The sequence below is a fragment of the Chiroxiphia lanceolata genome, chromosome 18 (assembly GCF_009829145.1).
Source record: "Chiroxiphia lanceolata isolate bChiLan1 chromosome 18, bChiLan1.pri, whole genome shotgun sequence".
Classification (NCBI taxonomy): Eukaryota; Metazoa; Chordata; class Aves; order Passeriformes; family Pipridae; genus Chiroxiphia; species Chiroxiphia lanceolata.
The window spans coordinates 9382617-9596745 of record NC_045654.1 but is presented as its reverse complement, the minus strand read 5'-3'; the positions used below and the strand labels follow the sequence as shown (position 1 = coordinate 9596745).

The following is a 214129-nucleotide window of genomic DNA, read 5'->3' as shown; positions in this document are numbered from 1 at the left end:
ACCCAAGAGTAAAGTCAGTTGAAGCTTAAATAGTGTCTGAGGCCAAGCAGTGAGGTTGTCACAGGGTCTTGTGTCTCATGCCACCACTGCTCCCTGTGCCCAGAGAACTGTAGAGCAAATGTCAAAAAATAATCTCACCCTACAAGCCTGACCGTCTCATCAAGCCTGACCCCCACAGTTTGCTTCAAAGCTCACAGTGCCTCTTTACAGGACTCCTTCCTTATCCCCCTTCCCTCTGGAATATTATATATTTTGAAGCTGTCATTATAAAACTTGAGCAAAACACGGGGGATCTTGTTCTGTAGAGTGTTGCTCTGAGAGCAGTTTTGTAGAGTTGGTGCAAAGCCGTGAAAAACACGGCAAGCTCGGAACGCTCCCATTTCACACTCACTTGGTGTGACTGTAAACAACCACACAGCGATGGAAAATCCCAGAGCAGCGTGCAGGACTTCACTGGCCTTCCAGGGATTCAACAGAAAGGCTGTTATTTATAAATCTGGAAGTGAAGCGTTAGGGATGCAAAGTTCTCACTCACATGGTGCTGGACAGGAGGGTTTACCAGTGCAATCTTTCAGGACTCTAAGGAGAATTACACAGTTGTAGTTGCAAGCCCCAGTGTGAAAATATTGTCACTGAGCGTGTAATTTTGTGCCTGAGGCTCTCAGGACCCCTTTCTAACAGACCAGAGCATGGATCAGTTGTAAGGAAGACTCTGTACCACTCTGGGTTTTGTAGGATCACTGCAGTCATGCAATTGGCCCAGAGATAAAATACAACTGTGTTTCATCTGGTACTAGTCATAATTTTCAGATGTTCCTTCCATGCAGCATGCAGTCACTAGGGCATGAGCCAGGGGCTCAAAGGCTGCCTCGCTTTTCCCATTCTCCCTCAATTTTCCTTTATTTGGAAGAAATCATCTGATTGCTCCGTGACTGTTTCTGTGTCCCTGTGATGGAGCTGTTACCTGCTTCCCTCTGCAGAGCCATCCACTATGGGCCTGAATCAGTGTCACTTAAAAGAAATGTGCCCCTGAGTTTCAGGGAGCAGGATCAGGCTCTCTCAGTTTGCCGTCACTGGCATTAAGAGCAATAAAAAGCCTTGGACAGACTTCAATTAACACATGTAATAAAATTTCCAGATCTCAGAGTGGCCTCTGGTAAAATGTATGTGTGGGTCTGATCTTGTGGGTCTCAGGCTAAGCTGTGCACTTAAGGAGAGCTTGTCCAGCTCCCAAGCAGTTTTATTTGTATAAATCCGGAGTAATTTAACAATTGTAGAGTGTATTTGAGATCAATTGACAGAAAGAGCAAACCCGAGTATCTTGCAGTGAAAAGGGCGAGTTCTGAAGTGGAAGATGCATGTGGAAAGTGTCATCACTTAACCTGAAAATTAATATGTTTTTAAATTTTTTTTTGTGGGGAAGTTTTACTGCCTGCAAGCAGAAAATGTGTCAATTACCAACGAGATCCGTATTTTTTTTTTTTTTTAGCCCCTCAGAAGCTGCAGTCTACATTAACCCTCCACCTTCAAGTGGAGAGAAACAGTGGCTTGAAAAAAAAATAGAAGCAAAAAAAAAAAAAAAAAAAAGAAGAGATTTTTTCCTCGGCGGCATCTAGGGGGAAGAAAAAAAAAAAATCTTTTATTCTAAAATTATCAACAGGTATTTTCCATCGAAATTCGCGGGGGGAGACGGGGAATAACGAACGCGAGTGAACGCCCGGTGTGAGGTGAGGGGGAGGCGGGAAGGCGGCGGCGCGCGGGCCGCCCTGAGGGACGGCCGGGGCGCTCCGGGCTGGCGAGGGGCCGCCGCCCGCCGCGGGCACAGCCCGGTGGAAAAAAAAGCGAAGTTGTGCCAAAACTTTCTGAAGTTAATTAAAACAGCCCCCCCGCGCCGCCGCCGCCGGGGCTCTGCCGCCGCCGCCGCCCGCCCGCCCGCCCCGCTCCCTCCTGGCGGCTCCCTGAGGGGAGCTCCATTGTCTGTGAGGGGATGGCCGCGCACCCCCGCCGCGCCCCCGCCCGCCGCGCCCCCGCCCTCCGCGCCGCGGTGCGCGGGGCGCCGGGCGGCCGCGGCGGGGTGGCTGCCGGCTCTCCCCCAAAGTTTTTGGATCCGCGTCTCCTCATGATGTATGGATGATATATTGCATTGTGGGTGTCAATATAACTGACGGCCATATTTGCCGGTGCTGCTACTGCTGTAAACAACCCAAAGTGTCTGGGAGACACGGAGACGCTTCGCTGAATTTCAGGACGCTTCTCCTCCTCCCGCTGGCCATGTCTCTGGGAATGTCTTACAAGCCCAACTTGAACGCCCACATCCCCGGGACTCCCCTCAACCCGGGTAAGTCCGCGGCGGCAACTGGGTGGCAAGTTTGGGGAGGCGAGCGGCGGGTGCCGCACCGGCACCTGGGGGAAGCCCCGGACTCGAGTTTGTGCCCAGTCCGGTATGGCGGGGCAGCGGCTCCTCCGCGCCGCCATTACCCGCGCCCGTCCGCCCCGCCGGCCGGCACCGCCAGCCCCGCACCGCGCCCGCCCCCGCGCCGGGCACCGCGCCCGCCCGGCCCCGCGCCGCCGCCGCCGCCGCCGCTCCGGGGCTCCGGCCGCCGGGTTTCCTCCATGCTCGGCTCCCCGGGGCGGCTGATTGATCTGGATCAGGAATATTCCGGCGGCGCCTCAGCGAGGACCGCTGCTGGCGGGACGCCGCAAGTGCGGCCGCTCGCCCCGCGCCTCAGCCTCGCCTCACGCCTCCTCAGCGCCGGGGCCGCCCCGGGGCCGCGCTCCGCGGGGCCGAGGGGTCGCCCCGGACGCCGGAGCTCCGCCGGAGGCACCGGCACCGCCTCGGGGAGACTCCCAGCCCTGCTCCCCCCTCAGAGTCTCCCCCTCATCCCGGGCGGGGGAGCCCTGTCCGCTCGCCGGAGATTTGGAGATGGGGAAGGAGGGGAGGTGTGGTGCACACGGGAATTGCACTGTTTCTTAAAAAGCTCCTTTTTCAAAATCACTCCCTCATCCTTGGATCTGTACGGGAGCAGTTTCAACTTTCCTCTCTAAAAAGTTTCCTTGGCAGCATTAACTTTCTGTCTTTATTTTTTTTTTTTTTTTGCTCCATCCCCCCGCTTTTCCCTTCCCTCCGCGGTTTCCGAAGGCACCGGCCGGGGGTTTTTGCCGGCGCTGAGGTGCTGCCGTACATCGGGTCCCCGTGTGCGAGTCGGTGCAGCCTGAACAAAGCCGCAGCAGCAATTGCTTCGCTGTGGGATATTTGGAGGGGATCTCGCTAATCTCTGCGCGTTGGCTCGAATTAAACAGCACGAAAATGGAGAAGTTGCTTCTGACTTAAAAAAACCGTATTCCCGTCTCCCATCCCCGATGCCTGCACGGCTGGCATCGGATCATTCCCAGCCACAAATGAGGCTGATTTTTTTTATTTTTTTTTTCCCCCCCGAGAAAAAGTTTTGGAGTTGGGTTTCAGAGGGAGACAAATCAGCCTGGGTGATTTTTACGGCACCGTTAGTGGTTGTAATCCTGGGAGGCTGATGAACGAAAGGGATCACCGAGATGCACCTCTGTTCTAGCTGCCAGGAGAGCAACAATCTTATTTTACTGCAAGGAATCGTCGCCAGCTGGTGGATGAGCCGAGGTGCCGGTGCCTCAGACACTTTGATCCTGCGTGGAGCTGAGCTCGGTGGGGCTGTGAGCTGGAAAGGCTCCGTGTGCCGGGGTCGTGTGTGGGGAGTGCCGTGGGCCCCAGCGCTGCTCTGTGTAGGGGTCAGGGAGCAGGGGATGTGCCGAGGATTTTTGACAAAAAGCAGAAGTGTCACCGGAGGGAAAAAAAAAATAAAAAAGAAACAAAACAAAGCCGAGCAAGGGAAACCGTTCTCCTGTCGGCTCCCACGAGAACCTGTGCCTTGCTCTCCGGAACAGCCGTAAAATTGCAGGGAAAACAAAGGTGGTATTTTGCGATGGTGGGTGAGGGGTGGGGATTAGGTCATGCTGTGGGGGGGATCCGAGTCTGGCTGCTCTGCGAGCGGGGACTGCGAAATCCCGGCTCAGACATGCCGCGCACAATGCGAGCCGAGTGGGGAAGTTTCTGTCTCCAGCCCTCTCGCTGCCGTGTCGGTGCTTTCCAACGCTCCGGCTGCGAGCAGGGCTTTAGATTCTTTCATGCAGTTTTATCTTCCCCTTCCCCCCCAACCCTCCTTTTTGCCTCGTAACGGCAAGTTAGCAGCAGTTTGCTGTCATGCTGGAACTATTCCTGTCTAAGTTGTCCTCTCTTCTGAGTTCGGATCATCCTCAACACCCCCAGAATCTTTTCAATGAAAGAACGTCCTCCTCTGAATCCAAAATGGGCTCTCTCTTCCCTCCCTGTCTTCTTCCATTATCCTCACGCACCAGCTCTTCCTCTAGCTGGTGGTATTGCCAGCACCGTGGCCTAAGGCCAAGGGACTTAGACAAAGCAGTCCTTGCAGTTGCACATATCGCATTCAGAGTGATATGACTGCAAATGGCCCCCTCCTTTCTGGAGCTTAATTCTGATTTGGAGGAGACTGCTTCTCTATTGTGCTTAAATTAAATGCCCCCCAGCCAGGGGGATAAATCCTAGGTCTGCTTCCAAACCTGGGGTGAAGGACCCCCCCCCGCCCCGTCCTGCAGAGGAGAGGAAAACAGGAAATCTGTCCCTTTTGGCCTGAAATCAGCCCTGCAGAAGCCTCTCTGTATGAATGCTGAATATTTTGGTCTCGGCCGACGGAGGGCTCTGGGCAGCTGTGGATCTCACAGGGATTTTCCTCTGGGAGGTAATGCTGCTTCCCTGCAGTGCAGGGCTTCTGGTGCAGGAGTATTTGGGAAGACAGTGTCGACTCAGCTCCCGGAGCTGTGTCCTTGCTGCAGAGCAAACTCCTTTCAAGTTTAGGCTGAGAGTGGCCACTCTGCAAAATTCTGTTTAAACTGCACATCAGTGAGATGAAGCAGTTGTGGTTGGTGGGTGACTGGGCTCTGTTCTTGCACGGGAGCATGTTTTGGGAATCCAGTCCTGGACTGAAGTCCAGAGGGAGAGGAGCTGTGTGTGGGAGGAAATATGGGGAGGAAGCCTTTGTGGGTTGTCGGCAGATCTGGGGATGACTGTGGGTGAGGAAAATGCAGCTGCTCCACAAGTGACTCAGGATGCTGGAAGTATCCGGGTGCTGACTCCTCTGCCTTGCACCAGGCTGAGGGAACGAGATAGTGTTGTCACAGCAGAATTTGGTGCCTGTTCCTCTTCCCCAATGCCCAGAGCAGTGCTGACACTTGGCCCAGGGTGGCTGCACTGGGCTTACAGTGTTTTGTCTGAATTACCACTCACCTTCCTGGAGGGGCTGTGCTCAGGAATTGGGCTCTGGCTGTAGCATCCCAGGCTGTCAGATCCAAGCTGCCTGTGCTGGAGGAGCCCCATTTAATCTCCTGCATAAGCACCTTCTCTGCCTGGGCTACAAAAGGTTGTTCTGGTGGGGACTTGCAGTGCTGTGGCTCTACCTTCCCAGCCTCACCTGTGCCTGCAGTGTCACAGGGAAACCTTTGTTATCTTTTCTAATAACCATGTTTTGATTTGTTTCTGTTTTCTTCCTTATCCTGCTGAATCCTAGGAAGTGCTGTTTCCTCCTCATCTGTCTTGTGTTTCATATTGTTTGACTGTTTCTCTGTACGGGACCAGCTGCTGAGCTGAGGTGAAGTAGTGCATCTCCATTGACTTAAGTGGAATAGAGACATTTACACCAGCTGTGAACTGATCTGTAGTTTGTTTTTCGCCCTGTTTCCATGTGTTTTCTGGCTCAGTGGATATTCAGCATTCCTATTTTGTTCAGAGTATGCACAGGTCAGAGAAAAGGAGTTTTAAGATCCAGAAGCTACAGTAGGAGAAACTGCTTGGGATTTTCCTTTAGTTTTATTGTCATTCTTGCAGGAACGTCAGATTTTGAGACAAAATCCTGTTTGTGTAATAAAGGCTAAAAACTGTTGTCTGCAGGATCTGGAAGCACAGATTCCAGCAGGCTGGGACAAGGGAAGGAGCCGTGTCTTGCTCACAGGAACAAGTGGTGACCTGTCCAACAGACGCTGCTGGATCTGGGGACCAGCGGGGCTGTGGGTGCACCTGCCACACCTCCCAGCAACCAGCAGCTTCTTGGGGAAAGTGCAAATTCTCACTGAGAGGTGAAACAAAATAATTTCCCTGGCTGGAGCTGTAGGTTACAGCTGGAGAGACCAGTCCCATTCACTCCTGAGAAATGGTTCCAGCACACGAGGCCGGTCCTTGTGTTATTGCACTGCAGTGCAGACTTGGATGAGCACGTGGCTTGCTTGTCGCCCTTTACAGAGACAGCTTCTGTTTGATATTGTTGTCCATATTGAGAGGTTGTTTTTGGAGTGGGAGTACTGGAAAGAATACTCTTTGTAGGCAGAACAGAGAGCAAAGTGTTCGTGCCTGAGCAGAGGAGATCATTTCTAGGAAATATACTCCCCTCTCTCATTCAAACTGAAATTTGCTGGATTCCTGATCTCTTGGAATTCCATGAGAAGTTGAAAATGGTCTGAAAAGAAGCTCGCTAAACATGTTTCAGAATTAGCAATTTTCAGGTGGACTTGTTTGGGCATTTAGAAAACTGGCATTTTTGGCTTTGTCTACCTGAGTGTTTCACTTCAGAGCAACAGTGTGGTTTCCACAGTCAGCAAATCCTCACATGGTCCCCACCCATCACATGCTGGTTGAGTTGCAGAATGGTTTTGGTCCATGCTAACTTGATTCCTTTCGGATAAAAATGATCCAGAAGCTCTACTCCAATTGTGCAGTGCTGATGCTGCATCCCTTTTAATGGGGACACAAGGATCCAAACCAAAGATTGGACAGCTTGGAACCATACCCCCATAGTCTGGGGGACCAGACTAAAATCTAACCTTAAGTCATACCCCCTCAGGCCAACTACATGTGGTGTACACGTACCAAATGCTTTCATCTTTTGAGCTATTCCTTGTTGTGCCAAATAACTTGCTCATGTAGAAATAGCTTAAGCTGGAAAAGAAGAATGGTGGGGAGTCCAAGGGACTGGCTTTTGTTTTTCTGATAAAAAAAGAAGACAGGAGGGTAGGAAGAGGAGACATAAAACATGACCATTATCCACATGGAAAGATTTAATAGCACGAGAGTACTTGAGGAAAGGCCCAGAGTGTGACAGATCAAAAGAGCAAGGCCTCTGGCTGTTCTGATAAAGAATGTCCCAGTTCTTGAGAACATATTTATGTGTCTGCGCACTGTGCTTTTTTAAAAGGAAATAGTTTTATTCAAAGAAAGGTCTGTTTCTTCCAGAAGGGCTGCTTAAAGGAGAAATAGTGGGTGAAAATACATTTTTCACAGCTAGTGCTATAAGGAATGTTTTGTGCAAATGAGAACAGGGTCCATTATTTTAAATTAAAAAATTTATGAGAAGGTTGGGGGAAATGGGGGCCGTGTGTTTGCACTCTGGGTTGGCAAGTCCTGTTAGAATTCAGTGTGTGGCTTGGCTGTGCAGCGCATCTACTTGTGTAGACATGTGGTGTCCATGGATGGCAAGGAGTTCTTGTTGAACTTACACCAAAGTGCGTGGAGGGCTCGGGAATAAAATATTCCTGCAGTCAGCCAAAGCACTCCAGCTGTGCTGAGATCTGCACTGCAGAAGTGGCTGTGCTGGTTGAGGCTTTACCTCTGCCCTGGTGCTTGAGGATGCCTCACAATGTGCATTGTCAGAGCAGATTACAGGAGAATTTCTCATGCATTTTCTTGCAAAGTTGTCCATCTTAGGACAGACCAGTTTATATCCTCTCAGTTAAACTATTCCAGCCTTGTTGTCTTGTATCCCATAGGGTCAGGAATCCAACTGCCATCACCTGAAGCAGATGAAGTCCCCCAGGTGTGGCAGAGGCAGTGACCTCCAGCACTGGGCTATATAGGGCTGTATACTGGACTATATAGGCTATATATGACCACGAGCCACCAAAATGGCAACAGCCTTGATGCTGCCAACAGCCTCAGCTGGAAGGGTCTGTGAAATACAGGGAGAAGTGTTGAGACTCCACAGCCTGTGCCATGTACCTTGGATAAACTCCAGGTGCAGGTATCTCTTCTTACACACTGTCATGTTTGTGTGGGGAAAGAGTCTGTAAAATGGCAGTTTGCCTTTGCAGTTTTACAGGACCTTACAAAGTACAGGGCAGTAGAGAAACACAATCCAGTGGGATTGGCCCTTGGCTTGTCTCAGTCAGTTCTCCGTGAGTAACTCAGTGAGCTGTGTGACTATTCCTGGTTTTCCTTTGCTGTCTGTGAAACAGGGTGGCAGTTGAGCTGTGTAGATGCATCTGATGGAAGTGGATCAGGTGAGTGTGTCCTGGTGTTCCTGCTCCTGCTGCTTCCTTGCAGGGTGCTCAGCAAGGTGCCTTCCCAGTTATTTTCCAGGAAGCATCAGTAAGGGAATTAAGATTTAAAACTTGGATCAGCAAATTGGTCATCATTGTTTAGGCTTGGAGATAGTAGCAAAGGAGCTGAAGGGGTCCCTACAAACCTATCAGGAATTAATGACAAGATTCCTGGTCAGTGGGAGTTTAGGCAAGCAAAGATTGATTTGAGATCCTTTGTCTCTTAGGGTGTTAATTTGGGCTCAGAGAGAGGGCTGGAAGGAAGAGATTTGGATACCAAAATCTCGTTTCTATTTGCTGTACCTCCCCTCAATTAATATAGATTAATATTGATTAACAAGAAAATCACTATATTTTTGTGAGAAAAATGCTTGTGGTAGTCTTCTGCTTGAATACAGAAATAAAAGACATTGCTGGTACAAGAATAAATGGGGATCTACAAGGTTTTGTGTACATTTAATTAGGAAAGTTGAGGGAGGAAAGTATGTGTATTAATTTAGGTTTTAAACAACAGCGAGCACTAAGACAATTTGGGATGTGATACAGAGTGTCAGTGAAATTCAGTACCAAGCACACTCCCTTTTCGATTCTGTCAGTTCTTAACTGTCTCCATTGTCATTTTAACGTGAGAGAGCAAACCTCGATTTAGATCCCCCCTCCTTTTTTTCTCTCCAGTGAATACCTAATCATCACACTGATTTTTGACTGGGTATTGACTGTGAGACTTCTTGACCTAATTTTTCTTTCTAGCTATAATAGCAATATCTGGTGATTTATTTTTTTAAGCTGAGATATACAGGCTGTTCAGACACGCAGCTGAATTTTGGGTTAATTGAGTAATAGTCAGCCAAGACCCAGGGCTTCTCCTCGAGGTTAACATACAAAGTGATAGGTCAGAAAGCTCAGGGTCTGTTGCCCTGCGAGACACTAATACCCCCCCAATTAATTTCATTTTCATGATTGCATCATCTTAAATTGAGGTGAAATCAAGGATTTTTCCTTTCCCCCTCTCCTTCGGCTGAGTTTGACTGGCACAACTTCTGACATGGATGTGTGGAGGCTGGTGCTGCGGCCAAGCCAAATCCTTTCCTTTGTTCTCAGGGCCTGCTGCTGCTGCTGATAAAGTGGTCGGCGCATGGCATTATGTCTTATTACATTTTTGATGCAGACTGCAAAGAAACGGGTAAACTCACCATGGTTACCACGCTCTGTCACTTGGCAGGGCACGGCGCACTCAGCGATGGCCTCTAGTGTCTGCAGCACAGCTCTGCACCGCCCGGGCACGGCACAGCCGCGGCTCCTGCGCTGCTCCTTCCCACCGGGAGCCACAGCCAGCTCCGGCCGCAGCTCCTTACTCAGCCTTGGAAGTTCCTGTTTGCTTTTATCCCTCCGTGTTGACTGACTCCCTGCTGGATTCGTGCTCCCGTGCTGAACACCAGCCCAGCGCTGTCCTGCTTCCACAACTGTGAAACTTCCTTGGTCAGCCCCAGATCTGTGAAACTTCTTGCTCAGCCCCTGGATCCACTCACTGCTTTGTCCTGGCACATCACGTTTCTAACAGAGTTTCTCTCTAACCCACACATACCCTGCTGTGTTATTTCCTACAGACCAAACTCGTGTCGTTGCTTAAACATAACTTGAAACAGTCAGTAAATTATCTGGACTGTATTATCATAAAATCATAGAACAGGCTGAGTTGGATCCATCAGGATCATTGAGTCCAAATCCTGGCCCTGCACAGACATCAGCACAGCTCAGCTGCCACTCTGGTTCACAGGCAGCAAAGGAAAACCAGGAATAGTTGCACAACTCACCCCAACAATCCCACCATGTGCTTGAGAACGTTGTCCAACTGCTCCTTGAGCTCAGACAGCCTTGGTGCTGTGCCCACTGCCCTGGGGAACCTGTTCAGTGCTCAACCGCCCTCTGGGTGAAAAACCTTTTCCTGATGTCATTAATCAGTGTGTTATCATTAACCAATATGGGATCAATAAGTTGCTCTTTGTTTTGCATGGGCTGCAGCTCAGCTTTGCTGGCTGGGTAGAGCAGGATTCCTGAGCCGGGTCGCTGCCTTGTTCTTGAACCAGTTTGGAGCATCCCGGTCTTGGATGTGGACTGCTTCCAACAGCAGTTTGGGAACAAGTCTTTGCAGGATCGGTCTTTTGCTTTATTGTACATGAGCAAAAATCGCTTAAGCCTTTCCCTGCTAATTGAGGTAATTAAACCTTCTTACCTTGCAGCACAAGGGGCTCATTAATGTTTTTGAAGCATTTTGAAGTCCTTGGAAAAAAAGATGCGGTTTGTTGTTGTGCCATGTTTGGGAACTGTTGAAATTCAGTCATCTGGACTTGAAATACTGAGTTGCACACAGAAATCTTACACTGGTGTGTGTATTTTGAGCTGATAATGTGAAGAACTAACTGAGAGAGTAGCTGACAACGGTGGTGTTCCTTCCCAGTGCCCTGCTCTGTGGGTGTGGTGTTTAGTTTTTTGGGGGTTTTACTGTGCTTAAGCAAAATTCGCTCCATGTGAAACCTCAGCAATGAAAATGCAGGTCTGTAATGCCATAACATTTAGCAGCTCAGTTAAAGACAGAGAAATGCTGCTTCTTTAAGGTGACCTAGTGACCAGCCCAATTTGCCTTTTTGGGGGGGATTTCACATCTGGTTAACAAGTAAAAATTAGAGAACATGCTCTCTTCTTGTAATGAAGGAAACACCCCAGTGATATCCTGTGGTAATTCTGAAATGGAAAGAGACTTCCCAACTGAGGACAAGAGTCTATTCCACTATGATCAGAGCTTTCTACAGAGTAACTGCTGGCCCTTTCTTTTTGTAGTGAGGGGAAAATAGGAATGAAATCGCTTGCAACTTTAAAACAAAGCTAGAGATTTACATAGTACTGAGCCCCAGTGACTTTTAGCATCAGTTTAATTTAGATTTAAATGAAGGCTGGTAAATGAGATCTGTTCCTCTTCTGAAAGGCAGTTGGGAATTTTCAGCAGAGGAGTTTGTGAGGGGGGAGATTTTTCCAGACAGCAGGCAGTCTGTGTCTGTGCCTACAGGCAAAGGCAGCAGCATCCATGGATGCAAGGGCACGGGAGCTGCAGGACTGAAGAAGTTCAGTGCTGTGGTGCTCTCTTGCTCCTGAGTGTAAGTCCAGGAGCAGCAGGCCCTCCAGCACAGCTGTGATATGGGCAGCATAATTAAGCCCCCTAAGAAAAACCTAGAAGTTGTTTCTCAACCCCAAATTCTTCCCACTGCAGGGCAAGGGGGAGGAAGTGTTTTGTTTCTGAAGCAGTTTGTCGATGAACACGAGTCAGTGTCTGGAACTCCGGGTTCAAAACTCATTAGATGTGAATATAATGTTTTATAACTTTAGAAAAAAGTAACCCAAAATGATGTTGTTTTTCCTTTGATTTGCTTATATAGCACAATTTGACTGGCTAAAAACGTTTGATATCACACAGAGAGGAATAACGGCAGCACTGCTCAGCTCCGGTGTCACACAATGAGCAGCAGATCTGATCCACCTCGACTGACTGTTCCCTAGGAATGGTTTTGGCATTGGCTGAAAATAGTACTGAGGGTAACTTGCTTTGACCATGTGATGACACTTTGAGTTGCAAAATTACTTTCAGATAACTTGCACTGAAAAAGTAAAAATAGCCCAGTACATCAGACTCATCTGTGTGGAATGTATATATGCAAAAATAGGGCTCCTTAATATTTACAGTTTGTCTGGGCAGAACAACCTGTCATGCTACACTCGGCTTCACTTTTAGGCAAACAGTTTGCACTGATACTGTTGCAGGCTGTGTCATTTCCCAGTGTGCAGCAAACATTAGAGAGGCATTAATTTAACCACTCTCTTCCTTGCAGTGACGCTCAGAAATGTCATTAGTGATCTTAGACAAAGGTGAGAGGTCACAGCTTTAGAAACAAGTGATTAAAACGTGTCCCAATGTAACAGACTAATTGATCTTTAGATAATAATAGATTTTTTTTCTCTCTTTTCTCTCTACAGCTGGGAGTGTTCACTCTCCCTCCACAAGTATGGCAACGTCTGCACAATACAGACAGCTCATAAATGACTATGGACCCCCATCTCTAGGCTATACACAAGGGATGCAGGTACAGCTCTGCTTATTTTCCTTTAATCAGATCACTGACCCCACATTTGCACAGTAGCACAGATTGTGGCCTGTAATCTGAGGTGTTCCTCCCTCCCACCAAGGTTTGAAATCAAACCCAAATGGCAGGACTGCTTCCTCACACATGTCTGGGGATCAAATTAGACTAAGCAGAGTGCTGAGGGAGGTTGTTACTAATTAACTGTTAGTCCCATCCTGTGTGAGTCACAGAGAAACATGTCTTGAATTATGTTAGTAAGGGCTCTAACATATTTTAAAGTTATTTGTTAAAAAAATGAATATTTCTGTACAGTTTTCTTCTCACTCTCCCTGCCCAGCTAACTTCTCCCCAAAATATACACCTCAACACTGGAAAAGGAGGAACAGGGTTAACAGTTGCTATTTGTTGTAATTGTTTTGTTTTTACAGCATTTGATTGAGATTAATCTACTTTCAACCACAGGGTACCAGCAGCAGTCAAGTACCACAGAGCAAATATGCAGAACTTCTAGCTATCATAGAAGAATTAGGAAAAGAGATTAGACCCACATATGCTGGGAGTAAAAGTGCGATGGAGAGGCTAAAAAGAGGTAACTTTTAAACTTATTTTAAAACAATAATCGTGTCCCCTACACTTTGTGCACTGACTGCTTGTGTCCAACTGCATGACGACTGTGTCCTTTGAAAGGAGACAGCCTGAGCTCCTCATGGAACTGGAAGTATTAACCAGCAGCTGAAACCTTGGGATGCTCTGTCTGTGCTGTATTTGATAGATAAACAGTGACAAAATGTGTTTCATGTGCACACAGAGAGTTTCAGTTAATAATTCAAACCCTATTGTAGAACCCTTAATGGATACATTCTTTCAGGCTCCCAGTGACTTACTTGCCCCTTCAATTCGGTTTTCTCCCCAGCCTCCAAAATACACAGCCAAGCATTGTTTACTTCTCATACACATCTCCCACCTACTTGGCTCGGGAATCTTCACCGAAGTGCATTTTGCCTAAAGAAATACAACACTGTGGAAATTCACACTGGGGCTGGTGGAGAGAAGGTGTCAGGGAAGGTTGTTCAGACTGAGATGTCAAACATAAATGTTCTGTTACCTGCCGTCAAGTGGTTGTGGTGTCATTAAGAGTCCACTAGAAAGGGCCAGAGAAGCTTTTAGGGCTGGCTGATGAGTCTCTGTGGCTTTGCTTTGTCAGCTAAAAGGGGTAATAAATGCCCTTTCCTTGCAGTGTAAAAGAAACCCCTGCATGCCCCACTGGTGACATCAGCCTGACATTGTCCTCTGCAGGGGACGTGCAGGGATATTTCTGAAGGAGCAGTGGGACATTCCAGTGCTCCAGCTCCTGAAATGACCCTGAAAGGCCATGGACAACAGTTGTGCTGCCAGTTCAGTCCTTTGCCAGTGTAACATGGTTACCTTTTCCTCCCTTCCCGTGGTCCTTGTGCTGAGATTGGCTCATGCATTTGACCCGGAATGGGAATGTTATTGTAACAGAGTAACTTCACCACCTTGCAAATCCTTTACATTTACCCAAGACTACAAAGCTTTATTTAAGGCTCAACCATTATGGGAGAGTAATATATCTGCCGTGACATGCAATAAAATGACTAGTAGCTGTTCTGGGAAAGGATGCAATAAAGTCTGCTGATGAGTGGTAAGTGGAATCTGGCCCAGCTAAAATCAATGTTGCTGGAGTCTCTCTTTATTGCATTGCCTGAGTCAGTATTAATAGATCATGAATGGCAATAGGCTAATGGGGACAGCTTGAGAGAGACCAGGGGAGATGCAGACCTTCTCTGAGCTGGATGGTTCAGTTTGGGGAGGAAAAGTTGTTTTGCTGCTTCTTGAAGCGAGTATTTAATTTGTTGGTTAATGTAGGTTTAAGATTCAGTGCTGCCACTATGACTTGCCTGTGTTGCAAAGAATCCCAAATAAATACTTTTTGCTGCCATCTTTTGGTCACAAACGTACCTCTCTTTCCATTTTGGGAGGCTGATGGCTGAAGGAGCATGTGCAAGTGTGAGAGCAAAAGTGACTGAGGGGAACCACGTGACTGCTGCCTCCATGGCCATGGAGGTTATTCCTGAATAAAGTCCCTGTCCCCAGCTCCACCCGCTCCTACTGACCTCTAAAATTGGCCAAAGTCCCAGTGTTCTACATTATTCAGAGTAGTTGTGCTGCATAAACTGGGCGTCCTGCCACCACATCCAGGTCTGACACACTGCTGTGAGTAGGAGTTTCTGGATCCCACAGCTGCAGCTTTACTCCTCTGTGGCAGTTTAACCCTCTGCAAAGCCCTGCACTCATCACGTCCCAGGTCAGTCCCCCTTGGATGGAAAGGCAGTTGCTGTGACCTGGGCTAGCAGCCTTCTAGAAACAGAAGCCATTATCTCTAGAGACTAACCCCCATCTATTGCCTCACTGCCCTTTCTCCACCTTGTTAAGGAGCATGATTGAGCAGAGAAATCACCTTCTATCCTGCCCTGTCAGCAAAATAGAACCTCCTTTGTTGTAGAAAAATCTGCCCATCTCCCATTTTCAAATCTATCTCAAGCTCTGTTCTTTCAGCAGCTCTGTGAACACAAATCTCCATTTAGTTCCAGAATCAAGGTCCAGATTGCTGGAACTTCAAGGCAACAGGACTTGTAGTGGAAAATTCCACATTCTGTCTCTCAGATGAGAGTAGATGTAAAGTGGTGATGATTTCCACTGGGAGCTGAGCCAGTGTTAGGAGGTAACTTTTTGCACACACCATAAAAAAAAAATCTCTTATTTTTACAAGAAACACAACTTGTCTTTAAGCAGCATTATGATGGCTTGGATTTTGACGCATCCTCAAGGAGAATTATCCCAAGGGACTAAGACTTTCAGAGCTTGCTACAATGACTCCCCAAATAACTTTGTAATTTGTGTCACTCCGCTGTAGCAAAATAACTCACTGGTAGGCAAGACTTTTTTTTTCCTTTATGTCTTTGATTTTAAGTAGGTCCACACTGCACATGAAGATCTGCCTGTCACTGCAGACCTACAAATCTTACTGTGCCCTGCTTTAGTCCCTTTTCAATTTATGATGCGAGTTTGGGAGAGCAAACTTGTTTAGGAGCAGCTGATGTTTGGGGCACGAGGGCTGCCTCCCTTTTCTGAGGCCTGCTCTGGTAGCCTTGGCAACTTGGGACAGAAATACATAAACCTTCCTGTGGGCTGTCATTGCAAGTGTGACCTGAATGGGATGATTTAAAACATGTCCAATTCTTTTGCAGGCATTATTCATGCCAGAGGATTAGTTCGGGAATGCCTGGCTGAGACGGAACGAAACGCGCGATCTTAGCCCACTAATTCAGCTGCAAGATTTTCCATCTCTTCGTGAAGAAAAAGTAACACTTATTCCTTTTGACTCTTGAAACATTCAGACAAATTCCTTTATTTTGAATGTTTTACCTTTCTTGTTTTGCCCTTGCAAAAATGTATAGTTAAGAATGAAAAAAAAAAGCCAACCAAGGATTTTTCAACTTACTGAGGGTTTGCATTTTGTAAAGATGTTAAAACTCCCTAAAATGTTTCTAAAACATGGAAACTGAAGTGCATGCAGAGGAATGCTCTCTCTCTCCCAGGCTATATTTCAGTTCTTATCCAGCCACAGCCTCATTCTGTTTTTTCCTTCAACTATATTCACTTATCCCCAAACTGTCAATCTTTCAAAGTTTGACAGAAGCTCTAAGGATTTTTTTAATAAATGCAGAATAGCATGCTGTACCTAGTAGTCTGCTAAGTCACAATTTGTCATACAGCATAGACCCTGCTTAGAAATAACCTCCCCCTTCTCTTATTTTTCCTTTTTTTGTTCATTTTGCATAACCATTTGCATGACTGTTAGTGCTTTGAAGTCCATTTAAAGTGCATGAGCTATATGGAAAATAGGGAAACCTATTAAATAATAACAAGGTCCTGGAAAGCTAATTCCTACATTAAGGCTGGAGATTTCAGTTTAAAGTTTGCCAAAAAAAAAAAAAAAGGAAAATTCTGGATAAATGACTAAAACTGTTATTTGCATCTTTGTATGTATTTATTACTTGACGTAATAAAGCTTATTTTCATTAACAGTTTGTATTAAAACTATGTACAGTCACTTTAATCAGATTTACACTCCACAAACAAGAACTGTCACACAGATAAAAATTGAACCTTCATGCAGGAGCTCAGGAAAGGACAGGGGAAGGGGCTGCAGTTTGCTGCTGAGTTTCCATCCATGGCACTGTTGGGATGCAGTCAGTCTCTGGGAAAAGGAGGTGGAGTTCTAGGTCTCTGTTTTCAAAATCCATACTCTGGCTTTGGGTCATTGGTGAAGGCCAAAACTTGGTGGCAGCTGGTGAGGGTGCTGTCCAAAAATGAAAAAGAAGCTCTGGTTAAGCAGGTGGGAGTTGTTAACAGGGTAAAACCAGGAAACTGCACCTCAGCTGTGACTTCAGAGTAGGTGAGAAAGGAAATGCAGCTGCATCTGTTTGTTTAAAATGGGAAACTCAAAATGAGTGAAGATACCAACATGCCCAAATTTAACTGCAGCATGGCATAAACATAATAAATGACTAATTCACTATTATAAAATAAAAAAAAAAAAATCTAAATCCTAAAGAAAATGGGATGGCTAATACATACAGACCTATGGATACCTGAACAAAATACAGTATTAAGAGGCAAACTTAAAAAAGAGTTAATTAATTCACAGCTTGGATGAACTGGACTCTGTTGCCTTGGGAGGCAGCTTCCAAAAACATGGTTCCTTATCTGTAATGACCCAGTTTTACCTCTGAACTGGAAGAAATGACTGCCCAGCCCTCACTTGAGGAGAGACCCTCCTTCCTGCACCCAGTGCTCAGCACCACTGCAGGTAAGGTCTGTAAAGCTGCTGTTTAAACTTTGCTCAGAGCTGAGCAGGACAGAGCATTTGTTCAGCTGACACATCTGGAGGAGGCAGCCAGTGACTGGTGTCTCTTCCATCAGCAGGTCAGTTCACACCAGCACAACCAGTATCTAAACCTGGTTTATAAAGGATTTATGTCACTGAAGGCATTGCCTGAGTAAGGATGGGAAGTGAGAACCTTTTAGTGCTGTTTTCCTCGTGTGCTGGAGCCCCTACAAAGCACCCCAAGGTGTCACCCGGGCAGAAAGAAATCTACTGAATTTTTTTTTGTCTCCCTTAACAACAGTGGAAAGTTTACAGTTCCTTTTTAACAAGGATTCTTTTATCTTCTGAACTTGGCAGAACAACTGATTGCTAAGTGTGATTAATGAGATGATGGCAGACAGAAGCAGGAATACCTGAGTGCTTTTATCCCTTTACAGCAACAGCAGGTCAGCACTGGGTGTTTCAGCTGTGCCTCTGAAGCCCCACATTGTGTTAGTCTGAAAGGTGTGTTCAGGTCTAATGACATACTTCCCTTACCCCACTAGGGCAAGTCAGTATTTCACATGTTCATTTCTTATCCAGTTGTTGCACCTCTTTAAAAAGCTTTTTCCTTTCCAGGTTTTCCTTTGCTCTTCTTTTTTTCTCCTGCTTCTTCTTCTCTGATGCTTTTTTCTCTTTATAAACATCACTCTCTTCACCTTTGTAGAAAAGATCAACTTTTTCCTGCAGGATTTCTCTGGCAATCTTTCTGTTCTTCTCCACTGATCTTGTTTGATGACACTGAAGAAATACAACAGGATGTTTTTACTGGAACCTTAACCTGTTTATTCTTCTGCTTTCCCTCTCAGTCTGTATATTCCTGTCATTACAGCAAAGAAACTCCCCTCCTCCCGAAGCCAAGAGCATCCTCCTACCAATAACAGCTGGAACTTTTATATCCAGATGATATATTTTAATAATTATTGCTACTGCACTTGTCAGACTGGCTTTTGCATTAATCTTTAATGCTTCCATATTACCTTGGAAAGCTGCTTGAGTTTAACTTAACTGTGTCTTCCCCTTGTGACAGGAAGCAAAGATTAATTTCAAGGTATTAATTCACAAGAAGTAGGTAAGGGAAATGCTTAAAAAGGATCTGCAGAGTGTGAGCAACTTGTTAAAGAAGAGATTCTCACTCCCATGGGGGGGGACAGGAATGTGACAGCTACAATGAAGATTCATTTACCTGAAAACTACAAACCAGTAAACTCATGGCAAAGCCAGGAAGATCAGCTCTGACCCCAGTTTATTTATCTGCTGACAGCCAAAGGTGCTTCTTGCTGAGATACTTCACCATAAACTTTTCCTCGTGCCACGCACACTGTGATTGTGCTTTACTCTGAAAGGAGGCCTGGAAGTCGTGATGCAATTTGTACCTTAACAAAATAGAACATAATTACCTTCACTACAATCCCAGATGGAATATGCTTCAGGACAACACAGTTGTTTGTCTTATTTGTGGCTTGACCCCCTGGGCCATCACCTCTCACAAACTGTTCTTCCAGTTCTGCCTCAGTGAGTCCAAGGAGATTCAGGGAGTTCCTCTTTCTTGCTGCCTGAAGCATGGGAATGCTGGGCAGGGAAAGCTGCTGCTTCCTCAAAATCCAGGGTGTCCATGCTGATAATTCTCTCAGTAAGAATGGAAAATAAGAGAAACCTGGAACATTCATACAGGAGTGAGGACAGGCTTCTCTGGGATGAAACCTGGAATGGAAGTGGAGAGTGGAGTTTACTATGAGAATCCTTGTTTTCAGATGATCCAGTTTGGCTGCACATCTTATGCAATATTTTCATAACCAGGTTTGTTTTCAGGGATATCTGAACTGTTTCATTGGCATTTGCCCTAGAATATTTACCATTCTGAATGGTATTTTGGTTCTTAATGTAATTAGGTTTCTTAAAATAGTTGGGATTATTATTTTTGAAAGGGATCTGGAAAACAGTAAGTCAATAAGCACTCCTACCAATGCTTGGGAAACACTAAAGATATCAAATATTAAAAAAAGAGAGGAAAGAGAGGTTATTTCTACCTTGGAGTCTGACCTGAACAGCCTCATGGATAATGAGGAATGTCAAGTCCTACTGCTTTCAAATGTCACTCTGCAATAATCAATTAAAATAGTACATCCTGTTATGCTTAAAGTAGAAGAAAATACTTCAGCGTGTGAATAAATATCCATAAGAAGTTGAACGTAACTTGAAATAATTAAATAATAATAAAAATAATTGAAAATATTCTTAATCAAACTTTTATTGGCACCCACTGAAGAAGTTAGTAATTTTTTAATGAAAAATACATGCAGGAAAACCAGGAATAAGGCTTTATTTAGCCGGTTTCATACGGCTCTGCCCGCTTTGAAACCAGGACTGACAACTCTTCATAGACAGGGTTAAAAACCCACGTTCCCTCGGCCTGTTCCCGCTGTTCGACCCCACAACGACAACTTAAGAGGAAACACGGAAATCCCGAACAAATCACTCACCTCCGCCAGCCCCGCCGCGCCCGTGCTGCGCATGTGCGCGCCGCGAAGGAGGGGCGGTACCATTGCACTGATTGGCACGTGGGACAGCCAATCGCTGCGCGCGGGGGGGGCGGGCTTTAGGTGCAGCGTCCCCTTCACCACCAATGGGGCTCTTCGGGAACCCGCGCGGCCGCGCGCGCCAATCCCCGCGCGGCGGCGCGCGGGCTCTGCCGCGCAGCGAATCAGCGCGGGAGGCGCGGGCCGGCGCGCGCTCGAGGCAGCCAATCAGCGCGGGGCGCACGGTCCGGAGCGCCCTCTACCCTTCCCACGGTTCGAAACTCGGGGCCGCCAATCGCCGGGCGGGCGGCGCAGGGCCCGCGCCTCTCCATCGCCTCACCACCGCGGCGGGACGCGGCTGGCCGGGCGTCGCGGGCTCCCAGCGATGCGGGTAAGGAACTGGGCGGGCCCGCGGGGCCACCGCCGCCGCGTTTGGCCCCGTCCCAGCGCCGCGTCCCGGAGCCGCGGAGCCGCCCCCGTGGCCCCGCCCCTTCGCCCGGAGAGTGGCGGGCGCTCCAGCCAATCAGAGGCGGCGCCGCTGTCAACACTGCGGAGCGCGGGGGCGGGGCTTGACCCGAAGGGGGCGGTGGGGGCGGAGTCGAGGGGGGGCACTGGGGAAGGGACGCGGCCGTGAGGGGAGCGGGAGGTGCCCGGGGACGGGTGTGGGGGCACCGCGGGAGGGACGCGGGAGGCCCACACGGGGCCGGGGAGGGGGCACGGGCTGAAGGGAGGCGGCCCTGGGGGCGCAGACGTGGCGAGAGGGGTCCCCGCGGGGGCTGAGCCCTTGAGGCCGGGGCCGTTCCTGAGGACACCGCGGCGCTGCAGCCTCGACTCGTTGTCCCGTCGCGGGGTCCCGCAGAAGGTTCCTGGGAACGCGGGGCCTGGCGGCGAGGGTGCTCCGAGGAGCCCTGAGGGACCTGCGAGGGATCGGAAGGGAGGATCTGGCTCGGGGGGCGATGCGGAACCTCCCGGGCTCCGGGGCTGTGCCGGCCCCGGCGCTTGCGGCGAAACCGGCGCTGATATTTCAGAGTTAAAACACCTCACGGGTTGTTTTTTCCGACCCTGCCCCTTTATGCAGCGACGTGGCCGTATAAGGACCGTGCTGTGCTGCGGAGTCGAGGGATGGCGGCTCAGCGCTCCCGCAGCCCCGTTATAGCTCACTAAATATTGTTTTTATTGCGAACAGACTTGTAATGAGGTTATGAAACGAGCCTGTGTCACAGCTAAGTCCCACCCATTGCTGTGCTGCTGAGATAGGCCGCCCATGGTTCCATCCTGGGGGGGGACTGATCCCACATCCAGCTGCTCCAGAGACACTCCCAGCATCAGCTTTAGCTGCCAAGTCTGATAACCTCCAAGTTTTCCAGACTTCTGACCGCTAGAAAAAGAAGAAAGGTGTTTTTTTTTGTTTTTTTTGTTTTTTTTCTCCTTCTTTATCCCAAGAAGCTCTACCAAAGGGATATGTATGTCTCTGGTAACTTCCTTTGAATTCTGGCGTTTTCAGCCCTACCCAGAGGAGATGGTGTGAGTACCCAAAAAACATTTCTGCTGAGCCAAACAGGCTCCAAGAAAACAGGGAGAAACGAGACAGTTGTCTCTCAGTTTCCTTCTGGTGGAAATATTTTATGTTTCCAAAGCTATCTATTCAAGATATATCTCTATGCACTTAAAAATGATGAAAACATGAGTTTGTACAACCCATCAGCATGTCTTTGTAAGGCCTGTAAAGAGGAATGGTCGTGCTTTGGAGGTGTTGTGCTTCTTTAAGGCAGCAGGAATTTGTTCTTGGCGTTATCACAGGATATTTCCTAATGTCTCTTTTTACTGTCCATCTGTGAAATGATCATAAGGTTTTTCTTCAGTGTTATAACAAGGGCTGAATTCACCAGGGTGTAGAACATGCTGAAATAAGCACTCTATAAGAACTGATTAATTAACATATTTCAAGTGTTTTCTTAGTGAAAGTAGAAGAATCTTTTAGTCTCTCTACAGCCACCCTGCTTTGAGTGCTGTAAGACTATGGCACAAGTATTGTGTGTTTATTTATTTATGATGCTTTCAGTTAACCAGCTGCTGTTTTGAACTGCTGTGGGATTCCTGTCTGACTGCTTTTTTTGTTGTTTTATTAATCTCTAAGAAATGTAGCTCAGAACATTTTCAAAGCTTTCTGAATTAGTGTTATATAATAACAATGAAGCAAGTGACCTGTGAAAAAAGTGAGCCAGATATTAGACACAGAAATGGCAAAACTGATCAAGTGCAGTTTATTTAACTCAGTGGGTCTTGTGTTTATTATTTTTGGTGAGTGTGTTTTTCCCAGTGAAGGTGCAGATCCTTGATCACATTTAAATATATTGATAGTAGATGTTTTCACAGAAGCCTTGAAAATGCCCTGTGGAGCCTCAGATTTAAAAAAACAAACAACCAAACCCCAACAACACTGTTTTACCTGGAACATTTTGCAATGACACCCTTTCCAGTCCAGTCCAGGGGTGTGATGCACAGTTAGGAATATCTTTGACTCGTAGGAGTCCCAGCAGGCACGAAGTTAACTGAGGAGCTCCTGTTGGCAGGTGTAGCCCAGGGGAAGGGAGAGGGGCTGGTTGTGGAATATTTGCACTTTCTGGGGTGGTTTAGCCGAAACAACTGTCTCTTTAATTCTGTTTCTTCAAGCAACAAAGTCAAATGGTTTTTTAAAGTAAGAAGGTGATTCTTATTTCTGTCTGTTCTCAGGGTAACGTACTTGGGACCAAGATATGGAAAACTGGGATGTGGTGAATTCTGTACAGGAAATCCCTTCATCTTCTGCAGACTCTGATGTCAGAAACACCCACAGCTCTGTCTGTAACTTGAACTGTAACAGGTAATGTGCTGAAGGAATTCCTAACAAATATTTTTATTATTTTGGGTTTGCTTAGTTCGAATGTTTTTAGAGTACTCTTGTTATTAAGGTGAAATAGTATGTAAGATTGCAATGTATTTCAGGGTTCTTTTTACTTTCACAGGTATAATCTTGATGAAAGATTTCTTTTTAGAGGAAAACCTTACTGGAAGAACTGTGAAGTCTTCCTTAAATTCTTAGTTAACTTCCAGTGCCTTGTGTCTCTTAGAATGGGGGAGGAAGGAGGGAACCTGTTTTGGCCAAATTCTAAGAGATCATTTTTTGGAAAGCTCATGTGTTGTGTGAAGTCATTTTTGGAGAGCAGCAGCTTAGGAAAACTGAGATGTTTTTCTGTTTAATGCCCGAGGTATTCCCAGGGAATAAGAAGTGCAAATATGGCCTGATGGCTTAAGTGAGAGGTGGTTCTTGACTGCCCTGTTAAGATGAGAGTTACAAGTCACTCCTGCCCATGTCACTTCTCCAAGAGGCCTCAGTCCTGCCCTTCATAAACCATTGCTCCACAGAAGCTCAGCTCTGTGAGCTTCTGACCTCAGGCTCTCTGAGGAATCACATGAGTTTGATGCAAAGCTCTATTTGTTGATGTTTGTACCGGTGAGCAGCAATATCTGTGCTGATGATCCTGTCTTTCTCCTTGGAAAGCTACTGCATTTCATAGTGTGTAGGGTAAGAGTGAAGCACACTGTGGATTCTTTGACATTGGCTTGAAAAATCTCCTCGTGAATTTATCATTTTTATTTCAAGATGATGAGAGTCTTGGTGTAAATTAAGTGTATAATTCTTTTCTGGCTGCCCAGCATATGTAGTGTATTGTTTTGGCCACTGTGTTGCACAACTGACACGATAAATAATTGAGCTATTTTTCCTCATGTTTCACTAGAAGTCCTTCATCCAATCCCAATGGAGTTTCTGGTTACTCAGGGAATACCAGGTCCTCATTAAAGCCTGGTTCTGTTGAACTGTTTGCCTCCTTTATGCAAGACATCCAGGCCATTGGAAATGCTGACACGGAAATTGTGAAGAACTGTGAGGTAACTGATGTTCGGGTTTATTTAAAAAAAGTTGTATTAATGTATTTGCTCTGCATTTTGGAAGGCAAATCTAATGATGTAGTTCAGCAGCAAGATCCATATGTGGATTTATATATACACATATATGTGTTTATTCTTCTTGATAGGACAGATCCTTTTACAAGTATGAACTAATCACCTGGATGGATTTTATTGCAATTTTATCTTAGCATTTTCCACTATTTTATCTCTCTGTCTTATGTTTTACAATACAGGTGGGAATATTTTCCCCCCAAAGTTTTTGAACTGAAAAATTTAAACCTTCAAAACTGTAGCACTTCAAACTGATCTGAAGTGATCCTAGAAAATAGAATTTTTCTTTCTAAAAATGGTTTTGTTTTGCTTGATTTATTTATATGTTCCATTTGTAAAGATGTGTAGGTGATTAGTTTGTTTCCAGATTTAAAGCAACACAAAAAAAATAATGATGGAGTTTCAATGAACTTATTCTCCCAAACACTTTTCTGAATGTTTTTGTCCTTTTTTATTTTATATGTTATCATTATATTTAGTCATCATAAGGAACATTAGTTTTCCACACCATGGGCTTGTTCCTGCAGAATTTTTGAGCTTTCTGGCTGTGATCCATCACAGTGTCTCTTGACAGATGCTTAATTTGGGTTCTCTTTAACACCTCCAGGAACAGAATACTGATGTCTGTGTCCTGTGCTTCAAGCACCAGGCTCCATAAACATTGGCATAAAATAGTTTTTAAACATCAGATTTTGCCATGTTTTAGGAATGCTATACATTTGATTTTTTTACTTAATTTTTTTTTTTATTGCATATTTGTGCATCCTGGCCTTCAGCTGGATTGCTGAAGAGTTTCTTATTGAAGTAAACGGTTCCCTGGACAGGGGGATGTTTAATTCTCAGTTTTAAAATTGCCTTTAATTAATTGAACTGGATCAGCCTTTCCAAAATTTGACTCTACTTTCCTGCCAGCTGTTTCTTCTTTTAGTTCCCACTGATTGACACGCTGGGGGCTGCAGGGGTGGTGGGGTGGGAAACCACGGTGCTGTTACTCAGCTTTGCATTATGTCAACACCTAAATATAGGATTGCAAAGCTATTTGTAGCTACAGGAAGAGGTGAGAGATGCAATGTGACTGTGCTTTAATTATTTTACTTTGTGATTTAATAGACAAGGTGGCTACAGCTGCTGAGACTGGTAGAAAAGCAATGTCAGCAACAAATAGTTGCCCAGCAAGTGCAGTTCCACCATCAAATCCAAGTAAGTAGTGATTTGCCATGTAGGTAGATGAGGCTGAATGTTTCTTTTCTCCCTCCAACCCCGCATCCCTCCAAAACAATGCAGAGAGGCAGGTAATGGAAGTGGATGCCTGGAATGCTGTTTACTGGATGCATATTTGAGACAACCTTGGCTAATTAACAGGTTAACTGGTAGGAACCATTTCAGAAGAGATTTGTTGATAATCTGTTTTCAATTGTTTTGTTTTCACAAGCATTTGGTTCAGAATGCCCACGTGATAACTTGATTTTGTAGGTACAAGATGGTTTTTATTAACTGTTAGACTGTTTAATTTCTGATTTTGAGCCATTGTAGCTTTCTTTTCATTAGAAAATGTTGTACTACTTGTCCAGACAGCATAGCATAGGAAAACCATCACTGTAATAGCTGAACACTTATTTCACCCTTCAGTTGAACAGTCTCCTTTCTAATAATGAAAAATGACCCCTGTGAAGGTTCACGTTTTTGCTGAACCACATTTATCCTTTAGAACAGGAGAAATGTCTTTGTATGTATAAGAGACAGTAATACTGTAAATATACAATGCTTAATATCCTCATCATTTTGGTTGCTGTTTTTCCCTTCCCTTTCCTGGTGCCCTCCACACTAGTAATAATCAGCAGTTCCTGAGCTGAGTTAACAAGAGGTACTGGTCCTTTTATCCTGTTTCTCCTGCCTCACCTCCTCCCCTGTGCCTCCCATCTTGGCATTTTCGTCCCACCAGTGTTTTGTTACCTTGTTATTCCCTTCCTCTTACTGTAGTGGTTTGATTCACTTGTTGATCATAGTCTTTACTAATCCATTGTGTTGGCTTGGCTGGTTTTTGTCTTTTTTAATAGGAAAGGCTACCTCTGGAAGAGCTGAGGGCGTGGTGCCAGCAGGGACTTACTAACTGCATGAATTGCCACACTAAATACAAAATTAACAGCTACCACTCAGTTGTATGAGTGCATTAGATAAAGTAAATGGAGCTGTTCCAAACTTTAACTAGTGTGCCAGAGACCTGCTGAAAACACAGGCAACTCAACACATTCTACTAAGAATAATAAAAAGACAAAAATAATAATCTATTTGGTGTAGAAAAGCAAGATGCTGCATCAGCATTGACATGTCTGAGATAAGGCTTGCTCGAGGCTGGGTTTCAAGACCAGCTGTGCTTATAAAAGTACATCTTCATCCATGTGAAAATAGGGATCAAAAGACCTTGAGTTCATTTTGGAATCAGTGGGGTCAGTCCTTGGCTTATGTGACATATACGATAGGAGATGAGCTGTCACCACCTGTGGATCATCCTAAGATCAGACTTAATGAAAAGGATTTAAAACCAAATTTTCCTACAATCTCAAAACTTTAGAAACCTTATCTTATTTTTCCCAGGTTTTTCCATCTCTTGCAGTTATTTGTGACTATGCAAAGAGAAGTTAAAATGCACTTTAGCTGGAATTGTAGCCTTTCACTTTTCCAACACAGGGTATTAATGACAAAGATTAAATGTCAGCAGGGAATCTGATCTCCCTCCTCACCCCCAGTTCTGTTTTTTCCCTTTTGTTCTCCCTTCTCTACCTTTCTTACAGATTTCAGTCACAGAATTAAAGTGCAAACAATTGCTGCACTCATGATTGAAATCACTAATAGAGCAAAAAACTTTGTTATGGAAGAAAACTTCATCCCAAGCTTTTTGTTTGTTTGTTGGTTTTGGCATAGAAAGGCTGAGCTGAAATTCAATTGTTAATTCTATTGCAAGTCAATAAAACATCTGAGGCTCGGTCCTGACTAGAGTTACAAGTAGGTTCCTCTGAAATTGTCTTATTTTTTTATTTCTTACTTTAAGAGAACAAATGATTTTTGTTCAGTTCGTGCTTTCCAGTTGCTGTTCACGTGTGAGTGATGTCCCGTAGTCCTGTGAAAAGACAGGAGTTCCATGTTCTCAAAAATTATTGCAAGGTCTTTTTTTTTTTGCCTTTCCTGAGGGAATTAGTTTGAAATATGTTATTGAAAGGAACTCTGTACGCTGGTCTTGTCACATGTAAGAAGAGTTGTGTGCTCCTGCAGTTCAGTAATCTCAAGATAACTCCGGGGAAGTGCTGCCCATGGGCACTAATGGGAAATCTTTCCATAGCCCTTGGCAAAGGCATCACTTGTTTCTCAGAGCTGTTTCAGTACTTCCAGTGCACAACTGTAAAACTTTAAAAAAAATTACTTATGTACTGAAATAACTCTCTGCAGACATTGTAAGCCAAGTAACCTGTTAAATGGAGTGATCCAGTCGTAGGTTTGTCCCATTCCATCAGACACCGGAGCAATCTAAATGTAGATCTTTGTATTATCCCATAATATCTAAATTGGGTATTTTAAAGTCAAGTTTTATGCAAATAATCTTACAGAGGTACATTATTCCTATTAGCATAATAAAGGAATGGTTAATCCTTCCAGTGAGGCATCCTTGCAATCTTTAAAAATGTATATCCGAGTTAAAAATTGGTTTAGACCTAAATTCGGCAAAACATTTCTGTCCCATGTTTGTGGATAGTTTGTATTTCTTCAGCTGGCTGGGAGGTGACTGTAATTCTGAAGGCAGTCAGTGAATACATTCATGCATGTTTTTTTACATGAATTAATGACTCCTGAGACCTGGAATTCACTGCATGGAATGAGGGATTGTTCCCATGGACATTTTACTGTTGCGCGCAGTACGTACCGATCTCCTTCATGCATGAGGTGTCTGCACATCTTGGAGTCCTATGAAATAAGTGCTCTGATTCTGTCACTAATCCCATGAAGCATCAAAATACAGATGTGATTTGTGCCAGCATCTCATGGGAATCCTGCCTTTCCCTTTGTGCAGCTGATTCAGGCTGAGATCAGGCAGCTGGTGAAGTTTGGGAGCAGCAGTTGGGGAGCCGGCAGGAGCCGGGGTTTGCCTGCCACGCTTCCAGACCCTTTTCCACCGCTAACAATTCCAATGGGGATGCGATCTGAGCTCTTCGAGGAGCACGAGAGCATTGTCCATCAGCTCAGATCCAATGAAGCAGAAAGCCAGCCCAGTGCGTCCGACCTGCAGCAGGAATGTTGCGGGAGCGACGCCTCCATGAACAGCGGGTATGGAACGCTCTCCACCTCCGAGCTGAACCCTGGCACGGCCAACAGCACCAGCAGGGCCACAGATTCCATGGAGAAAACTTCCCAGGGACACGGGGATGGAGCAGGGTTGCAGAGTGATGCAATTGTAGCCAGTGTTCAAAATAAAACAGAACTTTTACCAAGAAGAATAGAGGAAAATCCTTCACCAGGAAGGAGCAACATTTTAGTTTTTCCTGCTGAATTTGAGCATAAAGTTGATGAAGCTCCATGTGGGAAGAAACCCAGGTAAGTGATAAACTTTCCAAGTATGTTAATTTATTGTAGACAGTTCCCATTGAGTAAACAGCTGTTTGTCACTGAGAACATGCAAGAATTGAATGGAACCTCTTGATTGTAAAAAACTTTGCTGCTTGGTAGATAAATATATTTGTTTATCCTGATGTCTCTGCGTGATGCAGGTTTGCATCTGCAGTGTTTATTTGTTGTAGATGTGTTGGAGGAAGAAATACCTTCCTTATATGTGTGTGTTTCTTACCATCCAGTAAATCTTTAACGTCGTGGGCACAAAAGTTGAAACAAAACCAACCAAAAAGGATAACTGCAGATGAAGTGTGTGTGAACTCTATGCAAGAAAATGAGAAAGTGAAGAAATCACCACTTGAGAACGTAAACCTCTTTTTATTTTATGTTTTTCTAATGTTATTCTTGTCACTGGTATTTTTGCAGAGTTACAGTATGTTCTCATCCAGCATATCCTTTCATATTTAGCATTTAGCAATTCTCATTCATATATTTAAAGTTCATGTGGGCAAAGTTTACTTTTTGGATCATTCCATACTCAGGCACACAGTGATTTTGGCTTATTTTATTCACTGTTTAATCTTTGTCTGAACACCTCCCCAGGTGGCACATGTTCTTTCCTTATGGAGATAATGGCCACATTCTCAACTGAAGCTTCAGGTCATGGCAATTTATGGTGCCCTGTAATTTTTTGAAAGATCTTTTGAAGGATCTGTCAGCTGCTCATGCCTCTTTTGGCAAATAAAATTCTTTGTGTTGTTAAGGCTTTAACCACTTTGCCCAGGACAAACATTCTTCCAGACTGGGATTTTAAGTTGCAGAGATTTTTTTTGTTTAGTTTGGTTTGGGCTTTTTTAGTGTTCTCAGCAGTCTCAGTTTGAATCAGCTCAAAATACTTTTTTTGAGAAGAGTTTGGGTTCCCCCTCTCTCATACTTTTGAGTTAATAATTGTGTATGTCCACAAATCTGATTATTTTGAGGAGGGATGTTTAATCACATATAATATTTCTGATCCAAAAGTATGTTATGCAACATGATTGCATGAGTAATGATCATACACCCAACTAGGAAGCTTTAGAATGACTTCCAGCATATTCAATGTCACAAACCTCTCTCCTTGTGCCATTTCTAAGGAAATAATTCCTGAAATTCTGTGAATGGCTTCTACAAGAGAACAGAACTAGCAAATAGGAATCACTTGATTCAAGGCAGGGTCTGTTTGTTTTTTCCTGTGGTCACTTGGAGGATGATCCAGAAAGGGTGAGAGCAGCTCTTTGGGTTTGCTCTCTTCAGTCTTCTGTTGTCAGTGGAAACAAGATATTCCTCTAAGGGGATTTTTCAAACCAGGAGTCAAATTCATCTGCTGTGGTTGGTTTTCTTTTCTCTCTCTGCTACAGGAGAGGGTGCATAAGGAAATTAGTGCCAGAAACTCAGATTTTGAAAAGAGCTTTATCTTTCTGTTCCTTTGTAAGAATGCAGTTGCTATTCCTTCATTTTCCTTTCTTCCTCCTTAGGCAAAGGAAATACCTAAATAAAAACATTAAGAGGGACAAAATAGCCTTGAGGTGAGATGGTAATTCCTGCAAAAACTTGAACAGCTTTAGTACTGATTTTTTCTCTCTTACTTTTCTTAACTCAGTGGTTACTATCCTGTTACAGTCCTCACTTGTATGAGGTGTGTGGATTTGTACAATTGTTGAGCTGCACTAATGGAACAAAAAGCCCCAAGCAGAGCAGAAAAGAGCAATGTGAGATGACCATTTTTAAGCAGCTGCCCTTCCTCAGTTGCTCTGCTGTTATATCAGTGCCACTTCTTCCTTTAGTTAAGGAAAAAGAGAGTTGTGGCAAATCTTATATGATATGAATTTTTTTTTCCTGTGTTGGTCCCACCCTTTTCAAAGTTTTGCTTTAATTAGCTGGGGATGTTTGGAAAGTTGGGAGTGATGAGCAGAAGGATGTGGAATACCTTGTCTGTCTGAGATGACAGACAGTGGTACCTAAAATTTGGGGTAGGTAGAGTCATAACAACTGTGAATATATGAAATTCCAATCTTAGGATGAGGAAGGAAGTAACTCTTTAATGTTAAATCATCTCTATATACTTGTACCTCTTAAGGAACAAGAAAGTTGAGATGACTGTCCAAAATGTGTATTTCTGTAACAGCTAATCTCAAAAATGCTCCACAAGCACACAGGCACTATATAGAAAATAGAAATATCTATCTATCTATATATATATAAATATAAATGTGTTATATATCTGTATAAATATGTATAAATAGATAAATATTTTTAAGTTACAAGGCATATCTTAGTTTCCCTTTCAACTGTGATTGCTCTCAATATAAATTGTGTAGGTTTGGATCATGCTCTATTTAATCTCTTTGCTTAAAAAAAGTAGTAACATTTATGTGCAATTTAAAAAAAATTATACCCTTGATTTTTTTTTTCCTTGCCTTGTGATTTTCCTTATAAATTTATTTTCCCACTGTAATTTTAGACAAAGCTTACTGATGCTGCTTTGCCACCTTACACTTTTTACCTCAACCAACCGAAGGAAAGTCCCAATTCCTTGGTGTCTGAAGCTTCAGGTAGAGTTAATTTCTTGTACTTAAATTTCCTTTTCTTTGGAATTCTCATTTTTCAGTGCTTTTGCTGGAATGCATCTCCAATAACTCCAGGGAGGTGAGGAGGATTTAAGCACTGACAGGCTTTGATTTAGCATAATTCTGCTTTTCTTGCTCCTGTTTTCAGACTGATGCAGCTCCTTTGTATCACTGCTGGCAGATGTAGGACATGCAGCAGTTGGGTTTTTTTTTTTCCAAATTTCCCAAGATTCAAAGCTGAGCTTTGTGTTTAAAACTGTTTCATAACATAATTACTATTAAAATCATGGCAAGGTATCAAATGATGCTTCAAATGTGAGCATCATTGACCTGGTAATGTGGTGATTCTTAGATTGCTTTTTTGTGTTCATGGTTTGGCTTTGTTGTTCTGGAGGCTGGATATAAAGGGGTGGTTGGTGGAGGTTTTTCATGGTTTGGGGGTTGTGTTTTTTTTTTTTTTTTTTTTTATGAAAGCCAAACAACTAATTCCCATATTTTGATCGTAACAGGGTGGATTCCTGTCAGTAACAAACAGGGGCACAGAGATGCAGCCCTGCAAACTGTGTATAATTATTGCTGCTTCACAAGCCACTGAGAGAGGGACACACATAAAAAACTGAAGTGGGGTTGAGTCTGTATCTGTTCCTCTTGTGCCACCCCTTAGACCTGGCAGTCTGTCCTTTTGCATGTTACAGAGAGCTGTTCAACACCAAACTGAGGAGTCTGCACTATCCAGTGGCTGCCTGGGTGATACCAGTTTTAAGTGCTACACTGGAATCATTAGAAATATGAAAGTCTGTGATAATTGAGGATTTTTACCCTCAACACCCATCAGTGAATGTGGTGCTGTGTGATGTGATGCTGGTTGTGTTGCCTGTGCCTTGCATTGAGATTTTTGTCACTCCTGGTAACAAATGCTTTAATAAGATCCTTAAGCAATAGATGCAAATAACTAACACAGCATTCTTGTTCAAGACAAAATAACATTTCACTAATGGATTTTGAGATTCCTGTTCTATAGCCTTGAGCTTGAAATTTGTCTTTTTTTTTTTTCTTTTGATGTTTCTTCTTGTCAGGACTTTCATACTGGAAGTTAGATGAAAAGGAGATGTATCACACTCTACCAGAGAATTTCAGAAGTGAGTTTGCTGATGTTTTCTCCACAAAAATATCACCAGATCAGGTAAACTTTGTATGTGGTTAGAAGTTGTCATATAATTCCTTGTCATCTTTGTTTTTTTTTCCTATGATGGAAAGAACCAGACCTCCAGAATTTAACTTCTCTGTGAGAACTCTTTTGTTAACTCAGTCTTTCCTACTCTGCTCCTTTGTTATTCCTGTACCCCAACTAACCTCACTTGGAATTTATTGACCTTCTTTTGTTATTCAAAAGAAACTGTGTAGGATATGAAAAGTGACTCACTAGTGTGTTAAAGGTGCCTCCTTAAAGACCCTTTTTTAACCTGGGTGCATTGAATAAAGCTGCCTTCTGTCCTGAACTGCTTTGTTAGCTAAGCCCACCCCAAAACTTTTTTATTTATTTATTTTGGGGGTGGAGGATTGTGTTCAGAAAAAGTAATGTAGCAATTTTGCCTGTTGAAGTTGTCTTCTGCTGAGGAAAGGAAGTTGTCATCCCTGAAGGATATTTATCATAAAAGACAAAGGGAAAACAAGCAGATGCCAGACCAGAATGTTTTGCCTTCTTCCCAGTCAAGTCACCCACCAGAGGTAACATGAATTTCTTTACTTCCCGTCTCAGTTGAGGATATGTTGAATACGGGCTGGTTTCACATGAACTGGCCCCTGCTGCCACCTCCAGTGTTTTGCTGGAACAGCAGTTTGAGCAGCCGAGGGATGAACCAGCCCGGGAAAGGATCCAGCTGAAAAGAACCTCTGAGAACACCCTGAGTGAAGAGGCACCTTTGCAGCACAACCTTGAGGATGGTGCAGGGACGGCTCTGCCTGTGCTGAGGCTGCAGCTCATGGAATGCACTGGAACTGCAGTGGCACAAGAGGGATTTTCTTAGTGCTTCCCATGAAACAGGACAGGCACAGGTTGTGGAAATGATTCTTTATCATCTCTCTTTTTTTATACAGCTCTCAGTCCTGTACATAATCCAGCAATGATGTGACTGTATTGTGTAGATAATTCATGAATTGCTTTTGTAACCTACAAAGTTATTGTTTCAACATATAAACAGATATCATAGACCTTCTGTTTGTGTAAGTGAAATTTCAAAGGTTTTCTAGACAGCTGCTGATGTTGGATATGTTTTTTATTGATGGAAACTTAGAAATCTGGGAATGTGTATTGTCATTGAGTGTTACAGGCACCTTCTTATTGTCACTACCAAATGATTGCAGTAATATTCAGTGTAATGCCTGCAGTGTTATATGCTTTACTGGTGTCTTCAGATCAACTCCATTTCAAAGAAGAAAAGTTAAATCACAGTTTTTTAGCATTGTAACTTATTTCCTAGATCTTGACGTTGGACCCAACCCTGCACATGAAACCAGGTCAGCAGAACCAGGGACGCTGTTTTTTCAATATTCCTGAAGAGGTTACTCCCTTTTCTCCAGACTCCATGGCAGAGCCAGGATTTTCAAGTCATTGTGACACAGACTCTTTTTCACAGACAAGTCGTTCTTCTCAGTTAGATGATTCTCTCAGACACCCTGCCAGCAGCAGAGCTGTGCACTTGGACTTCTGGAGAAATCACCCGTTCCAAAGTGAAAACAGGAGCAGCTCCCCTTTTCCAAAGGCATACAGGGATGCTGACCATGATAGTTCAGTCAGCGCTGAGGAGGAAGAAACACTGACTTTAACTCCATCCTCTGCTACTCAGTGTGCCGACAACACTTTGCCAGATTACAGTCTTTCAGTAGCACCTGTTGAAGACCCTGTGGTAATGTCACAGTAAGTAATTTTTCCTTTTTTAAAAGTCAGAGCTGTTACTTTCATGGAAGAAATGAAACAACAATAGCAGTAAACCAAAGAAAATTTGTGAATTCAGTTTGCTTAGAACAGAGCTGGACATTCCTACTTTTTTTCTTTTTTTTTCTTCTTTTTTTCCCTCCTTAAAATACAGCTGGAGTATAAATAGAACAGTCATTTTCCACTTCTTACAATTGTCTTTCTTTAACCATCCTATTAATTTTCTTTAGACCACAATATTTAGTCTTCTTTAGACCATACAATTTATTCCAAGGCACAATATTTGTGTTTTGTCTTCCTTGGACGTCAAAGCCTTAACTGGAAGGCAAAACAATTTTCGAGGTTTTATTTGGTTATTTCTCTTTATACATAAAAATAAAAATACATCCTTCCTTTACAGGCTGTGGGAGGGGGTTTATTTAGGCAGAGAATTTCAAAGTTTGGGGGGGGTCTGTTTTCTTCTTTAGTGTCAAATGGTGGGAGAAGCACAGAACTACTGGACTTAGGAAAAATAAATATTCACTGTTGAAGCTCTCATGCTTTGCACGTGGACAGGCAGACAGGGCACATATTCCATGTGTGAGGCCCTGTAAGCTTTGTATTATGTTTGTATGTATTATTTGTATATAATAATCATAATTTCTAGTTGTATTAATGGAAAGAATTCTCTGCCTTAGATGACAAAACTTTCTTTGCTTTAATTCAAACGGAAAAAAGTTTTGCGAGAGAGATTTGTACGCAGAGTTCATTCTGAATGAAACATCCAAATGATTACATACAGATAGCTGGATATTTTTTTTTTTTTAATTCTTAATTTTAAAAACAGGATTAGGCAGAACCTGAGGGAGAAACACGCCCGACACATCGCTGATCTCCGAGCTTACTATGACTCGGAGATCCAGAGCTTAAAGCAGCAGCTGGAGGCAAGTCAGAGAACTGCTTCTGCTGAGGACCTGAAGAAAATCAATCAAAGTCTTGCTGACAGGTGCTGTTTGTCCTTCCTTGTTGTCTTCCTCTTTTCATGGTGTTCTTTACACTTTCAGAACTGGGCATCCTTGTGTTAGAATGGTTTGAAAAGTTTACGTCGCTCTTCAATTCTGAAGATTTCATGGACCTGTGATACTAATATTTCTCTATTAAATATAAATTTTGCATTATTTAATGCAGCTGTTCAAGCTGTGGCTGCCCCATCCCTGGAAGTGTCCAAGGCCAGGTTAGATGGGGCTTGGAGGAACCTGGGATAGTGGAAGGTGTCCCTGCCCATGGCATGGGGGTGGAACTGGATGATCTTTAAGGTCCCTTCCAACCCAAACCACTCCATGATTCTGTGAAAATCAGTTTATTTGGCCTGATTGTTGCTGGAGCCAGTACAAGCTTTCTTTGGGAATGACTGGCAGGCAGAGGTATCCTAAGCAATTTGAATGGGAATGATCTATGTTGTCCTTCTTTACCCTTCATGTCAAAACTCCAGATGATACAGGACCAATGTTGAATTCACTGCTGGGTTTGTGCTGCCCTCTGTGTGCCCCACTTGTGTATTCCATTAAACAGAGCTTGAATGGTTGCTATATATAGAACATTGATGAGATTTTTGTATCATTATTGCCAGTCAAAATACATATTGCAAATTCAGGCAGCTAAAATACTTCACAGAGTTTATGTCCTTCAGAATAATTGAGAAAGTGTGTGGGTAGCTGGGACTCTTTTGTACTTCCAGCACTAAAAGCTGACTTCTGGGCAGTCTTATTGAGTCAAAGTAGGAGGAGGTCACAGGCTGGGCACCAAAATTTGTGGAGAGGCTTGAGGAAGGAAAGAAGGCTATAAAATGTAGATTTGTTATTTGAAGATTTGTGTAATCTGTGTGTTCTCAATAGGTGTGAGCAGTTGGATGCAGCTCTGAACGAAGCCAGTGCTCGCATAAAAGCCCTGGAAAATAAGAATAATCTGCTGGAAAAGCAAGTGGTAAGTGTATGTTCTTAAATCAAGTTGCTTTTTAAGTGAAAGAGTGAGAGAAAAGCTTGTTCACTGTTAAGCTGATCTGTGTTTCTATGCTTTTGTCTTTTTATTTTCAAACTTTCTCTTAATATGTGACATCAGCCAGTGTGTTACACCACTGTTTTTCCCAGCTGAGTTTCTTAAGACTCCCTACCTGAATCCTCAGCACTTTTACTCATGAACTTTTCTCCAGGTTAGCAAGGATCAAAGAGTGAAATATTGTGATGTGTTTATCATGTTTCTCTCTAAATGTCCTAATTTATTGATTTTGCTTTAACTACTTTCTTATTCAAGCTGTGATAAAAGCAAATCTCACCTGTGCTGGGGCAACAATACTCTTTCTCTAAGTGTATTTACTCTGGTTTTGGCTAGACCAGACCTCTTTGGGTATGCACAAATAAATGCTGTGTTTATTAGTCAAATTACAGGACACTTTGTCTTGTAAGTTGGACACCTGCAGAGACCAGTTCCACCTTTCTTAGACATTTTTCTATGCTGGGAAGCAAATCAATCACCTGAGATTAGAGGCTTCATCTCTAGATATTATAAGTCCTGTAAAATAAATACATCTTTGGTGTTTCCCATCTTCACTTTCATTCTTGAAGCGTCACAGAAATGAGCAAAAAATCCTGTTTAATTCGTGTCCAGGTTTACCCTTGTTTTCTGTTTAGATGATTTCAGGTTGCACTTTGCACTGAAATAAATAATCTGCCAGGGAAGTGTTTATAAAGGACGTTTTCTCTCCTCCAGGCAGAGTGGAGGGAGCGTTTCCAGGCCCTCAGCAGCACTTCCAAGGTTCTGCAGGAGCGGATCGAGGAGATGCGGACGACCCACAAGGAGAAGGACAACACCATCAGCCGCCTGCAGTCCAGGCTCAGGGAGCTGGAGGAAGCTTTTGAGAAGGCCTACAAGTTATCTGATAATAAAAACACGAGGCTAAAGGAAGAAAACAAAATGTTTCAGAATGTAAGTGAGAGAATGGACAACAGGAAGTCCGTCCTGGGTGTGGAAACTGCTCCGAGTTTCCAACTGGAAAGTCTTAATGCACAACTAACACAGCAGAAATGACTCAGCTGACTCCTTGTAGGCTGGGTGACACTAATAGATATTTAAAAACAATTATTTAAGGCAGCTTATGTGTACTTGATAACCCTTTCCATAGTCAGTCTCAGGTATTTATTACTCTAAGTGCTCTTAGTTAATTTTATTTTTGAAGATAGTACGTGAAATTATTTTAGAAAGTTATTTTTTTCCTCTCTTAAGTTTGTTGGAGATGGACTAAATTTCTCATACCTCATCACAGCTTGATAAAACTGTTCATTGTGTATGATTTTAGGCTGAATCAAAGGAATTGTTCCTCCAATTCTTCAGGAATAGCTTTATGGAATGTTTAAATGGATTGGCCAAATGGGTATTAGCTGGAAAATCTACTTCATGCTTTAATTTCTTTTTTTTACAATTGAGATTTCAAAATACAAAGTCAATTTTAAAGTCAATGAGGAATTTTACTGGTTCATTCATTCAGTTTCTTTAGAGAGAGAATTTGAAAATTAGAAATACATTCTGTAAGTAGCTCTGTCTCCTCTTGTCCCATCTATAACTTCTTGTTCCAATTAGAAGATGATAAGAAGAACTTACAAAATGTCCTTTAATAGTACTTGTTATCCCCTGTAGTGCTTCTGCATGTGGTAGACTAGCAGTTGGGATGATTTTACAGCAGTCTGTTAATTGTGGATGGTCTCAGTGTGAGTTTTTGTGTTCTTTTGTTCTGTTTTAGCTTTTAGGAGAATACGAGTCCCTTGGAAAAGAACATGAAAGAGTAAAGGTAGGTGCACTCCAGTTAATTAAAAAACCAAACATGCAAACTACGTGATAATGTGCCATAGAATTTGCTGAATTAACTGATGCATTTTGAAAAAAGCTCAGGTGGAAAGATCCATGTTTATTTTTACTGAGAGCTTCTTACTCCATTTGCAGAGCTCTGGAGGGAAAAGGGGGAATTTGGAATATATTATTTTCCAATCATAGACAGCAAAAATACTGCAAAATCAAAGCCAAGGAAATTTAATGGACCCTTTGAAGGTGTATTTAATGGAGTGTTCTTGAGACTGATGTGGAGTTACTTGTTTTTCTTTTAGTGCACTTCTGGGCTTTTCACTTTTTTCTTTGTGTCCTTGTAGGATACATTAAATACAACTGAAAACAAATTGCTTGATGCAAACACACAGATTTCTGATTTAAAAAGGTAACTGTGAAACTTATTACTCTTTTGCCAGTATGAAATACAGACTATGGCCTAAACATCTACTTGTAGATTATAAAGGCTGTAGATCTTGCCAGTTTAATTACATTTTATGAAGCATTCCCGTTGTTTGATGTTAGTTGTACACACTAAAAATCTTGTTATTTTAGGATATGTGTTTTTTTCCTACTTCTTCTGCTTCCACAGCAACATCTCCTGGTCCTGTCTTTCTAGCCAGGTTACCTGATTTATTTAACTTGGAATTCCAATCCATATTTATATCTGTACTTAGATAGATACAGAGATACATAGAAATGTAGCAGTTTCTCTTGTTCTCCTGCTTCATCCAGGATATCTGAATAAAAATGAGTAAGCTAAGAAATATGGTGTATCTTTTGTGTCATTGAAATCATCTCCTAATGCATCTTTACTGCTTCCCCCTTAGGACAATTTTAAAACTTGAAGCTCAGCTCAAGCAGGTGGAACATGAAAATATGTTGAAACTTCGCCACATCACCGAGAACCGTTTGAGAACCTCTTGTGCCAAGTGAGTGAACGTTCCAACAACAGGAAAACAGGTCCTGTGTTTGGAATACTTTTTAACATGTGTTGGCTAAAAGTGGATCAAGATGAGGTCAGTCCATAGGCTAAACTGGATTAAACACATGTAACATAATCCAGAGACTTCACATGCCAAGAAATTATGAAACCCAAATCAGTACTTTGGATAATGGACCGGATTGTCTCTGGTCTTCCCAAATGAGTGTTAGATGGGTCCCAATTGCTCAGCTGAATAGGGATTTCCACACTCAACAAAGAATTTGGGAATAAAATCTAATACTCCAATAAGACATCGGAGGTTTTCCTTGTGTGTCCTTGATTTGAAAGGCTGATCACAACTTTTTATGGTTCTAAATATAGTTTGTACAGGTATCCTGAGAGTAGGGTGGGAGTTCAGTGACAATGCACACTCCAGTTTAAATTGGGAATTTATGTTAAGAGAATTAAAACTGATCTGTATTCTTCTTTTTTTTTTTTGTTTCTTTGTTGTTTTTTTTTTGTTTGAGGGGTTTTTTTTTATGTTTTAAAGACCTGAAAAACTTTGTCCCCCTTCTTTTTTCATTACTTAGTTATGGTTTCTTCAGTATCTCTCCCAGTTCAGCACTGATGCTGTGAAACTCAAAATGATAATTAATGTGATTTGTGGATATCCACTTGTATATATTTTGGTAGATCTGATTTTTGTTGATTACAAAGATGCAATTTATGTATTAATATATTAGAGGGACAGATTTCTGTTTAGAGCTCTTTTAATATTTCTGAACCAGATCCCTCAACAATGAACAGAAAAAAGGAAGACCTGGGCAGGGCAGACCATGTTCATCAGGGAGGGGGATGTAAGAGCCAATATGGATTTAGAAGTTAATCTGTCCCTAACTGATCTCAGAGGCTCAAGGAAAGCCTCATTCCAATTGAATGCCCAGCAGGATAGATTTACACAATAGTACTTATGGTTCATAGCTTGGATAAACAAGGCCCTTTTTTTCTAATTATCTACTTTGCTGTGTGTAAAAATCACATTGTTCTTTTGACATTTCAAGATAAGAATATACTAACAGATGCTTGTTAGTCAATATTTGTCACTCTCACATCATCAGTGGTGGTTTTTTCTTGGTTTTTGTTTTTTTTCTTCTTTCTTTTTCTAATATTTGGTGTCCAAAGGAAAGCTGGGATCAGATGCTCTGAACTACTGCAATAATCTCTACCAAATGTTTTCATGTAATTAGTTGGGAACTACTGTTACCCAAACCTTGGTCTGAGTAAGCAGCATTAAATTACAGGAAGATCATTGTGGAGCTTTACATTCTGAGCATATTGTGTAATTTAGACTGAAACCTCAACATAGGACTTTTTTTTAAAAAATATTTCACTTTTACTTTACAAACATGTTTTAAAAAGCAGTTATTTTTTCCCACGGTATTTACAAGTTTATTGTATATTTCTTTCTGTTTACTGGAATAAATAGCAGCTTTTTCTTTAAAACAAACAAACAAACAAACAAAAAACCACAAAAACAAAACAAAACAAAAAAAGAAAAAAAAAAGAAAACCTCCAAAGCCTTTTGTAATTTTGAAGCTTTTTATTCCCACAGCAAGTTGGGAACTCCTGATGTCAGCAGGAGAAAGTGGCTGATACCAGGAGCTGAATATTCCATCTTCACTGGCCAGCCTTTGGAAGGCCAGGAAAGCCCCAAAGATAACAGATTAGAAGAAAACTATATTCCTTCCAGGTGAGTTGGTTTCCTTCAGTATTCACTATGAGGGAAAGTGGAACACTTCTAAAATTAATAAAGTAGAACACTTGTAAAAACTTGTATTGACTAGATTTCTATTTCTAGATTTTGTACTTGTTAAATAGAGTTAAAAAAAATTCTCAATGTTGTAGGTGCTGAACAATTACTTAAAAACAAAACACTCCATTAAAAATTTGATCATTTTTTTCCCTCCACTGCTTCACATCCTTTAAGGTATCACTCTCCTCCTGAAAAAGATTCTTCACAGGAAGACTCTTCAACAAACACAATAGAAAAGAAAGAAAATGAGATGTCAGAAGCACCAATTATAAAAGCCTTTAAAGAACTTGAAGAAGGAAAAGTATTTAAAGACTGGGGGACACAGACAGACAAAGAAGACGCACCAGCCAGTAACTCTTATTTTTATATTCCTGGGCATGTTTTACTGGCTTTTTTTTGTCTACATGTCTTGGTTTTGGTATTCTCAGCATTCAAGTCCATCAGGCTTCAGTGGAGGGATAAAAACAGTGTTAGCATGCAAACTTCTGGAGTTTTTCTAAGAAAATTCAAAATTAGATAGTTAAGTGACTTGTTTAGAATAGAGGGAAGGCAAAGGTTGCTGTTGGGTCTCAAGCTGGAGACTCGTCAATGTCCTCTTTTCTAAGAATATCTCAGTATTTATAAACAGTTAATGGAGCCCTAAGAAAGCTCTGGCTGTACATCCACTTGAGTTTTGTTCTCATGGTGTTGTATTGGAATGTTATTAAGGAAGCTGGTGTGTGTGGGACTGCACTGAGCTGTTGTAACAGGGGATTCAGGAGCCTTGTCATGAGAAAACATCGAGTCTTTCTTAAATGCTTTCTTAAATGCTTGTACTCTTGGCTCAGGCAGGTACTCCAACTTTCTTTCTCAAAAGATGCTTTTGTCTGATTTCCACTGTTTTTCTATTAAAAAAAGGAAAGAAAGGACCCCACTCTGCAAAGATCCTTTTCCATGAGTTAAACTGTCTATTCTGTGAGTAGAAGAGAGACTGGAACAAAACAGCACAAATATGTTGATGTGAGGGAGACTTAAGTGCAGCCTTTGTCATTTGTTATTCAGGAGAATATTTGTGAGTTCTCATATTGAAAAAGATTGATTAATATAACACCTTTTTTTTCTTTTAACTAGAAACATCAAATCGACATCAGACTGTTGGGTTTGTTGAAGCTTCTTTAGTTGCCACCCCGGAGAAAGGGAAGGACCAACACAGACCCAAAAGGTTCAGCTCCCCTTCAGGCCAGAGGTCATCGTCCCTTCCTCCTTCCAACAGGAAACCCAACACTCCAAGTCAGTGCTTTTCTCAAGTTTGCTTTGTGTTACTCGAAAAGTAGGAGCAAACAATGACAGGCTGCTCTAGGAGAGAGCAAAATAGAGGCAGGATTCCTGCATTACTCTGACAGTCTGAAAAGGAGAATGTCTGTAATCACAGCAAATGTGAGAGCTCTGAGTTTATTTTCATTTCTCTGTGTTGTGATGCACTTTTCATCAAATTTAAATAAACACGTAGACAGCTTTGAAAAGCATTCTTTTAGGCTGTAAGCACATGAGTGGGAGGTACTGCACTGGGAGGTTTAAGGTAGATAAACATAATTTGTCTTTTGCAGCAAGAAGAGAGATAATGTTGGCACCAGTGTCTGTGACGTACAGCCCAAAACGATCTCCAAAAGAAAACCTCTCCCCTGGATTCAGCCATTTGCTTGGCAGGAATGAAAACACAGTGACAAGGTACGAGTGTGGTGATTACAGTTGTGTTCTGATCATTACTAGAGCAGGAGGATGTTTATTATAGAGGCTCAGTGCTGCTGGTTCTTGTCTAGAAAGTGAGTCATGTGAAGTTTTCTGAATATAAAGCTGAGTTTTACTTTCTAAAATCTGGCAAGGAAAATGTAGAAGGGATGTGGGGTTTGATAGTGACACAACATTGCTCAGTGACAAGTAGTTAAAGAAGAATTGTTCTGGGGAGTAAGTGCAGATCAGATGTGAATAAAAGTTGAAAGTAGGACCTTCCTACTTGTCCTGGTACCTACGAGCATTTTAAAATACACATAAACTTACCTTTCTGCTAACTTCCTAAATACTGTGGTTTCTATCAAAATCTTTGCTTGGCAAAGCTTACAGAGTTTGAGAACACACTTAGCTGTGAGATTAAAGTGTAGGACATGTGTGTGAGGAATAAGAAATGTCCAGCACTACTCTGAGAGTTCCTGAGGATTATGAAACAGGAGCTCAGGGTGTTCAGGAGCAACAGCTTGGTGAGGCTCTGAGAGAAAGTCACACAAATGAGAGGTTTTGGTGTGTGCAAATAGGAGGACATTGGGGTATGGTGCTATGAACAGGAATCAGAAGATTTGCAGTGCCTGTGTGATATAAATAGTTTTATAAAAAAAAATGTTTGTTTAACCAGAAGGTGAAAAAGTAGAAAATTCTGTATTGCCTGATCCCTGATTTCTAACAAGTCATTGCTGTGTGCTTCCTGCTCTGTAGGTTTGATATACTTCTAGATGACCTGGAAGCTGGTGCTACATCTACTTTACAGCACAATAACCCAAGGAAAAGGCTCCAGTTTCTCTCACTAGATGATGCAGAAGGTAATCTGTCAAAGTGGGGGGAAACTCTTCTATATTTTTGTACCACAGTTCCTTCCACAGTAGTAACAGCTGCTTAACTGGAAAGCTGACCCTTGACGAAGTCCAACTTTTAAAAGTCCTCTTTTAAAAATCTTGTCTTATCCTTGGAGCCAGAGATATACCATTCATACAGTATTTTATTTTTATGTATATGTGTGTGCACAAACACGGCAGAACAAGAAAAATAATTAAATTGAGGAAGAAGGGCAATACATTTCCCTGTGCTTAACTCAGTTATCCACTGCATATCTTAGGGGGGGTCTATATTAAGATGTACCTGAGTCATACTAATGAAATTCTATTGCTAAACATTGCATTACAGATAGCAAAAAGTAACTCTAATAAAACCAGTTCTTTCAGGTTTTTAAATGATTGATTGAACCAAATCTTTTCTCGCCTTCCTAAGCCTTGTCACAATGTTCTGCTTTTGTTTTTATTGATGCATTTATTTAGCCTGGTGTTTGCCTGACAGCTGCTCTGCTTGGTGATATTTAGAAATGTACCAGTAAAAGTAATTCCTAATTAGCACAATAGAGGAATCTGTTTGTTAGCCAAAAAAATATGTTGTGCTACAAAGATCACTTGAGAGATGACCCCTACAAATGTTTTGCATTCTTCTGGGAAGTTGTTTAAGGCAAGGGACTGAGGCTTTGCTTCACTGTCCTTGGTTCGCATACCACCACAATCATGCTGCTTGTGCTGTTATTGCTTTGTTTTTCTGTCCTATGCAATCATTTCCCAGACAATTACAAATATAAAAATATAAAAATCCCCCTGCTTTGTTGCTAGGAAGGCAGCATTCAGGTGTCAGACGCAGCTCTTGTGCTGAATCCATCAACAGCGGGCTGAAGAGGGCGGCAGCTTGGGACGAGAGGAGCGCAGCTCAAAAATATGAGCCGGTGGCGTCGCCTGGGGAGGAGGACTTCAAATACACAGCAAGGATCACGACTCTGGCTGAAACAGAGAGGCTTTTTGATGAGCTGACTCAAGAAAAGCAACAGGCAAAGATTATTCTTGTTTTCAAGTTGTGACAAAACATAATTGTTGTACGAGAGGGGAGGGATGGAGCCGGGTGTCCACGCAGTGCGTGGCTGAAATTTGTGCACAATTTTAGTGTCACGCTGGGAATGTGCCATTATCCTTCCCTGCTCTACTTCCAGACCTTCTCTGTCCCTAATTTCATTAAAGGACAGTCACTGGAATGCCAACACAGTGTGAGTGGGGATTGGCATGTTATTATGGTCACAGAAGTGAGTGTTAAAAGACAAAGCTGTAGCTGTATCAGTAATCCATACACCTCACCTCTCTTCTTGTAAGAGGAGTTGGGAAGGCTCATATTGGCTCTTGAAACTCTCATTTACAGCTGAAGTGTTTTCTGTTATTAGATTGAGGCTGCACTGAGTCGAATACCTTGTTCTGGTGGAAGAATGACCTTGCAAGCAAGACTGAATCAGGTGAAAAAGCTTCTACATCTGACTGTCCTGTTAAATTGCTCTTCCACAATTTGAGAATACGTAGAGGAAAGTTCTGCTGTGTAGTGTGATTTCTGTGGCAATTTTTAGGTTGGTTTTGGGTCTTATGTTATTGTTTTATATTGTTCATATCTTCTATTTTTTGTACATGGCATGAATTTTGCCAACTTGCTGCAAGAATAGTGTGTTCTTGTGATAACACTGAGAGGTAGATAAAGGCAGTAAATTAACAGCATGGAGTTACAATGGAATAGATCCTTGAAACTGTGGAGAGGATGTTGTGCTGTAGGAGAAATTGCAGAGTTTAGTTTTTGGTTGGTTCTTTTTGTCTCCTTGAAAGTATAAAGAGGAAAGCAAGAAGGTAAAAATAAGTAGTGTAGGTGGAATACAGGAAAGTGCCTTCTTTGGGAAGCCCTGCAGACTCTTTTAATAGAAACAAGTGTCTCAAAGTTGTGTTTTAAAGGTCTCTGAGAAGCCTTCAGCTTCAGCATTTCCTAAATTCTAATCCTTGTTAGCAATTAATCAGTTTGAAATTAAAAAATCAATACTGCCACTCATGGTAGTGATCAGCTCTTTGCTAAAGATGTCTCCCTAATTATCAGCCTGTCCCAGTTCTTGTCAAGTTTATCTCCTGGAGTTTCATAAGTCACGTGGCCAAAAAACCAACAACCTACAAATACACACATTAAAATTATATGGAAAGTTTGGAGGTCTGGCTCTAGTTTTTGGGTGGTAACAGAATACTGATAATGCCTCAAAAAGGATACCAGGAATACAGGAATAACAGGAGTTTCTTAATTTTAGAAGGATCATTGAATTTTTTATATTATTAATGTTTTTTTCTCTTTCTTGTCTTTAACTCTTCCTTTTAGGAAGCCCTGGAAGATCGTTTGGAAAGAATTAATAGGGATTTGGGGTTGATAAGAATGACTCTGAAAAGATTCCATGTTTTACGGACCTCTGCCAATCTCTGACAGTTCTCTCCTGACTGCAAATATACTCTTTTCCTTTTGGTTTTTTTTTTGCACTAATATATAATTATGCACTCAGTAAATGCAAATTGTTTTGTATTTTTATAAGCCCTCAAAAGTAGTTTTACAACCATGTTACCCTTTACAAACAGCAATATTTTGTACTTGGAACGGCAACCTCTATTTTAAACATATTTTTATTACACCTGAGAAATCAATGTTTATCCTGTATTGTAATATTTTTAGAAATATTAATTATTTTTAAATAGTGATATTGAATTTATAATAAGAATAAGAAACTAAAAGGCAGCTTGTTTTCAGGAAATGATAGTGTTACCCTTTTGCACTTGGTTTTCCTCCACCATTTTATAAATATTTAGGGTGTGATGTAAATATTAGCCAAGAGGAGATTTTGAACCTTAATACAAAAAGCAACATGAGTTACCTGTGTTAAAGAGAACTGCTGTTCTGTGGTAAATCCTTTCAGCTGAACCCTTTAACATGGATATTTTTCATTGTGACAGAACTGTGAGCAATACTTCCACTATGGCTGTGGTAGGAAAATACTGCTCTGAATTCCCTGATGTCTGCAGCAGTCACAGTGAGTAGTGTTTGATACTGTGAGTACCTGGATTCACCTGACAGCAGCCTCCCTGTCTCCCAGTGAACAGCTCAGCTCCAGCTGACTCTCCAGGACTGGAACTCCTTCCCTGAAGTTACTGGTTTCCTGTGCCAGGCTGGGTTTCGTGCCAGTGTTCCCATTGTGAACATTTCATGTATTTGTGAACAGAAATGCATTTTTCTTGGTGAAAAATCCAGATTTGCCAGTTGACATGTTGCTGCATTACTGTCCAACATTGATACTTTGGTTTGTATTTTAATATTAAATAAATGTTTAATTAGATTCTTTCCTCCTGCCCAAGTACAATAATAGGTTCTGGGATATTACATCAGCCATAATGTAGGTTTTAATCATATTGTGTGTTTCATATTCTGTCCTTGTTCAAGATGTTTAGCCACCAATGATGTGATTATAGGGCCAGAAGAGCTGTCATAAAGGAAGCTTGAGAAGGTCTGATTCTAAAATTAGAGTGCTGTGGTTTCAGATATTTCATGAAGAACTGTCCTACCCATGCAGAGTCTTGAAAATCTTGTGGTTTTTGCAACCCCTTGTGCCCTGTGGGTCCTTTTAGTACAAGACCAGAGGTGGGGAGGTGTCAGAGATGTTTTAGTTCCTCATTCCCCTTTACTCTAAAATGTAGAAATTGGGTCTGACTGCATGGACATGACTTCCTTAAATATATTTCCAGTCCCCACAAAGAGATGCACAATTTTTATGTCATTCCGTGTTCTTACTGGTAATTTTTACTTAGAAGGGGTGGAGGGAGGAAAAAAGAATCTTTGACTTCCCTGCTCAGCTCTATTTAGCCAAAGTTTTCCCAGCATTTTTTTATTAACAGGCAGAATTTGAAAGTATTCTTGAGAAGTACCACTCAGCCAGCAGGATTTTTCCATGGAATCCATCACAGGAAAATTTCATGAGTCCACTGATGGCCTTGTTTTCTTTCATCAGTGCTACAGCAAAACCAAAGAATTTTCCTGACAGACATTAGAGGCAAGTAGGTAAATCAGCTCAGCTCTTTCAGTGCCTTTCCCTCTCACCTCCCTTCATCTCCACTCCATTCTTTCCAGCACTATTCATATTCATGGACTCCTTTTTTATTACATCCAAAAAACTGAATCGTGAGTCAGAATTTATTTTTTAATCAAAAGTCCTCCTCCATCTGTTGGAACTCTTTAGGCTATTTCTGTTCTATTATAACACTGAAGGGGGGAAAAAAAAAAGTGTTGCTTTTGGTAAACTTCTAGGACAACCTTCTGAAATACCTGTGTGACACGGGGTGACCTGTTCAGTGTGGTACCTTCAGCCTGATTCATCAGAGGGGCAGAGGCTCTGCAGTTCCAGATTAAAGCAGTGGGAGGCCTGAATGCTCAGTGCTCCTGAAAATCACACCCGAAGTGCCAAAAACTGGGACACAGGGAGCGTGTTTACTGTGGGAACCAGGACTGTGCCGGCCGTGCCCTTCGCTGGACCCTGTCCTTTTTTAAAATCCCTTTTAAATTTCCCCTTAACACGAGAAAATTCTCTCTTTGGGGATAAATAAGGACTTCCAGAGAAGGAGAGGAAGCTTATGCCTCCTCTGTGAAGAACTTTAATCATCTTTCCTTTGTCTCACCTGACACATCCCAGCTATGTAGGCATTTACTGCCTTTCCAGATCTACTTGGTCCTGCCTGGAGCCCCAGGCTCTCCTTGCCTCACACTGGCCCTTGGAAGACACTCCCATGCATAGTTTTCTCTATGATAATAAACATTACAACACCTTCAGCTCTGAGATTTCACCTTTGGAAAATAAAACTTCTATTTGTTCACGTTTCTAGAAAGCAAATTAAAAAAAAAAAAAAAGGTGTGTTGTAGCAGTGGTAGGTTTGGGTATAATCTGCCTTGCACTCGGAACTTTGTCTCTAAAAAGAGCTTTGATGTGAACTAGAATTTACTGTAGCAATGCAGGGAACGTTTACAAAACAAACGGGGGAGGAAGAAGGGCTGGAACGATGCATCCTGGAAAAACACCCCAGGAGCGACTGCAGGAAACGAACGAAGGTTCCAAAGGCCACGGCAAATTGTTTTTCCTGCGGTTTCTGAATAAAGCATCGCTAAACTTTTAGAGATTTTTTTTTTTCCCCCCCAGTCTTCGCAGGGAGTGAAGCTGGGGAATCCCCAGCGCTGCTGCGGAGGGGGGGCAGGTGAGCGCAGGGACCGGGCTGGGGGTCGGGACCCGCCGACACCGAGCGGGGAAAGGGGGGCCGGGCCCGGGGCAGCCCCGCACCGGCCCCGCACAACCCGCCGCGCCCGCCAGGCGGCGCCGCCGCCCCGCCCGCGCGGGTGCGGGAGCGCCGGGGGCGCGGGGAAGGAAGTGGCGGCTCCCGGCGCTCCCGGGGCGCGGGACTCGGCTCGGCGGGCGGAGAAAGCCGCGGGGCCGCCGTGCCAGGGCAGCGCCGGCGCGGGGCTCCTCGCCTTCCCCGCTCCCCCCTCCCCCGCAGCTGCGGCGGCCCGCCCGCCTCGCCTCTTCCCCCCCACCCCGCCTCCGCCGTCCCCGCAGCGCCGGCGGGCGAGGAGCTGCTGCTGCCCGCGCCCGGCCCGCCCGCGCCGGGGATTATGCGAGCGGCGCGCGGGCAATGTCGGCAGGCGGAGGCAGCGACCCGTAGGCAACGGCAGCCGCCGAGCCGCGGCGGCACCGGCAGCAGCGGGAGCAGCAGCAGCGGGAGCCGCGGCCGCCGCGCCGGGAGCAGCCGGTGCGTGGCGGGGGGCGGCGGGGCGAGCCCCGGCACCTGGCGGTGCCTCGGCGGGGGCGGGAACCGCGGCGGGCCCGAGGGCAGCGCGGGGGCTGGGGGGGCGGCCGGGCCCGCGGAGCCGCGGAGCGGCTGCGGCTCCGCCGAGGGGCCGGTGCGGCGCGGGGGCCCCTTCCCGGGAACGCGGCGGCGGAACGGCCCCCGCGGGCCGCGGAGGGTCCCCGGCGGTGCCTCGGGGCTGCCGCGGCCTGAGCGGGGCCGGGCGGTCCGTCCCCTCCCGGGATGCGGCGGTAAAAGTTTCCCGGTGGAGCGGCCGGTGAGCGGGAGGGCCCCGCGGCCATGGCAGCGCCCGGTCCCGCACAGCGGCACCCGCAGCCCCGCGCTGTGCAGGTCCGGCGGGGACACCGCCGTGCTCGGGGCTCGCCGCGCCGGCGGGTTGTGGCAGCGAACACCGCGCTGTGCCCGCGGGGACGGACGGACGGACGGACGGACATCCTCTGCGCCGGGTCACGGCACGGGGAGCGTTCGGGGTCGGTCGTGGCTCGAGGCCAGACCAGCCCGTCCCCGGCAGAGCCGCCGGCCCGGCCTCCTCCTGCCTCGATGCCGCATCTCCCGGGCTTGGATGTCCCCGAGCTGGGCTCTGGCAGAGGCCCCGGGGGCAGGTTTGTCGTGCGGTCGCCCCGCGAGCCCCTCGGACGAGGCCGGGCCGTGGGGACGGGTGAAGGTGCTGCCCGGGGTGACCCCCCGTCCCTGTGGTGGGAGAAGAGGGTGAGACCCGCAGCAGCATCATAGAGAAACAGCCTTGGCTCAGTACAGCTGAGGGAGAACCTCGTGGGCTTTTGGGCTGGAGATCCCCCTGCGCTCAGGGAACTGCTGGGTTCTGGTTCCTCCCTGGAAACCGGCCGTGCTCCTGAGGCGGTGCTTCCCCCTGGGAGGGTGGGAGGAAGAGGTTTTTTCCCTCTGGAGAGCAGGATGCCCGTTCCTTAGGTGGATGATGGGCTGGGAGAGGGGATTCTCTTTGCTGGGCCCGGCAGTCTTTTCTTCCGGCCTCCCCATTCCTTGACAGAAGGGGTCCTGCCTAATGTTCCCAAACAACCCTGGGCTCCATCCTGGAGTGCACTGATGCCTCGTGGCTACAGCGTGGACAACTCCAGCGTTTTGTCCAGCTGTGGGAGGGTTAAATCCCTTACTTCACCTCCTCCCCAGGCTCTCTCTGCTGAAGGAGCTGAAGCCCAGAGTGCACGGAGGTGCTCAGCCTGGGGCTGGAGCATCCTTAGGGAGCCCCTCAGAGCAGTGCCCTGTTCAGTCAGCCACACAAGTCAGCGCTATCACCTTTTGTGTTAAAATGCCGTGACAGAGGCAAAGTTTACTTGAATTATTTAAGAAAAAAAAAGTTCCTTCCTATGTTAGTACCTGCTCTAAAGTGAGAACTTCCATCTCCTGTGTGCCCTGTGCGTCTGGAAGCTGCTTGGTGGGAAATACGATGTCAGGGAGTGTCTTCAGTCTGTGAAGACATAATCTGTGTGTGCTCAGCTCTGCCCCTGACAGCGGTTCAGCAGGACAGTGGCAGTAGATTAGTCTTTGTGGACATCAGGACTTAAATATGTGGTCTGAGTGCACGTGGGAATATCTGTGGCTTTAGGGCTCCTTATCCTCCGATGGCTCCCCGATCCTGCTCCCTGCCCACATCTTTCTGCTCGTGCTGTATTTTTATCACGCAGTTTATTTTTGTCGTGACTGTGACTGTGTTGTGCTCCCGAGTAACACAAGCCGCCTGACTGTGTTACAGAGTTCAGCACTGGCTCCTGGGCGGTTTGTTTTCCACTGGTCAATAGGAGACTGCTGTTTGTAGGGCAGCCTTTTTCCCTCTTTTCCCTTGGCAGACCCCGTGCCTCCGGTGGTGGATGGATGGCCGAGTGCCTGGCTGTTCTGACAGGTAACTGGGTAATTGAAACGCCTCCTCGGGATGTACAAAATAGAGAATGGCCAAGCATGAAAGCACCACTGCAGACTTGTCCTGGCTTGCTGTTTTTCTCAGGAATTCTGCTTCGTGGTCCTTGTAGTGTGTTCTGGTTGTGGCAGCATCTCTGGGAGGGAAAGAGAAACGAGCAGCAAGGTCTGGAACGCAGCTTGTACTGCTTCCTTTTGATGGAGTGGAGTTCTGGTGGGCTGCTGGGTCCATTAATCGTGTTTAAGTTTCTGTCACTAACTTTTAATTAAAAGCATAGTTGATACCACTTTAATGAACGTACAGATGTTAGCCATCTTCATGCATAAAAATGCTTTTTAATTCCCTTACTATTCCCTTTATGGCCCTTAGATGCTTTTGTTACCATCTAATCCGTGTACAGTAGCAGCTGTTTATCTTCTTAATAAAACTTTTTCTTGCATTTGTGTTCAGGAAACAATAATGCTTTGAGTAAACAATTCCCTGGTATCCTTTAGTGGTATTTTTTTTAAGAAACTTGGCAGAAAGGCTTTTAAGTGATGTCTAAATAGTGAACTCCAAGGCTGACAGTCACCCCGAGCCTCACGTAACTCCACTTGTTGGTGATTGTTCCTCAGCTTATGTGAGAAAAATAAGTATCCCTTAGTGTATGACTTTTGATTCTGATGAGCTTACTGAGGATCTTTCCCCCAAATGATAACTTCTTATTAAAATACCCTGTCTATTTTGGGTTTGCTGGTGTGTGTCAGTGCGTTTGTCGCTTGTTGTGCATCTGACAGCCCGGGCATTTATTGTGATTTACCAGCTGGCACGGGGGAGTTTTATCTAACTTCTCATTTTGCTTGACAGCAACCAGTTTGGAAAGACCTGGCCCTGATTTTTTTTTTTAATAGAAATTCTCAAAAACTTATAATTGACAGTGGAGCTAGAAGGCTTTGAATTTAAATAATTAGTTTGGTTTTATTCACAATTTGTCACTGTTTCTATGAGTTGGCCAAATAGAGAAGCAGCACATCCTTCAAGTGAGCTAATTTAAAGAAGGCTCCTCCAATTAGTCCTAAAGAGCTTTAATCTCCCCCCAACATTCAAATAAAAAATCTTGTCATTCAGTTGCTGTCTTGGCAGCCTGAGTGGAAGGCTTTGGAAATGGCAAGTGAAAGCTGATGCTCGCTCCCCAGTGCAGTTTGACTCATGCCTCTCATGCATATTCACCGTAATGTCCTGTTCCAGGACCAGCAGGATCCCTCTAGAAACACTTTTGGCTTTTTCTTTTTTTTTTTTTTAATGTGTTTTTCTTTCAGGATTTCTCTTGAGAGGGGAGAAACAGGCTTCAGTGTCTCTCTTCTCTTTATTTTTATTTTCTTAGGAGGAAAAAGCAACACATAAACCCCATGGTTTCTTAATGGCCAGTTTCTCTACATGGTGAAGATGCCTCCTCATTTAATTTTAAAGCTGGCTGTCATGGAGTGTGATGCAATTAATATTTCTGATTATCCCCCCAAATTAGTAAAATATGTCTAAATTAAATTTTGAGCCTGAAAACATATTAAAAATAAAAGTGTTCTGTAGTATTCAGTGTGACTGGAAATGGAGTAATTAATGGGAGGGGGGGAATAAATAAAACACTTTTATTTATAACTTTGTTTCCTGGGTGTTGGAGGAAATCCAAATGCCACAAGATTGTGCTGGGGCAGAGTCTGTCTGAGCTCACCCACAGACTGAAAGGGAATGTGGCTTCTCGAGTTGTGGTGTCCATGCCAAGAGTCCTACGAAATTTTAAATGAACAAAGTAATGAATGATATTTGGATGTTCTTAATGTAAGAAGAAGAAAGCAATTTAGCCTGGGGCTGACCCAGATCCTGACACTATGGGGAGTTTTAATCAGCACGATGCCAAGTGAGTACACAGAGCTCCTGAAGTCAGGCTTGTGAGTTTTCCATAGGGAAGAGGTTTTGCTGGTGTGACTGTCTTTGATGGTGATTTTTATTTTTTTTTAATTAAAAAAAAATAAATTCTTAGAAGCTCACAGCAAAATGTTTCAGTAAATCCCACTGGCAACTTAAAAACCAGTTGGGAGAAAAGTATCTTTAATTTTGAAGGGTTGGTGGGGGTCCAGGGGACCTCCTGAGAGAGGGCAGGATCTGGAGATGGAGCTGCTTCCCGCTCCTGCAGCCCTTCCTAAGTGTGTCTGAACAGGATTGGGCTCCAGAGGTGAGAAGAAACGAGGTTGCTCAGGCAAGTGGAGGTAAATAGTTATGGAGCAAATCTGGGTGCAGGGGAGAAATCCAGTCAGCACAGAGCTAAAACCTGCCCTGGAGAGCTGGGGCACATCAAAGTTGATCCCAGAGAGACCATCCAGGAGGAGAAAAGAGAGAAGACAGCATCTGCTGCATGTGGGCTTCCATGTGCAGGGGATGGTAACAAGGATAGCGGGGATCTTGGATTGGTGGTTGAGGCAGCCCAGGTCAAGGGTGTGGAAAAGGTGTGGAAAGCCACAGCCGAGAACCTGGCACGGCTCTGGACTGTGGGAGTGACGGTGCCGGGGTCATTGCTCCGGTATTCCCAGGGCTGGAGCCTGGCAGGATGCACATGCCAGCACCCAGGAGGGCAGGGACAGAAAGCAAACACCTTGGGTGAGTCAGGAGTACTGGGCAGGACTCAGCTTTCCAGGCAGGAGTGGCGCCCACAGCAGTGCCTGGAGCTTCCGAAAACCCCTCGTGGCAAAAGCTGATCCTCGGCTTCTCCTTTCCGAGGTGGTGCTTGAGAACTCCAAATAAAACAGATTTGAAGACCTACAATATCCAGAAGTCTGCATCCTTGTGGACATCGAGTTTTCCACAAGAAAATCCCCAAGCCTGAGCACTGAGTCTCTTGGACAGCGAGGACTCTGCGCAGGTTTGACAGTCCTGACTCGGTGGGTTTGGCCAGCTGAGGTTGGTGGGTGCTGTGGCGCTGGCAGCAGGAATCTTAGAGCTCTCCTTGGCGGGAAAACTGTTGGGATTGGGTAAGTTGGGGAGACTCCTTTGATGGGATGAGGAAAAGTGATTTGCCACTCGTCCTTTTCTGTACCTTTAAACAGTTCAGTCTCCTCTTGGAGATCAGATACTGGGATTTCTCCCTGGGATTTTCCATCAGTTTCCATAGTCTTGTCATGTCAGGGGGAGGGAACAGAGGTCTGGACAATCCAGTTAAGGAACAAGAGGTAGATTGCTGTGAGCTGGGAAGGCACATCTGGGCATGGAAGTGAACTGTGAGGACTTGGGGAGGAAAATAGTGAATGAACTGCTGAGAGTTTCGTAGGCAACGGGGATTCCTGTAACAGACAGGGAAGTTAACTCTGATTTGTTTGGATTGCCGGCACTTACATAACGACCTTCGGGACACTAATTCAGGCGTATTAGCTGACTTAACCCCCAGAGCAGTGACCTGAGAAGGCATTTGTCTTTAACAGCACCATAACCAGTTTGGAGGGTGGGGGGGTGTAATCACATCAGCACCTTGAGGGCTGTGTTGGATCTTTAGGGGCGAGGCCGCGTTATCTGCAGCTCCAGAGAAGTTTGGTATGTGCGTGACCTGACTCTGGACGTGAAGTGGGGCCTTAATTCCATTACGTGCTTTAAAAGGTTATGGAAGGATTGCAGGTTTTTGTAGGACAGCCCTGGTAAACAACAGTTCAGCTCTGGCTGTGGGTTACTCATACAGGGTCTGGTTTGGGATGTGGGGCATCACTTTGGGGCTCTTTTCAGATATTTGGGTTGGAGTCGGAGTTACCTCTCTGTGGGCATTTTCCAAGAGGTGAAAAAAGAATGGGCTGCCATCAGCCACTGCATGTTTGGAATGAACAGCAAAACAATTTCATGTATGTATTTTGTATATAAATGTGGTGTAATTATGTTTTATATACATCAGAAGACAATGCAATGGGAATAATTTCACTTGTGGTTATAATTTGTTTCAAGATCAATACCATAAATTAAATAGCCTCCTCCTGAAGGTAGAAATACAGCAGAATCCTGTTCTCTATGTGGGTGGCTTACCTATTTTAATGCTGCTTTCTTTTTCTTTTTTTTTTTTAAAGAAGGAAATAGAGATTTTATATTTATCATATCAGATGAAATTGAAATCTAAATATTTACATCTTTTCACTGGATCTGAGGTTGAGCACCAGCTGTAGGCGTTGCCAAGCTGTTTAGTTGTCTCCTTCCCTGAGTAGGTTGAGTTCTCCAGGGTGGTGGAGAGATGGAGCCTCATGTTTTTGTGTGTTATTTCCTAGCCAGTCTCTGCATCTGGAAATCCTTCCCTCTGTGGGCTTGATGACCCGGCCTCACGTTCAGAGGGTGTTCTAGCCTAAACATGCTGAAAGCTAAACATGTGTTATCTCCAGCAGGATGCAGAGTTAACTGCAAGCTGTGAAAGTGGAGGGGGAGTTCAGGATACGAGGATGTAAATAACTCGGAGATATTTGGTGGGGAAGAGCAGAAGGGGAAGGAGGCCTCTGCTTGCTGTTTCTCTGCCATCCCCATCTCCTCAGTAACACTTTGAGTGCTCTTCACAAGCAGAGGTGGAGGATCACTTCTGTTTTTAACAAGGGTAAAACAGAAACACACGTATGGAGTGTTGCAGGACACAATTCAGCAGAAGAGACAGTAAAATCCCAGCTTTCTGTCTCCAGTTTTGTTTTGTTTTCCTTGTTTCCAGGCAGGCTGTTATTTCTGAGCAGACTTAACATGGGGTTTTTTGGCTTCTGATGCACCAAAACCAAATGGTAGAGAAGAACATATAGCCTGTTTTGTTTTCCCTCTCTCCATTGTTTTCAAACATAATTTATCCAGACTTTTGGGACCCATTATTTGTCTAACCTGTATCTGGATTATAAAACATTGTGCCAGGTTTTAACTTCAAGAAACAGTAAACATCTTCCATCAAATATCCTCAAAACTGTGTTTAGCCCAGGCCCAGTGTGTCCTTTGTTTCTTTTGGGACTGTGGAGTAATTTTAATGCTGTCTTTTGCTTACATTTAGTGCCTGTAAATAAGTTTTTCCAAAGGGCACCTTTAACATGCTGCCTGTGTGAGAGGGAAGAGCATATTTGGGCAAACCTACTTGAAGGATTAACAGTTGTAGTCCAGCTTCTGTGTGTTGCTCTGCCTTCCCAGTTTTTGTTTATGCTTTTGTTTAGAAGAGATGGTTTTACTTGCCTTGCTGAGGGTGGGCACTTTGGTACCATTAGGTCAGATCTTCTGCATCATGTCTGCAAAACATCTGGGCAGAGAGGATGAAGAGGAAAGAGCTTTCTGTCCTCCTCCTGCCCATTTCTTCATACAGTTGTCCCAGCAGAAAAAGGAGCTTGACAGAAAGGGGAGATTTCATTGTCAAGTGGAGCATCCGTATTATCAAAGGCAGATATGTCAGAGCACTTTTCCCCCCCTGCTCTGTCTTTTGTTCTCTGTATGTCATTTTTCTGACAGAACTTGTGTTTTATTCCTTGTTGTCAAAGTAAAACTGAATAGAAAAGAGGTATTGTCTTATCTTGAACATGGTTACCCAAATCATCAGCTAAACCGTGTTGAGAGAGAATTTTAATTCCTGATTTAAAGGCTGAGTATAATTTGGCTTTTAGACCTCCCATTCTTCCTAAATCAAGTTTATGGTACCAGCAGCCAGGAGTGTCAGCTTCTGATTAGAAACATGTTTGGAGCCACTAAAAATCTCCTTGAAATCAGTTTGACAACTGTTTGAGAACCACCTTTTTTACATTCCCTTCAAGTTCCCTGCCGAGGTCTCTTGCAGCAAACTTGTAGATCTTGTAGATATCTGTCTTTGCTGCATATTTTATTGAACTTGCTCTTAAGCTTCCTAGAGGAATGCACAGAGATAAGCTTTTCAAAGCTTTTTAAAAAATTTAGTTTTACATGAAAACCTGGAATCAGCAAGATGAGAGTTAAACTGGCTGTGCTCAGAGCACCTTGCAAGGAAGTTCTTTTTCCTTTTGTGTGGTTTTTTTTTTTGGAGGTTAAATCTCGATTTCTCCCCAGAATTTCTGGTTGTGTAGCCCAGGTGGGTTTCTCTGGACATACAGGGTGTCAGAGGGTGCAACCAGGTGAGGCAAATCCATCCCACTAGCACTGTGGGTGACAGTTGGGGTGGGCTCAGGGGTCTTGGAATGCATAGGTTGAGGTTGGGAGAAGGGAAGGGAGACTGAGTGGTGCTTTTCAAGCTTCATTCCTGCAGCCTGTGTGGCCTGAACCACCTGGCTTGGAGAACTTGAGCAGTTCCTCAAGGCAGCATCCACACAGGCGCCCCAGGGCTCCACGTTGCAGGAATCAGAAGGAATTCCATCTGGAGGTGGGAGAAACAGCCCTTACAGCCTTTCTTTACTCGAGGCTGGCACGGAGAGCAGAGTGAGTGACACATTTCCATTTGACTCATCCCTTGTCAAAGTGGTGACACCCTTGAGTCACATCAAAAAGGAGCCCTTGAAGCTGAATTGGCACATCACAGAGCAGGTGTTTGCTGGGGGGTTTTTTTTTTGGGTTTTGTCCTTGTTAAGAAAATGATTTTCCCCTTCCCTGAGATGGAATGAAGTTGATTAATGCTTTCCCTAATGTTCTGGGTTAAAAATAACAGGAAAACCTGATTCAGGTAGAATGTTGGATGTTGGCTGTAGAGATGGTCAAATAACCTGCTTGGAATAGTTGTGAAGCCCTAAAAAAATAAAATAAAATAATAAAAAAAATGAGTGCCCAGTAGCCAGATGGTTGGAAAAGAACACCCCACGATCAATGAGGCAATATGTAAATATTTTCAATCATTACCACAGTACTGCTGTGTTGACATTGAAATTCAGAGTGTTATTCTCTGGGACTCCTCATTGATCAGCAGATGAGCTCTGATAAAACAGAGGATAAAAGCACAATACTGAGCATTATTATGGATCGTGGGTTTCGTTGACAAGGACAGGCTTCCATCAAGGGCTGGGAATGGATTTCAGACCCTATTTAAGCATGTTACTGAGCCACTGTTTCTTCCCTGGCTGTCAGCTACCAATTAAATGGTGTTTTATTTCTTGAGCTGCCTTATTTAAGGTGAAATACTGCAGAGTTGACTAATTTTTCTGTGCTAATTAGCACATTTGTATGGGAAGGGGAAAGGTGGAAGCTGACGTCGAGTTCTCTGTTTGAAATATTTCTGGCTAGAAATGACTGGAAAATAATATAAATCAAACAGTTGAATTAGAATAATTTTTTTTGGGGAAAAAAATCCTCCTGAAAACAGGCTGAGGAGACCCTGTGTGGCTGATTCACTTCGAAATCTTCACAGGGGTGATGGCATTGTCATCCATAAAACATGGAGTGCCTTTGGCATACACAGGTGCTGAACCCACCCAGAGGCTTTTTCTTTATTTTTATTTTTTTTTTAATTTTATCTCCTCCTCCACTTTTGTGCTCCTGGAAGAAAGAAATCCTGTAGGTTTTACTGCTCTCAGAGGGGAGTTTGAAGCTTGGCTCTAAATAAGATGCTTTTAAAAGCTGCTTTTTAAGCTCTGCCCACCTCAAAACAGTTCCATGCCAGGGTGAGGCAGGTGCTGCTGGTGGTGGCTCCTGGGATCCCACCATGGAAGCAGGAGGTCTCCTCTGTTTGGGAAGGTGATGTGTGTAGGGGACAGGTTGCCACCTTGGATATTTGATATTAAATGTGACTCTTCCTGTTTTACACAGACTGATGTGATGTTCCTAAAAATCTTGAGTGTAGAGGGGTTTTTTAATATTTTTTTCTTGCAATCTGATCAGAGCAATGTGTTGTAATACTTTCCGCTCCAATCTCCACTTTAATATAAGGGAATAATGACTTTTAAGCGAGGAATAATGACTTTTAAGGAAGGAGGGAGAGGGCTTTGCGAATGAAAAGGTCATTGCAACTACAGCAGGGTCCAGAGCCCAGGCAGCTTCTGGAAACATTTTGCTGTTTGTTTTCTGTCCCTTCCCCTTGGGTCTGGCTGCTTGCAGTGAGGCCAGGACCTTGTGCTCCTTTGGGAATGTAACTCCAGGGCATTTTGGAGGGGCCAGATGCTACAAACATCAGAGAGGGGAAAATGGTCCGGGTGCCTTTCCAAGCTGTTCGTATTTTCCAGTTAACTGCTGCATTTATCCTGCATGTTGATTAATTTCCTGGCACGTCCTGGAGCCTGTTCCTACAATTAGAGTTCTTCAAGATTTGGAATTTTTTTCTCTCTGGTTTGTTGATTTTCATTTGCTCTCTTATATCCCCTTATTTTTTTAGGGCAACTTATAGGAGAGCAGAAACCACCTTCTCTGAGGATCAAGGGCTCTGGAGACTCTCTGTGGTCTCAAACTGATGCTTCCAAGCCACGGCTGTGTGGGGTTTGACCACAGCTGACACTTGGTAGGGCTTAGTATTTATTAATGCAGATTGAGCTGAGCTGAACCAGCTGTGGTGTTGTTGAGGGAGAGTTTTGCTGCTTCATTTCTCCCTGTAAGACAGTGCTCTCAGTGGCTCTGGCTTTGCAGAAGCAGCATGTGAGTCTTGCTTTTTATTGCCAGTGCTTGGCAGACCTCTGGTTCGAGGTGTGAGGCTGCTGTGTTGTGGTCTGTGGTGGTCACCAGGTGTGTTTGTGGGAGCTCTGCCCATCCCACCAATATAAAGGGTTTTAGTGGTGGCAGCAATGGTGCCTCTCAGGGAAGGACTGGAAGGTGAAGTGCAGCACATCAGTTCAGCAGAGAAGCCCTCAGAAGCCAGCAGAAAGCATCTTATAACTAATTAATCATCCTCCTTGGAAAGGTAAATGTCAGCTCTGTTAGTGCAATGTGGTGTGTGCAGCATTTGTGATAAAAATGAGCCGTGTGGCACCTCTGCCTCCTTGTAAAACATATTTCTGTGTGAATGTGTCTATTAATAGCTGGGGTCTGCTTTCATGGACCTGTAAGATGGGCTGTTGTGCTGCTCCAGAACAAACTAGGCTTTCATTTGGGTCTGAGCCACTCTGCTGCTCAGAGACTTCCTTGGGGAGATGCTTCCCTGGAAGCCTTTCGAGGAAGGCAGGGAGTTTGAAAAGTTCCTCTTTGCAAATCGCCCATAAGAAAACTGTTGTTGTAGCCTTTTGGGAGCCCTTGCATTAACTCACATTTCTCTGTTTTTGTTGGGTGGCTTTTTCCTGGCACTTTGGACAAATGTTCCCCTTCTTTAACAGTGCTGGAGCCTCCCACATTTGAGCAGTTTAATTTTGAAGCAGAAGCAGTTTTAACTGTGTATTTGAGTTCCACACAGCACAAAATGCTTCTGAAATGCAGCCAGAGTTAATGGTTATAAAGCTAGAAGAGGCTTAAAACCTGACAATTTTCAAGTTTCAGTTTTGCCTTGGTATTCTGTTCTCACACCTAAAAATAAGAATAGCAGCAGCGGCGGCTTTAAAAAGTGATGACTTGGGAATACAGTCAAGGTGAATTGTTTATGATTATTCCAGAAAACAAGTTTTAGAAATATGTCATAATTTCCTAGGCTGCATTAATTATCTATTACTTTCAGTGTTTGCTGATGGTGTTTCTGCTTCCCAGAGGCAATGCTTTCAGTTTCTGTTGTGCTCAAATGGTTTTGCTTTTAATCACTTTCGATTTCAGTACCATTAGCAGGGGTGCAGAGAGCTGTCTTTCTGTTTGGAACGATTGTTACAGGCTTCAGGTCACTGAAAATGAAAACTTCTGTCATCCTTCCCCAGTCTACAACCCAGGGGAAAAAAACCAGTCCTAAAATAAGAAAGAATAAAGCATGTGGGAAGAACCAGGGAGACAGAGCAGGGCCTGGGTTGACTCAGATTTTTACAATTTATTTACTAAAATGTAGGTTGTGGTGGATGGTTCTTTTGGGAGAGTGTAGTCTGGCGTATCCATTGTCTATAGAAATGTGTCTATTCTGTGGAAAATGTAGAAAGAAAGGATATGGACAAATCCCACCGTGCCCGAGGAATGAATTATTGTATAACATGTAAAAAGTGGTCAGACTCAGACAGACTAGATGTATATTGAGTTAAAAACTATGTATCTGTGATAAGTCCTTATAAAAAAGAAAGGTAATATGAGGATTCTTGTTTACTTGCAAATCAGAATGGTAGAACGGCTGAAAGGACTAATGAGATACTTGCTTTTCTGAAAAAGTGTTTAAAAATTCAAAGGCAAAGCAAGATTAAAATGTTGTATTTCAATACATTTCCATCATACACATTTGAATAGTTGCTTTAGAGAGAAAATCCTTTGGGCTTTGAATCATTGCATTGTGTATAACAGTAGGGGAAGAAATATTTTAAATTTTCTTTCACAAAAACAATTTTTTTCTTAAAGGATTCCTTCAGAATTTGTTGGGCTAATTCTGCCCTAAAGCGCACAAAGAAATTCTTGACACGGGTTTGTGTCTATCAAATATTTCTGTTCAGTTGTAAAGATGTAGTTTTAAAAGTCGTGATGATTTTCAGTGTTAATTTTGTTGTGAGCCTGAAGAATCAATTTTATTTATGAGCTGGTCTTGACTGTGTTAACGTTGGCAACAAGATCAATAGTCAGTAAAAGAGAAGAAAACTGAGATTCTGTTTCAGATAAACTCGGATCAGATCCTAAACCACAGGACCACAGACTGGACCTGAAGTTTCCACCACAAATAGATCCACATTTATTAGTTGCATGACAGAAGGTTTTGAGATAGGTGAAGCAACTTGATGCCTGACACTTTCGACTGTTTTTTCATTATTATTATTATTTTAAACCCAGCCTGGGAAAGCAGAAGTGGCATTTGGGCTCCATGTGCCTGGCTCAGCTGTGAATCAGCAAATGACGTTAATAAGCATTTGTGGACTAAATATATTTTTAAGCTGTCTGGCTGCTGCTCTTGGTGAGATTGCTGAGATTAATGGGCCTTCAATGTTACTCACGTTTGCTCTTCCTCCAGGACGAATCTGACCCGTGCAAGCACTATTATATTTTTTAAATTGCTGTGCAAGAAGGTACAAGAGGAAAGAGCAGTTAGTGTTTTTTTAAACTCTTGCTGAGACATAAATCTATCTGTTAACTGAAGCAGCGTTTGCAGCTAAAGGCAGCAGCGGTTTCTCCACACATTTCAGGGTCTTTGGTGCAGGGAGCAGAGCATGTTGGTGTTTTAGTTATTTTTGTGTATAGCTCTTCATTTTTGGGTGCTGGTCTTAAGGCTTGGATCCAGGTTCTAATCAAGGAGATGAGCTTTTATTTGTGGGGTTGTGGACCCAGATTTGCATGTTCTGATGCAAAACACAGCTCCTGTGCTGGGAAGGACAACTGTGCCCTTCCTGACCTGAAGGGGAAAGGACTGTTTCTGCTGATGGGGAGTTGAGTGAGTTAGAGGCAGTTTTAATCTGAATGTGTGGTTTTTTGGGGGGATGTGAGAGCTGCTGAAGCCTGTGGGTGACTTGTAGGGGAATGGCTGCATGAACCCCAACCTTCCCTGCTCCATCATCCTGGCAGACCGTGTGCTGTGGAGAGCCCTGGCTCTGCTCTGGTTGCTGCTTGGAGAACAGCAGGGCAGAGAAACCAGGATAAGCCAGGAAGACCTAAAGAAACTTGAATATACTTGGGGGGATGATGGCTGCTAGTGGGTAGCACATGTGCATGCCCTAAAGTGCAACCCAGCTGCTTTGAAAGTATAATTAAAACCAGTGTTTGGAGGTAAAGATGAGACTCTGCCTGAAGGAATCTCTTAGAAAGACAAGGGGCTGCTTGGAATAAGGGAGCAAACAGCATAACCTGCTCAGCTGGGAGTGGTTACAGGTTCCTTCTGGCCCTCAGCTCTCCTGACAAAAATCAGCCTTGGGGGAGAGCAGGTGGCTGGAATACGAGTGTGGATGGGCTGCCCGGGGTTGTGTGGGAAGGGCTCTGGATCTGCCCTCCTGGGGGCTGTTGGTTCACCATCCCTCGGCCCCGGCTGCTCCAGCAGCCAGGGGAGCTGCCTTCTCCGTGCTCTTCCAGGTGTGGAAGGATTTGTGGGGGTTACAAAGGCAGCTCCAGCTCTGCTTCCGCCCTTGAACGTGGGATCCTGCCCGGTCTCTGGGGGCTGTTGGGAGCAGTGCTGTGATGTGCCAGGATGATGATTTGTCTCCGTGGAAGTTTTTCAGCACCCAAATTAGAAGGGAATGCTTTAAAGGGAAGTGTTTTACAGAGGGAGCACGTGAGGGTGGTCAGTGCAATGCGCGTGTGTGTTTTCTCCTCTCTCTCTCTTTTTTCCTTCTTAATTTCCATGAGTTAGAGATGATGATGACTCATGGCTTGGAAGGCACTTTAAATCCCTGAGGTGCTCATTGCCGCCTACTATCACGTATTGAATTTCTGACATACCGGAGGGATGTCTGCACAGAAACTCTGATGTGCAATTAGAAAATGTTGTAGCTTTATGTTGTTTGCATAGAAGCCGTTAGCATGGAGTAACTGGGAAAAGAATGCAGCTTTATTCCTGCTCTTGATTTCCCATGGGCATGGCAGTTAAGCAACTGTGTTTTGTCTTTCTCTAGGATGTTGACACATGTGGACCAACAGTGACATCCTTTCTCAGCAATGCTGTCTTTACTCCCTCCTGCATTCAGAAGCATCTAGAGAAATATTTTGCAGAAGGTAGGTGCTGACATTTCAGCTGGATGGCTGTTCTTTTGCTTCTGGATTAGGAAAAAAACCCCCATTTAGATGTTACTAGGGAGAATGGTAATTAATCTGAAGGTTACTAACTCGCTGCTGGTGAGAGGGGATTAACCTGAACTTGAGTTCCACTTGAATAGATGCTCGGGGAAAATGTGCTAAAATGGAGTCTGGAAGAATGGCTGCATGAGCTCTTTGGGAAGGGCTTGGCACTCACAGGACATGGTTGGCTTAAATTGCATAGACGTGTGCGCTGGTAATAAACCTCTTTTTAAAGAAAGCTCCCTGCCTTTTTCTTAGTCAGCATATTTGTTTTTCTTTAAAATCTTTGAAATAAATTCATTACAAGGGAGAATGGCTGCACAGGATGTGCAATTAACAGAATTTTTAATGGATATTTAAATCTTAGGCGTCTGAGTTCCCCCCCCTCCAAAAAAAATCTTAACCATGTTGATTTTATTTGTGTTGTAATAAACAGCTGTGCAGCCTCTGGTACTACCATCAAACTGTTGTTTCTACCTTTTTTTTCCCCTCTGAACTTTAAATTTGCCCAGAGGATTGAAATGCAGCACTTCCCAATGAAGAGTGTAGGAGGGGAAGCAGTAACCCTGTGGTGGTTTTTAGCAAGTAAATGTGAAGAGGTTGTGTTTTTTATGGATGTTGTTTGGGGGTTCAGTGTGTGTGCCTGGCTCCCACCAAACCTCTTTTGTGTGAGTTCTAGAAATGTAGATCATAGTGTGAAGTCTCCCTACAAAATTAGTGGCTGAAGAGGAGGTTTTTGACAGATGGAGTGTCAACCTTTAGACTGACTGCATAGTTTTGCATCTTCTTATTGTCCTCCAGTACATTCCTCAGCACTAAGCTTTTTTTTCTTTTCCCTTATCAGAAAGGGTGTTTTCAACTCCCCCAAATGTCTCTTTGGGGTGATACTGTGGTATAGCAACTTTGCATTTTTGCTCCCGGATGCTAAAACCCAAAAATTGATGGGTTTTGCTTCAGGAGCAACGAATTGCTGGGAAGAAGAGAAAGAATAAATGAGTTTGGATCCGGGGCTGTTCACTTACCAGAATGAAATGTGATTTCAGTTTGTGTGGATTTATCGCTCAGGGTCGCAGCAGTTACACTGAGCCCACAGTGACACCAGCCCTGTGTTAACATGAAATATCTGTTGAAAACTAAGGGTGATTTGAATACCTTAATTATCTCCTGGCGGGGAACTGGCTCCCAGTGAATTCATTGCTGTTCCCCATGTTGATTCTCTTCCTGAAGCCTCTCTTCAGGATTAGCAGAGCCAGGCTGTTCCCAGTTCTTTGTCTTGTCCCTTAGGAATACCTGATTTCCTTGGGAGAGAGCCCGGCAGCTCCTGCCTGCCCTCGCTGAAGGAGCTGTGGACGGGTCTCTCTGGGAGCAAAAGCTGCCGTCAGCAGCTTTAACAGAGGAGTTTATGCTCGTAGAGGCATTAATTGCCATGTGAATTTGTGCTCCTGTGCTGAGGAGGAACATCTGTATCCCGAGAGCTTTCCCTCCTTGTGTTAGGTCACGAAATCCCCCTTGGGCCGTTGTAGAGGGGAGTGTTTTTCTGGGAATTAGCAGTAACAGCAAAGAAGAAATACAATCCTTAGCAGTGCTCAGGGTTTGCTTTGCCCCGAGGTTGAGGCGCCTCTTGTTTCACTTGCCTGGAGGATTTAACAGGGCTGATGAGGTGCCCAAGTGGTCATTAATTTCCTGGGCAGGTGAGGGGAAACTGCCTTTGGAATGGTGTTCACAGCAAAATGAATCCAGGCTGTTTGCGTCAGCAGAGAGCCAGGAACGTCTGTGGATTGGCAGGTAGGGAATGTAGGGAGAAAAATGGGTTTTAAACCTTGTCAGGGAGTGCAGTGTTTGTGAAGACAAGAAGCTGAATAGCAGTGTTCAGGAAAATGCTGTAGGCACTGGGTAATATTCCCCTCTCTCCTGCCAGCAGCCCTCTGTTTTTCCAAACGTGGAGGCTTTGAATCCAAACTGCTGGACAGAGTTGAAATGTTGGGAGAAGGCTTCTCTGCAAGTTATACGTGGGAGTATTTTGGGTGGAATAACTTCAAAATCTAGGAAAGTGTCCTCAATCCCCGGGATGTGTGTGCGTATTCAAGCCCTAAGTGCTGGTGATTCTGGAAGTTGTGGGACCTGGGCAAGGAGCTGGTGGGGGAAGCAGTGGGATGGGGAGATGGAGGATGCTGGTGCAGAGTGAGGAGGTACCTGCAGCTCTGCATCCTCCCTTCTACCTGTCCAAGGGCACTGTGCTGCCTTTTTGTGTTTCCACTGCTCCTGCAGCTGCAGAATCCTGGGTGGGATGAGGAATTTCTCTCTTTAAGAAGAAGAGGCTGATGTTGGGCAGGAGGATAATACGTAGGAGAGGGGAAAGTAAATGAGGTGGAATCACAGGGTGCCTTAACCTGAGAAGATGTGAGGCAGGTGGGGACAGGGGACTTGTGCACTGGGGAGGTGACGTCCCCTCCAAGCAATTTGTACAAACACACAAGGAGTGTGTGGTGACCTGTCAAAAGGAAGCACAGGTTTGCATTGCAGTTGGGTCCTTCTAATGCCCTTCCAGGACCCCCTGCCTCGCCTGCAGCACCTGTCTCTGCCTATGCCGTGCTGGGCTGTGATTTTCCACCCCTGGCTGTGTAATGTGATCAGCTTTTCTCCTTCCAGAGCCTTATGTCCTTTTATGTGGACACAAATTGGGGCTGAATCTTACTTTTTCTACATCCTGTACTTACCAGGGGAGTTACTGTGGGATCCATGACGTGAGAACTGAATGCAGAGAAATCTGTCCTCGTGTTGGATCCTTCATCAACTATATCACAAAACTCACTGTAAGGAGTTAGATCAAGGTGATAACACTCCAGAGAGCTGGGTGATGGCTGCTCTTGCATGGCAAGGACATGTGCTGCTGTTTGGCAGCACAGTTGTGACATTCCCTCTCTGAGCGTGTAAAGGTGGTGGGTTAGTGTGGCACTTTTTACTGTGCCAGGCTGGGAGAAGAGGGAACTGCTGATAGGGAAAGGAGGAAGAATGGGATCTTTTAAAGGTGGGAGATAGTTCCAGGTAAACTGAGTTAAACCTGGCAGACTAGGACATAAGTATTTGAAAAGGTACAGAAGGATCCCTTTTCAAAAGAAGGGATCTTGGTAGTCCCTCTGTATAGTCTGGCACTATGAAATTTTTAGTGGAACATGGGTGAGTTTGTCTTTTGGTGGTTTTCCTCCTTTTACAGTAGGAACACCAGACACGAGGAACTGTTTGGACACACGTATTTAACTGGGAGGAAAGAGCTGTGACGCTGGTGTGGTTGTAACCACAGACTAACTGACAGTTTCCTGCTGCAAGAAACTTTCTATAGATCTAAACCTCCTTCGTTTGTGTTTGTTTTTCTGTGCTGTTTAAATATCTGAGGAAGATTCCACTGCTTCGAGGCTTCTATTTTTTGATCAAGTCTTTGTTGTAGTAATTTGGGGGGATGGTGGTGTGAAGAGAGATCATTACAGCACTAATACAAAATCAGGTGAAGTCCAAAAGGTTTTCCTATATTTTACTGTCTGGTTTAGCGTAAAAGTCAAGAAGTAACCCCATCAAATGTGTGTCAGACTGGTTTTGCAGTTACATTTGCATGTACAAAGCTCAGTTTATTTCTGGGGAGAAAGGATGCAATCATGTGAACCTACTTGTGTGGCTCAGACTCTTCATCCAATATTTTCATGGCATCATTACTGGCTTCCAACTCTCCTGCCTCCTTCCCAGTCTTCTCCCCTGCGATGTGTTAAATATCACAGCTGCAAAAATGAGGGCACGTTTTTTCCCTGCTGTTCCCATTCCAGCTGGAAAACTTGGACAGATCCTTCCCTTGTGGTTTGTGATACTGTAAATAAAGGCTTGGGAGGTCACACGTTTTCCATCTCAAGTTATTTTGATTCCAGTGCTGGAATGGGAGGGGAGGAGAGGAATAAAAATAAAAACAAAAACAAAACCTCCGACTGTTGTGGCTTGTTGTGGGAAAAAAGAGCTCATTAATGTAAAGGGAAAGCAGTTGAAAGAAAGGCCTTTGCAAGGAGGACTTAGTCTTTGACTGAAGCTGAGACTGGGATAATTAGGGTCAACGATTTCAAAGGAATCTTCCATTAAGCTTTGAAATAAAAGTGATCTACAAAGGAAGGCCCTGAACACGAGGCTCCTGTGATCTGGTGCTGTTGCTGGGCAGTTGCTTTGTGGCTTTAAAGGTGTACTGGCGTGACTGTGGAGGCATTTTGGTGAGTAATTTTCACCTGGGTTCCTGTGAATATGGTTACTCATGGCCTGAAATGTCAGTTAAGTGGGCTTTTAAACGTGGAGCTGAGAAGTTGTGGTTGGAGGTCTCTCTGGCTGTGATGCATTTTGTGGTTGGGTGACCCAGAGTCGCTGCTCACAGCCCGGGGCAGCACCCCTTGGTCTGGGCACAGGAGTTGGAAAACATGTTTGTGCCATTTACCTCGAGTAAACGTGCAGTTCAGCCTTCTGAAAATCACCACAGGATCGTGGCTGTTACTGCTGCTGTTCACAGCTGGTGTCCTACATCTGCAGGCTTGGTCTCCTCAGCTGTGTCCCTTTTCATGTTGGTGTTTGAGGCTTTGAATACTCACAGAAAACACTGTTTAGGCTTAACCTTACACACGATATTTTTCCTTTTGATATTTGTATAATCGTGTTTTGAATTTGCTAAGAAAGGAGCTCAGGACAAGGTCCACTGAGCTTTACTGCTGGGTGGTGATGTGCTGAGTGGGGTGAATATTGGCTTACAGGGGAGGAACTAACACGTACTGGCAACTGTGTCCCTCACTTCTGTTGCGTTCTGAAGAGACCTTTTCCTGGTAAAGATTTTTTTTTTGTTAGTTTTTTGTCAAAACAGGATACAAAAAATGAATATAATTTGTCACTGCAGAACTCGCATTGTACCTTGACAGAAGTATTTCTTTTTCCATAAACTGTTATAAATATAAATGTACAGCAGGAGCAAAAGAGAAACATTCCACATCTAGATATTAATCTCTGCACAGGGTAGTCTTTTGATTCAATAACTTTTCTTCCTTGATCTTCTTTTGCATTTTTTTTCTTTAATGGGCACAGGACATATGGACATAAAAAATAATGGCCCAATTTCACCCCTGCTGTAGCTCATTGACGTCATTAAAGCTACAGCAGGGATGACTTGGCCCAGATTCTTTAAAAATAAGACCTGATGAACAACCCCTCATGGAAAAGCTCCGTGGAGAAGGTTGTCCTGAGCACAGCATAGAGCAGATGTGATGTGACTCACTGTGACATTCAGTAACATTCCCATTGGTGCCAATCCAGGGAAATGGAGGTGGGACTCTTCCTGGAGGGGACAGAGGGCTGCAGATGTGCTGCAGATCTGCTGCTGTTGTGGCTTAATAGAGGGATGGAAAGGGGTGATTACTGAGGTGAGAGGAGGGCACTTAAAGCAGAGGCAGATCTGGGTGGAGACCTCACTGGCTTGGAAGTTGTCAGAGGTGTCTCTGCCTGAGGGCTGGGATTGCATGTGGGAGCCAAAAGATGGGAACCATGGTAGAAAGGATCCATGGAAAAACTTGGTTTGAGTAGGTTTTCAGGAAGATGGTTTGGGTCTGGTTTGTATTTTTGTACTTTTTCCTCGCTGCTGCCCAGAGGTTTTCTGTGACATCCAAGTGTTGCCACACAAGGATCTACCATCTGAACACGGCAGCTCTCCCTTCCGTGGCATAAAGGGGCACTCCAAGGTTCAGTATCCTGAGGTAGGTCTGAGGTGCAGCTGCTTTTACAGGGCATATTTCCCTCCTTATGACTGTGGAATAGAAATTCCAGGTAATGGAGGTGAAAGAGGGCAATGCAGATCATGGGTGAAAATAGTAGATTTGACCTTTACTTAAATGCTCGGTCTGAATTAAGCTGAAAAATGCACTTTCAGATCTGAACACACTGGAAACAGAGACAAATGTGAAAGGTTCTCAAGAGTTGTTGACTACTTTCCATTTACTAAAATAGTAGTAGCGATTCATGGATGGTGGCTCTGAAAATCTTTACACCAACATACAAAGCGAGTGTTTTGCTCACTGTTATTTATAACTGCAGGAAGAAACACCTTTTACAGAGCAGTCAAAGCCCCAAAGCTGCATCTGAGGTGTGTGAATGCTTGATCCCTGTTTGTACAGCCAATATTCATTGCCTGGGGTAGCTTTAATTTAACCGAGTTCTTGGTGGTGATAACTGTATCTAGCCAAGACAGGTTCTCTTGCAGTGAGTCCAAGAAATCAGATAGTTCTTTTTCTGATGCCAGACTCTTCTGGTCCACTGAATATAACTGCAAGAACACATAGTTCCCAAGGAGGAAAATGCTTACTGTGTTTTTGGTGACAGCTGAAGCTGACTTGGGGGAGGGCAAGATGGAGCCAATACCAACCCTGTCTGTTGCTGAGAGCGTGTTCGTTTTAAGGGAATTTAAGTTGGAAAGTTTTTTGCTGTGGAAAGCCAGAACAGTGTCAAAGTGACATTGCCTAGTATAAATAGTGAAGGGAGAAATTAAATCTTTAAAATATATTCAGTCGTTTGATTAGTCATCCAAAACTCTGCTGGTGAGACAGGGAAAGAAATCTGGGCTTAACCTGATAAATGTCCTTCTAACAGTGGAAAAAGTCATAAAACCCAAAAATTCATGATATCCAGAGAGACCATGCAGCAGCTGGCAGCAGACTTCCAAGGAAGAGTATTAATCCGAGAGGAAGTGGGAGGAAAAGGTAACCAAAAACTGCAGCCTTGATGGCTTTTGAAAGCAAAAGGTATTTGATGTAATGCAGATAAGGATGATTATCTTCTTTTATTGCACAGAACACGCCCTTGTCTGATAAAACTGTCCTGCTTTGAGGTTCTCTGTCCTCGTATTGTCTTCCTTCATCCTGTTCAAGCCCCCCTGTGTCAGAGTGGTGGACTTATTTAGGATCTAATTCTGCTTCCACTGAGGCCAAAAGCAAAACTTTATACGTGTGAAGAGCACCTGCCCTAGAACTGCAGGTGAACCACCACCAGACTGATAAGCAGCATATTTATGCCAGATCCAATAAATGCTTGATGACTGGAGAGAAGGGTTGAAGAGAAGATTCCATCTAAGAGAATGTAAGAAAATTTTAAATTGCATGTCTTTGACTGACCTGTAGCAGTTAATTTTCCAGAGCCAAGGCTACATTGTCATGGGTCTTAGCAGACTACAGGAATGATTAAGTTCTGGGGTATGTAGAGATCCTTCTTAATAATCAGAAGTGTGTCTTCTGGTTGAAAAAACAGTTTTTCAGCAGGGTGGAAAATTGTAAATAGGCAGCAGCACAGGGTTATGGATGCACTTACACAGCACACACATCCCTGGAAATCAAATCCAGCTTCCTTTCCACAGGCTGAGCAAGCAGCACTTGGGCAGTGCTGGGAAATGATGTGCTACAGCCAAGTTTTGGTTCGTGTCCTCTGGAACAGCAGCACGTGGGTGTCACGTTGCACAGTCCCCAGGGTGTGGGGGTTATCAGGCAGATAACCCAGGCTCAGCCCCAGCACTCAGAGGGTGTTTCTGGGACCATTGCTGATGCATCCCAGCTTTACAGCCTCGAGTGGAAACTCCAAAAAATCCCAGTTCTCACTGAAGCAGCATGTTCTGCAGTCCAGGTGTGTGTTAGTCCCTGTGCACTGAGTGGATTCACTAGTGGATATATTGACAGACTCTTGTGGATCCATTTTGTTTATGAAGAGTTATGAGTTGAAGTCAATATGCAGATCAGGAGTGCTCTGAGTATCTAAAGAAAATCCTTCCACTGTGTGTTTCTGCACCATGTCAGCAGGAAGGAAAAAAGAAAAAGAGAGCGATGCAAATACCATCTCTGTTTATTCAGATTAAAAAGCAATGTGGGGATGGAGCCCTAGAGAACAAGGGAACTGTTCAGTGCTGAAGGAGAACTTTCAATTTATTTGATGGGAAATTTTAATCTCTTCTGGATGATTTAACTGTTAAGCTCTAGAGCAACAGACTCACTGCAGCTCATCACCTGCTGAGTGCTGGGGTTCCACTGGGTGCTCTCGAGTCCTGTAGAGGTCTCTAAGGTTGAGCTGCTTCTTCAGAGCTCACAGAGTAGCAAGGAATGAGGAAATGGGAACTTTGAAACAGCACTACTCGTGTTTATAAAAGAACTAAGGAAATAACCTTGAAATTGATTTGAGCTTGATCAGTGGCTCTGGTTTGTCCACTAACTCTTCTGTACGTAACTAGAACGCAAGCAACCAATAAAAGTTCCTTTTAGTTTCTTACTATTTTGAGGTTTATTTTGATGGATTATGTTTCTAGGTAACTGCCGAAGGTTATTTCTGGGAAATGCTGCCAGAATGTTTATTAACATGTGACTAGACCCAGGTAGAGTCCCTTTAAAAAATGTGGCTGTGCTGTGCACTCTAAGTGAGGGACAGTGACTGTGCTCAAGGGTGAGTCCTCCCAGTTCCCTGCCCACGCTGAGCCTGGAAATAACTCTGTCAATAGTAGAAATGTCACAGCAGGAATGACTCTCTGGATGTGCCCAATTCCATATATCTAAATGAGCTGTGATCCTGGATTTAAAGTGCTGTTTCATAGCTAAGATAAGAGTCACATGAATTAGATTATTGTTGGGGAAAAAAAATAGAGGGGTGCTGATATAAATACTTCTGTGGGAAGTTTAGAGAGCATTAGCAAGTCTTTTTACATTTATGAACACCAGTGGTCAAAGCAGAATCCTGCAAGAGATGCTTTCCACATCATAGAAACTCCAGTCATTAAAAAAGTATGTATTGGATTAAGAAGCGTAGGGTTATTTTAATTTGCCTTTGAGTCTTCAGATGTCAGTGTAAGCTTTAATCAGCAGCTGTGCCAGTGAGGAACTACCACATGAAATGGAAACAGAGGATATGGACAGAGATGCTCCTGTCTGAGTGATTTAGGGGCTCCCCAGCACCCCAGTAGGTTACTGCCCCAGAGGTATTCACGTCTTGAGCACTCTTGTCCCTTTTGTAGCTGTGTCAGCAGCAGACAAGGGTGGTGTCCCTGTGATTTGTGGAGCTGGATGGTGCTGGTGGGTGCCCAAGAGCATCCTCCCAGAGTGGGAGACCCCTGCATAAGAATGTGCAGCACCTGAGCAGAGACAGTACAAGTCTTGTGATGGAAACAGCTGGCACCTGACTGCCTCTTGGGCTTTAAAATGCTACTTCCTTTCCCTTCTGGGAGTTTCCTCTGCATATGAAACAAACTCCTTGAGCTCTTTGTCTCTTTTCTCATCACCCTTTTGGTCTGTGTTCCCCATTGCTTTGAGGACCCTGCTGTGTTCCCTGGGGCTCAGAGGGAGGTACAGCAATGACAAATGTTAACAGCTCAAATTTGTGTTTCCATGTGTGCTTAATATGCAAAACATCACCTGTGTCGTGTCAGAGGCAGTGATGAGCAGTTCTCTCCCTCCCTGTGTTCTGAGATGCTCAGTTTTGGCCTGGTACCAGTGATTTCTGTCCTGAGGAGCCAGAAGCAGCGGGGCAGGGAGGGTGTCCCTTCTCAAGGTCGTGGTGAGTCCTGCACTGCTGAACTTCTGATGACCTGGAGGGAAGGGACTTGGCTGAGGGGATTTCTCAATGCTCATGGCTGGGCAGATGGCTGTTTTCTGCAGGTCTCATGGTCAGGGACAAAGGCGTATTCCCTGGACAGGATGGCAGGAAGTTCAGGAGGTGGGACGGCAGGAAGCAGTTTTGTGATCCTGAGCTACTGCTGGTGGAAGAGCTGCCCTTGCTTTTAAATCTGCTCTGCCTCTGCATTGGTGAAGTTTGTGTTGAATTTCATGGGGTGTTCAGGGCAGTACCTGCTGTCTCTCTAGAGAGCTGTACTTACTCCTATTGTTATCAGCGTGGCTGTTCACTGGTGATAAAGGACAAATGGAAGAGGACCAGGATACTCATACTTGGGAACTGGGTAAACTTATATTTGGGTTTGTCTCTTGTAGTGGAGAGTCAAGGCAGTTATGGTCTCCCTTGAAGGCCTAAAATGTGCTTTTATTGACTCCTTGGGCTTTGTCAAATCATGATGTGGGAAAGCTTCCTTTCCCCACATTTTAGCACTGACTTAATAGCTGCCTCTTATGAATTGAAATAGCTCCCTATGCCATTCCCTTTCTTTTAAATATAAGCTAGTCTGTATTACTAATAAATATGTTAACTTAATAATACAGTTGCTTTAAATCAAGTGGCTCCAGTGTTGCCAAGTCTGGTAGCTCAAGGAGATATTCTGCCCAGCAGAGACACGGTGATGTGCTGGTGTTGCATCTTTGCCATGACCACCTGACGTTGCAGAAATGCAGGATTTGGTAACTCACACTACTCACAACCTTTCATCATTCTGCCTGCCATGGTAATTTAAGAGAAAGTGTCAATTCTCCATCTCCTTTCACACATCATTGTACACACCCTGACTGTTCCACTCACCAGCTTTCCTTGCCTGTGGAATCTGCCTCTTTCCCTTAGCAAAGCCTGGCTTGGAAATGGAGCTTGGGGCACTGCTGCCCCCTGGGTTTGCTGAGGTGTCACCTGGGCTCTTCCCAACTCACCCCTGAGCTCTCAGATGCTGCTTCCTGACCTAAAAACAGATAAGAAGTTCTGGGCAGGGGCTGAGCTCCATCAAGCTGCACTTTCAGGGGTTAAGCTGATTGCAGATCTCTCATAAATAAATCTCTCTGTATAAATAAATAGTTACATTATTACAGTTCATGGAAGCTTTCAGAAAGAAAAATTTCCCAACTGAGCCGTTTGTGCAGCCTCTGCTGGCTCTCAGAGATTGGTGTCATTAATTGAATTTTGGCTTTTCCATTATGATGGAGCGTGTGCTTTTTGCTCGATGCGCTTGAAAGAGCGTGAAGAGAGAATATTCAGAGCTACTTGCGTGGCTTCTGTGGCTGTCAGAGACTGTGCAGCCGTTCCATGGAACTGCCTTATCCTTGGGTCTTTGGGAGTGTGAGGGTTTCCCCACTGGAGCCCATGCTGTGGTTGTTGGTTGGCTGTAGAGACCTGGCTGTTTGTGTGCTGCTGACTCATTCTTCCTGCAAAATTTCTCTTAAAAACCCCAAAACCTGTCTGTGTATTACAAGTAGCCAGATTCTTCTTTCTGCAGGGAGTGATCCTTGCTGGAAATCGATCTTGCCTAATCCAAAGCATAGCAAACGTAATAATTAAGTTCTGTTTAATTTCCATACTCATTTGGTGGGGAGACAATAGCTTGTTCTTAGAAACTGGGCTTTGTCTTTTGAAAATACTCTTACCAGTGTTACATAAACACCATATTGCAGCCCACCCTTATTAGCCACTGATTAGAGGGTCCTTTGTGAAGTGTTGTCTGTTTCTGACATAAATTAATTATCATGGGACCCGTAAAATTCCTATGGAAACAGAACAGGAAAAACCAGATAAATGTGTGTTCTGGGCTATGAAAGTGATCACAAAACTCATTTCTTAATGGGACCACTAGAAGAACAAATAAATCTACAGAGACATGGTTGTAAGCCTCAGCTAGAAATGTGTCTTTGTGGATATAATTAAACTTTAGTTAATAACATATTGTCCTCAGTCTTGGCAAAGAACTGCATTTGGGCTGTGGCTACACGTCCAAAGCATTTTTACCAGATTAACTTCGTGGTCTGGAGCTTTCGGAGCACTGGCAGCTCTTGGGTTGCTGCTTTGCATCTCAGCTCGTTCCTCGCACGGCTCCAAGAGCACATGAACCTTTTCCTACAGAAATGGGTGATTTTCCCTGTCCCTGACCTGCTCTAGAGGAGGCAGTGGGTGAGTTGGAGAGAGTGTTCACCAGCAGTGCGTGAGGAAGGGTGAAGGGTGTGAAGGTGATGCTTCATGATTCACTTTTTGCATTGCAAATCCCGTTCCGTAAGTAACCCTCTCCCGTTAAATGATTTATTATCTCTCAGAGCTTTTCTTCACCCTGGAAAAAAAACCAAAAGATGATCAGTGTGTTCGAAAGCTCTGTGCTGAGCGTTATATGATTAAGTTGTAATTTTGAAGTGACGCATTTGGGCATATAATTCTCAAGACCATCTTTGCTTTTCAGGGGTCATAAATACTGGTTCCAGCTGTAATGAAGTGCTGTTCTACTTACTATGTTCCTATCATTGTGTGTGTGTCTTTTGTTTAAATTATTAAATCACAGTGGCAATGACCATAATAATGCGGTTGTTTTATGTCTTGGAACAGGGGAAAATAATTTTATTTAGTTGGGATAATGTAATTGTAACATGCCTCTGGGTTTGAGTTGAAGGGGGAGGTGGTGCAGGTGGCTGGCAAGACAGTGCTGTTCTCTTGGTGATTTTCTGCAGCAAATTCCACAGCCGTGGAGTGGCAGCATATTTGTTTTTAATGGAACAATTTGTGAGCAAACACTGGGTTGTTTATGATGACAAGGAAAGCACTAGAAAAATAGAGGCTATAAAATCCCACTCGTTAAGGGCAGCAGCACGAGGAATTGGCTCAGTCAGGTGCATCTCGGGGGAGGAGGTGTGGAGCTGAGATCTGGCCCAAGCCATTATAGGCAAAACACTGGAGTTCTTTGCACCTCTGAAGGGCCATGTGTAGGGTAGGCAGCTGTCTGCCTGGGTGGTTTTGCGAGGCAAAGTGCCAGGGAAGGACTCGGAGATCCTCTGATGCAAACTGCTTTGCAGATAAAGTCTTTATTTCCCCTTTTGAAGGGAAAAGATGCGTGATGGTTTCTTGAATCAGGATGACTGCACCAATTCAGATCTAATTTGATAAATGAAGTATAAAGGCCCAGTGAATGACCTTCTGTAAAATACAAGAGTGCCTGAACCATTTGTGCTTTAAATCTTGCTTCACATCTCTGTATTTCCTGCTCATGCTGTTCATTAGTCTCCTGTGCCTTGTTGTTTTGGGGCTGATAATGGATAGCTGAGTGGTGCATGCTGAAAAGAAAGCTCCTGTATAAGTAACCTGCTTTTCTTGGCATAAATACCTTGTGGATATGAGACACAAACTCTTCTGTTTCCCCCTCTTTTGCATTTGTAGCTGGGCCCTGACGTGTCCTAGTGCTCCTTAGGTATCCCCCCAAGTCCAGTTTATTGAAGCATCCCTTCCTCCCAGTGAAACCTTACCCTGCTGTGGCTGCAGCGCAGACTGTGGTTTCTTTCCAAATGAATCATGAGGGTTTTACAAGCTGTAAAACTTCTCTGGAGAGCTTAAGGGTGTGACCAGCTTACAAGCGTGGGTGAACTTTTTTTTTCTCCTTTTCTGGTTTGGGGCTGAATATATCCTGACTATATCCTGAGTATCTGCTTGATGCTTTTGATTGCCAGCAGGATTTGCTTTTCCCCTTCAGATGGGGTGCAACACTCTCCCAGGCTCTTGTGGCTGCCCATGAAGCTTTCCTGGGAACTGGGTGTAGGAAGTGATAAAACTTTATTAGTGTTGGTTCCTCCGCTCAAGGTAAACTTTTTATGAGCAATGAGCTTATGTATTTGGAAGACAAAATTGCCCATTCCTCTGGCTGGGCTTTGCTTAAGGAAAATGTGTCTTTTTGCCACCCCAGCCCCAGGGCTGCTGCCCTATTCCCTGTGGAGGTTGATTTGACCAGTCCAGCTTAGTCCAAGCCACTTCTCTCCAGATGTTTGTTCTCCTGGTGTTCCCTATTTGGGAGTGTGGTACAAGAGCCCCGCAAAGGGGACAGTGGGTGGGCAGAGCTTGTTCCCTTGGGCTCATCCCTGTGCCTGGGGGCTCTGCTGGCAGTGGGGTCACAGCTGGGAGGCTTTGCTTGCTGGCAGTGCAGTGCTGAGCTCTGAGATGTGCTGTTCTACTCTGCCCCTACCTGGGCTTGGAATGCGTAGGCAGTCCTGGAGGGAGCTGGCACATCCTCTCTTATCTCTAGCATGTGTGCTGGGCTGGGAAAGTCTGGAAATCAAGGGTGTTTGCAGTAGTTTGGAGCTCTGGGTTGGAGCACTCCTTGCACAGTGTCCTCTGTGGCTCCTCCTGGGTCTTGGCAGCTGGTTCTGCAGCTGGAAAGGGAGTTGCTGCTCCAAAGAGAGACTTTCTCCAGAGCAGGGCCCTGGCTAACAAATCTAGAGCTGGCAATGATATGGATCTGGCAGAGGACAAACCAAGCAGGTAGGAACTGTCAGGAGCTCTGGGAAATTAGAGGGGAAGTTTTCTTTTTTTCATTTTTCAGGCATATGCCAAGAATGGGTGGTTCAGAAGGGGAATACCTGGCACAGCGTGATGGCAACATACTCAGCTGCCCTGTCAGGATGCTTTTGCCAGGAACCTTTGGACCTATTCTTGGTGTAAATAAAATCAAATAAATAAAATACCTGTTACTATAAATAAAACTGAATGAGAATGATTACCTCGAGTCTTTGGATGCACCTCACATGGTCAGCATTTGTTCCTTTCTCCCTCTGCAAGCAATTAGTGGAGAAAGAGGGAACCATCCATGGGCACAGGCATCAGCCAGGCAGCAATGAAGGCTCATAATAACTTTCTCCTATGATAAAAAAGATATTTTTATAGTCTGAATTTTTTATTTTACTTTCCCCCTGGTGGGAGAGAATTACTGGTGATGATAGTTGGTAGACCAGCTCCTGTAGGGAAGCACTGAATGGAGGAATGATTTATTGAAGGAAATGTGTGGCAAATTCCTTTATGATGCACTTTTTTTTTCCCCCTTATTTAAAGAGGTTGTTTATAACTAAGAGATCATTAGTGCCCAGGAGGTAATTTTGTTGTAGCAGTACCTTATTGAATGAAAGCTTGGGAATCTGATCTGTTTCTGGATGGAAGCCTTGGGAACAGCTCCTGCATAATACTGTACCTAAGCTTTTTTTGCCTTTCTCCTTTTTTCTACTTTAAATTGAGGTTGGTGCAGTTCCTTCCCATGTAGTTTAAGGAACAGCTTTGTGAAGAACATGTCAGCATTTGAATTATGCTTTTCATTTCCCGTAGCCAATTCCCATCCTCTCCTTTCTCCCCCAGGGTTTCTAGAAGGTTTCTTGACAAATCTTCCCCCTCACCCCCTGCAACCCAGAGACGAAAACCCAGGAGCTCTTTTATGTGCTGCCTGGCTGCTTTACCTCACTCTCTGATGCTGTTAGAGAAATTCTGGGACTTTTGTAAAGGATCCTAAAATTGGGGGGTGGCAGAACTGTGCTCTAGAGAATCTTGCTCAGGTTACTGCCCCCCAGCTCTGCCTGTACTAAGGAGCAGTCAGAACTCATCAGTGTGAAACCTTCCCCACCAAGGGAGTAAACAACATGGATTAACTGGTAAGGGATGCTGAGCACTCTGCATCCTTTATGTGAAGTGGGATTTGTTACTTCTGGCTTGAATACTGACCTCATACTAATCCTATATTTAAACAACCTGCCAGATTTTCCCCATGGCAGCAGTTAAGAGATAGGAGGGAGAAGTGTGTGGCAAAGATTGCAGCTCATTGCAGGAGCAGACTACCTGTTTGGTTTAAAATAATCTTCCATGTGATCAAAAGAAAGGGGAATGTGTTCCTAATTATCTCCCCTGTAAAATCTTTTGAGCTGTTGCTGAAGAATGTCTAATGCCAAAGCTTCTTTCAGTGATAAAAATGGTGAGAGAAGGTCATGTGTATTTTACATTTTCCCCCTTTTCCCGTCCCTCCAGTTAAAGCACATTTGGGCTGGAGTGCACTGAGCTACCCAGGTGCAGAGGATATTACAGATTTCCATATTGCAAGCCCTAATTTTAGCTGCACTCTGCAGGGTTCATGCCAATACTCACCCCCTTGCATTTGCACTTTGGGTAGCACTCATTACACAGTGTGAGCTTCGCACATGTGCCGCTCCTCCTGCGGCTCCGCTGGCAGGGGATTTGTATTCCCACAGGAAAATAGTGGGGTTTGCGTGGGGAAGGGGCTGGGAGGAGGAGGAGGGTGCTGTGCTGGGCTTGTTGCAGCCTGTTGGAGGCAGTTGGATGGGAGGAAGGGGGAGAGAGCTCTGTAATTCCCTTCTGCTCTTCAATGAAGTGCAGGAATGGCTCGGCGTTGCCTGTTGTGCACCTTCGCTGTGAAAGGACTCCCAGTCCAATTTGTCCAGGCAGAGACTTGACGTGAGTCCAAACGTACTTGACAATAGTCTCTCTGCTGTCAGAACCTCTCCTCCTTCCGTGATAAAAACAAACCTCCAAGAAGCATTCCTCTCCTTCCTTCCTGTGGCTCTTAAGAAGGACTCTACATCCCAGAGCTGCTCTGGGGAGGAAGTTTTTTACTGGATTCGAAGCACTTACCCGTTTTCCATTAAAAAATTTGACAAAGCAGCGTGTTCAAAGCAAGATAGCCACAGAGAATTTGGATTTATGCTTTCTTTAATTGGCCCACATAAGATTTTATTTACTGAGAGTGTCCAAAGGGAGCTGTCGAAACATTGCAGAAAGAGTGAATGTGTCCATTGTGGTAATGTGCTTTTGATAAATGCATTATGGCATAGTTATGAAGTCAGGAAGAAGCCTTAATTACTGTTATGAAGCCATTAGAGTCTAAAGCAGCAATTTGTGCTCTTGTTGCAATTGTGTTTTATATTTCTTCACTGAAGACTTCGGCACCGAAAAGTGCTTGTTTTAGGAGATAATTTATGCTTTTTATTTCCTTTGCCTTTTTAAAATGGTGCAGCAGTGACTGTGATAGCAGTGAGCTCCATGGATTCAAGTAAATAAAAACCCCCACAACCTTTACATGGAGCACCTTCTGGGAATTCATGCAGGGAAGTGATGTCATATGACCTGTTGATGGTTTTCTCCTGCTAGCCATACCCAGATGGCAGAAAAAAATACTCAACTTGATTCTCCCATTGTAAAAAAAAAAAAAAAAAAGAGGGAGAGAGGGCGTGATTGGTCTCCAGGAATCTTGTGTAAATCTTCCTCTGGGGCTAGGGAAGGAGAAAAGCTGGTCTTGGAAACTTTTTATTAATGAAAATTGCTTTAGGAGATCAGTCAGTGTTATAATAACCTACAGATGGGGTCAACAAATCGTCTGTCCCTGGAAGCCTTTGCTTTCCACATCAGCTGCTCCTCAGCACAGCAACAGCCTGAGCTGTCTCACTCAGGTCTCTCCTGACAGCCACAAAAAGCAAATTATTTGGAGCTGACTGTTCTTCTACCAAAAATGTGTGCAAAGAGTTTTGTTTTCAGGTGTTTGTTATCTTTTTATCTTTTTAAGTTATTCAGAGAAAGGCTGTTTAATGCTCACTTACCTGTTTTTAGTGCTTTGTAGATGTTCATTGAGTCGAGTAGCACATTATTTATAGCAGATGTTAATTTAAAAGCCTGAACTTTGTTACCCTTCAGCATATAAACATCTTAATTTCAAAACCAAAAGTGACAAACGGAGTTGTAAATCAAAGGTTAACAGGCATAGTTACACGAAGGCATTGTTTGCTCAGTTGTTAAACTGATTCTGTGCTGCTTTCTTAAATGGAATATTTCTTTAGTGACAGGAAGGTTAAGTACAAGTTGTACTGTTATGAGAAAGGAGGAATTAACATTATTTAGTGTTTTTCCAAAGCTGATTGCTTAAAATAATCACAGGTGCAACACGGTAGCACTGATCCTGTTTACAGCAGCTCTGGAAGCAGCTGTGGCTGCCTCTGGCCACCTCAGAGGGCTCCAAACTGCCCCTCATTGGCCTCAGTTTGGGCTCTGACTCTTGGCTGGCAACAGGTTGCCCAGAGAAGCTGTGGCTGCCCCGTCCCTGGAAGTGTCCAAGGCCAGGCTGGACAGGGCTTGGAGCAAGCTGGGATAGTGGAAGGTGTCCATGGCAGTGGGTTGGAACTGGATGGTCTTTAAGGTCCCCTCCAAACCATTCAGTGATTCTAGAGGGCAGTGTGGCTTGTTGTTCATAAGCTTTTGGCAAAGAAAACACCTTTTGAAAGAGCCCTTCTCAAGAATGGGGATATATATCCTCAGTGCACCAAATGGTGGCCTCCACGTCCAGCGTTTTAGGGTGTCTGAGTCATGTTCTTCATGCCCAGTTTGGGATTGAGCCTCTTCAGTTGCCACTCACAAAGATAACTATAGATGTCAAGAATGTCTGTTCAATATGTTGGAGCAGCTTTTTCCCTTTGCAAATGTGTGTTTATCTTTGCTGTCTAGTGTGGTCTGTGAGGGCTGTGCTCTTGGGCTGTTTTTCTGGTTTGAGCAATTTTAAAAAAAAAAAAGGCAAAAACCTCACAGACTACACCCCCCCAGCTGCCTCCATCCCCAACACTTAACTATTCCAAGGCTGTGCGGGTTTTTTTTCCTCTGTGTGCTTTCAGCATACTGAGCTGGGGAAGGTGATGATGATAATATTACTGCCTTGTTTCCCAAAGCTGTTGGGTAAGATCTCTCACTGCAGCATCTGAAGTATTACTGGAAATAGTCAGAACTGTTATAACAACATCTCTGGCATAATTCTTCTTTTCCAAAAGTGTTTCCCTTCCCTTTATTTCTGGGTAGAAGACACTAATTAGGGAGAATCAGGTGTCAGCAAATGTTCCAGGCTCCTGAATCAGAGTGAGCACTGAGACATTCCCCTTCCCTTCAGATGGCAGCATTAATTCTCAGGGTGCACTGGTAGTGCTGCTGCACTTGTCATCGTGTTTGTGTATTTCCAAACTTAAAATGCTTCCAGTGATGATGTTTGCCCTGATTGACTGTCGTTAGAGGCTTTGGTGCTCTGAAATTTGGGTTGAGTTCTTGAAGTCTGACACACGGCATAAAAATTCTTGGAGTGCTACGTCTCTGTGGAGTGACAACACTTGAGATTAAACCTAAGCATTGCTACTCCGAAGGAGATAGTCTGAGTATTTTTTTCCTCTCCAGAGTGCTCTACATTGAATAGCTCTACAATTAAAATTGATATATCTTTTCTTGCTTAATCTAATAGCTATTATTTCCTCTTTGTTTCAAATTTGAGTAGTTTGGGCCAGTTCATGCTCCAGAGATCTAATTGCAATGAAGTTGTTCACAGCTGTGAGCTTGTAGATGTGTTAATGGGATAATGTGAAGCTCTAAAGAACCGCTTGATGAGTCCAGAGGAATTTAACGGGATGACTCCCCCGCTCTCCGTGTCTGCCCAGGCACAGTTCTGTCGGGTTGTCATCGTTCCAGCTGCTCTCACAGCCTTCAGCACAGCCCTTCCAAAACTGTGTGTGTATTTATTTGTTCAGAGGATTTGGTGTTGATGTCTAACTTGCAGCCTGGTGCTGTTTCACTGGTTTTGGTTTGTTAAAATGTTCCCCAGAAGGTGCCTGGTGTTGCTGGATCTGTGTTTCCACTGGCAGGTTTGAGGGCAGGTCCGTGTCTGCTCAACTTGTCCCTGCCCCAGGGAGGGGGTTTTAACCAGTTCAGCTCTGTCCCTTGCAAAGTTTCCTGGGAAGTGTTTGATCCTAGCTACACACACACACATTCATAGACACTGAAACCACCCATTCCTCTTCAGGCATTTGGGGCAAATGCCGGCAGAAAATGGCACAGAGGACAAAAAGTATATTTGCCTTCTAAAATCCTTTCAGCTTTTAACTATTACAGATATAATTAGAAACACAGGCAAGGATTATTATCCTATAAATGCCTTTCTAGTCTGTTCTGCTTTTGTAACCTTTTTTTTTTTTCATCTGTCATCCTGCTTTGCTGCGTGTTCTCCTCACAGCCTGGCGTCTCCACCACCATGGCCCATTGCTGCCCTAGCGCTTTGCACTGGCTCTGTTTGCTTTTTCCCTCTATTTACGTCAGAGCTGTCGTGGGTTGGCTCTGCACTGGTGTTCTCCTGAAGCCACCATCATTCAAACAAATAGGTAGTTCTTATTGCGGCAGGAAAATGAAGAGCCGCCCTCTGCAACTGCACATCTTCTCCCTCTGCTGCTCGGTAGATGAAGATTTTTGGCGTGGTTTGTTTTGTTTTTCAAGTGCCTCAGAAGCAGAAAGTTGAAGCTTTGTGTGAAATTGGGCCCTGCAGGGGCTGATGTGGGAGGTCCCTTGGAACAGGGGTGCAACTCCATGCTGGGAAACCCGCTGTCAGGCAGGAGCTGCCTGGGCAAGGTCAGAAGGAAAGGCACTGCTTTCCTGGGAGAACACACCACAGTTTGTCCAAAAACCCCAAACAAGATGCCTGAGAGACCCTGATTGGGAAGGTGAGTCAGCCCCTGGAAGTGCACCTGAGCCCTTCCCTGCCTGCACACTGTGGTGTCCTGGAGTGCTGGAGAACCTGGGAGAGGAGTCATATGACATGGTGTGAAGGTGGCCTCAAAAAACCTTTGTTAGGACCACACAGCATTTCCTTCCAAAGGTGATCCCCTCAGGCAGGACCACAAGTGAGAGTTACACTCTGTAGTATCATTTTATATATGCATTTATATGTGCCTGTGTCAGTGACTGCTGAGGATGCTCAGCAGCTCCAGGACTGGGATCCAAGGCACGTGGGCTTGGGCACCCACAGAGCAGTGGCAGCAGCTTGTAAAACAAACAAACCCCCCTAAAACTCAGGCTCATCCTTTCTCAGACACAACTGAGCTGTTCAGCCCTGCCCAGAGGGAAATCGATGCTGTGTTTGGGCTCCCTGTTGCTTTCCGTGGAGGTGAGCGTGTTTATTTTATTTGAGGAGTTGGTACATAATCAGTCTTAAAATTAACTGAGTGCCTGTTGACTTGTCACCCTGTGAATGAAAACACATTGCTGGTAATTTGTTTGACATTATTCTGTCCTGTTGTCAGGCTTCTAATTACATTTAGAACATAACCCAGATGTCTGTCTGTCTCCTTCTGTCTCTTTTTTTTTTTAATTATCATTATTATTATTTATCTTTTTTTATTGTCAAACATGGAAGGGAACATTTCTCTGAAGTGATGGAAGTCTGTTTGCTCCTCTCTCTTTAGATTAGTAGGTGGTTGCAGGCTTATCTCTTAAAACTGTTCCTTTTAAAAAGAGAGTGTCGCTTTGGGCATCCAAAATTGCTGTTCCCTTGTGACTTTGGATTGACCTTCTGTATGCTTTAGGGATATTGAAATATGTTTCTATCTCCATTAAAATGTTTCTCTAGGTACTGCTTTCTAAATATGATCACATTCCCAACCTTATTTATTTTTAAAGAAGAGATAAATTGCTTGTGCTTTCAGGGGATTAAAATATTAATGTATTTAAATATAACAGTGAAAGAGAGGCAAGGCAGAAGGGGTTGCCCTTTCAAAATGTGCACAAGTGAGCAGTTTTTTATGGGATCCATTGGATAAGCATGTAATATTCCTTGCCAACACTAGCTTTTGATAATTAGCAAAGGAAAACTCAAGCTGCTCAATGTGAGGTTTTATTGCTCCAAGTCTGTCCTGTGGCTTGAATTTTCCTTGAATCACAAGATTTTAAGCACCAGAAACCCGATTTTTGTATAGAATATTGGATAACCAATGTATTCAAGCCTGGTTTTCCGAAACCATTAAGGCACTTAAAGCATCAAAGGGCTTCTGCTTCCTTAATGGGACTTCTGTACACTTCACCTCTGTTCCCACTTGGAGAAAGCCATGTTGGCCTCTGAACAAGCTCTGTTCCCCTTGTGGTGGTTCTTTTTTAGCTGATCTAAATTTGCAAAGCAACAGGGGTTTGTGGAGACTGTTTTTAAGGATTAGAAACTTGACTCTTGGTCCCTGCTGACTTGGGGTTTTTTGTGTTATCGATCACCAGCTATTGGAGCTCTGAGCTGTGGAGGGTCACTATTATATTTAAGGGCTGTTTCCTTAGGCAAAAAGTCAGGTCTGGCTGGTTCCAGCAGGGGACAGATCTTTTCTGTTCTGCAAAACTTTGTTCAAACAGAGCTCATGGCAGGGGAGAAGGTAAAAGTATATGAAAGGCACAGTGGGTTGCTGTAAGAAAGAAAAACTGACAAGTAAGAATAAAGGAAATAAAACAAGCGTTCAATACATGTGAGCCTCGGGCACAGAGACTGCAAATTATTATGTGGTCCCTGCCATTAGTACAAATACATCCCTGATTTTCCCCTCTGCATCCCAGCCAACAGGATCTTAATGAAGGACAAACCATGCAAACAAATTCCCTGAACTACTTCTGCCTCAGCTTGAAGCAAGTCATGTTCTGTATCACTGGTGTGTTCCATGTTGGTGTGATGGTGCTTTTTGATCCACTGCTGTTGTTACGTGGGGTCTGGGCATCTGTCAGACCTGCCACCTGCAGAGAGGGCTCCTGGCTGGAGTCTGGAGTAAAACTGCACCAGGGACAGAAACTAAACCTTGGGTTTTCGTGATGGAAGAGCCACTTCCCTGGAGGGACAGAACTGCTGGGCAGAGTTGGGCTTGGCTAAAATATTGCTGGCGTTCGCAGTTGGGAGAGAGGCTGGAGGGGAGGATGTTGTCACTTAAAATTCCTCTCTGATCCCTCCCTGCTTTTGTTGGCAGCCAACAGTTAAAGGGGGAAAAGGCATTTTGGCTCTGGGCATCTGGGCCCAAGCCTGGCTGCCATCTCAGTTGGCCTCAGCTGCCTTTGAGGATCTTGGCCCTTATAGGAGCTGACAAACAAGAATTAATCGATGACTCACCAGCACAATAATGTCAGAAATGCTAGCTTTGTTTTGCTGTTACTGCATGTTCTTCAACCTGTAACTATTTAATGCATTTTTTAGCCTGAAGAGAGGTTGTCATGGCCATGTACAGCAGAGGATAAAAATGGAGAGTGGGTGCCTTTGGAAGAAAAGTGCCTGTGGTGCAGTGCAGGTGGATAAGTTGGCTTCCACCAAGAGAGGGGGGATTGCCAAAGCCTGGCTGTGCAAAGCTGATTTTAGTCCAAGTGGTTGATGGAGCAAAAAAAGGGTTTCTCTAAAGGTTTGGTGTTTGGTTTTCACTCTTGTTTTTTCTCCTGAAGCAGTACAAAACAGGATTGTGCTGCCCAGCTAGAATTTGTAATCTCAAGTTCAGGAAAGCTCTGTCTATGCATGGTTTCACATGTTGGGGCTTAAAGGGACAAGTTAATTCTTGGACTGAGGTGGGGGAGAAATCCTTGGAAGGCAGTGAAGCTGTAATGCAGTATGTCAGTTATGGGGAGGGGAAGAGGAAAAACATGCTGGGTTATAGTTCAGTTAATGAGGTAAGAAATGAACATAAATTTCTTGAGTTGGCTTTGTATTCATTAGTTGCTGAGTTCACTGAGTGTGGTTTCCAGTGGGTATGGCTTTTTTTTTTTTTCTATGCTGAGAAGTTATCTTAATAAATTAGGGGATTTATTAGCAGGAGCCATGTGTTTTCCAGCCTCCAGCCAGGAGCAGGTGTGGAGGAAGCGTGAACCCCCTCATGTTTCTGTTGGAGCATCGCTCCTCGGTGTGAGCACATCGCACCCTGCACGGGTCCCTCCTCAGCTCTGGGACTTTCTTCTGGGCAATCTGTCCTCTGTGACAATATGTAAAGTATCTAAACTTGATTGTGTGTGTGTGTGGTTCTGTGGGGTTTTTTTCCCCTAGTTTGACTCTCCTGCTCCTTTTAGCCCTAGACTTTCTTGTTGTTCCACAGTAAGCTTTGATATTAATCATATAGTATTCATCCTCTCCCTACCCTCTTTCACTCCCACTGTGACAGAAACAGCTGCTTGATCTTTTTTGTAAGATTTTTACCTTTGCAACTGCAACTTTCAAATGAAAAAACACCCAAGGAACCCCCCCCCAAACTATGCAAAACCCAATGAGGCTTTGAGGAAATGTGGGTGTCATTTAAATACGTAACACACACACTCAGGTTTTCTCCCTGTACCTGCTGTCTAATTTCCCTTCTCTCAATAGCTCTGGCTAACGCTGGGATCTTTCTCTGTTGGAGCTCTGCTATTTATGAATAGGGTCAGTCCTATCTGTAGGCTGGGGAATGCTCACAAGTACAAGGAGTGCTCAGATTAACAATGTGCATAAATAGCAAACAGTTGAAAGACTGAGTCCTGGGAATAACAATCAGGAGGAGATGACCCTGTTGAATATGTGATGAAGGGAACAGCTTTCCTGCTTGTCAGCCCTTTGGTTGCTGGCCCCACTGAGAGTAAGGGTATATTTTTATTGCAGTCAAGTTCAGCTGGGCACCCAGAGATGATCTCCTCCCAAATTCTGCTGATCTTACCAGGCCGAAGAGGTGCTTTCAGGAGGGTAGTTTTTTGAAATGGTGCTGAGGTCACCTGCAACAGAAACAGTGATTTATTTTCCTTTACAATCACAGAATCATAGAATGGCCTGGGTTGCAAGGGACCTTAGAGATCATTCAGTTCCAACCCCCTTGACACCTTCCACTAGACCAGGTTGCTCCAAGCCCCATACAGCCTGGCCTGGAACACTTCTAGGGATGGGGCATCCACAATTTCTCTGGACAACCTGTTCAGTGCTGCTGACTGAGTTATCCTGCTACTGCTGCTGTACTTTCTTCTCTACAGCAGGCTGATTTTTCAGGGTAATGCTTAGTGCACTCATTTGCAAAAAGCCTGTAGTACTGGTTCTGTCTTTGACACAATTATCTCTAATGCTCTTCCTCCTCTTATTGCAGCCCTCCCGTGTGTGTTCACCAGATGTTCCCATCACACTTCATGTTCCCCTGTATCCCTGAGCTATAAGGGAGAAAACAAGAGGGCTTGTTAACCTGTGTAGTGCTCCTGTGGAAATGGAGAACTGCCTCTCCATCCTCACCAGGAGGAGAGAGCAAAGCTGCACCTACACAGTTGCCTCACAAAGGCTTCAAGTGCTTTCCAGCCCTTCAGTGGGAAAAATCCTGGGAGCAAATGTTGTTGCTTATTTAATTACTGTTACTACCTGGTATGTTTGGGGCAGCCTTTTAAGTGAAACTGCCATAAGGGATTTGGTGAACTCATTACTTGTTCCGCGTGTAACAATTTCTGAGTCTCCCTGGCCCTACCTGGGGAAAAAAATCCACTTGCAACATCTTGAAAGAAGAGGCTGCTGAGGCCAGGGCAGTTCAAAGTATGTGGTGGTAATGTTGATTCTCATTTTCTGCTGGGCGTCTGGAACTTCTGTTAGCATGAAAGATTTAATACACTGCTTTCAGTGCAGAATAAGCATAAAAGTGCCCTTAGCTGCGTTTTCAGGAGGTGGACGACACGTGGCCCTTATCTCTGTAACATTTCAGTGATGATAAGGCATCTGTAGCTCTTTCCGTGACACAGTTTAGTAAATCCAGCAGCCCTTTTCCTGGCTGACTTGCAGAGAAGCTGTGGAGCTGCTTTTTGACTTTGCTACACAAAGTGGTGGGTAATGAGCACTGTAAAACCAGGTCATTTGTATATGAAGCGTGAACTCTGATTTCAGTCTTGTTGGGCTCTGGCTGCTCAGGTTTAGCCTTCCTTGGTCATCCCTGTTCTGGGCACCTGCTTCACATCAAAGATAGAGGCCAGAACATGACGCTTTTTGGTTCTCACCCCTTGTGTAGGTAATGGGGGGAATGTGCTCCTGATGTGCACAGGGAACACAGCGCAGGGATGCTGCTGCTGGGGAAGTTGGGAGCAGTGGTGGCTCAGTGTGGTCTCAGGCAGGTGAGGGCTGTTCTCACGCATGTGCTGATCACACTGCAGTAAAGATGAGTATCTCTACATGGTATTTCTGGGACTGTCACGAACTGGTACAGCTTCATTATTAATGTTGACCTTTTCCCTGCCCGATGAGACATCCGTCTGCAGCATCCACTGGAGAGGCTCAGGAGAGCAGTATTGTGGCACCTGTTGTCAAAAATGGTCCCTTTTCCCTTTGCTGTAAACTGTCTCTTGTGATGTTTTCCATGTGGCAGCCCCAAGTATGTAAAGACGTGTGTGTTTTCTGTGAACACAACTGCTGCTCTTGACCCATCTGCCAGGAATTCTGCTCTTTAGACACAGCTTGTTTCCTCCTGGTGTCTGTCTCCCTGTTCCATCAGAAACAAACAGTTTAACACAGCTTTTTTTAATGCAAAAGAATGACTGACTCTCCTTTTAAGAGCATGGTTCAGAGCATGAATGATTCCAAGGAAGGGCTGAATCTCCTGTCAAATGGGTATTTTAATTTGGACAACTGTATAAAGTATTTGTCGCTGTAGAAAATCTCTTCTTCCACTGCATAAAAATTCCTTAAGCAAGCATGTCTGGGCAATGCCAAACCTGGTTAGTGGAGGGTGAAGCTTCTTGGGAGTCTCTGTCCTTTGTGCTCAAAAGAAAACCTAGTCCATGCTTCGTCTTTAATTGAGTTGAGTATGGCTCTGCTACAAGAGCTTTCTCAGCAGCACAACCAATATTGGTAAAAGAGAAAGAACAGCCATTTGTTTTACTATTTACAGGAAATGAGGGAGGAACAAAGAAAAAAAATAAAAAAACTCAAACACAAAACAAACTGAAGGGCAGGGTGCTTTTAAAACACCTGCCTCTCACCTCTGCTAAAAAAGGCATGTAACTGAATTAGGGAGGGCCTGGATCGTGCAGTCAGGAGTCTTTCCACATCATGGGCATCGTGCTGCCAAGGGCGTGCTCAGGAGATGTCCTCTAATTCAGTTAGAAGTGCTCTTCCAGGAACCATGTCATTATAGAGGTGGAAGTCCTGGGAGCTGAGTGGGTGCAGTAATACAGGACGGCCACCACGCTCTTTCCTTCTCCCTGCTAAAAATGTCTGTGGAATGAGCCGTGTCCTGGTGTGGCTCTGCTCCTGCTGGCTGGGACAGCAGCCTCCAAAGGGCTCCTGTCCTGTCCTGGTGCCCCAGCTCCTGGCAGGGTGCAGTGGGAAGGGCTCTGCAGAGCTGGATGAAGTCTCCTCTGTCCTGCTATGCCTCTCTTCTCTTCAGGACCATCTTCCCCAACAGTGGAGGCCTTCTGATCTTTCCATCCTGGACGTTAAATTTTTGGCATGGACGGGTCTGCTTTGGTCCATAGGTGGTGTTGCCTCTGTCTGGCTCTAAACAAGAAGAGCATCTGGTTGTGGTGGTTGGGATGTCTGCCTTACAGGGCTGTAATTTGATGGGAATAGAGACAGGCACAGGAGGAAAAGCAGCTCAGTGTTTGGGCTCTCAGTTGGCACCTCTTAACTTTACTGTTAATTTTTGGGGGGGATTTTTTGTGGGAGCTGTGATCTCAGCAGTCTGCTGAGCTACCCCTGCTGTTTGGTAAGTTCTCTTTTAAAGAGAAGCATGTTTGACACTGGAATGTTTGACAGCTTCCAAAATTCCTCCTGCACAGTGATCCTTCCTGCAAAGGGGCAGCATTGCAGGACAGGCAGTGACTCCAAGAGAGCTGCCTTCGTCCCCTTGGGAGAGCTTCCTCGGAGCGTGCTCTCTGCACTGTGATGTTGCTCTGTCCAGAAAACATCTGGGCCTTTTTGTTGTAATCGTGTTTGTACATTCAGACCAATTCTGATGGTTATGAAGGTTCAAAAAAATCCCAGAGATCTTAATAAGCTAATTCAGTAACTGTTTGTGGCTTTTGTTGTTCCTCTTTGTTGTGAGGACAGACCTGGTTCATGCTGATGAGTGCTGCATGAAAATTATATTATTAGTAATTACTGGTAATTTCTTGTCTGGAAGCTTCAGGTTTGTGGGAGCACTTAAATCCATTTGCTTCTGTATTCCCTCTGGCTTTGCTGTGGCGTCTCTCGGCACCGGGTACCTCAAGTTCCCTTTTCTCCATGGCAACTTCTCACACCGGTTCTGTGTGGAAGAGACACTTCTCCCTCTGTCCTGATGTATTTTTTCTGCCCCATCAGTGCATCACCAACTCATAGAGGCCTCCCTGAAGCACAGGGAGCAGCACCAGCCGTGGATCATTAGGGATGTCGGTGCAGGGCGATGCACCCTCGGGGATGAGGGGAAGGCAGAGGACCAGCGAGTGCTTCCCATTTTCCCCTCCCCCAAAGAGAAATTGTAATTTACTTTTTATTTTAAACGTGCTGTGGTAATGCAGTGGTTCTTGTCAGCTGGCAAAGCTAAGGATTAGTCATAGAGGCTTGTTTTGTTTTCTTCTAGGGAAGCTGGCAGAAAGGTAAAAAGAAAAAAGTGTACCTTCAAATAAAAGATCCCTGGAAAAAAACAGCCCTAAACTGACAGCTTTTCAAAGAGAATGACAGTTTTGCTGTATTTGCTCTTCATGGGGAGCATCACTTGGCTCAAATCCCTCTTTTAGATTTAGATTAGGGATATTTCTGATTTTTGAGCTGTGTAGGGAAACATGCAGTGGAGGTTAATCTCACCTGGCATAGCTGAGGAAATGGGAATAAATGGGAGTACTGATTAGTTGTTCAGTTTGAGAGTTATTTTTTCCCTATACCAAATACTGAGGTTTTTTTCTTCAAAGATCATCATTGGAATAGAAACATTTTTATCACCCTCTCAGGCTGAGATTAATAGAGGGGGACTCCTTAAAAGCTGTATCTTCTGTTTTGATTTGGTTTCCAACATCCTAATTACTTCTACTTCCAACCATGCTGCTAGATCTGCTTTCCTTTCATCTTCCTGCCTCTGATTGGAAGTAACCTTAGACCAGAAAAGAAGGAAATCTTTGCTGTAGGTGAGATAAGCAGCATTTGTGGAGGAGGAGGGCTGGTGACTGGCACCTTTCACAGGACCTGGAGCCTGGGAACACTTGGGATTACTTGGGAATGCAGCTGAAGGTGAGCAGGCACAGGGTCACCTTCTCAGCCAGCTCTGGAAAAGGGTGGTGGCTTGAAATTTGCCTGGGAATAAACAGTAAGTAAACCCTGGGATGTGTTGGTGAGGCAGTTCCTGCAGAGGTTCCAAGCTTTTGTGAAAGGTGCAGGCAGGAAAAGCAGAGGGGTTCGTTCCTTTTTTTTTAATCTTTTTTTTTTTCCCTAAACTGTAGTAAATTTATCTAATTTTTTTTGTTGGTGGTGGTTTAATGTAGAATCCTAATGACCAGATATTCTTGATAAATTTTGAGTTCCTCATTGGGTGGAGATGCTGGAAGGGTGGGGGCTCTGTGGAACAAGCCTGTGGCTCCTGCATCTAGGGAATAAGGTGGCAGCAACTTCTATTCCATGTGTCAGCATCTGTTAATGAGTTGTTGTTTAGGAAGATCAGTAAAGCTTAAGAGCAAATAACTTGTTCCCTAAGCAGTGGGCTCACAGACCAGGTTGAGTTTATATTTGTAGCTTTGTTTTGCATTTTGTTTTTATTGGCTAAAGAAACACTTATGCTCCTCTGGTGCTCTGTGAACTCGACTGCTGGGATGCCCTTCGGTGCCTCTGGATTGGGAGAGGGAGGAATGCTTATTATTCAGTGGGATGGCAGTGCCTGCCTGTTTTCAGACTCTGAGATGATGTGTAAAACCTTTAAACACCAAAATATTGGTAGGGTGATGCTAAACTTTCTTCTTGTCCAGATAAGCAATGGGAGGTTTGCTCTGTTTTGTAAAATAAGAATTTCTCACTGGTTACTTCATGGAAATGCTGACAGGTTTTTTTATTAATTGATTCTTTCTCTGCCCCCTCTTCCCCCCCACCCCCTTTTGCAAGAGATATTTAGCAGCACATGGAAAATGTGACTGACCCTTAAAGGTCAGATTCTAGTCTACCACTCTGCTTTTCTTATCCCGCTTGTCTCAGAGAATACGACTCATTTGCTCTACCTCCTCTCCAGATTTGGTTTTTTTTGTGTATATCTAATTTTTTTCCACGTGTGAATTTTAGATAGAATTTCTATAAAATATGGTAGCAGTAGAACTGTTTTCAGAATGTAATTTACTGTGTTTTGTGGTTTCTGCTGATCTTTTTTTAGTTTCTTGCTCCTGGTGCAATTGATTGGAGCATAGAAGTTTTTATGCAGCTGAAGGGAAAGGTTGTGCTATTACAGATTGCATTTTTTTAAAGACTCTTTTACAATAATAAACATATACAGTTACCAGAACTCATTATTGAGTAGCTGTAAAACCACTAACAAGATAAACCATTTAATGTATTGACTTGTTAGTGTCTTTAGATCTCCTTTTGATGGTGTGGTAGGTGGAGTTTATATTTAGAAACTAATTCCAGAAAAAAAACATCCATCAGACTAAAGTATTTTTCAAGACCTGAAAAACAATCATGTGAGGGTTTTTTTTCCCCTAAGCAGAAAGTCATGTACTCCTCATGAAAGATGCTGCTGGTGGTTTTCCAAAGGTAAAAACAGGGAAGTTGGGCTCGTAACATCCCAACCGGAACAGGGGAGTGAGAAGCACGGGTTACATTCCTGCTCCTGTAGCTCCCCATTTAATGACTGCTGGAATGGAGACCTGGATGAGCTGAACAGAGGGAACAGCAGAGGTGCAGTGGTGTGTAATTTCCACGTGATTTAAGTGTGCCTGGAGCAGGGGTGTTGATTTGAGCAGTGTCTCAGCACCACAGGCACTGGCAGCTGCGTGTCCTGGTGTGCAGGTGCATGGAGACAGTGCTTGTCCCGGGAATTTCTGCACAGTCCCGGTGACAGTCACGCTAAAATGTGTTGTTTTTTGAGCTAATGAGCCTGAACCAAACATCTCTGACCTTTTGAAGAGTGTTCATGTCCAGATTCGCTTCCAAACCTCCTGGATTTTGGCTTGGCCCTCCTGGAAGGGCTCTGTGGTGTGCAGTCAGTGGAGCTCAGCACGAGGCAGGCTGTGGATGTTATTCCTCTGTCTGGCAGGGGTTTGGGGGTGGATCAGGCATCTCACTGAATGATTCAGTTTGTAACAGCCAACCTCCTTCCGTGCATGTTTGCATCTCTCCGGGTAGAGCTGTCCTGCTCCTGCCAAGCACTGGAATATCACTAGTTTTCCAGAGCAAGAGCAGAGCATCCCAAGTGATTTAAAAGTCATTGCTTAGCATTCTTGGCTTTTTTTTTATTCATCTCTTTTCCTTTCTTTGATGTCACACAAAAACACTTGTCTGGGAGGGTGTAATGGAACATTTAACTCTTTTGTGTGTGTGTGTGTGCTGGGAGCACAGCTCAGAGCTGAATTTGTGTGCTCTTGGTAGTGCTGTAGTTTTCTTGTTGTTTGTTCTTTCTCCACAGGAAGGTTTGTTTAACTGAAAGAAGAAATTGCTTTTCTTGCACATTCCAATATTTATTTGCTTAATTGATCCTGCTAATGAGGAAAATGTATGTTCTGAAAGGCTTTACCCACTCAAAGGAAAAGTTGCTTAGGGTTTAGTCACAGAAACCATCAGAACACCCCTGTAAGTAAACAGAGAAGAAAGTTACTTGTAATGTCCAACAGCTTTGTCTTCTGAAATATCACCACTGGGAATGTGTGGTTTTTCCCATCAGGCAGCCTGAGGGATCTGGGGAAAAAAGCTTTATTGGTGTCAGTTTGGTGTTACTTGTGTTACCTCTGAGCTGCTGGAGAACTGGGAAGGAACTTGCAGAAGTAGATTTTTTTCAGCAGAATTACTCATTTCACCATTTGTATTTTATCTTGTCAGCTTTTTGAGGCTTTTGCTTTCCCACTGTGGTTTCTATGGGAATGTCATGAGTTTGGTGGTGTGTGTGACCCTCCTGACTGCAGCACAGTCACTCTCTGGATTGCTTAACTTGTGCTAATCTTGTGCCTCAGGACAGGGCAGAGGGTGTTTGACATGAACTGGGGTGCCAGTTACAGGAATGGCAACCAGAGATGACTTCTCCATCCTCTGAAGATGAGAAGATTGATCCAAAAAGCTGCAGAAACTGGTGTTTCCAGACAGGCTTGAGGATGGACCTTACCATCCCCAGTCCCCTGGGATGTGATGTAAGATGGGAGCAGTCCCAGGGGTGGGAAAGTTGGTTTGGGGACTGAAGGAGTAGAGGGGCTTCTGTGACTGACCCCAGGAAGGGCATTATCAAGTGAACGTTTGTCTACCACCTTTTTCAGAAGAATTCGTACTAAAGTGCTAAAACATCAGAGGGAACTGGGAATGTTCCTGGCCCTGCTCGCACAGCTCCATGCATTTAAAAATAAAAACTGCTGACATTTCTTTCAGCTGTCCTTAGTGTGAATCAGAGCACTCTGGTTTCCAGTGTTTCTCAACACTGACGACACCAGGCTGGGCAGCAGAGGTATTTTAGCCCTGCATACAGGATTAGTGGTGTCTTAGGGGGAAAAAGAGGCACCTTGTGTTCCAGCTAACAGCAGCTTACCATTCACAGAAAAATATTGTCTAACTGGTGGTTCTGTGTTGAACAAGGCTTTTGATCTGGAAATACTGTCAATCACCTTCACAGCTGAGGAGCTGTAAGAGGGTTGTGCTTGCTGTTACCATAATTTTGTGTTCATCTGCTCTACTGGCTCAGGGAGCTTCTTCCAAAGACTGTCCAGTGCAGATGGTGGGAGTGTCTTTGGGTGTAAGAACTGAACTCTAAAGGAATCTAGTTACCTAATCCTCTTCCACTTTCAGAACTTAAGTGATAACTTAGGCTTTGGTCCTAGGGCACCCCAAACCCTAAAAAAGGGGCTGAGGTAGGATTTTGGAGACAGTTGCCTTTGGTGTAAATACCACTTTGCAGTTCACCCTCTTCTTTCACGTGAGACTTTTAAAACCTCCTTATGCTCCATACCTTTCTTCCTGGAGCTCCAATTGCCCTTGGTCTGGCAGCATTTCAGAAGTAAGAGATGTTGGGCCACTTGAGGTGAAAGATGCTACAGGAACACAGTAAATCATCTGCTTTGTCCTTGTCCTGGGATCTCCCCTTGTGCTGCACCCAGCACATGTTGGTTTAGGTGAAGAGTGTGGAAGAGCCTCTCCCAGGAGGGTTTTTGTAGCCAATCCCAAAAATGCTCTTGGAGGACATGGCTGGAGGTGTGGATAAAGCTGCAGGTATTAATGCAGGCTTTTACCACATCCTCTTAGCAAACCATTTTCTCTAATAAATGTGACAAGATAACCCAGGGCTTCCAGAGAAGTTTGTCTCTGAATCCCAGAGGAGCTCAGTACTGGGAAGTGTTTGGGAGGCTGACACTGCTGTTTTGAAAATCTTGGGGGTGATTGCCAGGGAGAGGAATATGAGAAAATGACTTCCTTCTCCTTCAGATATGGCCAATTTTTAACCTCTTGGCTAATCAGATTACCTCCTCTTGCCTAGGATGATGGATGGGCCAGAACCTGTTAGGTGGGTCCTGTTTTGCTAAAGGAGCACATGACCTTGTTTTGAGAGAGTAAACTTTTGCAGGAATAAACACTGTAAGGAGGAAAATGCAGCTTTCTCTACTTTCCCCTATGACAGGCTTCAGAAATTCAGTCATTATTCTGTAACGTGGTGTAGTTACAGTCCTGCCTGTCTGTGGAAGTGGAAAATATTTCCAGCTCAAAATAAACTCCACAAAGAAAATAGCTTCCATGTGATTCCCTGTTCAGAGGAAAGCTGCTGGACATTAGTCCTAAACAAAGATTTCAGCCAACTTTGGTGTTTTGAAGAGCAGTAGTGGTTGTCCTAAATTTGACCTCTGGCTTAACAAGTTCACTCCTCTGCATCGCTCCTTGCATCCACCGAGTCAACAGGGCGAGTTTCACATTGACTTCTCAGTGTTGCTGGTGCTTTGGGAGTGGCTTCAGTGGTGTAAAATGCAAGGAAAGCTTTCCAAAATGTAATTACCGAGCCATCATTTTCAAAGCTTGCCATTGTCCTTTTGTCCTCTTTATCATCACTGGGAAAAAAATGCATTAACCTGTGCTTGAGAAGGCAACGATTTGCTTGGTTTTGATACTATTTGTTTTGTCAGTGGGAGATGCTTCTGATGTATTTAGCAGTAAATCATCCTCCAAGCGGAGGCTCTGAACAGCCCTTGCTCTTGTTCTGTCTCCTGATGGGGCTGTCTGGATGTTGTTGCTGAATCTGCAGAAGAGAATGGCCAATTTCCATAGACTTTTCTCTCCTAATTTCAGTGGAATCGACTGCATCCCTCATTTCTGCTGCAGTTTTAGAAGCAGCAATACTGCTTAGTTTGGAACTTGGAAGTTTTCTCTCCCTTTAGCTAATTATGGCTATTATACTCTATTGCCATTATTGTCACTCAGGGTATTTTTGAAAATTAAGGGTGAAAAGTGACTGAATAACAATGAAACTCATCAACGAGGCTCCCTGAGCCTGTTGTGAGTCACCCTTGCTGATTCTGGTGACAAAAATAAGTTTTCTATTACAACTGTTGACTGCTGCAAGCCCTGCAGTTACTCATCGAGCTGGAGCTGGTTTATGTTCTGGCTCGTGCCTTGGGAAGAGCCACTGCCACCAGCACGTGGCTTTGATCTTTATCAATTTTATTAAAAATACTGAAACTGAGTAGTGCAGTCCTGAGGAAGGAGGGACAGCTAGTCTTGGCAAAAGCTTGTGTTTTCCTGGGAGAACTGAGAGGATTAAGTCCTGGATTTACATAATTGATGCCTTTTCTTTTTTTTAAAAAACGCTCAACACGGAAATTGCACACCTGAACAACTGAGACAAGCTTCTAGAAGTGGTCTGTGTAATTAAAAAAAAATGCAGGTCGTCACTAAAAGTCAGGATTGTTAGTGCTGCCATTGCTTATGCTTTGCATTTCTCCTTTGTAATTATCGTGACTGGTATTTTTAGGGCAGCTTTGCAGCTTGTCTATTTTCTCCCATCTTGGCTAAAAATGTTGGTCTCACGTGACATGATAAATCTTCTCCTGGAAACCAATGCAGTACGTATCCTGAACTTCCCCTTCTGCTGATGCCTGGATTCATTCCCCAAGGTTGCAGCATCAGGAGCTGGAGGAAAGGTGTCCCTTCTTCTTGAAGGCTGTGCATGTGGCTGTTACTGTCTTAGGAGGAGCTTGAATGGTCCTTGCAGATCAATGTTAGACTGGAATGGTTTTGTTTGCTGTAGATTTTGGGTGGTGTTAGCCTTAGTTGTAACCTCTTTCAGCTTCTGTTATCTTTTAATATGGACTTCCTAGAGCTCTGATTCTGTGGTGAAATCCATGCAGAGTCAATGTGAGATGAGCTCTGAGGTTGCAGCAATGAGGCAAACATGGAGCTGCCTTTCTGCTCTCGTGGGGTGCCTTCTCCACTCAGTAATGCTCAAACTTCCCTCCTGGAGTCAGAGGGCTCTACTTGTTTTATTTATCTACTTATTTTAGGGTTGCCCTTTCAGGAGCTTCAGCATCTCTCCTCTCTGTGTTCATAAGATCTGATGTACATTTTCTCGGAGGTGTTGAGGGTTGCACGTTGCTGGTTCCCAGCCCCAGGACCTGTCCCTGCTGTCCTGCCCAAGCTCCCACCTGCTCCTGGTCAGGTCTGTGGAGCCTCAGCACAGGTTGAACATCTCCATCCAGAACAACGTGTCTACCTCTGTCTTACACGTGTGATGACAAAGCTTAAACTGAAAACTCAAGATTGTACTGGACACCAGTACTGGAAATTGCTTTATATCATCTTTTCAACAACGCCCTGCCACTTCCAGGTGGGCCAGGTAGTCCTTGGAGTGATATCCAGGTGCTGCTTGGTAGTCCTGGGGTGGAAAAAAGGCACAATTTGTGGGCTGCTCCAGACAAGGTACAGCTCATGGATGTTTGTTTGGGCTGTGTGTTTGGGCGGCCTTGTTCAGGTAGATCCCAGGGTTTCCTACCTGTCTCCTGGCAGCAGTTGGCTGAATGTGCTGTCACAGCTGGAATTGCTGGGAATGCTGCATCAAAATACAGTCTGGATCTCCTGAAAGACTAAGGCCCTATTTGTGTTATTGATTTCTGGACTTTGCTGTCAGTCAGGATTTTTGCTTACTGACAGAAGCAAAATAAAAGCAAATCTGTTGAAGAGCAGAAATTGAAGTTTTAGGCTAATGAAGCTGTATTGTGTCTGACAAATGGGTGGCTAATCTGCTGGAAAAGGGGGAGGGTTGATTTTTAATGAGAAGTTATTACATATTGAATAGCTGTTAAATTGCTGTTTTAATAAAATGGACAATCCTCCTCTAGCTTGTCTCCTCAAAGTCTTCTTTTAATTGAGAACCCCCTCTAATACATTCTTTTAGAAATTAATTAACATTTTCAAAAATATTTCTTAGACTGTAGTGACCTGGTTCAGAATTAATTGGGGTTATGTCATGACTGCTTCCTATGTACTTCAGCAGCAATTTATGGGCTCAGTGGATAGCACTAACTTCATATAGAAGGGCTTAATACTTCTAAGAACAAGTCTAATTGGCTGATTTTTTTTTTTTTTTTTGTCCTCGTGCTTTGAATTGGCAGCAAATAGAAGAATAGAAACGAGATGAGAAAACAGGCTCTGGTGCCTGCAGAGTGAAAACTTGGATATTATTTTTGGTTCAGCTACTGATTGTTTTGACTTTGAGCCAGAATTTGCAGGGAATTTTGGACTAAGCTATCCAAACTTTACTGTCCCTCAGACACTTGCTTTGCTTGTAGACTGCAGGTAACTTTTATTGCCCAGACTAATTCTCCTTTTCTTCATGCCATGTTGTGATCAAGTTGAAACGTTGGAGCCCTTTGGCTCCTCTATCTGCAAGGCACAGTTGGGTTTTGTGGATGTGCCAAAACCTCCAGCTTTTGGTGGTTTTCACTTTCCACCTGCCATTTCCAGAGGCTTTGAGAGCAGCATCTCCTCTGGTGGTCAGGCAGGTCTGGTGCTCTGGGTCAGGGCCATCAGACACGTGTGCTTGTGGCCATCTAAGAAAGTCCTGGTCCTGAATCAGGTCACTGTTTACAAAGCAGATTTATGTCAGATATAAATACAGCTGTAATGCCCTTTAACGAAGGGCATGTGGGGCTGTGCAGAGCTCCTGCCACCCAACAGCTGACAGGCTGAGCTGGATCAGTGGCCATGGAGAAATTCCCAAGGTGTGAAACAACTGGCCAGGCCATAATGAGAACTGGAAAGCCAGGCCAGGGAACTGCTCCACTCGGTCCCTGAAATCTGAACTGATGGAGTTTGACACTCTCTGCTCTGGGCTTTGCTCCCTCAGCTGGTGCCCGGCTGGAACAAGGTTTCCATCCTATGGTGCATCGAATGAAATAAAAATGTTGTGCCACAACCCTTTGGGAACTTTCTTTTTTAACACTTTCTTATAAGGGACGCTTCAAAAAAGAACACCCCCAAAACAATTTGGGTATTTGTTGGGGAATGGAGGAAAAAAGTTTATTTGAACAGGCCTCAGAGGGTCAGGAAACAGATTTTGTTTCTTTTGTTTTGATTTACATTAAATTACTTTCTTTTGACCCATATGTGCAGAGTGACATGCGGTGTGTTTCACGACACCGTTATTTACTTGTAAAGTTGAATTTGTAGTTGGAGAAGGCAGTTGAAATCCAATTTAATTTGAGGAATAAAACCATGAGTCCTCAAGGAAGATGAGAAATCTGCCCTTGGGAAAGCTCTCTGCTTGCCTTGTTGGACTGAAACCACAATATGTACTCTATGGCTGTTAAATGGTTTGTTACATCCAGAAATTTTCTGTAGGAAAGAGAATTGTTTCCTGGAGGGGAGTCTGAGTGAAGCCAAATCATGGCTTTCCGAAACCAGTGGCAGTGGGAGAGGCTGTGGGAGGGGCTCTGGAGCAAAATGGATCAGAATAAAAGGCCAAAGGTTTTGTTTCACTTTTGTCTTGTGGATTTGACAGCTGAAAAGTGAATTTGGTTTATGATTCCCAAGATATTAATGCAAATATTGGGTTCAGAGCACAACTTAATTACAGCTGAGAATATTATCCCCAGTAAGGATTATTTCCATGAGATTTGGAGGATATCATTGTGAGGGTTTGAGCATCTTTTGATCTTGAGTAGTTTCTTTTCTTGTCAGCTGTAGAAACAGAAGATCTGTAGCCCTTCTGGAAGAGGGAGGAGTGAATGTTTGGTTGTAGCCATGGAGTGTCATGAAGCCACATGGAGTGTCATGTAGCCATGGAGTGTCATGGTGACAGTTCTGCCAGTCTTTATTCCATTTTCTGCATCAATCAAACCTGGATCTACCCTAGACTTCAAAAAACCAGGAAAGTTCTTGAAGCTTCCAGGTGCTTTCCAGCAGGAAAAGGATATGTCTGTGAGCAACAGGAGGTGGAGTGGGATTTGTGCAGAGAACCTCTGGACTCTTGGAGAAATTCGGTATTTTCGGGAGTTATTTTATTTTCTGCAGAAATTACTGATAGCCTGAGAGGTAGTTGGTAAGAGGAAAAAAGAAATTTCACATCTTTTTCTTGCAGAATGGGGCTAGTTATCAGGGCAACTGAATTTACTTGAGCTACTCCACTCCTTCCTCGATTTGCAAAAAAAAAGTATTTTGTAGCAAAAGTTGGACTTAGAACCTCTTGAATCTGCTCTGTCACTGATTCTCTCTTGGATGTTGGACCAGAAAATTTTTCTCTCTGTATCTTAATTTCCCCCAAGTGAGGGATAATGGAGGTTGTCCCTGAGGCCGGGGCAGAGCTTTAGTGCATCTCTCAAGCACTGGGAACTGCTGCAAGGAGTGCCCAGCCGGGCTCTCCTGCTCCTGAGTTTCTGTGCTTGCTCAGACAGGGTGACTCAGATAGTGCTGCTTCCTCTTTTCTTGCCAGTGCCTGCATTTCTCTCTTAGGCTCTGCTCCTGTCCTTGGCTTGTGGCAAATTCATCATTTATTACAATTTTTTTTTTGGAGCCTGCCCTGATGGGATTTGTGGGTGTTCAGCTGGGGGTGTCCAGGTTGGCTGGGGGAGTTTGTGTTCCTTCCAAGGTGCCATTTCCTCTCCCTGTTCTATCACATCTTTGTTTCGCACCGAGCCTGCAAAATGTTGGAAACAATTAAATTGCACATCAAGAAAACCAAACAAATGCAAGAGGGCACAGCTGGCCCCGAGTTTAATCTAGAGAAGGGTTTAGAAATATTATGTAGAAACACGCTGTGCTTTGTGTTCAGGAAAGCTTGAACAGAAGTTAAATATCCAGAGGTGCAGGAGATTCCCTCTGGGAAATGACAGTAGCACTCTGGGCTCTGTAATCAGCCTTCTCCAGCCTGTCTCAGCACCCAGGTGTTTTATTAGGATTGACTTCGCTCCAGGTGTCCTCTGCCTTGAGGTCCCTGAGGTTTCTTCTCTGAGTTGTGGGAATTCCGAAGATGGATGGCTGGGGTGGTACAGAAGGTGGTTGGTACATTCTGAGAAGGAATTGAAGAGGTGATTAAAAAAAGAAAAAAAAAGAGTAGCAAGAAGCTGAAACCAAATGTGTGTGTTTGGGGTTTTTTGTAGCACTTTAAATGCTTTGCAGGTATCTGCTGTGGATGCTTTGAAAACTTAATTTCCAGGGTTTTTGCATTGAAGGAATAAATATAATTTAACTCTTCTTTTTGCTTCCAATACCATGTCGCAGGGCATCTTATATTTTGTCTTTTATGACTCCAGCCTGTGTCTAACTGCAGAGTCCATGCTCACTTTGCCTCCTACACTGTGTGTGTGTAAGACTGTCCACTCCCATTTCTTTGCCATGAAAACTTGGTTATTTAAAAAAAAAAAAAAGCACCAATAAATAGTGAGTTTCTTCCATGTCTCTAGCTAAACTAATAAATCAAGGTTTTCTGGGATTTGAGGGGTGACAGTGGGTACTTTGATGTCTCAGGCAGATTTCCATTTGATTCCACTCTCATCCTAAGGGTTTGATTTTTTTCAAGGGAGAACTGTCTCTCGTGGTGGCTGCTTTTCCTCTGCTTATGCTCGTGGAAAGTGAGAGTAGTCTGATGGATTCATCCATGTGCCTTTCTCTTTCCCAAGTCTTTGATTCAGTTTCCAGCTTCAGTTGTACTTTAAGTGATCACAGTGTGTCCTTTGGGTGGGGTTTTCTTTGGCGGGGAGGGAGTGGGGAGTGAATGTGTTGGGGTTTCCCAGAGGAGGTGAGAACTGGGGATGTGGGTAACATTGGTAGTATCCCTGGGAGTCTCTCATTGCCTGAGGTGGCCATTGCACCCGGTTTGGCAGCATGTGCAAAGGTCCTGAGTGTTGAGGACATGCAGCTGTGGCTCCAGTGCAGCAGCTGGATCCGGGGCAAAGCGAAGGTCTGGTCCCAGCAGCAGCAGCACCAGCTCCCCAGGGAGGAGCCTGGAGCTGGGAGCATCCAAATGACTTGAAACAAAAACTTTACCCTTCTTTAGACTTCTTAAAAAGGCACGAGGGACAGCAATTGCACAGCAATTTGTTACCCAGACTAAGGAAGAAACAGAACTGATCTGGCATGTCATTCACTTTGGCCTCTTCTGCCTTGGCTGGCTCAGCTGAAAACACCCTGGAACCCTCTAAATGATGTAGGTGGTATTTAGAGGCTGGATGCTCCATGTTGTGGTTAACATAAAGGATAATTTGCAAAACCAGTAATATCTGATGGTTTAAAAATGCACCGTCACTCCATATGTGGGATGTGAAATGGCAGAGGGGAAGAAATAACCCCAGCCCAAAATGTGCTGAATAATGAACAGAAAGTGGTTATTGATTAGCTGTGTGCTTTTATTACCCTGCTGCAGTCGGAGAGTGGTGAGCGATTCTTTTTTCTTTATTAAAGAAGAAACAAAACTTTCAAAGGAGCTTATGAAATATTTACTGTAATTATTTCCAAGATCAAAACTCCGAAGCCACAGAAACCTTGTTAATCTGTTGGTGTTATGGATGAAAGACGCAACAGAGACATTAAACATTTACTACTCTTGTGCAAAATGGCCTCTCAATTGCACCATTTTTCATGGCCCTCACTGCCGTGTCTGTCTCGCTTCCCATGTAAGAATTTTAGGTGTCATTCCAAGTTTCTTCTGATGGAGTGGGACTTATTTTCTCCATCCCTACTTTGCCCTTAGGCAAGGCAAATCTCAGCCTAATGAAACCAGCGTGAAGTATTGTGGTGCTCTGACACTTCCTTTGCAATCACACAGTGTTTTCCTCAGTGAAATTGTCTTTCTGAAAGCAGCTTTGAATGCTCGTTCCCTTTTCCACGTGGTATTTGCAGAAGCGAGGTAATCAAATGTTATTTCTGCCAGGACTGTAACTACTGAAAAAGTGGAGTAGCTGTTGATGTCCTTTTCAGTTTGAGTAGGGAGTTACTGAGGAAGCAATCCTGGGTCTGTCCAATCTCGACTCAAATCCTAAAATTGCATTTTTGTGGCTCAAAAGCAAGTTTAGTGGATCTGTGAGTATTTGGAGATAAAAATTCAAATTAACCTCGAGAAATAGTCTGAAATGGGCTGTATGTTGGAAAAGATGAGTGTAAAGGGCCATGATTAAGCTATAAAATGGGGAATGAGTTGAGTGGTTGCCATTCTGTGGGAGGTGAGATTACAGCTGCAGTGGGTTTAGGACTGAGTGGCCCCAACTGCCTTCTACTGTTGGCAAATATCGTGCAGAGGGGTGTGAACAGGAGTCAGAGGAAAGACTTGGAGTTATCCTGCTCATTCCTTAGGAATGCTGTGGCTCACACCAGTCTTACACATGTGGATTGAGGGAAGAAGACAGACAGGGAAAAGAGGCATCACATGTGTCTTTGAAAATGAAAACGAGGAACTGAGGAAGAACATAGTTAATGAACCATTTGCTGGCTCTCCTGAGCTCAGCACAAGGGAGGGGCTTGAACCCTAGGGAGGATAACTGAGGTTAGACATCAAAAGCCTTTTATGTCTGTAAACAATCTGGAGACATTCCTTGTTTCTGCAGCTTGAAGTGATTTTCTTCATTCATAATGTTTTCTTTTTTAAAAGATAAATAGTCCTGTTTCCTGATGATTTTTAGCTGTAAGGCCATTTGTCTTATGGGTCTGGGCAGGATTTGTGCTCTGCTGGGTACCTGGGGACCCTCTGGGTGAGCTGGTCACCAGCTCAATTTCATATTTTCATGCTTAGTGACTGGCAAAATGAAAGTTTTCATGACTTTCTGCTCTTGCCATTGTAATAAAAAAGTGTAATTTCCAGTGCAGCAGCTCACAGAGAGAAAGAAAGAACAGGGGCAGTCTAGACCTGGACATTAAGAGCCTGGTTGGATTTCTTATTGGCATTTTACTACTTAATAGAAGTGAAGCCTTGCCCAACCTGTGGGAACTGCACCAAGCTCCCTTCTGCTCCCTCTCCTGAGTTCCATCAGGAAGAGGGATTGTAGCACCCAGAGCTGTGAAGTGTAAATGCAGTAACCTCCCAGGGAGGCTACCTTGGAAATAAGATATGTTTATTTTGTTTTTTAAACTTGGCCAGTCTCCCACCTCCCTGCCACTGCTGCCCACAGTGTGCTGCTCCTGCGTGACAGTGGCCCTTCAGCTAAAGGATGTGCCACCAGCAAAAGGAAAATCCTGACCATGCTCTTGCCTGTGGCATTGCATAGATTTTTCTTTACAGTAATTTAATGAGCTACCAGCAATTTTCAGTCTGTTTTCAGCGAACACGCTGCACTCACCACATTCAGTGCTGCTTTTATTTTTGTTTCCCTGTGTGTATATATATATGTATGCTTATATATATTTGTCTATATATATACATTACACATCTATATTTATATATGTGTGTGTAATTGTTGCTTATCTTCAACATGCTATCTCTCTGATGCTGAGAGACTTGGACTAAGAGCAACCCCTTTAAAAGCACAGCTGCTTTAGCTCTTCTGGCTCTGCAGTGAGGCCACGGGACTTTGGGGTTTATGGCTGCTCTCTTCATGCAGACGATTTGGAAACGTTTAACCTTTCATGTCAGGTGCTTTTTAATATTCATCTTTATCCCCAGTACAGCAAAAGGATTAGAGGCTGGTTTGTCTTTCCCTCCGAACTCATCTGTGACTTGACTGTGCTTATTAGTTCTTTTAATGGCTTCTTTATTAGTTCATTACTGTGTAACCTCCAGGCATGGCAGGACTTGAAATGTTAATTTTCCAGCCAAAGTTCAGCTGATGGACTTCACCTGATCCCCTTGGTGTGTGCATGGAAAGGGCTTGGCTGGCTTTGCACAGCATCACTTACAACGCAGAAGGCAGGCAGTCAAGTTTTCCTCTCTGAGACGTTAAAGGAGTAAGAGCAATGGAAAGTACGAAGAAACAGTTACAATATCCTAGAATATTTAAGGAGAAAAGGTGGTAGGTGTGTGCACGCTTTGCTGTGGTGTTACTTCCCCCCCTTCCCTTTCCCTCATGTTGCTTCGAGCCACTGTTTGGCTGCCCAGTGAACTATAACAAGATTTAATAGCTCCAGTGTCACTGTATTGCATTTGGACTGTTTCCATCCTTCACTTGGAATAAATGTCTGCTTTACAATGAGCTCTTAAATTCTATAAGTGACGTCAAATTGTATCTAATAATGGAAAAAAGACCGAATACTGTAAATGTGACTTGTTCGCCCTGTCTTACCAAGCAGTGTTTATCCTCAGCCCCTTGCAGTGCCTTTGAGAGCTTTGGAGCTTGCCCTGAGCTTTACGCCTGAGGAAGGCTGATTTCCACATATGTTGTGTTTTTCTCTTCCTTTTTCCCTGGCTGTGTGGCAGTGGCCAGCCCACAGAAGCAGGCACAGGGAGCTCCCCAGCTCCAGCTGCTGCTGCGCTGGGAAGACTGTTGGGGTTTTGTGATATGGGCACATGTTCATTAGCTGCTGATTCACTGTCATATGGGATCTAAGCTCAGTCATGAAACTCAGCTGTGTAAGCATCTGCATGAAAATGTCTCTCTGAAGGAGCTGTGACAGATGAGATGTGTGATTAGGATCTACGACTGCACCCAACGTCACTTACTGACACAGTGGCCTTGGAGCCGTGAGTGTGTGAACTGTGCACTTTTAAGGAGATTTAACTTTTGATCTATTTTTTTTTTCCCCAAGGCCTGATGAGTTTTTAAATCTGCTTAGCTGTCAGTTAGTAGGTACGACCCACACTATGAAAGCTGAGAACGACTAATTCCAAAAAGCTCTTCTGTCTCATCAGTTTATCGCACGTGCTTGTGTGTGTGAGACAGATTTGAGTGTAGTGATGAGTGTCATGGCAAATAATGATGGCCACAAAGCTACTAAATAGAAATGTTGGGGCTTTTTAACCTTTCAATGTAAACATGGCTTAAAACAACCCCACTGGATTACTTTGGGAAGGCTGGGAGAAGAGGGGAGAGAAGGGGATAGTAAAATATGAGCACTCACTATTCATCTTGGAAAACCCTCATAAACTGTGTTTTCTCTTTTTGGTGGTCATTCATGAGGGATTCATGGAGACAATTGTGGTCCATTTGTGATACTGTGCTAATGGTCATGCACTCACAAACCAAGAAGTTCCTCTCTGTCCTGTGGTCCTTCCCAATGAGATGGCAGCGGGACATGGGCAGGACAGTTATGGGTCCATGTGATGGATCACAGGCTGCGTGTGCTGGAGTAAGGGCTGAGCAGGGTTTGACAACCATGTTCTGTAGATACTGATGAAAGACTCCTGAGAGGCAGGGATGCCGTGGACAAGCGGGATACGAGTGGCAGATAAAGGAAATGGTCTTTGCAGCAGATCTACTGTGGGTAGATAAAGCTGAGCCAGACTGCTCTGGGCCAGGAGCGAAACTGCCGCATTAATCACGGTGTGAGAGGTGAGGCTGCTGTTAAAAACTGCTGACTTGGGCCCCAGGAATCTGTTTCACATTTATGCTGCTGCCTCTAAAGGCATAAATAAATGCAAATGCAGTATGGATGCAGCACTTCCAGTCGTAGCAGGGCACTGCATCCTCCTCCAGGGAACTCTGCAGGAGAGGGAAGGTGGCTGGGTGTCTAAGCCTGGTGTTGCTTCCCAAAGTCCAAGTGTTTGATACACTTGGGACCAAGAGCTAACATCTCTTTGATATCTCTTTCTTCAAGGAGGCATCTTCTTGGGGGATAAAGGTGATGTTGAGAACCTAAGGAAGGTCTTTAGGGTGGTAGGTGAGGTCTCCAGGTAATGCCTTTGCTCATCCTTTTGCCACTAAGTGTTTGGCTTGGTTTTCTTATGGTTGGTTGTTAATTATCTTTCATTTCTCAATTATGGGACAATATTACCAGGAAAATTGTTCAATAGCTGAGTCAAGGGTATTGAGCTTAGGAGTTTGTTCTTTCATCTGGGAGGTTTTTCTCAACTTCTGCAGGCAGTGTGTGATCAGAACCTGAGGCTGGTACCTGCCTCTGCTCCTGGCTACTGTGTGACCCTCCATAATGGGTTTTAATTTAACTTTATAATAGTGTAAAATGAACCTCCTGCGTGAGACTGGAAGAAGCTCATTATAGTTGCTCTCTGCGTCTCAGGCTTTTTCCTCTCTGTTGAAAATGGGCTATGACAGCCATGGCATGGGATGGGTTCCTGTTCCTCACTGCAGCCCTGAAAAGCCTGTGCTCAGCAAGCTGAGCACTGAAAACGTGAGCTGGTCAAAAATTAGTCATTGAGGTGACAGTTGGGAGAGCTGTAACAGCCCTTTTGTAGCCTGAACCCACACTATGAGTGGTTCTCCTACCCTGGAGCTGGGATTTCTGCTGTCATACTCAGTTTCCATCCCCTCAGGGCCAGCCTGGGAAGCCTGGCTGGGGTTTGGCCTCCAGCACTCGAGTAGCGCAGTTTAACCACCCTTCACACACTGATTCTTACTCCTTAATTACAAGCTGTCAGTTGTCATCAGTCCTCTGCTCCCTCCTTTAGTACCAGGGAGGCTGCCCTGATGCTCCCAAAGTGAACACCAAGTTCATGGGCTAAATGGAGAGATTCTGCTGGGTCTCTTGATCTGTTCAGCTTCTGCAGATCCTGATAGTCCTCCCCTGCTTTTAAAGCAAGGGCCCTTTTTCAGGAAGTTTGTTGTTGAGAGGTAAACTGTTAAAATTGGCAGTAAATGCAGTAGGCTGTGCTGAGCCTTCAGACAGCCTGGAGCAATGGCTCCGAGGTGGACCTGACTCATCGCAGCAGGATATTGACTCTGCAGCCTAATTATGATGCTTTGAGAACCTGATTTTAAAATAATTGAGGTATAAAATTATGTGCCTGGTTCTCACAGTTACTACAGCTCTGGGTATAAATTGAATAACGGGCTGTACAAATGTGCCACTTGGCTATAGCAGGAATAGCAGCCAGTCTGGAAATGTCCTGCGTCACTGCTGTTTTCCTCTTGCTGGGAAGCTGCCTGCAGGCTGAGGTTTGCAAACAGCCTCTGGATGCCACTGGTCCCAGTTGTTTGGCAAACCCATGGAAAGTCTTGCAGCTGGGCAGCCAAAATGCAGTGGTGAAACACTGGCTGCTTGCTAATCCCAGCACGTGGGGTATCTCCAACACCTCTGGCTGCTTGTAGCAATGTCCTGGCTGTGGAGAAGTGCCAGGGACACAGCTGGTGTTTTGACACCCATCTTCCCAAGCTGTGGTGGCTCCCTGGCTTCCAGAAGGGCTTTCTCTTTTCTCTGTCATGCCTGCAGACAAACTTATGTGTTTTGTTTGGTCTTGGTGAACTTTGATTGTCCATGAAGTCCCAAGACTTTGGAAGGAGGCTGCTGTCCTCAGGGTGGTTTTGTCACTTCTGTCCCACTTGGAATGGTGTTCCCCCAGGCTGAACCTGGTGATAACCTGTGTTTGTCTTTCCTGGTTTGCCACCGGGACTCCACTGCTCTTGGAAGGGTTAGGATGTATTATTTTCAGTTCAAAGGCAGCCCAAACTGCAAACTTACTTTGGATTCTTTTTTTTTTTTCACCAGTCTAACTAAAAGCCAGACAAGTCAGGTTTGTTCTCTGTGCTTCCCTTAGGGTCAGGCTGCTGCTCCTAGCCTTTCCTTGTTAGCCCTCTTGGTTTGAGGTTGAGATTTTGTCCTTGCTCAGTGTGTTTCCAGAGTTGTTTTCCACCCAGCTTCAGGGAGACTGGTTGAAGCCACTGGAGTGGGTGGCTGCTGGAGGAGGCTTTTGGGAGCACATCATCAGGACCTGCTGCTGCTCAGAGATCTGGGGGCTGAGCCCAAACTCTTCTTTTAATCATCAACCACAGGGAATAAACCTGCAGGGGAAGATCCCAGCAAATCCTCAGCTCCTGTAAAAGCTGAGCAGGAGCCACTGCTGTGACCAGACATGCTGGGCACTGTGAGGCTGCTGCTGTGCCTGCTTGGGGCCAAGATGTTGGGCTTTTTAGTCTGTAATAAAATAAACCTTCTGTGTCTCAGCCATCTGAATTATTACCTGACTGGTACTTCATTATAAACACATTTTTTCCATCTTGATACTGTTTTCCTGCCATTTTATTGCTTTTTAGGTTCTATTTTTTGTTTTATTCATCTCTTCCAATCGATAGAAATATCCTGGTTTTAGCAAGCAGCAGAGGCAGATGTGACCGATGTCCTGATGGTGGAGCAGAATCACTCTCAGAGCATTTGGGAAACAGAAGGAGAAGCTTTTAAATCTGATTTTCAAAGATCTCTAAAGCATAACAAACTACTCCAGACATGTAGCTGAGTCTCCCAGTGCCATTAGCTCAAAAAGTTGGGATTCTTTTGTTGTCCCATTGCAGATCTGGTGCTTTAGATCCCTCCTCTGGTGGTAACTGTTGTTCTTTGCCATGACACGAATTAAAATCCACTTAATGAGATTTTCTCCACCTGTTCTGGAGGATTAGTTTGATGGAGGAAATCCTGCACGTGCGTGTGGATGCACATAGGCACAGCAATGTTGAGAAGCACAGTCTTCCCAGAATTATTCTCTTCAGGATTTGCCATGGCAAGGAGTTTTTTGTGCCCCACTCCACATGCACAGATTCCTCTGACAGCACTGAAATGCAACAGAGAATAGAATTTGAGAATAAATTGTTTAGATGACGCAGCACCAGAAGAGTCAGTCCAGGATGGATTTGCTTCAGTGCCAAATTAGAACTGTGGCAATCAAAGGGAAGCGAGCTGGGAGCACTGTGGCACAGCCCTGGGTCAGGAAAGCCTTGGCTGGGATGCTGTGGGCAGTGTCCCCACGTGTCCCCACCAGGGAGATGTTGCAGTAAATGTGGGTTACAAACACTGGGGTTTGTCCCCAGTTGCCCTGTGACCATGGGCATGTGTTTTAACCTCTCTAAACCTCGTAAAAGGTTGGTGAAGTGTTGTGCAAACACTGACTGGCACTAAGGGCTGTTGATATTGGTGTGGTTTCCTGGTTCCCGCATCACAGTTTAATCCACTGGATCAATTGGTTGGGTTTATTCTGTTGGGTTTTTTCACCAGCTGTAGAGTTTGGGGCTGGTTTTGCTCCAGGAGTTCTATCTGAAGACTTCCACTAAGCAGGCACAGCGGAAAGGTGGATTTTGGTGATGAGAAGGAACCAAGCAAATGCTGTGAGTGGTCACCAGATCCTGCTGAGGCTGACTTGGCCTGGCAACAGACACTTTTTGCTTCTGGTGTCCTCTTTTCCTCACCAGTCATCCTTTCCCCCCCCCCCCCCCCCCCAGTTCCTTACATGATGTTATTGTCTCTATCCACAGCCCATAGAGAGTCTTGAAAATATTTGAAAATATCCTGCTTTGCTCTGTGGTGTAGTAAATGCTGTATTCCCTGAATTGTTCAGCAATAATTCTGTTAAATTGCCGTGAGGTGGGATGTGATGGGATTATTTTGTGTTGCAGTTCGACTGTATTCTCATGCAGTGGGAATGTAAAAATGAGCCTGGTGTTGACACCAGTGGCAGGAGGATCTTGCCACCAGGTTTGGAGGTGCAAGAGAAGGGATCCTACCTAATTCAGAGTAAAACAGGGAAGAAAAGTACATTTCCGGTGTCTTTATTGTTAGAATCCAAATGACTTCCTTCGTTATAGTGCTACTGAGGGCTGAGCAAGTCTAATTATTGCCTTTTCTTGCTGCTAAATGAATCTAGAGGATAAAACCTGATGCCTTTGAGCGGATGCATCTCTGGTGTGTTGCTGACACTGGAGAGAGACTTTGTTGTCTGGCAGCAGAAGGTCTGGCTATTCATTTGGAGCTTTTGTCACATCTCTTCCATGGAGATGCTGCTGCCTATGAAAGTCTGAGTGATGCAGTGGCAAAGGTCAGGAGGGTAATAGCTTTGATGGTATCCCCTGAAGCAAATCAAAATTCTTCTCAAAGATTTTGTTCAGTTTGATACCAAGGATCTGGTAGCACTCCAGGGATTCTTGTCTCTGGCTAGTAAGCTCAGAGCTATTACAAAAATTAATGTTTGTCTGTTGTTTTGGTTTGTTTTTTTTTTCCTAAGAGGATATTCTGCACTAAGAATAGAAAATAAACACTTCTCTCCTTTTATATCCCCTTTCTCTGTTTCAGGGATCCTCGATGCATTTCCTTGCCATTATTTAGGGAGCCTTTGCTGAAAGCTTCTGGATTGTGTTTCTGAGAGGGCAAAAGATTTTTGTATCCAAAATGCTCATAAAGGAATATCGGATCCCTCTTCCGATGAGTGTGGAGGAATATCGGATCGCCCAGCTGTACATGATACAGGTCAGTGACATTTGGGGCCATGCAGGGGAGTGGAGGCTGGAATGGGGACACATGTGGAATGGGGGAGTCTTGCTGCAGAATTCCTTATTTTAAATTTGAGGTTTGCTCTCTGCTTGCAAAGGAGAAGTAGGGAAAGTCATGAACTTCAGTTTATGACTTGCTTCCTCTTAAATTAGAGAACCTTTGTTTGACCGACCTGTGGAAGCAGCCACGGCTTCCCAGGTGGGCTGTGGTTACTTGTCTTGCCAATTCCAGCTGCAAACCAAAGGATTGTGTTCTTTTCTTGGGAAAAAACAGTCTAATATAGATTTGAGAGAGTAAACCAAAGGCTTAATTTTGAATGTAGTGTGGGAAAAATCTAGATGTAATATTTCTGTGCTTACATACCACCGTGAAACAGATACTAATCAGTTTAGGCATAAAGTGTAGATTATTTTTAACAGGCTTCTGAATACTGATGGGAATTTTTGTTGAGTTCCCTCTCTTCAATAAAGCAGTTAATTAAAATGTTGGAGTTTTGTAACTGAAATCCTCTGTGCCCATATTCTCCCAGTGTTTGAAATCCAACCAGGAGCAGTTTTAAAAGGAAATGAATCTGAAACGTTATTTCATTGTCCCACACTTTAAATAAAATTTAATTCTGCTCATCCAGCAAAGAACACATCTAATACTGAGTTTGCAGGAGAACTCTGCTTGTCAAAGCGATGCTAAAAAAAATCTGCTTTGGCTTAAAACCTGAAATGAGTAAAGGAAAAAAGCAGACCCCAAAGCAAAAGCACAACTCCCCCATTTCTCTCTCAGCCATCCAACTGTGTTCCTTAAGGATTCATGCACTTGGACTTGACTGGTACAACGATGCATGTTGTGTGTTTTCTGGTAATAATGGTCAAATTCCTTTTTCTGACACAAATATCTTGTCTTTATGTGTTTAACCTAAATGTTAAATGTTGGCATAAGCAAGTAAACACTTTTCTTAGGTGGCTGCATTTTTCTGTACCTCTTCCTGACACTGTAGCTGCTTTGAATATCGTTGTAATTAATTTGTTAACAATTTTGTCTTCCTAATCTGGCTCTGCTGCTTTGAATGAAGAGCTGGTGGATGGCAGCAGAGTATTGGCTGTGCAGAACTTGTCAGGAGCAGTGGAGCGAGGGGAAAGGGATTTGATTAGGGAGGAACTGCCCACCTGATTTAACAGAGGATGAATCTTTAACTGGGGAGTGTCTCTGGGGCCTCCTGGGAGATGTGGAGGACTTGGTCAGGGTGATGAATTTGCTTTTTGATTTCAGGAGTTAAATTGCTTATTTTTATTTCATTACAGCAGAACACTGGGTTCTGCTCTGTTACTTGACAGTGATTTTGGCCATATCTGAATGTCAAAAGGACATGATAAGCCATTAAGGTTTCATGCAAGGGGAAGTTCACCAGCCCAGGAAACCACTTGAGAAACTACAGCTCCAAATTGCCATCCGGCCCTGCTCTGATTTTCTACTGCATTGATAAGCAGCAAAATAAGGTTTGGTTTTGGATCAGGTGCAACAGCTGGTGCAAGTCAGGTCTCTGATCTGTTCCCACTTACCTGGAGCAGGGAGCTGAGCTGGAAACACTGCCTGGAGCCCAAGGTCCAATGGAGCTGGAGAAATGCATGACAAGCAAGTGACTTTACTGTGTTACTCGTACAAGTAGTACAAGAGGAAAAGTTAGCTGTGCTTTTCCTGGAGAATACTAATTTCAACTCAAATTTGAAGGAAACAAAAAGCAATAACAAAACCAGAGAGCCCACTTAGGGGAGAGTTTGGAGTTTGGTAGCAATTTGCTTCAGTTGTTCCTGAAATTGGTGGAAAGATTCCTGCTGATTTCAATAGGAGCTTTTCCTAGACCAGGGTGTCGAATGTCCTTTTTCTTCAGTGTGATTTAAAAGTGGAGGGTTTGTCTTTGAGACAAGCACTGGGGAGGGAGCAGTGGGGAGCGTGGCTTCCGTCCTCTTCAGAGAATGAGAAAGTGCTTCGTGTCTGTCTTTTTATTTTCCCTCTGAAACGCCAGAAGAGGCCACAGGAGAAGGAAGTTCTGTTTGCTGAACCCCCTTAGAGGAACAAGCTGAAATATCTGTATAAAACAGCAGTGAAGAGGCATTTCTTAGAAATCTTTGGCTGAAATGTAGAACAGAATGATTTAAGGTAGTTCCTGGGGAGAGGAACAATTCCTAAGAGCAAAAGTTTCATTTCAAAGTCGTTTGTTGTGTGCAGTATGGGGATGTCTGGTGCTGAAGACACCAGACAGCCTGGTCCTGGAAGAAGCACTTCTCCAGCAGTGTAAAAGATGCCACAGTTATTCCTCAAGGGTTTTGGGGAGCCTCAAGCACATACTTGTTTAACTTCAAGCTCATGAGTGAAGATTCCCATTAAACTCCAAACCACTTGGTATAAAACTCCCTAGTTTTTTTGGTCCAGGTATAAATTTTCCCAGATTTCAGCATTGTCCAATTGGAAGTTTTCCAAAAGGCCTTTTTTCACCTGAGCCCCTCTGGTGGAAGTGGTGCCTCAAAGCCATGTGGGCAGGGGTGTTCACACTCAAGCTGTGCTCACTTTTCAGAGGCATTTTCATGGAGGGTTTTGCTTTGCAGTGGAAGGGTCCATCATCTCCTTTCATGAGAGAACAGTCCCTCCTTCTTCTTAGAAGTCTTAACAAAAATTTCCACCAGATTTGATGTAAGCAGCATCATGCCCAAGTAGCAAAGGATCCTTGCATTAAATGGGAACAGGCTGTACTCATATTTGCTGTGTTTACTGGATGGGAGAACTAAAATTGTGCGGTGGATAACCCAGCATCTCTCTCGGTTCTCTGCGCCACTGGGCAGGCGAGACGTGCAATAAATCATTGTGTGTGTGCCCATGTTACTCTGTAATTCCTCTTATACCTCAATTCTCCAGGCTGGTGTATAAAGCTGTGAAAACTGAGGTGAGTGGCCTGCTGTTTTACTTTTTAATTTGATTTTTTTTTTTTTTTTAAATTTGAGGCGAGAGAGCAAAAAGTCTCATAAGTTGCTTTCCGCTGGCTTCTGAAATATTATCTACGGAGTCAGTGGTTTCAGTACTTTAAGCAGCACTTAAATTCTTCCCTAAATAAATTAATTTTACATTACAGCAAGGGCTTAATGTACCCTTGACTTACTTGAAGCCTAGCAGATCTGAACTGAATTGTGTTTCTCTATTAAATTTTAGACTCTCAATATCCATATTTTCATGGGAAACCTCTCACACAGCATTGGCAGCATCTCCAGGTTGGGAGCCCTTGCTGTGTTGGGTGCAGAGCAGTTGGATTTTAGCTTTTCCGTAGGCACAAGGGCCTTCTTGCATCATTGCTGCATTTTTGTCTCTTTTGATGTCCAAATTAAAACATTTTTATATCTGAGCTCAGAACCAGTGATCTTCCTTCCTACTGTGACCTGGTTTTATTCTTGTACAAAAAACAGGTAAATTTTTCAAAACAGTGAAATCACTCTTTGTACCTCTTTTGATGCAACTTTTTCCTAAAATCTGTATACACATTTAAAAGCCTGTCCTGCTTCCAAGGGTGAGAGATTTCTTGATAAACTCGGTCTGGAGAGTTGTCCTTGGGACTGGGAGAGCTGTGGTTTGGTGTGGTGAAGCTGCAGCCTCCTGTCCTAAGCAGAGAGGAACTGGAGTTGAGCACTGGAATGAGTTTCATGAGGCACAAACCATTTATGGAGGGGACAACTGTAACCATCTCTAGGGATTTCTTTTTTCCTGCAGAAGTTATGAGCCAGGGACTTCTCAGACACATCACGCCAAAGGCATGTGGGCTTTTTGAGTCTCTGCGAGGTGAAGCCTGTTGGGCACAAAGGGGCAGGATCATCTGTGTTACACACCAGGAAGTTCTTGTTAAAGGGTCTCTTCATTCTTCCTCTTCTAAGAGGCCTGCATGTTTTTGTCTCAGCAGGTATCCTTTCCTGGAACACTGGCATCCTTTTCTTGTGTGTTCAGGGAACCTTCCTTTCTGTGCACTTCCCCCTCACTCCAGAAACAATGCACACGTTAAGTCCCTGTTTCATAAAAGCCTGGAATACGAGATCTGAATGCATTTGTCAGAAAGATCAAGATCTTATTAGCCAAAGGTCAGGCCATTTATCATCTTAATAACGTTCGTTACTGTGGTTCCATATGCCATGAGATTCCGAGAGACCATTGCCCTTCTGACCCTTTCATAAGACGAGAGAATTCCTCTTGTTATTAAAACTTATTTTTATATCACTGTGCATAGCTTACTTGTCTGCTCTAAGTAAGTCTGGTCCTCATTTTGTCCATACAGATTTCTCTGAGTATCTGTGACCTTCCTCCAAAGTGTGCCTTAAAAATATTCTTCTGGATGCAGTGATTACCTTTTGAGGATGACACTTAAAGATGTGGTGTCACCCTTCCCAGTTAATAAAGTTAATGCTTTGTTGTTCATCAGTTTGAGGGTCTGTGACGGGGGAAGGCCTCTGGTTCCTGTTTGAGGCAATCCATGAAAGGTAACCCATCTGTTTTCCTGGGATTTCAGGGCTTCTCTCATCTGTTAACATGACCTTTCTTCTACAGTCCTCCAGGGCTTTGCATTTATTGCCTTCCCTGACAAATCAGAGTGCATTCCAAGCATCTGCAGTGTGCTGTAGTCACCTATCCTGACTGCTGATGGAGAATCCTGATTTCCATTGCTTTCCTCCTTTGCAAAGGTTCATCCATCATCTCACTCTCCACATCCCTGCACTGTCCTGTTTTCTCCTTCATTTCCATGTAACTCTCTGGAAGCTACCTTTGAAAATAGACTTAAAAAGCTGCTTGGTGGTGGTAATTAGAGACACCCTGTCCTGATACCCAGTGCAGAAGTTGTGTCCCTTAAACCCTCAGCTCCACTTGGCAGCCACAGGCAGGCTCAGCAGATGGTGAAGGATTGATTGAGTGGGGGAAAGCAAACTAACCCTTCATCTCTGGACACTGAAGAAGCGGGTGGCTGATTATTTTTCTTTCACATGCAGATGCCTTGACCATCTGGACAGACATGTATATGCTTTAATTTTAAAGCAGGTGACACTGCTGACAGCTCCAGAGACCCTGGAAGACTTGCAAGTCTAAAAGCAAAGCCTGGTTTGAAGCTTTCCCCCCCATTTTATATGCTACAGCATTAAAAAAACTTGTGGCTTCTATATTTTTTTCTTCTTCTGGTTTTCATATGCTTTTCTTTGTGATCATGAGACTTGCATCCTTGTGGAAGAGGAGAATAAGACACTTGCAGATGTTTAGCTTTGAGAACAGAGGTGGTAAGTACAGGCACATTCAGTGCTACCATATGTGGGGTCTCATTTGCACAGGTGGCAATGACACCCCTACAAGTTTCATTTGGGGAAACCATACAGAAAATAGAGAACACCTTTTCTACATTTCCTTTTTTCTGGTTTTGAAGCCTTTTTGTATCTTTGGTTATCCTGGAACAGTTCTTTCACTGTCTGTGATTCCATACCATATTCCAAAAAGAATAGTTGATAGGGCAGTGAACTTTCTGTTGCCTTGACAGTTCCCATGTGCTCTCTTTCTCTTAACAAAATTGAATGAAACTGAGATAAGGTTTATAATACAAACGTTATTTTAAACTTCAGATTTGCTCTGGTTTTAATACAGGATGCAGCACTGCTAATCCTACTGAGCTTGTTGGCTGTCAAAAATCCTTTTCCCTTCTTTATTTTTTTTTATTTTTATGAAAGAAGGCTTCTGATGTGTGGACAAAATCCTGACTGTTGACTGAGATTAGGTTCTCACTTTTTCAGATACCCAAAGGCAAGTAACGAATTAAGTGTTAAGAAAACTATGGGGATTTCTTTAAGCCAGTCCTCTGGCACTTTAGGATACAGCCTATTGTTAATGAACAATTGCACTGTGTTCCTAAAATCTAAGGGATGTAGTCAGAGGATTAGAATTGATCCAAAACACCCCGAGTTGAAATTCTGTCTCTGACTCACAATGTACTAATGGGCAACTCGCTTTGCCTCCCTCTAAAGCAGGGACAGTAATTCACAATGTCTGTGGAATAGTTAATACAGTGAAAAATCAGTTTAAAGACACAGAAGGAAATACTTAAAGTAGATGAAATACTGAGCTGGAAGTGTAGAAGACGTTTTGAAAGATTGAGCATGTGGCATAAACAAGTTTGAGGTATCTCCATAATCAAGTGATTCCTAATTCATGTGCCTCTGGCACATCCAGCCCTGACTCTAAAGGAGTATGACTGGGCATCTTTGTAAGGTGAAGTGATTAATGAGTGGCGATGAGAACGGTTCTCTTAATGCTGTAAATTATTTATGATCCTGCACAATTGATTGTCCCCAAAATATCCTGTTTTTGTACGAGCAGCTTCATTAATATCTGGCCCTGACTCTAAATAATGCAGTTCCTACAACACTGGTACAAATTGATGCTGTGCGTGTTTCTGCTCCATCTCGTGCGGCTCTGCCGCTGACAGTCTGTCCTACCTTTAACTTTTAGGGCTTTTTTTTAAAAAAAAAAAAATGTTTTACATTGTGAGAAAAGCAGCCAAGGGTGATGGAGCTGCAGATGCAGCACAGGTCACATGCACTTCCTGGGGTGAGAGCGGTTCCTTCTCCAGCGCCTTCTGCACATCCAGCTTTGCTTCTGCAGCTCTACATGTGCCTCTCTCTGGCAAGAAGAGCCTCCTGGTGACATTCTCTTCTCCTTGTGTGCCTCATTTCTCCTTGGAGGCAGTGTTATGCAGTTGTTGAAGCATGGGACAACAGGCTGGCAATTCCTGGGTGATATCCCAATTCTTGCTTGCTAAACTTGAGGGAAGATCCCCCTCCATAATATCCCTGCTGCAGGCTGGAATGATCAGATGGCAGCTCCCTACAGAGTTTGGAAGGACCCAGAGGGGAAATTTCCTGGAAATTGCAGCTGCTCAGTGCCGTATTGTGAAGACAGATGATAATTCCATTATGGTTACTGTCAGAAGGGTGTTCAGCTGGTGAAGCATCAGTGTTTGGGGGACAGGAGGGTATGGAATGAAGCACTGCACATTGCCCAGCCATTGATCAAACCTAGAAGGGAGATGTTTAAAACAGCTGCTCTTTTCCCTTTATTAATGAAGCCATTGATGAGGAACAGATTTTTTCCTCTTTCCCCAGAGCATCAGGTCATTCCTATGTGTTCGATGCAACGAGCCTGAGAGTCAAAGTGCTATTGTAAAGCCTCGTGTTCTGATCATTATTTTGTTGACTCAAACTAACCTTCCTTCCCTAAATAAGTATTGACACTGGCCCTTCATGTATTTTATTTTTTTTTTAACAGCAGTAATTGGATTAAAGTACTTGTCACCCATGAAGGATGTGAGAGCACAAAGGGCACAGGGACAGCTCAGCTGTGGGCACCATGGATACTGGTGACATCACTGGTGTGCTGCTGGTGTGCAGAGCTGGAGCCTGGGTGAGGATGGCCTGAACTAAACCCAGGGATTGCTGATGTAGCCCCATTGCCATGGAAACAGATGTTGCAGTCTAAAGTTGCCTGCATGCATAACATGGTGTGAACACATGGTCCTGTGGTGACCACAACTTCTGAAAGGGCAGGAATAGCCTTACTGGTGGGAGGGCTTGGAGTTGGTTTCCCATGAACTTAACTGTGCACAATGAGATAGAACAAGCCTTGCGTTGAGTAACAAAAGCAAAACTCAAATCCCTTGCTATTCTCCAGCAGTTTTGTTGTTGAAGGACTGTCAGTCTGACTTGGTGTGGATTGTTTCTGATTGCACCTGAGTGCAGGCTCAAAAGTACTAATTAAACCCATTCCTGAGGCAGCAGTGTTCCCATTATTAAAGGTAAGCTCCTGTCTACCCTTAAAATTGTCTTTCTAATGTAACCATTAAGGCTGTGCTTGACTACTGCAAAACAGGAGTAGAGAAGCTTCCCTGTTTGGGGACTGTTCTCCTGGATTTTGGTAAAGGTCCCTACTCAAGCCCAATGAAGAAGACTTGCATCATGGTTAGGATGCTGAAATGGGGATTGAAAGATCTGGGTACTAGACTGTAGCCCTGCCAGCAGCTCTGTGTCTTATTTTCTCCTTCTTCAAAATGGTACTTTCATGTTGATTCCATCAACTTTAATGTGAGAGGACTCAGCTCTTCTGACTGGGGCACAAAAACCTTTGACAGCAAGAAATTGTGTGTGCTGTTCCACTTCAGCACTCTCCTGCAGTAATAACAGTAAAGGTGATTTTTATTTTTAATTTAATTCGTGTAGCTTCCTGTTTGCTCTTAGAACATGTTGTGCACTGATAAAATTATGTTGGTTTTGATGTGATGGGAAGTTCTGCATCATGGCTTCTGTAAGAGTGGACCAGTACCATCTTCTTGTTCCCTTTGTTCACTCTGAACAGAGCTTTTTGCTTAGGTATCACCCTGGTTTTGCTGATCTGGTTTTTATTGAGTGTTTCAGGTCTTTGGCACAAGTTTTGAAAAGAAAAGGAAAAAACCAAACAAACTAACAACAACAAAAAACAACTTGGGAATTATGACCCTACTGTACTTTCAGGGTAAACCAGCATCTTTGTTTTTGTAGTCGAAGATCTGGTTTTTGATTACCTGCAGTAAATCCTGCCCATGAATGGGGCCTGGTCTATCAGATATCTGCATCAGCAGGCAGAAGGTTGTTGGTGGTGAAAGCAGATTGCTCGTAATGAATTAGATGTCAGCTCAAATGCTCAGAAAGGAGTGGTTAACAGAACCCAGAGCTGAGTCATACACAGCAAGAAGCACCTGAGGGCAGGGCAGATACACCCATGAGTATGAACATCCTCAGTGGACATGTTATCCATGTGCAGAAATGCTGTACTGGGAAAATGTGGTAAGAATACATCAGGTATTAATTCCAGGACCTTTTGGTATTTCCCAGTGTCTCTGTCATTGGCTTTTTGGTTCTAGATGCACATTGAGGAAGGCTGTGGGTGATGGGAAGAAGGCAGCACTTTGGAAAATCAGTTATAAGAGTGAAATATCCCTCAGCCTAAATAATGTCCAGCTGGAGAAAGCTGGAAGTATTTTTCCCTTGGCACATGGAAGCGATTGAAAACAAGGAGTTTGTCCCTCTCCCAGCCCAAATTTTGTTACTCAACCCTTTATACTTTGACTATGACTTTGTACTTCCTTTCTAAAACTGAACAGAATAGGTGTGATTAGTGAAACCAGGTATTCCAAGCTGTCCCGTGAGTCCTCCTTCCTAAGCAGCTTCAGACATTTCTGTGGTCTGGTGCATTGCGTGAGGCACTTCAGGCTTTCTCTGGTTCCCAGAGGACAGATCTGTTTCTGGACACTTAATTGGCATTTGTGGTAGCCTTAGCATCCAAAACAATAAAAAAAATAGTAATTGGTTATAAGGAATGTTTTCTCAACCTCCCTTGCCACAATATGAGCAAGTATGTTAGGGATCCTCTGGGGATATTTGCTGTCATGTTCTTGTTCCGTGGTTACATAGATGCCTTTGCTGTCATTGCTGTCATTGTTAAGTGAAACCATCAGCTGGCTGGAAACTTCTTGTGTGCGTATCTGTGTCTAAGTGGGCTAAAAAAATCCCAAGAGTTCAGTGTTATTTTAATACATTCTCCCAGAAGAATTTGTCTGGACTGTCAAAATACCCTGTTTCCAACTGAGAGCTGGAGGATAAAACACCACAAAAAAAATCTTTTGGTTATTGTTTCCAGACAATGATTTGTGTCTTCATTATCTGTGGATGATAGGTCTGTCAAGTGCTGTCAGTCTCCATAATTGGAGTAATCTCAAACCAAAACTCTCGTGGGCCCTCAGTCGGCTGCCGTGTAACTGCATTGCAGTGGGGATGTGAGAACTTCAGTGGGAAGCTAAAGCATCTCAGCCTTTTGTAACCACTATCTCACTTATTTAGATTGAGAGGTTGTACTGTAAACAATAATCAGTGGTAAACAAGGTAAGATTATAGCTATAATCTATTTTTGAAAGCTAGAACAATGCCTGGATCACCCATTATCACCGGACAACCTTTACTGTTCTCTGCAGCATCATTGCAGTGCTCAAAGGAGTAAGTTACAATAAAAAGAAGACAACTTCAGGAGAAACTAAACCCCTGAACTGTGTACAGTGCTGCTGTTGGCTTTGCAGAGATTCCCTGCTTATGCATCTGAGCCCATGTGCAGCCTGGGCTGGAACACAAGGAGAAGGATTCTGGTTTAGGATAATATTCTTGGCGTTCTTCTGAGTTGGTTTGTGGGACTGCTTTTTCTTCTAATTCACCAAAAGCAAAACACTACAAGCCAAGCTTAGTTTACATAGGCTAACTTCTGTATTCCTTCAGCTGATCCAGTAAGCCACATCCTGACTGTTTCATCCAGCATTGTGCATTCTGGTGTGAGTGCCATTCCTCCAGCTGTGCTGACACTCCTCAGGTTGTGAGGGTTTCTGTTGCCATCCATCATCATTCCTTTAGGGAGCTGTGTCCCCCTAAAACAACATCCAAGTTGCATTGAGTCACCTGGTGCCATTCAGCTATGCCGGGTGGTTTGCTGGACTAAGGCTTTGCAGGGTGTAAACTCTGTGTAAACTGGTGGGGAGGGACATTTCTGACTGGGAAAGGAAATGGAAGATCTAAGAACTGTCCAACCTGCCTTTGCTAGTGGAAGGCTTTGTTTCTAGCTGCTTTTCTCCTGTTGTGAAGGGCAGATGATAAATGGGGTTAGGCTTGCCCAGTGGTTAAATGACATTCATGGGAATTATTCATCTATGATTGCTGTGCTGAGGTCATGTGCTGTGTCCCATGCTATGCTGCTGTGCCAAGAGATTTATTTTAATAGAAGCCTTTAAGTAACTGGCATTCTTGCTAATCATGGTGCATCTGCTTCTCTGGGTTCCCTGTTATGAGTAATTTAATGCTATTACTTTAGCTAGAAGGGATCTGTGTCACCATCTGTCCTGAAAAGCTATTGATGGGGCTGTGCAGAACATGGAGTGTCATCAGCACAAGAGAGGGACTTCTAAAGGGATGACTGGATTTCCTGTTGTAATACAATATAAGATGGTTTACTGTGATTATGGCTTAGATAACCTGCATATAAAGGCTGTCAGCTACTCTTTGATTTCGTTGGGGACCATTCCTCAGATATTTATAGAGGGAAGATGCTGTGTCAGTTAGTAGTGAGTAGTAATGACACAGGAAATCTGCTAAATAAAGTCTCTACTTCTCATAGGGACATGTGTCTATGAGGCTGAAACCTGAGAGACTGACCCTAAAATGCCTGCACATCTGTCCCCTCCCCCAGCAGATATTCTTTAGAGAGGCCTTGCCAGACACTTCTCACACCAAATGCTTTCCTAATCAATGGTTATTTTTTAATTGTTATTTACAGACCAGTTTTTGTAACAAGCCCCCTCCAGGCTGTGGCTCAGTCACAATGGGCATGAAAAGGCTTTATGGCTGAAGAGCAAATTGCTCTTCACTCTCAGAAGTGCTTCACTTTCACAGCACCACTTACACCCAGAGTATCATCCTGGTCTCTCAAGTGAATGTGGCTGATGTCTTTATTTCTATTATATGAGAAAGAAATCTTTTTGTCTTTGTGACTGGTCAGTAATTGTACTGTTCATCATCTAACCTCTTTTGGCTCTTCCTTACCTCACTTGTTGCCTTCTCAACAAGCCAACTGGTAAGTCTGAGGGTGTGAAGGGCTGGGAAGCAGCTTTGTGTGGGTTTATCGTGTGGAGTTTCTCTGTGATCATACTATCCTTCCCAGCAATGTGTTTTGTTTTGAGTATAAATTTGACCTGACTCAAAAGTCCTGGCTCTAAAGATAGTTTGGGATATAATCTTTGATTATTTTTTTTTTTTTGTCAGCAGAGCTGCAGCTCTTATTTCACATTCATCTAAGAAAATGTTCTTGCTGCCCTTGTCACATCTTATGTGGATAAAGTGACAAGTAGGAGGAATGTGTAGGGCCAAAATTTGCTTAAGGTTTGAAACTGGGTGACAGAGGCTGTGGGCTGGAGTTGGTCGCCTGGAAAGGCTGAAGGAGGAAGCATGCCCTGCTCTCAGAATAGGGTTTGCAGTCTGCTGCAGGTGCAGAAGTAAATAAAATCAGGAATCAGAAGTGGGATGTGAACTGACTTTCACAAAGAGTTTTAGAGGACTTGTGTTTTTGCCTTCTTTGTCTCCTCACAAAGTGTTGGGGCCAGAACACGGTGCCAACCTCACATCTCCCATCACCAGACAGCTCTGGCTGAGAACCTCAGTGTTACCGGGTCATGTGGGAAAAGCTCCTTATTCATGTAAAAAAAAAAATTGGCTGGTATGGCAGGTCACCAGGGTTCCAGCTGTAGGATGAGAACCAGGCAGCTCATCTTCGTGCAGAGAGATTTTTGTTAAAAACTGGCTGAATAGGGAAGAACCAAGTGGAGAATGTCAGTGCTGGCTCTGTGTGTGGATGTAATACTGCTCAGGATGTTTTGGTCCCAAATGAGGACTTGCAGAATAGATTATGCTCTAGAATGGAGTTTTAAATCCATCTGATGTGCAATTCTACTGTGATAACTTGGCATGAAGAGAACCCATCTTCCCTTTGCTTATGATTTCTATGTGCCTCTGCCATGTAATAAAACTCTAGATCTCCATAATTTGTATGAACTGTTCAGAGTAGATGCTGTACTGCTATTCTGTCTGACACATTCACTGTGCTGGTTGAGCTACTGCCTTTTCCAAGACCTTTGAATTAACCAGATTTTGGGGTCATCAAGATTATTTAATGTTATTGTCATAAATATTTGTACAGGACTTGGTCAGTGCTTATATAAGAACTGAAAGTCAGTAATTTGTTTGAAGAGGATGTGTGCTTTAATGAACTGCCAGCTGAGTGTTAGAAACAAACTGTAAAAAAAGTACTTTTCTATTTTTTTATTTTTTTCTATTGCAGTTTATAGAGTGAGAAAAAACTTACTGTTTAGATTGTCAGTTGTTTAGGTTTGTTGGTTATGGCTGTTTAAATTTTAAATCACTTGAAAGCTCTTTAAAAACAGAGCTATTTACTTCCAAATAGCTCTGTTGGCTTATCATCTTGTTCTCAAAAGATGAGAAGCTGATCTCTTGCATCTTATTAATAATTTGCTGTTAAACTGTGTTATCCTTTGAATTGTTTGTATGCCAGAAATGAGAAGTTGTTATTGTGTTACATTTCACGGTTGATTCTTGGTATAAAATTCCTTTTTTCCCCCCTTAATTTTCAAAGTACTATGCTCTCAAATACAAACAATGAACTTAAAATGCTAACAGTATGAATCTGTTGTTTGGAAATGATGAAGGTTATACATCATCCAATCTGCTGAAGTGTGTTAGAAATTAATAAATATTTGGTTTGCCTCTAGCTCTTCTTAGAAGCACTGAAATTTTTAATTGAAGGAGTTTTTGCCAGGTTTCTCAGTGAAGGACAATCCAACAAATAAGCCCAAATTTGGAGGCTGCCAAGGGGTGCAATGTGCATTCTGGCAAACTTGGGTTGTTTCTTCTAAATATCTTAATTAGCAGAGCATAATCTCTTCTGGGAGAGCTGCTGCCAGGCCAGATCACGTGCAACAAGCCCCCAAATCCTGTGGGATTAGGTCATAGAATAGTCTTTAGCACTGTGATCATACATTTAGGTTGGAAAAGATCTCCAAGATCATCCAGTTCAACCTGTGACCAATCACCCCCCTTGTCAACCAGACCCAGAGCACTGAGTGCCACATCCAGCCCTTTCTTGAACACCTCCAGGGATGGGGACTCCACTACCTCTCTGGGCAGCCCCTTCCAATGTCTGACCACCCTTTCAGTAAAGAAGTTCCTCCTCACGTCCAGCCTGAGATGATGCTGTGCCAAGTGTGTGTACAGTTCTTCATGCTGATACACCACCAGCAGCGTGCTAGGCTGAACAAGCTCTCTTTTGCTGTGCCATCTACTGATGTAAAAGACTTTTGTGCTGTTTGGTGATTCACAGCTGGAGCCAAGTTTTGGGGTGTGATATGTAAACCTGTTACAGGAGCAGGAACCGAGGTGTCAGTAGATCTCCATTCAAACTTAGTATCCAAATCAAAATTTTCACAAGATTTCTAATAGATCAGTTCTCTGTTGGCCAGATGAGTCTCTAAATTTTTCCTTTATAATCTCTAGGTTTGGTAACTTTAGTGCCAGGGTGCTGCTACAGTTCTCTGTTTCAAAGGAGTCCTAGAAACCATCCTCAGGGTCCACGTGCTTTAAGAGCCTGCTACGTACAATAACCTGGAAAAATTAACTATGTGAGACTTTTCCCTTTCAGAAAAAGAGCAGAGAGGAGACATGTGGGGAAGGCAGCGGGGTGGAGATCCTGGAGAACAGGCCCTACGTGGATGGGCCAGGAGGCAACGGGCAGTACACTCACAAGGTGTATCACATTGGGATGCACATCCCCAGCTGGTTCCGCTCAATACTGCCCAAGGCAGCTCTGCGAGTCGAAGAGGAATCATGGAATGCTTATCCTTACACAAGGACAAGGTAAAACTGAGCCACTCCTCCCTCCCCAGGAATATCCTTTAGAAAAACCAGGGTCAAGTCCTAAAATTCTTCGGCAGTGTTTAATCTCCGGAGCGCGAGCGTTGCCTGGGCTGACTGCAAACATTGCTGGAGAATTTGTGGCTCGTTGCTCTAAAATGTTGAGCTGTTTTGTCCATCAAAGCGTGGGAAATCTTGAATGGTTTTTATTTTAGTCTTGTATCCTGCACTGCATGTTCTGCTTAACATTGCAGATATCTGCTAGCTCAGGGAAGTTATAAATGTACCCAGTGCTGGGACAGATGTCACGCTGAATACTGTCAAGGAAGACAGGATTCGTTTGCTCTACAGGGGAAGAAAAAATATTAATAAATATATAAATAAATTTGGTGCTTCTTTTCTGGGAACTGTCTTTCTGTCATTTAGCTAGAATCTAACAAACCCGCATCCTACGGTTTTCACCCTGAGGAGTGAAGAGAACCAGAGGCTCTGTGGAGCCCTCTGGGACCTCCTCGTTTCAGCTGATTTTGTCTGAGAGGACTTCAGATACCCTGGAATAAACAGCCTTTTATACCAGTTGCTCTGTTTTAGAGCATTTGCACTTTACCAGATTTACAAGTCTGGTATTGCTATCATCTTTCATAATAAAAGGGCTTTAATGGATATTTTTATCAAAAGACCTGGAAAAGTTTCCTAGTTCTGTTTTAGCTGGTCTCTCCAAGTGCCATCGGTCCTGGGAGAGGTGGGGAGTCAGTGTTTGCCATTGGGCCATTGCCAATGACTGAATATAGTGGAGCTGCCTGACTTTCAAGTGATTAAAGTCCACTTCCACTCAGGTTTTATCTCTTCCCTTGAAATGCCCATGAGTCAGTCAGTTGACCAGGAAACCTGTGCTGCACAGAACCAGTCCATATTTTATTCTGCCATAGATTTCAGACAGGAGCTCTGCTTTTCTCCTTGCACAGGAGCATTTCCAGGGTGTCCTTGTATGTTTCATAACATCACTTTTTAGTATAGTGGGCCCAAAATTTATCTCCTTGCTGAAAACTGGTGAGCTCCAGTCTTAAGGAGTTATTAAAGAACAATCTCTTTAATCTATCCAGTCGATATTTTAAGCATATCTGAGGTAAAACATGAGTGAAGGCTGGCTGGGATTTGAGGCTGATTTACTCTAAGCTGTTGTTCTGGCTTTCAGGTACACGTGTCCTTTTGTGGAGAAGTTCTCTATTGATATTGAGACGTACTACAAAACTGATCCAGGAGACCATAGCAACGTGTTCAACCTTTCTGCTGCAGAAAAAAGGCAAACTATTTTAGGTAAATAGCCTTTTTCTTTTACTTTTTCTTTCTTTCTGCCGGTTTTTTTTTTTGGCTTGGTGTGTCCTATCTGTCTTTCCATCCCTGCTAAACACAAACCTGCACCCCCGTGGTGTCACTGTGGGTAGGGTTACATCAAGTAAAGTGAGGACACCTGGGTTCTCTTCCAGGCTTGATGTAAATCACATGGAAATAATTTGAATCACCTATCTGTAAATTGAAGCTGCTGTTTTTCCATCTTATTTATGCAGCTCCAGAGAGAAGTAAGACATCTAATAAATTTGGGGGTAATAAGTAGAAATAACCAGAGAAGAGGAAAATATTGCTGTGTAATTGTAAAAATATTGCTGTATACTTGTGAGGCTCCCTTGTGGATGTGGAAATGATTCCTATCTGCACTTTTGAAGTAGGAAGGTGCATTTTGTTTTTGCTCCCTCTCCTTTTAGTCTTGTCCTCATGCAGGTTAATACTCAGCTTCTCAGCTGGCTTTAGAAGATTAAGTTAATGTAAGGATTTTATGAGAAAAGGCAAAAGGCAACATCATAAAAAGGCAGAGAATGACAAGTGTTGTAGCAGTTCCTCTGTCCTGCCATTCCATCCTGGTCCTTGCCCATGGCATTTTCCGGAGACTGTGCTGTGTGACAGAGAGTGCTGGCAATGACAGCCATGCAGGACTGAAGCATCCCTGGGATGGAAACATCCCTTGCTCTGGAACTGCTGAGGCTGGAGAAGTGTTAAGCTGGAGCTGTCCTTGCAGCCCCGGGAAAGGACATCTTTGGGCTGTGTGGCTCCTGGAGCCCTGTGGGACAGGGCCATAACCCTGAGCAGTTTCATTGGAGTGTTACATGATTTCAACTCCTTTGTTTTGTAGACTGGCCTCATTCCTGAGCTTGTCTGATCAGGCTTGCAGTGCTGAACAAACAGGCTCAAGTCATGCTGCCTCCCTGGGAGGTGTCAGCAGAGCTGTCATTCCTTGGGAAGTGTGATCCCGCCCTTCAATCCAAACTTCAGATACTTCTGCTGAGCTCTGGGGTGGGGGTTGCAGATCGTTAAAATATGTTCATTCACTGCACTCCCAGTTTCCACTTTTCCATTGTTAGATTGATAATTAGGACTTAAGTTTTTTGCCTTCCTCAGTACATCTGGTCTAACAATAGCAGATGAGGAGTTCCCAGTACCCTCATTTGATGGATATTCCGTGGGTAGTGCCTATTCCATAGCAGGGCAGGTGTATTTAACTGTCTTGGATGAGACAACTGGAGCACTGTGAGTGATACTAGAAAAGCTGAAAGATGGAATGTGCAACAGATCTTTATGGAGCTGGAAAGACGGAGTGTGCAGAGCTGCCAGAGTGGATCTGCAGCCACTGTGGGCAGAAACATCTATTTGGAGCAAAGCCTCTGTCTGCAGGAACTGTGTGTGCTCGTTCCTCTGGCAGAGCTGATCTCTGCCCAGCAGCAGTGTATAAACAATTAAAATATCAGTTGTTTAAGTGTAAGTAAAAAGAAACTAAATTGCTGTAATGTTTCTGGTACCTAGTAAAACAGAGATAACTCATGAAAAATGATGTTTTCTTCTTTTGTCCAGCAACAGAAAAGGTCTTACTGTTTTCATTCTCTTTCTGTAGATCCTATTGATATTGTTAAGGATCCTATCCCTCCACATGAATACAAAGCTGAGGAGGATCCAAAACTGTATAAATCAGTGAAGACTAAAAGAGGGCCCCTCTCAGAAGATTGGATTCAAGAGTACAAGAACAACCCTGGGAAATACCCCATCATGTGTGCATACAAACTGTGTAAAGTGGAGTTCAGATACTGGGGGATGCAGTCGAAGATTGAGCGGTTTATCCACGATGTTGGTGAGCATTTGTAGCCCTGCAAAGTTCACTGTCAGCTCCTTGATGTTGTTTCTGAATCAGAACACAAAGGTGAGGTGTGTGCAATGCATCATATCCTGAGAGATGTCTGTGAGAGTCTCAGATCTGATGACTCTGTGTGTCAGCTCAGACAAAACCCTGTTATTCTATCACTTATAATCATGGTATGTACAAATCCAAAGCACGTGTACTCACTGAAAGAGCTTCAAGTCTTGTGTAGGCAAGATCTTGCATTCTCTTTTTTTTTTTTTTTTTAGATAAGGATTTGTCTGTTAAACTTGCCAGATCATTTTCAAAATCTGCCAGTTTTCCTTATTGTGACCAAAATCCATCCTGAAGGGCTGCCTGAAGAAATGAGCTTCACTCCTGAGACCTGAGTGGTTCCAGAAAACCACTCCTGGAGCATCCCTAGTTTCTACCTGCCTTGTGACAGGGCTGGTGGGTCTCTGCGTGGCCATACATCTCTGGGATGTTCAGGGCCCTGCACATCACTGTACTGTTACCTGTGGTGGGTCACTGACAGCTCTGAGTTGTGACTAAATGTGCTGCTCTAAAGGATCCATCATTCTTAGGTCAGGGCTTTTAGGGGGGAATTGGTTGTGTAGTAACTGAATGGTGGCAATGCTGGCAGTAATTTGTTCTTTGCAGAAAATCTGTAACACAGCTGATACAGTTTGTGAGCCTTGCCACAGATGACAGGATCTATGGCCAGGTGAAAAACCTAAAGAGTTTGTTAAAGAAGGATTTCCATCCCAAAAAAAAAAAAAGCAGAGGCTGTACTCTGGAAAAGAGAAACCCAAAGAAGGGCTGTGTAGAGGATGGTACCTGCTTTCTGTACACAGTAAATCCTCCTGCATGACCTCTGCAACTCTCCTTTTGATAAGCAAATCTTCCATGAAGTGCCTAAGTAATTTTATAGCTCTTTACAGTCATATCGTGCTCCTGAGAGTTAATGTGGAAAACACTGATAGAGCAGTGGAGAATGGTGTTCACCTCTCTCTGAATGCTCACAGGTTGTTTTCTTAAAGCTCCTTTGCTTTTCCTTTACCCACAGATGGAAGTTTTACCTGCTGTAGGCTGTATTACAAGTGCCTCTCTGCAATGAGCTCCCTCGGCATTTAGGTGACACGGGTTAATTTAGTGTATGCTGGAAAACACGAGGGCAGAATAACAACTCCCTTGTATCTGTTAAATGGAAAAGCAGCACGTGACTCTTCCAGTTGTTCAGAGGTGTTTGGCATAGATTAAACTGTGGTCCCTTAGAAACATTTCTTTTGTATTCTGTGAAAGATTGCCTGCCATTTCCCTCTTGATTGAGGTTTTGCAGAGAGCAGAGCCAGCTCATTGTCTGCCTTTCAAAAGCTTTTCCACTCTGTTATAATGATGGCAAATACTGTTTTTCAAAGTGGTTAAGATGCATAAAATCAGAAAAGCCTTTAAGGCAAGACGAAGTAGAGTGAGTGAAAAGTGAAAGCAAAAGCTTTGGGTATCTACTGGAGCTGCGTGGCCTCCCCCTGCCCTGGGAGAACCATGGGGAAGCCATTTGCCCAGTGAATGGGCAAAGTGCCACAGCATTTGTACCACAGCCAGCAAGGTATGAGGATGTTAAAGTTGGAAGGATGTGGCTACAACAGGACTGACCAGGCTTAGGTGCTGATCCCAGTTTGGGGGTTTCAGCTGGTGACCAAAAGCAGATGGAGACCTTTGTGCATTGTACAGCTGATGGTGGACCAAGCTCCCAGGAGCCAGAGATGTTCTGGTGGCTCAGCCCCTCCTTCCTTGGCATTTTCCTCCTGGTTCCTCTGTTCCCAAGCCCTGCAGATTTATTTCTTGGAGAATCAGCCAACTCTGTGTGGGGTCACCAAGTCGGCAAGAGAACAGAGGCAGAAGCAAACAGCAGGATCCAAACTCTGCCCGAGGAGGGGAGCAGTACTTAGTGGTGCAAACTAAAATTAGAGAATGGGTTGAAAAAAGAACAGGTCTGAGGTAAGTGATGGATGGATTGTACAATGTGGAAAGGCTGCTGAGCACAGAGGGAGTAACTCTGGGGGATGGTGTTGAAACGTTCTCAGTCGCACTGAGTGCAACAGCCATTCTTTCCTATGACTAATTGGACAGTTACTCAGTGCTTTGACAGCCTAAGACACAGACTAAAATTGTGATTGTGGGCTATTAGTCTACTTGGCTGTAATATTTGTATGCTTTTTTACTCCTTTCCCATAGATTTTAAGTTTAATTGGACTGGCACTGCATAATGTTCTGCTCCCACTTGCTTCCTAATGGTGCACGTGGGCTCTGAGTCTTTTGTTGTTAAACAAGTGTGTTGACTGTGTATGGGTTATTAATTATATACTGTGGCAAAGTGTGTTCCATCCCAGTAACTGGAGCTTTGTCTAAGCCACTGTGTCTTAGGCTAAATATGCCCAAATTGCTGCACAGTGATGAAGTGGTTTTAGAAAGTACTTTTACAGAACTTTTGCTTCACTAAAGCGCTCGAATGACTAAGGTCATCCACTGCTTGTTGGAGCCCAAAGGCAGAGTTTTATCTTTCCAAGGGGAGGCAGGTTGCAGTTGGAATAATGTGGATGTGACCACAGGCTTTTCTTTGTGATGGGTCTGAGCGAGAGAGGGCAGGGAAGCAAGAAGGTAACTGCAGGTGGCCTTTGATGGGGTACTTTCAGACAACCAGAACCTACTGACAAGGTTAGGGGATCTGTTGTGACTGTCAGGGAAATAGTGTTGCACAAGGAAAATCAGGCATCCTTTACTTGCTGCCAGGAAACTGTGAAAGTGTGTTATAAGATGCTTTGGGATGTTGCCACTGGGTGCAGAATCAATGGATAGCTGAACAGTTGCTTTATATGGATACTGAGGTGGTTTGGAGCAGGATTTGTTGGTAGGTTTTCTGATTTATTTGAGGGGTTTTTTGCATTGAGTTTTTGTTACATTTACTATTTTTACTTCACGTTTAAAAGCAAACCCAGAACTACAGATCAAAGCTTTTTAAATTCAGATGAAGACTCCTCTCTGTCCTGGCTTGTCTCATGGTCATTTGCACTTCCTTTTGTATGATGAAGTTCAACACCACAAATCATTTACAAGAGTCAACACCTCATGTTTGCAACCAGCTTCTGAGGTGGTGAGCTGAAAGCCAAGTGATTTACATGTTTGCACCCTGCTCAACTCTTCACAGATGATCTCTCTCCACAGAGCTGTGGGAAATGTTATAATTAAATCAATGTACAGTGACGGGTACTCTGAAATCAATCTGCATGTGAATGTTTGTGCATGTGTGGTTTTCTTGTTTGTTTGCTTTTTTTTTTTCTTTAAAGCTACAAAAATGCAAAAATGCTTTAAGACTTGATTTTTTCCATTGCACAGGGAGGGAAGCAGTGTCTGGACAAGTGAGGTCAGTCATTAGTAGCTGGTTCCTGAACTCCTGTAGCTGTGTGGGGCCCTCGGTGTGTCCCCTGTGTCCCTCCTGCCTGCTGGAAGGCTGCAGCTGAGGCTGAACAGGAAATCAGTGATATTCTCACTGCTGTGCATGGAGGAGCTGCTCAAGTTCTCTTCCCTAGAACTGAAGACTTTCTCTCCAAGCCATGACTTTTATTTTTCCATTTCTTTTGTACCTACACAGCCTCATTCTCCTCCAGGTTTTCTCCCTGTGTTTAAGGAAGAGAAATGGCACATCCCAGTGAAGGCCAGAGGCTGGGAAAGTAATCTGTCTTTTTGACTTCATGACTAACCTGGAGGGGTAGAGGCACAACAGCTGTGAAGCCCTGTAGAGCCATCCTATTTTCAAAGGAACAAGGTTTTAAGGAAGGATGATTTGGGATGTCAAATCAAAGCAGTGTGAGCAGGGCACACGGGGAGGTCTGTGGGCTGGCAGGAAGCAGTGCAGGCGATTTTTTTGAGATCTGAGGAGGCAGAGAGGAACTTCAAGAGACTTTTTCTTTACCCCCAAGTGGTTTTCATGTTCCCTGTGATGTTAGTCCAATAAAACACAAGTATGTGGTTGGTGGCATCCATGCCTCTACACAGAGAATTTCTGAGGAGTTGGTGCACTAATAGATCAAGGCTGAATCCGGGAGCATGAGCGGAGCCTGCTGAGCCCTGGAACGGAGGAAGCCTTGGGATGAGAGCAAGGGGGACATTCACTTCTGTGTCTGATCACAGTCTGTTTTCATGGTGTTCCAAGCAAGGCAGAAGTGGACATCTTGGATGTGGAAGTCCAAAGGATCGTTGTGGTGTTAGGGAATTAGAGGGAGAGAAATGTTCCCTTGGCTTTCAGTGTGGGTGTGATGGGAGTTTAATCTTTGTAGTTAAGCTCTGCTGGTTGTCAATCATAACAGGAGGTGAAGAGGCTAAAACATCCTCCTGTAGTTCTGCAAAAAGTAATCTGATATGAGAAATAACTCTGAATCTCGACTAAGTCTGAACACAATTAAGTTGCTTACTGTGCCTCCAGAAGGTTGCAGTCTGCTGGCTCATGCTTCCCTCTCCCACAGGGAGCTCCCTTCTGAAAGTCAGGCAGAGAAATGCATCAAATATTGATAAATTTAATCTTACTGTGCAAATGAAGTTCAGGTTTCGCTGGTCCACGACATTAGTGCTGATCTCAAAAGCCATTTCCTCCTGATAGCTTGGCTTGGGAGGGCTGGTGGCATTAAGAACTGACCAAAGAGCAGAGCAGACAATAAAGTGCTCAGACCTGGAAGGAGATAAACATAAAAATACGCTCTTTGTTTGTTTAAAAAAATCCATCAAACAAACAAACAAAAAAAACCCCAAACCAAAAGAAGTGATTGCTGGAAACAAAAGGGATATTTAGGCTGAACATCATAGAAACTGTGACAGTAATGAGATCTAAAATTTTTTGTACAACAGTGAAGCAGATGTTGCTGGAAACACCTCAGAAACCCTGCACACAGTGGCACCATCCCACTTTGGCCATGCTCCTGGAGGTGGAGGGTGGCTTATGACAGACGTGTTTCCTCATGGTGATGTTTAGGGAGCTTGATCTGCAGCTCCCAAAACCTGAATGGTTTCAAGGTAGCTCGTTGATTGCTCTCTATCTTGTAATACTGTAATCCCACTGCTGCTTTTGGCATGTCCTTCAGCCCGTCTCTGCCTCAGTTTCCCAGTAATTAAAGGGGGGACAATATTGACTAAGTATTTATTTTCAGAAGGGCTCCTGAAGATCAGTTGGTCAGTATTTACAGAAGCTTTTAAAGGACCATTACTGCTGTGTGCTACAGTAAATAACAGTTTGGAGCTTTGACCTGTTGTGAGCTTTTAAGGAATAGTATCGGTGAAAACCTAAGCGACTATAATGTTTTAAAATTCTCAGTGGTATTGTGATGTTGACCAGTGAGTCTAACTCTTGAGGAAAGTATCTGTTGCCTGGTTAGGTGCATTATGTGTTGATACCGAGGCATTTCTTCCTTTCAGAAATGTGATACATTGAAATATTTTAAATTGACTTTACTCACTCTGTTTCTCCACTACAGCAGAAGGCAGATGGTATCTGCAAAATAAAGCATCTTTATTCTCTCCCTTACTTTGCTTTCTATCCCATTATCTCAGAAACTCATATTTATAATGCTGTTTCACTGATATATAGAAATCAGATGCAGAAACCAGGTTTCCAAGGAAAGGAAAGGTTTTAGGCTTAGCACTGCTGGTGTGGGATGTGCTTCTGTCATGTAACAATTGGGGTGGGCTGTGTAGTGTTCATCAAGGAATGACTTGAAACTCTTCTGGATTAAAAAAAAAAAAATCAGTGGGTTTTTGTTGTTGATGCTGGCTTTTTTTTTTTTTTTTTTGTCTGTGAACATACTTACCTTTAAAGGTTGGATCTAAATGTTACAACTTGCCAGAAATTCAAGGGGGTTGCAATTACAGCCTGTGTGTGGCTCCTCCTCAGTAGAGCAGGCACTCACAGGAGGACAAAGTCCATAATCCAGAATTAGGAAATCCCTTCCCTAGTTAAAAACAGTCACAGAAGATTTGTCTAATTTCACAGTGCATGGTTGGTTAGCAAGAATTTAGGAGATAAAGCACACAAAGTGACCGAGTTGCCACCCTGACTGTGTGAAGGTCCTTCACTGCAGCGTTGCGGGTTTGATGTCGCTGTAATATCCTGGCCACGGTGTCCTGAGGTTTTGGGAAGGGAACATGTTGAATCCTACCGTTTGTAGCCCTGGTGACGGGGGTGTTTGCCTTTGCAGGCCTGCGGAAGGTCATGGTGCGAGCCCACCGCCAGGCGTGGTGCTGGCAGGACGAGTGGTACGGGCTCACCATCGAGGACATCCGGCGGCTGGAGAAGGAGGCCCAGCTGATGCTGGCTCAGAAGATGGCCCAGTTCTGCGGGGAAAGTGACCCCGAGCAGCACGGTGTCAAAGACACTCCTGGGGAGAAGGAAGTGGAAGCCAACACAGTTTCACCTGCTGACACTGAGGATTCTGCTGCCAACAGTGAACCAGCCTCTGGGAGGTCACTCACCAAGCAATGGTCAACCTCTTCCAAGTCCTCACGGTCTTCAAAGAGAGGAGGTAAGATGACTTGCTCTTCTGAACTGTGTGGAGGTTGGGCTTTGGGCAGGTCAGACCGTGTCTCCTTGTGTCAGGTACCTTTGGCACAACATGTTTTTCTCCTGTGCGTGCTGTTAACTCAGAGGCCTTTTCTGCTGGTGTCACAGGCTCAGTCTTCTCAGGTGGCTTGTTTTGGGTTTGAGAATGTCATCCCATAACTGTGACTCAGTGTCATGTGGCAGAGTTCTTGCCAATGTCAAAAGCAGAGGAACTATGAAAACACCACAGAGGAGCAGGCAGGAGCTGGCTGGCAGTGTGGAGTGTCAGAAGACAGCCAGTAGTGCAGAGAGAGAGTTCTTGCTACCCATGAGCCACGAGGCCCTTCAGTGGTGCTCCCTGGATATATCTGCTTGTCTGCTGTATCACGGCAGGTACCTTGTGTCACAGTACTCCTTGGCCAGGGTTATTTATTCACTTCAGAAGGGTGTTTGGCTCCATGGGTGCTGCAGTGTAGCTCACACAGCAAAGCACCTCTTCAGCTACTCTGGAGATTGAGGCAGGAACCCCAAAAGGCAGGTGGGGGCTGCTGCTTTCCTCTGATGATGACATGGAGTAGCTGTTTGGAGATGACACCTCACCCTGGGATTAGGTGGAACCATGGAGCACAGTTATATTCCCTTTGAAATACCATTCAGGAAGATTTCAGGATTTTGATGTTAAAGCTCCCTTGTGGATGCCCTGTAAGGACTCAGCTTTGAGCCCTGGATTTTGTCCCTCCCCTCTCCCTTGGCAGTCACCTTGTTTTGCTGTACGAAACTCTTCCCTTCCTCAGACCATTCTGTACAAAGGGGTGAATCCCCAGTGAGTTACAGCCAGAAGGTTTGAACCCTCAGCAATTCCCTCTCCTTTTAGTCAAGCACAGCTGGTTAACAGGGTTATAGCAGCTCTCACTGCAAGAGGGAAAAGTGGAAGTCTTGATTTTTCTGAAAACCCCAAGGGGCAGAATTTCTTCAGTGACGGTGGAAGGGAACATTTGGGTGAGTGAAGCTTCTCTGTCTCTCATATGCACTAAATATTGTGAGTTGAGTCTCCATTTTTATTTCCCACTCCATCACTGATTTCATCACAGGGTGAATGAGAGAGGAGCAGTAGTTTTACCTTGCGATGACTCACTCGAGCGAGCCCCAGGGAAGAACCTACCAGATGCTTCATAAATCACTGCATAAAGATAAAAATGCTGGCTACTTTGCCTGCACCAGGATTTTATATTGCTGCACCCATCTCCCATTATACTCTTTGTACAAACCCCCTCTTCCACTGCTGCCATGTTCGCTGGGAGCTGGAGTTTTCAGACCTCTCAGGATTTCACTAGAAGGTTTTCACTGGGAGCAAAGCATGAATTTCTTTTCAACTGCAGAATGTCTCAGCTTTTACAAGAAAAAGTAATGAAAGAAATTAATTGTGATGTGCTGGGAAGTACGTCATGCGGATATTTTAATCCTCCTCCATGCTGGCAGTATATTACCATATGGAAGCAAGGAGGGCTGTCGCGACGTGCCACCACCTCCAGCTGAAAAAAATCCCTTTTCTCCCAAAGATCTCAGTCCTTTCCCTACCACCCGAGTGAGACTTCTGATAGCAGGACCCTTGTCACCATTCCATATGTTATTATATGCTCTATTTTTAGCCACTATTATGCGAGTGCCTTGACGTCACTCCGGCGTGAATTAGCTCTGCTCTGCCAACCTCCTCCTTGCTGCTCCCTGAGAGGTGGGTGGTGGGTGCTGGGGGCTGCTGAGCTGCAATTAGATGACTCTGCACAGGATCTCCCTCCTCTTTCCATCTGACAACCAGATAAAAAATTAGAAGAATTTTACTTGTATATTTAACGCTGTTGGAACAATAGCGTGAAAATGCTCGTGCAGCTGTCACAGTCACCAGAGCGTTTCAGCGTCTTACATATGCTAAATGAGAATTTGTCAGTCTCCTCAGGTTTTTGCTGGGTTAGGTGGCTGCTGCAAGTGCTTTGTGTGCGCTGTGTGACAGGCACAAGGGGAGAAACCCTCTCTCTCATCATTCTCTGGACAGTGCTCCCTTCAGCTGGCGGCTGATCTGTGACAAGTTCAGCCCAGAAGAGCTCAGGCTGGATTGTTGCTAAATTATATCTGAAAAAAAATACAAGAAAAAACCATAATATGATTATATTTGGCACAGGGAACTCTGGAGGGGAAAGTGAAAGGGAGCAGGTAGGTGTGAGAACAGGAGGGCAAACAGCACCCAAAGGACTGTTGGGTTTCTCCTCGCTCTGTCAGGACCGTGCTCCAACAGCTCCCGATGAAGTAGTTGCATGGCATGTTGTTTAAATCATTCAAGTTTAAAGTTTAAATAGATCTCTAATCCAATTTGTGTGGAAGCAATTTCCTTCCAGAAAACAGATTATTTCTCTCCAGGCTGCTCTGCTTAGCTACCCACCCGAAAGTTAGCGAAGCAGAGGCACAGTCTGTGTGCTGATGAGAGGCACAGAGAAAGCCTCCAATCAGCCTGCTTCCTTCCTAATTGCAAACTTTAAAACCCAGCTGATTTTACACGTCCTACTAACAATTATAAATAGCTGCCATTCAAAATAGCAGAAGAGTGATCCAAGCAGCAGCTTGCTTTAATGTAGCATCTTGCTGGCGGGTTCCAACAACAGTAAACAGACAGGATCTGTAAAGCGGTACACTGACATCACACCAGCATCATCGGGGTTTAGGATTTTTAATATTGCAGCAGGGAATTTTCATAGAGAACACATGATTCTCCCTCCAGCAAAGATCATGTTGGGAACTCTCCGTGTTGCCGCTGTAGCGTATCGCATCAGGCTTCTCTGTTTTTTCCAGCAAGTCCCTCGCGCCATAGTATCTCCGAGTGGAGGATGCAGAGCATTGCCAGGGATTCAGATGACAGCTCAGATGATGAATTCTTTGATGCACATGGTATGTGGAGCCTCAATCACCATCGTTTCTCCCCTGAAATGGTGGGGTAAGGGAGCGGAAGGCATGAGGGTGGGGGGTGAGCAGGGAAGGAAGCGAGACTTTCTGCTTTGAAGTCTTTTCCTTTCTCACCACGACATGGTGCAGCTTCTTCCAGCATCACCCAGCAGACTCTTACATTTAACACAGCAACATATCAGATTCTGATCTATTTGAAGGGATCTTGAACAGTCTTAGCCCTTGGAGCTGTATTTTGTTGTGCAAATGAGTGTGGGTAAAATCCACAATAGTAACTGCGCTGTGGGTGTGTCCTAATGATTCACCGTGACTGATTATTTTTCTAATTTGTTTTTTAATCAGTAAGAGGTATGATTAATTATCCTGTCTGGACTTGAAGAAACCCAAATTTGCCTTTATTAACTCCTTATTCTCATGTTCCAAGAAATACAATAGTGAATGCGGCGAGGTACTTCAGGTGCCAGAATTAATCAGTGTTGATTCCAGAATCCTCAAAGTAATTTCGATTACCTGTATTAAGAGAAAGCTGTTATTTTTTTTCACTCTGTGCATGTGTGTGTGGAGAAGCTTTGTTCCACTGCACTCTTTTTGTATGTGGTACTTAATGCAAATTTAAGCATGAAGGACTCCATCTCTACTGACAACAGATGGACTCTTCTCCCAGCTTGTCTGATGGAAGTGAGATGTGCAATATGTGCTGATGAAGTTGGTGACCTTTCTGTGAAATGCAGTTGTTAGAAGAATGACGCCCCAGTTTTGTAAAGCTCAATTTCGCTGATGTTCAGCTAAGGTTCAGTCTCCGAAAATTGATAGTATTGTGTTCCAGGAGAGCTCTCCCATCAGTATTTAGGCACGGATCTCAAATTCTGTGATGGGAAATGGCATGTTAGTGTAGTGACTGGTACAGTAGCAGCTGAAATGTTTGGGACACGTGTAAGTCAGGGGATGAATGTGTGTCTCTTGCCTGGAAGAAGGACCAACTTAGTTTAAGTGTCTCTATTAACTTTTGTAGCATTTACACAAAGTATGCAAGGGATTTATTGTAGCAATATACGTACAAGAGAAGAGGAGTGAGCCATGGAAACGGCATCCTTGCTTTCCACTGCTTTTTGCCTCTTTAATTACTCAGTAATAGAATTGAGATGGAGATGGCTCTGCCTGGGATCCAGAGCCCCAGGGAATCCCTGGCATGCTCCTAACAGGCCTGGGAGGGGGAATTTACAAAAATGAGCCTTGTGCACCTCTGTTGCAGTACTTCTAGGAGCTTGCTAAGTGTAGAAGCAGCTCCTCTCCTGCAACAGCGAGTCTCCGTGTACGTACAGTTTGTCCTCTGCAATCCACACAGTTGGGCTGAAAAGCATGCCCAGATCTGGTGGGATTTTGGTTTAGGAATCAAAGCCTTGATGTGTGTGCAGTTGAACACAACCCTGTCCCTGGGAGGGATCTCTTGATGCCCCTTGGCCTGCAGATGACATGTCCCAGCTCCAGCTCTGAGAAAAGGGATGAAGCTCTGCTTGCAGCTCATCCTGCAGGGTCGGTGCCATGGGAACTGGCACGGATCAGGATGTGAGTCAACACCGAGCAGGGTTCCTCAGAAGTGCTTCCCAAGCACACATTTCCTCACAGTGCAGTGGGCGTAACCCGAGCCCGAGAAGATTCCTTGTCTCCAGCTTCCCACTCACCCTCATTCACTGGTGCACTCTGGTAAAGATAGTGACAAGTGCAGTAATATCGAATATCTATCCTGTAATAAATGCTAATAATGGGAGTAATATCCCATTCAGGGATCACTTGAGCAGCAGTAAGGGCTGTAATTAAACCTCTCAAAGAATTAAGTTTAATATTTAGATGAAGTTGCTGGAGGAGCTTTGAGTACAATTGTCCTCTTAATTCTCTGCCAACATGTGAGTTTTTCCACTTGCTCTGGACAGGTAGCTCCACACTGCCTTGTGCAGGGAAATTGGGATTTACTCAGATTTTTTTCCATAGCTGAAAAAGGAAATGGCATGCTGATGCAAAATTTCCAGGTTGCTCTCTTTTTATGGTCAAAGTTGAAATAGAAACTCCTAAAAATAATCGGCCTTTGCTTGGATCTGCACTAAATCCCCTTCATATAATTTAGTTTTTAAGCTATTACTCAAATTTCCTGAGAAGATGAGTATATTTCATAATCTTTTGGTCCCCCATTGTAGGATTTTTCCAACTAATTATTTTAGTAACTGTACAGCAGTAAGAAAGGGGAAATCCTAGTCTGGGACTCTGAAGATTACAGCTTTTAGATCTGCAAGACATCTGTAATTACTGCTGTTATTACATTTATAACTCTTTATTAAATTTACAAGCTCAAAATTTTCAGGAAAGAAATACTGAGCACAGAACAATAAATAAATTAGAAGGCACTTAACCTTCATAACAGTAAAAGATACATCCTCAATGGAAAAAAGGAAAAGAGAAAGATGAGTGTCTCCTTTGTATTACACTGTCATTTTAATTACACTTCTGGGAACATAATATTTTTAAGACCCTTATTCTTTATCAACTGTAGTTGAACTGAGCCAGGGGATTCAGAAGACCCTGAAGTAGGAGGAAAATGGCAGATAAGTGTAATCAGTGTGATCAAACAAATCTCATCTCCTGAGCAAATCAACCTGGGGAGTTCACATTTCCTTTACTGCTCCTGCCTTTTTAGGTGTTTGGTCCTATTAACAACAGTGATCTTTGTCCCTGCTTCCCCCAAAGACATCCCAGAGCTCTCAAACAGGTCTGGGAGGATCCCAGTGACAAACCTTGCTCTGTCCTGTACAGGAACATTCTGACTGCTTTAGCACCATCAGAAAGACTGGCAAGAAAAAGGGCAAGCTTGGTACCTGAGATGGTAGCCTTAAAAACCCATGTTACTTTGTCCATGCTTTAGGAGTTCTGTTTGTTAGACACATGCAACTAAAACATTTTGTTTACTTTTCAGAAGATGGTTTGGTTTCTGTGTAACAAAAGCTGGTAAAGTATTGTGGTTTATTATGACTTAAGCCATCCAAATGTTTATAGATAACATAGAGTTATGGGGCCTTAGTTTTATTTAAAACTCTGTTCTGTGCTCTTGTCTGTGTACATATTTTTGTGTGTGTGACTCTCAAAAAATCTGTTTTTTAAAGAGGACCTGTCTGACAATGAGGAAATGTTCCCGAAAGAAATAACCAAATGGAGTTCCAATGATCTGATGGATAAAATTGAAACCCCCGAATGCGATGATGTCCAGGGTAATTTTTTTTAAGTACAAACTACATGTGCTATTTTACAGTATTTCCAGGCGATTGTTACAGCCACATTCTGAGCAAGGTAAAACTTGTTATCCTCATCTCACAAAAGCTGAGACAGAGCATAAAAATGACTGCCCAGTGCTGCTGAAAAAGAATTGCTCAGTGGGAGCTGGGATAGCTCTTGATTCTCTTTTATTTTCCTCGTTGGCTCCTTTGTGTGACAGTCAGGATTCTCTTGTATAATGATGAAATATTCCAGCTCTGTCTTGAATGACTCTTCTTTCCTTTTGCTCCATCCTTTGTTCTTGACTGTATATCTGCCTCAGTTTTATTTTCTGCTCATCATTATGAAATGGTGAAAGGAAGCTGCAGCTCCTCAGCCAGAGCGATTCATGTGGCAGCACGGTGGAAGATGACACTGGTACAAAGTCAGTCTGTGTAGGCGCAGACATAGGAACACATCAGAGTTCTGCTCCCCAACACAGTTCAAACAATTCCTTTTCTTTTCCAACAAACCAGTCATTTCTGACAATTGTGCAGGGATTTCCCATTGTTGCCATGCATAATAAAGCAGCAGTACTAGATCGCTGTAATGAGAGAAGAGCTCACTAATGCCTTCAGCTCTTACCAAGGTTAGGAGAAATCGCTGGAAAATAAATGACCCAGCATTGCCCAGGCTTCTCAGGTGGAAGGAGGCAAGAGGGAGGGAGAGGGCAGTTTGGTGGAATAATGAAGGAGATGTGAGGCAGAAGAGCCTGAGAGGCATTGGAACATTGTCTTTATGAAGGAGTGTCTTTGCCAAAGAGAATCTTGCAGCGCTGACATTTTACACCTCTGCTTCCAGGTGACTTGTACCACGAGACATCAGCAGAGTACCACGTTGGCTCCAGCGTGGAGAGGCTCAGCATCATCGAAGTAAGTGCTTTGGTTTTTTGGAATGAGATCCTTTGTTGCTGGAATATGTCTGCGTGGGATAAACGGGGTAGACGTTTAAAACTCTTTTCTGTGAGTGACATTTTGTCTCCGTGTGTCGCTGAGCTACACTGGCACCCGTGTGCTTCAGATTTAAGGGACTATTTCACCCCACTTTTTGAACATCATATAGAAAATCCTCTGTAGTTTGCAGGCAGCATCAGATATCCAGCTGGAAAAAAACTACTAATCCTGCGGGGATAAGTGTAGCCCGAGGCACTGCTGGGTAGAGGTAATGCTGGATGGTAATGGAAGTGGGAGAATGTGTTCCTGCAGCACCAAGGGGCAGGGGGCATCGTTTGGCTGCAGCCTACAACGATGTGGAGCTGCTCAGGGTCTTGTTTGGAAACCAGTTACAGCACAGCCTGTATCAGTGCTTGGGTAAAATAATAAATAACAACACTCCCACCCACCCCAGCTTTCAGACTTGCATATTCAGGCTTCTGTAATTCAGAGTCTTGGTGAGACATCCAGGAGCAGCTGTACTTGTCCTGTCCGTGAACCATCTGCCTGTCAGTGCTGCAGAGGTGGTGTTGCTGATTTGCAGAGTGCCTACATTATGTCTAAGTGGTCCCTCAAAGACCATGAGCATGGTTTTAAAATTACTCTCTGTGCCAGGCTCTAAGTTCATGGTGATTTGGCTTTTCCATAATAGATTGAGAGCTCAAGGGCCGTAAGGAGAGTGGGTGGCTGGGATGGCAACGGCTGTGGCTGCCTCAAGATAAGCAAGTCACAGCCCTAAAATTTCTCTTGGAGCTCAAGGTAGTGTGGAGAACTTGTCTTTCTCAGAGGGCTGTACAAACTCCCCCCCCCCCCCGTTTCTGCCTTCATTTTAGGAAAAGAACAGACTTCAAAGTGAGATGAAAAAGACAGTTATTTGTAGTTGTTCACAAGCTGTCTGCCGAAATGGTATGAAATTCTGATGCCACCATTGCAGTGATTTTTCAGGTTAAGAGCTTCCTCACCATAAGGTGGTTCAGGGTATCTTAAGAGGCTCCAGATCTTACAAGGAAGTTCTGAATAGTCACCTCCACCCATCAACTAATCAGCAGTTCCCCATTCCCTTCAAGGACAGAGGTTAATGAACTGAAAGGGAAAGGTGCCTCCAAATGGCTGCTGATAAACTTCTGCATGCCCTGAGCCTGGTGACTCATGTTGTTTTCGAAATGAGCACTTAAAGCAGTTTGTCTGGAAGCAGAAGAGGTGCTGAGATGCTGGGAGAGCTCCTCCCGTGCCTCCAGCCAGGTACAAAGTTCACTGTGCAGGCACTGAAAACTGGAGTCAGAGGAGGTTTGAAGAGCAGGCATTAATACAGTGGAATGGTGCTGAATAATTAATGGCCATTGTTATGCAGGAGGTCTGGAAAATCTTTATTACAGATTTGGATGTGAATTTTAGTACTTCTGGTGGATTGTGTATTAAGACATGCTTTAACATTATCTGGTAAAAATGTAAGCTCGTTGTTAGGTTGCTAATGTGTGCCTGGGCATGCTTTCCTCCCACCAGCAGGGACCGTGAGGGACTCAGTCACTGCTCAAAGGACAACAGGGGACTAAAAATGCTAAAATTAGAAGAATTTTCCAAATGGAAATACTGCTGCCCTCCACCCCTTCTGCACCCCCTCCCAGTGGCTATTTCTCTGTCTCAACAGGGAGTTGCTCAGGATGTTCTCAGATGTTGTCTCTGTGAGCCCAGGGGTCAGGCACAGGAGTATTTGCACATATCTCAGTGTGGCATGGAGGATTTGAGTCTGTATGGGAGTTGTAAACACTGAAAGCCCTGTTAGCAAATAGATATTAAAAATAGTTACTGCTCTGTTGTGTTATAATATGTCAAATGGATGCTCTTGTACCTGCTCCTGGGACATCAGGATTGGGCTTACAGCTGGTCTGGCAGGTCATTTAGTGATAACCCTGGATACATTTTTAATGATACTCTGGATACAGTTCCCTCCTTCCCCCAAGCTACAACCTGTCTGTTTAGGCAGGGAATTGGTTCAGCACAATAAGCAAAGTGACCTGAAAAGCCAAGTTAAAATCCTTCCCTGGGTTCTTGCATCCCAGCCAGATGTTGGCCGGTCCTTGGGTTATGGGGTCATGAAGTTTTTTTATTTCCAGTTCCTCTTTTGCACCAGTTTAAGCAAATATGAAGTTTTATTTATAACTTCAGTTGTAGGCAAACGTGCAATGACTGATCTTCCTACAACTTTTCTCAGTAACTTGCCACTTGCTGACCTTTTGATCTCATTCGTTAGTTTTGCTGAATGTGTTTCACTACCAACGGCTGCAGCTGAGCTCAGCACCCCACAGAAAGCAACACCCATCTCTTAGTTCTGTACTTTTCCACCCTGGTGCACACAAGTATTATGTCTTTACTCCTGCCATGTTTTACCTGGATACAATTTTATGCAGCTTTTTTTTAATTTCCAGCATTCCTTCTGCTTGAGACAGTCAGTTGCACTGAGGCTGTGTGTGGATTTGTGCATGGACATGTGTAGGATAAGAGACCTGGAAGGAGTAGTCAGGTCCTCAGGTGTTGTATTCAGGTGTATCTAATGGCCTTTGCCATAAATTAGGCACAAGTCAAACCTCTTTGCAAAATGAGCCTTTCCCTGTGCTCTCTTCCATCCCCACCTAGGATGAATCGGTGCAGCCATTAATGCAGCCAAGTAAAATCCACGTCCTCCTCTTGGTCCTCCATGGAGGGAACATCCTGGACTCAGGAAGTGGTGACCAGAGCTCCAAGCAAGGGGATGTCAACACCATCACAACAGTGTTTGACACAGTGATGAGGGTGCATTACCCAGCTGCTCTTGGCCACATTGCCATCAAGCTTGTCCCCTGCCCAGCCATCTGCTCCGAAGCATTTTCTCTGGTGTCCAGGTAAATTGATGCTACTTTATCAGGGAGGGACACATCTACAATTTCACTCTTGTTTTTGGGGGGGGGTGTGTGTTTGGCTTTTTTTTTTGTTCGTTTGGTTTGTTGTTTGCTTTGTTTTGTTTTTTGGTTTGTTGTTTTTGTTTGTTTGTTTTGGGGGTTGGTTTGTTTTATTTGTTTCCCTAAAATGTTCTGCATGTGTTGTGGGAAGCTCTGACCATGCTTTGAGGATGCACTTATTAATGTACCAGCAAGGCATTCAGTCTCAATTTCATACTGTGCTGCAGTGAATACAGGAATCATGCAGCACAAGTTCTGAGATTGATTTATTCTAATTAATCCAATAAATACTAAGGATTTAATTCCTTGTCTGAGGGTTGTTCTGCCAGTTGTAAGTATGTTGTCCTTGAAGATTTACGTTTGATGGGAGGGAAAGATTTATTAAGCTCTCACCCATTCACAGAGGAATAAATGGCCTTTCTGTCTTGAGGGTTTTTTTTTTTTAATGAACCACAACACTGACTGTACTGTCTGCAAATTGTTTTCCCCACCTTTTATGTTAGGCTGAGTATTTCCAATGTCTCTTGCCCTTTCCAGCCTCAGCCCATACAGTTATGATGAAGGCTGCCTGTCCAACAGCCAGGATCACATTCCCCTTGCTGCACTCCCTCTGTTGGCAACATCCTCCCCTCAGTACCAAGAAGCAGTGGCCACAGTCATTGTCAGAGCCAACCAGGCCTACAGTGAGTTCATCAGATCCCAGGAGGGCACGTCATTCAATGGCCAGGTGAGCCAGGGGCTGTTTATGAACACAGTGAGGGGAACAGCAAGAGAAGCAATTTCCTTCTGAAACTCTCTTTGCCATTAATCTCTCAAGAGAGATGGAAACATGACAGTGCTGAGCTGCAGTAAGAAAGTGTTGTGCTTTCCATTTCTTTCTTTCTGAGAGAGAGATTATTGCTTACGTTCTGTCTTGAACCTTTGGGATTCAAAGCAAAGCCTGAGTTTGTGTTCAGAAATGGAGCTACAAAGCTGTGAAGTTAATCAATTTTCAGCGTGACACACCTTTCTGAAGCAGGAATGCTACTTTTGTTACTAAACACATGGTCTCTTCTCTGTTGCAAACCAAGGCTGTTTAAGCATTCCTGTCCTGAATGGACCTTCAGCAGCTCGTGTTGGAGCTGTCACAGCAGCAGGTTTATTTTTTGAGGCTGTGCAGCTGCTGCACCCCGTAAAAGACCATGACTGAGCTTCCCACCTGTGAGCAGAGGGACTTTCACATTCCTCTGCTGTGGTGTGATTTATCCACCCTGAGCTTCTTCCCAGCCAGTGCTGTACCCAGGACCCAGCCAGCCCTCTGCTACCCAGTGGTGCTTTACTGTGCCTGTCTGCTCAGTACCCTTGGAAGCAGGACAGTGTTACCCCTCAGGATACTAATGGGCAGAAGCACAGGGAAGCTTCCCTAAAGTAGCACAGACAGCTGCCAAGGGAGGATTCCAGCTTTGTTTTCCTGAAGCTGGAGTAAACCGTGGGATCAGGGCGCTGTGTTGGTCTCCCTGTGTTCCAGTTGGCTGGTGGGGACAGCCAGGACACATCAGCTGTGTGAGATAATGGGAGTCTGCAGGCTCTGATGGATATTCATTGACTGAGTAGTTTTCCTGATGAAAGCACTGGGCATTCTGTTATTCCAGCTTGCGTAGGTGTAATCCAGCATCCATTTACCTGTCGGCTTGGAGCTGAAGTCAAGGGGTGCTTTTGTTTTATTTCCTTTTTATTTCTTCCTCCTCTCCTCTCCTGCTTTTGTTACCTTTCTCAGGTCTGCTTGGTAGGGGACTGTGTTGGAGGAATCCTGGGATTTGATGCCTTATGCTACAGCAATCAGACCGTGTCCGAAAGCCAGAACAGCAGCCGACGAGGAAGCGTTGTGAGTGTCCAGGTAATGCTGGCTCCCAGTGGCTACTGGGAACAGGTCTGCTGGCCAGAGCACCTCCATGGCTCCTACTTTTAGTAAGGATCTTCTCCCGAAAAAACAGAGGCTCGATTCCTTACCAATGGCAAATGTGTGCATGTGTGTCACAGTTTGGGTACGTTTGCTCTGAACAGGGATGTTTCACCCTCTGGTGGGAAGCAACACCCACACCCTCAGAAGGTGGTTTGGCCTGAGGTACTGTATTGTCCTCAACTGGATCTTGGGGTAGATGGGGAAAGGAGGGTGGAAGGAGAAGGTCGTAGTGTCAGTCTATTCCTGATTCAGCTGTTAGAGTGCCAAATCCATATATTTCAAATCCCAGGATACGGACCTTCTGTCTCCTGGAATAACGGTGAACAACAGCTATTGTTCCAGTGGCTCTAATCTGGAAGCCAGCAGACACCTCAGCAGGAGCAACATTGACATTCCTCGTAGCAACGGAGAAGATCCAAAGAAGCAGCTGCCACGGAAAAGGAGTGATTCATCAACCTATGAACTGGACACGATAAAGCAGCATCAAGCCTTTCTCTCAAGGTAAGATTTAAGACTTGGAAGGAACAGAACCAGCAATATTCTGGAGCTGAGGCTGCTGCATCTCTGAAGCCTGAATGTTGCTCTGTCATCCTGCGATAAGCAAGGTGGAGGAAAACATTTAATTTAATTTAGATTAGAGGGGTATTGATTCCACTGTGTTGTATATGCAAAAAAATTAACAGCTTTCTTGCTGAGTAGCACTGAGAGAATCCAGCTTCTTTACTGCATCCATAATTCAATGGCACGAAGCCCTTCGTGCTGTTGTGTGACAGCCAAGGCTGTCAGGGAGCTGCTTCTCTGCTGTGCTGCGAGTGTGGGATGGGGGTCATAAAGCAAATGTAGAAATCGTGCGAGCGGAGTCAGTGAAGCAGAACTGGGAATCCAGCATTGGATTAATTTTAAAGCATCTCTGAAGCCTGATTTTGAGCTATTCTGTCCCCTGCCAGGGCTGCTCCATTGCACCAAGGACGTGTTTCAAATTTGTTACTCAACTGTTGACGCCCCTGATATCACATTCCTAAGCTTCTTCAAATGGACCTTCAGAAATGTATCCGTTAACATAACCAATGGAATTTTAATAGCAGCCTTTCCATGGCCACCGGTCGTTCAGGGATTACTTCTGTAAGCCCAGAGGATTTTTCTGACTGAATCATCTTCTTCGATCTGTGGAACTGGACAGCCCAGACTTTTTTCCTCCAGCAGACCTGTAGGAACTGCAATAAATATCCTCTTAATCCGTCTTCCCCCACATCCCAGGAACTGGGGAGCAATGTCCCCCCACAGCGAACACACTGCCTGCATTGCTGCTGTGTCCAAGGCTGCTCATTTTTCCTTGTGCTGAGCTGGAGGCTTCTCCTGCATTTTTCCCCCTCCTTTGCTACTTGGAATCATTGTTTCAGCACAGGGATTCGTGTTGTCCTGCCATGTCAGGGGCCTTTTGTAAATGATTTATAGGAGAGAGAAGGTATCAAAGTGAATGTTGTTGGTACACAGAGATACAATATTCAGAAAGACAGCTGCATTTACAAAAACCACAATAAGCTTCCTGGCTATTTCCAGCAGGTTAATGAGAGGCAAACAGGCTCTTGGTCTTACCTCCTCAAAACAACCTCCTGTACTACAGGAGAAAATATGAGTCGTGCAAAAATGTGCTCATTCTCCTTCTTGTTATTGACCTCAGGGGCACAGACTCAGTTAATGGAAGCGAGCTGGCGTCTTGATGCAGTTTTACACCTATTTTAGAATAAGTGCTGGGCCTGACATGGATAATGGATTGCACAGTTTTATTTTCCAAATTGCTTTGTGCTGATCCTTCGTGTTCCATCTCTGAAGGATTGTGCCTGCTCCCAATATGAAGTACTTGTGGGTCTCTGGCAAAAGCTGTCAGTATTCAGTGGGCTGATGGATTGGTGCATCTGTACTTCTTTAGAGATTTAAATCTTTTTAAATCTCCTTTTAGACCTTCGGTTTAAAATTAGTCTCTTCCCGGAGCTCAAGAGCAGGATTCCCTCAGGGAAAGGGGCAGGTTGAAGCTGCTGTATGAGCTCTCTCCCTGGTGCAGGGAAGGCTGGGGAGGAGGGATTCACCTCATCCCCTCCTGCATGTCCCACACCAATCCTGGACCTTGTGCTCACAGCCATTGGTACAGAGCAGCACCTTCCTCAGCAGAAAGTCCTGTCAGCTTCTGTCACTAAGGAATGATTTTTCCCATACAAAACCCAAGCCCTGATGTGACGTGGCTTCGGGCAGGAGATTGGCAGAACAGAGCCAAGTTTCCCTAATGGGCTCGGCAGACGGGCAGCCTGGCACACAGGGACCTTTCTGTCCGTGCCCACTGCAGATTCCAGCCTGTGCCAAAGACACTCATTTTTATTCATGTATCAGACCTACCCACTTCTCTGGGATAATGCCCAGCAAGCCAGAGCAGCATCTGGAGATTACAATCACACATTTATTTTTAAATTCAGTCCTTCTGCGCAACTACATTATTTCTGGCTGTGCTGTACTTGTATTATTGTAAATGAGTTGGTTTGCTTCTGAAATCCATAAGCTCTTGTTTAATTAATGCACACAGTACATCTGCTGCTTTTTAAAGGGAGAACAGGGCACTGTAGGTTGTTTGGAGCATGACAGATTCTGAGTTCCCCTTGGCTCTCATTTCTTTTGATTGCTGAAAAGACTATCAAGTTCACAGCAAAAGGAGAGAACTCTCCAAATTGCTTAGTGCTGTAAGTGCTCCCATTCTTCCCTTCCTCAGGAAGAGATGCTGTGGGAAGCTGGGTTGGATACACCAAAGACACCTTGTACCCATCCTGCCATAACACATTTGCCATCGGAATAGTCTTTCCTTTGTGCCTTTGTTGGAATCCTGTTGCTGTTGCCTTGTCTTCTGCAAACCTGACCGTGTTCTAAGTGACTTTGCATTCCTCACACACAGCAAACTTGCTGCGTTGCAGTCTTGTTAGCAAAAGTAATTTAAGCTCCACTGAAGGTGGCTTGTTTTAGCCGTGTTTGAGCGGTCGTACATCTCGGCACTGCCATCTCAGGGAAGCTCGTTTGCATCCCAGAAATGGGAACATGCTCGTTTTCGCTGTCACTGCTGTAACCCCCTGTTCCTCTCGCTTTTGACATCACTGTTTTGACTTCCCATGATCTGTGTGTCTGGCATAAGCGAGCTTATCATCTCCCTGTGGTTGGGAAGCGGGAGAGCCGTGCATGTGCCTGTGTGCAGCTCCAGAGGATACATGACAGCGCAGCAGGAGCAGACGGCGCTTCAGCGTCCCTTGGGAATGGCGTTCGGCAAGGAGCTGTCTCTGGGATGATGCGTTATTTGCTATAGCAGGAAAACAAAGTCGGGTGAAACCTGGGTTTCTTCTCAAAAAGTGTGAGCTTTTCCAGCTGCTCATTGCCTGACTGGAGGATGTGTGTGAGCAACCACTCCGGTGCTGGGGATGGTGGGGAGGGAACAGCCCAGTTCCAGTGAGCACAGCAGAGCTGGGATGTCCCTGCCCTCAGAAATGGCCTTGATGAGCAAGTGCCGTTGCATGTGAGGACACAGAAGTGCTGCTCACCACCTGGGGCTTTGACTGGGGCCACAGAGCCGGCAGGAGATCTGTTGGATTTGTGTCAGTCCTGATTCCGGGCCAGGTAAACCTTTTATCCAACCCACTGTTGTGATATCCATTTACCCTACATATTTATAGAACCTGTTCTGATGTTTTTTAAAGTGTTTGCAAACGCCCTGTTAAGGCACTGCTGCTACTCTGTCTTCAACTCCCTGCTTCTCATTACAATGAGATAACCCAGTGTGGCTGCCATTGAATCTGCACAACCTGGACGAGCAAAGGAAATTGCAGCTTAGTGCTTTTGGGTGGTAAGAGAGGAGTCTCAGAAACTGCTTTGTGAATGAGGTTATTGGTGTTACCACCTGTCCTTTCACATTCCACATCTAGATTGCAAAGAACCAACTCTCCCTAACGTGGGGGTGGATTCCCAGATCCATTTAAGAGCTCCTGCTGCTTCTTCTGAGTGGTCCAGGGGAAACATGAATTTAAATCTCTGTGTTAAACCTGTGTATTGCTCAGCCTGCATCACATACTGTGGAGTTTTGCAACAGATTTGAGAGAGGGGAGGGGAAAACTGGGCATGTTTTATGTAGTATTCAGTTACTTGGAGTTGTTGGGCTGAGGTTGAGAGGTAGTTTGGTATAACTTGACAGATATGGCTTCATGACAGAAGAGAAGTGGGGAGAGTCCTGGTTGCAGGACAAATACGATTTACCACATGGTCCTGAGTGAATTACCCTGAATTCTCATTCCCAGTGAGTGCCATCCACAGACATGAAATCTGTGGTGCAAACTTGATGCACGAAGGTATCAGAAATCCTCCTGCAGATTTTGATGTTTCTTCTTCTCTTTTCCCTTCTTTCTTTTTTTTTTTTTTATTTTCAATCCAATGACATTGTTCAACTGCTTCCACGAGGTAGAAATGAGTGAGCACAGCTTCCATAACATTTGAGAATGAGGTGAAGGAACAGCCAGAAAGCACAGCAGTAATGTGTGTCATGGAGTGAATCACTGTAAACCTGCTTTTTCCCTGCTACTCTAGTAATTTTAGCTTGTCAGTTGTTTCTCTTGCAAATAAGTGTCCTACTAGCAGCAACCAAGATTTGGACTCCTCAAAGGAAAAAACATTTTGAGGATATAGTGTGTAAATGAACCCACTAGAAGCTTGGATTTGTACAGTGATGCCAGTGGAATGGGGTCATTGTGGGTTGATTAGCACAGTTCCTTCACTGAAGAGATAGAAATTATATTCACTGTCAATCACTAATCCAGGCTTTACTTATGAAAACACAGCACGAATGAAATTTTGACTTTATTTTCTTGTCCCAGTTTACATTCTAGTGTTCTGAGAAACGACCCCGGATCCAGGCGATCGAGTAGCTCCACTATGCTGGATGGAGGAAATATTGGGAAGTTTGAATTTGAGATCACAGACTTCTTCCTCTTTGGTTCTCCCTTGGGCCTGGTTCTTGCACTGAGAAAACTGTAATTCCAGCTCTTGACAGTAAGTTCTGGTGCAAACTGCTGAGCTCCCTTAGTGGATGGTGGATGCAGGAATTTGGTTAAACCCAACATCCTCTATAATATTTATGCACTGTAAGGAAGCAGATCACTCTGTGCTCTGGCCAGTACTGATTATACTGTTTATTTGCATTGTATTTCCAGGCATTAAAAATACTGGACAATTCTTGAGTCTATAAATAATGAATAAATTGTTTCAGTTGACTAAACTGTGAGATGAGGGAGATGATAAATCCCTTAGCACTTTCTTTTAACCCAACAGTTGTCCTTTTTACACACAAATGTTTACAATATTCTAACTAATAATCTTTTGATACTTGAGTTGGCTTTTTTTTTTTCTTCTTCATCTTTTTAGTCTTTCAGCTCAGACCAGCTTGTCAGCAGGTCTATAACCTGTTCCACCCTGCAGACCCATCTGCTTCACGCCTCGAGCCTCTTCTGGAGAAGAAGTTCTACCTTTTGCCCCCCTTTAATATTCCCCGGTACCAGAGGTTCCCACTGGTGATGGCAATTCTGCTGTTTTGGGTAAGTCACTCTGGGGCCATATTTGCTGTTAAAGGGCTGTATCCACATTTTACATGAAGTTATCAAAGCATTTGACCCTGCAGCATTAGCCTTGTTCCTGGTTTACCAGAAAAGGAGTTTTCTTCCAACAAAATCAGTACCTTGTGTCCCTCATGCCCTTTGTCACACAAGGGCCTTCAGCTGCTGAGAGCCACAATGAGGTGACCTCTCTGTGAGGTCCCTGTTTTTACACCCAAGCTGGTGCTTGTGACTGGGACTGAAGGAAACAGGATAACTCAGCAGAGTTAAGGACTTCAATGCTTGGAGGGCCAGTGAAGACTGGAAGGCACCAAGAAAACAATGAGATGATGAGATGATTTCTTTGGTTCCATCCTGTGCTTTTTTATAGGACAGGGCTCCTTGCAAGTCAGTGGGCTGGTGACAGTGCTTTGCCCTTCCCACTGTGCCAATGAGACATTATGTCTTCCTAGGAATCCTAGATTTCCTCTGCTGTCTGTGGCCTCCTCACTTGCTCTGCCCCTACTGCAGCTGTAATAAGGTCCAAAACACTTGTGTTCATGCCCTTCCTGACCATAGCCCTGCCTCAGCTCCCATTTCATCAGTGCTCTTGCAGTTGGTCTAGTAAAATAAATTCTGTTTCCTGCCATCCTCACCTCACTTCTGTGCCTGGACTCTCATAGGCTCTTGATATTCAGTACAGGCTCTCATTGCAAGGAGCTCTCAGGGAAGCTCAACACTGTGCAGAACTAAATTTGACTTTTTGCTTACCTAAAGCTTTAGTTTCCCTGCAGGGACCAGGACTTTGGGACAATTGCAAGAACAATTCACCATAATTTTTTCCCTGGATAGAGGTTGTTAGTCTGTGACTGATTAAATTGCAACTAAGAGTCACTACTGTGAAACTAGACTTAAAACACAAGCCAACAAACTAGGGAGGAAAAACAAAGCTAGCTAGAAAGTTTTGGGATTTGGTGGTTGTTTTTTCCCCAAGCTCTGGGGGGAGCATTCCATTTGTTTAATACTTTAAATCATGCAGGACTAATGAAGAAGACTCTTATGGTTAGAGCTGAAATAATTCTGGTCATACTATGCATCCTCTTAAAATTGAAAATCCAAAGCAGTGGTCTTCTGTGTATCAGTGTCTTTAAAGGTGTAATTGCTGAATCCTGAGGTCTGGGTTGTTAAACAGGCACAAACTAAACCCCATGTTTAAAAAAGCAACTAAAATACTTTCTACAGGCCCCACTCACTTGTCAGATTTAGCAAGATCTTGCTGCAACACTTCTCAAAAATGGATCCACCCACAATTACATTTGTACCCAGACCAGTTACAACAACTCAGGGAATCTATAGCACTTGAAAAGCAATTTGCTTTTTGGGTGTATTCTGCTGCAAGGGGCTGCTTAAAAAAATTTATGCCTGACATCTTACTTTGTTTCACTTAAATAATACCTTCCCAAGCCCCTTGTTCTCACTGAACCCAGAGGCAGAGGCCCCACTGACACTAAACAGCCTGTGTTCTGGTTATCATTCTGCGCAGCAGCAGGGATTTTAGTAGAATGCTGTGTCTACCTGGACCTCTGAGTTGGCTGTGTTTGGAGAGACACTTGTTATGTGACGGAGAAGAGTTAAACAGCAATTAGCTCAACTTAGGAGAGGGGCAGAGCGATTGCAAAACCTTCTCCAGGTTTGAGCCTGGTTATTTTAAGAGACACTGCTCTGCCTTAATGAATAAAAGTGACAAAAACCAACTTAAAATTCATTTCCTGTAAGACAAAGCCTCTTCATTTGCTTATCATAAAGGAACAGGCTATTCCTTCCCATCGGGGTCCAAATTTCAGTGTGATGTACACATTACCCAGAAGGACTGACCATGATTCACCAAGCCACTACTGAAGTTGTGTTCACTGTAGGGCGCTTCAGAAAAGTTAATTGCTGCTATAATTAAGCTGTATGTTTTGTTGATCACGTAAAATTCAGGTACTCCATTATAATTAGTTCTGTACCAAACCTTCTGTAACACTGCTCATGCACATCTACTCATGCAGGTAGTTTTTTTTTAAAGTCCACAATTCAGAAATCTTCTTAGACTGTTTTTCCCCCCCCCCGTTTTCCCATCTGTACTAAATGCTGGTCTCTGTTTCATTTCAGTGAATTTGCAGAGTAAAATCAAACTCACATTCCTGGTTATTCCTGTGCTTTGCACTATGTAGGCTGTGAGTCTGATTCTCCCATTACATGTTTTTTTCCCCTCGTAGTAAAAAGATTTCTCTGGATCTGCTGGGTATTTATGGATTTGGCTCATTGGAGAAGCGGGTTAAGAGGACTCCCTTTTGTTGTTGAAATGCCATTGTTGTGTTCTCCTCTGCTCCCAGTTAATCTCTGATGTGAGTCTGTTTGGAAAGTCACCCCTGTTTTGTTTCTTTTACTCTATTTGGAGGTTGTCTGTTCATTGAAGACTCGTAGTTAAGTGCTGGGGTGTAACTGTTTGTATGTTTAACACTTTGTGGCTGCATGTCTGTTGTTCTTTGTCCTTCTGTTATGTTTTTTTTTTCCCCATCTGCTTCCAGTTGAGACAATCCAGAACAATCCCATCCTCCTCATGGAAAGTAGCCCTCTGGGTGCTCTCCAGCACCAGGACAGCTTCATGGAAACAAGTATCCCCGTTCCCGTACTGAATTGGCAAGATGTTTCCAATAAAAGTGCTGGTTTTGCTGAGTGTGTGTAATCTACACTTTTGTATTGTCTGTGGTGTTGGGTTCTTGGGGTGTTTCTTGGAGATCATACTGTTGCCTCCTGGGGTTGAAATCCTCATGCTGTGTCTCGGGCTGTGCCGCATGAAATAACCAGTTGGGATCACGCTTGAGACTGGGAGACCCACCATGGAAACAACAGGCTGGGATTACAGACTGTCCCGTGCTGGTGTTGATGCTGAAGGGGAGCTGCTGTCCCTGGTGGCCCTGCTTGTGTGGTACTCACATGGGCAGATCCCTTGGGAAAGGGTTGTCAGCAGTCACCATGTTGCACCATGCCCAGAAGTCCAATTAATGCCCGTGTCACAGCAGATTTTGTCCCTTTGAGTCTTTCATGTTTGGACACTCCTCATGGCTCCGCCCAACACAGTGACTGAGGCTTTCGGATCCCAGGGTGGCTCTATGTGTTGGCTTTTTAAAATTAATTTCTCGTCTTCTGCCTTAAAAGCAAAGTTTGATGCGTTTGTTTTGCCTTATCTTCCATCGCAAATGCTGCATGGCCTTGTTTATTCTGGTTGTGGCTGGTGCTGCATCTTCAGTTTTGATGACACTTGACTTTGGTTTGGTTTCTTCTCCCCTTTGTGTCTCACTTGCCCCTTCTCATCCCTTTCTTGGTGTTTTGCATCAAGAGCTGGGTTTGCTGCCCTGTCATCTTTAACAAGCTGATCCTGTGGGATGTTATGTGGTCATACAGGATGGCGACACTTCTGGCCATCCCTCACCGTCTCTCCCTTTGTCTCTTGAAGGTGCAGATGATTTTTGGGTGTGCACTTGCCACGTTGCCTGTGCTGTGAGGTTCTGTTAGCAAGCAGAGGGAAAAGATCTGGTACTATTAATTAATCACTTTGGAGGTCATTAATGAAATGCCATTTAGCTGTCAGCTGATATTGCCTGTGGTCAGGACAGAGAAGCATCCCTTGCCTGTGGCAGGGGAGTTAGAATTAGGTGATCTTTGAAGTCCCTTCCAACCCAAACCATTCTAGAATCTGATGATTCTCTGCTCTTTACCTTGTGTGTCAAGAGCACAGTGTGGCCAAGCAGTGCTTGGCTTGATGGTGGCAAGTGCTGAATCCCAGTTCAGCCACTGGACTGCAGGAAATTTCCAGAATCGTGAAAAAATATGGGCAACAGAAATCTGTAGCTCTTGATCTCAGGGTAGCAACTGCAGAGTTCCCAGCACTGAGCAGTGACTCCAGTGCAAGCGGGGTCTGGCCTGTGCTGAGCAGCTGGCTGGCTTTTCTATTTTTTATTTTTATTGAACTGTACATATTTTTTGATTGCTTTAAGTATTTCTTTGTTGCTTTGCTGCAACAGCTCACCCTGCAGATAGCACATATCAAAATCTGTCATTCAGGTACCCCAAGGACTTACAGGAGAGGATGGCCCAAGGCTGTTCACTTAGTGGGGAACAGTGAGAACATTGACAAATGAGTCCATAAATGAAGGGGTACAGCACCGAAATGAGTATTAAAGATCCATTGTAGGGCAAAAGAAAGGAAAAAGGTGATTTGGCTGCCTATGTTCCCTCTTAAGGAAGTGCAGTTTAATCTCAGGTTATGGCACTGGTTGTGCTGTGTGGTTTGAGCAGCAGCAGGTGCTTTGCTGGCAGGGAGGGTGTTCAGGGCACTGCTCCAGCCAGGTCTCCTTGTGTTCACTCTGATAAAGTCTGCCCTGAGTCACAGGACAAAGTGCACTTCAACCAGTGCAGTAAACCAGGGCACCTCTGTCCTTATCTAGTGATGAAGGAACAGCTAATCTTGATCAAAGTCTTGCTGCTGCTGGGCCTTCTGACCTCACCCTGGCTTTCCCTGAAAAACTTCCCTGTGATTGCAGGACCTGAGTTGTGGCTGGGGATGCACCTTTGCAGTGCGGGACAGTTCAGATGGCTCCCTTTAGGAGTCTCTGCTGGCGTGGCAGCATCTGTGACATCCCACCCTGGTCACTACACTCCCCAAGGAAGCCCCCTTAGTTTCATAATTGCTACATAAGGGATTTGGTGCAAAGTATACACAGAGTTAGGAAGTACGTTGTTTATGTTTAGGGTTTTTTACTGCTATTGAGGTCCCAGGATTTTCTTTGGAAGTCACGGATTTGGGGTGGAGGAAGTTTGCATCAGGGGGCAGTAATGCATAAAACGGGTTTTTCTCCACATTTCCTGCCCTGCCTGTTCCTGGCCCTTGTTTTTCTTAGAAACTGTCTTTTTACAGGGACGAGGGTGTGTAGCTTGGGAAAAGTGAGAAACACAAGAGCAACCTGAGTGGGCTGGAGCACAGGAGCACTGCTGTTGAGGGGCACCTCGTGCCCTGCAGAGCAGCCACCAGTGTGGGTGACACTGAACTGAACAGTTCAGTAATGCTAAAACACTTCAGGTTTTTATAAGAATGAGAATTATTCCTCTGGTGGCTCTAGGATGGGATTGGAAGAGCTGTTCAGGTTGGGTGTTTTTCCTGCAAACTCATTATGTTCCAAAATCCCCGGTCAGGCCCAGGAAAGCAAGATTGGCTAAGAAGAGCAAGCCCGAAATACTACTGTTTATTCCTTTATTCACTTTCTGGGTTCTGCCCAGGCAGCACCATTTTTGGCCCTGATTTTTCTCCTGTGGAGCGTTACTATAACACCCTTCGTTGTGTCTTCCAGCTGCTTCCTAATTCAAGCCACAGATGCTTTAGGTTGAGGGAGAGGAAAAAGTTCAGTCTTCTCTGGTAGTTAAACCTGAACCTGGCATTTTTCCTAGTACAGACAAAGCCAAACCTCTCCTTGCATCTGAGCAGCTTCAGGGAAGCTGATGGTCATTGCCTCTGTTGGGGCACCCACTGGGTGACAAAAGTGCAGAAGGATCTCACAGGCCACAGAAAGGAGAGGGAGGGGTAATCAGGAAAGAGATGAGAGGGTTGTCCCAGGTCCTTCAGCAATGGGAATGAGACCCTTTACACTTGAGACCTTTATGGGGTTCAATGCAGCTCCTGTTCTCTGCTTGAATTGTCTCCTCTTGCTCGAGCTGGTGCTTTGTACAGTCAGAAAACAGCACTGGGTTGTGGATACTGGTCACAGCCTTGACAGACAGCAGCTCAAGCCAAGGTGAAGAGGGGGAAAGTGCTGAGAAAGTGATGCTGCTAATGGCCTTTCAGGCACAACGTGGGCAGTGTGTGCAGCTCATCATCAGGTCAGGCTCCTGCTAAGGCTCAGATCTTGCAGTCCACAAAGCTTTTACACAGAGCAGCTTGTGGCCTGATTTTCCCTGCAGAGAACAGAACTCTTTTACTAACACGTAGCCACACATTTTCAGCTTCATACATTCCCTCTCCCTCGGCTGCAGCAGGATTTGTGTGGGCACAGGCACTGCTGCTGTGAACTGAGAGATGGGAGGGAGAAAATCAGTAGCCCCAAGCAAAAAAAGATCAATATTAAAATAAACCAGTTGCCAAAACAACGCCCTGTGTCAGCTCCACACTGAGATTAATCCAGGGATATCTAAACTGGCTGAAATAGGTGAAGGATGTTGGTGTGTGGGAGTGATGTCCTCACGTTCCCCATGGCATCTCCTGCCTGGCTGAGAGCACAGACCTGTACCCTGTCAGATACCTGGGAATAAAGTTCAGGTGCTGCTCCTCAGGTGCAGCAGAGATGGGCAACCTTAAAACCTTAAAAAATTAAGTAAATGGCTTTGCTTTTGCATGTTCCTGCCATACTGGTGCTGCCTGCTATGAAGCACCTGGTATTGGCATTACAAACCTCTGCAGTGCAGGAGCTTGGGATGTCCCATTTAATTGGGCCTCCTAACATCCACAGAGGGGTGGATGTTCTTACCACTGTTACAGAGAGAAAGCTGAAATGCAGATTTTGTCGTGACTTTCAGCATCTCTCGGTTTGCCATTTGAGGTCCTTTTCCCTCCAGTCCATATGTAAAGTCCGTATGAGCATGATTTTAAACCTTCCTCTTCTGTATTTATGTACTAAGGGGTTAGGCCACACTTGGTAAACCTCAGATTGGAATCTAAAACTCCAGACATTGTACCCGAGAAGCTCTGTTTTCACAGAGACTGAGCATTCCCGGATCCGCCAGCTCCAATGGGAGAAGCAGGTGCTGAGCACCAGGCTCTTTTCACTAGCTCTTACTTCAGTTTAACGAGTGTTGGCTGTATCCATTAGCAATAAAATACAGGTTCAAATTAGTCCCTGCCAGGCATTAAGATGTTTTCTTGATTTTTGTTTTTTTTTCATTACTGTTTTTATCTTGGAGAAGTTCATTTAAATCTCAATATTTCAAGAAAACAAATATCCACTTTCTAAGGTTGTTTTTTGTTGTTCTCCTTACCTTGGTTATTTTGTCTTGATGTGAATATATAAAATTGTGTATATTCACATCTGTTTGTATGACACATGCTTGTTATTGCTGCTTGATTAAGTCTGCCTGGGTTTTTCTTTGGATCTGATTTTTGAGCTACTTATTTTGCTTCTCTCAATCAAAGACTGCTTCTCCAGCCACATGTCTCTGCCTGCTGTGCTCTTTGCTTTCTTTTCAAACCAGAGCTCCGATGATACGTTGGGTTTCTTTTTTTCATTCCAATCCGTTCTGAAAGGTTTTTGCACCTCCCAGCTTTGTTTGCCTCCTTCCTCTTCCCTGAGTTCATCTTGCCCAGCCTCTGTCTGTTGGTCTAATATTTTGATTTCCCTGTTTCAACTTTGTAGCAGATGTTGTTCAGTCTCATGGTGCCGTCTTCATGGAAAACGCGTCCCTGTCCACCCCCATTTCAGCCCCTCAGTTCAGGGGCTTCCGGAGAGCCAGTGAGATCAGCATTGCCAGCCAGGTCTCAGGAATGGCAGACAGTTACACTGCTTCCAACATAGCCAACAGTAAGTGTTCCACCCCTCCGAGACCCCGCTCGCTGCCGCTCCGCTCTCCGACCACGCACCGGGCCGAGCCACACAGCTTCTGTCTGTCTGTCTGTCCGGGGCTGTGCTTCCCATTAATCACCACAAGTTGGAATTATTCTGCCTTCACCCGGTTTTGCCACAGGCAGTGCCATGCGTTATCACGTCCCCTGGAAGAACAGGTGATATATTTGATGGTCATGCAGGGACCACCGCTGTGTTTTGCATGTTGGACTGTGCTGGTGATAAGTTGTTTAAAAAATCTAATAACTGCTAATTCTGAGCATCATTTGGCTGTTTTGTGTGGTGAAGGTTAATCCAAAGGGATGTTTCTGTGCTGCTGTGATAAGTTGTGCAGAACTGGTGAGGATCAGCACTTCCAGATTGGTAATGCAGGATGTAGCTTGATGCAGATCCCTTAACTGTGGCCCATGAAAATAGGGATGAGTGAGCCCCTCTGTAAGAGAGCAAGGACAGGTTTGTTCAGAACAGAACATTTATTACTTTGCATTAGAAATTCAGCTCTTCTGTAGCCTGCAGGGCAGCTCACAGCCAGCCAGTTATGACCCATATCCTGCAGCCAAATGAGGAATAAAAGGGATTTTATTTGTTATTTTTCCCCAAGACTGTATGATTTCCCAACTAATACAGTGGAGAAGAACAGACTTCGTTAACAGTTCAGCCCCTTCTTTGTTTCAGCTGAGATGTGAGATGAACACTCTGTGCCCTCAGGGACCTCTGATAATTTGGACCCAAAAAGGCTGAAAACTTAAATTAAAAAAACAAGCAAAACACAACAAACAAACCCATACGAAAAAATCTTCAGCCCAAACTCTATTCCCAGAAGGTGGCTAAAATTTAGAGATATTCCATTCCTGGCACGAGCTGTGAATTACTCACTCTGTAATTAATTGCTGAGGTTAATAATGCTCCCTGAGGCAGGTGTGAGTTGCTGAAGGTCTGTGGGTGCTGCTCAGGGGCTGCTGTAACCTCTTGCCCTGTTTGAGGCAATGCTCAGCAGCAGGAAAAAATAAATACCTGGGCTCTGACAAATGAGGTTTTCCTTCCCAAAGCGCATCCAAGAGCAGATGCTGCACTCCCGGAGTGTGTCCTTTTACTTGTCCTGGTAAGACATCTTGCCAGGTGCTTGCTAAATATGAATCTGCTCAGGAGAAAGCTCCTGGGGGAGAAGGTGCTTGTTTTGTGGTGGTTTGTGATGGGGTGGTTTTGCCGGGGTGATGCCCCAAGGCCTGTCACGATGGAGGGATCCTGCCAGAGCTGCGGCAGGGCCAGGCTCACACAGCACTCGCCTCTCTGCTTTCCCCGTGCTCCCCCCTCCTCGTGTAGCTTCTGCTTTGTGTAATTCATTCCTCCACGCATTTCACAGCCATCAAAACCTGTTTCTGAGATCAGGGAGGACGAGCGTGGCCACAGCACGTGCTGCAGGTGCTCCCTGTCCCTGTGTGTCGGCTCCTCACGGCTGTCACGGCCCCTTCCCTCAGCTCCCGAGTGCCGGCGTGTCCCCTGAGCCCCGGCTCTGCCTTCGCAGCTCTTGCTCTCGACCTCATTAGTGTGGTGGTAACGTGAAGCCGTGGTGGTGAGGGTTGGATGCGATCCGTGTTTATCCCCAGGGAGAGCCAGAGAAAGTCCACAGGGGCACTGCAAAACCACGGCTCCCTTCAGGGAGCCTCCCTAGGGTGCAGCTTCTCTTGTATTGTGATTTTCGGAAGGATGAAATCAGTGTGTGCCATAATAATGTGCGATTTCTGCTTTTTTTCTATATTTTATTTTTCCTTTTAGAAACCAAACACCACTTTAATCATTGTAGAGGGTTTAGCCTTCTGTCCCAACTTGCCCTCCCTCACAAATCCCCCACCCAAACCTTCAAGAGACGTAGGCAGCATAAACATGAAATCCCTGCGAAGGGAAGAAAGCTCAAAGGGTCATGGAGTGGGTCTGCAGGCTGTGCTCATCGGATACCCGACCTGGACATCAAGACAGGTATTCTGGGGAGATCCGCTCCAGTCCACTTCCTCTCTGATTCCGTAGCCACAGAACTTCACAACAAATCTCTGCGCTTTCACTGAGGCACTTGCAGTTTCTAATTGCATTTTAACAAGTATTTCCGTCACTTTGCTCCGAAGATCGATCATAACACGGCTAACAACTTGGCAGGAGGAGGAATTCTTCTGGGCCAGAGCTGTGGGGACAACGCTTCTGCCTCTCCACTGTCTTTTGAGCATAGAAGAGTCGATCCTGTCCGCTTCCTGCAAAGAATCTGAAATTACCCAAGCTGGGGACTTGCATGAGAAATGAAAGACTGGGACGTGACCAGAGCTGTCAGTTTGGAAGACAGGGATTCAGAAATGGCTGCGAGGAGGTGCCTGTGTGCTCTGAAAAGCCATTGTGATCCATCAAATCCTCCTCCTCCATCCCATGGCTCTTCAGAAAAGGCAAGGACCGTCAGGGTGAGGGTGGCCTGGGCACTTGCCACAACAGGGCTGGGCCACAGGGATGTGCTGATGCCATATCCCCTGCATGTCTTTGTGGTGGGAGCTTTGTGCAGGTCCCTGTAAGGACTGGTGGACCCATCTTTTCAGTTCAGCATCCTTGCTCGTCACCAGCCAGATTTCCCATAACTTGAGGGAGGTGATTGGATCATACCTTAAACCTGGCAGCTTCCCTGGAAGTCATTAAAAGGAACATTGTCACAGAGAAAAACAAAGCTTGAGGAAGCCCCTTGTCAAGGCCCCAGCTTGCATCCTGCATGCAAACACAGCTCTTCCTGCTGCTCTCCTCGATCTGATCCATCTTCTCTTTCCTTGGCTGCTTTTCCAGGCCAGAGCGCACGGGTGTGGAGGACTCCTCAGTGCTGGGAAAGCAGCCTGTGGCTTTGGGGTCTGAGGCTTTGGGCTTAGACCTGTTCATTTCCAGGGATTCAGACAGGATGTGTGTATGGGCAGAGTTCGGGGGCACCGTTGAGGTGTGGGAAGGTTCCGGGGTGAACGGCAGCTGTCAGGACCACTTGTGGGCGAGTTGATGGCTCCCTGAGGGAGAAGCTCCTCTGTGGTGTTTGTAACCCTGCCCCTCCAAATCCCAGTGTATTTTCAGTCCCCCATGCAGTGAAGTCCCCGATGCTCCCAGATACCTGTCTGGTTGTCCACCCCAGAGGCTGTGCTCCCACGGAGGCTGGGCTGGACGTCTTGCTTCCCTACACATGGTAGCCCAAGAAGGCAACAAGGACTTGTTGGGGACTGCCCCATCAGCAAATGCCATATACCTTATGGTGCCTTTTAACATCTCACAGGATTCCCAATACTCAGATCCTCTTTAGCGTGGCCAAAACCTGGATGCTATTCCTTGGTGAAAGCTAAAGAAGTTGGAAGCAGGGCTGGAGATGGCCTGGGCATGTACTGTAGTGGGCAAAACACACACATCCTTCCTCCCACAGCTCCAGGGAGACGCGTTTCTGTCTTACATTTTGGCATAAGGATTCCCAGGCTTATGTACATGAGCCTTGGACCCCTGAATGCCTGCCCTCCAGTGCCTTCTAGTTGCTTAAATAAAGGAGACCTCACATGGTGGGGCCTGTGTGTGTTCCTCCCTTGGTCTGAGCAACACCGAGCCCCGGGTTGGCTGGTTCCCTCTCAGCAGTGTGACCAGCCAGGGAGCAGCCTCAGGTGTACCTGCAGTGAGGAGCCAGAGCCCTGAGATCCCATTTGTGATGGAGACCGTGTGTGTATGTGAACCCCCCCTTTGTCTGAACAAGTCTTTTACTTCCAGTTGCTGCCAAGTGGTGGGGAACCAAACGGATCGACTACGCCCTGTACTGCCCCGACGCCCTGACGGCTTTCCCGACAGTGGCCTTGCCTCACCTCTTCCATGCAAGCTACTGGAGTCCACAGACGTTGTCTCCTTCCTGCTCAGGACAGGTAGGGTTGTCCTCCCTCCCTTGATCTCCCTTGGGCTGGAAAATGTTTTGGGCTCTTTGTTATTTTTTTACTGCACCTTCCATAACAGTCGTTGATGCGTAGAGGTAAAAAAATACCCTTTGCCTCCCCCAGATCCATTTTCTTCCCCTTCTTTTTGTTTCTCACCCATGGTGGTGGTGGGGCTGCATACATGCAGACTTCATGGATGTGCTGTCACACTTGGTTGTTTTGAGTCTGGGTTTTAACATCAGAGCAGGTTTCAGATTGAGTTCACTGGGGACCCATGGAGAGAGCCCAGGGCAATTTCGTTATCAGATCAGTGGCAAAGGTCAGTGGCACTTGTTTCTTGAAGTGATCTATGCTTTCTGCGTGCAAAGTTGGATCTCAAGACTGAAACTGAAAGGGAAACTTCTCAAAGTACAAATAAAAATAGCACAAGTACAATAAAGCCAAAGGAGAAGTTTTATATTAATTTAATACAAGTTGATAGGCAAAATTCAGTTCTCCATTTTGCCGTGCTAAGTTTTTGTGGTTTCCTCTGGGAACTCATTGGGATTTAGTCCATATTCCTGCAGCAGAAAGCAGTTCTGGAGCCAGGAAAATGGGGATTGCTGGTGTCTGGAGTCTAACACCTCAGATTTTATTAACATATATTTGACCTGAGATTCAAATTTACTGTTTAAAATGTATTTTTTCCTAAAAGAAATATTTTCCCTTCAGTTCCTTGGGGATGAGGGGGAGTTATTTGCCTTACAAAGTATGAACTCTCCAGGGAACAATACTTAGAGCATGGAATTGGAAAAACCAAAACTCAAAGCAACTCTGTGGATCGTGTTGCCCAGCGCTGGGTTTGCTTTGTGTCAGCTCAGCTGTTAAATCCTCCCTGCTCCCTTCCAGCCTCCTCTGCTGCAGCTCTCAATTATTTATGACTCTGTTGGCAAACTTTCTTTCAGTGTTATCTTACAAATAGTGTGAGAACCATAAACAGCAGAGATGTCAGTGCTGGTGGCAGCTGAGCAGCAGCGATAATCCAGGGAGACCCTTTCTTCCCGGGCTGTGTCCAGCCCAGTGAGACATCTCTGTGCTTGCACAGACCTTGCTGGATGGTCCCATGTCAAACTCAGCCTAACAGGGCTGAAAAGAAGAGAGAACTGTAATTGTGCATGAGGGAGAACAGTCACAACAGTCTCATACACAAAATGTTCCACTCAGGAAACAGCCAATTACTCAGGCTTCAGTTGGAATCTGGGTTTGTAGCACAGTGTGGTGCTTCAAATCTTGTGGCTTGAGTACCTGGAGGTTACCTGCCATGCATTCTAAGCCTGGGTGGTCTGGCACCCCCTTCCCCAGTGCCTGTCTCTGCTCACTCGTCTCTGCCTTGAAACCAGGGTTTTTCTGATCCCCTGTCTTCTCTCTGTCCTTCCTGAGCACCACAGCACTGCTTCCCCTAATAAGGACTTGTTTCTAATGGCCTTGGATAGTCACCTCTGGGCAAAATGTAAAAAGAAGCTGTTGAATAGTTTTAGCCTCCAAAGATTAAATCTTGTTAAAACAAGCCCAAATAGGACTCAAAATAGATTCATGATTTAAATAATTTCAGTAGAACTTGTTATTTTGTTTACATTGGATTTCCATGAACTCCCCTCCCAGCAGGCTCATCCTCCCTGGGGTCCTTTTTTCCATTTCCCTGGATGAAAAACAGCTTCAGCTCTGCAAATGGAGCTGGCCCATGTCAGCCAAGCTCAGCTGGAGAGCTGCTTGACCTCAGAAAACATGTTCAAGACCTTGTAAAAGAGCCCACATTTAAGAGACTTGGTAATTTTGGTCACCAAGGACCACTGCCATTTTGGAGTTCTGTGTGTGCAGGGTCACCTCCCAGTCCTACATCAGTCTTTTGAACTGTCCCCTCACCTGTCGAGTGTTATTATTCCTTTTCCTCTTCTAGAGCTTAAGGGCAACCTAGGTAGGATTTAACCTTCCTCCCTCCAGGTTCCTGCTTCCCATCCCTGACTGTGCCCTGGTGACAGACAGGAATTGCCCCAAAAGCTGGCTGGTGGGCATCACCTTGCCCCCTCTCTGATCCTCGTGCTGGCACAGTGACATTCCACTGGCACAAAGTTCTAGAGCTCTGTGAGCCTTGGAGATGAGGCCAGGATGGACAGACACCCTGGGCTCTGCCTCGCATGTGGCCAAGCCAGACCCTGTGTGTCTGCACCAGGGTCAAATCAGTGAGAGAAGCAAAAGCCATGGGACAAGAGCAGTCTGGGATGTGTTTCAGGAGGAATAAGAAATGAGGTGAAGGAATGGCATGTGGTTGGTGCTGGGTCTGTCATGGAATGGGAGAAGGCTCACGTTCAAAGGAGGAGACCAGTCCCTTGTAGACCATGGGAAGGGACTAATGAATCCCTGCAGGAAGGGCAAGTATCTTAAGTGCAGAGCTTGTCCTGCTGTGTTTGAGGCAGTTTTGTACCTCCAGATGGACTAAAAAACCTTCATCCCAGCCAGGATTAAGTCACTGTCGGCCACAGGGTTTGCTAGTTCATGAGAGGCCACTTATCCTGTAAAACCTGCAGGCTTGCCCAGCAGCAAACTCAGGGACCTCCCTCCAGGCATTGCCCTTCCTCGGCGATGGCTCGGGAGATGTGGAACAGTGTAGGCAGGAGGAGGGGGGTCACCACACAGGTGGTGATGCCTTGGTGGGATCTGTCCTCCCACAGGTGATGAGACACGAGAACTCGAGCGTTCTGGAGCTGGACGGGAAGGAGGTGTCTGTGTTTACTCCCTCCAAGCCTCGGGAGAAGTGGCTCCGCAAGAGGACACACGTGAAGCTCCGGGTGAGGGGGTTTGGGGCTGTCACATAGAGGGGGGTCAGTTTGGGCTGCACAAATTGCTCTGAGGGCGGACGGCGTGGGCACAGCGTGGACAGAGGGTCACGTTGCATTGCTGGTCTATATTAGTGCTTATGTCCTACCTGTGTGGAGCAGCCCAAAAGATCTGCATCAGCAAAGTCTCCTCTTGGTCTTGAGTCTGTAAAACACTCACAAAAACCTAAGTCTGTTCAAAGTCCAGTAATACCAGTTCTCTGCTCTGTAAAGGCCTTCTCTCCAGTAAAGTCTCTAGTTTCTGAGAAGGCAATTCTGTGCTAGAACTGGAACAAAGTCAGCAGATGTCTCTGGCAGCTGTTTGTATGTCCTCTTAATTCCAAAGTATAAGAGTTAATAGGCAGTATCAGAATTGCACGTACAGCCTGCCATGGAAATTGGCTCTCCAGCCATGTGTACTCCAGCCCGCCCATCAGTGCAGGGCACAGAGCCTCACCTCTGCCACAGGTCAAATTCTTTCCCAGAGTGGAGTGGAGGAATGACACAGAGAAACCCACGCTCCAATTTGCCTGGTTATATTTGGCATTTCCCTGTGAGGCTGTCCATTGCTGCAGACTTTTTTCCTTTATTTTTTTTTTTCCTCTTTCCCTCCTGCCTGGTGCAGAACGTCACAGCCAACCACAGGATAAACGACACCATCGCTAACGAAGATGGGCCCCAGACCTTAACGGGGAGGTTCATGTACGGCCCGTTAGACATGGTCACGCTCACGGGAGAAAAGGTACTGTGTGTGCTTTGGGGATTTTTATCATGTGGTGAGAAGGACAAAGGTGGTGCTGGTTGGTGCTCTCTTGGTCCCTGACAGTGTTTGCTGCCCTTGTGTCTTTGTCATTTTGCCCTGCTCAGACTTGTGGGTGCATCCCACCAAGAACAGCATTTGTTATGAGATTCTTCACCACTGGGGCCGGGTTTCACTCCAGCATCCTGATGTTTGGGGTCCATGAGGTGCAGAGGGCGGGAGCAAGACCCACCCCTGCTGCCGTCCAGAGGGGCTTGGGTGGGATGTCCTGGTGCTTGGCCTGTTCTACTTGTCATTGTCTTTAATGCTGTGGTGACCCAGCCTTGCTGTCTCCCCAGGTGGACATTCACATCATGACCCAGCCACCCTCGGGAGAGTGGGTTTACTTTGACACAGAGATCAGCAACAGCAGTGGCAGGATTTCCTACGTCATCCCCGAGCACCGGCGCCTGGGCATCGGCGTGTACCCTGTCAAGATGGTGGTCAGGTGAGGTACCCTGGGCTTTGCAAGAGGAACACAAGGAATTTCATGATTGTCAAACTTGGTCCCTCCTTGTGGGGCAGCTCTGTTGGGTGGGATCAGAGCCTGGTTTGCCAGCAATAGGGGCCACTTGTGCTCTGCAGCTGTAAGAGGAAGATCCATGTTTTATTCTGGCTCGTTCATCACCACCAGCACAGGAACAGAGCTCCCACTGCAGGAGCAGTGCACCACAGGGTATGGCCTCATGGTCATCTGCAAAATTGCACAGCTGAGCAGATTTTAAAGACCATAAACTTGTCCTTGAGGGACAGAACTTTGTACTCATGATGATTCACAGCCCAGAGGAGCATCTTCTCAATGGTGAGCCCAGAAATGGTTTTCTGGGGTTACTTCTTTGAATCACTGATGCCAAGGCTCCAGAGCACTATTCCATCCCCACTTTAACACAGAGACCCTCACACAGTGCCTGTAACCAAGAGTGTCATCACTGTTGGAGCCTTTGGGCCAGATTTGGGTGCTGTTTTCAGCTTGTGGTGCTCTGCAGGACTTGGTGATGCCTTCTGAGTATGTCACTGTCTCTAAATACCTGCATCCCTCTCACCAGGGGTGACCACACGTTTGCAGACAGCTACATCACAGTCCTGCCGAAGGGGACGGAGTTCGTGGTGTTCAGCATCGACGGCTCCTTCGCAGCCAGCGTGTCCATCATGGGCAGCGACCCCAAAGTCCGGGCTGGAGCAGTGGATGTTGTAAGGTCAGGGCAGGGGCCGGGTCAGCCGATCTGTTTGACACTGGTGTTTCTCAAGGCCTGCAACCCATTGACTCTTGGCTTTCCTTCCAGGCACTGGCAAGACCTCGGCTACCTCATTATCTATGTCACAGGCCGCCCTGACATGCAGAAGCAGAGGGTGGTAGCATGGTTAGCACAGCACAACTTCCCCCACGGGATCGTCTCCTTCTGCGATGGGCTCGTTCACGACCCGCTGCGGCACAAGGCCAACTTCCTGAAATCCCTCATCACCGACGTAAGCTTGGCAATGCTGAAATAGGACCGTGGCATGGGTTTAGATTGCTCCTCATCCAACTGCCCCTGTCAGCACCAGTCTCTTGGCAGCAATGTGACCTGCAGTGGAAGATTAATCTGTTCATTTTATTTTCATCCTTTTATTGCTCTACAAAAATGTCTATACTGCTAAATTGTCGCCTCTGCTCTGCGACTGCTGCCTCTTCCATTAGGCCTTTGGTGCTGGTCAGATCCTCCCTTCCCTGCACATGCACTTTTTTTCATCTATTTGGTGGCTTTCTGGCAGCCTGTGGTGCAGCCAGCAGGTCTGAGAGGGGATGGAGCTGCTGCAGAAATGGCCTTGTACCACACAGCTTCATGGGAGACTCCACAGAGAATCTTCCAAGCTTTTGATGCCTGGGAGGTCTAAAAGTTGCTCAGCCCAGAGGCTCAGAGAAGCTCCAGATAGAACAAAGTTTTCTGTGGCTGGCAAGTGAAGGAGCTGCCAGTGTCCCAAGCACTTGCCCTGCCTTGATTAGCAAGGAGAGCCTGTCCTTAACTCTCTTGGACTCTTGTTTTGGCCGGAGTTGCAGTGGCGGGAGCAGCTCCTTGCTCCCTTGTCCTCCAGAAGAACCGGTTTGGCACCAGGGTCAAAAATTCCCTTTCCATTTCCGTGACCTTTGGCTTCAGGCACAAAGCTGGCCAGTCTGTGGTGGCACCAGTGGCCACAACTCCCCTGCCAGCCCCTGTTCCAAGCCCAGCAAGGAAAGGGTTGGCCAGGAGCTGCTCTCTGCTCAGAGTGGAGGCAGACGTATCCCTGCCTAGCAGATGACAGCAGTGGCTCTCAGAGGGGAACATTCCTGACTAATGATTCCTGCACAGGGGGGTTGGAGCTCCTCTCCCCCAGTGACAACAGGCAGCAAAGTGTGTGGCATCCTTGCCCCGCATGGACCTCAAGGCAAGACCATGGATCAGCAAGTGGAAATCTGCTCTTGTATCACTGGTACTCCTCTTGTTCTGGCCAGTAAACATCCCAGCTCATTAATTAGTGCTTTGCTCAGTGGTTCATTATCCAGCTGGGAACTTGTATAAGTTCCAGTGACCTGAGATTCCCACAGATGCTCTTGGAAACCCAGAGCCCTGCCTGCTGAGCAGCATGGGGTGTCTGTGTGTTCTGACTGCGTGTTGTTTTCCCTCCCCACAGCTCCACATGAGGATCCATGCGGCGTATGGATCCACGAAGGACATCTCCGTGTACAGCTCCATCAGCCTCCCGCCCACGCACATCTACATTGTTGGCCGACCCACCAAGAAGCTGCAGAGCCAGTGTCAGGTAGGAGGGGGCTTGTCTGAGCCCAAGGGCCTCCCATGGGAGGGAGATGGGAATTTGGTCATCTCAAGGCTGGTGGCTGAGCTGTGTTTGCCAAGAGAACGGGAGCTGTCCCGCATGGCTGGACCACATCGGACTGAGAGAACCTGTCACACCAAACACGTTTGGTGGCCAGTGGCTCTCAGGGCAACGTGTCCCATCCCTCTAACCCCTACCCTGACCCCTCTCGCCCTGCAGTTCATCACGGAGGGTTACGCAGCCCACCTGGCGCAGCTGGAGTACAACCACCGCGCGCGCCCCGCCAAGAACACCACGCGCATGGCCCTGCGCAAGGGCAGCTTCGGGCTGCCCAGCCAGGCCGAGTTCCTGCGCAAGAGGAACCACCTGCTCCGCACCATCTCCTCCCAGCCTTCGGCCAGCAGCCACCGCCCCGAGCGCACCCAGAGCCAGTCTGACAGCGACAAGGAGAGGGACAGGGAGCGCAGCCAGCGGAGCATGAGCATCGCCACGGGGTGCTGGGGCCGGAGCGCCGCGTCCCGGCTGGAGTCTGGCCTCTTGGGGCAGAAGTAGCCAGGCCAGAGCCAGGATCGTCAGCTGCAGCCACCAGAGGAGAAAACAAAAGGAGAGAGGGATGAGATCGCCGTTTCAGGCTGGAAGGGTAAATATGGTGCTACTCCAATAACATCGTGGTGTTCTGGGAAGAGATGGGATGTTTCCCACGCAGAACGTGCAGGCCTTGCAGTGAGAGCGTCGGGTTTGTGCAGCAGGAGCCCAAGGAACAGCTGGAAATCAGGGGGGGATGTCTCCAGATCAAGATGGCGCTCTCTCCTGCCTCCTTCTCTTATCCAGGTTTAGTGACTGTAAATATGTGCCTCCTCGCCTCGTTAGCCATCGCTCCGATCCACGTGACCGAGTGCTGTCCTCAGAGCCACACAACAGGGCGTGGGGCTAGGGAACCTTGTCCTTGGCTGTCCCAGGAGTCAGACTGAGGGGCTCTGCCGGCGTGGGGCAGGCTGGGGGTCGATAACACGACAGCCCTGAGTGAGGGATTTGATGGTGGGCTGTGCCAGGCAGAACAACCGAGAGCTTTATCTGTACAAAAAGCTCCGAGGGCAGCTGCTTTCTCAAGGAGTTGGTGCAGTGCAAAGCTAAAGCTGTATCGATGCTGTTGGCAGAGGCAGAATGTTGGCAGATTCATGCCCAAGACAGCGGGGTCGTTATTGTTATTACTGTTATTTTTTAAAGAGACCTTTTAGAAGATGATGGAATTTAATGTGTTGACCTATTAAAAGAGGAATACAAGCTATTTTGTTTGAGCTGTTACAAACCTCAGACACTTAATTTGCTGTTAAAGTCTCCAAATAGTCTCGCTATATATTGTTTCCAACAGTAACCACCGTATATTTGGAAGCAGCTGAAGGCACTCAGCTAGATTGCATTGCAGTTCTTCTCATCCAAATGCAGGGTCTGACTCTCTCAACACCCACCTCTGAGACGTTTTCTTCTTCCCAGGTTCTCTCCAAGTTCAGTAGCAGCTTTCATGGGAACTAGACTCGCTTCTTTTACCTGTAGTTACTGAACTGTAAAACCTCATTGTTTTTTGCACTGATGATTTTTAGAATGGAAACCTGTTACCATCTCATGTAGCTACACCAGTGTTTGTAGTGCATGACAATGAAATATTGCTAAGCCAGGGTGTGTGTGTATATCTGTACGTATATGCACACACACATATATATATGTATATATTTAAAAAAACAATCTGTGCAGAAGTTTTTCCAGCAGTAAGGAGACTGTAAGGAAGTGTGCCAGCAATGTCAGGCAACCTTAAAAGGCCATATCTTAATTTTCCTGGTGTGTTTCTCAGTGGATGTGCCTGAGGCGATGGTTTTGTGCTGCTGGAGCGGGCGGGTTGGGCGCGTGGCAGAGGGGAGCTGGCACCCGGTGACACCAAGACAGGGACAGAGAACAGTGCCTAGAGCCAGGGCTTGCCAAAAAGCCCCTTAGTCCTGTCCCTCCTGGGGCCGGTGAAGGTTCCCTCCTTGCACACAGCTCCCAGGGTGGAGGGGCACCCACATCAGAGCGTCCCGGGGTGCCCATTCAGACTCCAGTCGGCCTCTTCACGTGGAGATTTTATAGTCCTACCTGACTACGTGTAACTCCTGCTTTTCCCCACCACACCTCCCTGTCTTTATATCACTTTCTACTTATGAATATCTTATTTATAACAAAGAATTTTTTAGACTGGCTGCTTCATTTTATTACCTGTTTCAATAAGAAGTGCAGGACGGCCGCACTGAGATACACAGCACTGTGAACACTGCTCTGCTCACTGGCTCTGGGCCACGGTAGGCAAATCCCAACTCATCCGACACCCAAGGTCGATCTCATGTGTTCGTGGCGCTGGAGGGCCCGAGGGAGGCAGAGGAGGGACAGTGCTGATCCAACCCGACTGCCGCCCGCCCAGTGCGTCCCCCAAGTCTTGCAGCCCGGCTGCAAAATGTGTAACCACTTCTCTTTGATAATTATCCAATTACAGAATGTACCTGATGACTTTTGTTACCGAAAACTGACTTCCCTTTCTGCCGGCTCAGCTTGGCTCTCTCCGAATGTACATCCAGAGCTTACTGGGTTCGAAAACAATGTGAAGTGTCCCAGCTTTTTGCTAGTCGAATGTTCTGTCAAACAGATGCCATCTGAGTAGGAAGCCAAGCCACAATCCATCCTGTGAAGTCACCAAACCACATCACTAAATCATTTCTGCAAATTTGGATATGGCCTTTGCAAAAATCACCTTTCCTCCAAGTCCACAACCAAGGCATGATCTGTACATTTTCCAGTGTTGATGAGATGTTCACATTTTCTTATGTGTAGATAGTGTAAAACAGAGGTGAATGTAAATGTTCAACATAAAAAGTGGATATATAAAACTGAAAGTTATTTATTTATGTAGAGGGGAAAAAAAATGTCTGGAGGGACTGGAACCTTCAGGGTTTATTAATATTTAAAAATGTAGCTTTTTGTTTCAGGCATTATGTACAAAGCAATTATTTTATGGACCAAGTTTAATGTAACTGTCAATGAATGCAGAAGTGCAATATGATACTCACCTCTCCATCACTTCATGTTTTAAACAGCTACTACCCAGTTAACCTGACAATCATAACACCTCCGTCCTCATCCTTTGTTGAGCTTCTTGAACCTTGCCTGGGCCCTTTCCCTGGCCCCCCATCTGTTGCCATTGTACAGATCCAACACGGAGAAGCAATTGTAGAGTTGGACCTTTATTGCTGCAATAATACCAGAGGAGGTGGGTGTAGTTACCAGGAAAAATGCCAATAAGTTTTTCTTCACCTTTTCAGTCCATCCTTGTCTCCATCGCTCTGTCCTCAGCCGCCCCCATCTGGCACTCATCCCTCTGAAGCAAAGATCAACGTGCTACTCACTCACAGAACAATAGCAATAGTTTAACTCTGTGTTTATAACCTGTTTGTTCCGAGCTGTTTTGGAGAGCAATGCATGTGACCCGATGCCTTTCCACGTGTATGGAAGAGGATCCGTTGGGATGCGGTGAGGGAAAAGATGAATGTATATTCCATCCTTACTAAAGGGGCACTGTCAGGTTAAAGACCTAATTTATCTTTGCTACCAATAACTTGTTTGCTTTGAAATGAAAGAATATGAAGTTTCTCGTGCTCCTCCCTCGGCTGTTGTCCGGGCAGCCCCCGGCACAGCCCACGTCCTGTTCTGCACACAGCACAACACAGCCTGCACCACACAGGCTGCCTCGGGCTTTGGGGTTGGTTTTTCGTTTCCATGGGAATCAAACTCTGCTGCAGAGCTCAGATTTTTTATAAAAAGCAGCTTTTTCTATTCCTGCACCCTCGGGCCAGACTTTCTACCTGACGCTGTCCCTTTAAAGTCTTTTAAAACCCATCAGAGGAGCCTGTGTGTTCCCTCCGAGCTGTTTTCCTGGGTTTGCTCAGATCACTCAAGTCAGATGAGGCGAAATTCTCATACCAAAAACAGTTTACAGTGTTGGATCATGAGCAGTAACGAGCCAAAGGGTCACCAACACCCTCCCACCCGCCCAGCAGCCGCCGTGCTTGCTGTAGCAGCCCCTTCTTCAGGTATCGCCACTGTTTGCTGCATTTCCTATTAGTTCTAGAAGCCTTACGGTCCCCTCCCCTCTGCCTGTTGATACCCTCGACTGTCAATTTTATATTCCGACGATGTTAGTTATATTTTATTTATAAAAAATGGCTTTAGGGGTACCAGCCCTGCGTGGGGAGCCACCGGAGGGGATGCCCGACCCTGTGTGTACAGTCACCGTGCCGACGACCCGCTTGTGTGTGGCAAACCTTCTGTACAACTTCCTTCTCCTCCTTGCTGTTAGTGCATCGTTCCAATGCCTGGTGTGCTTTGTGTACAGTATCATTGTGAGTTACACAGATTAAAGAAATGGGAAGGCTCTTCTCTGTCTGCTTTTTTTTGGGGGGGAGACTAGAGACAGACAAGTCGCAAAACTCGAGACGTGAGCAGGCGCCAGTTTAATGGGGTTACAGCGATGATCAGAACGTGGAAACCCTCCGTGCACATCAGTCCTATTAGTCCTTTAACTCATTTTCTCCATTTCTTTTTTACAGTTTGTAGATTTATGGACTTTGCAGTGGGGGAAAGGCTTCTCTGTTTGTTTTAGAGCAGCCATGGGCTGAGAGGTCCAGAGCCCCAACGCTGCCCAGGGCCTGTGCTGTGGGGCAGGGACATGAGTTGCATGCAGGAGCAGACAGCAAGGTAAAGCCACCCCTCCACAAAGCACACCTGCACACATCCCAGTGCAGCGTGCCAGCTCAGTGCTCCCCAGTGCCACCCCAGAGATGAAGCTGCAGGAAAGCTGAGAAAAGACCCGGGGCGCAGTGGAGGGTGACACTAACGGGTGCAGGGGAGAGCTGCAGCCTGAGCAGAGCCACAGCTGCTCCTCTCTGAGCAGGAGGGTCAGTGAGCCTGAAGGGCCCATGAGCCACGAGCAGCCCCTGAAGGGAAGAAGTGGCAGCCATTTGTGTATTTTGTGGCCACAGTGTTGGTTCCTGCCAACCAAAGCCTGGAGCTGAGGGGCAGCAGCACCTTGAGGTGCTCAGCACCCTCGAGCCTGTTCCCTGGGTGCTGCTGAGCTCCTCCAGCATCCAAAGGTGCATTGGGGCATAGAGGGCTCAGGTGCATTACAGCCACACTGGCCTCAGCTGGGAGAGGGAGGGGAGAAGCTGTTTGGTGGGAGATGAACCACTAAAGTCACTCTCTTTCCCAGTCAGTAACTTACAGAGCAGCTGCAAAGTGCCCCTGGGGAACATGTTGACACGGTGCTGTCTGCGTGGTCCAGAGACAGAGGCTCCTACCTGAGCTGGCACTGGCAACAGGATGGGCTCCTGGCCTGGCTGGTGTCTGCACACTCACTGCAGCATCCCTGTCCTCACCTGGAAGGCCAGCCCGTCCCCCCGTGTGGCTTGCTGCAAAGGGACACAGGTGATCACAGCATTGTCTGAGGATGGAGGACCACCCGCACCACCCGTGGTGAACACACACCACCTCTGGGTGCAGCAGCTCCTTGGCTGTGCCCAGCAGCTCATGCTGATGGCCAGTTCCCACTACCTTGTTAATCTCCTTGTGTCTCTCCTTGCTGACAATTTCTTCCAGAACTTCTCCGTCTCCCTTAATGAGCCTGGAAGACAAGCACAAGCCCATGAGCCTTGAGAGCTATTGGCAAGTTCCTGCAGCTGCAGAAGGTGCTGATCCCCACCCCACCCTGAGCCCCCAGCTCCCTCACAGCCCAGGACCAGGTGCTGGGCTGATGCACCTCTAGGCAAAGCCAGTAATGACCTACCCCTGACATTGCATTACGTGATTTTATTTTTTTTTTGGCTGTTTCAAGCTTAAAGAGCACAGCAGGCTCTTCCACTGCTCCCATGGGATTAATGTCACCACACTACAGTAAGGACAGGTGCAGTCCCCTGAGAAATCAGCATGGGCCAGCCAGCCCTGCCCCAGGCTGTGGGCACTGCCTGCTGTGTGCAGTCACACTGCCATGAGAAAACACATAATAAAAGCATCTCCTGCCACCCCAAAAATCTGCAGGCTTCACTGTCAACAGCAGTGCCCCAACCCCTGCAAAGCCTTTTCCTTTTTTTAGAGAGTTCAGGTGTGGTCCTGGCTGCCTCAGGAAACTGCAGAGCCATTGAGGAACAGGAGCCAGTTTGGGCCTGAAATGCAGCCAAGCTGGGGAGCATCTTGCTGAGCAAATTCCAAGCAGTGTTGGAGGCAGCTCACACCTCCAAACACGAAGAGAAATTTAATTGTCTTCATTACGTGCCTTACAGGGAACCGACCTTTGTTCCACACCTCCCTGAGCCCTGCAGGCTGCCTTCTATTTTAAGACTGGACTTGTCATACCCAATTCTCTTCAGCATGATGTTTTCTGCTGGCTGAGAAGACGCAGTTTATTAAAAACTGGGTCATTTCTATTTGGCAGCTAAATGAACTTGGGTTTGATTGTTGTCTGTAACCCCACAGGGCACACACTCCTTCCTCACTTGCACCCGGAGCTGAAAGGTGAGTGGATGCAGCAGTGGGATGCTGGGACACAGCCCAGTGTCCCTTGTGTGGAGCCCCAGCACAGTTTGATAATTTGGTGTCACTTTCTGGGTAAGTTACACCAGGTCTGACAGGAAGGGACCTGTGAGGGGTCAGCTCAAGCCTTTGCTGCTCAAGGGGACCTGGGTCCACACATGGTACTGCAGTGCCATGGACAGGCATCCTCCAAAACTCCAACCCACACAGCATGGATAGGGAAGGACAACCCCCCTCCTTTCTCCCCAGGGATCATACCTGGTTCTCCCTGTTTCAGGATCCACGACTCTCCTTATGACGCTCTGCCTCGCGTCCCATTCTTCCTTTGTCATTGGCTTCATAGCCTGGATCCGGGATTTCTGTTCATCTGTCAAAACTGGAATGCACTGGTCAGTCAGAGCCAGCTCCCAGGGCCAAATCCAGGCACAGCCCTGTGGCTGCAGCCAATGGACACGTCCCACACCAGATTCCTGGTGGTACTTGGGGATCAGTGGTGAACCACACAAAGGAAGGGCCACTTCACATCCCAAAGGCAGGACCAGCTCTGCCAGGATGTTACTGCTGACTCTGTCCTTCTATCTTTGTTCCCCACTCACACCTATGAACAACATCTGAACACTTCACAAAAGAACAGCTCAGTGTGGCTCCTACATTTACTTGCTGTGGCTCAAAGGTGGCCACAGTATGTAGGAGGGAAGAGAGCCTGGGGCTCCTCCCTGTACACAGCCCTGCTTCCCTCAGACACCTCACGGGGTCCCAGGAAGGGATCAGCACAACTCTGGTGTGCACAGGCTTTCAGGAGGAAAACACTGTCATTACCTGGCCCAGAGTCCTCCACTGATTCCTTCTGCCACTGCTCCAGCGAGGGGCCAGGCACCTCTTCTCCCTTGGCTTTCTCCTCCTTAGCCTTTTCCTTTGCCTTCTTTTTTAATTTCTTTTTTAATTTCTTCTTCTTCTTCTTTTTTTTCTTGTCTTTCTGTTTCACTCGCTTTTTTTTGCCATGTTGACTCTTCTTTGTTTTGGAGTCACTGTCACTGGAGTCCTCAGAAGAGGGTCTGGAGGAAGAGGAGGACGAGGAAGAGCTGGTGGACGAAGATGCTGTCTCAGAGGAAGAGGTACTGGCCTTCCTCTTCTTTTTGTCCTTTCCTTCCTTCTTCTTCTCTGCAATACATAAGCAGAGGGTGAGTGGAGCAGCTCTGGCCCTGCAGCAGCAGAGATGTTGGTTAACCCCCTCCCAGCCTGGTTTCTTTCTTGCCTGGAAGACCCTTCTGTGCCAACACTTTTACCACATGATGGTGTGTGGTGCTACAGTGCCAGATCGGCATGTGGAGGGGCTGCAGGGCTCTGCACTTGTCAGAGTGAGACCAAAATGGGCACAAAGTGCAGGGCAAGGTGACAGAGACCAATTTAGCTTAACCCAGGCACCTTCTTCTCCCGTCTGAGCCCCTCTGTGCACCCACCCCAGGAAAAACACGGAGTCATGGGCCTTCCCCACCTTCCCCGGCTGCTGCCGAGCTCGACTTGTGTCCATGAGAGCCAGCGTTCCTCTTCCTTGGAGGAGAGCTGCTGCCCTGCTGTGAGTCCTTGCTGCTTTTCCTCCTTTTCTTCTCCTTCCTCTCCTGCCTGCTCCGAGAGCTGCTTTTGCTCCTGCTCCGGGACCGCTTCCGAGACTGGCTGTGGGCCATGGTCAGCCTGGAGGGGACAGGGACATCAGTGCCATGGGGGGTCCCAAAAACCTTAAATCCACCTCTGAGCCAACCAGCCCTGCTCCTGTCAAACTCCCTCCCTTGGATATCCCCTTGGAGAGATGGGTCAGGGTCTCCCCTCACGAAGCCACAGCCAGAAGGAATTTCACCAATCCACAACATGGAGCCCTCAGGGTAGAAGCCAGCACAGGGACAGCACTGCTGTCCCCAGGCAGCCCCTTCCACTTCAGACAACCTGTCCCCAAGCAGGTTTTCCACTAGGAAAACCCTCCATTGGGTTTTCCCCCCACTTTTCCTATTTATCCCCAGAGAATCAGGCTGATTCCTGCCATGGGCAGGCACTGAGGAGCCTGAGGTTGGTGTTTGCAGGCCCTACTGTGCCCCACAGTCACCCCACAGTCACCCCACAGCCCTGTGGCTGCACCACAACCAGACTCTGGGAAGGGATGATGGATGCTGCAGCCACAGCCATCAGGACTAAACATCCTCCCAGGCTGAACACGGAGCCAATCACCCCATTATTTAAAATGCTGAGAGCAGGCACAAGCCAAGGAGAAGAATGAATTTTTAATATTCCAATTTGCTTTTAGAAAACAGATTACACACCGAGCTGGCACCCCCGTCCGTCAGCCCGAGGGTTCCTGGCAGCCACAGGCCAGAGCCAGAGTGATTCCTGCTCCCATTAATTTAGAAAACAAACTGGCACTGTGGGCAGAGCAGGAGCTGGGAAATGCTTCCTCACAGCCACCTTCCAACTACCACATCTAATTAATTGTTTGTTTACCATCCTGACGCTCCCAGGCAGCAATTTGCTCCCAAAGGAATCAGAATTTTGATTGATTTCTAAAGGGAAATTTCAGTCAGGAAAAAAAAAAACCAAAACAATTAAGGGCAGGCAGGGAAGGTCCAGAGAGTGGGAGTCCTCCATGGACACAGACCCAGCAGCCATTCCTTCGACCAGGTCCTTGTGCAGGACGGGATCTGGGACTCGAGGCAGCAGGACCCACATTATCCAACCCCAGCAGCTGGATCCATGGATATGGGAATACCTCAGACAGGAGCATCCGGGTGAGTGCAGGGCAATGCTGCGGGAAGGGGACGAATCCCAAATCCACCCCACAGCGCCTCAGGCTTTCTGTGCCCCAAAGCTGGGCTCTCATCTGAATGGGGGCATTTTGGGGCGGCTTCTCCTGCCCACGCGGCTCTGCCCGGCCCGGCTGCTGCTCTGCCCCTGCCCTCCTGTCCCAGCACGGGGAGCCTGGGAAATACTGGCCCTTTAAGAGCTCAGCACAAGGCGTGCTGGCCCTTTAAGAGCTCAGCATGAGGTGCACTGGCCCTTTAAGAGCTCCCCACAAGGCGCGGTGACTCTTCAAGCACCCGCGCAAGGCGCGCTGACTCTTTACGAGCTCAGCAAGAGGCGCTCTGGCCCTTTAAGGATTTAAACGCTCACGGCGCGGCCCCTTTAAGAGCGCGGCTCTTTATCGGCCCCCCTGGGCCCGGGTGCCGCCGCAGCGCGGGGGGCTGTGTCCACCACGGGGTGTCTCCAGCCCCGTGCAGGTGCGAGGAGTGGCAGGGACGGAAAGAGGGAGGGAGGGAGGGAGGGAGGGAAGGAAGGACGGACGGACGGACTCACCAGGCCGGTCCGGGCCGGTCCCGCTCCCGCCGCAGGCTCCGCGCCTGCCGTCCCCCGCTCCCGTCCGCCGCGCGAGGGGCCGGGCGGCAGCCGGACCGCGCTCTTTGGTTCCGGGGGGCGCTGCGACCGCACTGCAGCTCAATTTTTGGGGGGAATTCGGGCGGGTAGGGAGCGCCCGCGTTCGCTGCTCAAAGAGGTGAAACCTCCGAGACTGAGCTTCTTGATATCGGCTCCAGGCACAAATACAGCAGCCGGTTTCCTTGCCCAGGTGCGATTTTAATGGGCTTTGCTAACGAGCAGCTCATCAGCCGTGTGTCAATGGCACCCCCAGCCAAAAATCCAGGGGGTCCTTCGCGAGGGCTTAAAATAACACCCTGTACCCGCTCACGTCCAGCCTTTCTCAGTTCTCGATGTGATTATCCACGTGCTCTAATTACTGCAGGGAACAGGTGAATGAAACAGCCCCTTACAAATCCAGCAGTCTCTGTGCACATCATATACAATTAATTTGCTACAGAGGCAAATGCAGCCACCAAATCAAAACATATTTTGCTTCTTTAATTTGTTTTGTAGGCACGAGAGTCCCAAGCTTTCAGCTAGCTGGAAGTAAGACAGGGGAAGCACTAGACCCTCCTAATCCATCATCTGTTGGGGGATGTTGGTGCCAAATTAAGAAGCCCCAGGTCTGCCTGATGCACCCAGCTTGGGAGAGTTATTTTGTATTTTCACTTGCTCATATAGCTAAAGCAAAGGGAGTTAAATGTAAAGTTTTGCTGTGCTGCAGGTTGCTCCCAGAGCTTTGTCTCTGTTTCTGCCTACTGGAAATTTGTGCTCAGAAGAGCTTGTGGAAGCCTGTGGAAATCCTCTCAGCCACCCTGTGGGATCAGCTCTCCCTATATATTGCTCCTGATGGATTGTTCTGAGCCTGGGCTAGGCAAACCTCCAGTGATAGTAATTCCCTGCCATTCCCAGCAGCCTATTGTGAATCACTTGGATCTCATTTCTGAGCAGCCCCTTCTCTGTCACTCAGCAATAAAAAGCTCTTCCCCTGCCCCTGGAAGAGGACAGGAGGCCACTGAGAACAGCAGAGAGTGGTAAGTGTAGGGCTTTAATCACCATTTCTTCCCATTTCCAGCAGGACCTGGGATGCTGCTGTTGGCACAGAGGCCAAGGAGCTTCAGGTGTTTTCCCTGTACACCTGAAAATATTTAGAGAATCTCTGTAGTGCACCAAAGTGTTGGGGCTTTCTCTGTCTTACAGTCCTGTAGCCCCAGAGTGAGCCCTGGTGAGCTGAGTTCCAGCTCTCCAAGCTCCCCTAACCCTGGCAGGGCTGGCTTTGTATCCCTTTCCACGGTGAGAGCTACTTCTTACAGGACTCCTGCATCCATCAGAGTCTGTTAGTGCAGTCTGAGAGGTCAGAGAGGAGCTTTAGGCAACGTGGTCTGCAGAAATTGTGATTTCCCATCCCCTACCACAGGGCACAGACATCCACAGTCTCGGGCACGTCCTCTTCCAGGGTTCCTGTGAATCCATCCCCAAATCCCTCTGCTTCCACCAGTTGGGGTTTGCTGTTGCACATGGGGCAGAGCTGGTTTCGGATGAGGGACGACCTCATCCACACGATGAGGTTCCAGCGCTCCCCGGAGCCGATGGGAAGCGCCCCATGGATCTGCCCTCCCCGGTGGAGCAGCCCCTGGGCTCCCACGTGTTCCACCTCCAGGTACTTCGGCACAGGACTGGGATCCTGGAACAAAGGGAGGTGAATTCATAATTGCACCAGAAAGTACTTGGCAGAACAACACTCACATAGTTGACACTTATCACCTTTTCCCCCAGGGAGCAACATGGAGAGGACAAACCACCTCTGAAATGCAGCCACTTCAATGGTGGCTTGGCAGCAGATGGGTACAACTGTTTTCCAGTAAGACATTCCCAGTTTCAATCAAAACAACCTGTTTCACCTGTGTATGAGAGCTTTTACCCTCTCTTGCCCTAGAAACAGGTGCTACAGATTTAGCTTTAAGTCTCATTTGAAATAAATCTCTCTCTCAGGACCTCCCTGCTCACTGTTACAGCTGTCGAAAGATGGGCTGGTTTGTTTACACCAACTTCTACTACAAGCTGCCTCTGTGCTCTCTTTGAAACCTGAACAGAAAAGGCTTCTGTATAACCAAAACATGTAAAAGAAGAGGGAAGGGACAGAGCAGGTTTGACTGTCAGAAATTAATAATTGTTTTTTGGAACACAGTTTATGCCTGGAAACTGGGGGGGTGTGAGGAGGTAGGAGGGAATAGAATGGGGGTCCAGAGTGGGAATGTGCTCAGTACCTTGTAGAAATCCCCAAAGTACAAGTTGCCTTCTGTGAAGTCTTTCCCCAGTGAGACATTTAAGGTGACTTCTGCATTGTCATAGTGGGAGCTCAGATCCAGGTCCTCGTGCAGGGAGTACTTGACCACAAAGGCTCTGTGGCTGTCCAGGCAGGATCCCCCCAGCTCAGGGTACAGCAGGGCCGTGATGGGCCGCAGGAACTGCTCCCTCAGGGGGGTCAGGAAGCCCTCATCCATCCCAAGCTCGTTCAGCAAAACCTGTGTCAAAGAGAGGAGGTGCGAACAGCTGAGCAACATTATCAGAGCTGTCCTCCTCCTCCAGCCCTGCTGCTGGCTCAGAGCACAAAGTTTAGAGCAAAGGCTCCAGCTACAGGAGAAAGGAGGAAGATCAAGGTGGAAAGGGATGGGGGAAAGACAGAGCAAGATCAAAAGGTGAGTGTTCTTTAAAAACTGACTCCTTGATTTAAATGGGTATTGCTTAAAAATACAAGGTGCTCTTTGCTCTGAGGTACCAACTCCCATCCCCTTTCCCTGCATTCCCATGTCCTTTTGTCTGTGTAACATTCCCTCAACCCTTTCCCTCCAAGGGGGTACTGGAACTCCAACTGCTCCGTGTAAAATGACAGAGACTTTGGAAGTGAAAGGAGAAGTGAGGAGGTGAACAGAGTGAACACTCCCACTGAAGAAGCACAGGAGACAAATCCTACCCCGTAGTTATTCATGGTGTTGGGCCTCCCTTTGGGCATATCCGACTGCTCAAAGTTCTCCAGCTCATCCACAAAGGTCTGGCAGAACTCCTCTGTGAACACTGGGAGTCGATAGATCCTCTTATCTGTCAGGAGAAGGGAGACACCATTTGCTGGGGAAGATCACAGGTGAGTGTTCCTGCCTGCCTGTCCAGCTCCACTGTGCTGGTGGCAGTGAGAGCACAGGACCCTCGTGCTTCACTCTGTGCTCAAGCTGCTCGAAGGGCTGGATCCATTCCCCAGGATGTATTTGTTATTTTTGATGTTGGTCCCTCGTTTCCAGGCTCACCCATCCACTCAGGAGATCTGGCACTGGTTGAAATGCCAGATGTAGTGCCAAGGAAGTGTTTTGAGTCTGAGGGAAGGGTGGTGAATCAACGACTCATCACAGGCAGGCTGGAAGGGCACTCAAGGTCATTTAGGGGCTGTGGGACTCACTCATCTGGTGCCAACCTTCTGGGAATATCAGGTCTGAGCTGCCTCTCAGGGTAGAGCCCTAAAGGTCTGTGTGAGGGGAGCTCAGGACTGAGGATACAGAAGCTGAGATTAAGACAGCAGGAGAAGGCTGGAAATCGTGCCTTGGACAAATTCAGGAGCTCTGCACAGACACATTTGAGTCTTTTTTCATCTTGAGAAAAGGAGGAAACTTTGCCTCTTCCCCTCTACATTTTGTCAGCATTTCTGGTAGGCAGAGAGCTTCACAGATGCCTCCAGAGAAGTTTAAAACCCAGAACTCTTTTTAGAAGACTGGAATTATTTCAGCCCAGACTAACCCACAGGGATTGTCTGAAATGGCAAAGCACTTGGGAAGGGAAAAACAAGCTCTCCATGCTAACAGTGTTCTTTCAGGCTCCCTGGTGAGGTGGTAGCACAGCCAAAAGCCCCAGCCCTGCTGCAGCTGAAGCCTCTAGTGAGACATCAGCAGACTGGGATGGGAAGGCAGAAAAGAGTGTCTGCTCCAGAGCAGAACTGCTGCACAGCACTGCCCCTCCAGAGACCCCTGTCAGGCAGAGAATAACATCCCATTTGCCTCAGCCTGTGTCAAATCCGAGCTACTAAGGACAGGGCTTGGGAACAGCTGTCACCAGGGAAGCTGCAGTGTCACAGAGGGAGATCTGTGTGACTGAGGTGTTGTTTCCTTTACCTGAGAAGGACTCGAGGTAGCCCAGGAGGCCCTGGAGATGAGCTCCCGGCGATGTGCAGTATCGCACGATCTCCAGGAAATCTGGGGCCAGGAAGGAATCCTGGTGTCAAGGGAAGGAAGAAAAAAACCCACAGAAACACAATTAGCCAGTATAGCCTTTTATGGCCCCAGAGAAATGGATTTCCAGGGAGCCACAAGGGAAATGTGCAGTCTCTAGGGAGAGGGCTGACAGTCACACTGGGGTTACTTCTATGGCAGGAACTGCAGAATATTCCTGTGTTTTACTTGGGGGTTTAGGTAAGTTTGAGGGTTTCTACAAAAAACTGGCCAGATTTTTTATAGGCATGACAGGAAAGAGCCTGGCTCACAATATGGATTCCTAACAGGTAAGTGCAAAATCTTTCCTAGTGGATTTTAGCCTCTTGTCATGGAATCAGCACAACAGAGTGACTGGGCTCTGCTTTGAGCACTTCCCCACACTGATGATAACAAACAACAGCAGCACTTATTGCTGGAGGATCACAGTAAATCTGTGTGAACTTGGTTGTGCATTACTGCTATCTGTGGGAACTATCCAGATGGGAAGTCTTGAGTCTGGTAAGCATGAGGAAATTCAAAGCAAAGTAGCCCATAAAGGCTGTTTTCTGTGGCTCCTCATTAGACCTGACCGAGCCTGTTTGCTGCAATGATGCTTTATGTTTAAATTACTAATGGTATTTCAAGTCCAGTACCAGGTGCTGGAGCAGCTTCCATATGGAATGACCCTTTCATGTCTGTAAACCAGGTGGAATCTTGCCTGGAGAACATGCTGCGCTGTCAGAGTTTTAAATTCAGTTTTAATATGCTACATATGGGTTTAAATTCTGTCCAGCTTTAGCACTGCATGATCCCGAGGAGAAGAGAGAAAAATAAACTGCAAAAATAAACTCTCAGGTAATTCCTTGGGTGCAAAAGAGACTCCAAACACACTGTGTACCTGCAGAGTGTACACCTCTGGGTGTTTTGGTTTGTAGCACTTGGAGATGATGGCTCTGCGTTCCACTGACTGATGGACTAACTGTTTTCTTCTCTGCACTTCTGCCTCAATCTGCAAATAAACAATAGAGCATATTGTGAGAAAATCAAAAGGGACAACTAAAACAATTCCAGGAATTTGCTCATTGTTTTAAACCAGTTATTTTTGTTTCAGGCACCTCTGGGAAGCGGAGTCTGTGCTTTTGTTTTTCTGTAGTCAAGACAAGTCCAATAAATATCTGAAAAGCCAAATGCCTGAGAGGGTTTGGAGAGACTTTCTCTTTACAGATGGCTTAAAAAAAATAACTGAAGCCTTTCTATGGAAGTGCCAAGTGGAGCTGTGAGGTTTCAGCCCTTTCAGGCATCCTGACACCTCCTGAATTGTCAGTGGAGGCTTTAAGAGCCTTGGCTTGTGTTCTGACGATATAAGCATTGTCCAAAATAAAGACACTTGCTGGGAGGGAGACAAGTCTTGTCATGAAGGGATTACTGCTAAGTGTGGTGGAGACAGGCTAATCTGTCCTTTCAGAGCAAACAGCTGTTTTAGCAGCTGATTCAGCCAGCTCTTCATGTTTAATTCCCCCTCATAAGATTAATTTATAACATTCCTCACTAAAGAAGGAAGGAGGGTGTGACCAGTTCCCCTCTTGACCCCTGGTTAGTATCACTAATACATTTTATGAGGTGAGCAGCCATTCTCTGGTCATCTGTTCATTCCCTTTCCCTCATTATCAGGCCCTGAAGGTCTTGTGAACCAAGCAGACAAACCAAACAGATTCCTTCTCCTCCTCCTTCTCAGCCTCAAGGCCAATCACTCCCTTCCTTGCTGGCCTTGAAGGGCCCAGTCCCCTGGTCACCAGGTGCTGTTGGTGACTTTGACAGGGAACAGGGAACTGTAACAGGCCCCAGCACTGCCTACAAAATCAAGCAGTTACAAGTCCTAAGTGGGAAACGTGGACTTGAACAGCTGCTGGACAGTGAGAGCCATGACCTCCCACAGCCAGGGACACCTCTGATGGCAGGAGACATACTTCGCTGAGGGCTGAGTGAGTAAATCCTATTCTTTTATATTATTTTTGAGTCTACATTATGTTTACATTGATACAGCAAACCTTTGTATTAAGATCTTAGCAGATTTGCAGAGTCCAGGTGATCAGGGAGTTTTTAGGATCTACGTGATATTAAATTACAACTAAAGTTTGAATCTAGAAATCCCGAGAGAAGTTGTATTATAAGTTTTGCTTGTTGTGCTGCATTGATTCTGCCTGTAGAAATCCTGTGCTGTCCTACTCATAAATTCTGTGCTATATGAATCATAATATCCTGTTCATAAAGCTTTAATTATGATTTACTGCCATCATCACTCTGCCAAGAATCCCTAAAGGAACCTGTCTGTCCTCCAGGTGAAATTAGAGCTGGTTGTGTGACAGATCCCTGTCCCTGGCCTGGAAAGGGGCACAGATTCCTTAATAAAGGGTGTCCTGGGGGGAGCGTGAACCTGTAGGACCCCTGGGTGATCCCATCTCAGAGCACCCTTTAAAAATAATTGGCAAAAGAAAGGACAAGGAAAGGCAAACTAGAAGGGGGCTGGGAGCCAGCTGACTAAATCCAAGGAGGGAGCAGCACAGAGGCCACTGGGACAAAGTGTTGGGTGACAGTATTTAATTTCAGGGTGTTGGCTGTGTAAACAGCTCCCCAACAGTGCCTGGGGAGAATTCTTTCCTCTGACCTCTGTCCAGCACTGGAGTTGACTGGCATGAGGTGCTGGGGAGCTGTGCCCCAATTCTGTCTGGGCTTGTGGCTTCAGCAAGTCCCAAACTCCCTTTAGGGTTGACCCCCGCCCCTGGGACTCTTGGGGGTGTGGAAATGGCCCTGAGGTCCCAGCACTGGAAGGACATGGAGCTGTTGGAGAGAGTCCAGAGGAGTCACCAAGGTGATCAGAGGGCTGGAGCAGCTCTGCTGTGAGGGAAGGCTGAGAGAATTGGGATTGTTCAGCCTGGAGAAGAGAAGCTCTGTGGTGACCTAATTGTGGATTTTCCATACCTGAAGGAGCTACAAAAAAGATGGAGAAAGACTGTTTATAAGGCTCTGATGTTGAGGACAAAGGGGAATGGCTTCACACTGACAGAGAGTTGGGTTAGATGGGATATTAGAAAGAAATTGCTCCCTGTGAGGGTGGTGAGGCCCTGGCACAGGTTGCCAAGAGAAGCCGTGGCTGCCCCATCCCTGGAAGTGCCCAAGGCCAGGTTGGACAGGGCTTGGAGCAACCGGGGCTAGTGGAAGGTGTCCCTGCCCATGGCAGGGGGTGGAACTCGATGACCTTTAAGGTCCCTTCCAACCCAAACTCTTCTTTGCCCCGAATCCCCCTCCCGGCAGGCGTGAGGGGGGTCCCCGCGCTCACCTCCCTCAGCATAGCCTGGAACTGCTCCTCGCTCCGGCAGCCGCGCTCCTGCAGCGCCTGCAACACACGGGACACCGCCGTCACCCGGTACCGCCCGTGTCACCGGGCAGGGCCACCCGCCCACCCCGCTCCCGGGGGAGACCCTCCCGGCCGCGCTCCCGGGACAGCCCCGCCTGCCCCCGGCGGTGCCCGGCCGTGCCCCCGGCGGTACCCGGCCGTGTTCCCGGCGGAGCTGCCGCCGGTCTCGGTACCGCACGTGGAGCCCGTAGCGGCCCACGAAGATGTTGTCGGTGAAGAAGCAGGCGCACGCCAGGAACGGCCGCGCCCCGGACATGTTTCCCGCCGGCGCTGCGCGTGCGGGGTCCGGCCCTCAAAACGGCTCCGCTTCCTCCCGCGCGAGGGCGCGTCGGCAAATTCCCAACCGGGGCGGAAAACGGGGAGAGGCGAAAAGCGCCCGTTTCTTTCCCCAGTTTTGTGCCTTTTTTTTGGCTGTTGTTTTTCATTTGAGCTTTCCGTGACGTCACCGCGGGTGGGTTCCGCAGGGGCGCCGCCGCCGCACGGCCCTTCCCCGCCGGGCCCGCTCGGGGCCGCCGAGGGGTGTTTGCAGACGGTCCCTGGGAGCGCCCGCCCCGGCCGGCGGGGGCGCGCACGGGGGCGCGCCCGGCGGGGTCAGCGCGGCCCCGGCCCCGGCCCAGATCCCGGTCCTGGACCAGCCCGGCCATGGACACGGCGCTGCCCGAGGCCGAGCGGGAGGTGGTGGTGGCGGCCGAGCCCTGCGGCCACGGCAGCAAGTTCGAGGACATCTACCGGCTGCTGGCCGAGGGCTGCTTCCCACCCAGCTTCTGCTCCATCAAGAGGAAGAACCTCAAGCGCTACGCCCAGAAGTTCGTCGTGGACGGTGGGGACCCTGGTGGGGGGCACCTCGGCTGTGGCATCCCCCCGAGGGATCGGGCTGGGGAGATGCTATGGGAGGGACGCGCCGGACCCGCGGCTGGGGAGGGGATGTGGCTCCTTGGCAGCCGTGGGATGCACCATGACTGCCTCCGTCGCTGTCACCATCGCTGTCACCATCGCTGTCACCATCGCTGCCGCCCCCCTGCTGTGCCTTAGCGTCATTTTTGGGGCGCAGAGTGGGGATTGTGTCACCGCGGGTGGCACCGGTGCCCCATGGGGACCGCAGTGGTTTTATTGTAGCAGAGGATTTCGCGCAGCCCTGCCTGCAGAAAAGCTCTCCCTGGGCTTGTTTAGGGGTGTTTCCAGGTCAGCAGCTTCTCCAGGGGCGCTGCAGGAGCTCCCAAGGCAAAAAATCCCGAGGTTGTGTCTCTCTCCCGTATTTCCCACTGTGGAAAATGAGCCTTTTTCTGAGCAGCTGGAGTGGCGTGAGAGGGGGGTGTTGGACACAAACCTCTGGTGCCCACAGGTGGGTGTCTCTACTACGTGGGGCCCAAGAAGGAGGAGAAGCGGGAGGTGATCGTGGATCCCGAGCGGAGGCGGCAGGTCTTCCTGGAAAGCCACTTCACCGAAATCGGGAACCACCTGGGCCAGAAAAAGACCGTGCACCGGATCCAGAGCCGGTACTACTGGCTGGGAATTGTGAAGGATGTCGTGGACTGGGTGAGTTGAGAGCACTGACCGTGTCGGTGACACCGGTGCTGGCAGCAGTCCTAAGTAAGCAGCTCCAGGAGTGCAGGGCTGATGTCATCTCTAGTGCCTGCTGCTTTGAAACCACAAACTGAGTAACTCTGCAGGTGAATCTTGGAATGCCCCGAGGCAGCTGGATAGTTTAGATGTCTTTTCTTGAGTGTCAGGAAGCCTCCTGATGCAGGGCAGTTTTGGCCAGCATGGGAATGTGGTATTGTTTCAGACAAATAGCTGAACCCACCTTTGGATTGCTCCCAGAGCTGCCCAATTCTCTAAACTATGGTAAGGGGAGGATCTCAGTGTTTCCACTGGCTCTGCTCAGCTGCTTTGCCTCACCTGTTCTGTTGCTGACAGTCTCCTGCAGCAGGGCTCTGCAGCGGTGTGGTTTGGAGAAGTGTGGTTGCATTACATGGTCTGAGCTCCTCCGGCATCCTTGGGCTGATGATTTTTCTAACCAGCAGTAGGAGGTTAAAATGCAATAAATATCTGCCTGGAAACAGGGTGAGAAATAGCTTAGCTGTAGGCCACGTTGAGAAAATTGGTTATTGTGTCAGAGGAAGCTGTCAGGTGAGTTTTGGGAGAGGTGAGATGTGTCAGCCTGTTGTGTTTTGTCCTCTTTTTCCTGTGCCTCGCTGTTTTCATTGGGTAGAGGGAAGCTGCTCAGCCCTGCTGTCTGTCTCACCCCTTTATAACCCATGCAGTCTGAGTCTGACAGAATCCATCAGCATATTCCCAAGCCTTTTGATCTGCCTTTTCCCTTTCCAGATCAAAATGTGTGAGACCTGCCAGAACGCCGAGCACAACAAGAACGTGTCGCGGAAAGCGCGGCCCGTCAGGGTGGAAGCTCCCTGGGAAGTGCTGGGATTAGACATTCACGGTGAGTGTGTGGCTGGCGGGCTCTCCAGGGCTCCAGGAGCGTGGCAGACCTGCTGCCACACGAAGGGAGTGAGAGCTGCCTGTGGGGAAGTGCCAAGGAGGCCAGGGTGCAACCTGATCCCTGTGCTTGGCTCGGCTCCCTCACCACACACAATGGGAGCTGTGGGCGTGTGTTACTTCCCAGAACTGAAGCTCTGATGGGTGTGTTTTTGCTGACAAAGGTCACCCAAATGTTCTGGCCAGATGACATTGCAGAAGGGAGTTGTGGTGGGTTTTGCAGCAGCGGTTTTGCTGGGCTGGGTTTTTGACTGTGCCCATTTGGGTGATATTACGGCATCACATTGATTTTTTGGGTGGTTGTTTGCGCAGGTCCTTTTCCCGAGACGAGTCAGAGCAACACACACGTCCTCCTTGTGACTGACTACTTCACCAAGTGGGTGGAGGCTGCTCCTCTGCAGAAGAAAGATCCCTTATCCGTGGCTAAAGCCCTGGCTGCCATTTTTTACAGGTGGGCTCCTCTGTTGTTGGTTACATTGCACTTCTGCAGTGAGATGGGGAGCACTGGGATCTGTGTTGAAAAAATACTCAGTGTCCTCAAGATGTTTCCCCACGAGAGCAGGAACTCCCCCTTCTACAGGACAGACCCTGCAGTGCCTCTCAGTTGCTCTTTATAGAAGAGCCTGTTATCTTCGTTACAGAGAGGGGAGAAAGAGGCAGAAGTGGCTCTCCGAGTAGCCCCGAGGCCAAGAGAGCTGTGCCCCAGTTCTCTGCAGGAGCTTTAAAGCCATTCCCTCATCCCTCCTGGAAAGTGTTCATTTTGCATTCACACGGCACATGCCACCATGTGACATTGTCCTTGTGGAAAACTCATGGGGCCAGTGGAGATTTGCATTCAGAGCAAGAAACTTCTCTTGCTTCTCCTGCTGCCCTATTATTCAGAGGCAAACAGGCTTGGCTGGTTTGGAACAGATGGAGCCAGCAGACCCCTCTCTGATCGTGGGGAAGTGGAGTCACACCAGCCTCATTAGCACCAGCCCCACTGGAGGGTCTCTGTCCCTTTCATATCCCGTTTGCATCCATGAAGAGCAAAATCCTCTGGCTCTGCCTCAGCTGATGGAATAAAACCAATTGTGTGTCCTCTTCTTGTTCAGGTTTGGTGCATCCAAGAACATTTACACCAGTCAGAGCTGGGACTTCTGTGAGGAGGTAGGTCAGGGGCTGAGTGGTTCAGGGAGAAGCCACGTGACCTGCAGCAGGTTTTTTGGGCAGCAGGTCCTGAAGGCAGAGTTGCAGTGTGCCATGTAGTGGGGGTGAGGAGCTGATGGTGCCTTATCCCTGCCCCAGCCCTGTTGGGAGTGGTAGGTGATTTGCCAGGGGATTTTCACCCTGGCAGAGATTTAAGGCAGTGGTTCTGTGGTGCAAGTCCTCCAGCCTCTCTGCTGAGAAGGAAAGGTCCTGTGAGACCATATGCATGAAATCCTGCCCTACCTGGGGATTAACCCAGCTTTACAGTGCTGTGGAAAGCTTCAGGTGTAGAAACAGTCATTGCAAAACCTTTTCTCCGGCTCTAACTTTTCTGGAGAGCTGTTTGTGCTGCGCAGCATCCCCTGGCATGGGGAGGGGGCCGTGGGGGCTGTGGAGGCTGCTGTGGTGCTGAGGTGCCGTGTTCTCCGGCGGGCCTGGCCCTGCCTTTGCAGGTCAGCCGGCAGCTGTGCGAGCGCTGGAACATCTCACAGGTCCTCACCCCTGCAGACCCCACTGACAGCCTGGATGACCCCAGTGCTGAGGTGCTCAGGTCCTCCATCTGCAGTATGGTGAATGAGAAGCCCAGCGAGTGGGATGCCCACCTGGACCCCGTGCTCTTCCATTTCCGCACCTCTGTCAACTCGGCCACCAAGTACAGCCCCTTCTTCCTCATGTTCAACAGATACGTGTGCCTGTCCTCAGAGGTAACTGCTCGGCCCAGGAGAATCTGGCAGGAGGTTTGTCACTGGTGTGGTTACAGAGTAACACCCAAATCTGTACCTTGCAGGTGGATTTTGTCAAGGACTCTAAAGAGCAGGGGTCTGGTAAAGCCGACGGCCTCCCGCCCTTCACAGCCACGGTGCAGGAGCAGCAGAACATGGTGAAAGAAATTGTAAGTTTTGTGGTGCCTTGAAATCATTTTGCAGCCAAGTCCAGGGCAGGCCTGAGAGGAGAGGTGGCAGGTGGCACCTCGATGTGGTCCAAGGGCAGCAGGAGCAGAGCTGGACCTTCTGAGGCAGCACCACAGGGAAGCTGGTGGTGTTGCTGCTTAGAGGTGGGTGATGAAAGACGAGGGACTGGCTTTCCCCATCAGGCTGGTGAGAGCTGTGTTCCAGCCTGCCCAGCTCTCTGCCTTGTAATCTGCATCTCAAATCAGCCAAGGGAGTCCCTCCTCAGGCAGGGACAAGGAGCCTTCAGGGACACGCTGTGTAATTACAAAGGTTAAAAGAAACCCTGCCTCAAAATGGGAGGAGTTTGGGGCTGCCATGAGGACTAGTGGCCCAGTGGGCAAGGAGAAACAAGGTCACCATTCGCTTCCTAACTGTCTCTGACATGCTGAGTGACCTTGGACAGCTTGTTTAGTCTCCCTGTTTCTTGGTTTCCAAACTTAAAAAATTACCTCAGTGTCCCCTGTAAAGGGCTTGGTGAGCTGTGTGCCAGAAAATCACAGGCAGGGCTCAAGTGCTCTGTTTGTTCAGTCATTTCTTACACTCAGGCAGGGTTATGTGGTTCTCTGTGAATCATGTGGACTGTGATTCTTCTTGCCAGGGAATAACAGGAGTAATATGGGGCAGGAGGGAGGAGGCCTGGGAGCTGAATATGTGGGATCCATTCCCAGCTGATCCCTTTGGCAGCTCAGGCTCACTAGCTTGGCTCCCTTGTGAAATGAAGATGCACATTGTGGCACAGGGCAGGGAGAGCTCTGTCCTGTCCATGAGGGAACTGTTGGGGGTCAGTGACTCACCTGCAGCCAGGCCGGGATTGGGGCTGTCACTAACGGAAGGTGATAAAGTTCCCTGTGGCTCTGAGGCACTCCAGCCTAGATCCCCTTCTGCCCTCTACTGATGGAAAACTAGCGGCTCCCCTGAGCACTGCCGTGGAATTGCAACTGTTTAACTTGAGGTCTCCTGCTGGTTTGGGGTGGATGAGAACAAGTCTGGAAAGCCGTTGCTCAGTCCCTCCCTTGCCCCTGGGTGTATCCAACTGCGGCACAGCCTCAGCTCACCCAGCAGAGCTCTGCACCTGCTCTCACTCACTTTGAGCATCTCTGATGAGGAGAGACTGTGGGAACTGGTTAGTCTAGAGAAGAGAGGACTGAGTGGAGATCTCATCAATCCAAGCAAACATCTCCAAGGGGTGTCAGAGGATGATGCCAGACTTTTTCAGTGGTGCCAGTGACAGGAAAATGAGCAGTGGCCATAAACTAAAACATAAGTTTCACCTCAACTTGAGAAAGACCTTTCCATGGAGGGTGGCAGAGCACTGGAAGTAACTGGGGAGGTCATGGAGTCTCCCTCTCTGGAGACATCCCACACCCACCTGGACACGTCCCTGTGTCACCTGCTCCAGGTGACCCTGCCTTGGCAGGGGGGTTGGACTGGATGATCTCCAGAGGTCCCTTCCAACTCTGCGATTCTTTTGTTCACCAAGCTGTGTGAGACAGAGTTGAGCTGATTTTGGGTGACACCTCAAAGCCCAACCCGTGCAATCCTCTTTCCAGGTGATTGCCAACATGACCACGGCCTACAACCGGGAGCGGAAGAGCATAAAGAGGAAGAGCCGGGGCCTGCCCTCTCTTGCCTTCAAAGTGGAGGAGAACATGTTTGGGGGCAGCGCTGCCAGCTCCCTGAAGAAGCTGAAGAAGGGCCAGTTTGTGTCGTTCCAGATCGAGACAGTCCTGCCCCCCGAGCAGAGCTTGTCCAGCGGGAAGAAAACCAGTTAGTCCCAGGGGCTCTTTGGGGGTCCTGCGGCGCCGGGGACAGCACGGACTGTCCCCGGGTTTGTGGCTGCCTGGGAGTGCAGGGTGCAGACATGCCTGCTCTGTCCTGGGAGAGAGGAAGGGGAAGGTTCAGACAAGGGTGTCTGTTCGGTCCCTTCCCGAGGTTTGCCCTTGGGCCATCCCTCCGACCGAGGGAGGTGGCACCATCCTTGTTTAGGTTTGGCAGGGAGAGACTCAGTCCTGCCAAAAAGCTCCACCTTGACTGTGGCTTGGAAGTTGCCCTTTGGGAGTAATTGCACCAAAGCCTGGGAGTGATCTGGGTGCACATGGGAAGAGAATCAGAAACCAGACCCAGCTTAGCCACGGACAATGTTTCCTAGAGCTTAAAAGTGTCATCCCCACTGTCAGCCTGAGCTGGAAGAGTCACTCCAGGTCTGACTGAGTTCCCAGTGGATGTGGGAAGGGCATGAAGTGAGCTTTTTTTTTTTTAGTTTTAAGCACTTATTAGTAGAAATAAAACCAACAGTAAAAAGTGATATTTATATTTTTGGTTATCCAGGCAGGTTTCCTTTGTAACCTCTCCAGAAACAGAGTGAACTCCAGGAATCCTGAAGTCTGTTCTGTGCTAGTGAAGGTTATAGGGGTGTTTTTAAGCCCAGCACTCCAAAAACACAAGGAAAGTTTGGGATAATGACACCACCCTGCCCCTCTGTCACCTATATAGCCCACCTGGATGCACAGTTGCTGCCCAGGGAGGAGCACTTCCATCCTTCCAGAGCTATAGTGGGAGATGAAGGGGAAAAATAATTTACAAGCTGGATTTCTTGGTTTTAATTGTGAAATAATTTATAAACTGGATTTCTTGAAACTGGATCCCTCTGTGTTAGGGGTTAATTAAACCCCTGTCAAGCCCCTATTTAGGGGTTAATTAAACCCCTGATGAGCCTCTATTTAAGGGTTAATTAACCCCCTGTCGAGCCCCTATTTAAGAATTAATTTAAAACATGATCTTGACCCTTTGTCCTGGTTGCTTTTAAAGCCAGGTCTTGTGTTGTATTTTCCCCTCTCTGCTGCAGAAATGAGATAAAACCAATAAAATCATATAAAAATTTTAAAACGTATATACTTTTGGGGAGGGGAAAAAAAAGCCCTTCTCTGGAGGTGGGGGGAATTCTGGGGTTGCCCTTGTTGCGTCGGGGCAAGGTTTACCGTGCAGGGCGGTAGTGGGGGGACCCGATCCCCCAATTTTGGGGCTCTCCCTGCTCGGTGGATCCGTGGGCGGGGCCGGGGCCGCGCCGCAGAAGGGGGCGGGGCCTCGTGGGCGCGGCCACCGCCAAGGCCACGCCCCCCACCGACCTTGTTCCCGGGACGCGGCGCCGCCGGGTCCGACCGAGCTGATCCCACTGATCCCGCTGATCCCGCCACCGGTAAGACCCGTCCGGCCGCGCCGGGGCTGAGCTGCCCCTGCGCTGCAAAGGGGGGAGCTGTCTGTGTCTGTCCGTGGGATGGCGGGCGCGGCCCTTCCCGGGCGTGTCCCCCCTTTCCCGTGGGAGCATCTCCTGCGGGGGGAAGCCGGGGTGCGGCCGGGGACCTTGGCCGGCTCCAGCTCGGGATCTTGGGACGCAGCTGCGGGTGGTGGAGAGCTGCGGTGGCCTCCTCCTCCTCTTCCTCCTCCTCCTCCTGCTCCAGCGGGCCGGATCCGCGCAGCTTTGCAGCGAATGGCAGCAGCGAGCACCCTGGGAAGCGTGTCCTGCTCCTCCCTGGCATCGCTGCTCTGCTTCCCCTCCATCCTTCCTTCCCTACCCACCCCACAAACCCCCGTGCTTTCCCCAGATTGCAGCCTCTGCCGCGTTTTCCTCCACTCTTTAGCTTTTCATCCCACTTGCCCGCCCACCGAGCCACTCTCAGCCAAGGGCGCTGCTCGTCCAGCGCCAAGGGCTGCCCTTCTCCCCGAGGTTTGGTTTTTGGGGGGCTGCGGTCACACAGGGCAGAGCGTGGCCGGCACATGGCACCCCCTGTACCGCGCCTTCCGCACTGTGCACCGTCATGAGCTGCTTACCCAGCACAAATCTGAGGATCAGGTACCTCCCTCGTGCCAACGCGTGGCACCTCTGGGCATGGCACCGGAGCAGGTGAGACGCTCCCTGCTCTTAGAGGGCTTAGAGCAAGTCGAGCTTTTCGCTCTTTGCCGTGTCCGTTCAGGCCCTGCCCCACTATCGCTGCTGCTGGACAGACCCCCCGGGCGGCAGCAAAGGCAGCATCCAGCCCCAGAGCCTTCCTCTCCCTCAGGATGCAGCTGTGGAATTCCAACCCCTTTTTAATTTCCTCTTGGGATTTTTGTTGTGTCACTGAACTGCACGCGGACTCTACAGTGGGTTTCATGGGCTACCCTGAGTTAATATCCAAAGGGGGCTGGGGACTAGAAGGTGTGACAAGCTGCTGTACCTGTGGTTTATTCAGGTTTTGATCAGGGGAATCCATTACAAAGCTGAGCTGCTCTTCCTTCTGCTTTCCTGCGGTTTTGATTGCTCAATTTCAGCTTTGTCCCGGGAAGGGTGGGGAGGGACTCTGGGATTGTGAATATCCGAGTTTAACACCTACCCAGCTCCATAGCTCAGAACACGTGGGTTGCACAGATGGCATGGCAGCACCCCACTGCTGGGGACCGCCCGGCTGGCCCTGCAGCACAGGGACAAAGATTCCCACTGAGAAGTGCAGATTTCTGCTTTGGGATTCAGGATGGGTAAAGGCATCTGGGAGGGAAGTTTGCCTTGGTTTGTACTGCTAACTTTATGAAATACCTTGGAGCGTCTGCAGCAGGGGAGGGGAGGAAGGAACAGATTAGAGATGTCTGGGGTCAAGATGGGCGGGCGGGGAGCTGGCACGGTTGTCCCCCCATCCTGCTGCCCTTTCCTCATCACCTCTCTGGGGTGAATAACGACCCCATCCCACTATTCTCTCCCCGCAGCGGAGGCCGACATGCCCACATCCTTCCCGTGCTAGGGCTGCCCCCCACCTGGGTGCTCCCCGCTGTCCCAGTGCCAAGGATGCGCGCCTGGAAGGCGGTGGCCAGCACGCTGGCGCTCAGCGGGGCCGATGTGGTGGTCACCACCCTGCTCTACACCCACGGCCAGGGAGGCCGGAACGTCCTGCAGGACCTGCGACACTTCAACATCTTCAACTCGCTGCTGGACATCTGGGGGGGCTGCCTGTACCGCAGCTGTGTGCTCCTGGGGGCCGCCATCGGCGTGGCCACCAACACTGCCTATGGCCCCCGGCGCCTCAAGGCATCGCGGACCTTCATCGCCGTTGTCTGCCTCCTCATGGGCATCTACATGATGGTGAAGCTGCTGCTCTACTCAGAGGTGCGGAAGACCATCCGGGACCCCTGGTTCTGGGGGCTCTTTGCCTGGACCTACGTGGCGCTGGCGGCCACCTTCGGGCTGTGGCAGCTGTTGGCCTGTGTCACCTCGTCCCGCGAGGCACTGGGGCCTGGCTCCGAGTCCCGCGCCGAGGTGGAGGAGAGCTGTGATGGGGGCGTCCCGAGGGACAAGCGGGAGGAGGCAGCCGGTCCCACCATCCATAAGCTGCTGTCCTACACCAAGCCGGATGCCTTCTTCCTGGGTGTCGCCTCCTTCTTCCTCGTCGTGGCTGCACTGGGTGAGTGAAGGGACCCAGGGGGGCCACGGTGTGCTCCCATGCTCACCAGGAGGGAAGGAACCATGGTGCTGTGTCTTGGAAGCACCCCAGGATTGCTTTTTTGGGGCTGCTGGGTGGCACATCCTACACGGGCTGGATAAAATATGCAGTGGGGCAAAAAAAATGCTATAGGGGATAAAATACACTGAGAGTGCAACATCCTCACGTGCCATTAAGGGCTGCACCTCCTGAGACATCTCATGTGATGACTGATATCTCCATCGTGGGGATGGGGTTGTCAGAGTTGGGAATACAGGTCCTCTGCCAGTACTGTGCTGCAGTGGGGCTGAATCTCCATGTCCTGTTCTTGTCTGGCAGGAGAGACCTTCCTGCCCTACTACACGGGGCTGGCCATCGACGGCATCGTGGTGCAGAAGAGCATGGACCGGTTCTCCACGGCAGTGCTGGTCATGTCGCTGCTCGCCATAGGAAGGTAATCGCAGGGGCTGGGTCAGACCATGACAAGGAGGAGTTTGGGGTTTTCCCACAGGAGCTTGTGGTGGTGGTGGGCACAGGCAGCCACTCCACCACGCTGCTACCAGACCCCAGGGGTGCACTTCGATGTGTCTGCACTGTCACGGGGCAGAGAGGCCATGGTGACAGTCACAAGGCCTTTGTGTAGCTCTTCCTGCCCATCTGCTGGTGGTGGGGGAGCAGGAACAGACAGAGAGAACAGGGAATGAATTCCCTGGGTGTAAGAGTAGAAGACCCCTCTGTAAGATTTTACTGTGAGAAGATTAGGGTTTTTTGCTTAAGAAAGCTTTCCTGCCTGGAAGAGGCATCTTTCCCTTGAGGCAGTTTTAGCTGTTTTCTCCTCCTGCATTCCAGAGAAATTCTCTCTGGTATGAGAAAAAGATAAGTCTTTGCAGACATGTGTGAAGGCCCCACAGAGGGGGGGCCAGGGATGGTAAAAGCCCTGAGAAGAACAGGGGTCGTGTCTTTCCCCAGGACCCGGTGTTTGAAACACCATTAAGATTAACATTCTGTAAGTCCAGTGTTCTCCACTTTGGAAATAAATTTTTCTACAGTCCTTCCACTACCTGGCATTTCGGGGGTACCTGTGTGTTATCTCACTTCATGCTGGGGAATGCTGTCCTGGCAGCGCTGTGTTCCCTCCCAAAGCTCGTCACTCCCAGGGTTAGGACCAGCCATCACTGTGCTGGTGGCACCCAGGAGGGGTGTGGGCTGGTTTAGCTGTGGCTTCCCCAGGTGCCAAGTGGTGCCAGCACAGCACTGCCCAAGCCCTTGGCCCGGCGTGGGGGTGTGTGTGTTGCTGAGAGCGGTCTCGTGTCCACTGGTCTATAACGTTTCTTATCTGCAATTAGCTCATTTGCCGCAGGTATCCGGGGCGGCGTTTTCACGCTCATATTTGCAAGGCTGAACATCCGCCTTCGCAACTGCCTCTTCAGGTCGCTGGTGTCTCAGGAGATGAGTTTCTTTGATGAGAATCGCACAGGTTGGTTCCTCTCTCCCCCCTGGATTTCTTCTAACCCCTCTAGCCCATCCCGGAATTTTTGCCCTTGTCTTGCCCAACCCGCGCGCAGCAGATCATGGGCAGCCAGAGACAGCACCTGAGTGCTTGTGTTTAGAAATAGAGGCAGAAAGCTCTTCCCTTTTGGTTGCTTCCCACTGTGGGGCTGGGACAGGATTGCCCAGCACCCTGAGAATGTCCCATTGCCACGATCAGCCTGACATCCAGCAGTCCTGGGGCTGATGTGCCCATCTCCAGTCATCCCCAAAACACCTACTTTCCTCCTCCTGTACTTCAGTCAGTGTCTCCTAGTCAGCCACTCTCCAGCTCTGGTCCAGGCACCAAAAACCTTGGATGTGTGAAGCTTGCTGGGTATTCTTGTTGCTTTCCCTGCTCGAAGTTCAGTGCTGTCCCAGGCCATGCCACTCTGGTGTGGTCCCAGCCCACTGTAACTTTCACACATTTAATTTTGTCTCAGCGGTATTTTTAGTTTTGAGGCTGTTGCCATATTTAGCAGTGGCTGCAAAGTGCTTTGGTAGCTGAGGACAGCAGAGATGTTATTGTAAGTGGGATATGGGTAACACATACCTGGACTTACACAAAAGCATGGGAATTCAGCTGAACTCAAACACAGGCCAAGTATTTAGGAACTCAGGCTGGCTGTAACACTCAGCTCCACCAAAGGGCATCACCAGAGCTTCACCCCTTAGTAGCTGGACCCATGTCCTCAGGTCTCTTGGGTCAGCTCCAGGCTGTGGGGCACATGGCTAAACCCAAACAGCCATCTCCAAAGCCCCATCATGCTCCACAGGGCACCCTGAGCCTGGCCCTGGCTGGTCCTGCCAAGAGGGCAGGATGACCTGCTGCCCATCTGCCTGCCCACAGGGTGCTCTCCAGCACAGGGTGCTGCCAAAGTCCCCGTTGCTGTCCTGCAGCCATCCTTGGTGACCCAGGGATGTGCCTTCAGGTGCATTTCCTGTCCCTTGTGCATGCAGCTCCTGTGTTCTGCTTCGCATCCACAGCGCTGGAGGGTTGCTCCCCTTCCGTGCCACCCTTCAGACCCCCAGTGAGGGGCTGGTTGAATGGGGAGCTCCATCTGGCCCCTGGCAGGGGACATGGGACACGGTGAGGCAGTGACCTGCTGTGGTGACACGTCCCCTCTCTCCCCTTTCCCCAACCCCTTGCTGCTGCAGGGGATGTCATCTCCCGCCTGACCTCGGACACGACCATCGTGAGCGACTTGGTCTCCCAGAACATCAACATCTTCCTCCGCAACGTGGTGAAGGCCACAGGGGTGATCTTCTTCATGTTCAGCCTCTCCTGGAAGCTCTCACTTGTCACCTTCATGGGCTTCCCCATCATCATGCTGGTGTCTGATGTCTATGGGAAGTACTACCAGGTAGGCAGGAGCAGCTGGCATTGCCATGGTGTGTCACAACGCTGGGCTGTTCTCTGCTGTGAGGCCGTCATGGAGTCTGTGGGTGGATGTGGAGCTGGTGGGAGTGATGCTGGAGTGCTTTGCTGCCAGCAGTGGGAGCAGGAAGGCAGCATTAAATCTGTGTGGGCAGACAGGCTCTTACCTTGCTTCGTGCTCAGGAGTGGAAGTATCTCAGATCCAACAGGAGAGGGTGCTTGGCTGTGGGATGTCCTGTGTGCACCTGCCTATCCTCATGCAACCTCTCCTTTCTTTTTGGAGTGACTTGGCAGGAGTTAACGCAGTGTTGAGCTCCCTCTCTCTGCCTGGGACTGGTGCGGGCCAAAGACTGTCCCTCTTGGCCAATGCCACATCCCATGGACCATGTGAGTCCTGCACTGCTGCTCCCTGTGTCAGCTGTCAGTGCTTTCCACTGTGCACAGGTACTGCCAAAACAGAGTCCTCAGGTACTGCCTCACCCAGGCATGGCCCCTTCCGTGGGACTGGCACTCATGGGAGGAGTGGATATGAGGTCTCTAGACCTGTCCCTGACTTGGAAACTCCTTGGAAATGTTCCCGGGCCAGGGCCCTTCAGGACACTGGGAGCAGCAGCTCTGCCAGGCTTCCCAAGTGGCCCTGGACATGGCACTTTACCTCTCGCAGCCCAGATGCCTTGGGGAGAGCACAACGAATCTGCTCTCCTCCTGACACATTCCAGGTTGTCCTGAAGTGTGGGATATATCCCAGTGCTCAGCCTTCTTGCCCATGGCCTTGAAAAATGTCACCGTGCTGCCTTTTCCCGAGCCCAGCAGAGCCTGGGGCAAGCAGGGAGATTTGCCATGGGCATCCTGGCACCTGCTGAGCTCCCTCTGCCTCCCCTTGCTCCCTGCAGAAGCTCTCCAAAGATGTGCAGAGTGCCCTGGCCAAGGCCAACAACACGGCCGAGGAGACCATCTCTGCCATGAAGACCGTCCGCAGTTTCGCCAACGAGGAGACGGAGGCGAACGTGTACTGGCAGAAGCTGCAGCAGGTTTACAAGCTCAACAAGAGGGAGGCCTTGGCTTACACCTACTACGTCTGGTCCAGCGGGGTAGGTATTCCCTACACGGGGCTTGGGATGGGCAGGAGAGTTGCTTCAGATCCCAAAATGCACGTGGCACGTGCACGTGGTTCTCCTCAGCTTTCAGGGATCCACCTCCAGCGATCCTCTGTCTCTCTGTTATTATTATTTTCACACATCAAAAAATTATATCCCCTTCCACCTCGGGGCAGCATTGTGTCGTTCCACCGACCTGCCTGTTTTCTCCTGGAAATGGGAATATAATTGATAAAGTGCTCAAGGTCGTGGAAAAGCCCGTGGCTCGTGGTGCTGCATTGCGTTCCTGTGCCAGCTCATCCCCGGGGCTCCGGCTGGGAACAGCCGCCGCGTTGGTTGAGCTCCTGCTCGGGATCGGAGCTTCTCCGCGTGTGGGTGGTGGCAGGGGGAGGCTGCTGGGCTTTGGCTTTGGGCTTTTTTTTTCCCTGCAAAATGCTTTTTCACCATTCAAGACCAGATGGTTTGGGACTTCTCCTGCACTGGCTGTTAACTAAGGCTGTGCAAAATCCCCGTGTGAGGCTGCCCTTATCTCTGCACGTTCAAGGATGGAAGTAGTCTCTGGTGATGGGTTTGTGAGTTATGGTGCTCTCGTGCAGCTGTGGGAGGCTTTATGGCTTCCCAAGTCTGGAAGAAAAATTGGAGCATTATTGGCATTGTTTCTGGGCTCCAAGTGAAGCCAGAGCGTGAACTGGGTCAGCACAGGTCCTGACAAGGCTAAGAAGGCAAAACCCTTCAAAAACTGCTGCAGCAGGGCTCACGTAGAAAGAAGCTGATGGATTTAGCACAGCCCTGGTAAAGTCTTTCTTGGAGGGAACACAGGATCCTAAGGTCACCTCATGGAGAAAGGAATTTTTTTCCCCAGTATTTTTATCTGTGTGAATTTACAACCTGTGCTGCAAATGTCACACAGGGCACCAGGGCATCGCTGCTTTTCGGAGCGCCCAGGCAGATGGAACAAAACCAGCTGAATAAAAGCAGGGGCTGGTATTTGTCATATGAGAGCTCATCTGTCTCCCTTCTAGAGTAGGTGGAACCCCCCCCACTGATTTCAGACGAGAGCTGAGGTTATCCTTCAGGGACTTGTACACACAAGGAGGATATTCTGCATTAACTCTTGGCTTGATTTTGTGTTCTAAATTAAAGTGTGTCATGCTCATATGAGAGAAGGTTTATTTTAGCGGTGAGGTGAGTGCATTCCTTGGATAATTTGAGCGTTGATTATTATCCTTGAGGACCTTAGTCCAAGAGAGAAGTTCATGAGTTACTCTGTTTTTTCAGATAAATTCTCCCTCCTTGGCTATTATCCCTCTGGACTTCTGTTTTGTTGAAAGATGCCAGCCTAGCTCCCTAAATCAGCCCATGTACTTGAGTTGTTTCTCCCTTCTCATATCCATACTCACTGCTTAGGGTTGTCAGCTGTGCTGTCAGGGATCCTCAGCTCAGGGCTCAAAGAATAAATGTTAGCATGTGAATCGTGGGCTGTTGTGTGAGTAATTACAAACACACCAATATATCAGTTGTCCCTGCTGATTTGGGGGTGTTTTCTTGCTTTCAGCTGACCCTCCTGGTGGTCCAGGTCAGCATCCTTTACTACGGCGGGCACCTTGTGATCTCGGGGCAAATGACAAGTGGAAACCTGATATCCTTCATCATTTACGAGTTTGTCTTGGGAGATTGCATGGAGGTGAGTCTGTTTTATCACAGAATCATGGAATGGTTTGGGTTGTAAGGGACCCTAAAGCTCATCTAATTACAAACTCCCTGCCACAGGCAGGGACACCTTCTACTATCCCAGGTTGCTCCAAACCCTGTCCAACCTGGCCTTGAACACTTCAAGGGATGGGGCAGCCACAGTTTCTCTGGGCAACCTGTGCCAGGGCCTTACCACCCTCTGGGCTACTCCATGTCAAGCTGATGTTTGTCTCAGAAGGTCCCAGGGCAGTTGCAGGTCTAGATCCAGACCCGTGACACATTTCCTTGGTGCTCTGGCATCACCAGAGTGGGGATTCTCCCCTCTGCTCCCCATTCCTCTCCTGCTGTGGCCTTACAACCTTAATGTTCCTGAAGCAGCTCGTCCCCCAAAAGGGCAGCTGGGACCAGAGGGGTCAGGCTGGCCCTGCTGAAGGGCAGAGTCCTGGCTGCCTCCCAAGCCCATTTCCTGGCATGAAGGATGCAGGGATTACAAAGCTGCCTGTTATATTTCAGGCTTCATTAAAAACTTAATTATATTACTTTTTTTTTTCCTGTCCCTGGAATAGGCTGCAAGCTGCTGCGTTGGCAGAGCTTTAGCAAGATGGGACTGTGGGTGGGATGGTAGAGCCCACCCAGGGCTGCCTTCCCCTCACAGAAGCATAAGCTTGGCTAATCCAGGCAGAAATGATCCAGTCGAGGTTTCCTCACAGCCAAGAGTGGTTTTGGTGGTGCTTCAGCCTCTGTGTAGGGGCAGAACAAAGCTGGAGGCAGCTCACCCAGCTCTCACCATCTGTTTGGATGCCTGCAGGCTCTGGAGGTGCTGTCAGGCTGTGGCTTTGGTGTGGATTTCATTTGGTCTGGGTTTTTTTTCCCCCTCCTGAGGGGAGGGGCAGTTGCAGTACAAACTGTTCTGCAGCTCTGGGTTTAATATTGAAATTTCCAATGTGGGGTTTATTCCAGGGAAGCCAGTGTCAGCATGCAGAAGTTGTAGTTGGGAGACGGTGATGGTGAATCCCCTAGGACCATATTCCAGCCTTATCAGCTGCCAGGCACTTATCTGGAAGCACCCAGCCTGGAGCTGCTCTGCACTTGAGACATGTGTGCTGGGGAAGGAGCAGGCCCCTCTGGGGGCTGGTCTGTGAACTCTGTTCAGCCATTGCACTGGGGAGCTGCTGGTCTTGAGCAAAGAGAGATGAGGGGAGGATTTTGTTGAAGTTTGGGTCATGTATCTCCCAGCACACGTCTTCTCTTCCCAACCCATGTGTTTCCTTCTTCTGTTACCCTCCCAGTGTGCCCATGCAGAAAACCCCCTTGGATGTCCTTTTCCCTGGATTGCCCTATATCCCCTCCGTATCCTGCAGAGGGGGAAGAGTTTTCTTTTGCTATGTCTGATGACTGTAGTCAATGTGAGGTGAGAGACGACTTGGGAACGCTTCAGCCTTTCTCCTTACCAGTAGCACTGACTGACTTCTCCATCCCATGGGTCTCACTGCTGCCCCTTCCCTTCCAGTCCATCGGCTCCGTGTACAGCGGGCTGATGCAGGGGGTGGGAGCTGCTGAGAAGGTGTTTGAGTTCATCGACCGCAAGCCCACGATGGTGCACGACGGGTCCCTGGCCCCGGATCACGTGGATGGCAAGGTGGAGTTCAGGAACGTGACGTTTTCCTACCGCACTCGCTCCGCCACGCAGGTCCTCCAGGTGAGCCCCGCGGGCGCCGCGCGCTCCCACCACGTGCTGCTTCTCCACCACGGCCATAACTGATCCCCAGCCCTTGGGAAGTGTCAGCTGCCTGATGGAGATACGTCAAGGCAGGCTCAACACATGCTGGAAAACAGCTTAAAAGGAACAGCGGGTGTTTTGGGCCGGCCTTCCTTACAAGGAATGAGATTTATCAATAAAGCCCTTGTTCCCCGCTCAGGCATTAAACATGTCAGCGTGGTACAGGGCTCTGTGCCAAGCTGCCTCGGACTGTTTCCGTGGGAGAGGAGCTGGGATCATGGGAAGGGGGAGGCAGCAAAGAGGTTAGTTTGCTTTGCAGTTTTTAGAGGACCTGCTACATCAGCAGGCGAATTTGATGCAATTTGGAGGCTTTTTGCTTCCTCAGAGCCAGGAGAAATGGCTGATGTGGCACATCACCAAGGTAGAGGGTCACCGTGGCCAGATTTTGGCTACTTTTCTAGTGTAGTGCCCAAACTGCTGCCCCAGGAGCCTGGGAAGAGCCCAGACCTGAGCACGCTCTCCCATCCATGTTGCAGAACGTGTCCTTCACCCTCCACCCCGGCAAAGTGACGGCACTGGTGGGTCCTTCGGGGAGTGGGAAGAGCTCCTGTGTCAACATCCTGGAGAACTTCTACCCTCTGCAAGACGGGCAGGTGCTGCTGGACGGGCGTCCCATTAACATGTACGATCACAAGTACCTGCACTCCGTGGTACGAGCGACTGATACGTGTATTTTAGCTACACCCGTGCTCAGAGGGGATGGATGGCAGTGCTGCATGTTGCTTTGGATTTGATCTGGCAACTTCTGAAGTGTCCAGAAAGCTGGAGGCTGGAGGTGGTCCAGGAAGCGAATTCAGATAATTTGTGGGGGTGGAAGCAAAAGGGATGGAGTGGTTTCATGGGGAGGGGGAAGCCTTCCAGAAACAGAACAAAAAACATGGTTTATTTTATATTTTTTGGCCGACGCAGTAGAAATATGTTTTTGGTTGTTGGATTAATTATCATCTAAATTGGGTTTGGGAAAAGAGTTTTTGCATTCCTCCAGCGCTTTCTACCTTTAAGATCTTAAAGTAATTCTCAGCTCATGGGGAGTTAAACCTCTTGGGATCCTGGCAGCAGCTGGAGCACCAGAGGGGCTGGGTGGTTTGCCTTGGAGAGGGGTCCGGGCCCCTCAGCTCTGGCCTGTGTGTCAGCACAGATCAGCCTTCATCTCTGCAAGTAACTGCCTCCTTTGTTTGCCCCCAGAGCAAATGGTCTCACCAGTCAGCAGGAAAACCTGAAAACAATTGATCAGAGACAGGCTGGAAAGCCAAAGTCAGTGTGACTAATTTACATTCCCTGCCCGTACAGAGGGAAAATCAAAAGACAAGCTAATCTTTCAGTTTGGAAAGCCTGGTGTGGTGTTAGGGGCTTGGGGAGAAGTCAATTAAAATATGACCGTGTCCCCCTGGCTCTTTTCCTGCCCAGTTCTGAGCAATAGTTTGGAGGGTTTGATTTATTCCAATATCAAGGGTTTGCTAAAGCAGATTGAATATGAGAGTGAGCTGCAATGGCTGTAAGGCAGGACAGGGAGGCTGTTGCTAAGCAATTAATGAATTGCAGCAGTTATGTCCCCAACTTGCTAATTTGGGATTAAAAAATTCAAGAGGGCTCATTCACGTGGCCCAAGTGGGATTAATGGCCTGCAAGAGCCTGGGAGTGGATCTCTCCAGCCTGATTTGTCCCAGGAACTGGTTTTCCATTTTGGAAAGAGCAAACAGTGACAGGAAGGACAGGTCTGGATGAAAAACACAGCAGGGTCTTGAAGGGGGAAGCCCATCCCAAATGCCAACGTACCACCATTGCACAAAGTTTCTTCCCTGCAAAATGGATTCCCAGCAGGTGATGCAAACTGGGCACCCCATCATTAGCATCCTCACATTGAGGCACTTCTGTATCTTGGATAATGGCTCTTCTATATCTTTATCTTGGTCCTTACTCAAGAGGGAGAAATGCTGATGCCGCGCAGTGCGTCTCCTGCTCCTGACGCCCTGCTCTTCCCTTCCTTTCTGCAGATCTCCCTGGTGAGCCAGGAGCCCGTGCTGTTTGCCCGCTCCATTGCAGATAATATTTCATATGGCTTAACTTCAGCCTCCTTCGAGTCAGTGGTTCAGGCTGCCCAGAAGGCCAACGCACACACCTTCATCACGGAGCTCCAGGACGGCTACCACACAGGTACCAAAGTCATCACAGCTCCATCCCGACACTGTGCCTGGCAGCTGAACTTGGTTTTTGTTTTGACCCCTTCTTCTCTCTCTTGACCCAACAGAGGCAGGTGAGAAAGGGGCTCAGCTGTCAGGTGGCCAGAAGCAGAGAGTGGCAATTGCCAGGGCCTTGATCCGAGCCCCTCCCATCCTAATCCTGGATGAAGCCACGAGCGCGCTGGATGCAGAGAGCGAACACGCGGTGAGTGGGTGACTGGGATGTTTGGGCCAAAGAGACAGTCTGGATTTGGAGGAAAGACTGTAGCTTCAATTTCCAGCCTGTGGACAAGCTTAGTCTTGATGTGGTGCAGTCAGAGGGTTGAGTAAGATGCTAATTCCTTAGCAGGAATTTGCTTCCAACATTGTTGTAGTCACCAAGAAGGGAATAATCTCATGCTCACAGCAGCCAATGCCTGACAAACTTGATGAGATACAGGGTTCTCTGCTGATTTTTTTAAATGTGGAAAGTGTTAATTGGCATACAGAGACTCTGTGCAGCCTTTTAGGACAGGATACAGAGGAAGACCCCAAAAAATTATGCTGTAGCAAGGAGAGTAGGACTCCCTGAGCTCAAATCCCAGCCGAGACACCAAGGAAGCCACATGTACAGGAAAGGCCCCAAGCTTCCTATGAGCTGGGCTGGTTTATCCGGCTGGGATGTGACAACCAAACAGCTCCACCAGCAGCAGTTTGGCCTCACTGATGTAATGACACAAGGGAAGGCCTGTTCAAGGCTGGGGTTTAAGGATGTGTCTCCTGGTCCTGGAGGATAAGTGCTGCTGACCCATGGTGTGGGGCAGCAGTAGCATCTGACCTGGAGCAGACGTATGTGGTGTCTGATGCCAGCCCAGGGCTGGTTTTTGGCTACCCAGGGGTGTCAATGTGACATGTGCCTAGTACCAACCTGCCTGCCTTTAGACTTCAGTGCCTTTGTATGTAAGCTGGAAAAGAACTCTCTTGCTTCGCCTTGATATGCTGAGGAAATAGCCTCACTTTTCTCAACAGCTGCATTTACCGGGGATCAGCTTCCTGCAGTCCATGCCAGCACCACATGGCCTCCAAATCTGGGGCCCAGTTCTAACAAGGACCCAGCTGGCAGGATCAGACCTGTGTGCACAGCACACACAGCTGGCGGGACTGACATGGCCTTTTGGGCTGCAGCCGGGAGCTGGGATGGACACGCTGGTTCTGGCAGTGCTGCAGGGAGCTCTGTGTCCTCTGCGTCGTCGCAGAGCAAACCTCCTGTCCAGAGGTTTCTGCACACAGACCACAAAGCTGCTGTTCTCCCGCAGCAGAGCCAGTGCTGCTCAGCCACTAACGCCTTTTCTCCCCACAGATTCAGCAGGCGATTTACGGCGACTTGCAGAACCACACGGTGCTTGTCATCGCTCACAGGCTGAGCACTGTGGAGAGGGCACACAACATCATTGTGCTGGACAAGGGCCGCGTGGTGCAGCAGGGCTCGCACAAGGAGCTGATGGAAGAAGGAGGCCTTTATTCCAAGCTGGTCCAGAGACAGATCCTGGGGCTGGAGGGGGGCGGCACGGACAGTCGCCAGCCTGCAGCCCGGGGGGATTCTTCCAAGGAGGAAGAGTTCAGGATAGACCATTCCCTGCCGGCCGTGGCACAGGACGATTACAACAGCACGGCCCACAAGTGAGGGGCCGGAGGCTCGGACGCTCCCTGGACGCTGAGACTGAGGCGGTTGGTGCCCTGCAGAACACACCGTGCCCTCACCCCGCGTGTCACACACCCAAACACACACCACAGACCCAGACACACACCATAGAGCTTCCTGCAGCGCAGTCTGTGCCAGCTGGGAAAACAGGGAAAACCCGAGGGAGCTGGGTCTTTAGCAATTCCCAGCAATTTCTACTGGGTTTCTTTTCTTACTACCAGTAATTCCTCTTGACCGGGACTTTTCTCCCATTGATATGCATGTGTAACTGCTATTAACTGTAATGGATGTTAAATGCATGCGTGGAGGGGAAGGTTGGAAACCCCTTCAGGAATTTCAGGGGGTGGCTTTTGTGGCTGGATAGAAAAAACGGTGACTGTAAAACAAGGTCCTGCTCCTGCTATCAATCTATGGGGCTAATCCAAAGTTGGCTGAAGTCTTCAGGGAGTTCCCTTTGGCTTTGGCAAAAACTGGATCACTCCCATGGAGCTGAATGCCGGGAGAGTTTTGCACTGAGTGCCTGCAGGCTCAGGCTCCCAACCATTGCTGCTGAGCTTGTATCATGTATTATCCATCCTTGCTGGGACAAGCCAGGGGACTGGAGGCAGATATTACTTTCAGATTTGCTCTTGGTGCTTGGTGGGTGTTTGTTTTTAAGGATGAAACATTTTACCATAACTGGGTTAGGTTTTGGGGTTTGGGGTTTTTTGGTTTGATTTGTTTGTTGTTTTTTAATGTAATTTGTATGCACTGTGCAATGTCTGTCTGGCTCCAGCATCCACTGAAAATTGGTCTGTTATCTCAGAATTTTTTTTAACTCACAACCCCGGTGCTGGTTTGAGAAAAACACTGCTGAAGACAGGCATAAAACACTAAAAGACAGCACTTTATAAATCCCACCAAAGCTTTGTTCAGCTTCAGGCCGTGCTAGCGACTTCACTGCATGGGAAATCGGTACAGTCACTTTCCTTGAAGTCCAACTTCAGCTGCCTGAACTTTATAATGTGTTTCTTTGACTATAATTTATTTTACTATGAGGGATAGAAAGAAATGTGTTACTCCTAGCCCTTTGGGGTAATGGCTCTGGCTTTGTAGTGTTGCCCTGCTATAGACTGGTGAAAAATCCTATGCAGCCAGGTAGATACTGTTGAAAAAAATAGCATTTCTAGGGGAACACTGACTTCAGACTCTGCATAGTTAAGAAATTCTCTCAAGCACTTTAGCTCTCATGTTTTCTGATACTTGAATGCTGCTGCATTTTCATTTTCAGCAGGTTTGCATTTTTGTTATTGGCGATGTTTTGTTTTCATTTAGTGATGTTTTACAAACTCTAAATTTAGTGTCCTTGAGGAGGGATGCTCAAAGAATAAAATACTACCTCTGCCACTCAACATCGAGCTCCTGTAGTGGGGGTGTTTTTTTGTATTCTGGATTTTCAAGGTGATGTTCATCTGAGACCACGGCTGAATGCAGGTGCACCCCACACGTGTTCTGGCTCCCTTGCAGGGAATGACAAGAGGAACCTGCAGAGAACAAGGTATGTAAAAGACTTCAGTATCTGATAATGACTGTGAGCCCAGCAGTTGGTATAACCCATTGAATAACTCGTTTTCATCCCAGATCCCCTTCGGAGTCAGTCTCACATGGAAGGACAGGCAGTCTAACCCGTTCTCAAAGCACAGCACTTCATGACTGGAATCTTTTCAGCTGCTTGCTTTTGTGATATGATAAAAATCTGTGCCTCAGAAGAAGAACAAGATGTCTTTTTATCTTCCCTCCCTCTGCTTAAGAAATCTCTGTGCCACTCTGAACTCCTCAATTCACCCCTTCAGTAAATGGCTATGTGTTCCTGCTTGATGAAAATTTGTGCTG

At 46.3% G+C, this 214129-nt stretch overlaps 7 protein-coding genes across 19 annotated transcripts; 4 read left to right on the top strand and 3 right to left on the bottom strand.

The window, feature by feature from the left end:
• The first annotated feature begins 2004 nt into the window (after positions 1-2004).
• On the top strand, positions 2005-16651 carry CDK2AP1 (cyclin dependent kinase 2 associated protein 1). 3 transcript variants are annotated; one of them, XM_032705510.1, is made up of 4 exons: positions 2005-2338; positions 12436-12542; positions 13005-13131; positions 15812-16651. In XM_032705510.1, exons 1-4 carry the CDS (start codon positions 2131-2133, stop codon positions 15877-15879), a joined length of 510 nt encoding a protein of 169 aa, XP_032561401.1. In that variant the 5' UTR covers positions 2005-2130; the 3' UTR covers positions 15880-16651. The 3 variants fall into 3 exon arrangements, with proteins under 3 accessions (XP_032561401.1, XP_032561403.1, XP_032561402.1); XM_032705512.1 differs by lacking the exon at positions 2005-2338 and adding an exon at positions 3819-3940; XM_032705511.1 differs by lacking the exon at positions 2005-2338 and adding an exon at positions 4488-4787.
• On the bottom strand, positions 16591-20019 carry C18H12orf65 (chromosome 18 C12orf65 homolog). Of its 4 annotated transcripts, none has more exons than XR_004360121.1 (4): positions 19537-19582; positions 18894-19197; positions 17868-18234; positions 16591-16926 (listed from the first exon to the last, which is right to left on the bottom strand). XR_004360121.1 is itself a non-coding variant. In XM_032705507.1 (4 exons), the coding sequence occupies exons 1-3, from the start codon at positions 19548-19550 to the stop codon at positions 18022-18024; spliced, it is 531 nt and encodes a 176-aa protein (XP_032561398.1). In that variant the 5' UTR covers positions 19551-19582; the 3' UTR covers positions 16591-16926; positions 17992-18021. The 4 variants fall into 4 exon arrangements, 3 of the variants coding, with proteins under 3 accessions (XP_032561398.1, XP_032561399.1, XP_032561397.1); XM_032705507.1 differs by having other exon boundaries at positions 17992-18234; XM_032705508.1 differs by lacking the exon at positions 19537-19582 and adding an exon at positions 19977-20019 and having other exon boundaries at positions 16591-18234.
• Positions 20020-20316: 297 nt separating this feature from the next.
• Positions 20317-46700, top strand: MPHOSPH9 (M-phase phosphoprotein 9). 6 transcript variants are annotated; one of them, XM_032705503.1, is made up of 24 exons: positions 20317-20403; positions 22746-22875; positions 23792-23942; positions 25125-25214; positions 28078-28598; positions 28856-28979; positions 31114-31204; positions 32296-32402; positions 32822-32947; positions 33700-34136; positions 34981-35139; positions 36029-36116; positions 36900-37115; positions 37927-37974; positions 38330-38394; positions 38837-38938; positions 40544-40681; positions 40919-41094; positions 41855-42013; positions 42331-42451; positions 43211-43314; positions 44143-44354; positions 44739-44807; positions 45698-46700. In XM_032705503.1, the coding sequence occupies exons 2-24, from the start codon at positions 22769-22771 to the stop codon at positions 45797-45799; spliced, it is 3513 nt and encodes a 1170-aa protein (XP_032561394.1). In that variant the 5' UTR covers positions 20317-20403; positions 22746-22768; the 3' UTR covers positions 45800-46700. The 6 variants fall into 6 exon arrangements, 5 of the variants coding, with proteins under 5 accessions (XP_032561394.1, XP_032561393.1, XP_032561392.1 ...); XR_004360120.1 differs by lacking the exon at positions 20317-20403 and adding an exon at positions 20731-21540 and having other exon boundaries at positions 42335-42451; XM_032705502.1 differs by lacking the exon at positions 20317-20403 and adding an exon at positions 20735-21534.
• Positions 46701-48823: 2123 nt separating this feature from the next.
• PITPNM2 (phosphatidylinositol transfer protein membrane associated 2) lies at positions 48824-177645 on the top strand. Its single transcript, XM_032706232.1, is given in 29 exon segments — positions 48824-49152; positions 63640-63739; positions 112995-113168; positions 127527-127741; positions 128934-129055; positions 130683-130916; positions 137165-137488; positions 140347-140442; positions 143610-143714; positions 144559-144629; positions 147324-147568; positions 148163-148352; positions 149382-149501; positions 149857-150068; positions 154463-154608; positions 154611-154637; positions 155010-155150; positions 155153-155179; positions 157750-157899; positions 162622-162786; positions 164605-164805; positions 166588-166701; positions 169419-169570; positions 170223-170339; positions 170696-170844; positions 171443-171592; positions 171680-171863; positions 173046-173174; positions 173409-177645. Coding segments are annotated over 27 exon segments (4197 nt in total). The 5' UTR covers positions 48824-49152; positions 63640-63739; positions 112995-113090; the 3' UTR covers positions 173742-177645.
• A 20-nt stretch (positions 177646-177665) lies between these two features.
• Positions 177666-183208, bottom strand: ARL6IP4 (ADP ribosylation factor like GTPase 6 interacting protein 4). Of its 2 annotated transcripts, none has more exons than XM_032706230.1 (6): positions 183142-183208; positions 181288-181484; positions 180612-180953; positions 180051-180168; positions 178818-178887; positions 177666-178675 (listed from the first exon to the last, which is right to left on the bottom strand). In XM_032706230.1, exons 2-6 carry the CDS (start codon positions 181475-181477, stop codon positions 178619-178621), a joined length of 777 nt encoding a protein of 258 aa, XP_032562121.1. In that variant the 5' UTR covers positions 181478-181484; positions 183142-183208; the 3' UTR covers positions 177666-178618. The 2 variants fall into 2 exon arrangements, with proteins under 2 accessions (XP_032562121.1, XP_032562120.1); XM_032706229.1 differs by having other exon boundaries at positions 183137-183206.
• Positions 183209-183386: 178 nt separating this feature from the next.
• Positions 183387-191174, bottom strand: OGFOD2 (2-oxoglutarate and iron dependent oxygenase domain containing 2). Of its 2 annotated transcripts, none has more exons than XM_032706227.1 (7): positions 191015-191174; positions 190764-190820; positions 188325-188435; positions 187349-187448; positions 186166-186290; positions 185459-185716; positions 183387-184875 (listed from the first exon to the last, which is right to left on the bottom strand). In XM_032706227.1, the coding sequence occupies exons 2-7, from the start codon at positions 190773-190775 to the stop codon at positions 184600-184602; spliced, it is 882 nt and encodes a 293-aa protein (XP_032562118.1). In that variant the 5' UTR covers positions 190776-190820; positions 191015-191174; the 3' UTR covers positions 183387-184599. The 2 variants fall into 2 exon arrangements, with proteins under 2 accessions (XP_032562118.1, XP_032562119.1); XM_032706228.1 differs by having other exon boundaries at positions 190975-191146.
• A 7421-nt stretch (positions 191175-198595) lies between these two features.
• Positions 198596-213654, top strand: ABCB9 (ATP binding cassette subfamily B member 9). Its single transcript, XM_032706198.1, has 12 exons — positions 198596-198671; positions 200213-200904; positions 201262-201376; positions 202269-202399; positions 203608-203813; positions 204721-204918; positions 206480-206608; positions 208127-208315; positions 208873-209046; positions 210391-210550; positions 210645-210781; positions 211916-213654. Exons 2-12 carry the CDS (start codon positions 200292-200294, stop codon positions 212237-212239), a joined length of 2376 nt encoding a protein of 791 aa, XP_032562089.1. The 5' UTR covers positions 198596-198671; positions 200213-200291; the 3' UTR covers positions 212240-213654.
• Positions 213655-214129: the final 475 nt, after the last annotated feature.

Bases quoted from the DNA above. Each gene is read 5' to 3' on its own strand.
- MPHOSPH9 (XM_032705503.1), top strand. From the start codon at position 22,769: ATGGAAAACTGGGATGTGGTGAATTCTGTACAGGAAATCCCTTCATCT. The intron at 28,599-28,855 runs GTAAGTGATAAA...CTTACCATCCAG, and splicing joins CCATGTGGGAAGAAACCCAG to TAAATCTTTAACGTCGTGGG. The intron at 36,117-36,899 runs GTAAGTGTATGT...TCTCTCCTCCAG, and splicing joins ATCTGCTGGAAAAGCAAGTG to GCAGAGTGGAGGGAGCGTTT.
- ABCB9 (XM_032706198.1), top strand. From the start codon at position 200,292: ATGCGCGCCTGGAAGGCGGTGGCCAGCACGCTGGCGCTCAGCGGGGCC. The intron at 202,400-203,607 runs GTTGGTTCCTCT...TTGCTGCTGCAG, and splicing joins CTTTGATGAGAATCGCACAG to GGGATGTCATCTCCCGCCTG. The intron at 210,551-210,644 runs GTACCAAAGTCA...TTGACCCAACAG, and splicing joins CCAGGACGGCTACCACACAG to AGGCAGGTGAGAAAGGGGCT.
- OGFOD2 (XM_032706228.1), bottom strand. From the start codon at position 191,097: ATGTCCGGGGCGCGGCCGTTCCTGGCGTGCGCCTGCTTCTTCACCGAC. The intron at 188,436-190,763 runs GTGAGCGCGGGG...GTTTATTTGCAG, and splicing joins TCCAGGCTATGCTGAGGGAG to ATTGAGGCAGAAGTGCAGAG. The intron at 186,291-187,348 runs GTAAAGGAAACA...TTCTCCTGACAG, and splicing joins CTACCTCGAGTCCTTCTCAG to ATAAGAGGATCTATCGACTC.
- CDK2AP1 (XM_032705510.1), top strand. From the start codon at position 2,131: ATGATATATTGCATTGTGGGTGTCAATATAACTGACGGCCATATTTGC. The intron at 2,339-12,435 runs GTAAGTCCGCGG...TTCTCTCTACAG, and splicing joins CGGGACTCCCCTCAACCCGG to CTGGGAGTGTTCACTCTCCC. The intron at 12,543-13,004 runs GTACAGCTCTGC...TTTCAACCACAG, and splicing joins GCTATACACAAGGGATGCAG to GGTACCAGCAGCAGTCAAGT.
- ARL6IP4 (XM_032706230.1), bottom strand. From the start codon at position 181,477: ATGGCCCACAGCCAGTCTCGGAAGCGGTCCCGGAGCAGGAGCAAAAGC. The intron at 178,888-180,050 runs GTATGATCCCTG...CTTGTCTTCCAG, and splicing joins CCTGAAACAGGGAGAACCAG to GCTCATTAAGGGAGACGGAG. The intron at 178,676-178,817 runs GTAGTGGGAACT...GTCCCTTTGCAG, and splicing joins GACACAAGGAGATTAACAAG to CAAGCCACACGGGGGGACGG.
- C18H12orf65 (XM_032705506.1), bottom strand. The intron at 18,235-18,893 runs GTAATTATGTTC...GTATTTCTTCAG, and splicing joins CATCTGGGATTGTAGTGAAG to TGTCATCAAACAAGATCAGT.